The sequence below is a fragment of the Hyaena hyaena genome, unplaced genomic scaffold (assembly GCF_003009895.1).
Source record: "Hyaena hyaena isolate Hyena2069 unplaced genomic scaffold, ASM300989v1 scaffold_355, whole genome shotgun sequence".
NCBI lineage: Eukaryota > Metazoa > Chordata > Mammalia > Carnivora > Hyaenidae > Hyaena > Hyaena hyaena.
In genome coordinates this window covers 886,437-1,115,533 of record NW_024080986.1, presented here as the reverse complement: position 1 = coordinate 1,115,533, position 229,097 = coordinate 886,437, and the positions used below count along the sequence as shown (strand labels likewise).

General features: G+C 38.8%; 1 protein-coding gene across 2 annotated transcripts; it reads right to left on the bottom strand.

Annotated features, from left to right (window-relative positions):
- Window positions 1-2,157: 2,157 nt before the first annotated feature.
- Window positions 2,158-152,421, bottom strand: HS3ST5 (heparan sulfate-glucosamine 3-sulfotransferase 5). 2 transcript variants are annotated; one of them, XM_039249962.1, is made up of 4 exons: window positions 152,331-152,421; window positions 101,067-101,179; window positions 8,756-8,894; window positions 2,158-4,990 (listed from the first exon to the last, which is right to left on the bottom strand). In XM_039249962.1, the coding sequence occupies exons 3-4, from the start codon at window positions 8,860-8,862 to the stop codon at window positions 4,060-4,062; spliced, it is 1,038 nt and encodes a 345-aa protein (XP_039105893.1). In that variant the 5' UTR covers window positions 8,863-8,894; window positions 101,067-101,179; window positions 152,331-152,421; the 3' UTR covers window positions 2,158-4,059. The 2 variants fall into 2 exon arrangements, with proteins under 2 accessions (XP_039105893.1, XP_039105894.1); XM_039249963.1 differs by having other exon boundaries at window positions 101,071-101,179.
- Window positions 152,422-229,097: the final 76,676 nt, after the last annotated feature.

Below are 229,097 nucleotides of genomic sequence, written 5' to 3'. Positions count from 1 at the left end.
AAAACGCCAATTAAGAGGCTTTTATTTAGTAAAGCAGATGCAATTAGATATTTTTCACTATGTTAGTATAGTTTTGCACCTTATCCATTTGGGAATCATTGCAATGCATTTGCTTGAAAATATTGTATACTTTCACCCTGTTAGCCCGAATTGCTAAGCTTTTGCTATATTTAGTCATTTTTAGGGGAAATGTTTTTGGTGAACTTTTCTTGTTTGCTTATACTGTAGACTATTCTCCTGAGTAGAAAATGGCTGCTGAATGTGCCAAAAATACAAAAGTCTTCAGCAGGAAGACACTATTTACGATCATTTGAAATCCTCCATCCCTGGAAATTTCTCAAATTAGCCTCATGAAGGCAATCCAACCTAGCTCACTGCTAATTGGAGAAAGCACAAGCTTATTGGCAGGGCTGGAATTTGGATTTCCCTAATCCTTGGTTCCCACCTTTGCTTCGCAGCAACATGCCTCCAGGGTCCCAGGTAATGCTCCTCAAAGGGCCTTGGGGCCCAGTAGGGCCCTTGTACCAGGTATGGCACCACGAACTGTGCTCTCTCGAGGCCCTGTTGGCCTTGGTGGCAATTAGCGACTGTTCTTGCTGGTCCTTCAACATAAAAGGTGCCAGGTCTCAGATCAGATGTGATTATGCTGGTTTACAAGCCTTTGCTTTATCTTCCACGAGTCCGGGCCCTCATGTCCCAGAGGTTTCCTACACGACAGTGCCATTGGTAGGAAAAGTGCTGCTGTGAGGTGACTTCAGGTGAGGAGGTGGTGGGCTTGAACCGAAAAAGAGTGTCTAGCGGGTGGTAGTTCTCTTTTTCTCTCTGCTCGCTCAGGACTCTAGTTCCTGTTCGTATAATCGTAATTGGAATTCCTTAGCTTCCAAAGCGGTGTTATTTCACCTTTGGGTCCAGCACAAACTTCACCATTGCTTAAGGTTTTTTTTGTTTCTCTTTGCAGCTAGAGCTGTTTCACAAAGCTGTGTGGTGCCGCCAGCCTCCGGGAGGAATGCAAAGATTTCGTGGTGTAAAAGGAGCAACTTATTAAAGAGAACCCTGGTGGAGCTAACATAATGAGCTGCGGATTTCTCTAGAGGTTTGCTGCCTGTTTGATGACAACAGGAAACACTTTTTAAACAAGAAGGTTAAAAACCTCCAGTGGAAGGATGCTGTGAAGTTATGGGAGTTTTACTTCTCTCTACGGTGCTCGGTCAGCAGTGGCTGTGGCTGGTTTTTCTTTTCAGGGAAATGAAACCTACCTCCAAAACATCTTCCCAGGCCAGGCCTTCTGCTTTAGGTCTCTGTGGGGAGAGGCTCCAAGGTCTAAAACAATTCTCAAAGTTACTTAGAAGCAGAACAATTGGAAATCACAGAGCTTTTTTCTTTTTTTTTTGTGCTGAGCATGATGAAGAAATACTGGCTTATGGAGCCAAAAATAACAAATTAGAAAAGTCAGTATAAGTCAAAGAGAATCTTAGGATAAACTCTGATGTATCATATTGGTAGCATTAGCAAAAATGAAGAAAAACTTGGGAAACTCCTGGGTGGCTCAGTTAAGCGGCCGACTTCAGCTCAGGTCATGATCTCACTGCTCTGGAGTTCGAGCCCCCCATCGGGTTCTGTGCTGACAGCTCAGAGCCTGGAGCCTGCTTCAGATTCTATGGCTCCCTCTCTCTCTGACCCTACCTGCTCGCACACTGTCTTTCTCTCCCTCACAAATAAATACACATTAAAAAAATTTTAATAAAAAAAAATTTATCACTGATACATTTCTCTTCATTATTTTAAAAAATGTCCTCTGTTTAGGAAAAAAAATCAGTTTGTCTCTTAACTTTTTTTTTAAGTTTATTTATTTATGCTCAAATCCACAAACTGTGAAATCGTGACCTGAGCCAAAACCAAGAGTCAGATGCTTAACCAACCGAGCCACTCAGGTACCCCAAGATTGCCATTTTTCAATTTTATTGGTGGAATTACCTAAGCTAAGATTTTGAAACATCACCGTTCCAATGGGGTATAATTTGATGGTTACTGGTATATTATGGTATTAGCTGCACAGTATTCTAGGAAGAGTTACAATAGAATTAATGATAATGTGATTATGACCTTGAAGGTAGCATTCGCAGTTTACTCTGATGGCCAGTTGAGAGCTGAGGCACAAGGAATCTAATTGATTTCATTCATGGCTTAAGGGAGAAGAGATTGGCACTGAGACCCAGACAGTCTCCAGAGTCGCTGCACAGTGAGTGAGAAGCCGGCCTGTCAGCGTGTGCTGGTGGCATGCTGTTCCACGCTGAGAGACCAGCATCATTGCTAATTGAAACAGGAGAGATGATTACTAAAGCTGTAGCTTGAGAAGCAATATATACCAACACCAAAGGGGAAAGGGCTATTTATTTAGGAAAGTTCACCATCAAATCACTGGACAGAGTAAACAACTCATGGAGAAAATCAACACATTACAATCAAAAAGGAACCCACGGTAATTTGCTGATTTCTCTAGCACTCTCAATATGATGTCGAGTAAAACGCCCCTAAACATTTTCTACTGGATAAGCAGCTCTGATTATGAAAAATCCCTCTTTTTGTTCTTGTGGTTGATACCTCTTCCCACTGTTTTCTGCATTGTATTTAAACAGGGTATCTGATGTTAGCAAGCACCCAATTTAGCATTAATTTCTCTGGCTGGAGATACGAGCCATATGTTTATGTTAGTAAGAGCAACACGATGCATTTGATCATTTCTGAGCAGACTGATACATTTTCATCTCAAAGAGGGAGTTCTGAGAGTTTTTATTTTACTTATTTATTTTTTTGGGAGTTTATTCATTTTTGAAGCATCAGCAGCTTTCAGTACAGAGGCCACACATGTTTTCTGATCTTATTTTATTTAATTTCTCTACTGGTCTGACTCTGATTAGAAGTTCAAATAAAACTGTGATTCTTCTAGGCCTTGATTCTGTTAAAGTATTTCCTGTCTCTCTCCCGGCACAGCAGTAAAATTGCAGGTAGATTAATTGTTACAAAGTTGCAGTGGGAGTAGCAGCTAGTATTCTTTGAGGTGGCTGTATTACTAGATTTCCAGATGGTTGAGTTGTTTAATATACTCAACCTCACTCCATAAAAACATTTTCACAAGGGTGCAGAAATGTAACGGAGAAGCGCATCTTTCCAAGCGCTCTCACATACACACAAACATCTTCGATTCGGGAAGCCAGCAGGGGGCATGTAAAACAAAATGAGGGGGGGAATAAAGGTTGCACATAGAGCAATTTTAATCCATTCCATTTTTAAATACCACAATAAATTTAATTTCCACAATAAATTAAATAGCCATATTCAGTTTACAAAATAGAATTACTTAGTGTGAAACCAGTATTTACAACAATATACATTATGTACATGACATTTCTCTTTGTTGATGTGGGACACAGAAGTAAAAGGACTTAACTTTCCAATGGCTGATTGACATGCTACATGTGACACCATGGTCTCTGTGAGAAAACAATAGTGCAAAATCACCACAGGAACTTTGGAAAGGTGTCAATTTTATGAGATAAGACATTCTTTCAAATAATAAGAAAATAGTATTTTCTGTTTTCGTGGCACCAATTCAGTATCTGAATTAAAGAGCCAGCTTTCCCTTAGAGAAGAATGCATAACTGAATCCTCTACTTCCTGAAGCTTCACGGCCATTGGTACATTTTCACACATAATCTTTTGGCTTAAATCTATGAAAATGGCGGGCAACAAATTCTGACTCAAAGGAAGACTAACTCTTTGAGAACAGCTGAAGTCACTTTCCCCCAGTACCACCACCGTTTCTTATCGCAGATAGCTTAAAAGATGCAACTACTCAGACAGCAAACTGGTTTTTTTTTTTTTTGTAAATTTTCAATAGAAAAAGAACTGATCTTATATTTGGTCACACACTGTGTTATATACAAGTATACATGGAAAAACGACTTGGATAGTTGTGTCTAAGAAAAGTGCATATTTTTAATCTAGGGGAGACATTGTGAGTCTCCAGCCACAACACATAGTGTTATATGACTTATTATTTTAGGGCCAGTTCAATGTCCTCCCAGTGATCTGGTAAAACTTTTGATTGAAAGGGTGAAAAAATTTGCGCAATTTGGTAATGACAGAGGGGTCCACCTCTGGATGAATGCGTCCCTTGCTGCCCGCCAGGCACTTATTAAAGATAATGTTAAATCGCAAGCAGTAAAACCCTCTGGTAGCATTGAAATATAAATTGTATTGACTTATCCTCGGGGGAAGATTTAGGAACTTCTCCACAAGCTGAAGTTCCGGCAGAGGCTCTGTGATGAGGCGATCTCCATCGACAATGTGAAATTGCTCAATTGGAAAGTATTTCAACCACCTTTCCAGATGTTTGGTGTAGATGCTGGTTCTTACCGCCTTGTATTTGGTGTTCACCTCGCAGGTATTCGGGTCTATTGCCAGCTTCTCAAACTTGTAGTATGTTTTGTTCTTCCTCTCCTTCCCCTCTAGCACCTGAGTGTAATCAGAAATAGCTCTTGTGGTTGGCTCCCTGACAATGATCAACAACTTGATGGATGAGTTCATTTTGTAAATCCTTTCCGGAACCTCCTCCGTGATAAAATATGCTGGGCTCTTTTCAATTGTGATTTGCTGCGGGTAGGAAAAAGGCATCTTTTTCCTATACCACTCAATTCCCTTGGCATAATTCTCATCATTGTCAAAGAAGTGGATTTCTTGAGAGGCCTTGACCACTGCTGGATGGAGGTTCAGCATCTCAAGCAGGGCCCTGGTACCTCCTTTCCTCACCCCAATGATAATGGCCTTGGGGAGCTGCTGGACCAGGTCATGAAGGCGAACCTGCTCCTTGGAAGTATTGCCCTTCCGGAACTCGTGCAGCAGGCCCCGCTTAAACTGCAGGGCGCGGAGAGGGAATTCGGCCTGGCTGCGTGCTCCGAATCGTCCTTCGATGGGGCAAATGGGTTGTAGTCTGAAAGCAACAGAAAGAGGCTCTTAGAAGTTCATTGCAACTGACTTGTCCTTTTTCTGCTTTCCTAGTCAGAGGAAGACTTTAAACGCATAAATAAAACTACTGGTTCCCAGCCCGCTGCAATCCATAATGAACATATGTTTGGAAAATTTTATTTTAAGCAACCCTGTATTAAATGGAGCACACATAATTGATGGGATTATTTTTATTAGTGCTCCTTAAAATTTTTATTCACCAAGCACTTAATTGACTAAAGCATGTACTTATGTTCACAGTACAGGACAGACAAGCCACACTGGCCATACTAATAGCCTTTTAACAGCCCACCAGTTAGCGTCGTTTAGAAAACATGAGAGGCAGAAGATTATAACCTTCAGCTGGGAGGCTGAAGGGTGGCTAGGAGGCCATGTCTTTTGGGTTTCATGTGGTAGTATTTTCTGGCAGCTCTCAGCAAAAGTCATGTGGCTCTTAAAAATCCCTGAGATAGAATCTGAATAGAGGTCCCAGGCTCTGCCCGTGGCTATTGGTATCATCAACCTGCAAAAATCCAATCTTGGCACTTGCTGAGCTTTTCATTCTAGGAGAATTTTTGCCCTTGGCCTTAGGGACAGTTAGATAAGCACTCTATTTCTTCTGCTTCTCTTTGTCTTTCTATCTAAAGGGGTCAAGATTCTGTTTCTCCTTTGCTGAATGTAGAAACATGCCATCAGCAAGTACTGTCTGTCACCTACCACCCCTGGGACCAGAAATCAACAAGCCTTTGGCAGGGCCAGAAGCCTCAAGTCCTTGCTGCCAAGCCCATGTAAATTAGGCACTCAGGCTCATGAAGGAAGGAATGCAATGGATGGAGGCAGAAAGGAGGGTGTCCACTTTACCATTGCCCTAAATCATGAACAACCACCTAAATCATGAACAACCCTAAAGGCTCTTTTCAGAGAGAAAGCTGTGGTAACAATCATAATGGTATTAGACTAGGCTCACTGCTTGATTTGGCATGGCCAATAAATATGAATGGCAAGCTGAGCTTGCTTTTCGGTAACAGTCTGGAATCTAGCTGAAACTCATTATAACATCTCTAAGTTTATCTGAGAAGGCATTTTAGCCCTAAAGGGTGTAGAATTAGTCAAAACAGCTGTTAAACCAATCCTCTAACTGAAGCTTCTAGTTACCCTAATTATTTGGAGTCTATGTTCCCCTCTCTGTGGCAATGAGGCTGTCTCTTGCTTTTCCCAATGTACCCTATTATACCATTCTTAGCTCCTGTGATGTTTATAATTAAAGGGAAAAGAGAAAAACTTTGCTAAGGCATTCTGGAGAACTGAGGGGAAGGACTTGTTTAAACATCTATCTGTCATAATGTGTATGGAAAATCGCATTCATATATTATTTGTGATGTTTGTTTTTTTATGATTTTAGAAACAACTCATACTCATTGTGGAAAACATGAAAATATGGAATACTTTAAAAAAATGGGGCTTACTATGTTTAATATTTTAGAGAAACATGAATTTTGTTTTTATAAATTTGTTAACAGGATTAATATGCTAGAGTTCTAAATGGAAGATATAAAAGTAGCAATACATATGTAGTCAAAGATATTTTTAATTGTCACATTGATTGGGATATCACAAATTCATCTTTTAGCTCTTCTTGGGTTCTGATTCAAATTTAAGCCCTAATTCCCTAAGGCAGCCATCAAATGTAAAGGATGGACTTCTCTGTGCGTCCAGAATGAGGCTAGTGCCATCCTTGGGAGAACTGAAGAAGTAGTCAATCAAATCCTTTTTTGTAAAGACTTAATTCTCATGCAGAACTCTGACTGAGAGGCTGAAATGGGCTCTGGCCTGTTAGAACTGGAAAAGAATTCCCCCACCTCTAGAAAGGGCCATTTTCCTTCTTTTCCTTCCTCTTTCTACCTTCTACCTTGGGAGCTCATAGCCTGCAGAACAGTTGCTTTTTTGACTTCCTGATTCACAATAGGAGAAAATATATTATTTCCATTTTCTGAAGAGTAGATTCTCTGCCTGGGCCTCAGACATGGGAAAAACCTGGAATCTTGGGCCCAGGAAGAGCCGGAGAACTAACGGAGCTCAGCCTCCTCCCAAAGAGCAGGGTCTTCTGTTACTGAAGAATAGGCTAAGTCAGTGTGTGCCAATTTTAGACATGATCTGTTCCAACTCTCGAATGAGAGGTTTTGGGAAAGCCTACCAAGCAATTCAATTCCTTATAAAAGCTACCCCAGGGGCGCCTGGGTGGCTCACTCAGTCGGTTAAATGTCTGACTTTGGCTCAGGTCATGATCTCGCAGTTCATGGGTTCGAGCCCCGTGTCGGGCTCTGTGCTGGCAGCTCAGAGCCTGGAGCCTGCTTTGGATTCTGTGTCTCCCTCTCTCTCTGACCCTCCGTTGCTCATGCTCGCTCTCTCTCAGAAATAAATAAAACATTAAAAAAAAAGCTACCCCATTAGAGACTGGAGGCCAAGTTAAAAATGAATAGAATCATCAACTAAATGACTAATATGTTAATGATCATTGGATCAATTACTCAATAAAAAGAAAATGATCGGAAGCTAACTAAGGGTATTGGGAAGACCTTGATGTGAAAATTCCATTAGGGACATAGGACAGTGGTGCCCACCTCAAAACTTTTCACTAATAACTAAGTACTACTTTAGAAAACTACTTGAAGTCAGTAATAGGCCTGGTAATACTATTTCCTATAGTTAGCAAATCAGTGAGTGGGAAGTTTACTTAGGAATTTTGAATTGAAAAGCAAATGAGGGGCTCACATTATCAAAATTGACACTGGCTGAAGGAAAGTAAAACCACTGCAATATTATTTGGTAAATAGCTAATTGATAAGACTTAGAGATTAGAAAAGGATAACTATAAGGAAGATAGTTTAAAGTATGGCCGCATTTTCATGGAAAATGGGAACTGAATTTATAGACAACGTGCCTCAGTCTTTCCAGTGCAAGAATTAATTTTAAAGGGCAAAGAAGGAAGCTTTGCATTTCAGAAATTAATGTCTCTGTCCTTTCCAATCATACCAAATGTGGGACAGTCCAGAGGTACTCAATGTGAAGCCAGCTGATATTGCTGGGACTTCTGTAAGTCAGTATCGTCTCTCAACTGTGTGCTTATTTAGAGCCAAATGCTAGCTCTGTAAATTTCCTTTCCATGGATTTTCCATTGTGTTCTGGGCAATTACTTTGAGCAGCAGCCTCCTCATCGGATAGTTTCAGCTCCTGGAAACCAGACCTAATTAACATGGTTAAAACTCCCAAAGCCTGCAGCCATCTTTTCAAGGCAATGGCTTCCAAACTTGATGAGCTACTTTACAGGCTCATATAAAATCTTAGCTCTTGTAGTAGCACATTAATTGTTCACTCATAAATTTCAAAATGAAGATAAATAAATATAACGTCACCATTTTGCTATGGCTAGAGGTCAGCAACCAGATGAACACACACGGCACTGAGCTCTCGTAAATGACATTTTTGCTGCTTTATCCCTTCTCTGAAAACAAATGTCAACGCATACAGAATACAAATGGATCTTAACGAACACCTTGGTTTGAGCAACTTTGATCTATCTCTCTCTTTTTTTAAGGCTTAATAAATCAAAATCAATACTGCAGAAAAGCATGTTTCTTGGGAATTTTGAGAGAGGAAAACAAATGGATGGGTTTAAGATTATGTCTTAGGGAAGTTTAAATCAAGAGACACTTGAAGTCACATGGGCATAAGTATGTGTTCAATTACCTACCTATCCAAGCTCCCAACTCTGGCGACTAGATACAGGAGACTCCCAACGGCAAGACTTCCCAGCACCAGGAGCTTCTGTCTCAGCCACGCCTGCTGTTTGAATAGCATGGCCCTCCATCAACCTTCAGGACTTCTGCAGCCTGAGAGACAAGGGATAGAAGGGCACTCATCAACGGTCATCTCTAATAGGCTCTGTGCATTGTCACAGAGCCTCGGGAGGGTGGGAGTACAGGCTGTACAGGAAGTGATGCTTCATGAAGAAAAGATCCCATACCAACCTTGAATATGTTCATGATATAACAGGTATTTACCAAAACGTGTCTTCCTTTTCATGGCCCATGTTATAAGAGCAAATACTAAACTACTGGGAAGAGGGGCGCCTGGGTGGCTCCATCAGTTAAGCATCCGATTTAGGCTCAGGTCATGATCTCATGGTTTGTGCGTTCAACCCCCACATCAGGCTCTGTGCTGACAGGGCAGAGCTGGAGGCTGCTTCAGATTCTGTGTCTCCCTCACTTTACCCCTCCCTTACTCATGCTCTGTCTCTCTCTGTCTCTCCCTCTCTCCAAAGTGAATAAACAATAAAAAAAGTTTTTTTTTAAACAAGGGGGAAGACTAACTAGACAGAACCTGTTAGGCAACTGTCAACGTAAATTAAAATGCATATATTATAACATATGCTTTGTTTTTGTTTTCACAGTGGAGTGAGTGACACACAAAACTGAGTCATTTTTTTACTTTTTTTCTCTTCAGCTACCAAGTTTCATAAACTTTTCCCCTAATTTCTTTTTGCTTTGCCTTTTGAGGCACATGATGCCTCCCTTATTTCTTAACATTAGGCGATCTTCTCCTTGTGCATTTCCTATGGCCCGTATAGTTTGATGATTCTTCCACACCCAAGTTCTTCTGTCCCTCACCTGTTTTTGGTTATTCGCCTATCAAGTCCAACCTCTTCTTGAAAGCGTGGGCCCTTCCTTCGGAGGTCCCAGGTTGGAGAGTCAGCTCCTGTCCTTATTATTACTCCCCAGCACCAGCCAATGTGCCCCTCAGGCCAGCCTCTTTACTGCCTCTCACACCTCTTCGCTCTCATCTATGTGCTTTTGTCAGCTTCTTCACTGGCTTTCTGGCATTTCCTCCATGACTCTCAGATCCCGTGAATGCCTTCCTGGGGAGGGTGATCCTGGTGGATGTGGATTTTGGGGGGGCGGGGAATCCCAATACCTTGCCCATTGGTGAGTAGGAGTGGGTCAGGTCCATCGTGTAGACAATTACAGGAACAGAGGGTAAGCACTGGCCTTAGGGCTAATACTGGAGAGACGCTTGCATGGGGGGGGGAGGTGAGGCTGTAAAGCTACCTCATGGCCGCACTCTGCTCATGGTTGGCAGGCAGGAAAGAAAAGGACTGAGGATACGAAGGCTGCAGTGGAATTAGCCCAAGATTTAGGAGAATGTCACAAGGAAACTCTCGAGCCCTCTACTGCAGTGCACGTGTCATCTGGTAAATGGTAGGTTATAAATCCTGACTGAATAGGAGGCTACTATTTTTTCTACCGCCACTGAGGATCTTTCATTCTCAAAGGCTCCAATACTCCACCTATAGACCGTCCCTTTATGAGAACTCCAGGTGTTACTATGGAGGTTTTGCTCTGTGGGATAAGCTGCTCCTGCCGGTCCAGCTTATGTCTGAGATGCCTTAACTATACCCCCTGGGGGCTTCTTTCTTTGGGAAACCTCATTCTTCAAACATTTGTTTACACTGCCTCCTCAGCCCATTACACAGCTTACTAAGGTGCTGAGGAGAACTACAATTTTTATTCGAGAGCTCAGCTAACTTGAATGAGTCGTCCATGATGGAGTGCAAAGACCACTGGATTAGGAGCCAAAGACGTTGAGTAACATGTTGGCTTAGTTTTATGACTGAAACTCTGAATTTTGGTATCCTCATCTGTACAATGAAGATAATGATGTCTGTCTCACAGGGTTGTTATGACAAGAGCCTTCAGTAAGATAATGTGGGATAGAACTTCATGAATATCTGGGCACTTTACAAAAATGAAGCATAACAAATATCCTCAGGAAATTGATGTATTTGTTCTTACAATGCTTTTTAAAGAGGAAGAGAATATAATAAATGTAGTTTTCATTAATAGTATAATTGGATTGTGGAAAATGTAAGCCTATTTTGAAGATAAATAACTTTTAATGGAAATTACTGTGAAATAGGAGTATGGTAACACTATATTCTCTCCTCAAAGCAAGATGGCAAAATAGAGAATTGCCAAAAAGAGGGACAAAAAAATTAACACTTATTGTGTTCAGTTGAAATCTCTTGGAATTTTTGAGAAATGCGGAAGCCAAATTAGTAGTTTCTAAAGTCTCCAGGACACAGGAAGTGAAATCTCGTTTTGTTCTGTAATCAGTCTCAGACTGTATACTAGGAGACAGTACCCTCACAGCCCCTGAGTCAATCCTGCTCAGGGAGCCAAAGGTATTTGGTGAATTTAACATTCAAGGTGTCTCTTTGGTTTCCCATACTATCATGAAGTGCTTGAGGGCCTGCTGGGGTGGGGTCTTAAAAGCTGGGAGTTGTTGCTCTTGGGCCTGAAGATACAAGCCAAAGAGAAGCCACACCATCTGATTTTTACCAAAAACAGCATTAAACTGGGGAGAAGGTTAAATGCTCCAAAGTTCCTTCCTTTTGGCTATGCCAATTTTAATGAATATTTTATTTTATTGTTATTCTTTTAATGTTTATTTACTTTTGAGAGGGAGAGACAGAGAGCTTGAGCAGGGGAGGGACAGAGAAAGAGGGAGACACAGAATCCGAAGCAGGCTCCAGGCTCTGAGCTGTCAGCACAGAGCCTGACACAGGGCTCGAACTCATGAACCATGAGATCGTGGCCTGAGTTGAAGTCAGCTGCTTAACCGACTGAGCCACCCAGGCACCCCTTAATGGATATTTTAATAATCTCATATCACGGCAGTCATACTGGTAATAGACAATGTATATAAAATTTTTAAAGATTTCAAAAATTTATTATTTCTTTTTATGTACAGAGAAAGGTTAAAGACCTACAGTGACATTTAAGGCCCCCTTCATCTCCAGTTTTTAATCTCTCAGTGTTTCTCATTTGGTGTGCCAAGAATAGCACAATTAGAGTTTCTCCAGACTACTAAAGCTTTAATAGACATGGTATCTTAGCTGAACAAAGCATAGTATCTAAATAACAGAGTACGTGTCCAGAAACGACAAATTGTATAGACATCTGGCTGTTTCTTCAAAGCAGCACTAAGCAAAGAAATGATTCCCAGGCTGAAACAAAGAAATAAGGGAACTCAGAAATAATAATAATAAAGATATGTTCAAGTGCTGCTCAAAAGCTTGTAGACATGGCTCCCATAAGCCCCTTGGAGCAGTAAAAGCAATAAGAGAAACAATAGCAGCCAAGTTCATTAAAAACAACCAAACTCGCATAGCAGAATTATTCCAAGGAATCACAACTGTCTTTTGAGTATTAGCTCATTTAGTAGTAGCAGCCTTATGAAGTGGATAGGAACTACGTGTATCGAGCATACTCTCTCTGTTACTTTCTTACACATTTATCATCTCATGTTATACACTGGAACTGTGAAGTATTATCTATTTTATTTTTTCTGATGGAGGCCGAAGAGCAGAGAGATGAGCAGATTATTTACTCAAGGGCACGTGGCTGGTAAATGCAGAAGGAGAATTTAAATTCAGAATTATCTGACCCCAAAGAATGTGGCCCCTTGATTGCCATGCCACTCACAGAACTCTGGACGCTTATCCGGGAGACTCTTAATAAACACTTGCTCATTGACTGATGAGAGCAGACAAAACCACTTAACTCTACCCAAATTACCTGCCATTGAACCTTGAAGTGGAAGATGGGGAGGTGAAAAAAGTAAAAAAGAAAAAGAGTTTCCTTGCAGGGGCAGGCAACAGGGGCATTTGGGATGGTTTGGACCTGATACAACAAAGGAAAAGTATTAGTAAGCGATGATAACGATGTTGAAAAATGAAAGGTGCTGTTCTTCCAGAAAAGTAATGTTTTTAATACTTTACAAAGTGGTTCTCATATTCATCATATCATTTCTTTTCTTTTCTTTCTATTTTTTTTTTTTTTTGGTTGCTATGTTACCTACAACTTTTTATTATTCTCTTATAGTCCTTTTAGGTTTTTATCTTGCAGAGATGGAGAAGTGAGGTCACTTCTAGCATATAATGTCATTCACTGATTATTTATTTTAAAATATGTATGTATGTATGCATTCCCAGTATAATTAACATACGGTGTTATATTAGTTACAGGTGTACAATATAAGTGATGCAACGATTCCATACATTTCTCAATGCTCATCCCGATAAGTGTACTCTTAATCCCCATTACCTATTTCATCCACTTCCCCTAGCCTACCTCTCCTCTGGTAACCATCAGTTTGTTCTCTATATTTAAGAATCTGTTTTTTTTGTTTGACTCTTTGTTTCTTTGTTTTGTTTCTTAAATCCCTCATATGAGTGAACTCATATGGTATTTATCTTTCTCTGATTGATTTAGCATTTTACTCTCTAGACCCATCCATGTTGCACATGGTAAGATTTCATTCTTTTTTTTTAATGGATAATATTCCATTGCATATCTATACCACATCTTTTTAAAATGTTTTTTAAATTTATTTTTGAGACAAGTTGGAAACCAACTTGACAATAAACTATTAAAAAATAAATGTATTTTTGAGAGAGAGAGAGAGACAGACAGACAGAACATGGGTGGAGGAGGGGCAGAGAGAGAGGAGACACAGAATCTGAAATCTGAAGCTGGGTCCAGGCTCTGAGCTGTCAGCACAGAGCCCAATGTGGGGCTTGAACTCTGGAACCACGAGATCATGACCTGATCTGAAGTTGGATGCTTAACCAACTGAGCCACCCAGGCATCCCTATACCATTTCTTCTTCTTCTTTGTAAATATTTATTTATATTGAGAGAGAGAGAGAGAGAGAGAGAGCATGTACACAAGCAGGGGAGGGGCAAAAAGAGAGGAAGAGAGAGAAAACCCATGCAAGCTGCATGCACAGTGCGGAGCCCAAATTGGGGCGTGATCTCACAACTGTGAGATCATGACCTGAGCCAAAACCAAGAGTTGGAGGCTTAACCAGCTGAGCCACCCAGGTCCCCCCAAACCCAGGAAGTAGAAACTAACCTGCTATGCACCTGCTTTGTGGTCATGGGTAAATCATTTAACCTCCCAGATCTTTTTTTTCCCCCACCCAGGAAACAAAGGGCTTTCAAAGGATGAGTTCAGCAATCCCTTCTGGGCCTAAAGTTCTCTCATTCTAAGGGATTCTACCAGCAGAGCATAAAATGCATGTTCTTATGATGACAGATTAATGTATAAGGAAGTAAAGACAATTGCAGTGTGGGGAAGTTAATGCCTGAAGTAAATCTCAATTTTTCTTATTATCCCCCAGTTTTAAACAGTTGGACCCCTTTCAAGATGGCTATGCCATATTACATTGCCGATCACCATGAAAACAGTCCTCTCATTCTAAGACATGAAATTTCTTTGAAAAGGTACCGACACTATAAAAGATCCTACTGATTAGCTTTCAATTTTCCCAGCTGTCAGAAAACCCATAGGAATCACATTTTGAAAAAATTAACCAAGGGCAGCTGAGGAAGATTGTCATAAAGAATTCGCTTTTCTCCTATTATAATGATCACATAAGAGAGCTGTAATGAGAAAGAAACAAATGAAGAGGGGCACAAGAACAAGGGCATGGAAAGCAGTGTTCTGCATGTGTCAAGTCCAATGTGGAGATAGGGTGTAGATTAAGAGGAAAATGGACACCATTTGTTAGTAGATTAGGCAGAAAATATATCAGTCAGGATGCTCATAATTGCTCTATCAAATGGCTGAGGAAGCTATTTAGCTCTTTGTTTCTTCAGCTAACCATGAAGGGTCAATGTTAGAAATGAAAAGGAAAAAAGTTGATAAATGATACCGAACTGTAGAGTTTATTACTGCACTGTGCTCAGTGCTTATGCTCCTGGGAAATACTGCAGGAGCAGCTTTGAGCAAATTCCAAATTTTCAAATGGGTTCTCCATTTCTTCCCTCCACTCAGCTTTTGATATCATGCATACATAATTTATCACACACAGCTACCATTATTGTGTTAGCTTGAGTAGTCCTCTGGCTCTCTGTCTGCAGGAAGATACTCATTTTGCATTTGTAATTATCGAACTTAAATGGAACCAGTTAATTCTGCTTCTGTTCAGGGGTCTCATTTAGTAGAATGATATCATAAGGAAGGAGATGGGAACTGACTTTTATTTTGGCATAGAATTCCAATTACTCTTATTTTCAGTATCTCCTTGCTGTATGTAACTAATGTTTATAGAAGAAGGGTGTCTTCCCCCTAAAGTTTTTTTTTTTTTTTGATTCATTAAATAGTTGTTGGGAGTTTAGTAAACTGTCCTGTTGGTGAGTTTAGAAGTAGAATCTTTCCTTCTCTAATCTTCTATTTATATAGAAAAGTGTGAGTTGGAGAGGCGACAAGTATACTGGTATTTGAGTTAGTATACATTGTCCAGGCAGGTCATTCCAGCACTTTGGGCTCATGCTGTTAAAAAGGTCAAGTTAAGTGGATAAGCCCTGCCTTGTATAGTGAGAGTCAATTTTATAGTAATATTAGTTCTACTTGTCACACCCAGTAAAATCAAGTGTAATATTCAGTACCTGACACAAAGTCAATTTCTAAATCTTACTTCCTTTCTCACAAATGTTTTGTTTTTGGTGAGGATCAAAGAAATAATGTATATAAAATGTCCTTTAGTGCCATAACTAAATTAAAAATATGGTGGGATTTTTTTCATTAATTTTTATTTGACTGGAATGCTGATTATCTTTTCTCTGCAGTAACTTTTCCTCTCTTTTAATCTCCATAATACTAAGCTATATATTTCTTTTATAATGACTGAAAATGATGCCAATTTAACATTAAACATTTTAAGTGAAGAATTAAACCATTAGTAGACTGATTACACATAAATATGAATGTACATGTTTAAGTAATGAAGTTAGACCCAGAAAATTCAACATGTTCATTTAAATTTAAGGAAATTTGAATGGGCACAACCTCCTTAAACCTTTACAGAAAGATTTTCTATTCTCCACTTAAACATCATAAAAGCACAATTCGTAACACTACTATCCATTTGTGTGGCATTTTATAGTTTTTAAAGTTCAAGCTTAAACATTATTTTACTGGATTTTCACAAGAAAGACATGAAGGACACAATGCCTGCTTTATTCTCCATTCTATAGATGAGAAAGCCAATGTCTGGCTCAGGTGGTGCCCAGGTCCACGTAGCTAATGAATGGCAGAATTCAAAATAAAATATAGCTGTCTCAAACCTCAGTACTTGTGCTAGAAAAATTCATCCTCTTCCTGTGAAGATCTGGCATTAATTTTATTAGCAGGAATAGATGCTCACTCATTAGTGCAAATCTAATCCTGGATGCCACAAGTTTTGAAAGAGTGCTAAAGTAATTTTTGTTAAAGTATACGACTTGGAAAAAAGGAAAGAGCTATAAAGTAATTTGGAATGAACAAGCGTTTATATTCTTTCTGTGTCTCTCTGATTGGATCATCAGCAGTGCCTGTCAGAAAAATATCCTGGTAAGATAAGGGTTATGATAGATTCATCAAGAATAGAAAAAAGGGAAATAAATCAGTTAACCGAATAATTCCTTAGCATAACAATCATCATGTCACTTGCGAATTTAGAATATTAACTCCAATCACCTTCTCCCAACCCACAGGTATTATTTTTGGTCAGGATTTTCATTCTAGCCTGATTCCCCAACACCTTTTAGAGCACACAATATTTTTATTATTACTCTTTGGCACAGTTATTGTTGGTTTAGGTTTATCTACATTCATTAATATCATCAGACACTAATCTTTTTTATTGGTGCCCGTTTTATTGAAACGTAATTCACATACCATGCAATCCACCCATTTAAAAGTATAAATCCAATGGATTTTGGTATACTCTGAGTTGTACAACCACCACTACTACCAAATGAAGAACATGTCTCCCACCCTGGAAAGAAACACAACTGTGGAGCGCCCCCCACCACCTCTGTATCCCCATCTCCCCTGCAGTCCTAGTCTACCACTGATCCACTTTTTGCCTCACTCTGCCTTCTTGCATCTCATTTTCCTTTTGCCAGAAGTACACTTTCCTCCAATTCAGAAAACACAAGTTGTGACATTTTGTATCAAAGGCAGAAATAGTTCCCTCAATTTTTTTCTTCCCAAAGGGAAAAACAGGTCCTACTTCTTTCTTTCTTTTAGCAGTTTTGTCCATTAGGATGATCTAATTTCTGAAGCATTCGTTAGCTGTTGAGACTAGTAGTGAGTTGAAACTCACTTTAAAATAAATAATTACTGAAATGTTCTCTTCCAAATTTAGTTTTTTTAAAAAACATGTTTTAAGATGTTTAGTGTTCAGTAAAGAGCTCTTGGGCTAGTAATCACCTCCAGAACATAAAGGAAATAGGAAGCGGTAAAGCAGTCAGCACCGGGATGCACGAGGGCCATGTGCTGAGATGTCATAATAAAGCTCTTGTCTACAGAGTGGTGTTAAAGAACAACCGACACTAGCTAATGGTGGTAAAGACAGATTTTATTCGATACTATTATTGCAGCCACGGGAGAGACCTCAGTATAGAACTGAGCTCAATTCTGATTAGTGGAGGTGACTGGGAGTTTTAAAGGGAGGATGAGAGTGGGGATGGAAGAGAGAGGGGGCTCTAGCAGAGAGAGGAAAGTGAAAAATTACAGAGCAGGAAGCGGTTGCTTACTGTGATTAAGCCATCTGGGCTTGTTAATTGGTGTTTATTGGGAGGAGAAACAAGCTTCTTATATCTTCAGGACAGGAGATAGTTTTTGCAAATTGGAACAAGGCACCCAACTTCCTCTACCCAGAGACTGGGAAACACAAGAGTGAGAGCTACCTCCCTGGAGGTTTGCATTTCTGGGTCCTTAAGGAGACAGTTCTGGGTGGTAGATTTATACCTCAAAGGGTGAAGAGAAAGGCTTTATAAGTTCTCTAAAGTAACTGCTTTAAGAGGGAATTCATGGGCATATGGCAGGTTTGGGCTGGAATAAACAGTAAATTCTATTGACAGCCCTGGGCTGTTGCAGGCAGGCAATTTAAGGAGGGCACCTTAGGCACATGGCCTTAGGCTTTCAGAAGCTGTGCTAGAGTTCGTGCAAGTCTTTTAGTGTGTGTATGTGTGTGTGTGTGGTGGAGGGGATGGGAAGGGAGGGTGGACCAAGTCACTAGGGCTGTGTGTCTGCAATTCTTAGAGACTATGGTTGAGGCTTTAGTGACACGAGGGGTCCGAGGAAGCTGACTGGAGTTTAGTCAAGGAGAGAGCGTTCGCCAGTGACTTCCATGTGATAGGTAATGAATGGGTCATGCACTGAGCACTTGTATGAATCCTACGGATGTTTTGACTTTTGGAATCCAAAGTTCCAAAATTTTCTCGGATAATCATTAAGAGTAATAGTGGTGGATCTTACTTACTGGGCACTTAGTATAGCCAGTTGCACTAAGTTAATATTTGAGGATTAAGTACTCAACATCCATGATCCCTTTTAATGGCTCTGCGAAGTTGGTTATTGTCATACTCATTTGTCATACTCATTTGCCATTTAAAAAAACTTGCCCAAGTGGCAAAGAATCAAGTGGCAAAGAGTCAAGAATCTTATTAATTCTAAGCCTGGGCTCAAAAAAATATTGTTTTAGTTTTAGTCTGGTTATCATCATAGCATGCATCTTCCCCTTACTAATTAGAGACACTTTTACTATTGTTATTGTTTATACAATAAACATTTGGATTATTACCTTTCATTTGAAATAGAACTGCCTTTAGGAAAAGTCTTTAGGTGAAAATGAACTGGCTTTGTGTTTAAATATGAACATCTATTTTCACGCTTATTTTTACAAGGAAGTCTGGGTATAGAATTCAAGGGAAGTGGTTATTCTCTTGAAGCACATTCTATTAAATATATTATACCGCTGTCTTCAGTTTCCATTGGTGCTGATTTAAATTGACAATCAAGCTGTTGGTTCTTTTTGTTTAAATTTTTAAAAAATGTTTTTATTTATTTTTTAGAGAGAGAGAGAAAGAGAGACAGCATCAGCAGGGGAAGGGGCAGGTAGAGAGAGGGAGACACAGAATCTGAAGCAGGCTTCAGGCTCTGAGCTGTCAGCACAGAGCCCGACATGGGGCTCGAACTCATGACTGTGGGATCATGACCTAAGCTAAAGTCAGACAATTAACAAACTGAGCCACCCAGGTGGCTTTTAAGATCTTCTCTTTCACTTTGGTGATCTGTAGCTTTACTATAGGTCTTGCTGTAGAAGAAACCTTTTTATTTATCCTAATTGGAATTTACTAGGTTCCCTGGTTCTCAGAATTCATATATATGATTTCAATAACTTTGGGAAAATATAGGAATAATTATCACACTGAGTACTCCTCTTTTATGTTATTTCTACTACGTTCTGAAACTCTGATGAGATTTATGTTAAACCTTCTCATTCTAGTCTCTAAAACTCTTAACTTACGTTTTATATTTTCTGTTCTGCTTGAACAGAATTCTAGTTCATTTCTTTTTCTTTTTTCTTTTTTTTTTCTAGTTCATTTCTTAAGATTTATCTTCTAGTTCACTATCTTCACTGTATCTAATCTTTTGGATAGTATATTCATTGCACTTTACATCTCAATGATTGTATATTACTTTCTAGAATCTAATATTGTTCAAATAGGGTTGGTTATTTTTTATGGTCTCATGTTCCCTGCTTGCATTTCCAAGCTTTTGGTAGATTTCATTAACCATAGCTATGTTATAGTCTGTGTCAAAAATCTCATTATCTGAGACCTTTGGGTTTGCTGTTTTACTCATAATGTCTTATTTCCTTGTTTGTTCTGTGATTCTCATTCTGGGCTGTTCATTTTCCCAGGAATTTTATTTTTGGGTATTCTTTGAAGCCTGGTTTGAGGTTGAGTTTTCCAAAGGAGTTACAAATTTGTTTCTGCAGTTGCCTGAGTCCTCCGGGACCATGCTTGGGGTTTTTTGGACAACACAGGTAGGATGAATTAGAACCCCATGCTCAAGAGAGGACCAGTTTGTGATTATCAATCTTCAGGGGGTTTTGTCCTTTTACACTGTGCCAAAATTGATTTCTTTGTGGAATATTAGGGTTTACTTCTAATTCATTCTTACAACGGCAGTACAATCCTCTAGAATACTATTTTTATGAGTGTCTCAGTTTAGATTCCTTGCACTGATCAGGTCCTATGCTTTTTCTCGCAGTGGAGCCTGAAAAACCATCAAAGTGGAAGGAAAAGGATTCTAGAGTTTGGCAGAAATTCTCAGAATAATCCTCACTTTGGAACTCACTTGCCAATCATGTTTCCCGATTTTATTTCATTCTGAGGCTCTGTTCCTTCCTTCCTTTCAAGTAGCCGCATAGATATAATTAGATACTTACAGGGTAGACATACTGTGTAGCTATTTCACCACACATTTTAGTTATTTCAGTAGCAAGGGTGACACAGAATATCTGACCATCCTGTCAGAAATGAAAGTGTTTTTTATTTCATTTCTTTCCCCTTAAACTCACATAAATTTCTAGCCCACCTACTTGAATCACTCAGCCTGTCCCACCATAGGCATTCAAAGAATAATTCTGTTTGTTTCATCATGTAAAGTGGTTCAAACAGCTTTGGATTTACAAAGAGAAGTAAATGGATCCATCTGAAATGTACTCTGATGGTAAAGGGCGCTGTAGGCAGAAAGTGACCTTTTGCCCCGATGTTATTCCTGCAACTATGTTTTGCAGACTGCAATTTAGGTTGCTAATCAGTTGACCATAGGATAAGGAAATCATTTAGGTGGGGCTAATTCAATTAGATGAGTTCTTGAAAAGCGGAAGGCTCTTTTCAGCTAGTAGTGTAGAGTCCCAGCAAGCCGAGGATTCAACATGCTGCTGCAGGCTGGGAGGTGCAAGGGCTCTGAGAGCAGCCTCGAGGAACTGAGGGTGACTTCTGGCCGCAGCCAGGAAGAACAGGTGACCTCATTCCTACGACTACAAGGAATTACATTCTGCCTACCCCAACAATGAACTTGGAAGCAGAGTCCTCCCCACAGTCTCCAGATAAGAGCCCAGTCAGGCTGACAGCTCGATTTCAGCCCTGTGAGAGGCTCCACAGACCATCCAGCTGAACCACCTGGACTTCTGACCTACAGAACTGTGAGCTAATAAATCGGTGTTGTTTTATGTTACCATGTTTGTGGTGATTTGTTACGAGGCATTAGAAAACTAAGGCAGGCATAGTTCTCCGTCATCAGTAGCTTTAAGAAAAAAAAAAAAGGAATGGTGATTTTCCCCCGCCCTGAAACTTCCTTCTCACCAAGCACTGGGTGCCAAACAGCAAAAGCTCACCTTCAAGAGCTATATTGTACCCCTAACAATGCTGGCTCGGATGCTCAAACTTTCAACGGGGACGATAATGCAATTGTGTTTGCTATTGGCGAGAAAAGGCCAATTTAGTAAAATGTCGAATACTTTTCGGTGAAAAGGCAGATCATTACATCTGACACCAAGTCAGTACTCTGAGTTATAATGTGCAAGCTGCTGTCTCCATATCACTCTCTTAGAAGCTGACCCCTTTGCATCTTTTTCTCAAGCTAAAGCCATGTTCCCTGACATACCTGTGGGCTCTGGAAGTGACTTCTCTCCCTGAAGATGCTCCGTCTCTGCAGCACAGTGAACACTTTAGCTAGAGGTTGGCCTTTTCCTACCCCCAATTTCTCTTTCACCTTTCCAGCTTCATTCCTTCTTTTTTAAATTTATTTATTTATTTAAGTATTTACTTATTTTGAAAGAGAGAGAGAGGGAGCATGCATGTGCATACCAGCAAGGAAGGGACCAGGAGACAGGGAGAGAAAATCCCAAGTAAGCTCCATGCTCAGTGCAGAGCCTGATGCAGGGGTTGATCCCATTAACCATGAGATCATGACCTGAGCTGAAATCAAGAGTTCATTGCTCAACCGACTAAGCCACCGAGAAGCCCTTCCAGGTTCATTTCCTGTGATATGCCCACACAGACCCTAACTTTGGCAGATACTTTACTAATTTTCCTTATGTTCTTCCTTTCACTCTTCTATTTCTACTTGCAGACACTGTACTTCTCTTCCAATATTCAACTCAGGTGTCACTTCCCCCAAGAATCTTTTCCGAGATTCTTCCAGACAGAATTGTGTATTCCCTCATTTGGGAATGTTCCCAGAGCATTCAAAAACAGTTTTTGTGCTATGCTGTGTACATGTCCACTCTTCCCATATTATGGTCTTACAACTGTCCATATAACTATAAAACCCCAGAGCTGGCACAGTTCATTATTAGATGTTTGATCCACATCTATAAAATTAAGGATCGAGTCTAATGACAGAAGCAAGATAATTGGGAATATTTCTGCTTTTCCCTTAAATGTGTGAATTGGCCTGTTGCTCGTTACTTTCTGCTTCCATTGGACTGTGTGGACTTGCTGTTGCTCTCAAACTTGTGTCATCTGTGAGTTGACCACCACAATCACTTCAGACCCAGGTAATTTCAATAAGATCAATCTCTCTGTCTTCTATACACATGCATACATACTCCCTCCATTCCTACATACTAAAACTTTATTCAGCTGCCAAAAAAAATTTGGGGCACCTGGGTGGCTCAGTCAATTAAGCGTCCAACTTTGGCTCAGGTCGTGATCTCACGGTTCGTGGGTTCGGGCCCCACATCGGGCTCTCTGCTGACAGCTCAGAGCCTGGAGCCTGCTTCTAATTCTGTGTCTCCCTCTCTCTCTGACCCTCCCTTGCTTGCGCTGTCTCTCTCTTTCTCAGGAATAAAAACATAAAAAAATTTAAAAAAAAATTTGCCTTAATGGAGCCAGTCTCCATCTCAAATCCCAGAGGTAACTCTCTATAGACTGGAGCTGTGCTGCACAGTATGACAGTCACTAGTCAGCGGCCATAAACACAACTTGAGATGTGATGAAAGGGTTAAATATCAATAGGTTTCAAAGGCATAGTAGAAGAAGAATACAAAATATCTCAATATAAACATTTTATTTTGTGTATCTGTTAAGAAGATATTTTGCTTGTACTGGGTGAAAGGAAATGTGTCACTAAAATTAATTTTACCTGTTTTTTTAAAACCTTTTTTAATGAGGCCACTAAAGTTTTAAAATTATACATATGGCTTGCATTATACTCTTTTAGGCAGTACTAGCATAATGCTCTAGCACCTGAACTTGGCACTGTGATTCACATATGGCCTCAATATCCCCTAAGGACTTCATCTCTCTTGTCTCACTCATGAAAAGTCCATCATAGCTAGTATTTTGTTAGAAACCCTACCCTTATTCTTTTTCTATGCCCATACCTTTCTTATTTTCTTTCATTTTGCTTATCAAAATCCTATTCCTTCTTCCAGGTTCCTATTAGCTCCACTGTCTATAAGAAACATTGTCTGGTCCTATTAAAATAAAGATTTTTTTTTCCATCTAAAGGTAGGATTCTGGTATGTTATAATTTGTGAATATATTTTGTCTCTTCTTTACATTGTAAGTATTTAGAGGACAGGGGCTGTTTAACATGCCTATCTGTGTATATATGTCCACAAATAGCATGATGTCTTTCCTCAATGACTCTCAAAAAATGTGTGGTTGGGGTGCCTGGGTGGCTTACTCGGTTAAGCGTCTGGCTTTCGCTTAGGTCATGATCTCGCTGTTCGTGGGTTCTAGCCCCGCTTNTTGGCTCTGTGCTGACTGCCTGCTCAGAGCCTGGAGCCTGTTTCAGTCTGTGACTCTCTCTCTCTCTGACCCTCCCCTGCTCACACTGTCTCTCTCTCTCTCCTAGAAATAAATAAAAACATTTAAAAAAAATGTGTGGTGCATACATTGAATGGAGGAAATTTGTTTAGGAAATAGATTATAGTCTATATACATATATATGTGTATATATGTATTGACATGTCTGTGTGTGGCTGTGTATGTACTGACATGTTTATGTGTATCTGTGTGTGTGTGTGTGTGTGTGTGTATGTATACTCACAAATATTTCATAATTTAATGAAGAGGGAAAGATCACCATGAAGACTCTGAGTCTTTGGAGAAGAATAAAGAATGAAAATCCACAGAGAGAAAAAACACTCAGAACATGAGAGCTGGAAGAGACTGTAGAGAGCAAGTTGCCCATTTTCTCGTGTCACAGGTGACAGAGTTCCAGTTGGAGAAGTTGAGAAACCTTGTTAGATATAAGCCATGTGCAAGGTAGACTGTTATGTCTCCATGCTCAGTGCAGGCTCTGACACTTAGGAGTCAATAAACAATGGTCCAACGAATGAATGAATGAACAACACAAGGTAAGTGCGCCTAGTGAACTGAAACTAGACTATACATCCGATTCAGAGTAGTGAGACTTCCACTCTACCACACAGTGAGAGGAAGGCAAGTTGGGAAGCAATAGGGAGACTGCTGAAAACATTTTTCGTAGCCAACCATTAAATTAGACACTTAACAGGTTTTCTGACCATAGCATCTAGGCATATGCAGATTTACAAGAGTAAATGATATCTTTCCTTCCTGTTCAGATGACCCTTCCAAGTTGGTGGTGTTCATCTTGCTGCTTGTCATCTGGGCAGCAGAGAGTGTGTGCTTTCAGCGATTTTCAAAATAACAGTGGTGGATTTTCAGTGATTTCCCTCATTCTTTCTTGTCCTGTTCCCTTTTGTGCATTTGTTGCTTGGTATTTTACAGAGCACTCCTCTCACATAGATCATATCCTAAAATTCTCAAAGCAACTTACCAGGTGCCATTAGCACCCACACTTTGAAATGTGGAACTCAGAGAAGTCAATTGAACCTGATCAAACATCACACAGCTGCGATGTGATGGAGCGGTATGTGTCTTCTATATTGTTTCCAAATATTCTGATTGCTTCTCCTATTATTTTTCATTATTACTTATGAATAAGAACAACTGTCCATTATAGCCAGGGCAAGAGGTAGTATTTGAGGCGTGAACAGAAAGAAGCAAGTAGTTAACATCATGACCTTAGCTTTACCAGTTAATTTCTTATTCTTCAGAATATTCTCTTTAAAGCACATTTGGGATTTAAAATGAATGGAGAGAAAATAACCTTTCTCTTAGTCATTTTATCTAACATAACAACCAGAACAACCGCCAAATTCACTCCCCGAACTTTCTACTGGGGGGTCCTCCTGCTAGATTTCTGAAACTCCAGTGATGGGGAGATAGTTATTGACATTTTTTGGGAACCCTGTACTTGTAGAATTTCCCTTCTGCTAAAGATTAGGAGACTTGTGAGCGCTTGAAGCTTTTGAAATGTGAGGCTTAGGTTTTAATGATTTTTCTTTTTCAAAAAAGAAGGTGAAAAGAATGTGGGCTCTGATTTCAAACAGAATAGATAAGTAGGACAAAATTAATCAATAGATCTTAGTTGAGGTTGTTTACACAGGAGATCTGTGCATCTTGCACATTTTCCATCTGTGTACAGTAATTTGCTTGTTGTTTAGATGTGATTGACACAATCTGACAATCTGGCTTATTAGCCTATTTTGTAAGTAATTATATGTAAAACAGCAACAACATTTTCCCCACCTAGATCATAGCAAGGGGACTTATTCTAAAGCTATAAATGAATGGCCCTAAGTTCCTCCTCCTCTCTGCTCTCCATCTCTCCTCTTTTTTCTTCCTTTTCTATTCTTACCTTGAACCTACTCATGAACACAAAATTTAGAATATCATACATTATGGGAAACTTGTACTCCTGCATATTCCCATAGGTAGGCTGTGTTCTACCATTTTGTTTGGGAAACTGGAGTAAATGTCAACTGTCCCCTTATGGTGCAGCCCTGCTCTTCTCATCCCCCCACTTCCCTTTTGGGGATGATAGAAAGATGAAAATAAGTGCCAACGAAGTAAAATAAAGCAGTTCCAAAATACGAGGACTTACACTACAAAAGCCTTAGTGTCTTGTAATAGGACGATGCTACTAAATGAACAAGAAGTAAATAATGAGTCATCTGGACATGACGAATATTGCTGTACCTGAGACTCTGCTTCTCTGTGGAGTTCTGTTGAATCATAATCTGCTATTTCCCTGGTGTCCACATGTCTTGCTGTTTCAAGAATGTTTGTGTCAAATTTTTGTTACAACTGCTAACACTGAGTTATTTGGGGGACACAAGTCACAAATACTTTCCATGTGGGAGAAAGTAAGTATTGCTTTCATTTCTGAGGGCCTAATTATAGCACCACTTTCTATTTTAGTCCTTATTTATTTTCCAATTCTTCAGGGATTGGGTAGTATTTAAGAATGAAATAAGCAGAGCTCCAATGTCTAATTAAGATTTTCTTGTAGGATTAATAAGTCATGTCTCATTAGCTCCACTGCACGCAAGGTGTTAGTCTTCACCTTGGCATTCTAATCTTGAAATAAGTTTGTGGATCAAGTATTGAAGTATTGAAAGGAGTTGAACAAACAGTTTGATTAAGGCCACCAAACCTTCTGATGCTAGTCCCATATTATTGATTCAAGTGCATCTCTCTACATAAATGCTTAATGTCTTTTCAAATGTAAAAGCAATGGTCTAGATTGGCCATTGGAGGAAGCCACCATCTTGGCCTTCCCCACCAAAGAATGTAGTAAATATCTTTGCATGTTTCCGGAATCGTCTCTGTTTCTATGATGGATTTTTTTTTTCTGCACATGGGACCAAAGGCAAAGAAGCCAGAGCACAGCTGCTCTAAAGAGCTTTTGTTGGTTTTCTGGTAGAGCTTGTGCAAGCTATGCTGCCGATGATACCATGCACAGTTGCTGGCCATGTTCTGAGAGGAATGGGCTCACTGACACAGAGACATGTTAGACATGAGCCCAGTGACATGGCAGACAGCAAGACAATTTACCCACAAACTCTAAGTCTCTTAAAAACATCCTCGAGTTTTCTCTTTATTTTTCAAAACTGCAATGATTTAATAGGCGAAGAAGTGGTTAATGGAGAAGAAATTAAAAGCCAGGTGTACTCTCTTGATCCTCAAGTGTACCTTTGTAAAATCAGAGAGTTGGGCTAGACCATCTTGTAGGTCCTTCCATGTTTAAGATTTATGGTTCTCTTACTTCGGTGATGTAATCCATGCCTCACCCCAGGAAGCCAAGCCTTTATTCTTAGTAGTGAATAACACACAGTGCATCACGCATAGTGGGTGCTCAATAAATAGTTACTGAATTAATGAATAAATGAAGTAGGGCCTTGAGATGCATTGTAAAAGCAACTGCTGTCTGAGTCTTTATAATGAGCTTAGCAGTGGGAAGCTTCTCCTCAAGGAATTCATAATATCATTGGGGAAATTAGCTTAAATAATTGAAACTTAGCAAACCCACAGAGCATTCTGTGACAAATGGCACAATGTGCGGAGCTGACTGAAAGGACTGCAAGAGCTTAGAGAAGGTCCTGCAGATCTCTGATACAACTTAGTACCCATTTTGGTTTTGGCAGAGGGCAAATAAAAATAAACGATAAAAATGAATCAGTCTACACTTGCTAGGTGTCAGGTTATTTCATATATATGTATATTTCATTTATATATTTAATCCTTATAACACCATAAGATTGGTATGACCATCTACATTTTGCAGTTAAGTGAACTAAGGCCGGAGGAAGCTGCATAACTAGTCCAAAGTCACACAGTAACAAATGATGGAAGAGGAATTTGAATCCAGGACTGACTGGCTTTAATGACCATGGTCCTCCACATGCATCTAGTGGTCTGGATCGGAAGTCCACTGGGCCATGGGAGAACCTGGATCTTATGTAGGATCCTGCATCTTGTATCAAGCTATTGTCTTATCAAGTAGGTGACTATGCATCTGGCTACCCTCTTTGCTTACCCTATCCCTACAGAGCCCAAGAAAATCCTTACATGTGAGCTGTTGACCTCTGGGATTTTGTTTTCTTGGATACTTTTTGTCTGCCTCTTTCTACTTGTCTTGACTCTTGATATTTATATTTGTCCAGGCTAATCAACCTGGTTTTGTTTTGGGGATTGGTTTTGACTCCTTGGAAGTGATAATATCATTGCTCATTATACCTAGCTTTTTCTAACCTTCTGGCTCTGCCTTGTCCACTACCTTTTGAGTTATGTGATACATTTATTTTGTCTTTCTTTTTCTATCATATACATCTGGTTTTTCCCTCATTCTTTACCTGGGCTCCCCATCGTTCAATGTCTACTCATTGTCCTTAGGGCATGCATGGTGACAGGGTTTGAACAATCCAAGCTGGGGGTATAATAAAAGCAGTGATAAGGAAATAGGAACAAGTGTGCCTTGTGTAGTGAGCAGGAGGGCATTATTTGGAGGGGTAAAGATGGTCTGTACTGAAGAGTGGAAGTAAGATTGAATGGAAGGTATACTAGATGACAGATCTTTTAAAAGCCAGATATGAGTGTATATAGGTGGTAGTGTAGGAAACAGAGCAGTGGCACAGATGATTGAAAAAAAGCTTCTTGTTACAAGTTGTTTATACAGAAGACAAATCCAGTCTGGAAAGTACTGTTTGAGAGGGGAAGAAATATTTGATTAAGGACACCAGAAAGGAGGCTGATGCTGATTTATCCAGATATGATGCAGTAATAGCTCCCCCCAGGTAGAGGTGTGAATGAAGAAAAAGGGGTGAGTAGAGCAGGTACTTTGAAGAAAAGGTAATTAGAAGCTGGAAGAAGACTGGATATAATATAAGGCATTTAGGATTGTCTCATTTTCAAAATATTTTGGTTTTTTGAGAAGTTTAAGAAGTGCCCCTCAAAACGATTTAGAGTCATTTCTAATGCTTCCCTAAATTTTCATGTCAATCAAACTTCAGCGTGGACAGGAAGCAACTAGCAACAACCCTATTAAATGTCATTCAGTAGGAAGTGTTCTTGGATTTTGCTCGTTTATAGTTTCCAAACCATGAACTGAGGTTTCTCAGAGGCATATGAAGACCAAGTTTTTATTAGATGTACAATATAGCACCTTCTGAATGGATGCTGAGGATCAGAAAGAATAGAGTTATACATCCCTCCCTTTCTATTGCACGTACATTCAGGACTTATATTCTTATTCTCATAATCCTAAACCATTGTAATAATGGCCAAAGTTATCATATAATGGACTTTCCTTGAATTGACAGTTGAAAGTAAAAGACACCCAGAAGTTTCCCTTTCTTAAACTTTATAAAAGGCTCATGTGATGGACTTACTGGGGTGAGTCCCAAGGTCCCTGGTGCCTGATATTCATGCCATTGTATAATCCCTTCCCCTTGAGTATGGGTGGGACCTAGAACTTGCTTCTAATCACAAGAGTACAGGAAGAAGATGATGGGATATCATTCCTGTGATTTGTTACATTAATAAGTAAGACTCTGTCTTGCTATCAGGCTTGCTCTAAGTGTCTGTTTCTGGCTTTGAAGGAAGAAGTTTCCACAAACCATTAGTAACAAGAAACTGAATCCTGGCCACAGCCACACTGGCAAGGAAGCAAACACTTTCTTACATGAGTCTACAGAAGAGAGGCAAGTCTTGCTGGCACCTTGATTGCAGCCTTGTGAGACCTGGAAACAGAGAGCCCACCCAAGCTGTGCTCAGGCTCCTGCCCCAAAGGAATGATGAGATAATATATATGTGTTGTTTTGAGCTGCTAAATTTGTGGCAATTGGTTACACAGCCTAGAAGACTGATAGAGTTCACTTTTGCTCTTTTTCTCTTCCTGGCTCTACAAACCAGTGAGTAGAGTTTCCATCTTGCCAGTCACCCCACCGGAGGCCAAAGAGTCATTCTGGGCTTCTTTTCATCTTGTATGCCCAACATGTAACATCTAACCATTAGGCACAATCTATGATCCTATCTCTTCCTTAGTTCTTTTCCATGCCTCGCACTCTCCAAAGTTGTACCATATCAGCTATACAACCCATGTCTATTTTAGGGCTGAAGGCAATGAGATGCTCACTTGAGCTCATTCTCAGATAACAGGATGCAGTTATTGCCAAGGGCAAGGGGTGAATAACCAAAGACAAAACTGATGGGGTGCCGAGCTGAGGCAGGGAGGTGCCAGGGCCTTAGCTCAGATCCCAGTTAATTCCACTGTTGCCGGGGGGCATCAGTGGCCCAGAAAATGACTTCACGTTATTGCAGAAGCACTTTTACAACTTATAGTACCAGCTCTCATCATTTCCTGCCTGGACCAAATATTCACTCTGACTTAGATCTTATTCCTTCTCAAGTTTATCCTCTGCTCTCTTCCTAGACTCCTTTCCTAAAACAAATCTGACAGTCTCACAACATTTTCCACTGTGTTCAGGATAAATTCCAACTTTTCAGTGTAGCCCCCAAACCTTTTCATAATCTGGCTGGCCCTGCTCCATCTCTGGATATGTCCCCTATGATCCCACCTCTCACTCTGTGTTTCAATGATCTTGATCGTTTATATACAGTTTCCAGGGCAAATGCATGCTATTTTCTTCTCTATATTCCTGCTGAAGTTGTCCTCACTGTGAGGAATGCTCTCTATAATTCTGAGGGTAATTTCACCTTATCCTTTAAGATTCTGTGGAAATATAACCCCCAAGAAGCCTTCACTTGCCTATCAAGAAGGATCAGGCTAGGCTAGGCTAGAGGCTTTGTGGAGATGTAGTTGGAAAGGTATCAGAACCATTGTAAATTACTCTTTTGATCCAAGAGGACGTCACTCTTCAGCCCATCACCAAGTGTTTACCATAATTAATAGTAATATCAGAAAGCTCTAAATATGTTATATGGCTGCCCCAGTGATAATTCAATCTAGGTATCATTTTGTATACCTTTTTCTTTGGCTAGATGAAAGTATTATGAAGATATACCTCTGTACTACCATAATATTAAAACACACATCTATTTGGGGGTATGTGTGTGTTTTTGTCATTTAGTATAGGAATTTTATTCCTATATGAAAATGTTTTTCATCTTGAATCTCTAAATGGCTTCTGAGATGACTGGAAAGGTTACAAGATGAGAAAAAATGAGAAAAGATTTTAGCAGTTGCGCATTTGAATAACTGGAGATGAGAATTATTATGATTACATTTTTGATGCCAGAAATGTACACAACATATGTAGGACATAAAAAGTAATCCACTTGGGTTTAAAAGCTGGGGAAAAAAAGTCAGCAAAATATGTGTAGCTACCAGAACTGGTCCAAGTAGTTAGTAAAGCAAAGAACTAACTTTTTTTATGCTTTAGTTTTAGAAATTTACTGGGAATACAGGTACCACTAGGGGGCCCCCTAATATTCCAAACTGTTGGGAGATCTGCCTATCCCAGCAGGGGCAAGAGAATAATGAATAAAAATGCTCTGTAATTTAAAGTATATTCCTTAGTAACATTAACATTTGCATGTTTGTATAAGGCCTGAAAATGGAACTTTATGACTTCGAGGTTTGCTAGAGTTAAAAATGTATTTATGGTAAATAATTTAGCAATACAAATATAAATATGCACCTGATAGAGAAAGGCGTAATGTGCTTCACTGAACTCAATTTCTTTGGTGTAATAAAAGGGGGGCAAAAGAACTTCATCTAGCTTCCTGATTACTTTTCTGAGTAATACAGAATAAAAAGATTAAAATTTTTATCACCTGAATTAGTCTACCATATTAATAGATCACTATTCACTGATATGAAATAAATATCTGTCTGTAGATATAAATATATAAGTAACTGGGTATTAGATTGTTGAACTCTATTTAACAGAATATGCAGAATAAAAATGTTAAATTATGTATGCTGCTATATTACCAGTTAAATGAATCTAGGAAAGGCTTGATCCTATCTATGCAGATGTACTTAAGAGAATTATTAGGATATACTTGATTTACTGTTCTAAGGCATGTAAAATGCAAAACTCATGTAAAACTTTTTCCCAGTAATATTAAATCATATATATGACACAGAGCATTACTACTAGGAAAGGAAATATTGGATAGTTAGCATCCCTTATATATTGTGATTCATGTTTGTTTCCACAGACTTTCAGATGTGTTCCGATTACGAATACTGCATTACATATTGTTTGTTTCGATTGTCAAATGGTATGGCATGAATATCTGAAAATTCCAAATAGAATTCTATTTGGAGTGTATTTTGTGTTTTGGCAAATATGTACCCTTTGAATTGAAGTTATCAGAAATACTTTGGGGGAGGTAGATGCGGGGAATGAGACCGAGGAAGCAAACGTCCCTAGCTTTCTTCCCTTGTTTTCTTTTTATCAGAATACAGTATACAGTCTCATTCTCTTCTGTTTGTTGTCTCAGACTATTTAGTTCCCCACCAAAAATTTAAATTCAGATTTGTAAGCTAACTCTATCCCCATGGCCAAAAAAAGACCAAAGACAAAATTCTGTGGGCTGACAGATAAGTCATTATTAGTTTTAGGTTTATGTATGTGGACTTTTTGCTATTTATTTTCTACAAACAAAAAACAAATGCATGACATCTGTGTAGAATTTACTTGTCTGCCTCCTTCACTAGGACTTGAAAAATCAAAGACAGTCTCTGAAAGGAAAGCATAGAAATTAGATATTAACATATGCTTTCCAACTCTGATTTTTTTTTTTTTGAAATGAAGAACATTCAAGGTAGTAAAGTTATGATATTCGTTTAACCTGGAAGTTTTTGGCTGTGGCAATCTTTTGTTAAATTTTTTTCATAAAATTTAAAAATCAACCAAACAAAACCCTTCAATTTAGTAACTGAGGTCAAAATCAGAAGATCAATTAGTTTGTTAAATGCACACTTTTAGACAACATATTTGAAAATATTGGGTGGCCAGCATTTTCTGGAAGCAGGCAAACATATAATAAATGATTTATTGATATTATATCACATATAGATAATAAATATTATCTGTTTCCAGACTTTATAGCCATTCTCAAATCATTTTACCTCTTTGTCTCAAGTATATATATTTGAAAATGATACTTATATGCCTGAGCATGAGAGAAAGGCAACTAGGAATTACTTGGTGAAAGTGTATATTAAGCAGCTGTATAAACCTCAAGAAAGGAAACCCATTTTTAATTCTGAATAACATTTTCTGAGTTGATGTGAGCTCATCCTAGAATGAATAACTGTGTAAAGCCATTGGTATGTATATAGCTTTTTTATTTCCACGTAACTATTGGCTAGGTAATTTAACTCATAGGGATGGCTAGCTCATCTTGCAATTAAATATATACATTTTTAAATAAATGTATGCATAGATATGCACATGTGTCTGTATATGTACGCATGTGTGCATATTTGTAGATTTTTGCCTTGAGAAGTTATGAAGTTATGCACTGCTGGTAATACAATGAACTATAATGCATGATCTCTGTCTTTTTTGAGCTAGTACTATGCTGTCAGAGATTCTTAGTAAACACATACCCAAAGTTATGCCGAGGAATGGCAGGGGCCAGAACAGTCAAGAGCTGGTCCAGAACCATCACAGGCAAAGGTCTCTGGGTCTGCACTGCTTTTCCTAGCTGCAGGAAGGACTGATCTTTTAGCCTCTTTGGGGAACACTCTGGAGGATCAACTTGAAGCCTCAGTTTGTTAATCAAACTCTAGGTGTAGCAAGCCACACTTGTTTTAAGAGCTGTAGATTAATGTTACCTGTTTTAAGACAGTGGTCCTAAATAGAAAAGTTCTATCTACTTTGATCATTTCTTATGAGCAAAGTAACTGTCTTCTGAAAATTTCTGCTACACATTCCTAAGTTTTAATGCAGGACATTCAGTACAGAATGATCTCATTCTAATAATTTCCATTTTCTTAAGGTCTATTTCAGATTATTGTTTTTCCCTTATTCTCAAAGGCAAGGTATATAGATCACAAAATCTGGAATATTTCAAAGGTCACTGAGTAATCAACAAAAGTTAAGCAATTTGCAATGTGGAGTTTTTATCACATATCTGTGCCTAAGGCCAATGAATCAGACTAAGTGGATTTAGCTCTTTAAGCTACCGTGGAGGGAATGGCCTTTCCCTTATCAGTTTATTAGGGTTTTCTCTAATCCCAATAGTGGATTCCAAATAATCCACATATATTGGCAGATGATGACCTCTCTCCTCTTCTGTACTAATTTTCCATTTTAATTGCCCAATATTAGAGTCTATGCCTTACCCCAGCTGAATCAGGAAGTGCAGCCTTAGCTAGGCAGCTGAAACCCCCACAGATCTGACCCAAAGCTGCAGGATTATTATGACTCTTGGCCTTTTCTTATATTGTTCATCAATATTTACAAGCACCGTGGTCTATGAATAAAGCACAGCTCAGGAAGTTATTCCTACACGGGGGAAATGTGGCTGGTTTTCCTATACGCTGGAGGAGAAGAAAACCTGAACTTCGTGTTCCCATATCCCAGTAGATTTCAGTTCCTACCCTGTATTATGGTTATCTTTGAATACAATTTTCTAAAAAAATAAACATATCTTTTGAAATGATTTCTTTTGGGACACACGGGGTGAAAATTCCTAGCTTAAGCATATCTGTGTGTTATGAGCCATATACAAACAGGCCAGTTGGTAGGCAGATGTGCATGGATCCCCAATTTTGCCACAAACACATACCTCTTTAACTTTATATTCTCTTTCTTATTTTATTTCTAAATATAGGGACTCTGGGCCATTTTTTTCCAAGCAGAGACTGCGGATGGTAGACTAGCATCCTACCCTACCTCAGTTAAAGAGGAAAATTTGATGTCTGGACATGTGTAGTCTTGTGGAAAGGAACCTTATTTCACTCATAGACAAGAGCAGTAGTATGGCTAGCAGTATTTCCCCAGAGATGGTCTGATTTAAAAAAGAAATCGATATCAACTCTTGACACATTTTCATTTACATCAGCGCATGGCTTTCAGTCGGGGCACAAATCAATAGGCAGCTTTTAACACTGCCCAACTATTTCTTCCTATTGGGCTTCAGGCAGGCCATTTGCTGTTAACATACCATGTTTCTTGGGGAGGAAGTTTAACTGTTTTTCCTGTGACTAATCACAACAGCCTAAACTGTAGCATTAATCACACGACATTTTCTTCATCACCACTTACAGCCAATTGACTTTTTACTTAGTGAAAGTGTTTGAAGGAGGCGACAGTTGTTCCAAGGGGGTCAAGAGTCAATTGGAAGAAGAAATATTTAGTTCCAAAACATATATAGTATATGGCAGCTAAAGTTGACACCATGCCAGACACTCATTACGGGCCTTATCAGTTGGTAGGTAGGGTCTTGTAGACAGGACGGAGAATAAGATTTGTTTAAAATTAAAGTGCTAGCTAAGAGTCTTAGCATTGGGATTGAAAACAATTAATCTGTGCCTTTCCATAAACTAAAAGTCACATCCAGGGTCACTTGCAATTGGCAAAGTGTTTTCTCTAACTTTTGAGTGTGAATCCTCTTTCTTTTGTTAAGCCAGCATGAAAATTCAGCTAGGTTTGATGCCACGGGAGATTGGCAGTCTCTGCAGTTTGGCAGACTCGATTAAATGTAATATCTACTTCATTACTGCAGCTACTCAGATTTCTAAATAATGAATCAAATTCTTACATTATTCAGAAGCCACAAAGAAAGAGGTTATTAAGCTGAATAAGCAGAGGCTCACAAAGGTTTACGATATATTTATCTAGCTCAGTTCCAAGGCACAAACGTAACAGGTTTTAAGAAGATATGGAAAGGTAACCTCCAATATTACATTGCGTTATTTTTATATTATCCCCAAATAGCAGTGATATCTTTTTAGAGCAGTGCTCTCTTGGGACGTTAGTCTCCTCAGATACTCCCTAAAAAAGAACCGTGTGGTGAAATCAGTTTGCGGAACGATGCATATGGAGTCCCCATCTTGGTGATTTATAGTGACTAATGGTAGATCTCAGGCTTCAAAAATACCTTCAGTAGAAAAGATGGTGTATTTATGGTAGCATTTCGTCCGTTGCCGAACCATCCCGGTATCTATTATTGAACTCCCAGCGTAGGAATGGTGGCACATAACCCATTCTATCTCAGGACATCAGGGATTCTTGGCACATACGCTGGTTCTGGAACCTCTACATTTGGTGCTGAAATGGGAGCAGATCTGGAGATCTGGAGGCCCTGCTGCTATTTCTCCCTGCCCCGCCCCCACAGAGCATGACGACTGGTGTTCCAGACATTTTGGACATGGTGGGGGTGGGCCCCATAGGCCTTAAGTACCTAGCTAGGAAGAGCTTGTAGTGATGAAGGAGGGTGCAGACCTGGGTAACCTGAAAGGTGGTAACAAACCTTGATGGCAATAATTGTATTTTAGGAAGTAAGAGGAGTTAGACACTCTGGCCTGAATGGATTTACAAGGTCTTTGTTTCCCCTTTCATTTTATTTGATTGAAGGCTTGTGCCAAACAGTCACATAGTATAGCCCTATTTCAAATTCTGTCTCTAAAATTACATCACGATGCCAGTGTGTTGAACTACAGCTAGGGCTTTGTGAAGAAGTTTAAAATCTGGCTTCGTAAGCATGCATTTTAGAGAAGCCCACCCTTCCGAAAGGTGGAATGTGACAGTGCGCCCTTCTGGTGAACAGAAGTTGCTGGACCAAGACAGAATTTTAAAACCCCAAATAAAAGTTTTTCTTGGAAGTCTACATTTCCAGATGACTTAGTGATTGTAAAGACATTTCAAAATAAAATTCCAACTCACGGCAAGTTAAAAATCAATACTGCACTTTTTAGGAGGAGAGTGATTGTATTCGAAAAAGGATCAAATAACAATCGCCAAAACCTTTGATAGCTTCCATTTTTTTACTTTGTACAGTCTCAACCTCTGGCCGGAATTGTAAGGCCTTTTTCTCTAGCAATGTTTATTAAAGCATGATATAGAGAACTTAACTTTTTTTTTTTTTTAGTGAGTATGCATTCATTTTATTTTTTTTTAATATTTTTATTTATTTCTAGGAGAGAGAGAGACAGCGTGAGCAGGGGAGGGTCAGAAAGAGAGGGAGACACAGACTCTGAAACAGGCTCCAGGCTCTGAGCTGGCAGTCAGCACAGAGCCCGACGCGGGGCTCGAACCCACAAACCGCGAGATCATGACCTAAGCGAAAGTCGGACGCTTAACCGACTAAGCCAGCCAGGTGCCCCGTATGCATTCATTTTAATATGTATTGCAATTATATAAGAAGCACACCAATCTCTGACTTTATGAATATTACTTTTAGGGTGAGACTTAAGTAAGCACCAAAGAAACAGAAAAGTTATTTGATTTACGGGAATCCTATCAAGTAGATAATAGGATAGGTGGTTGAAGGATATAAAACAGCTCATGGAAACAGACTGCAAATGGCATCTGTCCGTGTTCAAGAACAGTAATTCCGCATTCAGCAGTACCGAGCTGGCTTCAGGAAACAGTCAGCAGCTCACTACTGGTTGGTTGACTATGTTCTTAGCATCTTACCTAGTGCTCTAATTTCCCAAGCACTCCTACATATTATATCCTTTTCGATATTTAAAATAATCCTGAGATCCACAGGAGAGAAGCATTTGACTTGCATTTTATAAACGCTTAAAACCACAGAGATTTTTAGAAGTTCTAAAAATCCTATGACAAGCAAGGGACAAAGCCTGAAACTGCGCTCAGTTCTTCTGATACCCAGTCTGTGTGGTATATTTGGAGAACATACTAGTAGCTATAAAACTATGTGCATTCAGGTTTCCAGACAAAAAGACTTGGCTTTTACCTCTGTTGACTAATTATAGGTTGAAGTTATGTCTTGCAAGCTGCAAGTTCACGCTCATCGTCTCCTTTTCTGAGCATCAGATAAGTGTTTAAATCTGTGGTGCTGGGTCTGTCCAAGTTCTCTGTCGCCATTTTCTTTGCATTTTCTCTAATTTATTCAGTTTGGGGTTTTCCAGCATTGGTCCAAGTTTCCTAGTCTCCCTTGGACCCTGTAGAATTCTACACTTCACTTCCTCTCAAAAGTCACTCTTGGCACCACTTAGAGGTGATTTTATCCCAATGCTTTGCTTGATTTTGTTCAGCTCTCTGTTAGGTATGAATTATGCAGGTGATGGTCTTGAAAAGTTAATAGAGCTCTCCCAAAGGCTGACCCAACTAATTTACCCTTCCTTAGAAAGTTCTGAAGAACTAGGATGTGGGACCAATGTAAGGAAGAAGCAGAATAACTTTGGTCCAGATTACCCAAGGAATAAGGGTACATCACAAGTCATTTTTGCAGCTTTGAATATCCTCCTTCATTCAGACCTAATTAAAACCTCAGCTTTTGGCACTCTTTATCCATTCACTTAAAACTCTGACAGATTTTGGAGCCAGTACTTATGCCCTGGGATACTTCTCACCTTCTCAGTTCCTAAGAGAACTTTCAAAGCTCCAAAAACCTCCATAGGAAAAGCATAAAAAGTTTGTGCTTCAGACCTGGTGAATTTTTTTATGGCCTTCCAGAGAAGTGGGAACCACCCTTCTGGTTGTCAACAGGAGCTACATTATATTGAGGTGATTTTATGTCAATAAAATAATTGTGAATGAAAAATTTTACTTATGGAGGGAAAAATATGTTAGGGAAAAGAAGGCAGCCACTCAAATGTCTATGGATAGCTTTAGGAGAGTTGAAAAACCACACAATGCCTCAAAGTCTTCCTGGGGGACCTGGGTGGCTCAGTTGGTTAAGCATCTGACTTCAGCTCAGGTCCTGATCTCATAGCTTGTGGGTTCGAGCCCCACATCAGTCTCTGTGCTGACAGCTCAGAGGCTGGAGCCTGTTTCGGATTCTGTGTCTCCCTCTCTCTGCTCCTCCTCCATTCATGCTCTGTCTCTGTATCTCAAAAATAAATTTAAAAAAAAAAGTTAAAAAAATTAAAGAGAAAAAGTTCCTCCTAAATTCTAAGTCAAAGAAGTTTTAGTAAGATTTTAACTAAAGTATTGTATTAGCTGGCATGCTACATTAATGGACCACATAGTAGAGTGGTTTTGTTTGGTACTGTGAGGTCTGACTGTCATCATCCATGAGGAATTGTAAGGAGTACGTCTGTTTCATCTAATCCAAAGGGAAGCAGATTTTACTATTTTACCTGATCAAAGTTTCTATTTGTTGTGTCTTTGCTATTGTGATACAATATTGATTATATTTTTTATTTGCATTCATTTGATCAGGAAATGTAACCAGAATAACATTTTCCCCTTGAAGAACTATTATTGTCAGCTTAGAAATAATTTTCAAGAATTAAATTGGATGAAAAGTGTGCACTCTGTCCTGATCACTGTCACCCTATTTTCCTTACGATGAACATATAAATCTGCTGTTTTAACTAGCTGATAGAGTTTTATATTCATAAATAGCTCAGGCAGTTTTCCATGTAACAGATATTTCTACACAGTCCTGTACACATCTGCTTCCTTATCTGGACAAATTTCATGTTATACAACTAGAATATTTTGAGAAAATATGCCTATTTGTCTTACCAAACTACCTGAGTGAGATCAAATTAACACTGCATAGATGACACAGATTCATGAAACAGGTTACACACGTATTCATTTATAAATGGACTTGACGCCTTATGGTATTAGCAACATTTACCTTGACTAACCAGTAAGCTGTAATGTTTTTGATCTGAAGAAATCAGTTTTACTTAACACTCTTAAGTTTTCTTGATTTTGGGGTATTTAGGGTAACTAGATATTATATTGCCTGTGGGAAAACACTACACTTGTAATTAAGCTAAGGAGGTAATTTCATGAAAAGAAGAAGAAGAAAATAGGGCAAAGTTTTAAGGATAATGGGATTTCCAGAAAGGCAAGAACTGTCCCTACTGGAATGAAATAAATTACATTATCATCCATCATATGACTAATCTAAGAGTAGCCATCTCACTGTTAAAATAGGCCTATTGAATGAAATGATAAAATACCATCATTTAGGAGAAGGATAACAAATTAAGAAATACTATTAACAAAAGAACCCTGTGTGGAGTTGGCATTCCCTAAATGTTTCTTGAATTGAATAAACAAAAAAGACTTGCATAAAAGACACTCATCCTTCTCCATCTGTAATATGTTCTGTCTGTATTTCTCCATTAATAAAAGCACAGAGTCAAAACTACATATAATGGCCATATATCTGCATTTTATAAATGTTTATTTTTGAGAGAGAGTAAGAGAGAGAGAGAGAGAGAGAAGGACAGAGAGAGGGAGACAGAGGATCCAAAGCAGGCTCCACACTGACAGCAAAGAGCTGGAAGTGGGGCTTGAACTCATGAACTGTGAGATCATGACCTGAGCCAAAGTCAGATGCTTAAGTGACTGAGCCACCCAAGCCACCCAACCCACCCAAATCCTGACATATGTCTGCATTTTAAACATTATCTATAACTACCTCTTTTATTCAATGCAAAAAATGTCCTGATACTATATGACAACTATAGGTCAAATGAGTGCCCAGAAGTGGTGCCCAAATAGTATGGGAGAATATTTAGAATGAAACTGAAACTTTTTACAAAAATTCTTTGCTACTTTAGAGCCGAAGTGTATACCTGAATATAGCTGAAGCTTATACAAGAATTCACTTGTTCATGATAATTATGAAATGTCACATACATTGTAAAAGTTGAAAATGAAGATGAGGTTTGGAGAAAGTATACAATCATCTATTCTTAGAAAATAACATAGGAAAATGACTTAAAACATTATTTCTGTTGTAGAGAAGTTACAAGCAAGATACAAATCCTATAAGGTTGTTACATATTTTACCAAATCTTTCTTTCTGTTACTGGTGCTAAAATTAGAAGACAAGCAGATGGCGTATTAAAAATAATTCCATTAACCACATCTCAGATTTGCACAAAAAGACTTGTGTTTGAAATCATATTGAGAAGTAATTGGCAGCAAACATAAATTACAGTCTTCCCCAATTCCCAAATTACTGACTAAAATTGAGTAAGGAATTAAAAAGAAAACATCATATTTTCCTGGCTCTTTTTGTTTTTCTTCTCATGAGTTTCAATTCCTGTCTTTTTGAGAAGAAAAACAGCAAAATATTAAAAAAATACATTTTGACCAAGTGGGGTTTATCCTAAGAATGAAAAACTTTGAACGTCTGAAAATCAAATCATATAACTCCTCATGGTATTAGATTAAAAAAGAAAAAACTGTATGTTTGCCTCCATATGTACTATAAAAGCATTTGACAAAATCCAACATCCATTCCCGATGAAAACTCTCAGTAAATGAGGAATTTCAGGGGTTCTTCCCAACCAGATAAAGCTCACCTATGAAAACCCCACAGCTAACATTGTACTTAATGATGAAAGATTTAATGCTTTCCCCCTAAAATCAAGAACAAGGCAAGGATGTTGGGTTTCACCCTTCCTGTTCATTACTGTTTTGAAAGTTTTAGTCAGGAAAATAGAGGAAGAAAAAGAAAAGGTAAAAGTGTCTGTATTCGCAGACATGATTATGGACACTTATGGAATCTATAAAACTGCTACTAGATAAGTGAATTTGCTAAGGTTGCAGAATATAAGTTTCATATATAAAAATCCATTATACTTCTATATATTAGCAATGATCAATGTGAAATGAGATGTCATTATAATAGCATACAAATATGGATTATTTAGTAAGTAAATGTGATAAAATATATGCAACCCTGTAAATCAAAAATTATAAAACATTGCTGAGAGAATTTAAAGAAGACCCAATAATATATGGAGATATATACCTCGTTCATGGGTTGGAAAACCCAATATTGTCAAGCTGCCAACTCTCCTTAAATTGATTTATAAATTCAACATAATCCTAATCAAAATTTCAGTTTTTTTTTTTTTTTTTGCCAAGAAGATTCTACAGTTCATATGGAAACCCATTGGCTTAAAATAACCAAAGCACATTTAAAAAGTAAGAATGGAGTTGGAGGGCTAATACTACCTGATTTCAAGACTTACTATAAGAGTATATTAACTAATACAGTGTGGCATTGGTATAAGGATGGGCATATAGATCAATGGAACAGAGAGAGTCCAGAAATAAACCCACACGGATATGGATCGCTACTTTTTGACAAAGATACAAAGGTGATCTAGTGGAGAAATGATCATCTTTTTAGTAAGTGGTGCTGGAACAGCTGGACGTCAATATACAAAAAAAACCCTTGGACCATCTCTTGCACCATCCATAGACTTAATAAATGACCTAAAATTATAAACCTTAGAAGCAAAAACATAGAAAATTTTGGGGTTCCATTTATACAAAACTCTAGAAAATGAACTGTGATCTATAGCATCAGTGTTTGCTTGAAGAAGAGCAGCAGAAATGGACGGTTAGGAGATTATATAGATACATAGATGCATAGTAGGGTAAATAGATAATAGATAGACAGTCAGTTAGTCCAGTTCCGGTCAGGAGAGGGATATGACACAGTAGGTCAAACAGAGAAAGTTTAATACACTGCATTATTAAGTACACCAGGAGCCTGGAGTGACCAGAGATGGCTAGTAAGAGGTAAAGAGAACTCTCTAGGAACAGCAGATATAAGGAGCAATTATCACCCTGTATGGCTAAGATGGAGTATCTGGGGAAAACCCCAGCCACCTCCCATCCGCCCAAAGCTGAGATCTATTTGGCTCACTGGATAACAACGAAAGCGGCTGGGGTGTAGCACTGATGCAACTTGACTACGATCTATCTTCTGGGGTGCCTGGGGAGCTGTTCATGGGAAGTGCCTTACTGGAGGCACTCAACTAAGAACATACCCAAGGGAGTGCGGGGGTCGGGGCGGGGGGAGCTTCTGGTGCCGCAGGCACTGCAGGAGCCTGGCTTGATGCGCAGAACAGAATCCAGAAGCAAACCCCTTTCCTCCTGTGATAGCTCTCCTGCGCCCTCTACTGACAAAGCTAAACATGGTGCCGGCTGCAAAAAAATGGCCCAGGTTCATTTTCATGGAGCAGGCAAAAAAGATGCATTTGGAGCTGAGAGTTAAATCAATAATGGCCAAAGGGATTGCAAAGAAGCATGAGGAAATTTTTCTTGGGGGGGGAGGTGATAGGTATGTTCATTATCTTGATTGCAGTGATGGTTTCACAGGTACAAACATGTGTAATCAAATTGTACATGACACTATGTGCAGTTCGTTGTGTGTCGATTATACATCAATAAAGCTATTACAAAAATGTATACAGCATTTCTCTACTTCTCTCCCAATAGAACATTTGCATCTATCAGAAGTTTAAGTGGAAGGTGTTTGTATGTATGTATGTATGTATTTTTTTTCATACCAAAAGACAGAATTGCTGACTATTAAGGGCTCCTTGCTTCACTCAGAGTGAAATTCTCTAGAGTCTTTACCTGTGGGTCCACTCTGACTTGAGTTCAGGAGCCAATTTTGACAGAAAACTCACCTCCACTTGCCTATCCTGCGGGGCCAGGGATTTAATAATCTCCTTTGCCAAAATTCAGGGCCAGCCTGATTTGGTTCTCAGGAGCACCTAGTGTCTGGCTATAGCACAGCCTCTGTCCCCAATCCCTCCTCAGCCAGGTCTCACTTCCTGGTTTGAATGGATGTCCTTGGACCCATGGAGTCCCCCCTCTCTTGGAGGATGGTGTCCATGGCTGTTGCTTATTCAAAGATTTAGACAGCAGACTGAGTTACATACAATCTTAGAAAGTATTGATGCCCTTCCCCTCACTCTCTATTTCCTGTATGTTAAAAGGCAATTTTGCATTGATTTAGTTTTATTTAGTGACTACTATATGCGGGTATTGTGTTTGTTATTAAGGCTAAAACAATGAACAATACAGACATAGTCTTCGGCGTGATGGACCTTATATATTAGTAGCAACTGTAGAAAGCATTAGCAGAAATCGCTCTCTCGACTTGCTGTGCCATTCCTCAAACTGGGGATTATTGTAAGCTTCTTAAAGGCAGAGACTCAGAAATGATGAGTGATGACATTTACATATATACCACCCACATACAGAATATTCAACTTTTTGGATGGCCACTTGCTAGATGACTGCTTACTGGGGAGGCGGGTTGTTTTCTCCTTAGTCTCTACCTTAGATTAACCTGTCTAAAAGTAATTAAAATTGTCTGAAATAGACAACTGTGGCCTAGGGTCTATACACTGTTTTATTTCCCATATACCATGGCCATCATTAAACGAATCTCAAGTTAGTGGCTGGGGTAGGCTAAGGTGCAGAGGGGAGTTGAGTTAGGCACTGAATCAAAAAATAAAACATGCTTTTGAGCATGACACTGTGCCCGGGGCTGGGATGGTCTGATTTGCCCTTATAGACATTACATTGTTAAATGTTAGAGCTCGTCAACAGAGACTGGAGAACAGGGGTACCAACCCCAGCCCCAAAGCAAGTCTGGGAGGAGCGGTGTGTGGGTCTTACAGTCAAAGAAGTCTCGCTGGAAAAGCTGGGCTCTGCAAGATGTTCAGAAAATTAAAAATTTGAAGAAGGTAGGATGGATATGAGAGTGTGGACAAATGTGTGATGTGGGATGAGACATGTGAGTCTATTAGAAGTGTCATGGAAATAATCAGATGAATTTTTTAACACTGCAAGCTCTATTTGCATATTCCATAATGTAGTGGCATTTATTATTTTAGTAACATAGTTAAAAGATGTAGTTTCTAGTGAAAGCAGCCATTTGTTTCTAAACCCTCTTCAAAAGGCATAAGGCAAATCCTTATTTTGCAGTAATATTGTTTTAATCATTATATTTAATAAGTATTGACCTTGGAACACATTGTTTGCCATTCCATTTATTCTCTAATTTTATTCAGTAGCTTTTCCACCCAACTCATATTCGCCTCCAAATTACAGAAAACATACAGATCTGGCCTCTTGTATTCAGCAAGCTGTCATTCTGTACTGCCTTGGGAAAAAATAAAAAAAGGTATATGCACAGACCTGGAAGAAATTAATGGTATTTTAATAATGTGACATGGAAACCATGCACTCCACAGACAATTTCATACTGGTTTCAATAGAGCAGAACTAATTCAGTGCTTTCCGGGCATAGGATACGAGAGAGAAATCTTTCAATCAAGACTGCAACGAGATGACCCATATTTGTATTGCAAAATAAAGCATGAAATAGTTTTAAGTTCAAAATAGAAACATCCTTAGCAATTGAGATACAAAATGTTCCCTAGGTACCACCGAAGGCATCCTGAATAACTCTGCCACACTTTAGCAGAAGCAGTTACACATAATTTTCTAAGCCATTTACTAGTCCCTGAGTAGAATGGGTAGCCTCCTCACACAGAGCATCAGCCTTCTACATAGCCGTTCTGGTCTCTGCTTCCCTGGGTGACAAATCCCCCTCTGTAGGCATGGCTTGCCCTGCCCCCTCCCCGCTGAGCGTGGAAGAGGGGCTTTCTCCTAACAGGTCCTGGGGCCAGGGACAGAGTGTGAAACAGGGTTTATTTTTCAAAATAGATAAATGGCAATTATTCTTAAAAAAAAAAAAAAAAAATAAGCACCCTGGAACCATGCTGTCTCCCTGGGTCAGTATTAGGAACTTGACGTACTTAGAGGAAAATGACTCGTGATTAGTTTGTTTGGGGCCTTCAGCTTCAAAACTCATAAACTTTGCCATTTCCAATAACATGAAGTCTCTGAAACCCCATTTTTAAATCTGCTGCCCTCCGACCATCACTTCCTGTTCTTCCACCTTACTGATTTTAGTACTCTTCTCCAGAAAGTTCCTGATCTCACTGAGATCCATCATTTCTGGATATTAACAGTTTGTCCCCTTCTAATTAAAGTTTTAAATATTTATTTATTTTTGGGAAAGAGAGAGAGAGAGAGAGTGAGAGAGAGAAAGAGAGTGACTGAGCATGAGCAGGGGAGGGGCAGAGAGAGAGGGAGACACAGAATCCAAAGCAGGCTCCAGGCTCTGAGCTGTCAGGACAGAGCCTGATGTGAGGCTGAAACTCACAAGCTGTGAGATCATGACCTGAGCCTTTTGAATGCCCCACTACTCTCCACTTATGGCTTGGGTTTGATGGTTCAGCTCTATAACCACTCCTTGAAAACACTCTTGAGTTTCTCACTCTCTTTCCTTCTCTTTGTCATACATCACCTGGTAAAACTCCAACCAATGTGTATGCTATGGACTGAATTGTGTCCCCTTCAAAATTTGTTGAAATCTTAACCTCCAAGGCAACTGTATTTGGAGACGGAGCCTATAAGGAGGCAACTAAGGTTAAATGAGGGCACAAAGGTGGGGCCCTGATCCCATACAGTTAGTGTCATTCTAAGAACAGACACAGAGATCACTACCCCCAATCCCCACCATATTAGGACATTGCAAGAAGACAGCTGTCTAGAAAGAGACAAGAGAGAGAAGTCAGAAAGAGAGTTCTCACGAGAAACTGTCCATGCTGGCACCCTGATCTCAGACTTCCAGCTTCCAGAACTATAAGAAAATAAACTGCTGTTGTTTAAGACACCTAGTTTATGGTACTTTGCAGTCAGAGCAGACAGATACAGTGTTAGGCAGAATCATGGTTCCAAAAAAACATCTACAGTCTAATCCCTAAAAGCGTGAAGATGCTAGGTCATAGGGCAAAGGGGAACTAAAGTTGCAGACATAATTAATGTTGCTAATTCTTGAGCCTTGAGATGGAAGGATTAACTTGCATTATCCGGGTGGGCCCCAGGTAATCGTGCTGAAGGCAGAAGAAGGAGAAGTAGGGGGCTGGGAGCATGAGAAGGACTCAGCCACCTCTCACTGGCTCCGAAGACTGAAGGGAGCCATAGGACCCGAAATGTGCATGGGAAGCTAGAAAAGGCAAAGAGGTGGAATTTTCCCTAGGATCTCCAGACGAAATGTAGCCCTACTGACAGTTTGAATTCAGCCAGTGAGACTCACTTTCAAATTCTGACCTCTGGCAACTTTGTGTTGTTTAAAGCTGCTAAGTCTGTGGTATGTTTTAGCAGCAATAGCAAACCAATACTCATGGTTAAGTCCAACTATCTACTTACTCTCTGCTGGCACCCACAGAGCTGATCGTTGGAAAGATTACAGAACCATGCTAACTGGTCTCACTTCAAGTATGACTACATATCAAAAGTGACCTCTTGACATTTCCAGACAATCTGATCACACTTTTCTATAAATTCACTTTCTCTCCAATATGGTTATTTCACACACCCTTTCTTTCCTCGCATCTCCAACACTGTCTTTCCTCAACTTACTACTCTCTGTTTGTGCTTTTTCTTCATAGAAAAAATAATTATAAATAGTTGAGAAATAGAGCATCTTCCCACCATCTCCTTAATCTGCTTCCATTGCTACGTATATGCTCTGTCTTCCACATGTTGTGGTGGATGAAATGGATTGTCCAGGAGCCGATCGAAAGCCAGTCTCTTCCACTGAGTCCTGAATTCCAACCCTCTTAACTTCTCAGGGGGCTCTCTACTGGCAGTTAACACTCAACAGCTCAGGCCAAACTTGTAGAAGTCTTAATTCTACTTTCCCCCTCACAGACCACATCCAGATGTATAAGTAATTTCTGTATGCCCTGAGCCCCGTGACTTCTCACATCCCTACTGTGGGGGCCTAGTCTAGATCCCCTCCCCCTCTCACCTGGACAGATGCAATAACCTCCCTGTCTTTCCTTTCCACGGCTCTACAGACATAGCAATTCTTTTAAAGACTAAATTGAACTTTTCCCCTCTTTGTAATCCTCAAAAGTCTCTCCACTGCACCCAATAAAAAAATCCAGACTCTCCCTTGGGCTACAAAAATCGACATCGTCAGATACCGGTTGACTTTCCCACCTCATCTTTTACAACTCTTCTCTTCACTTACTCCAGTCATGCAGACATTCTTTCTTCCTTCTTCTGTCCCTCAATGAAAACAAGCTTATTCTCACCTCAAGACTCTTGCATTTGCTGTTTCTTCCGGTAGGAATAATCCTCCAGTTCAATGGAGGCCACCTTCTCTTCACTGATGTCTCAATTCAAAGGTCACCCTGTTCAGGAAGGTTTCATTGGCCCTATCCAAACAAACCTGACATCGTTCTGCTAAATGATACATAAGAAAACTTCTGCATAGCATCTATTAGTACCCAAACTCCCATTCGTTTATTCATTCTTTTATTCATTTATTGTTTGTGTGCTCGCATCAGAATGCATGCATGGCATATATTCTTTCAGTGAATGTTTGTGACTCTGATGTACTAAATTCTACTCCAGAGTTAACTTGGTTGAAGCAAAATTTGGGCAGGTCAATGTGTTTGTCATGTGATCATTTTCTTGTCCTTAGAAATAGTATGAACATAGTTTTCCTGTAACTCCCTCCAGTTTTGGCCAAAGTTGGCATCACTAGCCATCAGGCTGGCAGCTGCAGCACTCATTGTCGTCTTGTTTCTCTGCTGATTCTGTGACAGGATTATTGTCAAGTATTTCAAATGAAAGTTTATACCTAACTAACAGCATCTGCATTTTAATTTTTGTTCTGCCATTGCAGTGATTAAGTACTGGGCTGTCTCTGCTTTTGTTGCTTGTGCATTGATTTGGCTTCTCAGATTACAATAGAATAATCTTGAGGGTAGAATCAATTTATGGTTCCTTAAATCACTACAGAACCAAGTAGGGACCAGGTTCTTTATCAATAGTTTGATTCATTGGTGGGTTTTCAATGGAGTCGGGAATACTGCTTGCCTTCCTGGGGCTTTTGTGTCTTCCACACCTAACAACAAATCCATATTTCATTTCATTCATCATACTCCTATTCTTTTTTTTTATTTTTTTAATGTTTTATTTATTTCTAGGAGAGAGAGAGAGAGAGAGAGACAGCGTGAGCAGGGGAGGGTCAGAGAGAGAGGAAGTCAAAGACTCTGAAACAGCCTCCAGGCTCTGAGCTGGCAGTCAGCACAGAGCCTGACGCGGGGCTCGAACCCACAAACCGCAAGATCATGACCTAAGCAAAAGTCGGATGCTTAACCGACTAAGCCACCCAGGTGCCCCTTCATCATACTCCTATTCTTAAGTATTAGTCATGAGCCTGGGAATAATCATGCCCATTTGTGATTTATGGAAAAGAATGTTACTGACATTTATTTGATGGTAATGACATAAACTCTTAACAGCCTTTCAACAAAGGCTTAGCTATTGAAAATCGAATGAGACCATGTGAAGGCTTAGCTCTTGAAGACCCAATGGGCCTCCATAAGAAGGTGACATGCCACAGAATGGGACATAAAAGCAGGAATGCTGTGTGGAATGTCATTGTGTCTTTGGCATTATATAAAGTCACATATTTTCACACTTAGAAAACTTTAAATCCTTTGAAATCTGACTATGTCCAGGTAGTAAGATCATTTTGTCATTATACATGAGTTTTTCTGATTGGTACAACGTTCATGCTTTGATTTTTGTTTTTCTTGGCTAAATTAATCATATATAAAGAATATAAAAGAATGATAAATATTATTAAGTAGATGACAAAAAGCTTTAAAGGAAAAGTGGAAGTTAAAAGTAGAAGAGACAGTTTTTTTTTTTTAAATCTATTGACTAGTTGTTTTGTTGTAACTTAGACTCAGCTGTAGGAAAAAATAGCCTTTTTGTGTTAAAATGAACACACATACAACAAAAAGAAAAAAAATAGAAATGGACTCAAAGAAGACAAACTAGTGGTTGCCAGTTGGAGGAGGGGTATCGATGGAGGGGAGAGGAAAAAATAGGTGAAGGGGATTAGGAGGTACAAACTTCGAGTTATAAAGCAAATAAGGGATGTGATGAAAAGTATGGCATAGGGAATATAGTCACTAATATTATAATAACATTGTATGGTGATAGATGGTAACTAGACTTACCGTAGTCAGCATTTCATGATGTATAAAATTGTTGAATCACTATATACAATATTGTATACCAAAAAGTAAATATTATGTGTCACCCATACTTCAGTTAAAAAGAACAGGTTATGTGAAGGCAAAGGCCATTTATTCATTCAGCAAATCATCTTTGCTATTATCCTTGTAAGCTTTATAAATGCAAGGACATTGTCTATCTGGTTCAGTATTGTTTCTCTAGTTAGCCACAGTGCCTGTCCCAAATTCAAATGCATAAATGCTAGATATAATATGAAATCTCACTCATTACCCATTGACAAACTATGAAGTTCAACCATCTATATGAGGATACACTTCAATTTTATGTTTTCCCAAATATTTCTCTGTCACATGAAAAATATATGAAAATAACACATGAATACTAGAGTGGTTCAAGAGTGTATTTATTTCCCTGCAGATAATTTGAATAATAATTTTATTTGAAATCCTGATTTTCCAAACAGAATGGAAAAGTCCTTTATCGACACATTCAGAACAAGGAACAATGACATTTGTTTGAAGATGGGGATGAAGTGTGTGCAGCAAGTATGTGTAACGTGAACCTGGCAATCTTAGAACTGCTTGGCTGAATCACACTATTCTCTTAAAAAGCTTAACGAAGCCTTAATAGCTGGGTCTAGTTCTGCTGTTAAGAAAAGAGTAATGTCATATATCCGTTCTATCATTAGAGCAATGATATGGCATTAACCTCTTATGGAAGACGTAATCTGCCGACTCTAAAACCCTATTCTTTCCCTTATACCACAATCCCTCTACAAATGCAAAAAGCATTGTGTAACTAGCTGTGATCTTTCCCCACATTATTTCCAAGTTCCAAGAGATGCTAAATAAAATCAGAAGTTGAGCTATTTGAAGGAAGTTGTCTCTCCTTTTGTTTTGTGTTGGAAATTTTGTTCAGCATTGAAGCAGGCTTCTGTGATTGAAGGTAGTAAATGATAGATAGGGTTCAACAGAGCTCTGTGGTGAAGGGTAAGTATTATAGTGTGCCCATGACCTGATCCAAAGGCTATTTCTAGCAGTTTGTCATCTAGTACAGAGAAGGTTAGTGAGGTCACGTTGACATATGATCTTTTATGTTCTGAACTTATCACTGCAGTTGAGCTGGTCCTATAATTCTCCCTAACATTGAGCAGTTATCTTTTGATACTAAAGAATAAAATAAAACAATTGCTTTGCTTTGTCCTCAAACTGTAATGTAAAGAAAAGTCAAAGCTTAAAGTTTAAATTATTTAATTACAAAAATTTAGAGAACCTTTATTTTTACTCATAGAAGTAAATATAGCTTTGGCATTCTCAGAAGAAAACCAAAGATCACATGGATGGGTTTGCTGGTGTGAAGTGTCTGAATGTTATCATAACCATGATAAATATTTAGTTCTAGCAGAGCATGGGATTACCTTAAAAATGTTCTAGCATCTTTATACACATTCCAAAAGGGAAAGAGTTCTCTAAAGACAGAAAATGCCCAAGAGATGGGAAGGCACTGTGGGATGAGAGAAAAACTGCCAGCCGAGGAATTAGAAAAGTTGAGTTCTAGGTTCTGATTTTCCCAGGTATGAGGTAGATGGCATGCAGTAAAGACCATAACCTCTTTTCACCTGGTCATTTCTTGCTTGAATTTCATGAATCGCCTCCTTGAATGTTTCTGAGTCAGCCGACAGACATACTACCAGGTCCCCAAATCCATCTGCCTCACAGATCTAATTTGGTTAGATTCATCAGTGGCTGCAACAGCATTAAGAATAAAGTTAAAAAAAATCTTAGCAGGCTATACCAGGTCTTTTAAGGTCCAACCTTTGCTTACCTCTTTAGCCCACCTCCCTCCACTTCCCAACTCCTTCCTGTCCTCTCACAATGCAGAGCCATTTGAGTTTCTGCTCTTATAGCTAGAGCTCCATTTCCCCTACCCAGTAACTTGTACTTCAAGAGATTAAGTAATGGCTTAATTCACCTTAATGGCTTGCATTTCTAAGAAGTTTTCTTGACCTTTCCTTCTGGGTTTGTTGCCATCCTTTGTTATATTATAGCACTTACTGTATTATAAGCATCCATTTACTTATCTGTTCTCCCCCTCCCTTCTCCCGTTAGACTAAAACTTCTTGGCAAATGGTAGTAAATAAATGCATAATGAATGAATAAAAATCAACTCTCCTTATTGCTATTATTTTTGGAGGGGGGAACTGGGGAATGGAGTTGAGTCATTGGCTGATGCTATCATTAAGAAATCAAGTCATCATTCTTACTGGGGATTAAAAATGTCTCTCCCTCCCTATTCTGGCTGAATGATCTGGTAAAGAAAAATTTATTAGTTAACTAAATTAATTTGATCTCATTAGAATACTAACTTTAGTCTTGAAGAAATGCTTAGTTCCTTTCACTTCCTAAGCAAAAGGATGCTAAATTTGGATACAAATGCTTAGGTCCTTTCTATTTGTTTCTTTATTCCATTCCCTCCTTGCCTAACATTGGTTCCAGCTGATCATGGTTTAGCTGGATTATCACCTGTCTCTGCCAGAAAACACAGAGGCAGCCGAGAACAATTGAACAAAAAATCAGACCCAGAATCACGAAATCTAATACTGAATTTGTCATTTCTTAGCGTGCAAGCTTTGGCAACACACTGAATCCTTTACACCCCTCTCTCCTCTCTGTAAATGAGGATGATACCCACCTTACAGAGTAACTAACACTTAATTCTCCAATAAGATTATATCTGCTGTGAATGCACTTTGCAAACACTTAAAAACAAATATATCATTACTCTCACCCAAAGCATCAGTATTATTTATAACCAGCTTTCCAATCCAGCTCTTTCCTAGAGTTACTATACCAGGCCAAAAAAAAAAAAAAAAAAAAAATGGTGGGGGCATTTGAACTTTATCTCTTCTGCCAAGCGGTTAGGATAGAAACCAGAAAAATGCCTCAAGAAAGGAGAAAGATCAGTATATCAAACAGCCCTGATATAATCCACAACACAGATAAATGACTCTGCCTAACTGGGAATTCAGAACAGACATCTCTGCCCTATAGAAATACCCGTTGCTTCAGATGTTTCTCTCTCTCTGGCCAGACATTCTGCTCGAGGAGGGGCACTGTAGAGAATCCAGAGTGCATCACATGTCTACGGTGTCTCATATTCTGAAAATGCCTTTGCTATCAATTCTATGTATGATGCCTCAGAAGGACCTAGAGAAGTATGTTAATATTATCCTTGGACCAGAAAAGGTAGACAGCTAGCAACTAAGTGATTTGCCTCAGGTTACAGAGGGAATGGAAGCTGATATATCAACATTCACAGGGCCTTCTCTCTGTGGCAAGGGGGATTCCTTTATTCTTGTAGTTGTGGGTTTTTGGTACTATGATCAGATTTACCAGTCTTTAAGTGTGTAATTTTGAGGTACCAGTATGGGTTTGATGGAGAAAGTATGCAATTCGTATTGGCTTAGCCATTCCCACATGTAGGAGGCAGGCACAATTTTCAGTGGAAAAATGATGTACAGAAAGAAGTTGATCTACAGTTAGGCAGGAAATACAAGGAAGAAAAGGACAACAACTCTGTTTTGTCTTAAGTGTTTGATGTTCTCTTAGAGATTCGTGATTCTCAAACTTGATTCTTAAGGAGGAGAATTAATTATATTAAAAACAATCTGTATATAATAAAACAATTACATGGGGGCTATTACCATTATTTACCATTGTCTTGACTACTGGTTTCCATTTTTTCTATCCAAAGAAAAATTTCTATTCTGATGAATAAACTAAGTGAACTTGAGATTTTAAAATGTGGAAGTAAATGTGAGCTCCCCTGGGTGGAACAGGACTCAGAATCAGAATGAATTGATAGAAAGTTGTATGTCTCAGGCATTAATCTCTTCACCAGTCATTTCTGGTTTTTCTTTTAGACAGGTAGTAGGAGGGGACTGCCCCATCTGATTTTAAGACAGGCATGGTGAAGGGCTCGCTCAGGCTATTGAAATATGACCATAAATGACACATGAAAGTTTAAGGGCTTGTTTGATATACGCCATAGGTCTTTTCCCTTCTGCCATAGTGTGTAGTGTCTGACTATGTTCCAGATAACAGCTGGTCTGTTTGCCTGTTACTGAACTGAGGCCAAATGGAACAGAAGAACACCCAACCCAGGTTTCTGGGTCATTTGTAATCAAAGGATAATATGTACTGTCATAACTGATACAATTCACCTTATTCAAAAGGAGTGGACATCCTAAAGGGAATAAGAGGTTAGCAAAGCATATGAAAAGGTATACCACGGATGGATACTTGCAAATCTAAGGGGAAAGGGAGAATGCAAAGTCTCTGAGGGAAGATAAATGGCGAAGCAGAGAAGTGACTGCATAGGGATGGTATCAGCCAAATGCCTTCCTAACCCAGACAGTGAAACTGGGATGGTGGTCAGACCACCACTGTGAGACTTTACCCACTTGATCTATGTCAGAGCCGTTGGTCTGATAAAAAGGCAGAATCTGATAGATTCTTGACTTATGCAGAAAATAAAGTGGTCGTTCAAAAGCACCATGGTGGGATTTTCAAAAGCTGAGGAGGCAGTCAGGGGAATTGCAAATTGGAATTAAATTGGCTCAGTAAGGAGCTGCTTAATGTTAAGGAAGTAATGAAAACCATGAGAAATTCAATAGCAACCCAAATACATTGGACATAAAAATGAACTCCAGCTTACAGAGAAGTAAGTCCAAAAGATTTAGAAAAAAGACATTTATGATACTAAAATCATAACATTGAAAAGGGGTTGGATATCTCACAAGATCTAGTAGATTATATTATGATAAGGTCACAAATAATCCTACTGAGGATTCCTCAGTCCTTGAAGGATACTGTATTGCTCCATTAACTTAGTCAACAACACTTATTGAGCAATTACTAGGAGTTAGAAATTGTGCTAAAATGTTGTGGGTCCAAAGAGGATATAGTCCCTGCCCTCAAGAAGCTTACAGTAGAGTCAGATAAGCAGAAAGTAAACCAACAAGCCCTCAGCTAGTATTGATTAAATACCTAGTATCTGTTAGTGAGCATGGCATGGCTTTTACATAACTTTCCCCCCTAAGTTCTACAGGCTTTCTGGATAGGGGAAGCTCTCGTTGAAGCTCAGAGAGATGAAGTAATTGAACCTTATTATTCATACAAAAATAGGCTAAACTGGGACTTGAAATCAATTCTCTGCGATTTCAATATCTGTATTCTTTCAAACATACTCTGATGCCTTCCATATCTAACTTTAAGATTTTGTGATTGGGGGGGGGGGGGCATGTGGGTGGCACAGTCAGTTAAGCATCTGACTTTGCTCAGGTCACGATCTCACTGCTTGTGAGTTCAAGCCCCGTGTCAGGCTCTGTGCTGAGAGCTCAAAGCCTGGAGCCTGCTTTGGATTCTGTGTCTTCCTCTCTCTCTGCCCCTCCTTTGCTTGTGCTCTCTCTCTCAAAAATAAATAAACATTTAAAAACTTTTTTTTTTAAATGTTTTTTATTTATTTCTAGGAGAGAGAGAGAGAGACAGTGTGAGCAGGGGAGGGTCAGAGAGAGAGGGAGTCACAGACTGAAACAGGCTCCAGGCTCCGAGCTGGCAGTCAGCACAGAGCCCGACGCGGGGCCCGAACCCACGAACTGCGAGATCATGACCTAAGCAAAAGTCGGACGCTTAACCGACTAAGCCACCCAGGTGCCCCTAAAAACATTTTTTAAAGATTACGTGATTTTTTAAAATATTTTTTGAAACATTGGTGTACCTGTGTGCAGATGCATGCTTTAAACAGACAATGAGTTTATCAAAAAGAAAAAAGACAAACAAACAATTATATTTTTATGTAATTACATTTTGGTCATTTGTTTATTTATTTTTTTCAGTTCAACTGGAAGATTGTTTTAGAAACTCCAGGGACAGAGGTGCCTGGGTGGCTTAGTCGGTTAGGCATCTGGCTCTTGATTTTGGCTCAGGTTGTGATCTCATAGTTCATGAGTTTGAGACCCACATGGGCTCTGTGTTGACAGCCTGCTTGAGATCATCTCCCTTCTCTCTTTCTCTGCCCCTATCCTGCTTGCTCTCTCTCTCTCCCCCCCCTCTCAAAATAAATGAATGCAAAAAACAAAAACAAAAACAACTTAAAAAAAAGTCCAGAGACATTATTGATTTATAAGCTATATTTTGAGAATCTTTCTAGTCAGTCACATGCAAAATGCTAAGTTGTTTTTCAGCAAAGAGTCTAGAAATCATATTTAATACAGAAAAAAAGGATAGTCTTAGGTAAACTAATAAAATCTTCCCTAAAAAGATAAGTAGTGATTAAACTGTTTTTACAAATTTATACCAGGTGGTCGTAATTTTCCTCTATGAGCAATTAGTTCTTTTTCTTTGGGAGTGAATCCTAAGAATTAAAAAGGGTGGCCTTAAGATATTTTTTTTTTTTTCAGAAGTCCCAGTAATGTACACCTATCATTGGAGGAAAATTTGGCATCAGAGACTACTCACCGTTTAGTACAAGCCAAACAGGTAAATTGATTTTAGCATTCTGGAAGAAAAATTGCACCTTTGGTGCTGAATTGCTTCCCTATGAGTGTTGAGCCAAATATTAATGTATATTTGAAAGGAAACAAAAAGCGTTCAAACTCTAATGTACCTCAGGCTTATAAATTGGAATTCAGTCACTTTAAATTAAGTTGGATTTCTTGAAGCAAAACTACTCTTATTATTTTTGTATTACCGCTCTGACCAACAGTTTATATAGCACATAACAATGTTCTATGTTCTTCAGATATAATGGAAATGGAAACATTTATGCTGGAGGCTTCTGTGGTAACACTCACTCCAGAGAACACAGACACGCACACTAGAGTGTGAGCCCATTTCTGAGGACTTGTAAAGACATATGACATTCTACTCAGATGCCTTTCTGTAATCAAGGACAAATTTACTGCTTGTTAAGTCTTTTTGTTTTTAATTTTGTTGCTCTTTAAAAAAATTTTAAGTAACATATGTTCATTGTATAAAAATTAAGAACTACGGATAAACAAATAAATGTAATACAGTTACTGAACAAACACCACTAGAAATACTTTGCCTTATGTTTTTCTAAACTCTTTGCTTTGTAAATGAATATTTTTAATAAAAAATATAATACTAGTTATTTACTACCTTATTTTTTCATTTAAATGTTTACTTATTTATTTTTGAGAGAGAGAGAGCACATAAGCAGGGAGAGGCAAAGAGCGCGAGAGAGCACCAGCGTGCATGAGCATGAGAGGGGGTGGGGGCGAACAGAGAATTCTAAGCTGACTCTGCTGTCAGTAGAAAGCCTGACAAAAGGTTCAAACTCACAAACTGTAAGATCATGATGTGAGCTGAAATCGAGAGTTAGACACTTAATCGACTGAGCCACCCAGGTGCCCCACCTCATTTTTTCATTTAATAACATGATAAAATAATCCATAAATCATTTTAAATAGTTTCATAGTATTAGTGAATGATTATCCATTGTTTTCTTGAACCCACCCCTGTATCTGAATACTGAACTTGTCTCTGGTACCGAGTTACCTTTTTTTTTTTTTCGGTATTGAGTTATTATACTATCATTCCTTAAAGATGCTTGTCACAGTCTTTGGAAACAAATTGAATATTTATTTTTTTAAGTTGTTATTATTTATGAATCTGTACATTTGCTTATGTTTAGCATATGTTAAAAACAACACTTTAGAGTTGGGAATAAGGTTATGGGTGATGACCTATGGGTGATAAGTTAGTGTCAGACCTTAGCTCCAACAATTTCTTCTAACTTCTTCCTACTGGAAGCCCTGTCCCAGGCCCAGCCTGGGAGCTAGATGCCAGGGCTTGCTTCCTTTTCTGACCTTGCTTCCCCCTCTTAATGAGACTGGCATCTTCCCTGGCCCGGCCCAGAAACCAACCCCTGTCTCTGGGGATAAACATGGTTTGAGTAATGTTTGAAAAGTCCAGCTGGGATCCTCTGCTTAGCCAGCCTTGCTACCAACCATTCCGGAATATCTGACGAGCTTGTAGAGTCGTGCCTTGATGGCCTGGGTACCTCAGGAGTGACCTTGGCAGGATGCAAGACATCCATTGAGGCTGTGCTTAAACATTTCACCATTTCACATTAACGTTCTTTCTTTCATCCATCACACAATTTAGTGAGTCCCTACTTTTTGGAAGATTGCTAGGCCTGGGAATAGTCTTCACGGAGTGGGTCTGTGTTTCAAAAGTTCTGGGGAATTATGAGAAGAGAGGGAGACAGACGGAGAGACAGAGAGATAGACAGAGAGCAAGCATGTTAACTGCACCCAGTTGGAAAATCTCTGTAGTGTGGTGGATTATGTTTAGTTTGGAACAATTGTGACATCAGATATTTCTAGTATCTTTAGCCCTATTTGCTTTATTTCTATGGTTTTCCCTTTTAAACTCATGACAATCCTTGTCAACATAAGCTTGGGAGAAAATAAATCATGGAGGATACTTAAACCACACATCTGTTAACATATGTTACAAATATATTACCCTCACATACAGCCAACTGGGCCTCCACCACCTTCATACCCCCCACCTTTGGAGGAGTGTGTGGCGAACAGTAAAGTGTGGGGCACAGAAGCAGAGAAACAGGGATGACTCATGGGTCATATTATCATCATTTACATGAGATTATAACATTTGGTCCATCCAACTCCCAATCTACAGATATTTATTTTTAGAAATTAAATCATTAAGTAGGCGAAAACAACTTTTTCCTGTTTCAGCATCAAGTGTATGCAGCATTTTAAAAAACACTGTCTAGACTCACAACTGTGAATCGAAAGAGATTCAGAAATATATTAGCCCAAGGCAGTCATCGTGGAAATGAGGAAACTCAGCCAAGGTTAAATGCTTGAGCTTTCCTCATTTCAGAGTTTGAATATCCAACAGCAATTAAAAGTTTGTCTTTAAAAAGTGAAGAGAGCAAGATCTATACCCAAGAGAAAAACTCTTCAAAAAGTGTCAAGGAAATGAAAATAAAGATTAATTAATAGTTGTCCAATTAAATTAAATCCAAATTCCTTAGCTTGACAGTCAAGGTCCATTTCCTGTTTCTAACTAACACGGGTTCTTCTCTCCAGCCAAATCAATTTTTTTTAACACAATTAACATTTTACCACAAGTACGTACAATACATTATGGCATTCAGTGTGCTAATTCATGACCTTGACCTTCTTCACACCTAGCTTAGAAATCCAGCCCTCATTTTCTCTAGACAAATGGGTCTTTCTTTGGCTGTGGATTCTTGCCTCACACGTACTCTGTAAGGGACACATTTACTTGCAAGCACAGAATGTTACTTAAGAAATGTAATAGCTCTTTGCATATGTTGACATTTGATTTCTCTAAATGCTTGGTCCCTCCCCCCCCAAATTTTTTTACAACTTGCTAGAAAGCACCAGGGAGAATGTGTTGCCGTGCTCTTGATTTCTTTTTCAGGAATTACACAAGGATACCAGCTGCCTCCCTTCTTCTCCTTACAAGGTCACCATCACATCCACTCTTTAAGGTAAAGGTCAAAGCTGGCCTTAAGAGCTCCCTCCCACCAAGAGGAGGCTTGCCACATATAGCTTCCTCCCCTGGCTTCAAGTCACCTCCGGAAGGCTTTCTGAAGTCCCTAGCTTTGATTTTCAATTGCTGTCCCTGCTTTTTTGGCCAGTAATCCCTTTCGCTGAAATGGACCTAGTACTTCAGACTCTTGTTCTTGTTGGTGTTGCACAGTGGTTTTAGGGCTACCATCCCTTTTTGAATTGATCAGAACAGGACAGGACCACCTCCAGCCCGGAGGAACAAGGAACCCGGGAATGCAGTAACTCCAAAAATGCATGTTGGGCCAGGCTGTCAGCCCTGGGGTTGAGTCAACAATTTCTTACTGTGCTTTTTCTATAAGTGTTTCAACTAACCTTACCCACTTCCTGTGCCCACACATGAGGCTAAAAAATGAGTTAGTTGTTTTTTTTTTATCCGATATGAGACTGATATTTTCATTAAAAAAGTTTTGAAAATGTTTTGGTTCATACTTTTCCACTCCTAGGGCTCAGTTGTTGGGTAAGCAAATCTGCCCAGGATTGGACTTTTTAAAGAAAATCTAATGGTACTGGCTGATGAAAAATAAACCCTGATAATGGCAAAAAAAAAAAACCCAACAACAACAACAACAAACCCCACAACAACAACACAAAGAATTTAACTTTATCATCCTTTCTTGGTACATTTCAAACAGTGTAATTGAAATGCCTCTCTTTCAGAAAACAAAGGAACCATATTATTAACAATCAACTATCGATTTTCAGATTTACATTGTTTTGGGTCATTCAGTATATTTCTCTCCAGAAACTTGCTCGATGGTGGTAAGGAAAACGTTCTATAAAACAAGCAAGTAAGATGCAATATTTCAAAGCCTGGTCCATGGAGTGATTCCAGCTGTGAGGTGTAAGCAATTTGTTGGGGTGGCTGCTTTTGCTAGAAATTCCTTAAGAGAGGCAGCCAAGATACAGGTTTATTTATCTCAGATTGGCATTAAAGTCAGTCTGGGGAAAGTAAATAAAAGGTAATTGATTTTTCTCTGGAAGATACGATATTCTACTGAAATATGTAAAGTGGAATATGGCCAATAAATTAAATGATTTTATTTTTCTCTTTTAAAAGCAAAACCCTCCTGAAGTTGAAATATCTTTAGAGAGAATTAGTATTTTAGCTTTTCCAGGATCATATATCAAGAGCAATCTAACATGTCCCTTTCAACTAAGAATAATACATACCCTTTGGAAACTCACATTTTTCAGTAGAAATTCCTTTACCAATGCCTACAATTTTAAAGGTGCATTCTAAAGGTCATTTAAAAATTTTGAGTATTCTGAGAAAACTAGCTCTAAGATTCAGGGCAATCTTATAAAAAACAGTTTTAAATATGTAAAACTTGATTTTACTTCAGCAAAAAAGAGTCATTAGATTCTAGAAAGCCAGTTTTCTATCATTTCATGAAAGTGGTTCAATATTGAGCAAGAGCAGAATACACTCTATTTCTGGCATCATCTATATCGGAGATGATTCTCAAGAAATCGGTAAATTAGGTAGAATTTTATTTCAATAATGGAGCCTCATATCACATATTCCTGTTAGAGGGACTAGTGCAATACACGGCATACGTGGGACGTAAAGAGAACTCCTCCCTATTAATCGATTCCCACGGTACACAGAGAGTAGTTAGTGGAAGCCAAGCCGGAATGACTTCACAGCATCTCAAATACATCAACTTGATGATTAGCTGACTTGCCTTTCCTGCTGACTTCTTGTCAACACATGATAGCCTAGTTGGTATTGTTTGACTGGCTCTAAAATGCAGAAATAGGCAAATTACCCAGGCTCTCCTTTGAAGTAAAACACATGCGGTATGGAAACTGACAGGCGCTGCCAGGAGGAACCAGGAAACAAAGTCCTCAGAGACCTCTCAGAAAAATACCTATAGGAGGCCATTAAAACAACACAACTCTAAGGTACAATTCTATCTAAGAAGCTTTAATCAAAGAGCAGCATGAATCTTATATTCTTGTTCTTTCTTCATCACGATTAATATCATCGGTTCCTTAGGGCACTCAGTAAGAAAGAACATTTCAAAAACACTCCCTGGATACATCAAGAAAAAAGTGTCAAAAACACATTCTGCACAAGCAAAGAATTTAGTGTGTAGGGAGATGTTAAAAAAAGAGCAACAAGAAAAGAAAACAAAGGGGCCTTTATAAGTTTTTCATAGCAAAGCATTCATAAGTAGTAATTCAAGCCAGCCCTAGACAAACTTAGGCAAGACGTTCATCTCGACTCCTTTTTTCAGCCCCTTGACTCCAGGACTCCTGTGTTGCATCCCAGCTGGTTTGGGCCTCTTTAGATGAGGGGCTTGGAAGAGGCAGTGAACTCTAATGATTAAAAGCACTATCTACATAGCCATGCAGTCTTGGGATTAAAAGGTTCTTCTAGTTACCTGCTGTGTAACAGTTTGTTCATCTGTAATATGGGGGTAAGACTATCTATCAACCTCCCCGAGTTATTCTGAGAATGAAGTGAGGTGTCCGGTGAACACAGGATCCTAGCACAGAGCCAGGGAGGTGGTCCAGGTTCAATCAATGGCAGCTACTTTTATTATTGTGAACTGATTCTTACTGGGTGAACGTGATGTAAATGTAGCTCATCCCAGGGCAATCCACTTGCAAAGGCATTTCTAGAGGATTGCAGAACTCTCGGGACTCAAAGATGCCATTTATTTGAGGAACTTCTGGCACCCTGACAGGCTGATGGCTGACATCATTTTTGTCATGGAGCCTGCCTTGTGCCCCTCAACTAAATGCTCAGGCAGCTGTGAACACTGAACTTAGATGGGAAGAATTAGGTTCGGATGATATTCTGCCGCTTGCCAGTTGTGTGACCTTGGACACGTCGTTACCTTATCTTTCATGGCATTGGCTTTCTCTTTGCTAAGGTGGGGATCATGATACATCACAGGATTATTAAGAGGATTTCATGACACAAGTCATGAAAATAAATGCTGTCAATGGTCAGTGCTAAATAACTGTAAATTCTACCCAGTCCGGTCCATGCCTTTGCCCTGGGACATGCCCTGGGAGTGATAGAAGTTTCCTACTGTTGAGACATGTAATAATCTGACTGGCTAAAGAAAAAAGAAATCGACATGTTCTAGCATTCATTTGATTAGCAGAATTTGAGAACTATCAAAATTACCTGGGGAAACAACTACAGATAGAAGCAAATGCAAATGCATGAATCTCAAAGCATTATGGTAAACGAAAGAGCCAGGCACACAAGAGTACCTCAGTGGAATAGCAAACTGTGATTTATACATGCAGTGGAATGTCATTTGCCTTACAAAGAAGGAAACTGACACAGGCTGCAACATGGATGAAACTTGAAGACATGGTAGGTGAGATAAGCCAGCCACAAAAGGACAAATATCATAGAAATCCATTTATATGAAGTACCTAGGGTAGTCAAATTCATAGAGACAGAAGGAAAATGGTGGTTGCCAGGGACTAGAGAGAGGGGAAAATGGGGAGTTAGTGTTTAATGGGTACAGAGTTTCAGCTGGGGAAGAGGAAGACGTTCTGGAGGTGACAGCAGTGTCAATGTACTTCATGCTACAAACTGTACACTCATCAGCAGTGAACATGGCAAATTTCTGTTACATGTATTTTACAACAACAAAAATAGCAAAGCCAGGCACAAACAGTACATACTACAGGGCTCAATTTATGGAAAATTCTAGAACAGACCAACTTAACCCATCATGATAGAAATCAGATGGTTGAAGAGGGCCAAGAGAGAACTTCCTAGAGTGAAGGAAATGTCCTATATCTTCATTCCGGTGGCGGATATAGGGAATATACACATTTTCAAAACTCACCTAACTGTATACTTAACATGGATGCCTTTTATTATATGCAAGTTTTACTTCATTGTGATGGCTAATCTTATGTACGATGTTGACTGGGCTACAGTTCCCAGCTGTTTGCTCAATGTTAACAAATGTTAAGATGTTGCTGTGAAGGTATTTTATAGACGTGATTAACATTTAAGTCAGTAGACTCTGAGTAAAGCAGATTACCCAATACTATGGGTGGGCCTCATGCAATCAGTTGAAGGCCTTGAGAGAAAAGACTGAGGCCCTCAGGAGAGGAATTCTGCCTCCAGACCTAACTTCTGCCTGGAGACAGCAACGGTAACTCTTGCTGGAATTTCCAGCCTGCAGGCCACTATTGCAGGTTTGGACATGCCAGCCCCCATGGTTAGGTGAGCCAATTCCTTAACATATATCTTTCTCTGTATACCTCTCAGTGGTTCTGTTTCTCTGGAGAAACCTCCCTGATGCACTCATAAAGATATTCTTAAAAGAAAAAAAAAAAACAATTACCTAGGATTATCTATAAAGATAAAAATTCTCAAATTCCACCCTGGATTTACTGAATCAGAATCTCTATGGGTAAGACCTTTGCCTGTGTATGGAGTTTTTACAAGCTCTTCCAGGTAATTCTGATACACACCTCTGGTTAGGTGTTGGAGATGTTCTGTAATTGCATCTTAATCTAGCTTAATAATTAACATTTTAAGAATTTTTAAACCCACCAAATGTTATGTGCATGTCTTTTTATTACGTTTCTGAGAATTTTATATAAATAATAAAACATTTTTTAAAGGAGGCAAAAATTGCCACCCTTCCCCCACCCCCACCTCAAATTGGGTAGAGGAACATTGCACAGATAGATGAATACTTTGAACGTTGGGCATCATTTATCTCACAGATAGGGGTCGAGGACCTGTTGTACATCAGGCACTATTGTAGGGACTGCAGATCTATGCAGAGATGGAAGAGCCAGACCAAATCCCTGCCCTCCTGGAACTTAAACTACAGCAGGGGGAGCCTTGGGGAGAAGTCAATTACACCCTGCATACAGGTCTTCGTTAAAAAAAAATAAAAGCTTCTCTGGGGCGCCCAGGTGGCTCAGTCGGTTAAGTGTCTGACTTCTGCTCCAGTCATGATCTCACAGTTCGTGGGTTGGAGCCCTATGTTGGGCTCTGTGCTGACAGCTCAGAGCCTGTAGCCTGCTTCAGATTCTGTGTTTCTCTCTCTCCCTGCTTCTCTCCCACTCATGCTCTGTCTCTCTCTCTCAAAAATAAATAAACATTAAAAAAATTAGAAAAAAGTTAAAAATAAAAACTTCAATAGGCAACACATTGGGCTGACAGTAGAGTAAAAAATAAGAAAAAGAAAAGAAACCTGTCGATCTTACAACTTGCATTGTCATCATTTAGTTAAGAGTGCTGAACCAAGATTAGCAGTGCCCTGGAGTCATGAGGATAACTTTCTAAGAGTAAGAAGTACTAGAAAATAGAGTCAGCAATTAGCTCCCATGCAGTGTGAATGCCAACGAGTGAATCGGGCTCTTTACAGCTCGCCAGCATTGCTCTTTCAACTCTTAGCTGCTACATATGTTAGGTAGTCACATATGCTTTGCAGTGAAAAAAAATTGCTGCTAAAGCCTTGTCACTGCAGAAAAGGCTGCTGACAAATTCTTTTTTTCTTTTTTTTTCTGTAATGGGCAGGGGCAAACTTCAGGAAAAGGAGAAGCCAAGTTTCTGGCTTGTTTCTATGTCCGTTCATCACACATTGATTCAAGAGAGAGGGTAGGAGTATGTCCCTCATAGATTTTGTGAGGGCAAATGAGAATATAAATCCTGTAGCATGATGTCTGGTCATAGCAAGGTCTCAGTAAATGTTAACTATCATCACTGGTATATTGCTCTTATTATTGGCCAGGCACCCCTCCAGGAGCTGGCGATGCAAGACAATTGAGACACGCCCCTACAACAAAAACCTTACATCTATCAGAGGGAGGGATGCCAAACAAATGTAGCGTTCCAATTGCTATCCTAGGGTTCAGTGGTGTCGCTGAAAAGCAGTTCTCTGCAGGGGAGGGAAGGGAGGAGGGAGAATCAGGTGAGTCTTGCTGGAAGAGGTCCGGCCAGTGCTGGCTTTGGATATAACAGGCCATTGTTCCAAGGCTGTTTCCAGAAAAATAAATAAATAAATAAATAACTTTATGCCATTTGTGTGAAAAGTGGTGATAACATTGATCATCAAAGTTTTGTATGAAAGTCGTGTGTAAGGTCGTCCTCATCGATGCTGCTAAAGGCTCTTAATATTATGTTTGATGTTAAGGCTGTGATAAAATTAAAGCCGGGTGTAAAGGGGCTTTATAGATAGGAGAGTCAGACAAGTTTGAACCGCAGAGGACATGAGCAATCACGGAGTCTATGCTCTCACTATACTAAAGAGAAAATCGAGGTGCACACAGGCTAAAATGAAAACACAGACACAGGTTTGGTCTCAGTGGAACAAGGTATATATATAGCAACAATCCATACCTGTTTGTTCCGGGCTGCGCAAGGTACTGTGCCACCAGCCACGTGTGGCTCCTTAAATTTAAAATAGTGACAACCAAATAAAATTAAACATTCAGTCCCTCTGTTGAACTAAGGACATTTCAAGTGTCCGATGTGACGAGTCAGCTCTCATATCAAACAACATATATAAAGAATATTTTCATCATCCTAAAACATTCTGTTAGACATCACTGTGGTAGTTTCTGGCAGTGAGAGAGAAAAGCAACTTTTTAGTCACTATTAAAAGCATTCCATGACGGATAAAGAGTTTAACATCACGACCAAATTTTCCAAATGCATTTCTAAAATCACTGATGTAATTGCTAGCCTATAGACAAACCTACCCCGGCACACAGATATTTCACAGGAAAAAACTGGGCGGGCACCGTCACAGAATGCACTGCCTTTCAGATGCGTCAAAGTTGCACACGCAATTTTGGAAATGGGGTGGAAACCGCTTTAATGTTCCAATTGTCATCCATTTCAGGAGCAATCTAATGCAAATATCTACTGCATAAATGATCAAAAGGAAGAGAAGGAGGAGGTAAATGAAACTTAAGTAGACCGTATTTGAAGAGATGATTTCTTAAATAGGAAACAAAGTGGCAAATATTCCTTTTGTTCTTAAAATGTTGCAAAAGTAAACACTGAAAAGGTTAGTGACTTTTCCTATGCATTTGGAAGTAAAAAAAAAAAGGGAAAGCATTTTTTGTCTTTTGGCAATAATTTTCCAAGTATAAAAATACATACGATATTAACTCTTAAGAGACGTGGTTTATAAGAGTATGTTGAATGGGGAGAAAACGTCCTTAGAGTTCTTAGAGAACATAATTTTTATATGATGATTGGAAATAGGGGGGGATAATTTGAGATTAAAAGTGACTGGTGTGGCTTCCATTTGGAAATTTCTCTCATTACCATTACTCCCATTACTGAGTGTGTTTTTCTGTTCAGCTTCATTTTTCTTTTGTATCTTATAAATATTTTGGGTCTTTCTCTTATTTGTGCACTATCTTTTGAATTTCCTGACGCACACTCATGAGTCACTTCTTTTCAATATTCTCCCATAGCTTACGTCCCAATGGGAAGGTTCTCAGATGCCAGTCCCCTAACTGATGCCAAAAGGAAATGAGAAAAATAAAGACTGTGCAATGACCATATATGCATATGGGATGGTATAGACACTTGACCTGTAACCAGCAGACTTGCGTGAACCTTATGAATTCCTCTCAAAACTTTGCAAAAATGTCCTTCGTTTTATTGCTTCCTCCTACATTGGATTAAAATGTATTGGTGAATGTGATTTTGTTTTCAGACACTCAACCCATCAATTTTTGATGCAGATTCATACATAGTGTTTGCTGTTAAGTTTGCTCTTTTATTGTGGCATATAAATGCTGGAAATGAATAAAGATCACGCTCTTGTTCTCATAGGAGCAGGCCAGCCAAGGTAGTTAGAGAGCGAGCGATTCAAAATTCAGCCAAATACCAGGCATTTTCAAAGAATGTGCTGGTGGTCACAGACAGCATTTTCCAAGCTTACCACCTATAATATAAGAGCCACAGGAAACAGAGCAGTGTTATGGCCTGAAGCAATGAAGACAGCCTGGCCCAATTTAAAAAAGAGTTTTGGCCAGGTCCAAGGACGAAAGGCGGATTTGTAAATGGTTACAGGCTCTGTAAATATTAAATAAGGTCTGCACCAAAGTATACCTGTGTGCCTAGTGTGAACCAAGGCTAGCTTTGGTAGTTCTGAAAGACAGGCTGAATGTTGGACTTTTGGGCCCCTGCCCCATCCAGGGCTCAGGCTGAAGGCCAGGCTCCCTTTCAGGCCAGCCAGCTTTCAGAGGACTTGAGTTTTGACTTTGTTCTTAGAGATTTTCAAAGCTAAGAAGACTGTGCCTCAAATGGTGTCTTCTCTGTTCTGTCCTCCTCGTTTTTGCTTTCGTCACCTTAACCTCCTGCCTGTCCTCCGGTCCTGTCTCTCCCCCCCAAGCCCTTTCATTGTGTTTGCTCCTGACAGTCTCCTCCTCCTACTCACCTCTATTTTTTACCCTCCCTCCCCCCATTTCTCACCCTCTTCTCCAATTTCTTCTAGAGCCTGCATCCAGACCTACCCTTCCTGGATTATTCTTCCCACATAGATTCCATCATTTCCTGTCCTGTCTTCCGCCCACCAGGGCATGACAATGGGGTGGCTTCCCACTGGCCCGTCCATTTCTCCAACTCCCTCAGGGTCGGCTCCTCTGAGCTGCCCCAAGATCTAAGCCTAGACTCTCGGGGTTCTAAGTACGGAGGGAACCTGAGAGCTTCTCCAGCCCGTGAGCCTTTTGTTCATCTGAGGACACTGAGGCACAGGGACGGCACGAGGCTGCCTGCAGAGGCTAGTCCTTGCTCCTCTGTGGCATTGCGTGCATGTGTGTGCACATGAAGGTGTAAGCACCAGGTGCATTTTAACAGATTTCTATTCATGTAGTTGGTGGTTGCTGTTGTTGTTGTTGTTGAACCCAATACATGATTCCAATGGTAGAGATTTCAGGCTGGAAAGAGGTGACTAGGTATCTTAATAAGGCCGTTGGAAAACATATTTTAGAGTACTCATGCAGGCAATGCTTACGGAGTACTCGTATACTGGCCACTGTTTTAAGCACCAAAAAGACGAGGTAAATAAAATACTTTGAAGAGCTCAGTTCTAGTGGGGGCAGGAAATACGTACGTAATTACAATGCACTTCGGTAAATGCAGAGTTGGAGACATGTAGGGACGTTTCAGTAGCACAGAGGAGAGGACTCCGTTTATGCTGGAAGAACAGGGAGAGAGGCCAGGCCAGGCGGAGGCAATAGACTGGGATGTGTATGTTGGAATGCGTGTGTAAATGCCCGTGCACGTGTGTGCGTGGGCGGGAGGGAAGGCGAGAGAAAGAGAGAAGAAAAGAGAGAAATGTAAAAATTCAAGTTCGAAGATGCAACGAGTCACGAAGCTGGAGGGCTGGCTAGAGACTTGCATGGGCCAGGTCAAGACATGCAAGGAAGACAGCAAATAGTGGCCAGCTGCCGTGTGCCAGGGGCTGTGTGAGGAGCTTTACTGACATCTACGAAAACATGGAAGCATCCCAACCTCCTAAGGTGGGTATTATTATCATCATGTATTTATTTATTTATTTATTTATTTTTTTAAATTTTTTTTTAATGTTTTATTTATTTCTGAGAAAGAGACAGGCAGCGTGAGCAGGGGAGGGTCAGAGAGAGAGGGAGACACAGAATCGGAAGCAGGCTCCAGGCTCTGAGCTGTCTGTCCGGAGCCCGATGCGGGGCTTGAACCCACAAACCGTGAGATCATGACCTGAGCCGAAGTCGGACGCTTAACCGACTGAGCCACCCAGGCGCCCTTATCATCATGTATTTATAAGCAAAGGAACCAAGACGAGGGATGTTCAGTAACTTGCCCAAGGGAGGGCACGCTGCTGGTCTGGATGCAAGTTCTGCCCCAAGGGTCTTACACAAACACTCTATCACTTAGCCATCTGTTTACCTCCCTAGTGTTGTCTGGGTGGAGCCCAGTTTGGGAGGCTCATGCACCAAAGGGAGGCCCAAGAGGAAGTCTTTCCCAGGCAGTTTCTTTGCACACAGCTGCCTGGAAGGCTAGATCTGCAGTGCAAAGAAGGTCTTTGCTGCAGCTCCGATTCTAGCTCAGTGGTCCTCAGCCCCAGTTGCACAGGGGAATCGTCAAGGAAATAGCTGCCTGGGCCTCACCCCAGGGATTCTCATTTAATGGGAACTCAGTATCCGTTTCTGAAAGGTCCTCACGTGATTCTAATGTGCAGCCAGGGTTGCTGAAAACCACAGCTTGGATGCAGGCTCTGTCAGGGCTCAGGGTTGGTCTCCTTACATAAGCCCTATACGCATTCCTCTGTCCACCCGGCCTCTGCCAATCTCTTTTTTTTCCTCTGGCATCCTGAATTTCCATGTACATTCAGGTCCCCTTCAAGATGATTTGAAGTCCACACCACTCCAACATGTGTGGTTACTTTCATCCAGGTGAACCACCTGGCTGTTAACAGCACAAGAGCTGTACCAGAGGAGAAAGCTCAGAGACCCCAGGTGGCGGGGGTCACATCCACGTCTGAACTCAGTGACATACTAGTTTTCTGTTTAAGTGACTGCTAGATTGGGGTTGGGGGGCAGGCTGGGTGGGGCGTGAGAGATCAGAGCTCAAGGCGAGAGAACACCATGAGCTCTTGCTCCAGAGCCACCGCAGAAACCTGGGAGCTGTGGTGGCCCTGCTCTTCCCAGATGCTCTTCCTACAGAGTGGCTGCAAATGTCCCCTGTCCCCTCCTATTCCTTCTCTCATTCACAGCTCTACAGATTCTAGATTAGACCACAACACAGATGCTAATCTGAGAGGAAACTTATTTCATTTGATTTTTTTCTTTAGATGTCAGAAAAGTCAAGTCAGGTGAGAAAACAGATGGATGATCTGGAGGGAGACATGTGCCCCAGAGTCAGGGGAAGCATGACCACAGCACTCCCCAAGCAGGGAAAAACCAAGAAATGGATAGGATGCCAAGGGTGATGAGAAGCAGCAGGGCGCTGTTTATGAGGTAATGAACACCAGTAATCCATGGACCCCGAGCTGGGACAGACGGGTCAGATACCAGAAAACATGACCTGCTTACACATTCAACCACTACGCCTTGATCATGCTGAGCCCTCTGCGTGTCCACCTTCCTCCCATACCCTTTACTTTGCCCTTGTTCTCCTCTGCCTGGAATGATCTTCCCCAGATATCTTGGAGGTTCACTCTACCTCCTCCATGTCTTCAAATGCCATCTTCTTATTTATCACTGAAACCAACATTATATCCCTTCTCTACTTTCTTTTTCTCCACATCAGTCATGATTATTCCAACAATATGATAGGGTAAAATCTCGTATCATGTGGGCAGAGACATGTGTCTTTGCTTTATCTACAGCATCTACAATAGAGACTGACATGTAGTACATGTCTAATGACCACTGGTTGAATGAATGATTGAATCCTGCCTTGCACTATGATTGCAGGAGTAGCCGTCTGTCTATAAATCTCTAAGAGGAGAACTTCTCGGTATGCCCCTCATACCTCTCACAATACCTCACACACAAAAGTTCACCTGATCTGTTGTGCTGAATTGAAATGACCATTATCCTTCAGCTCCTCCTTAAGGGGCCAGTTTGTTTTGTTGTTGGCTACTATGATGCGCGGTCCTTATTATACAGTTTTGGCACCGACTCACTCACTCACTTGAAAATACAATCGAAGGAATTTATGGCAATTTAAAAGCTTCCTTTAGTTCAAGAGGAGGTCACTGTAGAAAATTCATTTCATTTGCATAATCCAAGTACTTAGAATCACTCTGGACATTTTCATGGAGTAACACATGGGGGCAATTTTTATATTGAGCTCCACTTGTTTCTGGCCTCATTTTGGTGCTTTTCATGATAGCAGTCACAAAATTGGTATTTATGGAGTGCCCAAAGTCCTGGTCTTTTTATGAAGAATTACTTTTGGAGAGAATATCATTCTTTAATATTCTGCCTTCTCAAACTTATTATTCAGAAGACATAGTAGATTCTGCTGCAGATTGTTACCCAAGTATTTTCCCTCCTAACTGGATATGTGGATACGACAATACAATGCATCATAGTGATCTGATTTCAGGAACTTTCTGGATAATGGCTATATCCAAAGTAGAAACTGGAGAATGATCTTTTCTTCATAGGCTATCCAGAAAAGATATTTTCTCCCTTACTGAAAATCATTCCCATTTTTTCCTTTCTTCTCACGTATCCCATTTATAATTTCAAAGTACCAAAGTACCAGCATGCTGGCTTTAACTCTGGGAGATGAGAAAATTATCACTGCATATGAGAAAGCCACTTATTATAGTGATAAGAGAAATACACACCTATGGATGTCTCAGAGATAAGACTGTCTGTAGGCCTAGATTAAAAATCTTGAGTATCTCATTGCTGGAGTGCCATCCACTGGGTTTTGCACTCTGTAGTGCTCCATAAATATCTGCTACATTGATGTGCCAAACAAATATTAAGTTGGTCATACCAAAGAGGGAAACACAAAAGGGTGGCAAGAAATAAGACCTTTTCCAGCAGACCATTCAAAATAAAATCCCCAAGTTCTGAGTCTCCCATAGTCTGAGCGGATGTTCTAAGGAAAGGAGAAGTGAGGGAGGTAAGTCCCTCTGTCCCAAGTGCTAATGAGGCAAACACCGTTGGCTGGTCACTCTGTTCCTCCTCTTGACTTCCTTTCCTTGTTAGCCTTTTATATTCGATGCTTCTATTCCTGTGGCACCTCTCCTACTTTTCTCACTTCCTGCTGCTTATGATGCCTTTGACATCCAACACTGGGTCCCATTGGTGGCACTGACTAAAAAGATAGTTGAATCTTTGAGGGGAAAAGGCATTTTTAGACTTTCTTAAAGTTCCCAAATAATAAACACACAGCACAGATGCACTTAGCTGCCATTTATTATGTTCTTCTGGACCAGGTATTGTCATAGACGCTCTATGCACTTTATACCTAATCTTCAAAGTACCACAGATAGTTTATAGATGAGAGAATAGAGGCTCAGGGAGGTGGGTATCTTGCCTAAAGTCACACCAGTAGTAAATGGCAGTAAAAGAAAGGCAAACATCCACTTTTGATTCCTAAGCTCATTATATGTCTAAATGTACATTCTTTCATTTGACAAGTACCTATCGAGCACCTATTATAATCCAGAGCAGATTCTATGTATTGGGGACAGGACAGTCATTGACTTCATAAAATGAAGGGCATATACCCTTCAGCTATTGAATTGAACTTAAAAAATTATTCTCCTCACAAATTCACTTTTTAGGTTTCCTTTGTTCTCCAAAAAGGGGACTTATACAGTAGCAGCAGTTAGAAGCAGAAGGTATTTATTTGGGTTAGTTGGATCTTGTCTGTAATTGCTGTTAGAGTAATTGCTGCTTAAAATGATGGAATGTTAGAGAGGGCCAAATGTCTTGACATTGGGAGAGGTCAGATGAACTTAAAAACAGAAGGGAGGGTTAGGAGATACTGGGTTGATGCCGGTCAGAGTGGCTAAAATGAACAAATCAGGAGATTCTAGATGCTGGTGAGGATGTGGAGAAACGGGCACCCTCCTACACTGTTGGTGGGAATGTAAACCGGTGCAGCTCCTCTGGAAAACAGTGTGGAGGTTCCTCAAAAAGTTAACAATAGAACTCCCCTATGACCCAGCAGTAGCACTGCTAGGAATTTACCCAAGGGATACAGGAGTGCTGATGCATAGGGCACATGGACCCCAATTTTCATAGCAGCACTCTCAACAATAGCCAAAACATGGAAAGAGCCTAAGTGTCCATCAACTGATGAATGGATCAAGAAGATGTGGTTTATCTATACGATGGAATACTACATGGCAATGAGAAAGAATGAAATCTGGCCATGTGTAGCAACATGGATGGACCTTAAGGGTGTTATGCTGAGTGAAAGAAGTCAGGCAGAAAAAGACAGATACCATATGTTTTCACTTATAAGTGGAACAAGAGAAACTTAACAGAGGACCATGTGGCAGAAGAGGAGACAATAGTTGGGGAGAGGGAAGGAGGCAAACCATGAGAGACTCTTGAATACTGAGAACAAACTGAAAGCTAATGGGGGTGGGGGAGAGGGGAAGAGGGTTGATGGGCATGGAGGAGGGCACTTGTTGGGATGAGCATTGGGTGTTATATGGAAACCAACTTGACAATAAACTATAAAACATAAAAAAAATTGAAAGGAAAATGTATATGGAAGGGAAAAACAAGGAGATACTGGATTGGAATAAGCAAGTGACCATTTAGGGACATCTTGTACACACTCAAACTTCTTTCCTAGCATTACCCCTCCACCCCTCCACCTGCCCCATGCATACGAGGTCGAATGGCTGAAAATAATACAATTCACAGTCCCTCCATGATCCATCTATGTGGCTCTTCTGGTAAACATTCAGAGTAGAAATTTAAAGGAAACCTTCCTGCAGGCTCCACACTTGGAATGTAGAGCCAGGCTGTGCAGGCCACCAAAGATGGCGGTGGGAAGAAGATTCTCCCAGGAGCAATTCCAGCCATCCCAACAGAAACATTTTTGCTCCACTGCCTGTATCTTCTCCCACTCTTCTCTCAAAAGCCCACCTTTTGTCTTTTCTGCAGTGACTGAAACTTTTAGTTTCCAATTACCTCTGAGCTTTAGTGCTGAACAACGAGGCCATCTTGAATTAATTAACATAACAGCTTATGGTGACCACTCTTGGGCAAATGTGGGTCAGGAGGCTGAAGAATGTAGGAAAAGCATTTAGAAAAGTGGGTGAAGAGCTTAGGATTTAAAACTCTTCCCAATGGCATGGGGCACAGAGGGGGAAAAAAAGGGCGAGGAAGGCAGAGTAGGCTTCTGTAGGCCATTTCATTATTTTGGGTAGCTCAGCACGAGTAATCCCATTCATGTTTAATTCCGATCTATATGTGTAAATATAGAAGATTCCCAATAAATTGAAGTTGAATTTGATTGTTGAATTCAGAATGAAGGATACAAGATTCCTATCCACGTAAAGATTCAAATACTATTGCTTATTTAATATACCTTAGATTCTCAACGCCATGCTAGGTTTTCCTTTGCAGAACTTGGATCTGTTGCAGAGTCTACATCCAGCTCCATTAGCTTTATGTGTCTTTATAACTTTTTAGAACTTTATTTATATGTCATCTTCAACCTGTGAGGCAGCATGTAGCTTTAACAAGAACACTGCCGGGAGTCAAGAGACCAACTAGGTTTTTGATCATACTGGTAATAAGTGACAGGATTAGAATCCACATTTGATTATGAGGTCCAAATGTGTCCAAATAGCTCATCCATTGTTCACTGACATCGACTAATGCCAGGTACCAGATATGTGAGCATGGAAAATCATTTCCACTCTCTGTATCTTAGTTTCTTTTTTGGTAAAATGTGAGGAATAGACAAGACCAGAGTTTTCCAAGTGGTGAATACAAGCTACTGGTTATGCTAGAGATGACTGTAAGTAATGCACAGACAGAGCCTTAAGTAACACCGAACTACCTGAAGAAAGAGTTGTTTCCTTCTAAATCCTTTTCTTTCATTCTCCTATGTATTCAAAGAGAGGAGTCTCAGCATGATGCTACACTGTCTTTAGTATCTCTCAACCTGGTTCTAATACATACCAGAAGAAAGACCTGGCTATTAATTTCAGACTTTGGGCAACACGAGGCTGGAATTTAATGACGTTACTTTGTTTTGTCTGTATATTTATGATTAACTTTAATTTGTGGAAAGTGATACTGGTTTTCCATTTATAATAGTGATGTAAAAATTCTTTTACAGAAAATACATTTAAGGTAAAAAAAAAAGTTTATTTAAATGGTGTGTTATGAAAGTGGTGGGCCAGTCTGGCTGGTCATGAAGGTAGTATATGACTAGCTGACATCTGAGCTACATTAGACATTTGAGTAGAATTAGAAAGGCTCTAAGGTCTGCCTACTCTTGCCTGTTATAATGGTCTAAAATTCCTGTGGAAAACAAATGCAGATTTAGAAAGCACTGGACATTGCTGATTCGATTGCATTCTCACCTTGACTATGGACCTAACGTAGGGCACAGCGAACACATTCACATCTGCTCCGAGGACATATGGAAGAGCACCGTGGGCAGGGGAGAACAACAAGGAGCACTGAAAGGGGTGCTCTGGGGTTGAGCCACCAGAGTGAAGTTCGACTCTTCTGTGAAAAATGGCGAGCTTGCTATTTCCCAAACGGGAAGCTGTACAGGGCAGGGGTGAAGGCACTGGGTGGAGAGCCTGGTAGCTCTTTTTTTTTTTTTTTTTAAATGAGAGAGACAGCATGAGCAGGGGAGGGTCAGAGAGAGAGAGAGGGAGGCATAGAGTTTGAAACAGGCTCCAGGCTTTGAGCTAGCTGTCAGCACAGAGCCTGACAAGGGGTTTGAACCCACAAACCGTGAGATCATGACCTGAGCCGAAGTCGGATGCTTAACCGACTGAGCCACCCAGGCGCCCCTGGCCTGGTAGCTTTTTGCCTTTATGAACTGTAGGAATTTTAGCAAGTTACTTAGTGTCTCTAATTTTCTCATCTGTAAAATGGAAAAAAATGCCCACAAGGTGGGTATAAGGATTAAGTAAGACAGAGTGAGCAACAAGGCCTGAAATGGATCAAATAAAAAATGGCAGCTATTTTTATTCATATGCGAACCAAAATGGGATTCTGAAAATACATGATGTACATGATTCTAACATCAGAAGGACAGGGAATTGGGCATCAGGCTTTACTACTTCATTACGATGTACTCACCTACTTCACCACTGGAAGCCTGTGTCTCTTCCTGCCTCCTCAAACTCTGAGAATTTTCATTTACCCGCGAACCAAGGACAGAAACCTGGGATCATTCCCAACGGATTCTTTTTTCTCCCTTTTCACTCAAGGATTGAAATGTAATCATAGTACTGCCATGGATGGCTAAAAACAGCCCGTGTATTAACTGGAAATTTTTATCATGTAAATATAGATACTAAACTTGTTCTGCAGCATATCAGTAAATCAGCGATGGAGAAGTTATTTTTCAGATCTCAAAATTCCATGTAATATTTATAGCCTCTGAATATATTTAAAGCTAAGCATACCCGGGATAAGAAGAAGTTCCATAAGGGGAGAAATAAATATGCTAAATGTGTGCAGTATATCTGTCCTACGAGGCCCGAGCGTGCTTTATGCAGTGCTGAGAGTTTGTGAGTGAGGGCTAAGCCACATCTCGCTGGTTGTCCTTTTTAACTATAAAGGAAGGTGATAAATTATAAATGTGCACCAGCCACCCAAGGATGACAGTTTTAATTTTCATTTTAACAATATGTACAATACCAGATGCATGAAACTCAGTTGGAATGTACCAAGGAAGCAGAGGATAGTGGGAAGGAGAAGCTGAGAAGGTGAGCTTGACCTTCCTGTCCATTATTAGCTCCTGTCCCGTAGCCACTGGTTAGAGGCTGCGGGGGCCCCTAGAGCCGGGCCACGCCCCTTTGCCACCTCTGTGTTCTCCCAGAGATGAGCCTTCATGTGTCACTGTGTACGCAGGCTTGTCATGCTAATGACTGCCAGAGTATTCTGTTGGCTCTCAGGTCCTTACATTATCTGAATAAAACGAATACATGCCTGCTTCATTTTTTATTCCACATTTTTAATCTTCATTATCTACAGCCAGTTGTCTGAAATGTTCATGACATTTCTGGGTTTCCATGTTGTCTCCCCTTTCCCTCTCACAATGTAATGCCCTCTCCTTTCACGTTTCAAGCCCTGCACTGCCTTCCTTCAACACCCTGATTTCTTAAGCTTTCCTACTTGAGCACCACTGCCTGGTTATTTCAAGGGTGACAAACCTCCCACCCCTACAGGATCCTCAAAGAGGATGTGAGGAACATGCCACTTACAGACACTGTGCAGTTGCAACTAGGAATTAAAAACCCAAAGAAGTCTTAGTCAGATAAGGTCTAAAGTTTGGGACTGGCAAGCCCATGAAAGGAATTGGTCAACTGGAATAACACCAGAAAGAAATGTCATTGACCTTTCTCTAGAGCCTGTGCCATGTGGAAACGCGGGATGTGGGTGATCGTGTGGGAGCACACGTGTCATGGGAGATAGAGAAGCTGGCAGTGGGGGGTTGAGGGGGGCGGTAACTGCCAGGGGGTGAGGATAATGCAAACCTTGGGAGGCAAACAGAATTGCAATGTGGCCATTTCTGAAAAACATTTGTCAGGATGAATAATTATATCGCCGAGAATTCTGATCCATTTTTTTTTTGCCCTCACAGGTGAAACCGCATCATAGTAAATGCCATTACAGAGAAGTCTTCTGTATAATAAAATTATTTCAGAGTTTCATATGAGGGGCTAACATAACAGCACTAAGTGATCTAGTCTTATGAACTAGAATCATCCCAAGTCAAGTCTTTCCTAGATGTCTATCCATTTATAGGAGACTAGGAAGGGGGAGGGAAGAGGGCTGCACAGAACGGTATCACTTCCTCTGGATTGTTTTTAGATAAAAGTTATTCTCTCACCTCACTGATCATTTCCTGCCTCATTATCACAGATTCCTCCCCTAAATATATTCTCAGAGAAGACCTCTTGGCCTTTTGGAATCAGAAGGGAAGGAGGAGGTGGACGGTGGCCCTTGGGAGCCATGCAGGGACTTAAACAGTGCAGGCTACAGGTATGAGTTTACCGAGATCGCTCTTCTCCCTGTATTAATTCTTTTTTAAAATATTTTTTCATGTTTGTTTAACTGATAGAGAGAGAGAAAGGCAGGCGAGTGGTAGAGAGAGAGTCCCAAGCAGGCTCCGCACTGTCAGCGCAGAGTCTGATGTCGGGCTCAGTCTCACAAATCGTGAGATCACGACCTGAGCCGGGGTCAAGAGTCAGGTGCTCAACTGATGGAGCCACCCAGGCGCCCCCTCCCTGTACTAATTCTAGAGTAGCTGTCAGTCAGTACACCCTTCTCATCATTGGTTCTTTTATAAAAGGGGCATCAGTTTAGTAGCTGCTGAAAAGTGGCTAAAAAGTCAAAGCGAGGTTATGTGGTCTCAGGCAAGTTGCTTAGCAGCTCTATGCCTTAGTTTCCTCTTCCTTAACGGTGGATTAATAACAGGACCTACTTCATAAGCCTGTTGTAACCACTAAAGGAGTTAATATCCATAAAGTGCACAGAACTATACCCGGCAGGTAATAATCCATACATAAATGTCTGATGGAATAATCATGATTATCATTGTTACAGCACATACGTTGTTTTCAGTGGGAGGTCACTGTGGATAGTCATTGCCTCGTTCCTCTTCTAGATTTGTGTTTCTCTTAGGAACTGTTTCCATGTTCAAGGCAGAAATAGGAGGAGATTCGGTATATAGTGTCATTGCCGTTCCAATGTTTGGCAGGCGATGCGAATGCACTCGAGGTGTTCCCGGGGCAGTGTGTTCACTACCCTCCGCTCCGTAGTCTGAGCTGACTTGCACGGAACTGCCCCTGACAAATTGGATGATTCGAATGTCAGGAAAACTGCTGTCCTATATTTTGGGGCTGCAAGACATTCATTCTGTTCTGGCCTATAGAAAGACGCTGGCAGGGTACAAGTGCGGACCTCTCGCCACTTTTGGATGACCTAAGCCCAGTACATTTAATGGAGTGACTCCATTATTAACGTGATTCCCCACCACTCACTGATCAAAGACTGAAAATGCACAAACAAAATTAGAGCCCGACAAAGGCCTTCTTTCTTACATCACAAAGAAAGAAATCTGTTTCAGCTTTGGGACTATCTTTGATAAAATCAGAATGGCACAAGCACTGAATGTTGAACTCTCTGAAAAGTTCCTACGGTCTGACCAAACATGACCATTTAATGAAAAGAAAAATCCCTGAGCAGAAGATAGCCCTTGCTTCAGTGCACCTACATACATAAGTGGAGAAATGGAAACTGAATGTGGCAGGCCCAGAATGTCTACGGAACACTTTAAACATGTTCTAATCTCTGCTAGAGGGAAAACGTAAAGCCTTTGGCATCAGGTAGATTTGGGTACTAATCTCAGCTTGGGCTTTTACCAGCTGGGTGATCCGACCCACGTTTCAGTGTGGTGTCAAAAGAATCAAAAGAATTCAAAAGAATCAAATGAGCAACCTTTGCGTATCTTCTATGACAGTGCCTGACACACAACAGCTGTCCAGTAAATATGAGTCTCCCTGGCTCATCGCCCCGTTGTTAGTCAAGACCTCTAGCAGGTAAAACCTCACTTGGGCTCATATAGTCTGTCCCTTCAAACGTGCTCAACCAATGCTCATGGACATTACTCTCCATGCTCACCTCTTCCCCACCCCAGCTCCTCTACTCTCTAGTAGTTTTTGTCGCCAACTCACCCTTCACTTTTTGGCATCCCTCATTTTTTACCCTGAAAATCTTGGCTTTGAAACTGGTCTCATACCTTTCATACAAACTATATTCTAGTTCTGATATTCTATCCATGTTCCTTCAAGTTCTAGACCCAGAGTTTGGCTTTGTACTTCTAGGGTGTTCCTGATAGCACATTCCAGTCCTGGTTCCCACACGGCCTAAAGACTGCCTCACTCAAACAAAACAAAACAATATAAAACAAAACACTTCATATGGATGGAACTTTTACCATCTTTTCAGGAATAGAGTTTGTTGATAATGGAAGATTCTTTCTCAAAATGGCTGAGTGTGCTTCTGGCTTCATCTCCAGTATTATTTATGGTGGTCCCAGCAGTAGGCCTGGGCTACGTGGACCCTGGCTGAAAGCAAGGCTGAGATGAAATGACAATATTAGGTGTGGAAGGGCATGTTCCCAAATCAGAGAATAGGAAAGATGGTAATGCTCACTTGGAGATCCAGAGCCTGCTTGATTAGAGGAGGGAAACTGGAGAGAGTGGCCAGGGTGGTTTATACAAATAGGAAACCACCACTGCCCAAACAGCAGAAGGTGAATTGGCGGGGCCAAGTATATGTAGCCAGCAGGGTCAAGGACACCAGAGCAAACAATGACAGCAGATGCAGAAGTGAGAGATCAGTTTCGTGCTGCCTTGGAAATTGCCTCTACGAGGGAGTGCTCATCTGGGGTACCATGGGAGGGCCCTGGTCTTCTGCAGTGGGAACAGGGTTTTTGCCTCCAAGTCACAGCCCTCTGCTCTGGGCTGACCATTTCTGACAATAGTGTCGTACTTACCGTAGCTGAATTTAAAGAGCTTGTAGAAAGTGACCTTAATTGAGTTGGGACCATTATGCCTCATCACCTTTAAACCAGTTGGCAGTTGAAAAGTGGGCACATCTTCCTAAGGTTGTACTGAAGTAAATTGTTGTTAGAGACTGGCTAACAAAATGGGTCTAAAGTTTTGTTTTCAGATTGCCTACAGAAATTTCATTAGAAGTAACAAAATAACAAATAACAAAAATAGCCTAATCCAGTTGCTTCTGCATAGAACTCTTCTTTTAAAACCATAGTTCTACAAAAAGCATTCTTTGATAGTAGAGCCTTATCCTCATGACCAACTACACAGACAGCTAAGTAGAATATCTGAGATAGCAAATTGTGAGCACTGTGAAAGCGTAACTGCTCCCGCTTTTTTATTAAAATTTTTTTAAATGTTTACTTATTTTTGAGAGAGAGAGAGAGAGAAAGAGAAAGAGAGAGAGCCCAGAGTGTGAGCGGGGGAAAGGCAAAGAGAGAGGGAGACACAAGATCTGAAATAGGCTCCAGACTCTGAGCTGTCAGTACACGGCCCAATATAGGGCTCAAACCCACAAGCTGTGAAGTCATGACCTGAGCTGAAGTCAGACACTTAACCAACTGAGCCACCCAGGTGACCCAAGTAACTGCTCTTTAAAACAAAACAAAACAAAACAAAACAAAACAAAACAAAACAAAAAACAAAAGCAAAGCAAAACAGTAACCAACTTTGTCCCTCTCTTATGTCAGAGACTGGCCTGACTTGACTACATTTTGAGAGAATCTTATAAAACACTGGGGTCATTTGATCCCTAAACTAGATCTCAAAGAAGGTATACTATTTCAGCTCAGAGGTGGCTGAGGAGAATAATGGACAAGGAAGGACCTCCTAGAGGGAAACGCCAGAGGCCACGGAGGTTGATGATCAAGTGGGCCCTCCAGGGTCTACCCAAAGGGACAAAGTCTAGTAGGGAGTCTCTGGAGTTTCTGCCTCGGCTGTGCAGCCCTAGTGTGGACCAGGGATGGCTTATTTCTTTTCTGAGTGGGAGATTTCACTCCCATTCCTACATCAACATTATACACAGAGGGTCTGTGAATAGAGCTAGGTAAGTTGACGGTGTATAGGTCACCAGAAAATGGGAGATATCTGTGGTCTTAATGGAAGAAGTCATGCATAACTTTGCTGGATGCAAAGACTGGGTGAGACTTTGAAAACACAAGGAGATTTGGCAACCTGGGGCATAAACTTGGGTGGGGACTCATGGTCTATATTTTCCAGCCTTCCTTGCCAGGAAACATGGCCATATGACTGATACTCCGACAGACTGTGAGTGGAAGCGATAGGTGCCACTTCCAAATCGTGTGCCTAAAAGAAAGTTGCTTACCCTTCATTTCTACTCCTCCACGGGCGGGAGCACTAGTATCTTCAGTCATGAAGATGAAGATGGTCGAAAACAACATGGAAGGAGCCTGGGTGCTGGGATAATGTACTGGAGCAGAGTCACCCTACCAATCTGGACTGCTCACTCCAAATTGTTAGGATGGTGAGAAATAAACCTCTTAGTATGTCTAAGCTTCTGTTGCTTGGGGTCTCTTTGTCATAGCAAAGATATGCTCCTTTGTCCCAGTGTAGGACGTCATAATTTCAGAAATGTTTGAGGTAAGAGCAAATATAAGCATCGCCCCTAGAGTAATTTGAATTTTTGGTTCTAGATACCATGTAGCCATTTTTCTAGACGTCATAAATTCTCAAGTAGGCAGGAGTTTAGTATCTGGGGTCTATCACCACCCTGAAATTACATGTAAAAAAGTACAATACACACAAAAAAAGTTCAGATTTTTTTTTTTTTTATCAACTACTCAAAGGTAGTCCCAAGTGAGTTAAAGCATTCTTCAAAATCCTGGTTCTTTGACACTCTCCAGTATCAAACAGAGACAGGCTTAAAATATAGTTCCCCTTTGCTGGTTAGAGGGACAGGTTGGCTAAAACTGGAGACTTCTCAGGCCAGGAGAATGTTTTAGCCCTGCTGGGTCTCACTGAATTTGGAATAATCTGGTACTGTCTAGGTTACTTTTGGAGACTAACTAGAATTTATATTCTATGGGGAGTAGGCAATGGCTAATTACGGATTTTTTGTTTTGTTTTGTTTTGTTTTGGGGGTTTTTTTTTTTTTTTTTGGCTGCCATCAAGCACTCTTGTTGAAAACCAGCTTTTTGCTCATTATTGTTAGCTAAATAGAATTAATTTAACAATAATCCCAATACAATGAGCTGCTATGCATGTCCACACACACCACACCACAGGGTTCTCACAGATCTAGATGTCACAGAGCCGATGTCCACACAGTTAACATAAAAACACCATTCAGCTTCATTAGGCTCCAGGTGCCCAATGTACAGTATGGCTATCGTTCCCTGTTTACCTTCTAAAAGTTTTCTAAGATAGGCAATCTCATAAGCAAACGTACAGAGACCTAGGTGCCTTTTGATGACTGAATACATCAAAATAAGTATTTACATCTTATATAAGAAATTGTACAGGGGCCTTTACAGAGTAGAGAACCTGGGCTGTGGCCTGTATGGAAGGCTGGAGCAGAAAGTCCACTTCATATTGACTCAGGAAGGGTTTTATAAAGAAGATGGGGGTTTACGACCATGGGGGTTTGGCAGGAGAAGGTAAGAGGGCTTGCATTCTACAGTGTACGGTGCACTCCAAAAAAAAAAAAACAAAAAACCCACAGGAGGAGGTAATACCTGAGTATAGATGTATTCAGTAATTACATTAAAACTCTGGAAGAAAACACTGTCATTTGTGGTTGTATTTATTTATTCATTATATGCATAAAGAAAAAAAAACAAAAAAACCCAGGGGCACCTGGGTGGCTCAGTCGGTTAAGTGGCCGACTTCAGCTCAGGTCATGATCTCACGGTTTGTGAGTTCCAGCCCCGCATCAGGCTCTGTGCTGATGGCTCAGAGCCTGGAGCCTGCTTCAGATTCTGTGTCTCTCCTCTCTCTGCTCCTCCCATGCTCATGCTATGTCTCTCAATAATAAATAAAAATGTTAAAACAATTAAAAAAACAAAAACAAACAAAAAAAAAAAAACCAAAAGAAAGAAAAAACCCCAGAAGGGACAATCAAGGTGTCTTCTGTGAATGACACTGGAAAACTTGTGTTTGGGATATTTTCAAACCTCCAAGTATTTTCCTTGGTGTTGAAAGTGGAGATTCTAGTGCAACTGGGAAGCTAAGCATCCTTAATAGGCTTTCATCTTGCATTTTTTACTGCTTTTTTTTTAAACAGAAAACACATATTCACTTGCCCCTGTCAATTTTAAATGACCATTTTCCAAGTCATTTAAATGAAGGCTGAGGCAGATAGCTAGGAGCTACTAAAAATCTTGATGATGAGGTATAGCCCTTACAAATTAACCATGTCAGTCTACGGCCATACCACCCTGAACGCGCCCGATCTCGTCTGATCTCGGAAGCTAAGCAGGGTCAGGCCTGGTTAGTACTTGGATGGGAGACAAATTAACCATGTCAAAGCAGGATTTTTTGGTATTGTTTATTTTGGGGACTATAATGTGACCCCCCGAATAGCTATCTGAAACTGTGTAATCAAAACCCTTTCCAAAATGGGGTTCCACTGTATTGGTTTTAAGATCAGATGTCAGTGTTCTTTGATCTTCGTTGCTCAGATGTTCTCATTACATGGAGTAGAATTCAGCAGGTGTTTGGTTGTTTATCCAGGAAAAGGGAAGGTGAGCTGGGATTAAATTGTTATGACATAGCTTTGTTTTAGCCCTGCTGAGTCTCAGTGAATTTGGAATAATCGTGTTGCTGCAATAGCAATTCCGCTAAGTACAACAGGACACGGCAAAGCTTGGCTCACAAACTAATGGACTGCAGCTACCATCTGTGGGATTGAAACGAAATGACTCTAAAAGAAATACTCATGAATGTAACTGGCCATCTTGTTGATTAGCTTTCTGGTGGACAGGATTCCAGTCGCCTAAATGAACCAGCACAAGCTTTCTCTGGAAGCCACTAAGTAGATGAATACCCATTCGCTCCTGAATATGCATTTGCCCAATAAATCCCAATATACTCAAAGCCCCTTTAAAAGAAGACTCTTATAATCAAATTATGTAAAATGTAGAAAATTATACCAACACTTCGCAAACTGTAAATTAAAACAGAAAAACATAAGTTCTCGTGCCAGTGTTTATAAGGTCATTCGTTTCCAATTCGACACATTCCTCTCTACTTTTATAGCCTACTGTCTGTGGCTGGGTTAAATGTAAGCTGACAAGTTCAGATTTATGTTCCTTAATTTATTCAGAAGAAAACTTCGGTCTCACTGTCAATATTAGCACACAAGTTTCCATTTTTAAAGAAAAAGAATCAGTGTCTGCAAGGGCCCCATTGTGTTTCTCTCAGTGTACGTATCTGCGTGGCACATATTACTCTTAAGACTTCATGAACTCTTAACAGCACACCTAATGTCTTTATTTTTTTACTTGGAAGTCCAGAATTTTAAGTTGTTTGAAAATTTTTTAAAATTTATAGTTTTTTTTTTTTTTTGAGGGAGAGAGAGCAAGAAAGCGGGGGTGGGTGGGAAGAGAGAGGGGGACAGAGGATCCAAAGCAGGGTCCACACTGGCAGCAGTGAGCCTGACATGGGGCGTGAACTTACAAAACGTGAGATCATGACCTGAGCTGAAGTCAGATGCTTAACCAACTGAGTCACCCAGGCGCCCCCAGAATTTTAAGATTTAAAGGACATCATTCTTCACTGAGGTTCAGTTAAGGTCGAAACTTTAGATACTGAAAAATAATTCTGTAACTACATGAGCTAAGGAAAAACTGATTTTTAAAAAGAAGGTAGCACTTGGAACTCCCAAACAACTTACAGATTTACTTTCCTCAACTTTCTTCTCAGAATTTCCTTCTTGCAGCCCAAGGAAATCCAGAGGCTAAAATGGATTTTTCTGAGACTTGGTTGGGTGAGAAGGGTTAACACTAGCTCACTTCTCCACCTCTATACACTTTCTTCCTGTGGATCACCTCCCAAATGCAGGTGCTATCCCCAGTGGCTTGCCCCTTGGTCACTGAGTCTTCATCTCAGCCAGGAGGGATGTAGGAGCTCAGAATCATTTGCCCTTTGCTGATAAATGCTTTGGCCTGTGTTTTGGATTGTGATTTCAAAGCTTCTGCTTTGTTTAGATGTATTGGATCTCAGTGTCATTACCCAAATCTACAGGGGAAACTGCCTAAAATGTCCATGCTCTTTAGTTTGCCCTATGTTAGTTCAGAGGCTCCCCTATCCCCTCCTGTTCCATTTTACAAAGAGTAGAAGCCTTGCCTTTGACCCCCAGCCAATGGTTGAGGTACTATGCATTTGCTTGAATTATTTCCAGTTGCTCTATTTAACTTATCCATCAAAACATATCTTATTGCCCAGTGTCTATGGTAGGAGTAACATGGTGACAGCTATCATTTAAAAACTGTGTTTGGGGGGCGCCTGGGTGGCTCAGTTGGTTAAGCGTCCGACTTCGGCTCAGGTCATGATCTCACAGTTCGTGGGTTCAAGCCCCGCGTCAGGCTCTGTGCTGACAGCTCAGAGCCTGGAGCCTGCTTCAGATTCCGTGTCTCCCTCTCTCTCTGACTCTTCCCGGCTCACGCTGTTCCTCTCTCTCTCTCTCTTAGAAATAAATAAAACATCAAAAAAAAAAAAAACTGTGCTTGGGCTCCTAGTCTAGACTTCCTCGGGGCGCCTGGGTGGCTCAGTTGGTTAAGCGTCCGACTTCGGCTCAGGTCATGATCTCACAGTTCGTGGGTTCAAGCCCCGCGTCGGGCTCTGTGCTGACAGCCAGCTCAGAGCCTGGAGCCTGTTTCAGATTCTGTGTCTCCCTCTCTCTCTGCCCCTCCCCTGCTCACGCTCTGTCTCTCTCTGTCTCTCAATAATAAATAAATGTTGAAAAATTTTTAGACTTCCTAAGAGTACTTACAGCTGATATGTACCCTCTTGTATGTTCCCTGGTGATGGTGGAGTGCCAGGCCCTGGCCCCCAAGTCTGCCCTGCTTCCTGTAGCTAACTGAATAATGTTCAATAACCTCCCATTAAGTGACGATAGATTGGAATACCTATGTATTCTATTGGAATTCTGCTGCACTTCCTAATTTTCTAAATGTTGCCTATCTCTATATTTTCATTGATATACTCATCCTTCCCACCCACCAGATGAAAACTCTGCCCTCTCTTGATGGCAGGAATTATCTGATGTTCATCTTCACATTCATGTTCTTAACTGGGCCGACTCCCATGACATATTGATGGAGACCTCAAGCTTTTGTCCTGGATGATATATTCTGTCTTATTTCATTCTAGGTAATTCTTCTGTGCTCAGCCAAATTTGATAGAAATGGCAGTATGGTAAAACCACAAGGCCAGTACAAAATGTACGTCATTTTTACCTCTGTTCCTTCTTCTCCCTCTCCCTTTTCTCCTCCTCTTTCTTTTTTTTAAAGTTTATTTATTTTGAAAGAGAGAAGAGTGAGAGTAGGAGTGGGGCACAGAGAGGAGAGAGAGAGAATCCCAGGCAGTCTCCATTGTCAGTGCAGAGCCTGATTTGGGGCTTAAACTCAGCAACTGTGAGATCATGACCCGAGGAAAATTATAAGAGTCGGACACTTAACTGATTGAGCCACTCAGGCGTTCCTCACCTGTTTCTTCTATTTCAGGTTTCCCTTTTTCTTCTATCAGATCAAGGACTCAACTAGAATCAGCCATGATCACTTTATTAAGAGCTGCTACTTCATACAACAATTCTGCAGCCTGGGCAAGATGAGACATTTTGCAAGTGAAGAAGCTAAGACCTAGAAAGGCCAAGATTATTTTGCCTTCAGCTCTCTGCTGTTCCGTTACCAAGTGAGCAACAGTGAGCAGTGAGGAACTACCTAGGGGACCGAAGGGGACTGAGTGCACAAAGGGTCCAGGGATGTTCAGTGTGCAGTAGAGAAGATCACAGGGCATTTTAGTCTCTGGGTCAGGCAACAGGACTGAAGCAAAGGCAAGTCAGCTGCTGGAGGCCTGGATCTTGGACCTTAATCTATTAAGGAAGCAGGGTGAGGCGAAGGGCAGGGATGGAGACATATGCATATTAAAGGCTATATCTGGAATGGCTCAGCTCTTGGCTGACTCTGACCTTTTGCAGAGGACTAGAGAACTCTATGATCAGTTATTGCTTCCTGCCCTGAGGGAGGAAAAGGGAGTGGCAGTCTGCTTATTTTCTGATCTGCTCTTTTTGGATTCAGGACAAATCATCCAATTGGAACTACTTATAACTAAAAAGAAAAAACAAAAGAAGAACAAACTGGTAAAATCTGGATCAGGTGTATTACAGCAATATGACTTGTAAATGTGACTTGCTTACTACATTTGACTGAAGTGGCTTACAGGGCTCCAGAAAATAGACCACTCTGCTCTATTACTTGGCCCATGTGATTTAGTAGCTTGCCATGCTCACTCCCTGTGGCCTACTCTATTCCAAGCTATGCTGGTCTCCTTGCTGGGGGAAGCCAGGGGTAAGGACATACAAGCACTTATTTAAGAGAGTTCTTGTCTCAGGTATTTACTAGTCAGATTTTCCTCTCCATAAGATGACCTTCATCCATCTGTGGGCAGGGTTTGCTCCCTGTGGCCTCTGTCAAGCATCATCTCACGTGAAAAGTCTCCCCTAACTGTGTGCCTAAGAACACACCCTCTTCCTCCCATCCCCTCGGCACCCCTACCCACTGAAATTTGCTTTCTCTCACCGAAGTCAAACACATATGCCCTTGTTACGTATGTATTTACTGCCCGCCTCCGTCACCCCTCACCCCCACCTGGAATGACAGCTTCAGGAGGGCAGGCCATCTGTTTTGTCCACTGCTGTTGACCCAGCACAGAGGAGAGCCTCTAGTGAGTAGTAGGTGCTTAAGAAGTATTTGTTGAATGAATTTATGCTAATTATTTCATGGAATAACATCTCTCCTGCTTAACACTAATAGATTTGACTTGATTTATTGTGCTTTATTTTATTATGATACTAAATTTTAATAATGCTTCATCTTGTGACTTAATAAAGTATCTCCTTCATCATCCTCTTTTCAATTTTAAGTGGCCCACTGAGATATAAATAGGATATAAATATAAATAAGGGATAAAGAAAAAAGAAGAATAGGATTGTGAAGTGAAATTTGTGGTAGCATTAGAAGACAAAATAATTAGTCTTCTGTTAATCAAGCCAGTGTACTCTCTTCAGCAATTTGAAAAAAAATACAAAAAGCAAAATACCTATCTATATCTATATCTACATATACCTATACCTATATCTATATCCAAATCTAAATAAACATACTATTCTTGTGTTCCATTAGGTCACTGTGATAAAGTCTGTGTTTGAATCCAGCTCTTATTACTTGGTGGTCGTGTACTGAGGCAGATTACATAATTTCTCGGGTTCTGACTTTCCTCTCTGTAAGATGGACACCATTCTAGTGTTACCTCACCGTGTTGGCTCTGCAGGCAAATACGCGGGAACAGAGTGTACTGAGGTTTCAGTCTAGTCCCAGCTCCACGTGCTCAGTCCTGAGAGGGGTCATTCACCTGGGATGAGGGACACAGGGTGAGGGGTGCCCTTCACTGCCTGGCCACTCACCAGGCCAATGGCTCCACATGGCAGTCGGCTCCTCAGCTCTACCCTCGAAGCGATAGAGCCACTGTGAGAAGACTTCGTGTCCATGAAAGTGGCCATCATATCACACACCTAAGTGACCTTCTGTGTTTTCGAAAGGAAAATTCCCCAAACATTATCCTTTCCAAAGCTCTTTTCAACATGAATCTCAAGCACTAAACTGGGCTGGGGCTTGGTGCGAAATGTGAGGATGAACACACCCTACATGTATAAGATTGAATTGGAAATGGTGCTTCCACATAGAGGTCCTACAGTCCCCTAAACTAATTTGCTGTGCTTTACCCCGGTGCACCAATGGGAAGTGCCTGTGTAAATGAATGAGAGGGGCTGGGTGGACACTACTGTAAATAACAGCCATCCGGGAAAAGAAATCCTGGGGAAAATTAATTTTCAACAGTGGAACAGAGCAGGGAGAACAGAACTGTGCTTTTCCTGCTTGTGATTTATAGCAGGTCCCCTTTTAACTCACAATAATGAATCACTGGCTTTTTCCTCTAGGAGTTTATCCTCTCTCCGAGTTTGACTCTACATATATGCACATGCAAGGGCAGGAACTGTTTTTCCATATGGAATTCCTCTATGGTATGCTTTCATTTCCTATTCTTCCAACATTAACAAAAAGCGTTCAAAAGGAGCTTAACCAAAGAGAATTTCCTCCTTTCTCCATTCATTCCTGGTTCTTCAGAATTCACAGCTGAGTTTCATTATGAGGCAAATTTCTAACAATTCAATTAGGGCATAAAATTCATATTCTTTTACAGAACATTTCTATAATTCAAAAGTAAATGTTAAACCAGTGATGCAACCCATTAAGAAAAAAGAAAAACATGATCAAAAGTGGTATATATTTTGTAGTCCTGGTATTTAAGTTTTAAAATCTGTATTTACCAGGTCTTGGTGCAACCGTCTTACTAATATAGTCATGTAACGTCCTATTTAGGAATATGCTCATCTGGAATGCCATCACCTCTTAGTTATGTTTCCATTTATTATTTGCACCCTAACTTGCTCAAAGCCAACCTCTTCTCAGCAAAGTTTCCACAGCTCTTGTTGCTAAATCTGGTGGTTATATTCCTCAATACCCTGCTTATTTCACACTTCTGCAGCATCTGACACAATTGCCCATTCATTCCCTTCTCCTAGAAACATTTTGGTCATCATGATACCCACACTTTTCACGTTTTCCTACCACCTCTGTGGCTGTTCTTTCTCAGTGTCCCTTGAGGTTCTTCTTCTCCCATCTGCATTTTATACATGGCTTTTTCTCAGGTCTCTGGGCTAGGCCACTCTCTTCTCTTTACAAACTTTTGCTTCAGCCACCTACCCTATGTCCATGGCTGCTGCAATTACCATGTTAGTTATATCTTCATTTAAGATTTCTCTCCTGAACTCAAAGCTCTTTATTCAACACTTACTGGCCTTCGGTATTTAGACAACATAGGGACATTCATCTTAACGTGCCCCATTGGAACGCACCTGTCTTCCATCTCCACCTTCTCCATTGTTTCTTTTGCTCACTACCATGACTATCCATCTTGCTGTCCAAGCGAGGATTATGGGTACCATTCTACATTTCCACGTGTGATACTATGTATCCATCCTCTTCTCCCTCTTCCCACTGCGGATACCTGCAGAGCATCGTTAACCTCTACCTTGTTCACTGTCTTAACCTCCTAACTGGTCTTCCTGCCCCTTGTCCTGTGCCCATCCACTCCATTCTTCACCGTGCACCAACAATGGTCTTTCCTATATACAAATCTGATCTTGATACTCAAATTGAAAATCTGATCTGACATTCAAAACCTCAACAGCTTCTCATTACCTTCAGGCTAATCTCCAAAGTCCAAAGACCAGTTCATATGGCCTTAATGGACTGGTCCCTCTTGCCTTTTTAGCCTTACCTCTTTCTTGCTGACACTTTTCCTTTCTTTTTCCCCATACTTAGTCTTCAATCTTTCTGAAAGTCTTTCAGTCCTCTGCCTGGTATGCTCTTGTCCCCATATGTTTATTACTCCTCCCTCACCTGGTCAGCTCCTGTGCATCTGTCAGCTGTCAGTGCAGTGTCACTTCCTCCAGGACACCTTCATGGATCGAAGTGTCCTGCTGTCTAATCTGTACTGTGTGAACCTCCTCTTTATGCCACATCCTACTGCCCTTTAACTGCCTGAGGACTTGCAAGCCATGTCAGCTTTGTGCGCCCAGGGGCGGTGTCTGAACTGCATGTGTGTACAACGCCTGTGTTCATAGTAGGTTCTCAAAAACATTTGTGGAAACATTAATAAATGAGGGAATAAAATCCAGTTGTCAAGTTCTAATAGATTTTATAGCATGTCTGCCTACCAGAAAGTATGAACAACAGAATCTTTAGTATCTTTAGACAGAAGTTGGAAGAATACCCACTTTATAATTAAAACAACAATACCCAATAGTTCCAGGATTATCTATTATGCACAGTACTGTGAAAAGTGCTTCACATGTGTAGTCTTTTCATTCTCACAGTGACCTGTGAGGTAGGAACTATTATCTTCTCCACATTAGAGATGAAGAAAATAAGTTGAAGAGAGAGAAACCATTTGGCCAAAGTCAGTTGGCAGAGTCAAGATTATATGAAACCCCCAAGGCCATCCCCCCACCAAAAAAAAACTCACCCTACAAAACAGACAAATGTGTTCATAAAAATGTACTGAATACCTGTTTTGTGTAAAATACCACAAGGGATGTATCCACACTACCCCTGCACCTCTTACTCCAGTGAAAATAACCAGGAACATTGAAGAGAGGTACTGTTTTGCATTTGGTTAGCTATTACCATCAGCCTGGCAAGAAATATTCTATATTACATGAAAGAATATGACTGGGTACACCAGAAAACTTTCCAGCTCTTCTGTACCAGATACAGTAATTTCATTATTTAGCATAAAATGTGAATGCTTAGCTTCATTAACAGTCAAATCCAGATGCAAATGCAAATCAAGAAATATAATGGAAAACCAAATAGCAGATTCTCATTATCTGTCTTTTGTTAAAATCAATGCCAAAGCTCTCCTCTGTAAACAAGTACTGAATTACCGTATCTTAGGCCTGACAGAAACCTAGACATTATTTACTCCAATTCTCTACAATTATTTTTAAGTTTAAGGTATAAAGGAAAAGAACTAGTGAGCATAAGAGAGTACCAGGACTCAAGAAAACTGGTCGGCAGTATCTACAAAAGCTGAACCTATACCTGTCCTGAGACCCAGCTCCTCTACCCCGAGAAATATACCCAACAGAAGTGCTTTTATTTGTCACCAAATGATACATATGATAATGTTAACAAAAGCAGTTGTTTGTTTGTTTGTTTGTTTGCAAGAGGCCCAACTGGAATCCATCCAGTGGTCATCAGAGACTGGGCAATTAAATCTGGTATATTTAAGCAGTGGAATATATCCCGTGGCAGTGAAACAAACCAAAGTACCACTATATACCACCATGCAGATGGATCACAAAAATATGATGAGGAAAAGAAGTCATCATTTTATCATGATTTTATTTACACAAATTTCAAAAAGCAGTCTAACCTAATCAGAAGTAAGAAGAATGGTTACTTAGAGGACACAGGGGTGTTTGTTGATTTCTGTTTCTCGTGTTGAATGCTGATTACACAGGTATGCTCACTCTGGGACAATCCACTGAGCTGTTTATTTATGTGCCTCCTTTTCTGTATATATGTTATATACTTCAATAAAAATCACACAGCATTACCCCCCAAAGAAGAAACTTTGGCACTCTCTGTTATCCATCTCCTCCATTAGGAAGAAATTCTCAGGCACAGTGGAAAGAGCTCACGAATGTTGTGAATCTTAATTCTGCTAAAACTAACATTTGCTTCAGTCATGTCAACAACAATAAATACTTCAATATTGAAAACGTTTGCTACAGAAACAAATGTGTTTGATGAGAAAACAAAAAACAGTATTTCCTTTGGTAAACATTTGTTGGATTGGAGGTAGTAAATGTAAAACTTCCGAGTTGTTACGGAATTTGCTTAGATGCTCAGTGTACTCAAGATTCAGAATTTTCATGGAGTTGTATTTTTTAAAAACCTTAGGGATAAGAATAATTGTAGCAGAAATAAAAAAGGCTGAATTTCTAAAATCTTGCTCTGGCTTTGTCCCAACTATACGCAGTTGTGTAATGCCTGGCAAATAATAAGCATTTGAAAAATATTTGCTGTAAGAATAAAAATATAGTACAACGGGCACTCTTTAGATACTTCTCCTCAATATTTGTCACATAGAGATACGATGGGTATTTTTTAAAAATATCTGGTAAAAAGGAAATGACCTATACTTCTTTACTATTTCAGCAAGCAGAGGGGCGCCTGGGTGGCTCAGTCGGTTAAGTGTCTGACTTCGGCTCAGGTCATGATCTCATGGTTTGCGGGTTCGAGCCCCGTGATGGGCTCTGTGCTGACAGCCAGCTCAGAGCCTGGAGCCTGTTTCAGATTCTGTATCTCCCTCTCTCCCTGACCCTCCCCTGCTCACGCTGTCTCTCTCTCTCTCTCTCTCAGAAATAAATAAAACATTAAAAAAAAAAGTATTTTAGCAAGCATATAATAGAGAATAATGGCTGAAAAAATAAATATCATAGTGCTAATTATAATATCATAGTACTATTTTAATGTTATTTATAAAACACCCGTAAATGATAAACATCATTAAATGATTCATAGTTTCATAAATCATTTTTCTTAAATGATTTCTTACATAAAGATGCTTTATTAAAGAAAAACTTGAAAGTCATGAAAACCTTAGAAAAATGAACAAAAAAGCAAAATGTCTCCTCCCACTAACTGCATTTTAGAGAAAAAAGTGGAGTAGTATCACTCCCCCTGGAAGTAATCATATATTAAATTAGTGTCAAAAAAAACCTTAGAAAATATTAGCTTTCAGGAAAAAACACTTACAATTTATATTTTCTACTTTTAAGTAATATATTCTTACTATGACTCTAAAATCTGTCCAAACCCCCATTAACATTTTAAAAGAAAGTTCTCCAGTTCTTACCAAACAGAAATAAATAACACCTGACAACAGCATTAGGGAGCATAAACATAAAATTACCTGTTATTAAAAACCGAGCACATTTTTTTCTCAAAGAAATATATTACTCAGCTGTAAAATAGTATGTTTGCCATTCACACTAATGTTTCAACATTACGCTTCAATCTTCTAAAAAGCTGACACGGAAAATAATGGTGTAATAAACCAATTCATCATAATGTGCAAAAGAAACCACTGGAATAAATTGTAATAACCTTTCAAAAACTAGCAGCTTTTAAAAGTATTAATTTCTACTCCAGATAATTGGAAAGGACACCTGGGCGGGTAGGCAATATTTTTTATGGGATTGCTCTGTCAGGAGCTCAGATTGTCTCTGGACTCAGCAATGATCATTTAGAACTAAATGACAGTGAATCTTGCAAATAGGTCTTCCTAGACGGTGTTTGCCATAAATTACCAAACTCAACTCCCCTCAAGGTCAGCCATATGAGAGGGCAGGTATCAAACGGCCTTCGTGGAGACCCAGAGTGGTCCTCGGGTTTCTCATAAATGGACAATAGTTGTGTTGGCTGCCATAAAATCAACTTAATGGACTGACAACATAAATTACCATCAAACTCTGACGACATTTGTCCCTAGAAGACAGCTGAAGAATGCTTTTATATCAAAGCTGAAGAAAATGGATAACAATATGCTTTGCTCTATACAAGATCATAAATATTTTTAACAATTCTAAGTAGGGAATGAATTAATATTAGAAGCAACGATATGCTTTACTTGAGGCATTAAAAACAGCATCTAAGTTTAATATTAAAATGACACTTGCTTTTTGAAGTAACTAATATATGTTACCGTAACGCAAAAGAGAGAGAGAGAGAGTGTGTGTGTGTGTGTGTGTGTGTGTGTGTGTGTGTGTGTATGTGTTCTAGGTAAGAAGGTTACATTTGCCTGGCACTGGGTATTTCCTTAAATCTAATAACTACAAAGAGTATTGATGGCTTTCTAGTTTTATTTTATCTCTGTAGCCCACTAGACCCACAGAAAGATAGATTCTTCAGTTCTCATGCTATCTTGGATAAATCATTAATTCACTTTCTGTATGGCTCAGTTTTCCCATTTGTAAAGTAAAACCATTATTATACAAGGACATTTTGAAGACAATGGAATTAATCCTGGCAGGAAGGCACTCCAAACTCCTAGAGAATCATATCAATATATTTGTGAAAATAATGCACTTTAGACAATCAATTAACAGCTTTTAAAAGTCAACTTGGTAAAAAAAAAAAATGTAAATACAGCTGAACAAAGAAATTGAAATTTTGGGGGTACATTAAACATCACTGGCTGAATTTTCATTACTCATCTAATTATGCTTTCATCTTATAACTGAGGTTATTATTGTTAATAGTAGTAGTAGTAGTAGTAGTAGTTAGAAGTAGGAGTAGTATAATATAAAGCTACAATTATTCCCCCAGGCATTTTTATAATAGCATTTATTTTCTCTTGGAAATCAGGACTTCAATGTAGGTTTGCTGAAAGAAATGCTACAGTAAATAAAAACAAGATGTTCCTGAACCCAATGGCTCCATGAATATTATGTATAATGTCAAGGAGCTCTATATACTTTGTAAACTATAAAAGTTCCCAAATAGAATGTGGAGTTAGTAGATTTTGTGTCTTTGTCTCCCACATCTGGTCATCACCTCTCCCATGCCTTTCTTTGCACTATCTCTTGCATTATTCTTCCTTCTAGCCCACCGTCACTTGTGTCTAGAACCTCATCACCTTAGAACTGAATTATTGCAGTAGTTTCTCTGCTTCTGTTCTCTTTCCACCAATCCATCCTGCCTACTCCTGACAAATTAATCTTTTTTAAAGCACTATTTTAATTATGTCATTCCTCTGCTCAAAACCATCAAGGAGTCCCCCATCCCCTAGGGGCCAAAGGCCAGTCTTCAGCTAGAATCAAAGCTTTTGGCTCTCTGGCCTCACCTGCTTTTCTAATCTTGTCTTTTCCAGTCCTCCTGCACAAGCCTTCAGGATAATAAATGTGTCTGCTGCTTGGTTACTTCCACCATAGGGCCTGCCTGGTGGATACCATCCATCGTCTCTGCCTAGCCCGTTGCCTTCCATCTGTGAGGCCTTTTTCACTACTTCAACCCGTAGTCAGCACCTCTAGCCAGGAAACTGGAGCACTCTCTCTCTCTCTCTTTTTGTATTAAAATGATTTATTTCACTGTTGCAATATGGCTTAACTTCAGTTTTCATTGCTTAACGGTTTCCATGTCTTTTCTCCCTAATTAATTTGTAAAGCTCTTTAAGGGTAGGGATGCTTGGGTTCTTATTATCCGCCAATCTCCCTACCACGAAGTTTATGAAAATAGTTAGCAATCAGTAGACGCTTGTTTAATGAATGAACACAAAATGCTGCTCTAGGCTTCTTGCAAGATTAGGATGAAAGCTATTCAGTTGTGTTTGTAACTTGTGCCATTCCACAGCAGTACTTTATGCATGCGAGGCAGTTTTTCTGAACCTAATAAATCTGTTTTAATTTTTAGGTTCTTAGTGAAATTCTGGATTATGAAATATAAGCAGAGCACATGAGATTTATAATGTTAAAATCTGACTTTAATGTAAACTTGGGCACCATTAGGATAAACACAAAGTAGTGTATATTCACTGAATTAATAATAATTTTCTGAAAGCTCCTTACAAACAGAAAGCTCAATAATTTCTAAACAAAACTAAAATCATCCTAAGAATAAACTTAGAGGAAAGAAAAGATAAATATGCAGCAGTCCACAGTCTTTACGAATCAGAAATATACTTTAGCTTATATATTCTGCAGAAAGAATAAGGATTTTGGAAATCATCAGGATGGTTCTGCCGTTAACAGGGTGTGCCATCTTGGGTCAGTAACTCAATGCCTTTGAACTTTAAAGTTCTCATAAGGTAAGTGAAAATATTAATATCCAATTTACTTGAAAAACCTGAGATGAATGAACCCCTTTGGAGCTGTTAGTTAGGTTAATGAATTAAAGGGCACCCTGCAGCACCTACCTCAGTACCTGGCACATTAATAAATGGTAGCTACTATTAATGTTTTTGTTTTGAGAGTTTTTCTTTTTTACATCTTCCTTCCTATCGTTTATGGAGAAAATGGGTTCCCTAATAGTTAAGAAGCATGAGTATAGGAGTCTAAAACATCTGGGTTTAAATTGTGTACCACCATTGACTAATTTACCAGTCTGTTTATTAATGGATCTGAGCCCAAACTGTGTAAGAGGATCTATGAAGAAAACAAAATCTTGCAGGGACATTCTGAAGACTAAAAAATGATCTATTTTAACATGTCTAGCTTAAAACAGTCCCTCTATAACAGTAGGCATTGTAATTTTTATGAATCTTCTCTCGGGTACTATCCCATTCTGTATTAAAGAACCCATGTTCGGGGCACCTGGGTGGCTCAGTTGGTTAAGTGTCCAACTTCAGCACAGGTCATGATCTCACAGTTTGTGGGTTTGAGCCCTGTTTCGGGCTCTGTGCTGACAGCTAGCTCAGAGCCTGAAGCCTATTTCAGATTCTGTGTCTCCCTCTCTCTCTGACCCTCCCCTGCTCATGTTGTCTCTCTCTCAGAAATAAATAAAACATTAAAAAAATAAAAAAAAAAGAACCTATGTTCAAGAATATTTTTTAAGTAAAGGTAGTAGGAAAATTTCCCTCTATTATATTTCACTGCTTTGCAGAAAAACATAATTAGGTATTATAAAAATTATTCTTATAAATAATATTTGTGTAGTGACTTATAGTTTACAAAATAACTTTATAACTTAGGACTATGTTCCAAAAATATTCCCCAATTTAGCCACTCACTGCTGTATTACTCCAATCGTTATTCCGGCAATCCATTCTAACATCAAGATGTTTAATAATGAACAATAATGATATACTTCAAATATTAAGAAAGCTACTTAAAAAGTAAGTTAAATGTGTTATTGACATAGGTTTATATCTTTAGAAATAGTTGACGGTTGAAACTGGTCAGATGAAATTGGGCAACTGATCACAGATTCTCCATCTCAGCAGTAGAGATGTCCTCTCGGTAAGTTTTAACAAAAGACACTTACAGAAGTAGTTGCAGGCTCTGTGCTATCAGTGCAGAGGCCGACGTGGGGCTCAAACCCACAAACTGAGATCGTGACCTCAGCCAAGATCAAGAGTCGGACACTTAATGGACTGAGCCACTCAGGAGCCCCTGTGTGGTTTTTAAATATATTGGTTAAACCCTGAAGTTTAGCTTCCTTGTTGATAAGTGGGGGGACAATAAGACCTATTTCACAGGGTTATTTTGATGATGAAATGAGATGGTTTATGTAAAAAGTAAAAAACTTAGAATAAGGGAAGTGTGTTCAAAAAAGTTAGTACTTCCAATTCCATCTCTTGGGGAGTCTTCACCTAAAGGTAGTTCCTTCAGGTCTGCAGAGGACCTCTGAAGTTATTCTGTAATTCAGTGGTGGGCCAGGAGAGCAGATTATATTTAATGTATCAGTAAGGGGACAGCATTGCATTGAACCAAGGATTTATCCATCATCTACTATATCCCAGCACTAAGTGCTACAGATGCACAAATGGAGTAGCAGCAGCCAAGGAATTCTGGCAGCAACAAGAACCAGACTTCATTTCCTAGAAAATAAAGATATTCTAAGAGGGGGTGGTCTGCCAAATTTAACAGGGCTTTTTGAAAATTCTCCCGAATAATTTCAAATAGAATACAATGATTTATAAACTTCTATATATATATTTTTTTTACTTTACTTTTGAATGGCAACATTCAGCCAAACCCCAACATATTATTTTTGTAGAGAGTGGTACTGTGTCCAAATCATATTATGACATGGGGTGAGGAAGGGAGTGTGGAAGAGCCGATCTCAAGGGGACCTAGGAATGTAAGTTTTAAAACTGTGTGAGGTGTTTCCACTTTGTTTCCATTACTCGAATCACATAGGTTAAATATCCTATGGCAAAACTACCCATTTGGTATTTTCTCTATCCTTCTGCAGTGCCTGGGAACAGAAATACTTGTTGAGCTGAATTTTAGCCTCTAAGTCAAACCAGACAAATGAACAACAAAAAAAAAGGCAATTACGATCCCACCGCATTTGGATTAGCCCATATGAAAAGTATTTACAGTCAACTGAAACATTTCACATTGAGACGATTTTTCAAGGTCACATCTAGTGAAATCACAGCATAATTTGGTTTAAACTATACGTTTCATTGTTAGCAACAGTAACTAGGGTGTGAGGCAACATGCAGTGTGTGAGACAACATGAAGAGTGAAATAGTCCAGGATTTAAGGTCATACATGTTGGTTCTCATTCTGCCTCTTGTGATTTTAGGAAATGACTTGACCTCTCAGGGCCACAGACTTCCTCTTTTTAGAATCAGAATGATGCGTTCTATCTTATAGCATTGTTGACAAAATTCACTGAGATGTACTATTCCATGTATATACAGTAATACCCAGGTTAACAATTTTTGAGTGTTAAATATGGATTGAACATCATCAAATACTATTCTAAGTACATTTATTTAACTGATTTCAACTTTACCATAACTCAAGGGCATGGATGCATTATTATTCCCATTTTACAGATAAGGACATTAAGGCACAGAAATCTTGCCATGATTGGGGTGCCTGATGGCTCAGTCATGATAAGTTCAGCTCAGGATCCCATGGTGTGTGAGTTTAAGCCCCACATCGGGCTCGCTGCTGTCAGCATGGAGCTTGCTTCGAATCCTCTCTCTCTCTGCCTCTCCCCCACTCGCTCACTCTCTCTTTCTCTGTCAAAAATAAACATTAAAAACACAGAACCCTTCCCATGGTCAGTTATGAGCTGGCGGAGCAGAAACTCAAATTCAGACTCTGGCAGTCAAACTCCAGAGTCTGTTCTTAACCATCTCGCTTTGTGGCCTTACTTGTCATGGCAGCTCATGACATGCCCACTTCTCACCCCAGGTTCTGGTAGAAAAAATACAACAGATCCCACCTGTCCAGAAATAAGTAGTCACACTGAGGACACAGGGCACGTGCATCAGGAGAGACAAAGTAATACACAGTACAAGCCGTCAAGTGTCAGAGAAGGGGGGCTAACCACAGGTTCTAGGGCAGTTTGGAAGGAAGGACATAATTGGGATGGGAAATGAGCATAATTTCTTAATGTAGGTGAAGGCTGACTTAGGTCTTGAAGGAAAATCAGAACTAAAGCCAGCAAGGGGGATTTGGGAAAGGTGTTTCAGATAGGAAGGAAGGACAAAGGCTTTCTGTGTTTGGGAAATGAGGCTCGGTGTTAGTGAGGAAGGCTTCTCTGTGGGAATTCTGAGACTGGGGAACAGTATAAAGTTATTTTGTGGAGTGTTTGAAAAGCCGGGAGAGGAGGGAGGATCTCCTGTGGGAGAGCCACCAAGGGTTTCTAAGAGGCAGTGTGTCTGTGTGCACTTGCACCGTGTCATTGCAAGTAGTGCTTTCAAAAGGCTGATGAGACGGTAGATGTAGAACACGTGGGGTGGGGTACGGGGCATTCGGTAAGGGATAGCAAGGAAGTCTTTGGTACACATACCTACATTCAGACACTTCTCGATGATCCAGCGATGATTATCTGGTTGGTGGACATTCCATGGCCTCTTCTCACCTACTGCCTGTCCTTTTGGCTTGTTCCCTGCTTGTTAGCACCTGGGGGTGGGGACAGAGACAAGCGATATTTCCCAGTCAGTCTTTTATCTTGTTTTAATTGTCGTCGTCGTCGTCGTCGTCATCATCAGCATCATCATCATTATTTATTTATTTATTTATTTTGCTGCTTCTTAGTGGCTGTGGTTAAAACTCTGTTATGGTAAGAAGAAGAGGTATATCTTGGATGATCAGAACATTTCTTTCTTTCTTTTTTAAAAAATGATACTTTTAGTTCCTTTATTAAACAATTTGCTGACGAATAGCAGCAGAGCTCATATTTCAGCTGAACCCTGGAAGACGTAATTGCTAATTCCCTTTGATTAGAGATGGTCTTATAAATTGGGGGCTACCCACATGCATTTTCAGGTAATGTTCTTGCAGCAGAACGTTGCTTCTGATCCGGCTGCAGAACTTTTTAGGTGAGAGGTGAAGTGTACTCTCCTGAAAACTGCTACACATTGTGTATCTTCAGACTGCCTTTTATAGCCAATATGATGATCCATATCAATCACTTTTACCTGTGCAACTACTTGAATACATTAAGCAATTGCTGCTTCTTACTAAGTTGAATAGAGAATACAAGGAGACGTGAGTAATTCTCTAGCTGCAGAGTACACGTTTGGCTCTAAAACCAAAGTGCTGTATTGGAGAGATTTAAAAAAAAAATAAAGAAAGAGATGAGAAAATGAAATTTGCAATGAAACAGGTTTGCAGTGTCAAACTCTTTTTTTTTTCAAAGTAATATTTCATTGTTTTCTCAGGCTATTATAAGAGTGTATATGAATCTAAATAGATTGTAGGAGCCCAGTCCCAATATGTCATTATAACTAATACAAATTTGCAAATAGTAGACATGAAGATTATTCTTACCCAAAATGGCTAGAATATTCGTCTTTACCTGGGTCCCTTGTATGCAAATGTATTTAGGGTGCAACACACACACACACACACACACACACACACACATACACACACACATTTTCCAAGGAAAAGAAAAGACCTTAAAATTGTATACACTTGGCTAATAGGCAGCTACTGAATCTCTTGTGTTTTCTTCTCTGATTAACCCACTTTCAGATATTTTTTTCTAGCTCTTCTGCTTGAATCCTTGTCCACTCTTCACCTCACCATCCCATTATTGCCCAAACAGTCCTAGAGAAACCAGAGAGTTGTTAGAAAAAGGTACATTCAGTTATTTCAGGACATGGCACGCATCAAGCGTCCACTTAAAGCCAGACAACTGGATTCCATTGCTTTTGAGAAATTCTCACATGCCCCTAGGCCTGCTGACCTCGACATAAGACCAAGCACAACCAAGCCTCAACCACTCTGCTTCTCAATCTGTTTGAGAAAATGGAATTATTTCCAAAGTTCGCAAATAAACAGAAATCACTATAATTATGAATAATTAAAATGCTAAACTCAAGAGGGCACTCAACATTCGTTACACTGCAGAACTCATCCCCTAAGGGTGGTGCCTTCATTGAGCTCAGTTTCTGCAACAGAAGAAAAATGTGACAATCAGTAATCGCAGGTATTTAGCACAAGGAACAAAACAAGCTAATTCGCCTTTAAATCAGTCTTTCTCAGACAGCAGAGGCACTGCTCTCTTTTGGATTCTTCATGTCTATACTAATTCCAGAATACAGAAAGCAATAGATCGCAGGCTACCAGAAAAGCATCCCACTCTCAGAGGGCTAAACGGATGCACTTCAACTTTATTTGCTATTTGGAGCATGTAGAAGGTACGACATAACAATAAATAGCTTTTAATTTTTTTAATGTTTATTTTTGAGAGAGAGAGAGAGAGAGAGGCAGAGTGCGAGTTGAGGAGGGGCAGAGAGAGAGGGAGACAGAATCCAAAGCAGGCTTTAGTCTCTGAGCTGTCAGCACAGAGCCCGATGTGGGGCTCGAACTCACTAGTGTGAGATCATGACCTGAGCTGAATTTGGACACTCAACTGACTGAGCCACCCAGGCGCCCTAGTCAATAGTTTTTAAAAGAGAACCTTTTAAAAGATATTTTATAAAATGTATCGATATATTTACACAATCTAAAAATGTTTATTAAGATCTACCAGGTGTCAGGGTTTATGCTAAGTGATAATGACATTGCACTATAAAAACTAGCCATTGTTTTTTTTAAACATATGCAAATTACCATAGACAAATTTGAACATAGCAAGATATTTTTATATTCTTACAAATATAAAGTTTGAAGGATATAGCTACTATATATAAAATGGAACTATTCAAAGCACTATTCTTCATTATTCTTGAAGTTGTAATAACTATTATTTTCATTAAAAATTAAATCACAAATTATTCAGATTATTCTTCCTCTATTAAAACTATAGTTTTTTTTCTGGGGTGCCTGGGTGGCTCAGTTGGTTAAGCGTCCGACTTCGGCTCAGGTCATGATCTCACAGTTTGTGGGTTTGGGCCCGCATCAGGCTCTGTGCTGACAGCTAGCTCAGAGCCTGGAGCCTGTTTCAGATTTTGTGTCTCCCTCTCTCTGCTCCCTCTCCCCCCTCCTGCTAATGCTCTGTCTCTCAAAAATTAATAATAAATGTTAAAAAAATTTTTAAGTACAATTTTTTTCTTATAAAATATATCTTTTTTTTTTGTAGTAACAAATCCTGTTACAAAGGTTATGGCTTTTCTTATATGTTTATAGAACTAGAATATAAGTCAAGTTGAAAATGGTTTAGCAAATAGTAACTACAGTTTTGGATCTAAGAGACTGTAGCAAAGTAATTTTGTTGTTGTTGTTGTTCGGATTCCATTTCAACTTGACAATGACTCAAGAAAGGGTTAACTTTCACTAGCTGCCACTTTGGGGAGATGTATTTTGTCTTTCATTTAAGTAGAGGAAAGAATTCACTAGAAAAGTGGTGCAAGTAGTTTCAGAATGATAAATCTCAAGCTGCCAATTCCACTTTTAATGATTAGTTGACTGAGTCTTGTATTTAATTAAAATGGTTATTTTAAATGCTTATATTTAATTTACACATAATTAGCTAAACCTCAGTGTTACTGCTTTACCTATTTTGAAATTAATTTATAAAATAGCTCAAAAAGTACTGTAAAAATTTAATATTAAGATAAATCAGGATTCGTTTGCATCTTTTGTTGGTTTTGGTTATAACTTCCAGTGAGCCATTTATATTAGGGTGTAGAGGATGGCTACTATGTAGAAGAATCCACTATTGATAAATCACTGGCGTTACCTTTGTACATATGATATATACTTTAACCTCTTAGATAATAATAGCCTATAGTCAAGGATGTGAGTGTCTTAACTTTAAAGGGATCTAAATTTTATAAATTAATTTGGCTTTAATACATTTAGGAGAAACCACTGTTTTTAGCAAATGATTCATAAGTGTGTAATGATCTGTGTAAAAAAACAAACCCAAAACCTTCTTTGAGTCAGTATGATATTGTAACCAGAAAGTGTTTTCAAGGAAATGTTCTGATTTTAACTTCTGTTTAAACACACAACATGATTTATATACCTAGGAACCAAGAGAGAGCAGGTGGTAACGTAGAACAGTTTTTCCTGGCTTACAGAATATGAGGGAATTTTAACCACTCACAGTAACCATCGAGATGGGTTTCCTGGTGCAGTGAAAAACTACATCCATGAATATCCTCCTCAGGGTGTGCTTGGTGGAAAAACTGCTAAGCTGTGCAAACCTATTAATGATACTGCTACTGTTTATCAGTAACTAAACATGTGTGGGCACTGGCTTAGCTCAAATGCCTCATGAGGTAGTATCATCATGGCCATTTTACAGGTGAACAAAGTGAGGCTTGGGGAGTCTAAGGCACTGCCAAGGGCAATGTGGTCAGCAGTGATGGAGGCAGAATGCAAAACTTCACTCTATAGCTCTGCCCCTCACTGTCCCGCCTTTCCTTGCCCTCTCAGAGCTCTAAGGAAGGCATTTTCAGCTGTGAGATGCTTACAACCACCACCACGACTACATCAAAACACCTCTCCCTTGCTATAATAGTGTGACTTAATGAAAAGATGAAGGCAACACATTTGGCTCGATCTATTGATCCCAATATTAGTATTCTCTCCTAACAGCATACACTGGATTTTCTAGTATTTTATTAAAGCCTGGGCCTCCTTCTCTCCAGTGAACCCTTGTAGTGGGGGAATCTGTTCCTACCATTCTCTGATACTAGCTCAAATCTTTTGCATCCCCTCTCACCCTTGAGGAATTGTCATTCTGAGCAGGCTCAGCTTACACGTGAAATGAAGTTGCGCAGAATACGTCTCTTCTCTTCACGCTAGTACTATTATGTGGCATTCCAGGATGCCTTTAAGCTATACCGTATCTCAATTACCTCAACTGCCATCTGTTTCTATTTCTTTCAGCCCTTCTCCCCTTCTCCTTGGTACCCTAAACAATGAACGATATTCCCACTCAAGAGCTAGACTTAGTGTATTCTCTGCCAATGACTTGCATAACCTATATAGCTAACCCTCCTGTTTAGATAAGACGATATGAGGTTGTGATCAAAGCCAATTATCTATTGATTTTCAGTTTAACATTCTAACTATCAACGATTATCTTAATTGTGGCAATCCTCAGGAGATCCAAAGCATTGGATCCATCACCAATTAATCATAACAGGAAAGAACTCTTTGAGAAATGAGTAAGGGGTAAACGTACAGCAGCATCTGCTCGGTTAATCTTGCTAAGGCCTTTAAATACCATCTGTTTTCCATTCTTTGCTGGCTACCATCTTTCCCTAGGTTAAAAGATTTTAAAATGACTGCGGAAAAAAAACCTTGAAAAGTAGTGTGAGATTTTAATTCTGTATTTCATCTGCCAAACAGTGAACTACAGTTAGCCTCAGCAAGTGTTCCTAATAGATAAGGGAATTGTTGCTTCACATATAATTACATTGAGTCTAACGGTAGACATAGCCAACCATAACATCTTCATACCACTAGAAGTGCTAGGAAGTCTGAAAAGAATCCATTTTGAGGAGGGTCTAAGCTACTTTTATTTTACTTCAAACCAGGGTTATCGTGGAATAGAACTGATAATTCTTTGGAGGAACAATTTTTGGAATATAAAAAAAAAGTATGAAAGGGTAAATGAAACTGACGGCTGTGACTGGCAGTAGGTTCAGGCATTTTGTGTTCTTTTGTGTTTGCTTTGGAATGTTAAACAGGTCGGGTTCTTTTCAAAAGAAAACATTTTATTCAGAACATTCTCCCATGAAAGCCCTCTTTGACAAAGTGTCATTTTTTGATATATTAGTACATGTCTCCCCACATTTTATATTCAAAAAAGGCAAGTAATGTTTTAACAACTTTTGACAAGCGCAGGGAATTAAGCTTGCACAGAACTGACTCTCGGTGTAATATTGTAGCCTTTATATTTTCGATTTTCTACTTCTTCATGTCAGACCACAACATTTTTAAACATATCAATTTCTGGTTGAAAAAAATGTGGAGAAATTAAAGATGTGTAATTAGAACAGGAAACATTTAATTCATCAATAAAATGTTTTAAGCACGGAACTCTAAAATGTGCTGAGGAAAAGAGCTACAGAAACAGTATTCGGTGAATAATAAATATGTAACAGGAACTAACTCAAAGAATTTTCTAGAAAACTAGCCAAGGAATCCCAAGAAATTTAGCTACCTCTTAATTGTACTTATAAGTTCCCTACTAAGTCATAAATTTCAAAATCAACCATCCTTCAGTTTTTGGCAACGCAGACTCTGCCTACTGAAAACCTCACTTGGACACCCAAGGGTACCTTGAGGCAATAAATTGCCCTTCATCCGGTATCCCTCTGACAGTGACCCTGCACGACTGCTCTCTAGCTCTCCTGTCTCTACTCTGCCCTGCCCTTGCTTCTTCATTCGTCTAAAGCTTCTTCCAATTCCCTGAACAGGTCAGATTCTTGCTCTTCTGCCTAGATCACTATCCCAGTCAGCTCAGCTCATTTCTCTTCTTTTAAGTCTCAGCTGAGATATCACCTGCCTCCAGATTTCTCTGACAGTTTGCTCTCTAGGCATCCTTTCTCTAGATCCTATAGAACCTTGTTCTCTCCAGTCTAAGTCCCTGTGCTACAAGCGGTGTCACTGCCTCCTTTCTTGCTGGTATCGTCAACAGACTGTACGTTCCATGAAGGCTAATAAGACCATGTCGGTCTTGTTTACTGTTAAATCTCTACTGCGTAGACACGTGCTTGGAATATTCTAGATGCTCTCAAACCCTCTGTTAAACAGATTAATGATTTGAGTGAAAATTTCCCGTTACCAATACATTTTTTTCCTTTTGGTGATAACACACAGGGTTAAATATAATTGCTTTAAAACATACTGGGGCGCCTGGGCGGCTCAGTCGGCAAAGCGGCCAACTGGATCAGGTCATGATCTCACAGTTCGTGAGTTCAAGCCCCGCGCCAGGATCTGTTGGCGCCTGCTTCAGATTCTGTGTCTCCTTCTCTCTCTGCCCTTCTTCTGCCCACGCTCTGTCTCTCAAAAATAAATAAACGTTAAAAAACTTTAAGAAAATATTGTTATTTGAGTTGGTATGTGTTACCACTAATGTTCCCGTTTTATTATTTCATCTAGCTGGAACAACAAGTTTCACGTTTTGGTTCAAGGGCTTTCTCATACCATTTCTCTCTACACAGAAAGTCCAAGGTGGGTCATAGGAGCCATTGAAGAATGGTAAGCTGTGGAATGCCATGCTTGGATTTGAGTTTAAGATACAGAATTCTAATGGCAACCATAAGGGTAGATTGAAAGGGGAGAGAAGGGATTTATGGAGAATAATGTACAACCTTTGAAAGAACTGAAGGTCTCGCTTTATATCGCTGTGTCATTACGATCTGGTACCTTCTCGGGGGATGCTGTGACTGGAAAAGGAGAATGGTTGAAGCCAGTACCTACTAGTGAGTCAGGGGAATGGAGCTGGAGAAGAGGGCATCTTATGAATACTGTTATTAGATAATCGAGAGCTGTAATAATCAATATTCTCTTGAAAGGACCTTAAATCTAATGAAGCAGCTGTGGATAACTAAATTATGATTATGACAAATTCAGGGAATTGGTTCAGGGTTCTTTGCATCCAAAATTCAAATAAGTAATCAAAGTGAAATTGCATTAGCTGACCTCCTCAAACCACCTCTGAAATACAGGAGGCATTTATTAAGAATTCCCCAACCAAATAACAGCACGACGTATTGCCTCCATATTTCACAAATGCCTTTGGCTCTGGGGGAGGGTGGATGGAGTTGGCGGTGGGAGGGCGGGTATGAGGGGAAGGACACAGAAGGAAGAGAAGGAGTTCTTGTAAAGAGATAAGGGAACTCTTATCTTTAAAACGGCCATAGCAATACTTTTCTTAAGTCAAGATTAAAAACAGGATGAACTTATGGAATGTTACCTTCCATAGCACAAGTTACATAACACAATTTTTATTCCCACGTAAACTGCTTAACACAGGTGCCGCTGTTTCACAGATGAACGTTGGCACCTATGGGCCATCATATATAAAAGAGATTTTTTTCTCTGTACTTTTTAGCATTCAGTTTTCAGTATTTGTCTCTTTAGTAAATTCTTATTTCTTATTTTGAAACATATTGAGATAGTTCACCAGGAGCACACGTGGAATTGTTTCCCCTGGCTCTCTGCTGGGCTTCCTGGGGCCATCATGTGGACGGTAGCAGAAAACAATTTCAAGGACAATAGCAGTGATGAATAAGTTAAAGTACAGTGTACATAGTCCCTATCAAAGAAATAAATTTGTTTTACTGAATTGGCATTTTCATCTCAAGGACTGTTCCCCCCACCTTCACCTCTTTCCAAAATGCTTCTTTACAGCAATTCTCATTTCAAAAGGGTGCTTCAAATTGATTCTGAGGAATTTAAGTTCTCCACACTCTTTTCCGGCAGTATGCTTTTTATCCTATCAGCAAAAACAATGCGAAAACACCTGTCACAGTAATTTCAAATGTCTATCATCTACCAAATTATCCATAAATGATCTATGTTTGCAATGTGGTCCTTGAATGAAGGACTTTTTCCAGAAAGACAGACCAACGCTGTTGAAAATATAAATGGGTACATTGCAAGAAATAAACACTTGTAGCATTTGTGGAAACTTACAGCTTTTATTTTTATCTTTAATCAGAAGCAAGAGAACATTTCTGAAAGGACTAATGTTGCTTCTCCTTCACACAGAGCATTATACACATGCACACCAATCCCAGGTATAGGCATCATTCAGCTAAACTCCATAGGGCTGTGGCTGGAAATGGAGTCAGACTGGCAACAAAACATTTTCTGAGTGCCTACCTGGGGTAAATGATAAAAAATCTACACTCCCCCCCCCCCCCCCCCAGGAAAGCAAAGAAAGGTATAATTGTTGAATATGTACAGGCTTTTAAAAAAGCACAGAGAAAGGCTCTGGGTTATAAATCTATATTTACTTCTACATACCCATTCTTTACCGACATGCTATCCCCTCTCAAGAACTGGTGTGCTTCAAGATGATTCTACTGTGCAGCCTAGAGGTGAGGATCCTGCTTGCATGCCCTCTGCTCGACAATTTGGTGACAAGCCCCCTTCCCATTTTTCATTCCAGTCATCCGTGCACATCGGCATTTCCCTCACAACCAAGGAGGCCCTACACCAGGGCCTGAAGCTTCTATCTTCCTTTCCCATCCTGCCTTCTGTGCTCAGAACCATAATGCAAACCACACTAGTTTAAATGTGAAGTATTCCACATTTTAACATCCAGACTTAAAGAAACAAGTATGGATCAAAAGGGTGTTTACATTTATTATGTAAAAAAAAAGAGAAGCACTTGAAATAGCTGAGTCTATTGAAATGGGGTTGCCATTTTATGGGAAATAATATGGTATGAAAGGCAATGGAAAAACATATCCTTTTAGATTTTTAGATTCAGTATGTTTCAGACTTAAGCCAATGGGAACATAATGACGGTGTATTATAATCACCCCAATATTCCTGAAGGCCTGAAATTTTTCAGGTGGGGCTCAAATGAATGTAACCATTCCATTGCTGTTTTCTAAAGTGGTAGCATGGCTAAGTGCAGCAGTAAAGAACACTCTTAAATGTGCCTTATTTCTAACTAAGGTGACACATTATAGTACTCTTTGTCAGTACTTTATTGCTTTCACAAGAATAAAAACAAATACTGAGGTCTTTACTCTGATATCCACTTCTAGAATGTATCTTACTAACAAAGGACATAGTCCTGTGAAAGGTGTTCTAGTTGTAAAATAATTTCTCTTTGTGAGAGTTTATTTGCTATTTGAAAGACTATCTTTATCTGGCATAATTGATTTGTAACTTAAAAGCAACAGACTCTAAAATCATGGTCTATGGGATAAACCAGAAGAAGGAGACTTACTGAAATAGCAATACTTTTCTACAGTGGGCATAACTGTACCTGTATGTTTTTACACAGGAAGAAAATATATCCCAAACTTTGTTTAAACATGAAAAGAATCTTGGACCAAGTCCAATTATTTTCAGCAATGTTTCTGGTGGTTATTTATTTACTACAATTGTGTATTCATTGAAGTTTTGCAAAAACACTTGTACTTTTCCCTTTCTTTTATTTAGGCAGAAGATGATAAGCAGCTGATCCCAGTACTTCCCTAAGCTGTTTTGATTTTGGCTTGTATATACTTGAACTTGGGTTGCTGCAAAATAATAAAGGAGAATAAGGCACATTTCCAAAGCAACAAAAGAACAATTTGTTTTCCTACACTGTTACTGCAGAGAAGTGTCTTGGCGAATGGGTTTTTATTTATTTACTTACTTTTTATTTATTCATTTTGAAAGAGAAAGAGAGAGAGAGAGAGAGAGAGAGAGAGATGGAAAATCCCAAACAGGCTCTGGGCTGTCAGTATGGAATCCAACTCAGGGCCTGAACTTATGAACTGGGAGATCGTGACTTGAGCGAAAATCAAGAATCAGATGCTTAACCAATGGAGGCACCTAGGCACCCTGAGAATGAGTCTTTAGATGTGAAAAATGGTAACCAAATCCATTTTCTGATTAGCTCTGCATATGGATGACAAAAGAGTGAAAAACCCACAAATAAATGGTAAATACCAAATAAAACAAAATCTACTCTGCAAGTATTTATGCAGCAAAGTCTACACGTTTTAAGTTGCCTTCCGAATTAAGAGGGAAAGATGAATGGAAAAGGTAGATCACATATATACCCCAACACTAGGAGGTCCCCCATACTGTCTTATACAGACTTCCACGAACATCAGGAAAGAGAGCTGTTAGCATGAAGGGGCCCCTTTCAGAAGGTATCACTGTGAAGCTTTAATTTCCCAAATTGTTTTAAAATCCGTTTTCCTTTTGCCAAGCTAAAATTTTTTCAGAAACGAGATTCAGGAAAGCAAATAAAACATTATGGGACAATGGATAGATCCAAGGGTACTTCTTTCTGGTACAAGAACACTCTCTTTATATAAGCCTGTCTTTCTCGAGGGAAGAGAAGGAGAAGAAAAGCTTTTAGAGAATGAGGGTGATGATAGCTCTTTACAAGATGCCATGTCAAACAAGAGTCCTTCATGCATTTTTGACAAAGAAAGGAGCAATATTTATCACACATGTGACAAGCTATTTGGCAGCAGACATTTTCTTTGTCTCTTTTTACATATATCAAGTCATTCCCAGGTGTGAGTTGCCCAGAATCAGACCTTTTGTCCGTGGGACATGGCTGGGGACTCAGGAGCCTGTCAACTTCAGGTTCTTGCCATTAGACTCATTAACTCTCTAGAATGTAAGCTCCATGAAAGTAGATTTTTTTCCCTCATGGCTCTATCTCTGGCTCCTATGATCTTGCCTGGAAGAGTATATGTATGTAGTAAATATCTGGAATATGAACAAATAAATACAGACCAGTTTCAACCCCCAAATTCTCAGACTTTGGCTACTATATGTGGTTACCAATTCACAGAGATGTTAGCCTGTGCCAGACACTGTGTAAATGCTAACCATCTAATTCTCACAATGGCTATGTGATAAAGGCATTATTATCCCTGCTGTAGGATTAGCAATGAAGTCCCAGAATGAGAATGAGGTAGTTACATAACTTACTTAAAGTCTTGCAACTTGTGGATAGGAGAGGAAAAAAGGTTAGCCTAGTTAAGTTCAAATCCCAAGCTTTGAGCCCAAAGTTCAAGCTCTTATTTACTATGCCCAATCCTGGTTCGGTGCTTCTTAGTCGAAGACTCTGCCCCAAGCACAGTCTCCGGCTTCTCTTTATTCTGATCCCTGGTCTTCTCTAAACTCTGCTCTGATTCTGGTCTTGGGATCCTGTACTGCACTTGAGGCAGGCTTTGCTTCAACATTCCAATCTCCCTGGTACACTTCTGTGGTGTTGTGTTAGTCAGCTCAGGCTGCCACAACACGGTCTCATCGACTGAGTGGCTTAACAAGTTGTCTCCCAGTTCTAGATGCTGCAAGTCTGAGGTCATAGTGTCGGCCCAGCCAGGTTCTGGGGAGACGCCTCTTCCTGGCTTCCAGATGGCTGCCTTCTTATTGGGTACTTGCCTGGTTTCCGGGGTGTGTGCATGTGGAGAGAGAGATCTTTCTTTCTCTTCTTGTAAGGCTACCAATTCTATTGGATTAGGACCCTAATCCTTATGACCTCATTGAACTTACCTCCTGAAAGTTCTCTCTGCAGATAGGATCACACTGGGGGTAAATTATGAATTTGTAGGGGATACAATCCAGTCCCTAGCGAGTGCCCTGAGCTAAACTGTCTGGGACGGTGACAAACCGATACATTCCATTTCCTTATTTGTAATCACAGGATTCATTCTTCCACTTACAGAAATAACTTTTCTGTCACCTTTTCTGTTCTTGCTATGTTTGCCTCAGTAATCTAGAGATTAAGTATGCATATCTCAGTCAAATATGTATTGGATTTGAAGAACTGTTGAAATTCAAGTTATTCTGCTGATGCATTCTTCCAACAATAATCCTTCGGGGGATCCTTGAACTTTCCAGAGCCTTGTAGAGCATTACAAAGGAAAACAGAGATGAGGGATCATACACCTGAGTGCTAACCATCCTTCTAGATAACTGATAGAGAGAATATGGTAAAATTCTCAAAAAAAAAAAATATATATATATATTTTAAAATTATTGGCTAAGTCTACCCAATCATAAATACTTCCTGATTCCCAAAGGGAAATTTCATAGATATCATGTGGCCTCATTCCTAATGGTCATCACATTGATGTGCTATTTCCCTACATATCCCTGAGAATCTTTGTTCTGAGTGGACAGTGATCACAGGGTCAATACAACCCTAAATTATTCTTGGAATATCCAGAGTATTTCTTGGAATTTTCCAATCAGATCTTAGAATCAGAAATCATATCCTGACCTAATTATTACAAAGCTTCCTTATTACAGGAAAGAAATAAATGAAGCCTACAACAGTCTATGGTAACAGCAGTGTTGTTCTCTGAACTGGTAGGAACTCCTGGGGGGAGGGGACAGTGAATCCTGTATGAGGACAAGTACGTGACATCATGACCCCACCAAGATTTCAAAATGCTGTTGTAGATTTGACTAGTGTGGACATGGCTAAAATGTCAGAGTTCTGGTGCAGCCATGTGAACATTTTAAAAAAGAGCTTTCTTCTTTTGGTGAAAATGGATCTCCTGACTCTGATCCTTCTTTTTTCATAACTCAGGGGTCTGACTTTGTGTGTGTGTGTGTGTGTGTGTGTGTGTGTGATGTGTACACGCGGTCTTGAATTATAAGTTTCGTCTGGAGGGAAGATAATTCTTTATGTATGTCATTAGCATAATTACAATTTAAGATACAACAGTATGTTTTCTACATATGATTAGCCACAGTAAATGCAAAGCCATTATTTAAAACCGAATGAGAATGTGTGCAAGTCTTATATATTGCAGTTTTTATACGCATTTCTTGGAAATATTGTAACAAGTTATTGCCATTAGATTTTCACCTCATTACTGATGAATATAAAGTTTGAATTTTGTATTTTCTAAGGAAGAGATTGATCATCCCTATAAGGCTATCAGGTACTAAATTTAGACAATAATGCAAAATTCAAAGAGAAAAAGTAATTATTTTTTGTAATGTTTTCTTTCATTACTGAACAAAGAAAATGAAGTTTTCTGTTATTGGGCAACACTATGATAATTAGTTTAATTAGTTTAATCTAATTCCAGCTTCAGGTGAAGCTATATATTTTTCTATAATTGGAGAGAAGGGTTCTAGATAAGGTACTTGGAGATCTGAATTCTTGCTTTGGCTCTGTCATTAAGTGGTTTTGAGACCTGGGGCAGACTACTAAACCTTTTGGGCCCGAGTTTTCCCGGCTGCAAAAGGAGAGGATAAGGTGGGAAGAAATGAGCTCTGAGGCCCTAACAGGTCCCCAGATTGGTGACTCCAGGTGATTATTCCTGTTACTAGGGCCCTAAAGTTAACCTCCATGGACAGAGAAAATAGGGAAGGTTATTCTGGGAGAACATGATCCTTCACATGGTCACAGTGGCTAACCTCGCCATTATTAAATAGAACACTCCAGGCAGCACCTCCCAGTTAGTTACCCCAGCCCAACAGATGCCACATTTGGTAGTTCCTTACTCTTCTTTGAAGTTTATTACTCATAATGATCTTTCACCAACTACTGAGGTTGGCACATACCTCATTAAGAATGGTCACCTTCTCATTCTTTTAAGGTTCATACAAGATTAAACAAGACATTTCAGTCATAGCATTTAGCACAATTGGGAGTTAGCGTTACATACCTATGTAATTGTATCACATCCCTCTTTAGGGTGTAAACTCCAAGAAAACGAGATGGCTGTTTTTTTTGTTTTTTTTTCTTTTTAATTTGCTCTTTATTTTTTCAGGGTAACAATGAATGTATCTTAAAGAGGCCACTTTATGGGGCTTGTTAGGGAAAACAGCTGCTCCTTGCCCACTCCAATGCCATTTTCATCTCCTCTGGAACAACTACTTTCAATTCTTCCAGCTGAATATTTTGGCATTTTTGGACTATTTTTGTAAATATCATGCTCATATTACTTTTACTTGAACTTTTAGTTTTAGACATTGAATACTGAGTTCTCTCTTGGAAGAAAAGCTCCCCTGATAGCTACACTTACTACACAGACTCTTAACACACAAAGTCTGTCGGTGAGCCCATTCTCCCAACACAGGTCAACAGTGATTGTTATGAGCATTATCAATGAATCATTATTATGTATTATTAGATATTCTCAGCTGAGTCATGGAGTATCTAATTTTTGTGCCCCTCCCCCCATTTGCACAAATCCTCACTCCGTCTGAGTTAATAATTATTTTGTGACATATGTTATCCTGGGATTTCAAAAGCTCTCTTTTGGATTACAGCTTACATTTTCTGATTCTCTAAATCTTTTGTATCTTACTTTCTTTGTTTCTCTCTTTTTTTGTGAAGTACATTCTCCACAGGTTTATTGTGAAAGGGTATGTATAAGCCAGAGTTTTCTGAATCTTGTGTATTTAAAAAGTATGATACTATGAGGTATCTATAGGCTAGGTAATATAGGCTGTCTCTATTAACAAATAATCAATAGGGCCACTTGGTATAGATTCTAGATTAGAAATGATTGTCCTTCTCATTTTTGAAGGCACTTACTCCCTTCTAACTATCCAGTATTGTGTTGAGAGAGGTCTGATACTATTCGGGTTCATTATCCAATCTACAAAATTTGTATTTTTGCTACAGAATTTCTTAGGATTTTTCTTTGTCTCCAGTGTTGTAAATGTCCCAATGAGTATGGTTTATTTTTATTCACCGTGCTGGGCATTCCATGACCCTCTCAGTGGGGAAACTCATGTTAATTCTGAGAATATTCTTTTGATGATTTTTCTCCCTTCATTTAATTTTTTTTCTCATACTGAGGAATTCTTGTTATTCAAAAGTATAATCCTTAGACTATTTTTTAAAAGTCTTCTCTTCAATTATCCATCTCTAATCTTTTCGCTGTATTTGCTAGGAAAATGCCTAATGTTATCTTCCAATCTTTTATTTTAGTTTATCATGTCTGCTATTATAATTTTAACTTCCAGGCATACTTTTTGTTGTTCTCTGAATGTGCCTGTTTTATAAGCACATTCTCTTCAATACAATGAAACAAAATCTTGTCTTTCTCTTAGTCTCTGCTTCCTGCCAGGTATTACCATCTGGTTTTGGTCTGTATGTTAAAGCAGAAACCTTCCATAAAACATGCATTGATCCACTTTGTCTGCTCACAGGTATGAGTAAAGAGCTTGTGAGCATACAGAAATTGGTCAAATATGCTCATTATTCTAGAGTGACCCAGCTAGGCGGTTCCCTTAAGGAATCCCTGATCCTTAATCTTTTTATCCTCTGGTTTTTCATTTCTGGACAGACCAAATTCCCCAAATACTCTTCAAATATGTTTCCTGGAGAAATCTCATTGCCAGGATTCTCTTAGTCCAGTGAGGAAGAAGGCTGTGGATCTCAGCATTCCATATGTGAACTCTCACTTAAATTTATTATTTTTAGTGTGGTACCACTGTTCTCTCTTCCCCCTGATGGTCCCAAGTCCACTGACTTTCTGTTTTGCCCTAATCATGGAATAAAACTTCAGGGTTGCAAATGTATGGAGAAATGAGGGAATCCTGACAGTGTCCAGGGTTACTCTTTAATCAATCTCCCTATGGTTATGCTCATGTTCGCTTCCCAGTTCCAGAGAGAGATACACACAGAAGCCATTTCCTGAGCCTTTTGGGAGTGCCGTGGTGGCAACTGCATTGCTTCTGGACTTTGCCCACTGCTGGTTTTAGAATCCAGCAATTTTGGGGCTTGCTTAATCAATGTCTACATCTACATCCCCTTTCCAGCTTAATCATTTGTTGCTATTGTCCAATATCCCATGCTTTTGTCCCTATACATGTGTGCCTTTAAGAGAATTCTTTTCCAGTTGTTTCATTAGGGTTTGGAAGGTAGTTAATACACTTTAACTACTTTGGTCACCATGGCCTCCTCATCAGAGAGTACAGTGCTTGGCGCTTAGAAAGTCCTTTATAAATATCATCACCAGGTATAATTGTGAAAGAATCATCACCAGGTATAATTCTTTTCATCCTCCTCATATAAATAAGGCTCTACCAATCAATCCAATTTTCTATATTTGTCCTCTGCAGATGTCTCCAACTATTGTGAGATATTAAATATTCTTTGCTATTCTAATGGAAAACCATGCATGGAGCTCTTTGGTCTCCTAGAACATTGATTGTTATGGTGAAGAGATCTGTTTTGGACCTAATGCACCATCTAGACTAGAGCTGAATACCAGTCTCCAAAAATGACAAAGAATTCTGGGGCTGATATTACCATCTGTCCTGGTTTCCACTTAACATGTATATTAGTTGTTTGAATAGATTCTTGGATGGTGAAGGTCACTTTATTGCTGCCCTTTGAGTATGGGGTCATCATGAATGACTTCAAACTGCAGCTGTGGCCAAAGAGAAAATGACTTCAACTGTTGACAAATGCTCTTGGTCCAGACTTAATGGTGGCCTAATAACATTAAATATAGAAAATATGAGACAAAGGAAAACATGGACTTAACAAAAGGATCCCACTGCATACATCCTGATATGTTTTTACCCCCTGAAAAGAACTTCTTCAAAATGTATATTCATGTATTTGGGTGTTCTTTTTTAGCCCCCCTCCCTGTGTTATTTTCGGTTACAAAGTCACCATTATTATAAAATGAAAATATACTTACAATGGATCATTATTGTCATTCAATCCTGCCTTATTGTTTGTTAACATACATACTATACATATGAAAGTGAGTTCTTTGTTTTTGTTAGAGTGGTGCTTAAACAGGCAGCCTCAAGCTGCATTTATTTATGCTGAAATAAATGTCAGATGAAGGGCAGAGAAAGAGATGAGAATCAAGTTCTGTGAGGATCAGTTCTGAGGCTGGTAGCTGCCTCGCTGTGAAAAGAAAACAATAGATGTTGGTTAATAGCAGAGGCTTTATTGCCATTTTCACGCCAGCACCAGGTTGTGTGTGGAGAAGCCTCAGGATACAGCCCTGCACCATCAAACACCCACTTGCTCAGTGCCTTGCCACGTCAATGGCGGGGGCTTCACAGTTACTCTGGGATGTGTGTGGAAGGGACTATTTTTCTGAGGAAAAGCTCGGCCCCGTCTTCTGTGGTCCCCTGGCCCACCTCCACTCTCGGCTCCAGCGGCCATCTTTGAGGCATGCTTTCTGAATAGACTCCTTAATTTCTGTAGGCAAAATGTCCCTCCATCTTCACTGGGTTATCATAAGAGCAAATGTACCTTGGCAACACAGGCACTTACATTTAAACCTTGGATTCTGTTGGCGAATTTTTCGCCACATCAAAGGGGGGCATATAATTGCAACATTGTAGACAAACAGTTGCCTGTTCCTCAAGAGGAAAAAATATTTGTCTGGTACTAAATTCAAAACTGTAGTTTGTCATGTAGTCCTTATATTAGAAATGACATAATGAATATTAAATAACATCATGGACATTATTTTGGACAAGGAGTTTCAAACTTAGAGAAATGTTTTTCACGGGTATTTTGTTATCACCATCAGTAAGTGTGGGGCACAGTATTGTAGCATATTGTGAAGGAATTTTTGTTGAGATCTAATGTATATACATAGATTTCTCAATGGCTCAATGATGACCACAAATATTTCCAAGGTATGTACCACGTGCGGGACACTGTTCTAAGGACTTTACATACACGGACTCGTTAATTCTCTGAATAAGCTTAAGAGATATGTACCTATTATGACCCATCCCACACATGAAGGAACCATCTCACAGAGAGGTGAACGTCTTGCTCAATATCACACTGTTCAGTGGCAAGAACACAGGCTAAAACCTGTCTAACACAAATTCCACTTCTTTTGGCCCACACTTTAAAAATATAGATATCACTTCTTTCAGCTAGGATTTTTTTTTGGAAGAAGTTGAATAGTGAAAATTTCAAAATTACACTCCGAGGCCAGAGCCTACTGTCCTGTAATTCGAAAGTGTCAATTAAAAGCACAATATCCAGGAGCAAGTGTGACATTCTATTTCTGAAAATTTAGGAGACAGCCTGTGGTCTCAGGGGGAAGGCCACAGGCTATTTGGCTAGAAACTTCAGAGTTATATAATTTGGGTGAAATTGGGCATAGGGGTGTAGCTTTTACCCTAGGGTTATAAGGAGAAATAAATCACTATGATGTCAATAAAATATATAAGCTACCACAGTTTCTCATTAAAAAGTTGTATCATGAGGGGCATCAGGGTGGCTCAGTTGGTTAAGTGTCTGACTTTGGCTCAAGTCATGATATCACAGTTCATGAGTTTGAGTCCCGCGTCGGGCTCTGTGCTGACAGCTCAGAGCCTGGAGCCTGCTTCAGATTCTGTGTCTCCCTCTCTCTCTCTGCCCCTCCCCAGCTCATGCTCTGTCTTTCTCTCTCAAAAATAAACATTAAGAAAAATAAAAAGTCATGTCATGAGCTTCTATGTCACAGAATATGATTTGATTATTTTTTATTCAATGGCTAAATCCATAGTTTCCACAGAAGATTATTATACTCAAAATTGTTGTTTCTTCCTTTTTTAAAAAATTTAACCTGATAGAATGGATGTCTGTTTTTTTCTTTTCTTTTCTTCTTTTCAGACTCTATTTGCTAGTTGCACAGCAGTATTAATGGAACCTGGACTAAGTGGCTAATGCGCTGTTTGCCCATTCATGAAATGCATTAAATCAGCAAGCTCCTATTAATCACTAATGTGTGGGACAGTGGAGATCAAAGCTACTCGCTTCCTGATTTAATCAGCTGTGTTGGAAGAGCAGACATGTAAACAAATGATGCTTGTTTAATATGGCACAGGCTAAAAGAGAAATATACATATCTGGGGTGGGGGGAGGGAGAGTACATGTGTGTGTGCATGTGTGTCATAGAAGCTCAGATAAGGAAGGAAAACTACTCTCCTTGGAAAAGTCAGGGAAGCTCTCATAGATGGGGTGATATCCAAATCATATTTTAAGGAATAAATAGTAAGTCACAATGGGGTGCCTGGGTGGCTCAGTTAGTTAATTGTCAACTTCAGCTCAGGTCATGATCTCATGGTTCCTGGGTTAGAGCCCCTCATCGGGCTCCTTTGCTGACAGCTGGGAGCCTGGAGCCTGCTTCAGATTCTGTGTCTCCCTCTCTCTCTCTCCTCCTTCTCCTCTACTCGTGCTCTGTCTCTCTGTGTCTCTCAAAAATAAATAAAAATAAATTTTTTAAAAAATGTAAATAGTAAGTCACAAGATGGACATGGTGAGCAAAGGTATTATCGACAAAGGGAAAACCTCAATGAAGCCAAGAGCTCGGTGTTTGGGGGAACTGTCATGGCTGGGGAATAAGCATGTATGTGAGGTCATGTTGCATGGAGGTAAGAAGGCAGACTCTGGCATCATTCTACTGCATGTGAACCCCGGTGCTGACCTTGGGCAAGTTCCTTATTAACTTCTCTATGCCATAATTTCCTTATCTAGATAATAGGAAAAATAACAATAACTAAACAATAGAGTTTGGGGGGGGTGGGAGGGTTAAATGGAGTATTGTTAACCCCTTAGTATGTGCCTGACATATAATAAGCACTCATTAAATGTTAATTATTATTATTACCACCCCAAAGAACAACTAATTCTTAAGCAATGAATATCACTGTTAAGGGTAAAATTTCCTCCATATGTGTGTGCACACAAACAATAAGCAGTATTAGATTATGCTTATAGATTCCTCTCTTCTATAAATTAGAAGGCTATTCCTGGAAGGCAGCTTCCCACCTCAGGAATTCTGAGTGGGAATTAATAGCTATGTCATAGCTCACCTAGGCATTCTGATCTCCTTAATTATGACGTCACATGACAAATGAGCACAAAAAAATAAGTGCAAGAAACTCAAACTGTCCCTAAATACCTCATGTATATACTTTAGAAAGAGAAACGTGTTGTTGAGAAATAGAAGGTTTACTTTTGGGGGGAGATAAATCATACTGAGAAGAACAAGTTCTCATTAGAGCCAGATAACTCAGAAATCCATTCTCTGATTTTCATTGAATTAGATTTAGACATCTTACCCTCACATTGACTAAATCTGGGCATTTGAATGGAAGAAAGACTTGACCAAATTTATTATCTAAAAGTTGGCTCCTTCTATCCAAATAATATTAAATGATTATGATCACTTCAATAGACACCATTGAGAGACACAAGAAAAGTTAGCGGGACACATAACATTTACATTTAGATTTATATCTCATTGCTTTACATGTGAGAGTTTTAAGTCATTATGAGTCTCGAAAGCCACTAGGGAATGGCTGTTTGGATGACCTCAACATGTTTAAACAGACCTATTCCTCCAGGGCCCAAATTGAGCAGAACAAAGTTCCAAAGTTAGGAGATTGTTTTCTAGTTTCCTAGATCAGGCCAGTGTTTTGTTAGGATCTCCTATGGTTAGCCTGTGAGGTGGGGTTAAGGTGGGGTGAACAAAGAAATAGAAGTATCTTTCCCCCATCTGTCCTTCCACTGAATGGGGCTTTTGTGACAGAATAAGACTTTACATCCTTTAAGTAACTTTTTCTTTAGTGTGTTCTTTCTTTGTATTTACTTTTTACTCTAAAATGGCAAATAGAAAAATGTTCTGCCCAAATTCCAGTGACAAAGCCAAAGAATTAGGGGGTGGTCCTTTTGAAAAACTCACTTCCTGGCCTACAACCAAAATACCAGCATCTTTCCTGGTACCTTTTAGCCAGGCTGAGGCACCACAAAAAAAATCCCAAATTCCATGGAACTGAGTAACAGTTTATTAAGTGGCAGTCACTAAATATGGATTTTAGTACATGTGATGATAATACACTACTATGTATTTTTTGAAGTTGCTTGTTTGTTTAATGGTGGTTTGAAAGATATATCTTTCAATGGGGGTTTGTTATTATTAGAAAGGAGAGAGTAATGTCCTGGCAACTTTGTAAATGAAAAGGAGCATTTAACAAGAGGTAAGAGAGGACTAACTGAGGAAGGGCAATTAGAATTAGTTTTCTTGAAGGGCAAAGAAGTGAAGAAGGTAAAGTTTTTCTTTCTTTCTTTCTTTCTTTTTTCTTTTTTTTTTTTTTTTGGTGGCTGTTGCCTTGAAAAGACAAGATAATTTTAGCTGCAGGAGACAGAAGGGAAGCCCCAGGGCTCCAACCAGCTGGCCAAGAACCAGCCATTTGTGGATGAAATGAGTCAGGACTTCTCTATTCTATGGAACAATCAGAGTTAATGGAGAAAGGTAGGAGGTCAGTTTAAGGGGCAATTAGCACCTTCTTTCCCACACACCAGCAGGGCTAATATAGCCCGTGATTGGTCAGGTTGTAAGAAGAAATCTGGGGATAGCCCTGAAAGCGCACAAAATTCAATGCACAATTAAGTAAATTAAAGAAACGCCTGAGTTTACTTGGAAGCACTCTATATTTATTGTGGACTTTGCTTTGCAAATCATATGGATTTAGAAGGAAGTTTAGTAGAAATTAGAAATTAATGAAAATAGCTGCTAATTAGTACAAGTTCATGCTTTAAAAAATAAATGCATACATGAGATAATTATGGGTTGTATGGCTAACTCTCAGGGTGGCCTGTGCCTGAAGACACCCTAACACCTGTCTATCCACACCTGTGTCTCCATTCTCCAGAAGCAGTCAGTCCTCTAGTGTTCTCAAGCTGTAAACTGGCCTTTAAAGGGTTGTGTTCAGAATAACAAATATTTTATGGACTTAGAACATCACAAGTGATTTTAAATAGATATTTAGGTGCTTCCAAGATAAAAGCCATTTCCCAGAACTAGATTTGAGGAAGTAATGCTAGGGTAAAAAAAAACATTAAAATAATAAAATATTAATGCCATTATCACCAGAGTGATAAAATGGGAATATTGAATGTCCATATTTTAGCCAAACGCATAAATAGGGACATAAAAATAGCGTAGCATGCACCGAAATAAGGGAAAAGAGTAACATACTACGGACCAAAATAAGGAGTGGGAAAAAGCAACACATTAAAAAACTCAAGTGCAAAACGACTTAAGTTTGGCAACTATGGCCATGAAGGATGCAGGCATGGGACAAGATATTAGAACAAAATAAATGCACCCACTCTTTAGGGAATTGGTCACATTATATTAGGTCAGCATGGCATTTTCTAGTGTGTTAATTTGAGGAATATTGATTCTATGAGATTGGAGATAGGACCGCCATTAAAAAAAAAAAAAAAAAAGAAGTTCTGGGGCACCTGGGTAGCTCAGTTGGTTAAACGTTCAACATCGGCTCAGGTCATAATCTCATGGGTTGTAAGTTCGAGTCCCGCATTGGGATTCCTGCTGTCAGTGTGGAGCCCACTTCGGATCCTCTGTCTCCACCATCCCCTCTCAAAAGTAAATAATCAATTTAAAACATTTGACCATTTCTACGGTCAAATATATTTGAAAAATAATGCAAAACGTATTTCTTCCTTGGAATTTTATAATGCATACAAGCAAATTAAAAGCACTGTGAAGTCCTATAGTAAAGAAATGTTTATCTTCATTTTACACCTAGAGCTTACCATTATAAGGACAAATAAAAATTAAAAATGAGAGGTTTAATTCTCTCTGATGAAAATTAGCAAAGAGACTCTCTCCCATTCTTCTTCTTCTTCTTCTTCTTCTTCTTCTTCTTCTTCTTCTTCTTTAAGAATATTTACTTTAGAAGAGAAACTTAACAGAAGTCCATGGGGGAAGGGAAGGGGAAAAATAGTTTCAAACGGAGAGGAGGTAAACCATAAGAGACTCTTAAATACAGAGAACAAACTAAGGGTTGATGGGTGGGGGCAGGGGAGATGGTAAAATGGGTGATGGGCATTGAGGAGGGCACTTGCTGGGATGAGCACAGGGTGTTGTATGGAAGCAATGAATCATGGGAATCTACCCCAAAACCAAGAGCACACTGTATACATTGTATGTTAGCCAGCTTGACAATAAATTATATTTTTAAAAAAAGAAAATCTGTAATTATAAGCACTTTCTTTTCTCTTTAAACTGTATATATGTCCTCTTGAAAACTAGATGGGCCTTTTATCAGCATTATGACCCAGGAAGCTGGCAGTCATCTTTTTGAAAAGTAAAGTTGAAAAATAAAAAAGCACCCTTATCTCCCAGTTTTTGTGGGAGGGCGGAACATAACTTCAGTGAGCGACTTGCTCCAACTTTGTAAATTTGCCCAGCTACCTTCTGTCGTAAGAGCCAAGGTATGTTTTTCCCAAGGATAAAGTCAATAAACTACCTCAGATGGTCACTCCCAATTGCTAACGTTAAGATAAACTACGTGTGAAAAATGGAGCTGTCAGGTCCTCTGATTTGAGGACCACTTATCATTTATCTTGAAAACATGAATGTAAGAGGTTGCATCTGCCTGTCTACATAAGGGGTATGATTCCTCTCTGTCTTCGCAATCTCTCAATGGATTACCCATGATGCACGTCAGTTTGGTTTAAGGTTTACTCAGTAAGGAACTCGTTTTCTTCTTCCACTCCCCTTGGGGAGAGGATTTCTGGGTTGAAAGAAGATCTTGTTTTAATTAATTTTCTTCAATACCATATATATCTGGATTATCACTCCCCTCACACACTTTTTTATGAACACCAGTTAAAACTGGACATTTTTAGAAACTTTGGTTGATAATATTACATTTAAGTTTTTATAAAATGACTCGAAATATCTCAAGATCCCAATCACTTTAAGAATGAGAATTAAGATAGGGTGCCTGGGTGGCTCAATTGGTTAAACATCTGACTTTGGCTCAAGTCATGATCTCATGGCACATGAGTTCGCATCTCATGTCGGGCTCTGTACTGACAGCCTGGAGCCTGCTTCCGATTCTGTCTACATCTCTCTCTGCCCATACCCGGCTCACACTCTATCTCTGTCTCTTTCTCATATATAAATAAACATTTTCAAAAAAGAATGAGAATTAAGAAAATTTTCTGAAAAAGAAACAAAGAACTTAAGTTTCTTCAGGTACCCCAAGCAGCCTTTCTCAACTGGGCTTTCTCATCTGAGCCACAGAAACGCAAATGATTTCTCAATTCTTTCAAGGATGCTACTTAGCCAGTACCATTCTAGATATGCAGGAGAGAATTTATTTACATACAAGGGAACTTTGATGCATGAAGGCTTACTTCTCTTGTGAAACTCTAGTTGAGAAAGACTGGCTCCTCTTCACCTTCTCTAAAAGCAGAGCAATTTATATGCTGATGACTCTTCTTCCAAGCTTTATATCCATAAAGGCAATTCCGGACTAGACGTTTCTACCTAGAGTCTAATAAACATCTCAACTCAGTATGTCCAGTACTAAATTGTATCTTTTTTTTTTTTTTTAAAGTTTACTTATTTATTTTGGGGGGAGGGAAGAGAGAGAAAGAGCGAGCAGGGGAAGGGCACAGAGTTGGACACAGGGCTCAAACCTACAAACGGTGAGATCATGACCTGAGCCGAAAACAAGAGTTGGACACTTAACTGACTGAGCCACCCAAGTGCCCCCTAAATTGTATCTTTCATCCTAACCCTGCTCCTCAAAAATAGCTCCTCTGTCTCAGTTGATGGCAACTTCATTCTTCCTGTTGTCAGGTCGAAAAAACCATGGAGTCTCCTTGAGCCCTCTCTTCCGCTTATGCTAAGGGAATCCTGTTGGTTTTACCTTCTAAATATGTCCAGAACTGGACACTCCTCACTGTCTCCACTGCATCACTTAGGAGTGAGAAACCATCATCTGCTTCCTGGTTATTCTAATAGCCTTTACTAGTCTCTCTGTTTTGACCACTGGCATCTTCGCTGTCCAGTTATTTACAGCATGGCAGACGGACTTATCTTTTTAACAGTTCTCTCTCTGAACTCCCCCAGGCACCTTCTTCCTTACTATTCAAACATGCTGAGTACCTCCCACCTGAAAGTCTCTGCAATGACTGTTCCCTTTCCCAGCAAGGTCACATCCCTCACGTTCTTCAAGTCATTATTCAATGAATCTACCTTGACCACCCCAATCCATTCCCCAATTTGTGGTGCTCCTGATTCCCCATATCCTGCTGTTTCTCAGCCCATCCCCGGACCCATAGTACTTATTTTCTTTTAATATACTAGGTAATTTCCTTCTCCTTTATGACTATTGATATTTTCTGACTCTCCTCTCCCAGCTCTCATATAGAAGAAGTACCACAAGGTAGGGGTCTCTGTATCCCAAGTACCTACAAAATTCCTGGCACATTGGAGGCAGTCAGTGAGTATTTGAACAAATTAAAAAAAAATAGAGTCTGAAGCCAGCAGTAGGTGAGATTAAGACTGGATGCACAGAATAAAAGAAATCTCAATAGGCTGGTTGTCAGGTTCATTTATAGGTTAATGAACAAAATCACAAAATCATCTCCTAGGAAATCATATGTCTAGAGTACATTTCTAAACAGTCTAGCATGATGATGGGAAGCTGGCCTGGAGGCAGGGTAATGAGGCTTACTTTGGTGGATTCAGACAGCTCTCCTATTTTATAAATTATTTTAGGGAGGGGAAGGGAAGGAAAAAACTTGAGGGCGATGCTTTTCTTTCAAAGTCAATCTGAGAGTAATCTACTGACTAGGAGGTTATTAACTCTCCCTAAATGAAAACCAGGGTCATAAATCCCTACTGAGAAAGTGATGTTGCATATAATTTAAATTTTGACATTGCCGTCTAGGTTCACAGGTGGTAACTTCAATTTCTTAACCAAAAACAGGAAGGAAGAGTGGACTTAAGAAGGTGAGGTATGCTCAATTCCCTCATTTTAGAATCAAAACCAATGGTTGGTAGATTAATTGGAATAAATGGCTAAGGTGGGAATTTGACGATTAATACACGCATTATACATTTCATTTTAACTTACAACACATAAATCATCTTTTGAAGGAGAATAAAAGCCTTTTGAATGTGGATCTGATGATAAGTGTTCTTTATTTTCTTCCTTGCTAGTCACAACCCAGATTCTGTCTACAAATTCATTTCATTTCTTTAGAGTCAAAGGGTAAAGACATTTGTGAGGAATTTTGAGGGGAGACTTTTAATTTTTTCAATTTAGTTTTTATATTACAATTTGTATTTACACAATTAGTATTTAAAAAGTGATTCTATAAGTATATTCTGAAGTGATTTCTTGGGTAATTTTATACTCTAGGAATGGATACATTTTATTTTTAATCTTTTTAGAATTTAATTTTTTCATCAGTATTTTGGGGTTGTCTTGTCCATGCCCACTTTGATAGAATTTTCTGCAGCTTATCTTTATTGAATCTTTCCAAAGAGGTGAACTAAGTTTTCACAGAAGTTCCTTTGAATTTCACATCTGTATTTCTAAGATTACTAAATACTCAAAGTACATATCTACACGGAATACTATTAGCACAAACAGTTTGGGGGCAAACAATACCAGTTAATGATAAGTACACAGCACAAAAGGTGGAAACAAAAATGCCAAGGGATCCTGAGTGTACCACACTGGCCACAGATACTCTGCATGCCTGAGGCACACTGGCATTTTGTACAGGCCGTGGTGAGCAGTGGTGTTTGCTTTTTGCAGACAATAATCAATTCTCTAATTCTCTGACACCAAGTAGGTTTCCTACAATTCAATTCAATTTTGACATTAACTACCCAGAATTTGCACAGACTCCTCCTGTTTCCCCCTTCACCCCCACCCCTCCCTAGCCACAAGTTAAGGGTTCAGTGCCACAAGACTACTTTTACTTCAGATGCTAGTCTTGAGTCCTAGGTCCCCAGGCTGCTCACATTTCTATCTGACTCGGTTACAAATTCAAGAGTTCCCCCCATCTCAGGTTCAACATTCACTACAATGACTCATAGAACTCACAAAGACTTATGATTTCTGGTTTATTATAAAAAGGAAAGTTAGGAACAACCAAATGGAAGAGATGAATAAGGCAAGGTATGGGAGAGCGGGTGGTGAGAGGGTGCAGAGGCCCCATGCCCTCTCTAGTTGTGCTACCGTCTCAGTACATCATGGTATTCACCAACCCAGAAGCTCTCTTAGCTTCATTGTTTCAGAGTTTTTAATTGAAATTTCATACAAAGGCATAATTAATAAAATCACTGGTAGTGGTAACTGAACTCAGTCTCCAGTCCCTCTTCCTTCCCTGGACATTGGGTGGTGGGGCTGAAAGTTCTAACCATCAAATCACATGGTTGGTTTTTCTAGGCCCCTGTTCCTCTGCAAGTCACTAGCAGACAATGAGACATTCCTATCACTTCAGAAAATTCCAACAAGAATGGCGGGGGGTGGGGTGGGGGGACAAAAGACTAAATATACTTTTTATTGTATTGCACACATGATTTTGGTATTTTGGTGAGCATATGTGGTGAGCTTTCCCTTTGGACTGCATACTCTTTGATGGCAATGTCTTATGTCTGTTTTTCTTTTCTCCCCCCCAATACACAAAGCAGATACTCCAAAATATTTTAATAAAGGAGCAACTGCTTGAATAGAGCAAGCAAACTGCACTTTAGTAGTCCACAATATTGCTTAGTAATAAAAATATGAGAGAACTAGGCATTTCACAAGAAATGAAACTATCACATAAATTGTAATAACTCAAATGATAAAATTCTTATTAGCCAAATATTGGGATGCAGAAACCCTGATATGGAGCCCCAGATTGGCCACCTACTCACCGTATGTGACTGGACAAGTCACATAACCACTCTATGTCTGAATGTTTTCAATTATAACACACCAGAAAAACAATACCCTCTCTAAACACACAGCAATATTGTGAGGGTTAAATAAGCTTATGTTCAAAAGTGCTTATAGCTTTATTTTATTTTTTTAAATTTTTATTTATTTTTGAGAGAGAGGCAGAGAGAGAGAGAGAGATGGAGCAGGGGAGGAACAGAGAGAGACGGAATCACAGAATCCCAACCAGGCTCCAGGCTCTGAGTTGTCAGCACAGAGCCCAATGCGGAACTCAAACTCATGAACCGTGAGATCGTGACCTGAGCAAAGTAGAAGGCTTACCTGACAGAGCCACCCAGGTGCCCCAAAAGTGCTTGTAACTTTAAAGCATTAGTCAAATAAAAGAAATTAAAATGTTACTAAACGTACAACATTAATACATATAGAAGACTGACTTTGAATAGCACAAGAATATTAATGAAAAGACAGAAAAAACATTGGTTATGAAATTTACTTAATCCTGAAAGAGGCTGAGAATTCTGGAGTTGCACACAGAGTTCAACTAACCTCCCGATTCACAAAGTTTGAGGAGGCTGTGGCATAGGAGCAGAAAGGACATTGTGAAGTATATTAAAAATTATCTCATCTTCAATGCACTTTGGGTCTGAGCTCTAATCAATGGGAGATTTTCCTGCATAAAGGCTGGAGGATACAGTATATCACATTCAACTCTTTCCAATGAGGTTATTTATTGCTATTCAATTCACATTTCCCTCAGGTTTTGGCAAGATTATAGAATTTATTCTCCTACATGGTAGCCAGCCAAGTAAATCACATTGCGTACTTCCATTGTCACACATTTTTCTTACCCAGCACTGGTGGCTTGTATATTTTTCTTTTCTTTTCTTTCTTTTTTTTTTTTTTTGGTCCTCAGAGTATCTTAAAATTTAGCCATACAAGCTTCCCTTTTATAATTCTGCAATTTAGTCTTATTTCTTCCTTCCTAATATTTTCTTAATAAAAAGTTTTTTTCTTAAAAAAAAAAAACTACTCAGGTAGTTTCCAACAACAAAACCAGAGACAAGGTGATAAATACTACAGATGAAACGTTTTCCCTTGTAGACAAAAGGTACCAGCTGATATTAAAACAAAAATCCTATTATCTCTGCTACAGGGCCTCAGAACACTTCATTAGAAACACCCGAGCACAAAGAGCTACATTAGAGCAGCCTGGCGAGCTCCCTTAAGAATAGTAATAGTGAAGATAACTCACAGCACCTGCTTGATGCCAACCACTCAGAGTAAGAAGTCCAAGCTCCTGAGATCTACGCAGCTTATGCTGCACCATGACTTAGGGACTCCCAATTTTTTTTTTAAACAACTTTGATAGGCAGCCTTTTTGGTAGGAAAAAAGACCCTATCACTCATTTAGGTCACCTGTTTCCACTTTACAATGGAAAAGACACTCTTGGTGATAGCAATACTATACCATACCATATTATATGGTACTATTCTACTATACTGTACTATTCTACATTGGTATAATTATACTATATAGTAAATTATATTATCAGTATAGTATACAGTTTACCATTCTATACTCTCTATGCTCTGCTGTACTATACCACACTATGTAACTTCTGAAGAGGAGTTTGTCCAAATATCTACTTTGGCAATAGGTTTCAGGAATAACCCATCTTTGAACTGCAGCATATAGCATGTCCTAAAGTATAGTTACTGTAAATAGTAGGCCCAAAATACTATTCATAAAAGTAGGGCTTATCAAATGCTCCAGAGTTAACTAAGTAGCTCATAATGGACAAAAGAGATAACGATGACTTGAAGCGACCAGGAGCACTTAATAAGGAAGAGCCACAATTGAAAACCTGACCAACTCTAACCTACATTGTCGAGGCACTGTAAACATAACATGTTCTTTCTGAAAAGTGAGGAAACTCCAACGTTGTATATGCATTTGCAGGAAGTTCTGAGTGTGATCAGATTCTTGGTCAATCGATAAATTCTGATAATCATCAAAGTCAGGTTAGGAGGGACAAGTTTAAAACAAATATTAATAACTCAATATTGGTAACTAACTCCCAAGATGCTTTTCAGCAGGGGCATGCCCTGTTTAGGGTTGAAGATCTTCTCATTGTGGGTGTTGGTTTCTTTCCTAGACAATTATTATCCCTTGCTCCTCAAGACTGAATGCCAATGGCATCATTCGATCTTTGTGATTATCAAAAAGACCAAGGCCAGATGGTTCTCAGTGGAGGGAGGATGGCGCTGAGAATCATACTGCTTATAAGAACTTAAGAAAGTTATCAGTGCAAGGGCCCAGCCTGTGTCCCACTAAGAGAATCCATCTACTCATTGCCTAGGTGACTACAAATCTGACCAGTCCACATTCTTTCATGTTTGTTTATTTGAGAGAGAGAGGGCATGAGCAAGGGAGGGGCAGAGAGAGAGGGAGAGAGAGAGAATCCCCAGCAGGCCCTGCACTGTCAGAGTAGAACCTGACGCTGGATTTGAACTCACAAACTATGAGATCATGACCTGAGCTAAGATCAAGAGTTGGATGCTCAGCCAACTGAGCCAGCCAGGTGCCCCTTACCAGTCCACACTCTAAGACAATATATAGTTGTATTTCTTTTTGTTTAATGTTTTTAAATGTTTATTTTTAAATGCTTATTTATCTATTTTGAGATGGGGGTGGGGAGAGGGGCAGAGAGAAAGAGAAGGAGAGTGAGAGTCCCAAGCAGGCTCCAATCTCAGCGTGGAGCTCAAACACAAGGCTCAATTTCATGAACCATGAGATAATGACCTGAGCTGAAATCAAGAGTCTGACGTGAAACCAACTGAGCTATCCAGGCGCCCCACTATAGATATGTTTCCTAGGTTTGCATCATAGGAAATAAACAGTGTGGCCCCCTTTACTTAATCAGTGACCCCAGGTAAGTTTTTTTTGAGCTTCTCTGAGATTTAGCCCTTTCAATTTTGAGAAGAGGATAATAATGCTTGTTTCAGCTACTTTGTAAGATTTTATTCAAAGTGCTCTGTAAATTGTAAATCATGATGCAAAAAGATATCATTAATTTTATCAGTTTGTCTTGGATTATGATACATTCAGTTCTCATATATGGTGGTTACAGAACTACACTAAGCTCGATAAATATTCCTGAGCAATGAATACATTAGATTTAGCTAAAGGAAAACAGGGACAATAGGGTTAAAACCCACAAAAGAGCACAGCAATTAGCCCAGTTTCGGTAAATTGGAATTGTAGGTGGAGGATCAGCCGGCTGTACAGATTTTCAGGAGTACTTCATTATTGCCAAATTGAAATGTGCATAATGCTCTTTCTTCCATTCTGTATTTTCGGTGAAACATACAGTCTCTGCAATTGGTTCAATTTAGTTAAGCAGCATTTTATTAAACATATGCTAAATTTGGGCACTGTTTTGCTTTGAGAATTGTTAATTATATACTTTAAATCTTTAAAAAGATATTCATTCCTCGTTCCCTTTTTTATTATGGAAGGGAAAAAACCCTCATCTCACTTCTCTTTCATAACTTTCTTTTATAAACATGTTCCCTGTGTATAATTCTCAAGCGTTTAATTCCTCTGACCCAATTTTCTCCTTTTTTATGTTTCCTCTTCCTGCAATTTTTCTTCCTGTATATGATCAGTTTTTCTACTGAGCATTGTCTTTCTTTTTACCAACTCTCTAAATGGTCCCAGAATAAACAATTTGGTATTCAAATTCTGGGTACTCATTGTAATAAAAAGCTGCTTAAGCAGAAGATGAAAAGTACTTGTTCCAGTTTTTATTTTGAAATCCTTTATGCTGGGAATTGGTGTGCAAGTTTAAATTTAAGTTGGTTAGAACTATCATGTGAAGGATATAACTTCAAATACTGATTGATTGAGCATTAGGAGGGAAAAAGTAAAAGAAAGGGAAGAAGTGGGAGAAAGAAGGGATGAAGAGAGAATAGGAACAAAGATGAATGTGTGTTTTGGCAAGTAGTGGCATAAAGTTCAAGGTTTTTCCTCCTTTCAAGGTAATTCTCAAGTAATAGCATAAAGAGTATTTTCAACTTATCTTTAAAATCCATGGAACCTATCATTCGAAGAGAATTTTGACATCGTGCCCAGGTTGTTCATGGTCTCTGATTTTTCTGTCAAAGACCAAGGTGGCAAAATTGACACATTATCCACGGCAAAAATGTCAAGATGGTATACTGTGAGGAGACCAGATGGAATAAAATGGAAAGGTTGCTTAAGCGCTTAGACAAAATACTCATTACTAGTAGTAATTACAAACTGGAATTAGAAAATAAAAGTTCCATGTGAACAGAAGTGATTTTGTAGCCCCATTCATCTGTGTGTCCCTCTAGGTATATTTCACATTTTCATTGCATAATTTGAAAGCAAAAGCCTATTGTAGTCTTGGACCTTCAATTAAATGAACAACAACAACAAAATGCATTAAAAAAAAATCTGTGATCACAATTCATGTCATAAGGGATTTTAGCTTATTTTAGCCCCTTGGCAGCTGCTCTTACTACTGAGAAAATGATGGACGAGAAAACTATTAGCACTTCTCCAGCTTAAGCAATAGCAATATGAGACCAACTACGACGACTAGAAGTGACTTAGGGGCTGTGTTCAACTGCTTATTGTAGAAAAACTGATGTTTCATTACATTTCCAGAAGGCCAATGGACCCTCCAGTATAGTCCTAAGAAGATGAACCATGCTCCGTTATGGCTTGGGCCACTTCTCAGATCTAGGTGGAAAAGGTACAAAAAACTGTGGCCCCTCAGAGAGACCAGGAGCCAAGATCACACAGGCCAAGTACATTTAGGTAGAGCTCCCTTAGCACTGGTTGTGAGTCAACGGGCTCTTGCCAGATCAGGGACAACTTATTGCCTGTGGGCACCTCAGCCGTAATTACTATAAAATTTTTGCCCATAAATTGAGCCACGATTTACATACTCATGTGATCTACTCTTTTCCCCTTGTTCTGTCATGGGCTTCTCCTCTGTGTTCCCCATGGCAACCTGCCAATATTGAAGATGGTTTTCAGTCCTCTACTATATCTCACCATATCTTATTTCCTCCCAGCTAAACATTGTCATCTCTTCAGGGTCCTCCTTATTGGTCTTTTACAGTCATAGATGCCCTACTCTGAACACATGTTGTCTCTGGTCCGGTTAGACTACACCGGTCAAAGCATCATGCGATCTTCCAGCGTGGCTGTGGGTATGCTCAACTTAGAGTAGGAGAAACCATCATCCTCTCTGCTCTGGAAATGTTCTTACTACAAATCGAATCTAAGGTCCTATGAGATCCTTGGGGCAGTGACATCATCTCACTAACTCATACTGTTAATAATAAAATGAATGCTAGAATCTTTCATGTGTATTTCTTTCAGGTTTTTCCCAATGCACTTTTTTTTTCTTTTGACTGAAGGATGGAACTTTTCACTTATTCTCATTTCATTTTATTTCCCCAGATTTGGCTTAGTGTTGTAACCAACGCTGATCTGAGTGTTGATGCTAGCTTCCATTCTATGTGGTGTTCCTCAGATTTTCATACCATCTGCAGATTTGATTTCCAGGATGCCTCTGGTTTCTAAGACCTATTCTAGAAGCAACTTTCACTATAATAAAATTAAAGATAACATTCTATAAACATTTTATATGATGCCCATGTAAGTAGCTTCTTTCTATTAACTTCAGGAATTTTTTTATGAGTCCATAAAAATTAATATTAATATTATGCCACATTCCATGAAAATAAAAACTTCATTTTCCAAGACAAGCATTTAACTTTATATATGTCAGGAGGAAATGCGTTGAAAACTAGCTTCACTTCTAGATTACCCAGAAGGACCAAAAAATGATTTCCTTTATGGCACTGTAGAGACACAGAAAATACTTGGCATAAGAGACTAAGGTAGAAGAATCCAATAGAATCCGAAATTGACTTGGAGTCCTCAGAGGCTTTGGGATTGTTGAAAGATCATGTAAGGGGATTGCTGATGTCTAAAACATAATGAATGAACAGGCTACATTCCCTCCGTCACTGTTTTGCAACCTTAAGGGAAATACATTAGAAAGACATACTGCCACCCTCAGGAATGATTCGATGTGAGAACAGGCCACAGGAATTCGGTATTTCAGGCATGGCTGAAATACAGACCATACAGGTATGGTCTGTAACTACCTCTCACTGTGCCCAGATCACACAGGTTTGCAGAGATGGAGGTTCTGCTTGCTAACAGGTAAGCCGTTTGCTTACGTGGGACTTCGTAGGTGCTAGACAGAGAGTTAGTAGGACTCTTCCCTCCAGGAACCAGAGAGCTGCTTCCAGTGAGAGCAGGCCTGGCCTTCTGCAAAGTTGTAGTCACGGTCAGGGTGGATATGCCAAACTCCTGCTGGGTCTTCCCTGTGGGGAGCTCCTGGCATTGGGTTAGTATATGTGGGTGTACATGGTGATGTTGATGGTTTAGTGCTCTTTTCCCATTTATTGTACTGGAGCAATGAGCACGTCTCTAATCTACCACTCCTCCTCTTGAACCCTAACGTCACAACACCAATATGTAAATGTTGTAAGTCCTGGTGGGAGAAACAAAAGTTGTGGTGGCACTTTGGGGTTTCCTATTAACAAGTACATTAACTGGATCTAAAATGCTTCTACATATAGTTTCCAATATTATTCAACATTTCAGTAGACTTCTAATTAACTTAGACATGTTTACTTTTGCAAGTCCATCAAAGAACTCTCACTTGATTTTATCCCTATCCAAGAATTTAAGCAACAGTTGTTAACTCTAAGTATATGGCCTTGTGTTTTTAACTCCCTTCAGTTGCCCACCGCAGTGGGTCATCCAGCCTTGACGTTAGTTGTTATGCCCTTTTAGCTCTTCTCTCAGGTGTTTGGCCTCTGGCCTGTAGGTTCAAGTTCTCATGGCAGCTTCCTCCCTTTCCTTTGCAAAATTCCAACCTAAAATATTTCCTCTATGCACTTGTCCTCAGATATCTCAATATAAGACATGGTTCCACTCATAAAGTACTTACAGTCTCCTGGGTCACAAGCTAACACAAGCTAACACATGCCCAGGGCTACCTTGTGGCATAGGAGAGGCAGGTCAATGCCAAAATCTTTCCCAATTTTGCCTTGATGACCTCCCAATCCATCTCTGTCCCCCACTCAAAGCCTCAGTTCACATGTGGTGAACTCAAGCAAGTCAAGGTGCTTGCTAATCTTCTTCCATGTTCCAGGTACCTTCTTGCCTCTCTCTTTGCCTCTATGTCCCAACCTTCCTTGTGGGTTATAATGCTCTTCATTTTACTTATATTGTTTTTTTTTCCCCCAGAAGAGCCCTCTCTTTTCCTGTTTTCATGCCTTGACCCACCCTGTTTTCTCTCCCTAGAAATGTCCTTATCCTATCCTTGGATGCCCAGGTGCCCCTTCATGAACTTTTATCTTATGTATTCACTTGCACCTTTCCTATAGAATGTATCAATTTTTCAACTTTTAATTTGAAATGAATCTAAGCTTAGAGAAAAGTTGCATCGAGTTCCCATTATATCCTTTCATCAGATTGCCCTAACGTTAACATCTCATGTAACCATATTGGCAAAATGAAGGAATTAACTTGGCTACGATACTTAAACTCTAGAGTTTATTTAGATGTCACCAGTTTTTCCAGTAGTGTCCTTTTTTCTAGTCCAGAATCCAATTTGGGATCCCACACTGCATTGAGGTGTCATACGTCCTTAGCTTCTTCCAAACTGTGACTGTTGCTCAGCTTGTCTTTATCCTTCATAACCTTGACAGCTTTTTACCATATAATATCATTACACTTGTACACGGGCATTTCCTCACTCTCACATTAGTTCTGTCAGTGGAACATGTTTTTATTCCCAGTAGCACATGATAAGAACTCAATAATTACTACTTAACTGTATGTCAGAAACAATTAGAAAGAATAGTAACAATGTCTACATAACTAAATAGTGAACCGGGTGCTATGACAACTTTAAGTTATTACAAAAGGCAGAGGGCAAGACTGCAAAATTAGAAGAAGATACACACTGTATCTGAGCCCATTTTCTCCACCGCCCAAAGAGCAGAAATCATTGGTGCTAATCATGGGACATTGATACTTGGTGGCCGGCAGGACGGGCAGACACAGCCTCAGTCTCAGCATCCAGCATGACTGTTGTTGGATCTCACTAAAAATAGACTTCATCTGTTCTACGCCGTGTGCACAGATCACTGAGCTAAAGTAATTACTCCATACCTCTCTTAACACCGGGGTTTCTGTCCCGTAGCTTTCTGTTAAGAAACTCAGGACACAGAAATCCAATCTTCTTGCCTGGAACCCTGAATCCCAGCTGGTGCCTTTTCTGGTTCTCCCTACAAGTGACTGATGGTATGTATGCCCTGATGCCTCATAGCATGATACCAGAACTCACCTGCTCTTTGGTATCTCCAGTTGCCTGGATTTCCCCCATGCTATACCCTGTCTGGCTCCATTGAAACCACTTCTCCATGAAACCAAGATAATGCTCAGCTGATAGACCCATATCTTTTTTTTTTTTTTTTTTTTTGCTGTCATACCATACTCTGACAACCATACTCTGGTTGTCCTCCTTGGACCTAACAGTAGGAGCTTCTTCTCTTTCCCACCAGCTCCTACTGCAAAAATCCTAGCATATTTTAGAGTTGTGTCCATTTCCCTTATGACTCAGATGTGCTTCATTATTTCACTTTGTTACTAATCTCAAATAATCATGGTATCTGCCTAAATCTGTAATTTCTCATTACTATTGTAGAGACGGAATCTGTACTTCCCCCTCCTGCTGAACTTGTTAGCTTTGGCCTGCTAAAGAGTCCGCTCATTTCCTGGGGCCACAGAAGCTTTGCTTTGACTTGAAGGGACTCTAATGACTGGCATCTCAGATAGGACATTCTTTAATTTCAGTTCTACCCTGCATTAGCTTCAGATCTTTCCCAAAGATTCAGAAATAGCATCTGACAGGTTCAAGAGAAATTGTACTGATAGCTGTTGGGTTTTAACTGGAGCACTGCTGCATAATTTTTCATTTTCTTTGGAAGGTCTTTTCCACAAAGGGAAAACATGCCTGGTAGGGTCCCACAGAGGTGTTTTGACATTAGACTTAATAAAGCATGAAGAACTCATTAATAAATAATGTTCTGCTAGGTTAACAAATAGAGCTGAATGCATTGGCTGGACCCTGGAGTAAATGAAATCATGCATGCAGCCATGCAAGCGACTTGTTAACTTACAGTGGTCTCTTCACCACGTCTGGCAAAGCCCGATGCAGTGATGCACAAATAAAACCAGCATATTATAAACGCGTGCCCTTTCAGTTAGGATGCAGACTGTCAATTTTGTTTCACACTCTGTGGGTCCAAGATAGTAAACAAATCTTCGATGATGCAGATTGGGAGACATTCCACGGATACATTTAATCTTTGCTAAAAGGGAGATTCCCACATCAGCGTGTCTACACAACACTAGACACAGGTATATCCCATCATCTCATATCCTGTGTCTCATTATCTACAAATAGATAGGGAACTAGAGAGCTAGCTAATGTGTGCGGGCAAGCCAGTCTGTTCAGCCACAATGGTTATTGATGAACATTTAGTCTGACCCAGAAAATCTTCAGGAATGCCCAGACACAGAAAAGAATCATTCTCCCTTTAAAAAAAGAAAGAGAAAGTGCAGTGCCCCTAAAGAACTCTTTCCTGGATTCAGAGAAGATCATGTTTCTAGCTGAGAGAGATTCCAAAGTCACTGGAAGGTCTGGGAGCGGGTGTGAGGGAAGCTTTGCTACTTCAGGCAGTTGCACTTTCTCTTTGGGTTCTCTGGTGCTGAAGGCAGCTGCTGCGTCTCGAAGCTTTCCTCGTGATTAAAAGCTGATGGACAGCTGTCAAATGTCAGTTAAGCATGACTCCCTCCAGCTGCTCCCCAATCTGGAGGGACAGAGTGTCCTGCCCTACTTCTCTTCTGACTTCTGACCCACACTCTCCATTCACTGACGGGTTTAGCTGGAAAGCCAACCACCACGCCACAAAATGCTGACATTTCCAGGCCCTGTTTTGATGAAACAACTTGTTGGGTGGGTTCGATTTCAACTCAGAGGGCTTGCCAACCATGCCCATATGCACAGATTTACACATCTTGCCAGACCTTTTATGTGGTTATGATGACAAAGCCATTAAAGTGCCATTTAAATTCTGTTCCAATAGCTGCAGATTTAAAGCAACCACTAGCCTGAGAACAACTATATTCTATTACACAATCTTACTTGAATCTTTTCACAAATCCTCTATGGTTATATATCTATCTATCTACGTAATATATATACAGTTGTATAATTTCATAAAGTTATATATTTACAGTTTCTTCATTTCCAAGTTAATGGAAACAATGGAAGTGAAAGAATAGTCAGGGTTCAAAGCGTTACATGACAAGACTTCATTTTTGAGAAGACGAGAGAAGCCGTGAGGAATAGTAGAAATGTGAGTGGTTTCTATCTATTGAGCCCACAAAGTACTTGACATGACTCATCTCCTTTAATCTCAAGAGTCCTCTGATGTTGGCAATATTACCATCTGCATTTTACGTATGAGGAAATTGAGACTTAGCAAGTTGAAGGTGTCCAAGGTCACCTAGATAGTAAGTAGCAGAACTGGGGATTTGAATTTAGGCAATCTGATTCCAGAGGTCACATTCTTAATTGCTGTTTTCCAACACCTTGTAGAGTATCAGGAAATCGATTCATGGATGGCTCTACCACTAACCAGGACAAAATGCGACTCCCCCCCACACTTCCCATTAAAATGAGATGGTTTTCTATGCCAAGGCTAAACAAAATAAAAAAGCATATTTTCATTTTGTTACCTGAATAACTAAATAGTTCTAGTTTCAGTGACACATTTCCTTGATATTTACTCAACTATATATTGGTTTCAATAATTTTCTTTAGAAAATAAATAATACTCAAAACCTCAGTGTTGAAAATTTTGATTCTGTTGGAAAGGAGGAAAACTCGGTTTTAAGATATGGAGCCTTTCAGTAGGTATGAAGTTTTGAAAGAATAATGCCATTTCCTGATGAGCTGGGAGTGAGTTGGAATTCACACAGACCATGCTGAAGAAACAGGAAATGGGACGCCTTCATCAGGCCTAGCGTGAGATGGTATTATTTGATTCCTGTTAAGAATCAACTACCGAACTTTCTTTAAAAAGTTTTTTTTTAATGTTTATTTTTGAGAGAGAGAGAGAGAGCGTGAATGGGGAGGGGCAGAGAGAGAGACACACACACAGAATCTGAAGCAGGCTCCAGGCTCTGGGCTGTCTGTACAGAGCCCGACGCAGGGCTCAAATCCACAAGCCGTGAGATCATGATCTGAGCTGAAGCTGGATGCCTAACCAACTGGGCCACCCAGGCGCCCCATGACTTTCTTATGTTGAGTCCAAATTACTAGGAAATGCACATGAATACCACTTTTGGATTAAGCTTTTCTATGTATTCACTTTATTTACATATAAAATACAGAAAGAGAATTTATAATGGCCATGTCAATCCATATAGAATTCCTAATTGTTATTAACTCTGTGTAACCTGACTTCCTTCTTGTGCCTCTGTGCTTTACTTCCCCAAATAGATTGAAAGCGCTTTGCGAGAAGAAACGGGATTTGGTATTTCTTTGTTACCCTTTTGAAAACAATTCTACTTTCTACAGTAAGTAATTTATTATGCAAGTCTGAGCTCTAGACAAAAATGTGTAAATGCAAATGCTCATTCACAATAAATGTGGTGCCTCAAGGCACTATTTCCAGCTTATAAGTATTTGGATATTATATTACATGATATTGTCTGTCAAACCATACTTTCAATCACATTACTTTATTCTTACCAATTTACATAATGTGTGAAAAGACAATTAAAGGCAAAGGTATATTCAATTTTATTCAGCTCAAGTGGCAAACTAAGACTCTGATCACCTAGGTTTACATAAAAGGAAGTCTGCCCCACTACTTCCCTTGGTTATCAGAGAGCAATTCACCTATGAAGTGATTAAAAATGGGGAAAAAATGTCCCTTTGGGAAAAGAATATGCAAAAAATGTGGTGCCTTCTAAATCACATAAATATTCATGGAAGGGGGGAGAGGATAAAAGGGATAGAAATTTCGAAGGACACCACTAAGGGCTTCAGACAAAATGAATTCAGTCAATCAAACATAAGCATAAATCAGTTATTTTCAGTTTTCCTCCTCATTGGTAATCTGAAATATATCAGCCTTGTATTTTCTTAAACATCTTTTTTGTTATTGTTGAAAATAATAAACAATGAGCCTGAAATGCCTAATGTTAGAATGCTAATAATTAACCGTCACATTAATAAGAACCAGATGTAGTTTTAAATTATAATTTTCAATCAACTTTACTTATTACAGAAGACTTTAATTGAACTGTGTTTTGAATACTGGAACAGACAGAAGGTCCAGCTTTTAGTTCCTTACTCTTCTAGGATTTACAGGTGCACAATAACAAGTAAAAATTGGGCAGACCGTACAGTGAACCTCACTATCAGACAAGACCATCAAAACCTTGGTAAGTTCACAAGTACTCATTAAGTCGACTGGACCCCAGGTATTTACAGCTGTTTTCCATAATCGTCATCATCAATCATTTAAAGCTACGTACCTAATGTTACACATACTTTTTTTTTAACTCACTTAAGATTTAAATTATATTGGCTTAATAAATAATATAATAATATGTTTGGAAATACATAAGAAAATTCTATTCTGTTCAAGGAGAAGGCCCAATTTTGTTATCATAAAGCCATAGCTATATTTTTCTTTGCAAGCAAATTTAGAATCCATTTATAAGAACTGAATGTACAACATTTTAAGATGTATTGTAATGCTGAAACTAGAAGCTGTCTTAGAAAATTAATTGATACTGCTTTAATTATTTAATTTTTTTTTTTTGCATATAAAACTCTCTGGGCTTAGCAGTTTTTTACACTTTTCTTTCCGTCTTTTGAATATACTGCTTCTCTGCTCTATTAAATCTACTAAAATTATTTTCCAATGAGTTACATAATTTTCCCTTCTGAGGATTCAGAGAGCTCTCATAGGAGTCTGTATCATTTCCTAAGGACGCCGAGGGACCCAGGGCCCAGATGTTACTTAAGCTGCTTTCTAAACTCAGCATTTTACTATTTATAACATTCTCCTTCCACAATTCCTTGAAAAATAATACAGTTGTATTTCCTCTGCACTCTATATATTGATTAACAGGTAAGTAATTTCATAAATAATCTCGTTTATTTTTCAAAGAAAGATCTCAAAAGATCATTCTAATTTTTTTTTTAAAGGTACTGCTGGTAGTGCTGAAGAGGTTATCTAATAAGCTAGGCCATTCTGGAAGCTCAGACACACTATTAGGGTTACTTTGTGGAATTTAAAAGTATCATCAAAATTCCTATTTTAAAAGAAACATTATTTTAATAGAAAGCAGTGGAAAGTCTCAGAGTGATATACTTGGAAACATAGTCCACCGGGATTTTAAAGAATGCATTCCTGTCCCAGTTTTACCACTAACTGGCCTCCTAGAACTGCACGTACCGTCTAACCTGCACAAATTAAGTACCCTCTTTGGGACTCAGTTTTCACACCTGCAAAATAAAAGCAGTTGGAATCCAATTTCTGGGATCACTTCCAGCTCCAACAGGCTGTGGTGCTAGAGCTTTGGTGGTACGTAATGATCAACATGAAAATAATTCTTCTTTATTAATGCTTATTTATTTTTGAGAGAGAGAAAGACAGAGTGCCAGTTGGGGAGGGGCAGAGAGAGAGGGAGACACAGAATTTGAAGCAGATACCAGACTCTGAGCGGTCAGCACAGAGCCTGACACGGGGCTCAAATCCACGGACCATGAGATCATGAACTGAGCCTAAGTCGGACACTTAACTGACTGAGCCACCCAGGTGCCCTGTGAAAATAATTCTTTAAGTGGCATCACTTAAGATGAATAAATTAAAAATGACTATAGGTTATTTTTTTAATGCGTACTCAAATGTAGAGTTCAGTCCTCATTTTTCTGATAATCAAGTTAAGAATCTTATCTCAAGGGTCCTAACTAGATACTTTCAAATTCCAGATTAATTCCAAAAGTTAATATATTCTTATGGGATGCTTAGACCTTTTGGAACTAATTTGGCACTGCTTAACATCACTGACAAGGATTATGGTTATAGTCATACCATAATTTAAAAGGACTCCATAAATTATAAAGTCTCAGGACAAAAGAAAAAATTTGAATTTAAGATCATTTTTATTCTTCACTGTTTGACTCCTGTGGAAATTCCACAGCATTACTTGGAGACCACGTGTTAATTAGATCACCTATAATAAAACCAAGCAAAGAACTCTAAAGCTAAAACTTAGAAAACACATGAGGTTGATTGCTTTAATTTGGGTAAACTCTAAGGTAATTATCTCAAGCATGAATATCAATGTATGGGAGCTTGTCATTAAAATAAGAACATTTGGAAAAGTCATGTAATAATGATTCCACGCTCCAAGTCCAATCCACATATTCTGATTTTAAGACAGCCAGACTGCACCTGGGTGGCTTAGTGGGTTAAGCATCTGACTTTGGCTCAGGTCATGATCTCAACGTTTGTGAGTTCAAGCCTGGCATGGGGTGAGCTCAAGCCCTGCTTTGGTAGAATGTGAGCCCCACTTGGGGTAAGCCCTGCTTCTCTCTCCTTCTCTTCCTCTCTACTCCTCACTCACTTGTGCCCCCTCCCCCCATCTCAAAATAAAAAACAAGACAGCCAGACTGAACAGAGAAAAACATCTGGCGGAGGAGCGGGTCCTGGTACAACAGTATCCTATCTGCTCCCAGTGCCCTGCATACTGTCATATCATTCCCTCCCTGCCTGTCTTAATTTGTCTTCTTTCTTTCATGCCTTCTTGTTGTCTATAGTATTACATAATTCATTTACTTGGTATGATTAATTTTTATTGCCTGGCATGTCCCCCTAAAATGGCCATGTTTTGTTCACGGAGATACCTCAAGGCCTAGAACAGTCTGGCACGTAGTAGCTATTACCCATTTACTTGTTGAATGAATGAAGAAATGAAGTTTGCTTTGGGTTATCACGTACCCAGGTATAGGTCTTGATCCTCAGCTGGAAATACAGTACTATGCATAAAAACCAAATACATTTCAAGCCAGTATAGTTTATAACTTTCATATTGGGCTCGGATGGACATTTACTTCCCTTGTTATACAAATCGATCCTTAAATCTGGCAGTGTTGACCAAGCATAACGAAAATGTAGCTGTCATGGCCAGGAATATATACCTTACTCATGAAAGAAAAGCAATGAATGGAAGAGAAAATGGAATTACCTGAGCATGCACAGGAAGATAGAGCAATTGGAAAATTTTGGCTCAGACAGCCATCTCACCTACTTTATTTTACCTGACTTGTTGAAACTGCCATCTAGAATCCTCTTATTCAAAGGATAATACCAAAATCTTAGTAACCTATGGTAATGTGTGGTTTCTGTAGTCTACCTTGCATTTATTACAGACTTGGTTAGTCTACTATCAGCGGACCAAAGATGAGATTTGAACCATCTTTAACTTCCTGAAACAAAAGTAAGGAAATTCTGGCCCATGTGGTTGAGGCCTAGCAGGAGGGAAAGAAAGTAATCTGGAGGAAATTTATGTAAATTAGAAAAACTGTGCTATCTAGGAATAAAATGCTCTTCTGAAATATAATAGCTTCACTTAAATTTTTTTTGCTGAAGTAATATATCATAAAGGCCAATGTATTAAATTTTTATTTCTGAATATTTTTCTCTTTTTATTTTAATAGGAGTGTCACCCACTAGCATACATGACATTTCTCCACAATGTTAGGTCAGAAAAAAATAAGCTTTTTTCCCTCATAATTTTTCACGCTCTACAAAGTTTGCCATCATAAACCACTTTGCATTTATTATAAATAGGCATTGCATTAGAAAAGCAATTCAACTGTATTCCATTTCACTTGTGAGGCTAAGCGGCTTTGCATGATAACTAAGTTGAGTTGACGTGACTATGCTGGAAGGGTGTGTTAACCTGGAACTCAGGTTACCTAGTTGTTCCTTACTGAACATAGGAGTCTGCAAAATGAGAGCAGGAGCCTGGGGCACAGAGGCTGGGGAACCTAGTACAATCTATATTCCTAAACTGAATGATGATTTTTGCTCAGCAGAAACCTCTTGACTGCAAAACTCTGAAATTATATCCTGCTGCTAAGAATACCTGTTGGGGTGGGGGGGCACCTGAGTGACTCAAGTCAGTTAAGCGTCCAACTTCAGTTCTGGTCATGAACTCAGGGTTCGTGGTGAGTTCAAGCCCTGCATTGGGTTCTGCGCTGACAGTTTGGAGCCTGGAGTCTGCTTGGGATTCTGTGTCTCCTTCTGTCTCTGCCCTTTCCCCACTTTCTCTGTCCCTCTCTCAAAAATAAACGTAAATATATAAAAAGAGGGGCGCCTGGTGGCTCAGCAAGTTAAGCATCCAATTCTTGACTTTGGCTCAGGTCATGATCTCACGGTTTGTGAGCTTGAGCCCCGCATCAGGCTTGGCACTGACAGTGTGGAACCTGCTTAGGATTCTCTTCTCTCTCTCTCTCTCTCTCTCTCTCTGCTCTTGCACTTCTCCTGCTCTCTCTTTCTCTCTCTCTCCCCCCTTCCCCGCTGACACTGTCTCTCTCTCAAAATAAAAATAAATACACTTAATAGATAAATAAATAAATAAACTTCAAAAAAAAAAAGAATACCTGTCGAGGTGGGAGGGATCTGAACGATCCATTTTCCTTCAAACCAGATATGTTTAATGTATACATTTAGTGGAATCTACGCTTTGTGTTTTCTTCCTATGAGAAGCAACTAGTAACTCTTTTTTGCTGATAATGAAAAAACTTGTCCTTAGTCAAGTACTTAATTTTTGGTTAATAGGCAGTTGTGTTTTCATACAGAAATATTTTCTCTTGAAAATAAATGTCAATATAAGGGTTTTGCTTTATCACAGAGAATATTACTTTTTGGACTAAAAGACAGACTATTGCTATTTCTTGGGATGTTTTTAGAAGTTAGGTTTATTTGCTAAACTCCTATGGTAGCCCTTAAAGCTATTATTTATTTATGATTGTATACCTTCATTATATGAGCATTCATTCACTATAAAGTCCTTCTTTTGTCTTAATGCTTTTGGCCCTAAATTTCACCTTTAAAAAAAATTTTTTTTTTAAGATTTTTAAGGAATTTCTACACCCAACATGGGGCTCAAACCCACAACCCTGAGATCAAGAGCTGCATGCTCCACCGACTGAGCTAGCCAGGTGCCCCTAAATTTTACCTTTTCTGATATTAAAATTCTAACTCCTAAAATATTTGGGCTGCATTTGCCTACCCTTTCATTTTTAAATTTTTGAATCATGTTGTTTTGGTCCCATCCTTGTATACAAGCTTATAATTTGATTCTGCACTGTGATCTAATTGAAAGGAATTACTTTCGGGGTGCCTGGCTGGCTCAGCTGGTTGAGCGTCTGACATTGGTTCAGGTCATGATCTCACACTTTGCGAGCTCAAGCCCCGCACAGGGCTCTCTGCTGTTCGCACGGAGCCTACTTTGGATCTTCTGTTCCCCTCTCTCTCTGTCCCTCCCCAGCTCCCATTCATGCTCTCTCTCTCTCTCAAAAATAAATAAAACATTTAAAAATGTTTCAAAAGGATTTTTCAACAAATAAGTCCATTTCTTTATATTTATTAATATGAAAGATCTGACAGAGATATTTTTCCATAATATGTTGTTTTTTGTTAGAGGTTTTGAAAATCTGTCATTATATGGTGTTTGCCTTCTTTAATATTTATACATAGCTTCTTAAGCCTATTTAATAGGGTGCACAGATTCTTCTAATTTATGACTTTGTAAGTTCATACATGTATATGTGAAGTCTGTAACTTCATATAATAACTTTGATCTTCTATATCTTTAGACTATTGACCATTTCCCTATTGTGAGTACATAAAAAGCATGTTCCCCCTCTTTCTTCCCCCATTCTTTGTGACCTAATGTTGAACAACAGCATGACTTTCTTAGTGTCTTTTTCCTCCTACTCTTTAATACTTCTACAACTTGATTTGTCAGGTATAAATGATATCCACCAATCCCTAGATATTAAGAATAAAGCAATCGGCCAATGCACCAACTTACTCCTGTCATGTCCTCCTAATCCTTGTTGGTGGCTTTAGTTCTACAGGGTGTTACATTGGTAGGATCTGTCTGTCGCCCTCATCTACATCCATATTTCAGATTTAGTTTTAGGGTTAAACAGGTCAATGCTCACAATTGGTTCTTTTGCAGTTGTTGCCATGGTCACTTCTAGGTTTGATGGAGTTTGTCCTCCAACAGTGGCCTCCAGGAGGGCTCACTGATAACAGCATTTCCTGAGTTCCTCCATGCTCACAATATTTGCTTTTAGCTCTTACACCATGAAAGGCAGTTGGCTGGTCATTTAACCTTTGGGACCCACTTTGTTTCCTATGATGACAGGGAATTCGTGATCTCCCAAGGCATCTCATCCCATTGTTAGATGTCTCAACTGTTACTAGATGAGTTTTATTTCCTCTTTTAACTTTTGCCAAAATTGGTCTCCTTGAATACTTCCAACGGAGCAGCCTATAGTCTCTTCCACATAACCCCCTAGTATAGGCTAAAGGTTCCAAGTCATTCACTGAAGGTGAATTCTTAAGGCCAAAATGTCTCCGAAGTACCTTTTAGTAGACTTAATGATTTGTTATTCAGTTGGCTCAACTCATTGCGTATTCCTTGCTCTCCTGTGCCTTCCCCATAGTGCTTTTTTCTTAAAGCAAGTTAGAGTTATCATTTCAGAGCTGGAAGGGACTACAGGATCATCAACTATAAAGGTTTTATTTTAGGATGAAGAAGCTGAAGCCCAAGGAGAGGTAATGAGAGTTCTCTAAGGTCATGCCACTATCAGGAAGCTGAGTCCGATCTTGAACCCCAAAGATCCCCAGGCAAAGGTTCTTTTCATTTCACTGAGTCCTTCAAAAACACACTGATCATTTTTTTGTGTGTGGTGAGAACACTTAAGGTCTGCTCTCTTAATTACGTGAGCTGATGGACATATAAACTAATCTTATTGTGGTAATAATCATTTTGCAAAATATGTGTATCAAATCATCATACTGTACACCTTAAATTTATATAATGTTATATGTCAATTATATCTCAATAAAGCTGAAAGAAATACAATGATCAAAAGCATTTCATTGCACTTAAAGGACTCAACATGTGCCCCATGACAGAAGTGAATCTACCTAATGTCTGCCTGAAAATTATCATTTCATTTCTTATTCCAACTATGTACAGACGATTCATGGAGGATAGCTGTATTAGAGAATTTTCAGTGAGTTTGTTGTTCATTTACATAAATTGTCACTTTCACTTTCTGTTTCTTGAAACTGAGAAACTTCAGATAAATGTAGATTTCGTTTTCCTACCCGAAACTCTCTAAAGCATCATTTTGAAATCAAATTACACAGCTTATGCTTAAAACATAAGGGCCAGATTCTATCTTCAAATATACCACCCACTCTCTAACAGCAGAATTTGGCCCTAAAAACCCATTAACAAATATTGTCATTAAACTAAAGAGCTAATTACTTTGGATTCAGACAGAATGAACAAAAATCATAGGCCAGCCGCAGCTGGTAGTAATAATGGTGAGACTAACCGTATGTTACGCTGGAGATTTAAAGAACAAAGACATATTAACACTAATGTAACCAAACATATAAAATTATCCTCCAAATGGAGCAAACTATCATAGTTAGAAAATTCTTGAAAGCACATTGGAATTCTCTGATACCGAAATAAAGGATATTTCTAAGGAATTAACAGTCATAATCTGAAGTTATTAGTGTTTAATGAAGAGGGAACCTTGAAAATTTTAGTCTATTGCAATATCCACAAACAGTTATATCTAAAAATCATTTTGCTCTAATTGGAAGTAATATTGTCATATTTAAATCAGTTTAATACCAGAAGATTGAGAACCTTGCTTTAAGACTATTTTAAACAAATGTTATCAGGACTACCTTACAGATCTATAAAAGTAATTTTCACAGCCCTTGAAAAATATTTTTAAATTACATTAATAACCCATACTTAGAAAAGTTTTACATACCCTGAGAATCAATAAAAATCAACCATAATTTATTAGCTGAGCAAAAACCATTAATAATATTTTGATATATATCATTTCAATTTTCTTCCTATGCATCTGTTCTTGTTTTTTTCTTTTTTTGTAAAAATGGAAACACATCATAATGTGGTTTGTAACTTGTTCTTTTCATTTAGAGTACATTATGAGCATTTAGCCCACATCAATAATTATACTGTTAATACATAAATTTTAATGACTTTCCAACTTCTTAAATTCAGAATAATAAATACATTTTAATCTTTTTGGATATCTCACAAATATCATTATTATACTATCTCATACTAACACTAACATTCTCCAGAGATTCTTACATAGCTAAATCTCCTTTCTCTATACTGAGTGGTCCCAGATGGCTCTACTATTCTAAGTTGTATCTTACTTTGAGCTCTTTTTCTCCTTTAATATCAGATTTCCACATAAGGCTGACCAAACCCAAGGTAGACCTAAATTGGCTGTTTTCATTTTTAGATGAATGACACGAAAAATTATCTATGGACAACTAAAAGAATTAATGATTTTAAGTTCAATGACATAATATCACTTCTTCAACCTTCATCTTGGATGAAAATTTCCTTCTACCCTTCCTTACCCCAGAAATCATTATTGAAAAACACTTGCTTAGTTCGTATTAACCTTCTATACAGCAAGTTTGGAATTCCGAGAAAAAATGCTATTATATGAGGGGACCAGACCAGAAGATCTTAATGGTCTATTTATGCTCTAAAACTTTACGTTTGTATGCTTTAATAAAGTTTCTATAATTTATTCTTTTGTTGTATATTTTACTTCCCGAGTATGGAAGGCTGTCCCACTCAGGTTCCCTGAAACTACACTGTAAGTTTTCTTTAGGGAGCCGCAACTTAAGACAGATATGCCAATGATAATGAATGTGACTCACTCGAGGACACAATTTCATTCTCTCTCCACCTGCTCCTCTGAGAAGGAAAAAAGAAAAACAAAACAAAACAAAAAGAGCAGAATAGTAGTTTCTATGTTTCTCTGAAATAAAAATATTACAGAAGATTGGCACTAAAAGCTTTATTAAATCTTAGTTGAGAACTTCATTGAACTTGTGTAGTACATATTTGAGGATTTCACAATTTGGGTACTATAAATTTTAGGATTTTATCATCAGAGATGGCAATGGGAGCATTGCTTATTGAGAATAGTATTGACAAAAAAAGCATGTAAAAATTCATGATTACAGTTATCTAATTTCTGTTGATAAAAGTGCTACCTTGTTTAATCATGTCTAGATTCATTTTCTTTGTGTAATACTAATAGCTAATATGTGTAGCTAATTGCCAATACAGGGATATACTTTTTTTGAATTAAGGGTTTATTTTTGCCACTTAATATTTTATTGACAAGAAAGTCTACACAAAATGAACATGTGCACACAAAGACTGATGGAATGAAAAAAAGTGTCTATAAACCTAAAATTCAATCAAAGTATCTTAATTAAAAACTTCACTCTTCACTGTGAAAATAATATCATGTTGTACCTCTAAGGAATCATCACCTTTTCTGTTCTGAATAAGTCTCTACTAATCACTTTTATCTCCGAAGTAAGAAAAGCAAACTTTTCATAAACTTAAAATTGCGCACAGTAGAGATAAAGTTGCTAAATGAGATCAAGAAATATAATAAAGTGATATTCAATAAATGTGCATATAACCTGTTATAAAGGTATCACATGACTTAGAAGGTTTTATCTGCAAAGGAAAATGAGAAGTTAATGATGTGTTAAGCAAATCTGTTCTTTTGAAAAATCTAAGGCTGAGTTTCCCAAATTAAGAGGAAAAGAAAATAACCTTCAAAAATAAAGAAATGCTTAGCCAATTCTGGTAATAACTCATTATTCCTATCTTCTTGGATGGTTCTTAGAACTGATCGTCTAAGCATAAACGTGAATAAACTAAAATATTATAGAGAAGAAAGAACCAGTTAAAGACAGCAATGACAGCACACTTACTCTGAAAGTGAGATAGAGAGCCCTGGGACCTAGCCCATTATGCTGAACTTGAAAAAGGAGTATTAAAAGAGAACTAACAATTTAATTGGGGGGGAGGAGGCAAAAAAGGAACACTAATTTAGCACCTCTGTGCTAAATATGCCTTCCTTATTTATTCTTGTAGCCGAAGGAAACATAAAACCCCATTTAATATAAAGTTGGAAAATTAGAAGGATATTGGGTTTTTTTTAATGTTCATTTTTGAGAGACAGAGCACGAGTGGAGGAGGAGCAGAGAGACAGAGAGACAGAGAGACAGAGAGACAGAGACAGAGAGAGACAGAGACAGAGACAGAGAACGGGAAGCAGGTTCCAGGCTCTGAGCTGTCAGCACAGAGCCTGATGCGAGGCTCAAACCCGCAGATTGTGAGAACATGACCTGAACCGAAGCTGGATGCTTAATGGGCTGAGCCACCCAGGTGCCCCAGAAGAATATTGTTTTGAATGCCAACTTCAGCATTTCACAAAGGCCTGAGACCCACATTCATCAGGATCATTTTGGGGGTAAGTAAAAATTCAGATTGCTGGGTCACATCTGAGACCCAGTGAATCTCTCTGTGAAATATACTCAGGAATCAAAATTTTACAGACCCTCTCCCCACTCCAAGTGACTCTCAAGCACATTACAATTTGAGAACCACTGTGGTTATCATGATGTTTTTGTGTGAAACTGATTATCAGTTGTCAAGATTACCACTGCACTTTGCTTGTATTTACAGTTACATGACATAGAACAGTTTTTAAACTTTGAATCTGATTTTCCTTTTTTGCTGTGGAGTTGCACATAGATGGCCTCTTCCCTCATATTCAATAACTGCTTTTACTTTTAGATATTTTGTTAAATATGTTAAAATTTCATTTTGCTGTAATTAAGCATTACACAACAATGTGAATGACTTCCAAAATTCACTTACCTTCAAATCCTTCTGCTTCTTCAGAAAATTCTGAGCACGTACAGTGAAATTTTTAAGAATATATGCAGTAGACTCTAATTTCCAAGTGTTTCAAGGCTGGCCAGGGAGACTCCGGAAGTGGACACCAGAAACGCCATTGAGAAGAGAAGACACCAACGCTGGAGCCTCTGAGTCCTTGATTATCTCTGAACAGAAGAGAAGAACAAGTAGTCGGTCACCTGAAATTTATAGAGAATCTGCTATGGAGAAGGCTATTTGCAGTAAACTGGCAGTGTTACTAAATTTAAACTTGGCCTGGGTTTGCGGCTCCCTGATTTAGCACAGTTGTCATTTAAAATTTCATGTCATTGTGAAGTCAGGGTTGCATGATGCTGCTGCCTGCGGAGGATTCGGTGGCATTCATACTGCTTTCATTGACTGCTTCTTCTCAACATTGCATCAAGTGGGATTACTAATTTTATCTTTGATATGCAGATGCTAGATTTTCATGCTGGATTTCTTTCTACGTTGAGGTTGATGAGTTCTGTTGGAAATGTATCCTTACATGAGACTCTATCACACCCCATAAAAGATAAAATTTGATACTTTTACAAAATCCCAATGGAATCATCTGGTCCTTCTGCTATATTTTCTTTCACGTGGGTAACGCTTGCCAGGATAACTAGACATAAACAAAAATAACATCCTTTCTAGTCAATCTGTGTTGCCTACTCAGGGAAACCAAAATCCTAGTATCTTTGCTGAGTATGTTAAGCAGACAATGGTAGTGGCTAATGGAAAAAGAGAATAAAACATCTATTCTTAAAACTGGTAATAGATCATGAAAATACTGCCCTCAAGGGTAGAGAAAGCAAGTCAAATACAAAGTCAAATACAAAATGACAAGAGTGTAATACACATGTAAGCACAGAGTATACTGTAAAACAACCGTTTTTCATGGAAGATTCTAATACTTGGCCATCCAAAAACTATGCCCAACTTTCTTCTTCCTTTCTATGTCTCATACATAGAGAACAGAAAATCAAATGTTCACTTTCCCAGTCTCCCTACTGCTAAGAATGGTCATGTGATTCCATTCTGGCCCATTAGCTACAAGAAGTATGCTGGGCAGGAAATGCAGGCAAATTTTTGCTTTTTTGATGAATAGAAAGATTCCTGTCCTCTTCTCTACTCCACACAACTGCCTGCCTTGAATGAGGATATGCTACTTGGAGGTAAAGCAGTCATCTTGTCACCATGATGTAAAAGAATGAAAATGTAGAAAAACACAAAGATATAGGTCCTGCTATTGACGAGCAGCTGAACCAACACTACCAACTGCTTCCTCTGGAATTCTACTCGTTTAACTCATTGGGTTTTCTGGAGCTTGCTAACAGAATCACTGCAGGTTGACAAAGTGTTCAAAAAACATTTGTTCAAAACTAAATGCCACTGCTGTAATTGTAATGATAGATCTTTTTACATTATAATCTGCAAGTTCTTGTTCTGTGTTGTCAAAGACAGTCCTCATTCTGACGGACAGTAGAACTTGTCTTCTTTTTCACTTCTAGAAAAGCTGTGCATGTGGGGAATGATGGGTCACAGGATGATGGTAACTAATTAAAACAAAATGAAATGGAAAGCCTATTTTAGAGCTGGGTTTAGAAGAAGAGGGTGCAGTATCATGGCTAAAAAAAGGATCTCATCTTTACCACAAGCCAAAGCTATCACATTAGTTAAAGTCTTGGTGGAAGAGTTTGAAATTCCATAGCAAAATTCATTCTTATTATCTTGTGAACTGCGGATTCTTTGAAATATTGTTCCATCTATCATTTCATTACTGTCTTCTTTATCAACATTTCTCTTTTATAAATGTTTATCTATTTTTGAGAGTGAGTGAGAGAAAGAGAGAGAGAGAGAAATTGGAGAGCACATACCTGCCAGGAGGGGTAGAGAAAAAGAGAGAGAGAGAGAGAGAGAGAGAAGGATAGAAGATCTGAAGCATGCTCTGTGCTAACAAGCAAAGAGTCTTATGTGGGGCTCAAACTCACCAACTGTGAGATCATGACTGGAGCTGAAGTTGGATGCTTAACCGTCTGAGCCACCCAGGTGCCCTTTTACCAACATTTCTTACTCAATCACATTCTGGGCTCTCACAATCTCTTTTCTAGACTATTACTGTAGACTCTAACAGATTCTTGTTTTCTTTTTTTCTTAAACTTTTCAGTATGCCCTATAGTTGCTTTAAGACCTAACTTCTTCAAACATTTTATTAGATCCCTCTTTTGTTTAGAATATAAGAGCTCCCTTTTGTCTACTGGATTAAGTCCAAGGTTCTTAACTTGGCATTTCAATCTCCCTATATACATTCTTCTAGCCTATCATCTTTCCCTAATACTCTACATGGTTTGGTGGGAGGGTTTGTCTCCACTCCACAGGTGCACCTTAAGTAACTTAAGATAATCTATGTATCTCAATCTTTGCCTACACTATTAGAGATAAGCACATGCCCCTATGAGGTTAACCATCACCATTCTGGGGTTTTCCTTGACCTATTATGTGAAAGAACAACTTGTTTTTCTTGCTAGGATGAGCATGTGAACAAGTAACATTTGGAACTACTGGAAACCATGCTGAGATCATGAGAGAACTTGCCAGAGCTTAAGTCAACACCAAGGAAATAGCTGAGAAATAGAAAAAAAAGAGCTGGGTCCTGAACATGCTATTTCACCCCTATACAGAGTTTTGCTGGTAGGTGGAATACTCTGGACTTTGCAGTTATGTGTGAATTTACAGACCTTCTTTTTCTTAAATTAAGTCAGTCTGGGTGGTATCCTCTGTTATCTGCAACCAAAATGGACTTTGCAATTTATTTATGTTTTTGTGTGTTTGCCATTTCATTCATTTCTACTTCTCTCCTCTTACTTATAGTCTTTTTTTCAAAGAAATTTTTTAATATTTATCCTTGAGGACAGAGCATGAGCTAGGGAGGAACAGAGAGAGGAGACACACCATCTGAAGCAGGCTCCAGGCTCTGAGCTGTTAGCACAGAGCCCGATGTGGGGCTCAAACCCACAAACCATGAGACCATGGCCTGAGCTGAAGTCAGACACTTAGCCCCTGTACTCTTTTCTTTTTTTTTTTAAAGATCAAGTCCCCTTCCCCCATGATACATTTTCAGACTCTTCTAACTTATAGTGAAAGAACCTTAATTTAAACACTTTCTTTTTCATTGTACATACTAATAAAAGAGCTCACCAAGGTATATCATGCTATCATTTCATTATGACTCTCAAATCTTTAGTTTAACATTTTCTTCTCTCCAGACATTCATTTCTAACTGAATCATTGGTATCTCAACTTGGATGTCTTGAAGGCTCTGCAACCTGAGTTTGTTCATAACCAAACTCATAAAGACCTTCCTCCCAAACACAGCTTTCCTCTAATGTTCCTGATTTTTTTTTTTTTAAAAACAGCACCATCAATATCAGTTGGAGAAGCCAGAAACAAAGATTCTCAACATTTTTAAAAGGAATCAGAGTAGATTTGATCCTTCTTTTCTCCTTCAGCTCCAGTATCTAATCATCAAATTGTTTAGATTTTATTTCTAAATAATTTTCAAATCTATCTGCTTTGTCCATTTTCTCTCCATATTCTCCTTTTCCTTCTGCTCCACTGCCCTCACTGCCACCACTAAGACCTTGTCTGTTACTTGGCATGCTGCTTACATTTTTTTCTGTCTCCCATTTCACATTTTATTTCCCTCCAATATGTTCCTCATGGCATTTAAAATGATCTTTTAAAAATACACAATGGATCATGTCAATCTCTTGTTTAAAAACCTTCAATGCCTTCCCACTGTCCTAAGGGTAAAGAACAAGGCCTCACCCCACCCAATCCCTGCCTAACTCTCCAGCCTCATCTCTCTGGAGGACAAAGATCATTTCTGTTCTTAAATACACTCATGTTTTAAAAACTCAGCATGCAGAAGAGTGCTTAGCACATAGTAGGCACTCAATAAATATCTGCTGAATTAATAATTGCCTTGCAATAACTCTTGAACCATGAGGCACACTGCGTTATTATTTTTTTGTATATTTTATTTTCTGAGTTACTTATAAGTACACTGAAGATAAAGAAATGTCATATTTCTCAGTAACCTATAGCAGAATGCTATGTGAGTAGGAGGGGTTCAGAAGGTATTCATTTATATTACTATTGATATTTCTACTCTGATCTCTTTTTAAAAGGTTGAAGTTCATTCTCTCTCTACAGTGGATAGTTATCACTTGTCTAAAGGTTAAAATGAATAAAGGGAAATTTATTATGTGAAAATAATGGAAGTAAAAAAAATGAAAATTTGTTTCTGATCACAATTCTAGGGAATTTGCAGGTTAATTATACAGGAGCTGTTCATCTGCATGACATGGACAAACTTCAGATAAGCCCTGAATTATGTGGACAAACATGGAAACATCATGTTGGTAATTTTCACTGTCATTTTTGTCAAACATATTAAAGTTTTCTTTAGAAATCTTTACCTTCGAAACATATAAGTAAGAATTTGATGCTTTAAATAATTAACAGCTACAGTCTTTTTGAGTAGAGACTGATTATTTTGGAAAATAGTTACCCCATGTACGAATTAACTCTTAGTTGTTGGATATTCACCTGAAAAGCGTAAAAAGAATTTCCGATATTCCAAGGTAGGTATGAGATTTTAGCCTATGCTATAAACTGATATCACCCAAAATGAGAGAAGTATTTCTTTTTTTTTATGTTTTATTTATTTCTGAGAGAGAGAGAGAGAGAGAGAGAGAGACAGCACGAGCAGGGGAGGGTCAGAGAAAGAGACACACACAGAATCTGAAACAGGCTCCAGGCTCTGAGCTAGCTGTCAGCACAGAGCCCGACGTGGGGCTCGAACCCATGAACCGTGAGATCATGACCTGAGTCGAAGCCGGATGCTTAACCAACTGAGCCACCCAAGTGCCCCAAAAGAAATATTTCTTAGGGTAGCCTAAAATGAGAACACACATGAGCAGCCCAAAAGCAATGAAACAGTGGGGCTAGGGGCATATTCTCTAAACAAGAGGACAAAGGAAGCATGCTTCTCAAGGGCTTCTGACTGTTAGCTGTGGCCAGGTAATGTTTTCCAAGTCAGGGAATGGGAAACAAAATTAGGACTGAGGGAATCTAGAAGGAGGAGAGGCCAAGAAATACAAGAGTAGACAATGCAAATTTTCTGCCTGAACAAAATTCTTGAGCAGGCTTAACCTTCTGTTTCTTATATATTAGCTGAAGTTTGCCTAAGGGATATTTATACAAGAGATAATTGCCTTTGGGTTTCTATAGGCCTGTTGTTCAGTTATAAATATCTTCTATTTTTTTCAGGGTATTGGATCTATTAGGGAGTTTGTAAAAAATTAACAAAGAGGAAAGAAATAAAAAGAAAGAAACCTTTCTTCATGAAATGCATTCTGAGAATCACTACAAATAGTTGTCCTAAAAATCAGAGAGCAGGCTATTTTACAATTTTCTCCCAGGGTATTAAAAGATATTTTAGGAAACCAATGATTCATGATTTAATATTCAACTGCTTTTCAAGCAAAATAAGAAATTCTACCAGGGTATAGTCATGATTTCCTTTTTTTCCTTTAACTTCAATTCCATGGGGTAGGCTGAAGTGGCCTTGTTTATTTTGCTCCTCTTTATATAAATAAAAGATGAGCTTAACTACATGAAGGAAGGACAGATTCTTATGTTCCTCCTCTTTACATATGCTTCTTTCCTGTTTGAGGGAAAAGTACTTCTGCCTTATTTGTTAATTGCTTGATCTATTGATAAGATTCAGTTTGTCCTTTTGCATGAATATTCAATTCATACATGTTTTATAATTATAGGACAACCTTTTTGTATTTCTTTAAAAATTGATTCTTTTGTTAAGAGTATGAGGTTGCCAATGGATGTCATTGCCATTCTATAATGCTGTAGTACAGTTTTTTTAAACCGTGTGGAATAAAGATGTTTACAAGAGTGCTTAAAAAAAAGGAAATTGCCTGTTTATGTATGCCTTATGTAGATTTTCCTCTCAATCATGCATAAAAATGCAAAAGGTTTTATATACCTAGATCTAGCTCAAAGATTAGAACACCCTATAACAGCAGTGAAAATTAAACAAGTAAAAGCCAACTCGCATAACAAATGTAGGAGTATCCCAAGATGATCAACCTTCTGCGATGTTCTCAATAAAAGAATGTCTGAAGAGTTTGGGAACTCCCAATTCTCCATTAAGGAGATCTGGAAATAATGGCATTACTAAGACACAGGACTGGAATGTGATTAGGGGAGCTAAAACTGTATTATAATCTGGAGGGGATGGCGAGATGACAGCAGTGGTTACAATGTTGTTTTCTTTTTGAGAAGATCCATCTCCCAAAAGACAATTTTATAAAGCTCCCTAAAGTTCTGTGGGGTTTAGGCACCTCTAGCTTTGAGAGTGAAGGACAGAAAATTCAGGAATCAGAAGTTGCCAGTGTTGATCAAGATCTCACCTCCTGATCTCCTTGTAACTGTAGAAGTTGATTTAGAAGACTCTTCAGACTTCCCTTTGGTCTGGATTGCACATCCCTCATGCCACCCATGCTTAGTGGTCAGCATCCCCAGTGACTGCCAGGTCAGAAAGAGGCACTCTAGGTGAAGATCACAAAGGACACTGATGCTTTGGACACAGTGGTGGAGTGGTCCTCATTCATTGACCACCTAATTCAGGTAGTTCAGTCCTTTCTAAGTCTGATCAGAATGATGTCATCTCCTTGAGTCTAACTCTCAGGCTGATAATGCAGAAATTCACATTCTCAGTAGTAGTCAATTCCACCAGTGCCTTATGGGGCTCATGACAGGCTGCCTTCTATCCTGTTCCTTCCAACGCACTTATCTTCTCTACTAGATGGTTCTGCCATGGGCAGTTTCTCAGGTCTTTTTAAAAAGTGGTCATTAAAATACCTGCTATTCATGAATTCCTCTACTCTTTGCACTACAGTGATAATTAGTACAAATCATACACAATTCAGATAAGACACTTACAGACATAAATGTTCAGTCCAACAATCTAGTTAGGTAAATACTGGACACTTATAATAGGTTGAAAATTGTGTGAATATACAGAGCTCTACTCATAATTCATAGGATATCTTTGTAGTTATAGGTTTTTTTCTTAGTTAAATGTTTATTCTTTACTTCTTCCCACTTTGAAGTATATTTGTTTATTTATTTGCTTTTGATTAATAAGAGTCGAGGGTACAGACTATGCCATCAACATTCCTCTGCCCATATAGTAGACTGTCTTGCTTACAGCAGATTCTTAATGCCTGATGATGATCACTGCACACAAGATTTTTCATGAGTGGAAAGGAGAAAAATGTTTTTAGCCTTTATCTACTATCATTTTCATTTATTTCTGAAACTGGCAAGACAGAAGATTTGCATTACTTTGGAGCACAGGCATGATGTGTTTTGATATGCTTTTCCATCTCTCCACGAGATAAAATATATGCTCTATAACAATTGGTACTGCATTTTTATGCTGAATTGAAATATTTTAGACTTTGATGGGCTCAACAGATATATACATACAGAAAGACAGATGTCAAAGAACAGGAAAATGTTTAACTCTCTCTATCTTCACACCGCTAACTATGAGCCAGGTTATCAGTGCTGTTTTCTTAGAATGTTTCTTAGGAAGTGAGTTACACATACTTCATACGATAAATTGAAAAATGGGTCTACCTATGCTAAAATGATTTGAGATATCTTCTGGACTTGTACAAAATGAAGGTTATAAATGTGTTTCAAAACTCTTCACAATAATCAAAGACTAACTTCTTTTTGAAAAAAAAAATGTTTTCAATATTTATTCAGTTTTGACAGAGTGAGACAGAGTGTGAGTGGGGGAGGGGCAGAGAGAGAGGAAGACACAGGATCCGAAATAGGCTCCAGGCTCTGAGCTGTCAGCACAGGGCCCGATGCGAGGCTCGAACCCATAAACCGCAAGACCATGACCTGAGCCAAAGTCAAGCGCTTAACCAACTGAGCCACCCAGGCACCCCAAAACTAATTTATTTTTGGTGGAAGTCAAGGTCAACGACACTGAGAAATGTAGGAAACTCTTGTGTTAATTTATACTATTGCACAGCACGGTGGGCTTTTGTCTCCAGTCGATTTGACCAAAAAAAAAAAAAAAATTAAGAACTTGATTCCTTTTGTAAATGTTCTCAAGGGAAAGTTCAAACAAGTCCAAACTAACAAAAGATATTAGTGCTGGATTGTTACAGAAATTACTCTAAAACTCAGCTAGGGAATGTGGCTTCTAATTCAGACTCCAATGGCCTGAGATACATAGTTCCCATGTTTTTATTTTGTCTACCCATATGAAATGAGATCTGCCCAAACCAGAAATGTTTAAACACTGGATGCATAGTAGAATAGACATGGATTAAAAAAAATACTCCTGTCCAGGCCCCATCCTTAAAGATGCTGGTTCAATTGGTCTAAAGTGGGAAAACGGAATCTTGTGAGTTCCCCAGGTGACTGTAATATCCAACCTGAGTTGAGAATCACTGAATATATGTTTTCTAAGCATTTCCAGTGCCCCAAAGTCTATCATTCTGGAATTTCTGGAAAAGTCGTTTTTATATACACACAGGCATACACACACACTTGGAAATTTGTTCATTAATCTGGACTCCCATTTGTAGTCTGATGGTAGTTTTATATCAGTAAGTTCCAGATTTTCAACTAACACCCTGCATCCAAATCAGATCAAGTATTAATTAACAGGGAGGGTAGTTAGAGGAAAGAGAAACAGAAAAACAAAATATAAGTGCTGTCAGGATACAAATGTTCTAAAATTGTACCTGCTTATCATAGAATAAATATGCATATAGAATTACATATAGACTTTTAGAATTCTAAGCATTTTTCAATTCTTCTACATTCAATATATCTTAGCAACTACAAAAAGATAATTCTGATAGAGGAAACAAAGTTCACTACTACAGATACATTGAGGAGTGGTTTGATTACAAAAGACAAATCTATTTTAAGGAAGAGATGTTTGATGACTGTCTACTGAATGAGTAAAACTCTCCTGGTCCTAAATGTAGTCCTTATATTTATCCAATGATTGGAAAAGATCTTTCCTTGGAAAATGTTAATGCTTTGCTAAAGGAAGATCCAGAATGTCTCTGAAACTAATCTTAAAACTGGCATGGAGTTTTCTTAGGGAGGGAGAGAGATATAGTATAATTAATAAGGATAGCTGGATTAGACCTCCATTTCCTCTCTTTTGTACTTCTCTGTTTGGGCCACAGTTAAGAAGCTGGAGTTATGGTTTGAAACCAAACGAGAACCGTGGTCCTATTTTGTCACCTACATTTAGCTCTGGCCTCTATTTCTGCATTTGATGAGACTCCTTCTGCTCTTTGAGAAATGGCACCAGGGACAGGGTACTAATGGTTGTATCTGAAAGACCGCCCAGTTCTTAGATACTCCTCTCTGTGCATAGGGGCTCAATATCTAGAAAAAAGTAAAACCATAGTCAATAAAATTTATGTAAGTAGGTAACATTCATTCATTTGTTCATGCAATAAATAGTTATAGTGTGACTTCTTTGTTTTAAGCCATGGGGATATAAAGATTCTTAGATAATTTGCAAGCATACAACTTATTAATTGACTTTATTAAACCATTTCAAGTTAATTCTGAAGCTTTTATATTCACATGCACACACACACACACACACACACACACACACACACACCCCTCCCTTGCTCCCCATTCCACCAGAAACTCTTTTCATTCTTTACTATAGTGATTTTAGGAGCTGGTGAGGAAAACCTTTTCCATTCTCTGTGACTGAATTAATGATAATGTCTCTGATGCCAACCTTCCTAATCTTTCACTCTAATACAAACTCCTGTATGCTTCCTGACCCTAGGAGGAGAGGCTTTCCACCTCATGATGTCCTTCCTATTGCAGCTGACTTTTTTATTCATTCATAAACCACCAATTCATAAATCACTAATTTGCCATCAAAGTTTACTAAGATTGACTCTTTTCAATTTATTTTAAGTTCCCATCTGAAAATATCTCAATGAAAGGAAATGACTCAAAAGATTTCAATGTTAAAAGCAAGAATGTCAGATGTGGGTTGGGGGGTGGGTGGAGGGAGAGGTTATATATGGTGGACATTCATTGGTGGTAAAAAATGTTTCTTTGAATTTTTGAGATGATCCTTTGTCACTTTAACATAAGACAATGTTGTTCTAAATTAAATGCTTCATGAAAAACTGGAGTATATGCACAAATATGTTTTTGTAACTTAAAGCAGAAAAAAAGCCCACCATGTAATCTGGACTGCTTTTTCTATGTAGTTATCATCATTTTCTAAAGTGTCCAGTATGAAAACACAGACCATACTGTACTTTTCAGTACTATCTTGTGAGCTTAAAATCCAGTGTGCTGTTCTCTCCACTGCATCATCTCAAACTACCGAAGATGTTTGCTGTTTAGATGCAGTAAGTGATGAAAGTCAAAAGTGCCCTGAGTTCCTCAACGGGGTTATTCCAAGTACCATCACTAGGACCTGCCATGTTGCTAGAGGAACAAAGGAGCACGAGGGCATTTGCCCAAAGTGGTTTCGCTATCAGTGGGTTACACAATCAAGGCAATGAATCACCACTTCGAAGAGATGCAATACGCAGAACTGGATTAAAAAAGAGAATAGAAACCTGAGGTGATTAGTAGCATTTAAAAGAGACCTCTTTCAGCTCTTTAAGCTATGCCTAAATATTTAAAGAAACATCAGAGTTTTTTTAGACTACAAAGAAAATAGCTTATTTCCCTATTCTTGCCAGACCTTTTATCTGTAACTTCGAAAGACAATAATTGCTTTCTTAAAATTACCTTTTTTGATAAACCTTGCTTGGGCAGTTTAGTGTGGAAAAGTCAAAATGTTCTTATAGGCATTTATAAGCTTAATCAGGTCAAGAACAGATAAACATTGTCAATATTTCCTCTTTTTTTCTTCCCATTTTCTCCATTCTTTGTCTCTTATGTCTTGTACTGCTTCTGAAGCAATATTTTCCTTTTGAATCTACTTTTATTCTACATACTCTCTACAACCACCCAGTTATTTTATTAATTTTTTTAAGAGCAGATAGCCACTGAGAAAGATAACTTTTCCATTCAACTTTTCTAACATGAAGGATTCTCTGCTCTTATCAGGGCAAGTCATAATGTGGAAATTTATCCACCCAGTAATAAGATCTCAGGTAATATCCCTTTACTATATTGATTTTGCAAAAAGCCATATCTTATTTTGTGCCAGACTTTGAAGCACAGTGAGAGCTCTCCGTAAGAGATTTTGAAAAGGCATGTTGACACGTCTCCAACTAACGTAGGCTAGGGAGATTGTACAGGGATGAGGAGTAGAGAACTATTAGAATAGGGAAAGAACTGCCACACAGTGGCATGGGATCTCAGGGGAATAAATATAGTAATTTTCCCCAAAAAGTCAAACATGAACTCCTCAGAAAGATATAAAGTGACCAGATCATTTAAATTAATTCTTTCTAGATTGTAAGATCCATGGGGCAGGTGTCTTGTAGTTTCAGCACCAAGTTGAATACTCTGTAACTTTACTAGTCACGTGTGGCTTTGTAGCACTTGAAATGTGACTAGTCCAAACTGAGCTGTGCCATAAGGGAAAAATACACACTGGATTTTGACTTAGTGCAAAAAGAAAAGAATATAAAATATCTTAATAACTTCAATATTGATTACACATCAGAATATTCTTTTAGATATATTTGATTAAAATATATTATTAAAAATAATTTTGCCTGTTTATTCTTAACTCCTTTTAAAAATTTTTTTAAATGTTTATTTATTTTTGAGAGAGAGAGAGAGAAAGAGAGAGACAGAATGCGAGCAGGGGAGGATCAGAGACAGAGGGACACAGAATCTGAAGCAGGTTCCAGGCTCTGAGCTGTAAACACAGAGCTCGACATGGGGCTCAAACACATGAACCGTGAAATCATGACCTGAGCCGAAGTCAGCCGCTTAACTGACTGAGCCACCCAGGTACCCCTATTCTTACCTTCTTTAAATGTGGCTACTAGAAAATTGACTTGCAATACATTTCTATTAAATAGCACTTGTCTAAAGAACTCAATATTGTGTGTTAAATGAACGATGAGTGAATGCAGACATGAGTGAATGAAAGATAGCTTCATCTGGTGCTAATGCTACCGGAATGAACAATATCTAACTGTTGATAGGAGGATATAACTGTAGGTAGACCTCAACAATGTCACCAATTCTTTACTTCTTCCAGCATCCACGGCCATTGCTACGTGTCTCTGTAATCTCTCCTGATAAGGAAGTAGGGTGTCGTTCCCTACCCTTTTTCTTTGGGTTTGGTCATGTGACTTGTTTCGGTCAATGAAACATTAGAGAGCATGATGTGACCTAAGGCTTGAACAATGCTTGCACTACTGAGTTTGCACCCTAGTGCTTCTGATATTGTTGCAAAAACTTGCCCAGGCAGGAAGAGGATGGGAGACACACAGAACAGAAATCACCTGCCCAACAGAGCTCAGGCTAACCCCCAGATGATTCCCAGCCACCGGAGCAAACAGCTGAGATCATCACAGCTACCCAGCCCAGCCAACTCCAAGGGACACAGAGACCCATGAGCTAGGTACATGCTTAATTCTGTACACTGCCAAGATTTTCTGGCTATTACCCAGCCTCTTCTGAAATACCTAACTGATACAGAAGTATAATTTTCACAACTGAGTTTCCATTTTTTAATGTGACAATTCACACTGGAAACCTTAAGGTCGTACTTTAAAATCTCGCTCTCCCTAACCTCTCAGATAAAATACTCGGGGCCATGATGACAAATATGAAGACTCTAGAAGATATTTTTAGCAGAAGCCAGACAAATTCATCCCAGAGGTATAACTTATTGGTTATCATGGAGGGTTTTAAGGCAAGCATCAGCAATAATGCTAAAACTTTAATGGAATGGAATAAGTAGCACAATATCATTCTTATTTTTCCAAGCAAGTGGTGGACTATTAAAAAGCTCCTTTCTATGATTGTTCTTAACTTCGTTTGTTGTTGGAGAAAAGCTGTTAATATGAGTACTTCTAGGGTGCCTGAGTGGCTCAATGGGTTGTGTACCTGACTCCTGATTTGGGCTCTGGTCATGATCCTATGGAGCCTGCTTAAGAGTCTCCCTTCTCCCTCTCCCTCTCTGCCCTTCTCCCCTGCTCGTACATACACTCTCTCTCTAAAATTAAAACAAATAATAATAAAATATGAGTACTCCCAGCTTTGTTTTATCTCACTGCTTGCTGAAGTCACTCCATACTCTCCCCTCAACATGCTCCTGGGAAGGTCCTACTAGTGCCTATAGGTTCTTTGGGCTTCTGTGATGCTCAATAAGAATGTTGAGAATGAGACAGAACTGGAATTACGGGCAGAAAAGTAGAAGGGTAAGATGAGGAGAATAATGTCTTTTTTTTTCTAAAGACAAAAAGCTATAGAAGATCAGAGAGCAGAGAGTTTTGTGAAGAAGTTTTAAGTGAGAGGACTCAGAGCAAGTGAGGCTGTAGGGGACCACGGTTACAAAAAGAAAGGAGGTTTTAACAAATGTTCCTACAGGTGTTGTTGCTTAAATTCTCTTTACATGATTTGAAAATATAGGAAGAAAACTTGAGTTGCTTAATTAATTAATTAATTACTTTTTAACAATAATACCGCTTCTCTGAGACTGGCTTCTGAGGATCACAGCTTCTGCCAGTGATGATCTCGTACAAAAAGTTTAACATGGAATGGAGTAATGATATGGGGAGGGGAGAGCAGAAGATCACATAAGACCTATAGCAGTATTCACTTCCAATATCACTTACTAGCTGTCTAACTGGATCGGCACTAAGCCATTCCAAAACTCATTTATTTGATTCATACCATAGAGAAAATAATATATTCCAAAGGTTGCCTTCAAGATTAAAGAAGACAGTGAATATTAAAATGTCTATCATGTTGCTTAGACATAAATGTTAGCTGAAATGTTGGAGCACAGTATTTTCTTTGTGAAAATTCCAAGTTTGGCCTGTAGGCACTGTAAAAGTTGACCTGTGTCTCCAAGCTTTGCTTCTAAGTCAGTAGCAACAGCTGACACCTTAACAGTTGCTAACTGACAAAGACACCTCTGTTTTCTTTACAGGTATTTTTATGGAAGGTCAAAGACACTATGCTTCTTACCCACCATAACTGATGAGGGTGAGGGGCTTCCCAAAGTAGAGCAGACTCAAATGCTAGGAAGCTCAACAAATAATGTGAGCACTCATGGGGAGGTTTTAAATTAAATTTTTAAAGATCACCTGGAATGCTATGCCATGACTACCCTAAGTAACTTTGTGGAGAAGACAACAGAGGCGTGCTCTGTTTTCAGTGGTGAAATGTGAAAACCCTGGTGTTACCGAATGGCCACCGACTCTGGGTTGACAGAATTCTACTTGTCGTTAGCAATACAACTGGGGAATGACCAGGTGGCATCTAGGTTTTAGATACTGTTCAGCGTGGAGCTCCATAGGGCTGTATAGAAAAAGCACTGGCAATCTGTGGTTTCAAGTTATGATACAAAATTGATAGCTGATGCTGGGTAGGCAGGCGTCTTGCCTAAGGTTGCAAGGAATAAATATAAGAATACAATTAGATTAAGAAGATAAATATGCTTTTCCGGAATTGGAAAACACTAAGCATCATGCTTCTGAGTTTACAAAATGAGGGTTTGGAGAGAACAGAAGTAACAGAAGTAGCTGAACCCACAGCTGTGAGACAGGGATGGATTACAAAACTCCACCTGGTTCTTCTCACAGACTTGTGAATAATGCTGAACAGTCAACGGCAAATCGGGATCATCATCAACAATAATGTGTTGGTATGCGGCCAGCCTCCTAGCATAGACTGCCATGCCAGAGCCCCGCAGGTGAGAAGGACAGATGACAACAGGATTACTGAGCAGATGTGGTTTGGCGAGCTGCTGTGGGGACAGCCACAAGCTGTGAGGACAGATACAGTCTTGCAAGGACACTGAAGCACAATTTCAAGGTACACAGTGGAGAGCAGTGGACTGCTGGGAAGCAAGAGTGCCTGTTAGATGACTCTGGCACATAGCAATGAGGGCGAGTGGCCCCGTTTCCATGGCAAAATACCAAGCCAACCTGGAATGGAGGAAGACTCTTGGAACCCTAGGCTCTGCTCATGCCAGCAGAAGCCACAAACAAGAAATTGTTCACACATACTGTTGGAAAAGGAAAGCTGCATACATGTGATGTCCAAAGCTGGCTAGTTATGCTAGAGCTAAGACTCCTGGAACGTACTCTGTGCTTTGTAGTGATACAAAGGTCAAAGCTTTGGGGAAAGGGCCCAGGAAAGATATATCCGGCACCCCCCCCCCCCCCCCCCCCCCCCCCCCCGAAGCTGTGGCTTGAATGACAGAACCTGCAGGCTTTTTATGCAGGCAAACAGAATAAGGATTTTTCCAAACTGGCCTAGTCTGGGAATTCTCAGGTGCCATAACCAGCATGCAGCGGGCTACATGCATCACGCTCGATATAGGTGCTGTATTATTTTCTCTGTTAATACAATGTCTTAATATAAATTTGTAGGAATAGAATTTGTTCAGCATTCAATTACTTCCATGATTACTGGCAAAGGGAAACACGTCACACAGCAATATTCCATGAACTAAATTACCAGGGGGAGTGGATTACTAAAACCCGGCGGGCACGGCCGAGCCATGTGAATTTTGTAATTTGTCCGATACCATCTCTGCTCAGATCACGGTGTTTTCTGTGTGTGGATCGAAAGTGGTAATAGATACAGACATGATGTGTAATCCATCGAGCACTATACACACATATTGCAGGACTTAAAGTGTAATCAAGAGGGCTTCAAAAACAGTGTTCAAAGCAGACCTACTATAATTTGCTCTTCTACTCATTTCAGGATTAACAGACAATAATATAGTTTGTCTGCCAGTCACTTCAGCTAAGAATAACATGTGGCTTTAATGATAGCTGTAGCAGCATTTACACATCACGGCTCCTATTAAGACAGAAAACAAACAAACTCTCCTCCTTGTGTTGCCTTAATAATTCTAGGAAAGCCATCTTCCCACTCAAAATCAAGTTTGCTTTTTAAAATTTGTTTTAATGTTTATTTATTTTTGAGAGAGAGACAGCGTGCAACTGGGGGAGGGGCAGAGAGAGAGGGAGACACAGAATCTGAAGCAGGCTCCAGGCTCCGAACTGTCAACACAGAGCCCGATGCGGGGTTTGAACTCTCAAATCGTGAGATCATGACCTGAGCTGAGGTCAGACGCTTAACCGACTTACTCACCCAGGTGTCCCTCAAAATCAAATTTTATATTGGGGTGTTTTTTTAGACTTTACACACACACTGAATGTAAGGCTCATGTTGTTGACCAATTTGTGGTCACTGAAAAGCACATAGGTTTTTAATTTTTTTGTATCCTTTGATTAATTCTTAGTAGTGCAATTGCTGGGGTGTAGGGTAGTTGTATTTTTAATTTTTTTTTAATGTTTTTATTTATTTCTAGGAGAGAGAGTGAGAGATAGCGTGAGCAGGGGAGGGTCAGAGAGAGAGGGAGTCACAGACTCTGAAACAGGCTCCAGGCTCTGAGCTGGCAGTCAGCATAGAGCCCGACGCGGGGCTCGAACCCACGAACTGCGAGATCATGACCCAAGCGAAAGTCGGACGCTTAACCAAGCCACCCAGGCACCCCACTATTTTTAATTTTTTGAGGAACCTCCATACTATTTTACAGAGTGGCTGTACCAGTTTGCCTGATTCGAAGGGGCACATGCACCCCAATATTTATAGCAGTGCTATCAACAATAGCCAAACTATGGAAAGAGCCCAAATGTCCATCGACTAATGAATGGATAAAGACGATGTGGTATATATAGACAATGGAATATTACTTTGGGATCAAAATGAATGAAATCTTGCCATTTACAACAACGTGGTTGAAACTAGAGGGGACTATGCAAAGCGAAATAAGTCAGTCAGAGAAAGACAGGTACCATATGATGTGACTCATATGTGGAATTTGAGAAACTCAACAGATGAACAAAGGGGAAGAGAAGCAAAAATAAGCTAAAAACAGAGAGGGAGGCAAACTATTAGAGACTCTTAAATACAGAGAACAAACTGAGGGTTGCTAGAGGTGAGGTCAGTGGGCAGATGGGTTAAATGGGTGATTGGCACTTTTTTGGGGGGGATGAGCACTGGGTGTTTGTAAGAGATGAATCACTGGGTTCTACTCCTGAAGCCAAGATTACACTGTATGTTAATTAACTTGAATTTGAATTTTTAAAAAACCACATTAGGCTAAATGAAAAAAGCCAGTCATAAAAGGCCATGGTTTTATTTTTATGGAATGTGTAGACTAGGAAAATCTATAGAGAATAAAAGTGGATTCGTGGAGGAAAACAAAATGAGTGCTAAAGGGTTCAGAGTTTCTTTTGAAACTCTGAAAATACTGTTAAATTGATTACAGTGATAGCACAACTCTGTTGATATACTAAAAACTATTTGTGCTCTTCACTTTAAATAAATGGCTTAGTTACATGGTAAAAAAAAAAAAAAAGAAAGAAAGAAAAGCACATAGGTTGTATTCTGTTCTAGTCATGGAACAGGAGCACTGTCAAGAGAAAAGATTTCCTTTTTAGCCTGACTCTTTATTCACATAGACAAAAAACCCCAAAGAAAACAAAACCAAAACATCACCACCAATACTGCATTAAAAAATAAACTCTAATCTTCTACTACAACTTGCTTTCATTTATTGTGGTAATGGGAATACGAATATTTTAGGACAGATTCAACAACAATCTCTTTTCTAATTTTCTTTTTAACCAGAGTCCTTAACTAAAATCAAGTCATTTTCATATGTGTTCTTTTGTTTTGCTTCTTTTCCCTCCATTGTAGAAGTGATAATTCACAAAAACAAACAAAAAAAAAGAATTGATAATTCACGTGACTGTGGATTGCTGCTCCTCATCTTTCCAAATGCCATCCTCTGGTTAACCCTCTACTATTGCCAGTCTTGTTGCTGACACAGTAGCTCCTCAGCGTTCATGGACTTAACACATGGGACCGTGAGGAGAGTGCTCTGTCATTTTATAATGGTGTCAATTTGAATTGAGAGTACCAGCCCCTCTGCCAGTGAGAGTTACCTCAGTGGACACAAACAGATGAGGCTGTTTCCTAGTTGTCCCCTAGTGACTAAAACAAGAAAACTGAGTATCTTCATGAGTAAAGAGAGATAAACCAAGAATGAGGGATAAATTTAAGAAAAGTAGAAAATGAACTTGAGGGCTGTTTGAGAAACAGCGGTGACTGACAGAAGTACAGTTTTGAAGAAAGTACTAAAGCTTCTACCATTTATAATACACAAATTTGGTGATTCCAAAATATCAGAACATATTTTGTAAAGAAATCACTGTCCCAGGTTTAAAGGTTTGATAGTTAGGGGAGTCTGGGTGGCTCATCTGGTGAAGCATTTGACTTTTGGTTTTGGCTCAGGTCATGATCTCATAGTTTGTGAGTCTGAGCTCCATTTTGGGTGTAGAGTTTACTTAGCAAAACTCAAAACAACCAGAAACAAAACTAAAAGCCTAAACTTGTTTCATTAAGAAGAAATAATATATGAAATAGTCATTATGGCTTTCACCAATTATATATTTATATAGATGGTGATCTTTTTTGGGGGAACCAGATCTATGGTGAATAGTTGAAAATGAAAGAGCAACTAATCTTTGATTAGAATACAACAGTATGAAAGATTGTTATAAAAACTCCATCTCTAAATAAGAAAGCAAGCACTAACAGTTTACTATAGAAAGTTCTGTTAGTTTTTCAAGATTCACCCAACAAATAATTCAGATATTTACCAGACAGTTTGAGAAAAGACTGTATGGTCTCTAGATTGCTAAGCACCAATTCCTTTGTTTGATGGTTTATGCATTCATTAAATAATTATTGAATGCCTGCTATGGGGCCAGAAACTGTGTTAGGTTGTAGGGATAAAATATTAAGGAAAACTAGACAGTCTCTTCTTTCATGAAGCTAACGTCTAAAGATTCAGACAATTCAAAATATTTTGGGGCACCTGGCTGGCTTAGTCGGAAGAGAATGCAACTCTTGATCTTAGGGTTGTGGGTTCAAACCCCACATTGGATGTAGAGATGACTTAACTAAATACATAAACTTAAAAAAAGTTTTAAAAAGAGGCGTATCTGCAGGATAATTGTAATAATTGAAGTGAAAGTAATGACAGTCCTCATTTTCCATGATCCCAGTAGGCACAAATATCAGTGAATATGGACTGTGCAAAGCAAAGATTGCCTGTAGCATATTATCAGCTGTTCAGTCCAAAAGCAAAATTTTTAAGCTGAAGATATTGTTTATTCAATCTTCTATCTACTCTGATTAGTTTTTTGTTTTTTGTGTATATGCTATGTGAGCACATCTGTGATACTTTTGGTGGTCTCTGCTGATATGAAGAGTGTTGCCCCGCTTGGCATCTGGTCAAGACTAAAAGCCTAAACTTGTTTCATTAACAAGCAATAACGTATGAAATATCATTATGGGTTTCACCAATTATATAGATGGTGATCTTTTTTGGAGTGTCTGGTCAAGACTAACCCATTTAATCAGTGAAATGCATGATATATTTTCCTTGTGATTTACTCTTTCTTCCTGCTTAAGAAATACCCAAAATGTCAGCTTCTAGAAATTCACTGCCTTGTATCTATGCTTTTTTGTTAATATTCTTTTAGCCCATACATGCTAATCAATAATTAACCTTTTAGACCCAAGCGAACCTCCCACAAGTTTTTCTATCTACCGTCTATTACTTACAATTTCATTGTATCAACAAATGTCTTTTACTTTATCCAACCAGGTATTCAAAGTCACAATTTGAGTGGCAAATGAGGTATAAAACAGAAACAGAAGTCCTCCTTAAATACATTCTTATCGTTCTCTCCCTTAAACCTCCTTTCTGGTGGTGAGAGTGGGGGCACTGTAAAGTAAGTGAATGCCCCCTTCAGAACAAAGGTATCCATTCCCCCAACTTCTAAGAGTGTTGACTGCAGGCAGCTCACAGCTGCAACTCCTCTCCTGGCTTTGCCCTTGGCTGAAGATGCAAATACCCTACCCAAGGTGGGCCTCCTCCCAGGGAGTTAGTGTATATCCAGTGCCTGGTCAACATGGGATGCCAGGATCCTTGCCTCAATTTAGGGCAATCTGAAATCGGGACCCATCTAGCTTAAGAGCTCTCATGATAACCTGGGTTCTGTGTTGTAACCTTCTGTCTAATCCTGCTTCCCTCAATTCCATGTTGCTGTTGTTTCCTTACACTTCCCCAAACTCCATGTATACAAACTGCCTATGGAGTGTGTTTCCAGGAAATTCGAAGGAGGATATTGCACCGCATTAAAAACAAAGATAACTCATATAAAAACATATTGATATGAATCTGAAATATTTGTATATCCTTACCTATTTTCATGACTCATTCCATTTCTATGGGAGGAAATAATATTTATATAAAAGCACCTTCCACAAACACTTATGATATGAATATTGCTCATTGTGTAAGACCAAAATCTAGGAAATATTTTGAATTCCCTAAATGCTCCTCAGAAAATATATTTTAGGAATAATTTTTTTTATAATTCAAATACATCATTATGATGAAACGGGATGAAGTAAAGTGAATACAAATAAGTACAATGTTAAGATGTGAAGCCTTTTTTTAAATCTTTTTTTTTAATGTTTATTTTTGAGAGAGAGAGACAGAGTGTGAGTGGGGGAGGGGCAGAGAGAGAGGGAGACAGAATCTGAAGCAGGCTCCAGGCTCTGGGCTCTCAGCACAGAGCCCGACACTGGGCTCGAACCCACAAACCATGAAATCATGACCTGAGCCGAAGTCGGATGCTTAACCGACTGAGCCACCCAGGCACTACGATTTGAAGCCTTTCAAAGCTAATGATGAATGTGATATATTTTCAAATTTTACATTTCACAGACTAGACTATGAAGGAGATAGCGATTTAGCAGAGAAAGGGAAGAATTTGCCAAGTACATGACCATAATAAATTTATTGTCAACTTTGGCATGAAGTTAAGGAGCATCAGTTTTCTCGTGGTTTAGTTTGGCTTGTTACTTTAAGTGTTAATTTTCAAACTATAAGGTATAATAACTTCAATCTATGTAAAGAAGTGGATTATTGGAAGGACAGCCATATGATACATGCTTTAGTGTCTACATTAGTGGAACTCATTGGCAGGTTCTCTCATCTGTTAAGAATTTCACTTGCTTACTCATGACCTTAGAGTTGAGTGTTTAGAAGTGTTAGAGAGGTAGAAATCTTTCTCAAGTGTTTTGAGTGAGTAAATGGAACAGGGAATGGAAAGAATGTCTATGAAATGACTACTATCAGCAAAAATCAGAAGCATGAGATGAGAGGTTGTGAAATGGAATTTTCAGCATTAAGACCTAAGTTCCAAGAAATGCATTCATGACATTCTGATTCCATTCCATTAGCATTGGAAAAGGAATATGGCATAGGGCTAGGTTCTTGGATCAGAAAATGTAATGTAGAAAAAGTATAAAACGTAGATAACTTTGTCACTGCTGTAGTACTGATGTGGGAGAGTGGTTTTAAAACTGCATTTCATTGGGGCACCTGAGTGACTCAGTTGAGTGTCTGACTTCAGCTTGGGTCATGATCTCAACAGTTCGTGGGTTCAACGGCTGCACGGGGCTCTGTACTGACAGCTCAGAGCCTGAAGCCTGCTTCAGATTCTGTGTGTGTGTCTCTCTCTCTCTGTCCCTCCCCTGCTCGTGCTCTGTCTCTTGAAAATAAATAATAGTTTAAAAAAATTAAAACTGCATTTCATAAGTAAAGCACTTTCTTCAAATCAAATCTTCTGTGTGAGCCCAATATATATAACAAGCAACAAGAGGACTGTAGCTCTGACTGAAGTCAGAGGGAAGGGGCTGGGGATGAGAGAGGGAAGGGGCTGGGATAACAGTCAGAGGGAAGGGGCTGGGGATGATAGTCAGAGGGAAGGCACTAGGGATGATTGTAATGCAGACTGCTTCACACCCTGAGATCCAACTAAAGAACTCCTAGGACTCCAGCAAGCAGAGTATACAAACCAACTGGGGTACTGGAAAACTCTCAACTGTGAGCCCTTGAGGGAACAGATTATTTAAATTTTTTGTTGCTTCCCTGCATCATTTTCCCATCTCCCCTTCCTAATAGTACCTCGAAATTCTCAGCATGTATTTTGGATGGATTTGACTCCGCTCTTGATTCCCGAGGTGGCTCCTATTTGGCCTAAGTCAGGTAGCATGTCCCATCTCCAGGTCACACTAATTGGTTCAGGGTTGAGTACACGGTCCAACTTGGGTGATCAGGGATGTGAGAATCAATTCCAAGTGGCTGGTCTTTAATTTTTGGTTGTTTTGTTTGTTAATCCTAAAAGCAAAGTGGACACATATCATATGTTTGCACGTATAGGAGGATTAGGAGGAACTTAACTGAGGAACAAGGGGGAGGTGGAGGGGGGAAATGGTGGGGGAAAGGGAGAGAGGCAAACCATGAGAGACTCTTGAATGCTGACAAAAACTGAGGACTGATGGATGTGGGGGGGAGGGGGGATGGGCATGGAGGAGGGCACTTGTGGGGAGGAGCACTGGGTGTTATGTGGAAACCAATTTGACAATAAACTACTTGTAAAAAAAATAAAATAAAAAAAATAAAAGCAAAGTGGACTCTCTTTTGTGCTAGATTTGTATCTGAAAGCACCAATCCCAGAAAGTGCCAAATTATTATATTGTGACAATAATGGAAAAGACGCCCCAAATGGAGCAAACAATGAAGTGGCACTAAGAACTAGAGACAGTCATCCTAGTGCATTCATCTGAGCTACTGGTCAAGAGCCTGACTTCTCAATTACAGGACAATAAACTTCCTTTATTCTTTTTTTTTTTTTTTTAAGATTTTACTTTTAAGTAATCCCTATACCCAATGCGGGGCTTGAACCAACAATCCCGAGATCAAGAGTCGCACGCTCTACTGACTGAGGCAGTGGGTGCCTTTCCATTATTCTTTAAACCAACTTTTGACTGAGTTTTCTGTTATAATAGGAAAATGCTGTAACCGATCTCTGTTGTATCCCAGCACCTACAGGAGTACCTAGCAAGTAGTGAGCAGCTTGGCAAATATTTGTTGATTGAATGAGTTACGAGCCATGGGTTCTAATTCCAGTTTTGCCCCTAACTTATAATTCATTTGACTCCTCTGGATCTTACATCCTTTATTTGTAAAACAAAAGGGTTGCTCAGATAGTTCTTGAAAATCCATTCTTTCTCCAACACTATGAACCTCTCTGTGCCTTTATGCAGATTATTTCTTATAGGTTTGCTTCTCCACCAACTTGCAGAGTTTTGAGAGTTAATGCATTGATTCAATTTTGTGCAAGTTTAGCCCTGAGGATTTTTCATTAGCTGTGGGTTAGGGTGGCCCTGTTCCTCCCTCAGCTGACCGCCTGAGTGTGAAATTATGGTGACCCACAGAAGGGAAGCTGTACATCTGAGACCAGGAATGTAGAATTCAAGGGAGTCAAAGCTGGGTTATTACTATTTGCTTCAGAGTTTTTTGAACATCTGTGGAAGGGGGTGAGTATACATTCTAGATTATTGTAAGAGAAAACTGTATTATTTGAGGATAATTGCAGGGATAAGTAGAATCCTTGATCAAAATTTTAGAATGCTGTAAGTCTGTGAGTAGAATGTATTTAGAAATGGAAAGGGTGTTTCCTTTTAGAAAAAAAAGTAATACACCTATAAAGTCATTCCGACTTAAGGCTGACCCTGTCTGAAGCTATGTCTAAAAACACCATCACCTTTGGATTTTCAGTGGGTAAGACGGGAGGAGAATCTCTATCTTTTCTTTATATGCTTCCATATTTTAAGTTGTTCTCCAAAATGTCACAAACTAGAGCAATTCAATAGAAATATAATGCAAATGAGCCACATATGCAAATTTAAATTTTCCAATAGCCACATTAAAAACAAGTAAAAAGATGGGACACCTGGGTGGCCCCATCAGCTGAGCATCTGACTCTTGGCTCATATTTTGTATTTTTTGGTATTATATCTTGAGTATGAAATTAGACTACATTTGAACTCACACTACAGCATATTTCAAGTGCTTAATAGCCACATATGGTTGTATCAGTCAACAAAGATCTAGAGAATAGTTGCTTCTTCCTGAGTTTTGTTTGGGGTGGTGGACTTTTTAAGTATTAACACAAACACTGTAGTTTAAACCTATGGTGCCCACATATCTCTTGTCACAAGCAATAGAAGTTTAATATGGGCTGATGGTGAAGAGGGAGGGAGTGATGGGAAATGAAAGTGGAGAAGGCAGTGGGCTTGTGCTAACGTGTCCAAACTGGAAAGCCAGGTCTGTAAGTTGAGACAAAACACTCCACACAATTAGAACCGGACATGTTCACACAGGGTAATGGCATGATTGAATTGGTGTGTTAGGTTTTGCAGCCAGTGCACTTGGCTTCTGTATATTCAGTGTGTGGGGAGAGAATATTTCAGATCTTCATCCATTTTCTCTCCCTGTAGTTCTTTTCCCCTGTCTCCATTTAGGCAGACAGCAGACCTTCTGGTCATTGGCTCAAGGAAGGAATATGCAAGGTGAAAAATAGAAATGTTCTCTTTGTCTTTTCTGACCAAAAATTCCCTTGGGGTAATTAAGAGAGTGTGTCATGGGGGCACCTGGGTGGCTCACTTGGTTAAGCATCCGACCTTGGCTCAGGTCGTGAACTCACGGTTTGTGAGTTTGAACCCCGCCTTGGGCTCTATGCTGATAGCTCAGAGCCTGGAGCCTCCTTTGGATGCTCTGTCTCCCTCTCTCTGTTCCTCCCCTGCTCTCTCTCTCTCTCTCTCTCTCTCACTCTCTCTCGCTGTCTCTCAAAAATAAATAAAGATTAAAAAGTTTAAAAAAAAAGGGTGTATGATATAGGTCACAGGAAGAGAATGCAGAGGCACAGGGAAAATGTTTTGGATAAAAATGTGAGGAAGGGCCATCCTGTGGGCAAGAAAGAGAGAAGCAAGAGAGAAGAAGGTCAACAGAAGACTGGCTTTGAGCTCCGCTTCATGGAAAACAGGTCCTCTTCACAAGGCTACCTAGGGAAGGGGCAGCAGCCCAGGAAGAGAATGTCTGCTTCAAGGAGGTGGATGGGCAAGACAAGCAGTCTGGTAAAGATCTCTGCTCAGGTGGGGCAAGGATGAAGCAGAGCCTACTGGACAATGTGCGCCACCGTGGTGGATGCCTCATAGATGCCAGGATGGACCAAGGACACAATCCCTATTTGTCCCTGCCCCGCCAGATGGTATGACACTGTGCAAGGCTCTGAGCCTCCCAAATGAGTGTTTCTATTTCTTACCACCCTGGCAGGTTCAATATGGCTTCAGAATAGTAATTAGATTAGGGTGGAAGATTGTGTAATCGTTACTGCACGCCTGAGTTTGTGGCTGAGGGAATAGAGCCCAGTGAGAAAGCCACTGCAAGACAAGAGATGTTGAATGGGGAAGTGGCTCTTCCAGAAAGAGAAGTAGACAGTGTCAGGTTCTGCTGAGGAGGTAATTGGCAGCGTTTGTTGAACAAAGGCAGTGGGCTGTGGAAAGACAGGAGTCAGGGCATATAACAGGTTTTTGACCCAGGAAAAGAGAGAAGTTTTGGGGGGAAACACTTTCACCAAATGCTAGGTACTTTTCTAAGCTCTTGGCAAATAACTCATTTACTCAATATAATATCCCTATAACATAGGTAGTATTAATGTTGTCTCTAGTTACATATGATGACCCAGAGTCTTAAAGAGGTTAAGTAACATACTCAGAATCATAACTTGTAAAGGGCAGAGGCAGGATCTGAACTCAGGCAGGCTGGGTTTATAGTCTGGCTCATACACCTCTTCTGTCAGGTAACAGGCTACACAAAACTCAGGAATTGATTAAAACTAACAGGAAATTTATAGGAATACCCTGGTTGAGGCAACCTAAGTCCTGGATATTAAGTAACTTGTGTCCACACTCTGGGCTGGTCTTTAATCCCTTTATTTGTACATGTCTTATATATGAATCTCTTTCTAATTAGTTTATTAAGGACTTCAAATCCAAATACAACGTTCTTGGGTCTGTCTCCCAATAAATTTAACAAATGAGCCATTAAGTGCAGAGGCTCTCAACTGCCTTTCCTTAGTTGCACATAAAAGATGGTGTACCCTTCCCTTTAGAGAGTTGACTTGACCCTAGGGGGGAGTACATGAAGATTCCTCTCCTGATTCAGATCTTGAAGACTCAAGATTCCCTGGTGAAATCCTGGGTCCCAACCAGTTCTCACAAAAATTTGATTGTAGATTAAAAAAAAAAAGGTACTATTTAAAGTACCAATCCCCACTATCATTAGCAGCATGGGACAAATACTAGCAGGGCAGCCCAGTGCTATACAAAGATTTGGAGGGGTGGCGGAGGTCAAAGGCAAGAAAGGAAAATGAGCAAGGTCCTGGAGCTGTGGCCATGGACATGGGAGTGAGCTACAGTGTTTTGTCCTCAAGCTTTGGCATCTTGGAGACATCTGGGGACAGGGAACCCTTTGGCGGGGTCCCCATGACTATAATTGAAGCCCCTTTAGCCCAGTCTCCTTGCCCTGGCTCCCAATCCTTGCTGGCAGGCAATTTCCCCCAATTTGAAAACTGCTGGCTGTCCTGACCTTTTCCTATAGTCCTCTAACTGCCTGGAGTCCCCAGTTTTGATCTTCCTAGCTCTGATCTATTCTATCCATGTTGATTTCTATTCGATAAGGCTCCAACTGAACTGCCAGGTTCTTATTATTTGAAATCATAGTGACAATAAAACTAATAAAGACTTAAGGTCTGGGGGCACCTGGGTGGCTCAGTCAGTTAAATGTCCTACTTCAGCTCAGGTCATAATCTCACAGTTCATGGGCTCAAGGCCTGTGTTGGACTCTGTGCTGACAGCTCAGAGCCTAGAGCCTGCTTCAGATTCTATGTCTCCTTCTCTCTCTCCCCTTCCCTTGTTTGTGCTCTGTCTCTCAAAAATAAATAAATGTTAAAAAGTTAAAAGAAAAATAAAGACATAAGGTTTGAAGGAGAGATGATATGGGAAACAAATATTTATAGTGAGGCTTTGGGCAAGAAACTTTATTATTTAATGGGTTAGATTCTCATCTGGAGATAATAAAAGTATGTTCTCTTTGTATAATCCATGCATGGGCCACACCACAGTGTCTGGCCAGTAGTTAGGTTAATGTTAACTATTCATATTATTGTTGCTATTGTTATTATTGCTTTGAACCTTCAAATTAGCCTCTGTATTCCCAGATTCTCCTCCATATTCTTCACAAATTAGCCACTACATGCTACTGACCAATTAGCAATCAGTTGTAGGTAACATGGGAACCATTTCCTACAGCCAGGAGAAACATGTACAGTTAATCATTTCATGTAGCATTTTTGGGAAGATCTTTTTGTATCTGTAATTGACAACACGGTTGCTTTCCCATCAATCTCTACTTCTATACAGTAAATTTAATAACTGTGTATGTAATTTTTTTTAATACTCAACGTGGCATCACTGTGATGCTGACTTTTTATGAATATGCATGTCTACCCGCACAGGCTGTAACTACATGAGGCAGAAGTGTATACCTTGGTGTTTTGTGCCCCTACAGATCATCCTGTTTTGCACATGGTAGGAATTCAATTAAAATCTGTTGACTGACTGGTCCTTTCAAATGAGGGAGAAGACAAAGCTTCTCTCTCGCCTTCCCAGTGTCCTTAACCTTGTCCAAACCCTTCAAGAAAGTGTTTCTACCTCTGCATGTATTCATTGGACCTGTAGCTAGAGAGAACCTCAATGTTGGCAGGATGTTAAAATGAGAAGACACTTTCTGTCCTCATAGAGCTCAGTATTACTGTATATTCTCTCCTCAGTAGTGCCTCTCCGCATACAATTTCTCTACTATAAATTTCTCTCTCTAGATAATGAATATTGCATTCAGTAATATTCCATTAAGTGAATATCATGCATTACTGATTCCTGTAAGAAAACAAAGCCTTAAAAATCACTGTTTGCACCACTGTATTTTGCATATTATTTCTAAGAATATTAGGCCACTGATCACCTACATAATCTTTCCATGAGATGTAAACTATCAATCAAACTACAGAACTCTTCTCTAAGACTCAATAACTCTGTCTCTTGTGTTTGGAGTAGTTTACTATTATGTCCTCTAAAAATATTTCATAACACATACTTTTTAAAAAAAATTTATATCTTGAGAGGGGGGTGGAGGGGCAGAGGGAGATGGGGGGAGAGAATCCCAAGCAGTCTCTGCGCTGACAGTGTAGATCATGTCAGTGAGATCATGGGGCCTGAGCCTAAGTGAAAAATCAGACCTTTAACCTACTGAGTCGCCCAGGCGCCCCCCATAAAACATACTTTTGATTAAGTTGTACCAACATATTTCCTCTGACTTTTAAAATGAAATGGGATGGTATTTTAGTGTTGCAAATATGTTTAATCTTTTCATAACTTTACAGATATATTCATCTTAAGAATGACTGAAATAGAAAAATAGCAGTTAACAATGAAGAAGAAAGGAATTCATGAAGATGAAAGGAATATAAAAACTCCATTACTTGGAATGCATAGGAGTCTGTGAAGTATTACATCTTCAGGTTTATTAATAGTGATTTAGGAATCTCCTTTTGTTGAATAAGTTTTCATTGGAGAAATGCTATCAAAAATACCTTTCTGCCTTGGAGATATACTAAATATAAATGAATCTTTCTTTGATAATTACAGATTTAGCTATGCTTATGAATATAGCCAGAATATTTTTTAGTAGCATGCTTGAAAATGTAGACAGTGTAGGAGATCAAATAAACATATACTGGTATCAGGTTATTGTTTTTTCCAGTAAATGCCTTATGTAAGTTTTCTTTCTTTTAATTATCACCATTGGAGGTCTGGAAATAATGGGTGAAAGAATGGATATCTTTGTTGGGTTCTAGGTGACTGAGGTTTTAAAAAAATATTCAAACATTTTTTTTTCCTAGTAGATAAGCATTTAGCAATTATCTAATTTAGAATCCCTTTTTCACGGCTCTGGGCCTATTAGACATACTTTTTAGTAAAATACTTCAAGATCTTTATTAACCACTTTAATTCATACAATTACAATCTCCATCTTAATATTCCAAAACAGATAAAAAGACACAGAAGGAAAAAGATTTTTAGTTTGCTTTGAACTGTTATATACTCTCTTTTGTCATTAAATCTAGTTTCAAAAAAAACTCTTAGCTAGTTAACCAGTGAATTATCCAATTCTCCAGATAAGAAAAAAGCTACTTGAACTTCTAACATATCTCCTAATCTTCAATGCTTTGGATTTTGTTATTTTCAGGTAGCTTTCTGCCAACCTTGTTTCAGATGAAATCTCATTTCTTTTAAAGTTCTATCTACCACTGATTTCTAACAGAAAAAGAAAAGCTAAAACAACTTGCTGATAACCAAAGCCTCAGAATGAAGTCATGTGTAATAGTGTTTTGTTTTGTTGTGTTTTTTCCCTAAAGTGTTTATGGGCCACAAGACTGATAGCAGCGTGGCCATGTCAGGGAAGGACTAACGGAGTGTGGGGCACAGCGACACGAGTCTTGTGAAGCTGGTCATTGGAGAACATGCATAACGAAGACATATTCTCCCCTCCCACCCCAGAGTCAACAGTAATTAACTAAATGAAATAAGCCAGATGAGAAAGACAAAGACTTCACAGTGACACTTACATTTGGAATCTAAAAAATTAAAAAAAAAAAAATCAAACCCATAGAGACAGAGAGAAGAAACATGGTTGCCAGGGTCTGCAGGGTGGAGAAAATATGGAGAGGCTGGTAGAAGGGTGCAAACTTTCCTCAATAAGATAAATAGGGCCTGGGGATCTAATATAAAATGTGGCAACTACAGCTAATAACACTGTATTGCATAATTGAAATTTGCTAAGAGAGTAGAATTAAATGTCCCCACCTGTATATATATGTAGTGATGGATGCATTAATTAAATAGATGGGGGAATTCTTTCATAATATATACACACAACAAATCACAATGATATACATTTTAAATATCTTATAATTTTGTATGTTAGTGATATCTCAATAAGGCTGAAATTTAAAAAACCAGTAATTAAGAACTGAAGGAAAACACCCATATTAATTTGCAGGAGACAGACTTTTATAATTAAGGAGGTAAAAGCTAATAACATGGTTATAGTTAGTAATTTCTAGAGGATAGAAAAAAATCTGAAATACATAAAGAAGAATACAGAGAGTTCTCTTAATAACACAACACAAATAGACTGTCAACCTTTGTTGGGCCTCTTTCCAGACTCTTCTAGGAATGTCTAAACAAATACTTTCTTTCAAAGAATCATCATATGAATATTATTTTGAAAACTGCTTTTTTACTTAATATAGTATTGCTCTTGTTCTAAAAATAAAAATAGACCCACATTATTATATGCATGATAACCTCATATATAGATAATACATAATTTATTTAACTCATTCTTTATTGATTGGCATTTAGATTGCTTCCAGACCTCTTGCTCTTATAAACTCTATGATGAAGAACACAGTCTCTATGAAGAACATCATGCATTTGTGGAATTATTTCAGGATGCATTTCTGGAAGTGGTTACATATTAAAAAACATGTATAATCTGCATTTGGATACATATTTATAAACTGTACTTCTAAATGTACCATATTATTCCCCACCAATCACATAAGAAAATGTCCATTTCATCAACATAACTTATTATAATAACTATTCTAACTCACTCTCATTTGCCCAATGAAGATTAGGGTGTTTTTTTTTTTTAATGTTTATTTATTTATTTATTTTTTTTTTTGAGTATTTAAATTACATTTTATTTTTATTTTTTTTTTTTTTACAAATAGTTTATTGTCAAATTAGTTTCTACATAACACTCAGTGCTCATCCCCAAAGTGCCCTCCTTCATGCCCATTCCCCCCTCCCCCCCACATCCATCAGTCCTCAGTTTTCGTCAGCATTCAAGAGTCTCTCATGGTTTGCCTCTCTCCCTTTCCCCACCATTTCCGCCCTTCTTCTCCCCCTTGGTCCTCCGTCAAGTTCCTCCTAATCCTCCTATACGTACAAACATATGTACAGCCCCTCTGGAAAACAGTGTGGAGCTTCCTCAGGAAACTAACAATAGAACTCCCTTATGACCCAGCAATAGCACTGCTAGGAATTTACCCAAGGGATACAGAAATGCTGAGGCATAGGAGCACATGTACCCCAATGTTCATAGCAGCACTCTCCACAATAGCTAAAACATGGAAAGAGCCTAAGTGTCCATCAACAGATGAATGGATCAAGAAGATGTGGTTTATCTATATCATGGAATACTACATGGCAATGAGAAACAATGAAATCTGGCCATGTGTAGCAACATGGATGGACCTTGAGGGTGTTATGCTGAGCGAAATAAGTCAGGCAGAGAAGGACAAATACCATATATTTATTTATTTTTGAGACAGAGACAGAGCATGAGTGGGAAAAGGGCAGAGAGAGACACACACACAGAACTGGAAGCAGGCTCCAGGCTCTGAGCTGTCAGCACAGAGCCCGACACGGGGCTCGAACCCATGAACCGTGAGATCATGACCTGAGTTGAAGTCACCCAGGCACCCCGAAGAGTAGTTTTAACTTGATTTTTATTACTTGAGAAGTTGATGAACATGTTTTCATGCGTTTCTTGGACATTTTAACTTTTTTTTCTGTCTCTCAATTTCCTAATGTGGTAATTCTTTTTCTTCCTTCTTTTTACTATAGATCTGTAAGAGTTTTTCATTCCATTGAGTAGGTGTGTGTGTGTTATCAGATGTTTAGTGACAAGAATGGGCTGGTGATGTAAATCTGAGAGTTGCAGCCTATGGGAGGCATTTAAAGTTCAGTAGCAAATGTGAGCTAATACGGTAGAAAGAATGTCAAAAGAATGTGTTGTCACAGTAAGAGAAGATAATGTATCAAAATGGAGAAAATGGTTGATGATGTATAATTCTGTTGAGAGACCAAAAAAAGTGTCTGTAGGGTCTGGCTTTCTGAAGGTCACTGGTGACCTCAATTGAAGTAGTTCTTTCTAATGGAAAGTTCTTTCTAATGAGTGAACTGGATTCCAAACGGCAGATGTAGCACCTATGAATATATTTTTCAGGTAAGACTGTGGGAGTGGAACAGGGGAACTGGGCAGTTGATGGAGGGAGAGTCTGGGTCAAGTTTGGAGACATCACCTCACTTTAATGGAGACGATCCAGTAAAGGAGAAGCTGAATTGCAGGAGGATAATGAGAGAGCCTAAGGAGGTAATTTTAAGCAAAAGGATTGATTCTTCTGAATATCACTGTTCAAGGTTCTCCAATGCCCTTCAGACCAAGTCTCATCGTACTGGACACAGTTAACACACTTGACCATTTATTCTCTCTGCTCCTCAACTTTCATGACACCTGTTTCTCCTGGTTCTTATCTATCCATTCTGAGTGTATCTTCTAACTTCTTCCCTGCCACCTGTTTTTTGTGCATTTTAGGATTATACCTCTGGTTCACATTTCTCCTAATTTTACATGCTCTCGCTAGGTGATCTCTTTTATTCTCATGGGCAAACTATTATTTACAACTCAGTGGCACCTGCATTGCAGCCTAATTCTAAGCTTGGCAAAGAGATTTTATATCCAGTCACTTGATGGATACCTTCACCTACATATCCCATGGGTACTTAAGATTCAAGGATCCCAATCTGAACTCAATCTACTTTACTTTAAGATTTGCTTTCTATCTTCTGTTCTTTCAGTTAATGACATTGTCAACTGCCAGCTGCCATATCCACATATCTTTGTCATACCCACTCTTTCCTCTCCCTCCCTACTCACATATAAGGCTTAACCATATTTAATTGTTGATTTGAAGGAATTATTACTGAGGAAAGAGTTGAAGATACTTTCTTTTTGAAGGGAGAAGGAAGGTTGTCTACATAGATAGTGATGAAAAACACGTTTGGGATGTGATGGCTAGAGGTAAGTCAAGGAGACTGAAAAGAGCTGTGTAGGAAAATATAACAGAACTGACAATGTTGATATCATCTTGGGACAAATGAGTAAAGAGACTACTTATTGATATTATTGTGATATTAGTAACAAAATAAAAAAATGAATATTCTCATCTTGTAGTTTTGAAGTTCATTGGAAACTTTCTGAGGATGGATTACAGATGAAACCAATTATAGTTTTTGGACCCTGCTTTATTGTGTAGGTTGTCAATCTCAAACGCAGAAGGCGAGCTCAGAGGTAGCATCAGTGCTTTCTACTGGAATGGCAAGTAGTTTAATTTCTCAGGTATCAGTGAGTTTACCTGCCTGAAATATCTCTTCTCTCATGTTTGTCGATGCCCTAAATTTGCTGGAAAGGAAAAATGTCTGAATTCAGAGATAAGGTTTACAAATTAGAAAGCATTAGCAAGAATTTGAACTTACAAAAGTGTAAAGGTTGATTTTTGAAAATAAATTGAGTCAAATGTTTCCTAACTTTTAACTTGTTAAGCTAAATGGAGAAGCACTAGCAGAATGTATAAACATCAAGTCTGTTCATGAGGGAAGCAGGAAAAATGATTACTGATTGTCATTTTCACTTTATAAAGCAATGTGTGGGTTTCCTTTCCCAAAATTCTCAGAAGTGCATCAAGTTATGAGGAATAGAAAACAACATTAATACTTACCCTGAAGGTTTGAGAACAATAAAGAATACTGGGAACAATAAAGAATGTTGAGAACAATACTCATGTCAGTACTTTCTGTATCCCAGACATCATGTCACCAAGAACCTTTTGATAGATGACAAGTACCAGCTTTTTTTCAAAGAAAATGTTTGCTCCAATCTTTTTGATCAAAAGGTATCAGAAGAATATACAAAGCATCTATATTTGAAATTATTAAAGTATTTGGTCAAGCTAAGTCTTTTGTCCGTACTCAGTACTCAAATATTAGTTAAAAGTTCAAATATAACGGAGAAGATTTAGTTTCAATTGCAAAAAATCATGTCTGTTGCCTACTAGCTGTCCTTTTTGCTACCTGTTGTTCTCATGCCTATAGAAAATAGTGCTTCCCATATTTTATTGCATCTTCATTGTCTTGCCTCTACATAAAAATGCCAGCCTGGGTCCAAAGCATAATCAGGTGTATCTTGACACAAAATCTCAAAACTGGCAAATGTGATGCAGGATGAAAAAAATTAAGTGACTGAAGATTTTTTTGGTGGATAATTTAATAATTTTAAGAATGGAAGTAATAAAAATGAATCGGTATGATGAAGTTATTCTTGCAATAATGATCCAGCCATCTACCTCAGTAAGAAAGGTATTGGCACTAACATTTATTTATTTATTTATTTATTTATTTATTTATATTTATTGTGCTATTTTTAGAGGGAACAACTTTGCACTTAAGCTGGAAGCTTTGTTAGGAAGTTTAAAAACTTCAGACGGGGTTGTCTGTACTTTTCCATGACAATAAGCACCAAAGAACAAGGGCTGATGTAGAAATAAGATGTATTTACCACCCACACTTTCCCACCGTTATGCAGCATATTGAGAATAGAGTGTCTGGAGTACAATGGGTTCAGGGAGGAGCTCTAGGCCTTGAGGTGAGGGAGGGTGAAGCAGATACCAGATCTCAAAGGACAGAGAGAGATTCAGCTCTACAGAAGACAAGGGACAGGCCTTCTTCCTCGAAACAGGGCAGTGGATGTAATTCTAGCTTCTGGAGCTGGGGTATTTACTGATTTATTTATTTTTTATAAGGCAGGCATTTGACCAAAGCAACAAATGGCTGAATTCAGGGGACAAACGGGACCAACCAAACATCCAGTTAAGCTGAGCCACCATTAGACCCAAGAATTCCCAAGGACCTGGGAGACAGGGCGGTCAGAAACAGAAACAGGTAAAACAAGCAATTTCTTTTCTGGTCAGTGTCCATGCCACTGTATTCCTTCATGAGTTCCAGGTCACTAGTTTCAGAAAATGTGGTTTCTTAAACATCTTTCCTGAAAATATGTGTATTCCCACCCTCCCCTTCTCTAACTTTCATGATCCAAGTCTCTACCAACACATTTATTTAATGAACAGGGACAAAAATATATATTACTAAAAACTTCACGATCTCTCCTGTGTAGAGCATTGAGTTTGTATACCACATGTGGGTCCTGAGCTTCCTACCAGACAACCAGTCATGAATGTCCACTTTCCTCAATCACAGTCACTGTTTTTGGAGCAGCAAACTCCCCTCTTCTGGTTCTTTGACCTTGTGTGCTGTCTGTGGCGCAGATACTCATCCTACCTCTAAGTTCTCAGGTAGCCTTGTGTTACTGTGCACAGCTTTCCACTCCTTCACAATCCAGATGTGTGGGCTCACTCAACTCTCTAGGCAAGTTTGACATAGAATGTATTCTTATTCTTGGAATGAGACATCCTCATAGAGAAAAAGATAAGAGGGAAGCCTACTCAGATCTGCTCAGATCTGCCCCAGCTTCTTTCTGCCCTTGCTGCTCTTCCTCAATGCTCAGGAGAATAGGAAATAAACAGGAAAGATGGAAGTAGTATACATTCCCTAACATTTTTTAAAAACATTAAAAAAATTTTTTCATTCTAACCCAACAACAAGAAGAAATAGGTCTGAAACAAAATGAACTTTGCTCTGACCAATTATTTTCTTTTTCACAAAGTATAAACTAAGAGATGCCCACAGGTAGTTGTTTGTCAAGTGACAATTCAGAAACGAGGGATTGGGTCATTTCATGCAATTATGGTTTACCCTTGAACAATATGGATTTCAACTGCACAGATCTATTTACATGTGACTTTTTCAATGCAGTACAGTACTGTAAATGTATTTCTCTTCCTTCTAATTTTCTCGATATTTTCTTTTCTCTAGCTTCCTTTATTGTAAGAGCACAGTATATAATACATATAATATACAGAATATACAGTGAATCAACTGTAAAGGTTTTAGGTAAGGCTTCTGGTCATCAGCAGGCTACTAGTAGTTACATGTCTAGAAAGTTAAGAGTTATGAGTGGATTTTTGACTGCACAGGAGTGAAAGCCCTAAACCCCTGCTTTGTTCAATGGTCAACTGTAGTCATTTCTTTGGGTAACAAATACTGAAGGTAGTGGTTAAAAAGTTATTAGTGTGGTAAGGATTGTTTTATTCTCCACTATTAACACTTTAGCTGATATAAGTTAAGGAGGGAGTAAGACATTGAGGGTGGAAACACAGGCCAATTGGGTTTTGATGAGTAAGAGTGATGAGGTTGGTGCTCAAGGCAGTTCTTGGTCTGGATGAAGCCTACACTGGACAAGAACTGACCACAGGAGGTCACTGAATATGTCAAAGAGGAGGTGTAGGGCTCTGAAGATGCCCCCACCCCCAGGCCTCATTCTAGTTCACCAGTATCTTGAGTTGCAGAATTTATGGTCTAAGTGTTAAGAATTTTATGGGTTATTAGATTGGTACCTTCCAACACTTAACATTATATGATTCTAGAACTTCACTAGGTGCCTTCTAAAACTTTTACTTAAATTATATAAACTATATATAGATATAATATATATTATATAAAACTATATATTTCAGAAAGGAAACAGGAGGGGCGCCTGTGTGGCTAAGTCGGTTGAGCACCCAACTTCGGCTCAGGTCATGATCTTACAGTTCGTGGGTCTGAGCCCCACTTCGGGCTCTGTGCTGACAGCTCAGTGCCTGGAGCCTGTCTTTGGATTCTGTGTCTCCCTCTTTCTCTGACCCTCCCCTGCTCACGCTGTCTTTCTCTCTCTCTCAAAAATAAATAAAACATTTAAAATTTTTTTAAAAAAAGAGAAAGGAAATAGGAAATAGGTTTGTTGAATGCTTATGTATCAAGCATGGTGTTTGGCAATGTTATTACTATCTTATATAACTCAAATCCTGTAAAGGAATTATCTTCCTATTTTATAGGTGAAATAGACTCACTGTAATTAACCATCCTACCTAAGATCTCACAGCTCTATATAACAAAGCATGGAGGTCTAATTCCCAAGCTCATGCTCTTCCTATCACATCATGATACTGCTCTAAAAAGCCCATTATTTATATATTACCCACCAAAACAGGGACATATCAAAGGAAACAGAGATGGCTCTAGAGAGGTCCATGAGCTCTCTACGATTAGAGCAAAAGCTGAATGGTTATATGATTTCTTGGAATGGACAGTTTAGAATTTTCAGCAAATTCCCAAAGGTTAAGCCATAAAATCAGAAAAACCATTGCACTCCATGTATTGAGAAAGTAACAGCCATATTCCCCTTCAGTCTTACCATATGGCATCCTGAGCTTATTCCCAACATACTCAATTTTCTCCAGTGATTGGAGCAAGGCTGGAAACCTTAGAAAGAAGAAGATTAAATAATAATGGAATACATGAGAATCCATTTAGCTATGTGTGCTGTTTGGCGGCTCTCCATATAATTTCTGGTTATCAGTACACCCTGGGGGCTACTGTAGGTTCATTAATATAATTTGAGACTTGGAGATCCTTGGAGATCATAGAGTCCGAGTCCCGCAGTTTACAGATGACAAAACCAACACCCAGAGGGCTAGAGTGACTCATACATTGTCACATAACCTTTCATTGGCTTGATAATGAACTTAATATTTATTTACCTGGCCATCAGTCACTTTGGACCATCATCTGTACCTCCATGGTCAGTCAAGGGAAGGAGAAAACGTTGGACTCATGCTCAAATTGCCCCTTACAGTTCTAATATTTATCTAGCATAACCAAATACTATTTAGTTTTTTAGTTCTAATCAGATTTGCTGTGGTGGCACCACAGCTGTCTGGCACCAGTGTGGTCTGCAAACGATGTCAGGAAAAAGTTGACGGGAGGCTGAAGATTCTTGTATTCTGAATTAGTAAACAAAAAAAAAAAAAAAGAAAAAGAAGAAGAAGATGCACTTTTCAGATGCAACTTAATGAGGCAGACTGTGCCAATTTTGCTAATATAAGCCAAGTTGTAATGATAAAAATCAGTAATTTAATTAGTCTGTTGCAAATGAAAACATTTTATCTATACCATTATTTGAAAGCATTATGATTCTATTGATTACTTTCTCAGGAATGTAAGAAGAAACTTTTTTTAAGTCTATGTAAAAATCTTTAGACTTTGTGTTAAGAAGAAACTGCTGAAATAAATTGTATTTCTAGACTGCATTACACAATTTCATTGTGGTTCAACTTGATGCATGTTCTTGGTCATTTAACATGATACATTACTGAAATAAATCAGATATTTGAAATAAACACATGCAGAAAATTCACTTACGTTTAAAAAAAATTAGGCAAGAGACCACATGTACATCAGACATAGGGTCCAAGAAAGTTCTACACAATATGAGCTTGGGCAAATCACTTAGCTTCCCTGTGTCTTAGTTTTTCTTCCTGCAAAATACTGAGGTCTGTGTGATTTTTAAGGCTAGTCCTTGCTCTCAGATTTTGTCTCTGATTCTGTCATAACATTTTTACCCTTAAATATTAAGTTAAGGAGCTTATGCTCATTATAGGGGAGAAAAAAAGAGTTAATCATGTAAATGACTTTTAAACTAGATAAACAGGAATGAGTTGTTAAGAATTAACAATGATCACAAAGAAAGTGAAGATTAGAAAAGTTAAATATATTTTAGTTGAGATCTTGCATCAAAGCACTCACGGTGCCTGAGTGGCTCAGTAGGTTAAGCGTCCAACTCTTGATTTAGGCTCAGGTCATGATCTCATGGTTGCATGAGTTCAAGCCCCACACTGGGCTCTGCACGGACTTGTGGAGCCTGCTTGGGATTCTCTCTCTCCCTCTCTCTCTGCCCTTCCCCCACTCACTCTCTCTTTCTATCTCAAAATAAATAAATAAACATTGAACAATTTTTTTAAAAAATAAAGAAAAAAGTTCCAGGTAGCCTTCTTAAAACATTTTATCACAGAATCTTAGAGTCAGAAGGGAATATCAAAGGTTATCACAATTCACAGTGGAAATTTCCTCTGTGCCTGTCATTTCCTAGTCCCCCTCTCCTATGATTTTTGGAGCTCTTGAAACAAAACAGGTGAGATGTATATAAAGAATAAATCAGTAGTTAAATTAGTAAAGAGCTCTAGAGTAGAAGCCAAACAGCTCGTAATATAATTTACATGGATGAACAGATAATCTATATTATAAATATAACTAATTGAGGTCTTGGGGAGGCTTAACTTTAACATGCATCTAAAAAACCAATTATAACTTCAAATTAAAGCAAAACTCTAATTAACATATTGCTGATTCATTATCTCTTTTCCTACAGTTGTCTTTTAATTTTCTTTTCCAGTTTCACTAAATTTTGAACCCTCAGTGTCTGCAAATAATATGGTCCCCTATAAAAGGAGGCAATGTACACATTCAATACAAGGTCTCTATTAGTCTTCTTTCTGCCTTAAACTGAACACTTAACTTAAGATAAATCTTTCTTCATTTTTCTCCTTTTCTCCTACTTCAGAGGAAGAATTCTCTCCTCAGCCTTCCAAAGCGAATCTTACACTTTCCACTCACCATCTGATTCCCACCTGCCCACAGGAACTTAACCTTGCTCTGTGAAGTCCTCTCTTTTCAAATCTCCCACCTTTCCTCACAGACTGCAAATGTGCCCTCAACCTGTTAAGCAGGAAAATGTCAGTGTGTTAGAAAGATCATGGATGATACTGGTGAGCCATTGAACTAATTATATTTGAAATGAATACTAATGCTACATTTCTCTGAATATATTTTTAATTTTTTTGAACATATTTATTATAGTTTCTTTACAGTCTTTGTTCACTACAGTCTACATCTAGGTCACCTAGGAGTTAGTTTCTATTGGCTCTCTTTTTCTCTGCCACAGGCCACATTTTCCTGTTTCTTTACACACGTAATAATTTTGGTTGAATACTAAATGTGGTATGTGATATGTGACAGAGGTTCTGAAGTCTGTTTTCTCCCTCCGAGGAGTGTTGATCTTGTTCTAGCAGGCAGTTCAGTTACTGGCTGGTCGCCTTGACAATGTGTGGTCTTGGTTTATGCTTTTAGAGCAGTGTAGAACGCTCAAGGTATTTCTCTATGTCCTCCAACCAGGCAAGACTTAACTCTGAAGTATCTTCCTTTTGAATCTCATCACATCTGCTTTTAAGCTTTGAAGAACAGGGTATGATCTTAACTCCAAAGGCATGGCCTTTCTAGTCTTGCTTCAGAAGTTGAAGATGATAACAGGATTTGATGAAGGTGTTAACATGGCTAGAATGGAAAATCAAAGTCTCCACACTGCTGTCACGGTCTCAACCCCACAGTGGTCACTCACGGCTAAGCCTCAAGGGGGTCTCACCCTGAGCCCAGCTCTCAGTCAAGGATCCATGTTGGACTTTCATAGGGACCTCTGGGACTCCTTCTGGGAGCATGCATAGGGTAGTGTAATTACTGAAATGACATCTGATCAATGAGATGAAAAAAGTGAAGGAGCAAGCCATGTAGATATCTATGGGAAGAACATTCTAGGTACAGGAAACAGGAAGTGCAAAAGCCTTAAAGTGTGAATTTTAGGACTCGTGATGTGATATGTACCAAGAGTTGGAGAAGATACAGAGACTTACCACGAGTTGGGGAGGGGTGAGAGCGGCCTTGCAGGGCTCAGCAAGGATGTGATGTTTACTCTGAGCAAAATGGCCAGCTACTGGAGGATTTCGAGTGGAGGAGTGACATGGCCAAACGTAAGTTTTAAAGGGCTGCTGTACTGAGATTAACTATAGTGAAATAAGGGCAAAGGAACGGAAACAGTAGGAAAGATATCTAAATAGTGTAGGTGAGAGAATATTGTGGCAAGTAAAAGGGTAATAATGGCAGAGAAGGTGGGAAGTAGTTAAATGTACCTTGAAGATGGAGTCAACAGGTAATCCTGATGGATTACGTGTTGAATGTGAGAGAAGGAAACTTCTGTCCAGAGTAGTTGGAAGGATGATAACAACCGTCTACTAAAAAGGAAAAAATGCTGAACGAGAATTAAAAAGAAAATCAGGATTGGTTTTGGATCTTTAAATTTGGAATGCTTATTCAAGTCATTAGAGTCTAAGTGATATAATCTTTTTATTTGTGACCCTAGCTCCAGGGCTGGGTCCGGGTGGGAATTACCTGCCTACTGATGGTATATAAAGCCGTAAGACTGCAATAAATCAACAAGGAAGTGAGTAAAGACTCGAAGTCTGATGTCTAAGCACTTCAAATGAAGTGGCTGAAGACACAAAGGGGAATAAGCAAGAGTGAGAAAGAGTGGAAACCCAGGAAGGTATGGTCTCCAGAAAGTCAAGCACAAACAAAAAGTGTTTCAGAGAAAAATGGAATTATTAACTGTGTCAAATGCCAAAAGGTCAAATTGGATGAAGAATGAAAATTGTCCCTGCACGTGCAACATGGAGTTACTGGCGACCCTGAAAGAGCAGTTTTAGGGGAGCGATGGGGCAAAGGCTTGATTGGAGGGGGTCCAAAATAGGAAAGAAGAGCTGGAGATAGAGTTCTGACAACTGTTTAGGGAAGTTTTGCTCTAAAGAGGAACAGAAAAACTAGACTGTAGCCGGACGGGAAAGTAGGGCAAAGAAAAAATGAACTAAATATGGGAGAAATAAGATGTTTACATGCTTTGGGAATGATCTAGTAGAGGACATTCTGATGGTGGTAGATAAGAAGGGGAGAAGTGGTAAAGCAGTGACCACGAGGAAGTACAAGGGAATGGGATCTAGCGACCAAAAAGTGGCCTCAGATAGGATCACTATCTGAGGGGTTCATCCAGAGTAATGGGGGAGACGGAGAAATGTGGGCAACAAGGCTGAGGCCAGATGGTTGTGTTGGTGGACTCTTTGCAAATCCTCTTCTGATTGCTACTATTTTTAATGAAATAGGAAGCAAGGAGAGCAGCTGAGAGACAATGTAGAGGAGATGTGGAGGTTTCAGAAGAGAAGGTGATGGATGGATAGAAAAATAAGACACAGCTGCTGGGCAGCACTAATGACCCCTTGAGGTTAATGATCATGCATTAAAAGTGAGACCCGTCAGCGTGGCTGTATGTTTGTTTCTAGAAATACTGGGCTGCAAGGGGGCAGTCCCTACAAAGATGGAGAACTGGATTTAGTTACTGATGGAATTGAGGGTATAAGCAAGGGAATTATTTTAATGAAGGACTACATAATTAAGCTTCTGGGAGGGAAGTAAGCTGTGATAAGGGCGAGGTGTGGTGAGAAAGTAGTGGGATCAGTGGATTGTAGGTCCCTGTGAATTGTTGGAAATGGAGTAATGAAGGAAGCAAGATGGAAAGACAAGTCATAAGTGAAAATGCAATACTTGAAAATAGGATTATGAAGGAGGTACAGCAATTGGCAATGAGAAGGTTTAAACAATGGCCTCAGGTGTGGTTGTGGCGAGGCAAAGGACAAGGTCAGCTCAAATAGTTCCTTAAACGGATACCTTCCCTGACGTCACTTTTCCTCTCTTCTTGTCTTCTAAGTCTCTGAATTCTTTATCGGTAATCCTTTATGACTCTCTTCTATTTTCCATCTATTGTTACTTGATAGCCATGTTTTAGAGTGTAAGTTCCTGGAAAGTGTCGCATCTAGTGGTCCCCTGCCTACAGAACTACACATCATATATATACATACAATCTACATATCAATAATTATAGAAATAAATCAGAATAACAACAGTCGCAGCCTAAGCTGTCTCTTTGTGCGTAGGGTTCTCACAAATGCTTTATATAATGTTGCTAAACTTTACATTAACACTCTCTTGCAGATACTTGATCCTTATAATAACAGGAACAGAAACTGTGATGAGAGAATGATTTCACCGACTCACATGGAGGATAAGGCTTTAGTCAGTAGATGTGCAGGGGGAGCACGTGACAACCAGGTAGGTCCCAATGGAAGCAGGGCCAGGGTTTTTACAAAGTAGGGTAGGTGTCAGCAAACTTTTCTGTAAAAGGCCAGATGGTAAACATTATACGTTTCTGTAGCCCTAGGGTCTCTGTAGCAACTAGTCACGTCTGCCATAGCGTACCATGAAAGTAGCCACAGCCGCTACAGCAACAAACAAGTATGGCCATGTTCCAATAAAACTTTACTTACGGACACTAGAATTTGAATTTCATAGAGTTTTCACATGTTATATTCTTTTTCTTTTGATTTTTTTTTCTCAACCATTTAAAAGTGTAAATGGCCCCAGGTTATACAAAATCTGGTGCCAGGTCTTTGACCCAAAGGCTATAGTTTGCAGACTTGTGGGATAGAGGAGTCCTTGTGGTTTTGGGTTAGACCTCAGTTTTTTACTTTAGTGGAAGCTCAGGTTGGGCATCTTTCTTGTTTTTATGGCCCTTGCTTTGGGGTCCATGTTATAATCCCAAAACCATCTGAAAAATATTTTCTGAGAACTATTTACTGACCAGTCAGAAACTCACAGGGTTAGGAAGGTAGATCACTGAAGAGAAACAAAACATAGCAAACAGAGAAGGCAACTTTGGCGGAAGATGGAGACCCTCTATTACGGTTACTTTAGTACTTTTACAAAAGCTGTAAAAGCAAAAATTAGAGAAATTAAGTGATTTTCCAAAGACTACACATCTCAAAAGTGACAGAGTTGGGATTAGAACTGTAGACCTATTGCGTCTTCATTTCCTTGCCAATCCTATGTGACACAAGTCATGATAAAAGTTAATGCTTTGCACACAGAGTGTTCTGTGTGTATTTATTAGCTGAATAAATTGGCTAATATTTAAATATTGGCATGGTGACAAAGTAAGTATTCAGTACCATCTTAACCAATGGGTTTTAACACATGCTTTTTAGACAAGACAAGAGTACTTTTCTGACCAGGCTACTAAAGAGCAAAAAGCACTCTTTCTGTACTAGTACAAAAAAAACTCCATTTGGGTAAATGAGCTCATGATCTGCCACAGCTAAATCTCCAAAAGCTATGTGAGTAGAGAGGGGGGAAAAATCTCTCAGAGTGGTGAAAGTTTCTAGGTGAAATACATCAAATGACCTCAGCACTGCTTTTTTCAAGTTTCTTCTGTATAGCCCAAATTTCATAAAATATAGGGCAATTTCTACAGCTAAGATTGAGGTCTAATGGGCAAAAAAACACCTATTTTCTAAGCACATGCATTTGTTTCCTCCTTCTGACTTGATCCACTTAGTTCACTTTTGAGGAAGCACTTGCTCTTTCTGTATTCCTCTATGTAAGGATGCAATGAAATAAATTGATGTCCAGTATGGGATTAGTGTAGATACTGCTGGAAGACATTATGAGCCTTTGACTACATTAGGACAAATCTCAGTTAAAGGAGCTACCCTATAAAAGGAAGTGTCCATTTGGCAAAGAATGAACATCACTGAGACCTATTTTAGCTTTACCTTTTCCCCAGTTTGATTTTCCTTTACATCAGGGGAAAGTATATAGTCAGAATGTTTTTGGTATTTTGCTTGTTTGAAGAGCAAGTGGAAAGATGTAAAGAAATCCACAAGATTCACAGTTTTTCAATTAGAAGTTGCAAATACTCACAGAATCCCTCCCACCTCTAATAAGTATGATACCTTACTTACTGTTAATTCTTGATTTAAATCTTTTTAAAATTCTGTGACCAAGTAGCTTTCCGGTTAAAGCCAGCTGTTGGCTCAGTTGCTTAAGCATTCGACTCCTGATTTTGGCTCAGGTCATGATCTCACGGTTGTCAGACTGAGATGGAGCCTGGCGTTGAGCTCCATGCTCAGCATCAAGCCTGCTTGCGATTCTCTCCCCTTCCTCTTCCTGCCCCTCCCCTGCTTGCATACATGCACATGCTCTCTATCAAAAAAAATATTTAAAAAAAAATATATAAAAAAATAAAATTCTGCAACACGGGGTGACTCTCCTCATTTACAGTACCAATAGCCTATTGACCGATAAGTAATAAGCAGGACCAAGAAAAAGGGGAAATGAATCACATTTCTTTTGCTTCTTTCCAATAGGAAATACCCAGCTGCTTACACCAGCAGTTACACAAACGGTAACAGTAATTATAACAATAAAACCCAATTTGTATAAATGCAAATCTTAGGGTTTTTTTTTTAAATCCCCATTTCCTTTTCGGTGTTGTAATTTTATAATTTCTATCTGCCGAATAAACGGATACATTCCTGGGTTATGATGTTTGCTGCACAAGATGTTTCAGAGGCAGGGAAAAGGGAACAATTCTTGATAAGCAAATTCATTCTAGACTGCTCCATGCTTGAGTCCATAGGTGGAAATCTTACTGACTTTAGGAAAAGCCATAGGCAGTTATTACTCAAGGATGTTTTGTTTTTTTTTTTAAATAATATATTTTCTATTTTTTTAGTGTTTTTTTTTTTAAATTTCTGAGAGAGAGAGAGACAGCGTGAGCAGGGGAGAGACAGAGAGAGAGGGAGACAGAATTCGAAACAGCCTCCAGGCTCCGAGCTAGCTGTCAGCACAGAGCCCGATGCGGGGCTCGAACCCACGAACCGTGAGATCATGACCTGAGCCGAAACCGGACGCTTAACCGACTGAGCCACCCAAGTGCCCCATCAAGGATATTTTAAAGGGGTTAGTGCCAGAAGTTTATTTTTATATCGTTCTTTGAGCAAAGATACTCTCGTTAAAGGCTGTCTTGTCCAGGTAGCAGTTTTAATTACAAAGGAACAAAAGGATGACTTCTTTTTTAATTCTCCTGTTTGAAAATATATTTTTGAGTCCCCCAAACATAAAAAGGTCACCCTAATTATCAGTGATGAGAAAGCATCGTAGCTCTCATTTCTTACTTTTGGTGAAGGCCACCTGGGATGCGCTTCCAGGCAGGCAGGTTAGGAGGAGAAACAAAAGATGATCAAACACAGTCCCCTATGACTGACAGCTACTTCCCGATACTGGGGTTAAGTCATGAGGGAGAAGACCCAGAGGGGCAAAGGGGCAGGTCTACCCGTGCTCGTCACTTATTCTTAGGAGATTTATATAGCTCCATAAATGCACACCATGCTGTAATAAAAAAATACATCAAAATCAATAGCAATCCTTGCTGTTCAGTTCTACTTCTTTAATTTGAATGTAGGCGGTTTACAGCATTATTCTTTTTCTTGTCATTATTACTAATTTCTCTGCCTAAGGGTTGTATTTCTTTTATCATTTTGCTTACAAATTCAACAGCCTTACCAAGTTTAAGCCACAATGAAGAGAAACATCTCTCCCCAATAGACAGTAAAATAAAGCAAACTAAAATGAAAATTGAGGCAAACTTAGGAATTTGGAAGGAATGTGAGGCCTTTTTATATTCATTTTTAAAATAGTGATATTTCAGTCTTCTTCAAAAATCCCCCAGTGTGAGACCATAAACTCTTAAAACAAATGGCCAACGTTTTAAGTGTTCATCAGCTGTATTCAGATTCCTGAATACCAGTTTCCACTAGAAGGCTAAAGTCTGTTGGCAGTGAGGGCAGAAAAAACACACAGATGAGGTGGAGATGAAATGAACAGGGAGTGATAAGAACCTCTGAGCGAATCTACATTTTAAAGGATGAAGGCTAGAAAAACATACTTTTTCTCTTTGCATAAAATTTCATGCACACATGCAGATCTCAAAGGATTCCCTTTGAAAACCAGATGGAAATGAGTTCTCCACATCAAATGACAGAATGCAGCTAACAAGATCAGTGTATCAGTAATTCACCAGGAAAACCTCCAAAGCTTAATAAAGACTCGAGCCCCACGACAGGAATAGCCTCTTTTTATTGCTTCTACTTTACCACATCAATTCCATTTAGAGAACTAGACAGCGCATCTTAGGACTGCTAATCAATACTAGACAAATTCTAATGACAAGGAATCATCTATTTCTTTAGTTGCATAATTAGACAAAAAAATCTGGAGCTACGTAAGTACGTTAAAACTTCAGGATTATTCCAAGTCCATATTTCTTTACAGGAAAAATCAGCACCTATGTCAATATTTAGAAGTGTGTGCTGCGTTTATCAGCGTTGAATTGGAAGTGGGAATACGTACGCAATGATACTGAAATGTGCAAGTACTGCTTCCAGAAAAGCCTCGTAAGTCGTGCTTGTTCTTAACACGGAACACGAAGAATAAGCAGTGGCAAATTGAGCAATGAGGTTCTGCAACGGAAGCATAATTTCATCCGTAACTGTAACCTGTCCTTTCTATTTAAGGAAAAATAGGTGGCATCTGTGGTTGTGTGTTACACAAGTTTCTAAATGTAGACTGTGCGGTGATGGGAGTATAACAAAGCTGTCCCAGATTTTTGTTGCAATTGCAGTGAGATTTAAATGATAGAAACATCAAAAAGGGATGAGCTCCATTCTGGGAGACTTCCACGTTTCTATTAGCTCCTGAAGACTGTCCTCATCCATTGCTTTCTGAGAACCTCATTATGATCAAGACATGGCCTTGTGTGGCAGAATTTACCTTGAGGGGATGGAATTTACCTTGAGAGTAGGACTCAGAAATGGGTAATATCTCCTGCGGTGGGGCAGTGGTCTGGTGGGAGGGGAGGGCCACCTTTCAGAAGTTGGGAGAGGGTTTGAACAAGCTGGCTACAAGCAGCTTGCTCAATTATTCACCAAATATTTACTGAGACGTTACTATGTGCCAGACCCTGGGGTAGGAACAGTGAATAAGCCTGGTCCTTAGCCTCTGTTAGCTTCGGGAGTAGCTAGGGAAAAGTTCCCACACAGTACAAGAAAGGGCAGGAAACTATCATTCAGAATGATACATGGGACCAAAGCAGAAGTACATGGCCCTGAAACTAGAATAGGATATAGAAGGGCAACCAAACTGGTCTAGGAATGCTTGTCAGAGAAATGATAACTACATGAGCCCTGAGGACAGTGGGAAATTTCTAGGGGAAAAAGTGTGTGTGTGTGTGTGTGTGTGTGTGTGTGTGTGTGTGTGTGTGAGAGAGAGAGAGAGAGAGAGAGAGGCAGACACAGACACAGAGGTAGAGAGAACCAGAATGAGTTGTATAGTTGATTGTCATGGACTGTTTTGAATGTTAAATTAAGTTATTTCTGACTACCTTTTCGGTCTTCCACATAGTAAGTGGCGTATTTAATGTTTATTTCATTACAATTATTTTCAGAAGGTTCCGAAGTACGGTATTTTTGAAGTAAATATTACAATCCATCTCTTGCCTTTTGGATGAGCCTTCAGACCTCTGATTTCAACTTGCAGGTCTTTGAAGACAATCTGACCTGTTTACTCACAATTCAGCATCAAAACCAAAGTAAGGCACCTTCATCTGTAAAGAGAGTCTTTAGGAATTATAAAAACTGGTAAGTAATAATATCAGAAAACCTCTAATCATCATGGGACTAACAATGCAATCTGTAAATGTGAGAGTTTCAGGTCAATGGGTTTGTGGTCACACAAGTTGCCATTTCTGTTTCCTAAAGTAAGGCGGTAGCCTTACAAGGTTAGCAAAGTTCTTATTGGGAACCGACTTTCAGTATGAAACTGAGAGTTCAGATATCATTTAATTTGGAAATTCAGAATAAGGTATGTATTCTAAGATAAGACAGACCATTTTGCAAGTAACAAATCACATCTCTGTCTCAGTGGTTCCTTCCAATGCAACTCAGTGTTTCACTTACTTTTATCTTAACTCATCTTCAGTCAGTAGTAAAACCTATACTAATTGAGGGTAACATGGTCCCTTAATTAAAACATGAGTTATGCTTTACAAAGCATGCCAAAACAGCCCTACAGGGTTGGACCCAATTCTTGGAATGACAGTCCTGTCTAATGGAGTTTTATCGTGAAAGTTTTCAAAGTTGTCCTGAAAGTAATGAAGAGTTTCTTTGAAAGGCCACAGAAGCTTTCTGGCCAGCTTTTAAATTGCTTGATATAAATAAACTTCTTTTCTCCCTGGAGCAGTGGACTTCAGATTCCTTGCTTTTCATTTCTATTTTCCAATCCCCTGGGGCCACCTGGAAAACGGCTCACTGTTGTACTGACGTTCGGGATAGTGGGGGAGTGGGAAATCAAATGTGAAGAAAGAGGTAAGCGTTTAACTCTGCTGTCAGCAAAGGAAAGAGGAAACAGAAGATGTTGCTAGTCCCCTCTTTTTTTCCACCTTCTTTAGCAGAGATACGGTGTGAAGTCCCCAAGGGAATGCCACAATATGTTAGCTTTTCACAGTCTGGCAAGGCTTCCAGGAATACACTGAATTGTTTATTTCAGATAGGTCTTTTGCTGCATTCAACCCCCAGAAAACAAGCATGACAATTGGCCTCCTTTGCTGAAGACACTGGGAGATGACAGGAAATTACAAGTAGGAAGTGCACTAGAGGGGAAAAATAACCACCTTCAAAAAAAAAAAAAAACACAAAACACAAACAAACAAAAAACCCCTAAGGTGCTGATGAAGCATCTTGGCATTTGAATAAATTAAAACCAAGTGATGCTTTTGAAAGCTTTAAATGAGTAAGCTGAGGTGGAGGTTTAGATTTGTTCTGGAAAGGAATGCATATAATAGAAATAATCTTTATTTTTAAAACAATGTATTCAGAAACTGTAGGAGTGTGTGTGTGTATGTGTGTGTGTACAAAATACTTTGAAACCCTTAAGTACCTTATGTGAAGACATTACGTGGGGAAATACTCTTTCTAAAATGAATTGCATATTGATGTAAAAAGAAAATCCCATCTTCTTGTTTATTTTGAAAGCTAGCTTTCAAAAATGTAATATGCAGCCACTGGCATCTCTGAACTCACTATTCCTTTTCTCAAGGTCTCAAGAGTTGAATCCTGCATTCTTGCCATATGCCAAGGGTTAGGCCATTAATATGTAAAAGAAGCTGGTATCCAGAGAATTGACTTTATAATTGGAGAACACCAAAATAAACCTAACACTTCTCAAACAATGCCTGCACCACAGCAGCCCTCTTCTCTTAGGCTATTAGGCCATGTCCAATTTTCTCAGTCTGTCGGAAGATACAGCTGCCTCCATGTGCCGGGGCAGCTTTAATTATGGTGACTTTTCCTCCCACTGGAAAGCCTCTTCCTGTGGTTTGAAAGTTTGAATTATTCAAGCCCATGTTAATATACTGCGCTGAATGCTCCGTTTGGCCTGTTGAGGCGCACCTGGAACTCTTCTCTTTTTTTTTCAGATTTGCTTTTTCTTTCCCTCTCTCTCCTCTCCTCCCACCTTTTCCTATCCTTTCTCATTCTTGTTGCTCCCACTGTTAAAGGCAAGAACCAGGGAGCGCTTAGCACTGAAAAACTCAGGGAATTTGGTACGACTAATCTCTTAACAGCCTACTCATGTGAAGTTGCAAGAAAAGTAACTAAAAGATTCACAAGTATGAAGCTCCATTCTTTAACCTTTTTTTTAAGAAAAAAAGTAATATAATTTATATAATTTGATAACCAGAATTCCAGAACCTTTTGATATATGTCTCCTCAATTTAAACTGTTAATTTGGGTTTACTCCTAACATAGAATCAGTGGGAAAATTCTTTTTTTTTTAATTTTTAAAAAATGTCTTTATTTATTTTTGAGAGACAGAGAGAGACAGTGTGAGCAGGGGAGGGTCAGAGAGAGAGGGAGACACAGAATCCGAAGCAGGCTCCAGGCTTCAAGCTGACAGCACAGAGCCCAACGCTGGGCTTGAACCCTCGAGCTGTGAGATCATGACCTGAGCCTAAGTCGGAGGCTCAACCGACTGAGCCACCTAGCGCCCCATTGTGGGAAAATTCTTGATCTTTCCCTTTGAAGCTACAAAGAGTTAATATACATGAGTGCTGGTTAGATACCAAATTCTAGATTTCAGTCTTCGATTACTTTTTAGGCTTTGCTTAAAATACCAACCCTACTTTTCCTCCATTTAAGGTTTTAGTCCAGTTTTGAGTGGTCACTGTGACTTCAGTGACTCTACAGCCAGAGTCAGCATCAAGATTATACATGGTATCCTTGGGTTAAGGGTTGCCATGATTTCCAGACTTGGTTCATCATTCACCATCTGCAAGGTCTCTTGGAGGCTTAACTTTCTCATCTGTGAAATAGGGGTAGCAATATCAACACTACTGAGAGCTGCAAAAATCAAATAGGATTATATGCAGGAAAGTTTTTCCAAAACTATAAACTGATATAGAAATTCTTTGCTTTTATTCTTCCATGTCATAAAAGAAATACCATCTTTGGTTTATACTCCAATTCATTCAGTTAAATAAACATGTTCTAAAAGCCTTTCTCCTGGGTCTGTTTGCTCACAAAAAGAAGTTACGGGGTTTACGATGCAGGCAGTGAGATTCTTTTCCTTTCCCACACATTGAATCTGTTGTTTTAGGGAAGAAGAAAAAAAATGGTATGAAAAAAATATATATTCCCTGAAAATTTCTAAAGAGGCTACACAAGTCTGCTAGTTAATGAGCCAGAGAATTTGTGAAAGTTCTTGCCTATACCAGGAAACACTTTCAAACACTGTTTTGGGATATCAAAAAAAATGATATCTCTTCACAAAGAACCCCCAGTTGTTTTTCAGCAGCAGGTGGAATATTTGGGCAGGAAATACAGACAGAAAGAACCTACTCAAAATAATACTGCATGTGTTTCTGGGATTGGAAAAGCTGATGAAGGACTCAACCAATCCTGCCACTTGGGGATGATCTCTATCTCTCGGCACGTCTAATCCCTGGATGTTAATTATGTCTGTCCTGTTACTGACTAGGAATCAGGTCTTAAAACACGCAATAGCTAGAAACACAAAACAAAAACTCCTAACTCTCCTTTAAAGGCAATAACAAAATGATTCTGTGCTCATACAACATTATTTAGAAAATGCTAGGTCCATCTAAAAAGACATTAAAACTCATTAAAGAATTTTAAAGTTTAACACCAAATCTATATTGGCTCCATTTTTCACATTAACAATGAATTCTTCATTGATAAATCCATTCACGATGTACACTCCTGGAGGCTTTATACAATGTTGAGCTATTACTTTATAAAGGAAGTCAGTATTTTCAGTCTTAATTGCAAAGTTGTTGCAAGTCATATATTTTTAATCTTTTTTTTTTCCTATAAGTGTGTCTTTTTTTTTTATGGTGAGAAATTAGTTGTGAAATCATTCATCATCAAAGCATTGTGCTAAGAGTTGAGAAGCTAGTCTGAGCCAAGAGATCTCGTCTTGGTGACAACTTAGCACCAGAAAATTCTGTGATCACTTTCTGTGAATCTCCTCGACAACCCAAGGGGCATTGAATATTCCAGTTCCTAAAAGCCTGGGCCTATGACTACCAGAGCAAGAGAAAAGAAGATTTCAGCTTCCTTAATAGCAGTGTTGCAAAATTTCATAACATTTCCGTAAGTGGTAGAAAGCAAAATTACATATTAAGAGTGTACAGCCAGAATAAACTTATCATGTAAAAGTAAAAAAAAAACTAAATCTTCAACGTGTTTTTTTGATACACACATACTGACACACACATATGAACAGAAGAATGGGAGGAAAAAACTACTAAATTTTATAAAATTAAACTTGGGGTAAGAGAGAGAAAATATCCATAAGACTAAAATTCAATTGGTCTGCAGCTCAAGTTAATCTACGTATGCTATCATAGGACTCACTCTCTTATGTGCTAGAATATTCTATTTGCACACCACATTCATACATTTGCCAGTTTAACAAAGTAAGAGATTGGCTAGTAAATCCCTAAAAGGCTATTAGCCAAGTATATTATACTGTATTGGGTAATTTATATAATAAAATGAGAAGAAAATAGGCATGTTAAATTCTACTGGGAAGAAGTTTGCTTCTCTTCCCAACTAAATGTCTAAGCTAAGTTGTTCATTTTCATCCTTCCCTTTTAGAAACGAACCTTGAATTTCAAACAGTGACTTACTAAACCTTTCTTTCCCTCAAGCATACATTTGGCTTTTCACATTTTCTTGTGATTCACTTTCAATTAGAAAAAATAAATAACTTTAGAAAGAAACTTCAAAAGTTATAACAAATGACAAAAAGTCTGTCTTAATATTTATTACTATAAATGACATATTGAGAAGAAAAACTACTTACATTTTTGTCTGCTACCCTTATTTCTGCGGAGCTGTTAAGTTCTTAGTAACTTAGTAACATCCCAATTTTGATGCATTAAGAAGATAAAAATGAAATAACAACTAGACTGAAGCAGTAGGTTCTGTTTAGAAGGTGTTGAAGATGCCTGGAGTCACGCTTACAGATTTCTAGTATAAATTACAGTATTAGCCTTGTTTATTCTCTTTTAAATAACATATTTAACATTTATTCATGTACATTTTAGAAAATTTAGAGAATACAATTAAAATGAAGAAGCCAAAATTACTTTTCAGGGGTGCCTGGGTGGCTTAGTCAGTTGTGTATCTATCTGGCTAGCTCAGGTCGTGATTTCATGGCTCCTGAATTTGAGCCCCATGTGGGGTTCTGTGCTGACAGCTGAGAGCCTAGAGCCTGCTTCTGGTTCTGTGTTTCCCTCTCTCTCTGCACCTCTCCCCTTGTGCTCTGTCTCTCTTTCTCTCAAAAGTAAATAAACATTAAAAATTTAAAAAAATTACTTTTCAGCCCAATTATCTAGAGATGAGCACTATTAATACTATGCATTAATAATAATATAATTTTAATAATATTAAGCACTTACTCTGTATCAGTCTCATACATGTATCATGTGTTTTAAATAAAATACATAATTTAGAACAGATTATATATATAAAATCATATATACAGACACTCATTATCTCCGTTCTGCAAGTGCAGAAATTAAGGCACAGAGATGTTTAATAACTTGCTCAGGGTCAAAGGTCACATATTTAAAAAGTGGAGAAGCTGGGATTTGAAATTGGGTTCTTCTTCTGAACTATGCCAAAGACTGATCATAGCCATGTGTCTGGAACACCGGGCTTTTTTCTGTGTGTATGAAGAAGGACTGTTAATTTATATATACTGTTTTATCTGGTTTTTGTCCATGTAACATTGTATGAACCTCTTCTCACATCATTATGTAATCACTTACCATGATTGAAAAAGAAACACACTGACAAGTAAGAAATCTTGTAGTATAGCTGTTTCTAGCATGATATGATTCAAGAAGGCTGAACGGAGAATGTTCTCTGTTTTCTGACATGTATTCAAATCAAGCACACATCATCCTCCTTAGGCAAACAGAAATTACCATAGCAAAACTGACCAATGATCTGATCAGTCCAATATCCCATTTCTGAAAATGTCCAATGTTGGCTATTTTAGTAGGAGACATAAAATCCCCCATAAAGTACCTAATTGCGTGATACATGGCAGTAAGATGAAAATTTCCCCTTCTCCTAATTTCTCATCTTCTCCCACCTAAAAGCCTTAGAGGGAATAGTCCTTGAAATTTTATCCCACTGAAGCTAGTCACGTGTGAAGATGTTATTTTAACACACACATAGAAGCTCACATATGCACTATAAATATGGAGAAAGGAGTTATTTCTGGGTAGCTTAAAAAATTCAGAAATTATTGTACCTATTTCTATAAATACATAATACACCAAGTGTACATACATAATTAACCCATTATAATTATGAGAAAATGTCTGCCAGGTAATGTACAACACTAGTGAGAACACATGTAAGCAACATTCAACAAAATAATCCTTTGCTCCCTTAATGTATTGTGAAAATATTTCTTTATGGGAGGTAACCAGAAGGCAATTATTGAGTGGCAAAATTCACTGGGTGTGTTTCTCCACAGTGCAAATCAGAAAATCAATGCAACCCAACATTTTATTTTGTTTTATATATACTGAAAGTCCCATTGACCACTGATAGATACTATATTATATTTGGAATTTAATGTAGTTCTAAAAATATCACCAAGTATATTGGCATGGTAGCGGGGCAGACAGTGACATTAAAGGGCTTGAGAAAAAAAGTCTTCTTTGAAATCTTGTCTTTCTCTAACGAAAAAGGACTTAAGAGACAAGTATCATCCATTCCCTGTCTTTTGAAACACTTGCTCTTTGAGCCTTGAGCTACCATGGAGAGATAGGCTGACAGACAGACAGATATAAGGACATACAGACACAGATACAAAGACATATGACACAAGACTCAAGAGTTTTGTGAGTTCAAGGGAATAATTACCTTTGGCTGGACAGATGTCCATAAAGGTTTCATGGAGATGGTGTTTACATTATTTCTATTCCTGCGTCTCTTCAGAATCTTTCACTTGTCTCTTGTTACCATCCCCCCAAACAACCAAGATACTAGATGTAGTCTGTGCCCAAGGACTTGAATAAAAGAATTTTGTCCAATAGTGATGGGGACCATTGCCCCATAACCTTGGGGCTTTTCCTTGACCTAGTCAGCTACTAACTAATCATCCCTACTTCTCATAAGTGTACAGATCCTTAGTTCCCTAAGAACACAGACAGTACTGTATGAACTTTATATTCCAGGTGTCTGGCATGGTTCCTCAGACAGAGAAGATGTGCAATACATCTTTACTGGAATAGTGCCTGACACACAGTAGGCCCTTGGTAAATGCTGGCTGGTGGAGCATTTGAATGGAGGGATGAATATGTTTAATCATTGATTGAATCTCTCCATTTAATGTTATCTTATATGTTTCGGTCTAGAATATACACATTTTAAAATCTATTTCATGGGAGGTATCATAATACAACATTGTAGTTTTTACATTAAAAATATACTCTCTGTATAAAGACAATTCAGTCAGCATTTCATGAAACAGCACACATTGAATACCCATCAGTGCTATTTATAAATTCTTCCTTGACTAGGAAAACAACACTGCAACTGCTTCCAAATCAGCACAGTATACAGCCAGCAAGTCCAAGAAGTATGAACATATTATATGCCTACAAGAACAACTGACGCTGGGTATTTATTTTAAAAACTGAAGACATAAAATTGAAAGACATCCAATCAATTATCTTCCTCTTACTATTTTTTTGAACTGTTATTTCTTTTTTAAGATTTTATATTTTAAGTACACTCAACATGGTGCTTGAACTTACAACCCTGAGATCAAGAACCACATGCTCTACCGACAGTCCTCCAGGCACCACTTCCCCTTACTATTTTTAGGTGGCCCACTTAAGTACGCACCGATGGACTTAATTCACCAAAATTCTCCCCTGCTTGTGGCATCTTGTTCCCCCTTAGGTAAGTGGAAGAGAAACCCCTCCATGAGGTTAGTATCCTTATAGATCTGCAAATGATGAAAACTTGAGTCAATCATAACCTTGTTTCAGTTTGTTGGCTGAGGACATTGATATTTGTCTCGTATCTCATGCTCAGAAGATCCTGGAGAGCAATCCTTTCTAGCACTTGCCCTGTTAAACTCCTTATACAAACATGTTCTACAAGTACACATTTTATACTTTGTATCATTACCTAAGTGATGTACAGAATTGAAATCAGAAAGAATAAACAATATCTACTTCTAATTTTCCAAACTTGCTTTTTCTATGAACTTGGAAATCAAAGTTAAACATCTTACATTCAAGTAACTCTTTTGACCACATTGTTAATTAAGCACAAAATGTCTAATGGGTAATAGGGTAGGGAGTACTGTATGTCAAATGAAAAACAAAAATGAAAGATTTCCTTTATAATAATGATATATAAGCTCTGGAGAGCCAAAAAGACTACATTAACTTATTCTATAAGAATTCTCTGTTTTCAGGAGTCACTGAAATGCAGCAGAATTACAGATGGCATTTTTCTGTAAGTTTCATACTTGTGTACTATTTGAAAATGATCAAATAAATATAGAGAATTTAAATTACATACAAGGTTGTTTTTTTAAAATTTCATCTGTAATTACAGTCTTAGAATCTAACTAACGTGTCAATGCAATCTTTTGAAAGACACAAAAAACACCATGTGAGTGGCTTCTATAAGGGTGCCCTGTACCGAAGGAAATAACAATTGCTCTCAGTAACACAGGCTGAAGAAGTCAAATGGTTCAATCCATTGTTCTTTTTTGGCATTTCAGAATAACTGGTAGTCTATTAGATTTAAAGGGAGAATTCAAAGCGCTTTAAAGAGAGCATGGCAAAAAATAAAATAAAATAACTAGAAGAAGCCTCATTCTGAAATTTTTCCTATAAATTATGCCCTTCTGATCAAGATCAGACTAAAATTGGACTCCTGACAGAGGAGATCACATAGAGAGAGGTAATGCCAAAAGGGATTTTGTTTTCTTCAAGGTTGTTCAATTCCACAGTCTCCCCTTCCTCAGCAGCCTTGTCCTCGGAGAATTCACACTACTATGAATAATTTTTTTCAAAGTGATTTGAATACCAGATGGTATATCAAACTCGATGCTAAATTTTTCTTTTGAAACACAGGCTCATCGGGAATGTGTTTTTTATTTCTAAAGTTACAACTACACAATTACTAGGTGCCATTTGTATTGGTACTGTCACATCTGCCTAAGAAAGTTAAAAAAAAGTAGTATTTTTTATAAGAGTTATGTGACTCATTTTTTTTTTTTTAAGAGAAGCCACTAACCTCTATGGGGGAAACTGTCAAGAATATGTTGTAAATAATCTATTATTTAAAAAATTCTTCCCACTGTTCCTCCTGACGGCACTATCAAGTGGCAAGTGGAAAACCAAACCAGTGACCTGGTGTTGTTTGGGAACCTAACAGTGCCCAGTTCTGGGAGCTGGCCCTATGCAGCTTCTTTCTACTTGCAATTCTTTCTGTCCTGTCAAACGGGCTCCCCTCAGACCTCTGTACAAGGCAAGGCTGACTGACACCCTTTTTCTCTGGAAATGAAAGAAGTCTCAGTAGAGCTGGGTTCAGCCCCACCGGCCCTGCCTCTAAGCACTTCATTGTAACTACTGGTCAGGAATGCATGCTTTTAGAGATCTCTTCTTCGGAGCAGGCAGCACGCTGATTAAAACAGGTACGCAACTATGTACATTTCATGGGAGGGAGCCGTCCAATCTCTTAAGAAAGCTTTTGTTTCGTATTTATACTGCCAGTGAGGTAGCACATCTAAGGACTTAAAAGGTAATTGCAGTAAGCATTTATGTAGCTGTTAAGTCATTAGTGGATGTAATGAAAAGAACAGAAAGAAAGTCAAGTCAATCATTCATCTGACAGGTATTTATGAGCCCTGGTGTTAGGCCCATTTCCCCATTTGATGAAGGCACTGGATTTATAGATAAAGGCAGTGCCATGAGTAAGGTGGATGCTGACTTCTGCAAGGCATTTAGTGAGCCCTTTGTAATGTCCTTGTGGACAGAATGAAGAAAGGTGGGCTGCCTAATAGGGAGATTGATAGGAATGTCTGATAAATGTATGGTATCACCAGGAAGGAGATCTGTATTGTCAGCCTCGAGGCCTCAAAGTTCAGGTCTTTCTTACTCACCATTCGTTATCAGTGCTTTCAATGAAGACACGAAGAGCCTCTTGATCAGCTTAGTGTACAGTTCTTGGGCTCTAGGTTTGAAACTCTACTTTGACACAAGTCCAGGATTTAAATTCTACAAGCTTTTGTTTTCTTACATGGGAAAAGAGTAACAGTACTGACAGTATGTCTCAGAATTACTTTGAGAATAAAAGTAGATTCATGTTAGCACTAAGTACGTGCCTAATATTCCAAGATGTATTCTAAAGAACAAATCTGCACAGGTCATAGAAAGAATAGCTAATGTGGTTTATAGAAAGATCAAGACTTAAAATGATCATGACATGGGAAAGGATGAATAAACAACCTGTAAAAGGAATAAAGAGGTTGTTTAGTAGTTTGTAAGTTTCACAAGGGCCTGTCCATTATTATCTTGCTTATCAGTATATTCCAAGTGCCTATTAAAGAGTTTGGTAGATTCAAAAAAATGGTCACCGAGTGACCTAATGAATAAGGCCCAAAAGTCATTTTATGAAATGTTGGGAGTTACATATATAAGAAGACATACTACTCTCTCAAGTCATTCATGCTTTGGTGGGGAGAGAGACAAGTACAAAAACAATCTAGGAGTGATAAATGCTAAGTATTTCGGGACTCCAAGAGCACATCAAAGAGGCACTTAACTGAGTTCTGGGAAGAATAAGCCATGGGGCAGGTGGACTGGGATCTCTGAACTGCTCAAGAGGTAGCTGAATGAAAAGCAAGCAGAGAGGGAAGGGAAGTGGTTTCAGGCAGAAGTTGCATAGGTTCAGAGGTGAGAAAAAGCTCAAGCGTTTAGGAAACAGAAGTGAATTCTGTAGGACCATAGCTGAGTGTTTCAGATGGAAAGTGGTTAGGTTACACCGGAGAAGTAACAAGTCATGAAGAGCCTCAGACACTAAACTAAGGGGTTTGAAAAGTACTCACGAGACAAAGAGTCCTTGAAGTCTTTTGCTCGGGATAATGATTGATTTTTGTTTCTGAAAGCTCCCTCTTGCCACAGTGAAGACATTCATTGGACACAAAGACCAATCAGGAGACTGACATGGTCAAACAAGCGGTAAATGAGGAGTTCCAAAGTGAAAGTAGTTCATAGGGCAACTGAATTGTAAAAGTTAGACTCAAGATCCAAATTGGTGACTATACTTCCGTGAGCCTTCAAAATATGGACTATGACACCTAACAGCACACAGAACTGCTCGGTGAGCATGTGTACCACGTGAAGAGATGATGGATGCTACCTTGGAAAACAACTCCAACCTTTAAAAGGTGAACTCATGAAGGAGCTGAGGTGAAGCAGTCAGAACCAGGCAGAAATGGAGGAGGAAGTTTTAGGATGTCAAAAGGGGAAAGAGCCTCAAGGAATCAACAGGGCTAGACATTACAGAGAGGCTAACGTATTCAGGATTTGGTGCCCAGGAAGTCCTCAATAACCCCATGGAGGCACATTTCTGTAGAATTTAGGCCAAAGGAGAAACCAGGCTGTGGTGCTTTCTTGAGTGAATTAAAAGTGAGGAAGCAAGAACAAAGAGGGTAAATATCTCTTCTATGAGCTTGCCACAAAATCAATGGAGATGGAGAAATTTTTACTATGGAAAGAGTTGGATGGGAGGGAATCTTCATCCAGGAAGGGGACCAGGCTGTCATTGTATCTCAATCATATGTCATAAAGAAACCACTGGAGAGGTAGCCGCAGGAAATTTGGAATTTGGAAGTGTGACAAATTTTGCCTGTGTCCAGGAGATAGCATTAGAAGAAAGAGAGCGGATACATAGAAGTGAAACTTTAGCTCCAAACAGAAAAATACCGCAGAATTAGAATTAGCCAACAATGCAATGCTTTTGCTTGTCTTTCAAGATTTGAAGCACAGCCTCGCTACGTTTGACCAGGACGTATAGAAACCATTCTACCTGTTGATAAAAAGTCAGACTGGACTGTTTTAGATATGTCTGTTTGAACTCCTAAAATTCATCTTGCTAAGTGGAAGTTATAAAACTTTTCTACCACATCTAATCTATTTAAAGAGCTACATTTCTGATATCAAAAGAACTTTCTTCAGGACTCTGAAATAGTTTTAAGATTATGCAGTATTAAGTCACTGATTATGTTCCAATAATACTGGCTGAAATATGTGCAAAAACCATTTGGAAACTCTTGGAAAGATCAAATGTCTAATTCTTCTATTTATCTTTTTCTTTTTTTTTTCTTAATTTTGAACTAATACCTGAAGGTGGGCATGTTTGTGTATTCAAGTATTACAGTTCTCTTATTGGATGGAGAAGCTTAATCTCACAGATAATTATTTACATAGCCACGGTGGACATAGATAACTATCTCACAAATAATCATTTACATACTAATTAATAAGGCACTAGAAACTCTTTCTAAACCTAAGTGCCTGGAAACAGAACTAAATTACACTAAAACACAAGATTTTATTCTGAAAGATTATGTACTCACACTTCATCTCTCATTTCTTTTTTCTTGTTTTCACACACACATGTGCACACATACTTTAGAAAATAAGGAAATAAGGTAAAATGTATTAATAGAAGATAAATGGAAAATGGACATGAATCATAACTACCTTTTCTAATGCCCCTTAATCAAATATGATGTTTTTATTAATAAAAAATTTTATCCATAAGGTATTAATAAATAAGTTCCTAAGTGAGTAGCCATCTATCATAAACACAGTGGCAGGCACAGAATAAATCCTCAAAAACTTAACTTCCCTTTTCCAATAAGAGATTAAGTGCTTGACTGAGCACAAGGGGAATTTGGCCAAATGTGGAGAAAAACTGTATTGACTATTATAGTAGTTAACTTTGCTACAATTGTTGACATATTAGGTAAGTAAAACTTCTCCCAAAGTAGAAACATTTTTAAAAGATTAATGTTTTTATTTATATTGAGAGAGAGAGCAGAGGAGGGGAAGAGAGAGAGAGAGAATCCCAAGCATGCTTCATGTGTCAGGGCAGAGCCCGACACAGGACTCAAACTCACAAACTGAGATCATGAACTCAGCCAAAATCAAGACACTTAATCGGTTAAGCTACCCAGGCGCCTCCCTGGAAGTAGAATCACTTGATTTACGCCTGTATATAGAAAACTGGCATGTCTAGCTACTGCTGCTTCAAACATCAAATTGTTATAGAATAAGGCCATTTTTGGCCAATGACCATAAATATACTAACACCTGAGATAACTAAGAGCATGAAATATATACAGAAGGGAAGGAACTACTCAGAACTCATGTATGAGCAATTATTTCCTTACTATTCTTAAGCACAGTGCTCCTTGATGTTCTATAAACTAGGTCTACTGTGACAGATGCTAAAATGATTGCTTGGGGACTGCCAGACCATATCCAAGTGGCTCCTTCACAGCTTGTACAATCTTCAGGCCTGCACCAAGTGGCAAATAAGATAGTCATAAGCAAAAGGGAGTTCAATTATTTGAACAGTCCCATGTGTATGTCCCACGGGTTTCTATTAGATTTGAAAGTTGCTTCTATTGTGAATCTATGCTCCAAGTAGCCAACCATGCAGAATGTTCTGAAATAGGCAGTAATAGTAGGCCAAACAGTCACATGTTTCTCCACATAATGTCTGCTGCTCTGCTCAGTATGGAAAAGAATACTCACAAAATTTAGATTTCTTGTATATTTTTTTAGAGCAAAACAAAAAGTAGTTCATCTCACCATTTATAAACTTCTCTGCTACATTAATGTTTTAACTCAGCAGAAGCCTGCTATGTTCCACTCAACAGTTAGGAACTATGGGTACATATCAAATATACATCATTCTACTAAGCAGAGACATTTATAGAGTGTTACTTCTGCTAATCAGACATCCTGCAACAGATTCACTGACGACTGTGCAAAGTTTTTATATTTCCTTTTGCCCTGCTGAAAAAAATAACCTTAGGGGATAACTAATTACATGAAATCATTATTAAAATTATTTTTAAAATAAAATTACTAATATTTCCACATGTTCTTATGTACATACATTTGTACATAATACTGTTAAGGATCAAAATGTGTTTATACATCTCCGTAACCAGCACAGAAATAGTAGTATAATCCATGGGAAAAATATGTAACTAAATGCATGTCAAGTGAAGAACAGGGGACTTCTAAAATTTGTATTATCTATTCCTAAAGGTTATTGTTTTCACAGTAACATTATCATCACAGTGAGAATCCCCTTACATGGTGCTGTAAAAATATCCAGAGAGAAGACACAAATACATATTATCACTTCTGTTGAAGAACATGGCAGAGTGAATGGCAAGGATTTGTAAGATTTGGAATCCATAAACGTTACCAGGTGGAAAAGAGCCAAAATGAAAGATACTCCAGAAAACAAACCAATATAAGTAAAAACTCCTTGTTACAAGTAAATGCAGGCTGAAGCGTGAGATTGTATATTTCTCTTGAACATCATGGAATCAACATTTTAGAACTGAAAGTGATCATACAGACCCCTTAGATCAGGGGTGGCAACTTCAAAATACCTCAGGGGCTAGTCAGATAGCATGAGCATGAGGGTGAAAGCTGAAATGCAATGGAGTTGTGGCCAAATAAGAGTGCATGCTTCTCTGGAACAAACGAACAAGAAGAGAAACAAAAATAAAAAACTATTCTGGGTCATAATTAGCAAGGAGATCACCTGATTTCAAACTCTGATCAAGTCCAACTACATCATTTTACAGGTGGATGCACTGAGACCTGGAGAGGCTACTGACTTTTCCAAGCCCACACCAGTTTGTGGCAGAGCCAGACACTGACATAATGCCTCCAATCATTTGGCAAGTACCCGAGGAATTCTTCCGTACCAGGCACCACGGCATGCTGGATATGCATGAGGAATACAACGATCAGTGTAGGACAAAAATGGCTTCCATCCTTCTGGGTGCTAGCTTGAAGGGGGAAACAGGCAATTAAACAAAACTGAGAATCCGTGCTACAATGAGGAAGTTCAAGGTCCTGTGGTGACATGTTGGAGGAGCACTCAACCCAAGTGTGTCCTCAGGCATCTGTGTGTGAGCAACACGAGCGAGAGGAGAAGGAACCAAACAAAATCTGAAGAGGAAGGAATGGAAGGAGGGCTCATGGTGAAAAGTGTCTTCTAAGACTTTCATTGTTCCTTTCAGGTCAGAGTTAGCATATCTTTTTCAGACATTATAGTAATAACCTATACATTTATCCATTTAAAAATTTTTTAATAATTATTTTTGAAAGAGAGAGAGACAGAGCATGAGTGGGGCAGAGGAAGAGAGAGAGAGGGAGACAGAATCTGAAGCAGGCTCCAGGCCCCAAGCTGGCAGCACAGAGCCCGATGTGGGGCTAAAACTCAGGAGCTGTGAGATCATGACCTGAGCCAAAGTCAGATGCTCAGCTGACTGAGCCACCCAGGCATCCCTAAATTTATCCATTTTTAATAAAGGCCTTTATTTTGTAGTTTTAAAATTGTATGGTTCTATAGGAATCTACAAAATACTTCTATAAACAAAGCACCATGTTAGATACTAGGACTATGGAAGTCTGGCTACTGCCTTCCTTCAAGGAATAGGAGACAAGGCATCTACCCCAGTATTTATATTAGAAGATAGTATGTTAATCTCATGTAATAGTGACAGTGTAATTGAAACTGCCAGAATGAGTAATAAAGATAATGAATACAAAAGGATCTGACACATTATTTTGGGAACAGCAACTGGAATGTGCTTTTATGAACCTTGACATTAATTTTTCTGTGAATTATCTTTCCTACAAAAGGAGTTAATACAATTGTTTTGAAAGGCTTTCCTCATATGTGACAGTGGTATCCCCCAGCCTCCTCCCACAGCTGTGATTGCCATATATAAAGTATTAGTATATTTGCAACTGAAAGTAGTGGAGAAATCTTTGATTGCCATATATAAAATATTAGTGTATTTTCAGCATTTGAAAGTAATTGAGAAATCTGATTAATTAATGAGCTATTTTAATGCTCAGAATTCAAACAAATTAAACAACAAAGATTGATGGAGTCAATTTCCTTACTATTAGAAGATATAATTTATTCTTGTAAGACAAAAAAACTCTTAAAAAAACAGAAAACATATGAATGATCATCAGGCTTTCTGTTTCAGATATGCATATCTAGTGCTGTTCATATTTTTGGGTTATATTTCATTTTGTCTGACATATTTCCACAGCAATACAGAAGATTCATCAGAATTCGTTTTGGTCCATTTTTCACAGATACACCAATTCTATAACATCATCACTGCCACTTAACACTAATAGGCACGGATTATGTGTCAGACACTGTTCTAATTGGTTTCTCTATATCTCATTTAGCCCTTACAACCCTACAAGGTAGATTCTATTGTCACTACCACTTTATGGATGGAATTCAAACACCAAGCTTTAACTTGCCTGAACTCACATGGCTAATGAGTAAGAGTCAGTCTTCACCCTAGAAGGGTGACCTCAGAGTACACAGTCTTGTCCTCTACAAGATAACAGTATCCAGCAATCTGATGTGGGAGATAAGGCTGAATTTTCTGGTACAGTGTCTGCAGAGGGCACCTGCATGGTTCAGTTGGTTAAGTGTCTGAGTCTTGATCTATGCTCAGGTCTCGATCTCATGGTTGTGAGTTAGAGCCTTGCATTGGGCTCTGTACTGGATGTGACGCCTACTTAAAAAAAATAAATCTATCAACAATAAGGGGGAACATATTCTACCTATTGAAATTTCTAAATTTCCTTTACAGATGGAAATACATGTTTTGTGCTTTTACCTGCTCTTTTGCAAGTTCAGTGCTAGTGACCACCAGGAAGTGACTGATCACTAAAAGATGCACTTCTTGAATACTGTTCCCTCTCTCCCAGAAAAATAATCCTTACCTGCTGGTAAAGATGGCCCAACCATGCAGCAAAACATAAAATAGTGCAAAGCTAAAAAACTAAGGACTAAAATGTACAATGACTTAATATCTAAAAGCAACCAGTAACTTTAGGCCAAAGTTTCTGATTAATGACAGACACCAAAAGCACAAGTGACAAAAGAAAAAAATACATAAGTTGGACTTAATCAAAACTAAAAACTACCGTGGTTCAAAGAACATCATCAAGAAAGTAAAAAGATAATTCACAGAAGAAAAGTATTTGCAAACTATACCTCTGAAAAGGAACTTGTATCAAGAATATTTGAAGAACATTTTCAAGTACAATAAAAGTACACAATACAGTACAATAAAAAATAACCCAATTTAAAAATGGTCTAAGGATTTGAATAGACATTTCTCCCAGAAGACATGTAAGTGACAAATGTGAAAAGATGTCCAGTATCAATAGTAATTAAAGAAATGCAACTCAAAACCATGGCATATTACTTTATCACCAGTAGGATGGCTAAAGCCAAAAAGGCAGATGAAAACAAGTGTTTTCAAGGATGTGTAGAAAATAGTACCCTCATACCTTGCTGGTGGATTATAAAACGGTACAGCTCCTTTGGAAAACAATTTAGAAATTCCCCAGTATAAAAGAAAAATAAGAAATTCTCCAGTATATTATACAGAGTTATTCTGTGACCTAACAATTCCATTCCCAGATATATACCCAAGAGAATTAAAAACATATGACAATGCACAAACCTGTTCATGAATATTCATAGAAGCATTATTCATGGTAGCCAGAAAGTGGTACCCTAATACCAATAAATTGATGAATGGATAAATAAAATGGTATATTTATACAATGGAATATTATTCAGCAATAAACACGAGTGAAATGCTGATGCGTCCTGCAACATCAATGAACTTTTTTTTTCACATTTTCATTCATTTTTGAGAGAAAGAGAGAGACACCGCATGAGCAGGGAAAGGGCAGAGAGAGAGGGAGACACAGGGTCTGAAGCAGACTCCAGGTTCCGAGCTGTCAGCACAGAGCCCAGTGTAGGGCTCAAACCCATGAACCCTGAGATCATGACCCGAGCCAAAGTTAGATGCTTAACTGACTAAGCCACCCAGGCACCCCTACAACATGGATGAACTTTGAAGCATTTCACTGAGCAAAAGAAGCTAGTCACAAAAGACCACATATTACACATTTCCATTTGTATGAAATGTCTAGGAATAGACAAATATATAGACAGAAAATAGATTAGTAGTTGCTTAGGCCTGATGGGTTAGGGAGAGAGGATGGGGATTGACTTTAACTGGCACAGCGCTCTGTGAATATACTAAAAATCACTTAACTATACATTTTACATGGATGGATTTTATGACAGAAGAATTATAGAGAACCCAGTAAAGCTGTTTTTAAAAAAATAATAAACAGGTTTCTTCAAAAGTTGATTCTGCAAAAAACAATGTATCTCTGTGTTAGTAAATACATTTTAGCACGATATATTTAAGTATAAAGCATCCTGATAGCTTTGCTGTTTTTCCATGAAAAGTTGACGGATTTCTAAAGGTCATGCACAGCACATGCTAGCATCCCCTGGGAAGTTAAAGTTTTGTCCTGCATGAAAGATGTCCTTGTTTTCTCGGTCACGGAACTACTGTCAAAAACTTGTAGCCCTAGCTCACCTGAGTCAATGCTGAACAAGGCATATATAATTTGAGACACTCCATTACCAGCAGTAAGGTCTAGATTCAGCCTTGGCATCCCAAATACAAGAGAACATTTCAGGGATCTATATCCAAATAAGCCATAATCTTCTCCATGTTCTTTCAGCACCATGGCTCTGCACCCTACACACTTTCTTAAATATGGTAAATCTTTGGTTTCCTAAGAAACCTTTACCTTAACCTTTACTAAAATGTACATCAAGAAACCTGAAGGTATTTCTTTCCCTGTGACTGGATGCTTGACCTTAACTCTATTTCAGGGACACTGATCATCTCCTTAGCTCTTATCATCCTTCCCCTGAACCTGGACATGTGGCTCAGCTTTTAGCCACTTCACAAGATTCTCTTCAGAAAAGGACTGGTCTCCCAGGACCATGACACAGCCCTGCTATGCGCCACTATCTGTTTATCATCACCACTTAAATATACCTGCCAAGCTTAGAAGGATGGAAGGGCAACCAATGGCTTAAAAGGGCTTTTTAAGGAAAAAATAACCTTTTGGATAATTGACCGTTGATTTCCAATGTTAAAACTGCAGCATGTATTCATTAGATCTTTGTTGGCTTTGAACATCATTGATGACTCACTACATTTGCTCTCCAAGCTGCAAATCATACTGTCTGCTGCTCTCCTCTCCAAGATTTGCAAATATTTCAAATTACTCAGAAAGATGTTGAGTTATTCTTGCCAAGGTGGCAGCCTCCAAATTGTAGGTGTGAAGGAGGGATGCATTAATTTTATGTGTGATGACCCTGGATACCCCTACATATATATGTTAGGATCCACCAGCCATGGCAAAGACAGAAAAATCACTTATTTCACTCAATATAACTTTCAAAAAGTGGAATCAAGGTAACAATAATCTAGACTTGCTGAAAGTCACAGAGAATTATTTCATGATTGCTGGCACATAGCAGCATATGTGAATACTAAGGGGAGATCATGTTTAAGCTTATTAATGATAGAATTTACCTAGTTTTATTTCCTTACCATAGCTATATCCAAGCATACAAACAAAATTAAACTATCAATCATCTGCTACTTAATAAAACCAATGGCAATAATTTAGATATATAGATATGAAGTTCAAAGAAGTTAAGGCATCTGGAAAGTTATGTACAACAATGAAAATTCCTTATAAAAATTTTAGGGAGCAGAGATTTAGGGTATATTTATCTTGAAAGAAAAAAAAAGTATTTCATTTTCTGGGTAAGGTTCAACTATCAACACCTGCCCAGAATTACTGAACAAAAGTAATTTTCTACTCCTCTCTCATCTTTTTCATTCTCATGGAATCCTTTGGGGGCATCTTTGATCCTACAATCCTTTATCTCCTAGTGTTATCATTTATGTCTTCATTATTCACAGTTTAAATATATTATGCCGATTCCTTCTCAACAAAGAGTGAAAATGTTGCGGAGAGAATACGGATTAACAACTTTAATGTTACTATTTAGGTTTGCCTATATTTAAAATGCTCTTATCTTACTTTATATAACTTAAACTTGTATAGTTTATTCTTGATTAATTCTTGAGACCAATTTAGTTCCTGGGAACAGTGTGCTCTAAATAACTCAAAAAAAGTTTAATTTGTTAAAACCAAGATTTACTGGGTCGCCTGGGTGGCTCAGTCGGTTGGGCGTCCAACCTCAGGTTGGGTCATGATCTCATGGTTCGTGGGCTTGAGCCCCGCATCGGGCTCTGTGCTGACAGCTCAGAGCCTGGAGCCTGTTTCAGATTCTGTATCTCCCTCTCTCTCTGACCCTCCCCTGCTCGCTCGCGCTCTCTCTCTCTCTCTCAGAAATAAATAAAACATTAAAAAAATAAAAAAAATAAAATAGAACTAAGATTTACTTAGAATGGCTTTTCTAAAGACGTCACTTTCTTAAACCTGTGAAAAAATCTCATGAGTGGACCTTCTGCACTGGGCAGTTACCAGGTGTCACTGCTTCTGTCCTCGATTCTACCAAAACTTTCAGCTCTAGCTTTTATAACATTTTTAATGGAAATGAATTACGAAGACTTTACTATAACTATTTCAGGATACCTAAAGATATTTTTAGTGATTCTAAGATAAATAAAATAATTAATATGTATTAGTCTCAGATATTTTTCCTCTCCCTCATCCCCAAGAAAACAAAACCTATCACATTGTATCTTCACTGATTTTCTATTGATTTAAACAAGGATTTTTAACCTGGGTTTCTTGTGAACTTCAGGAGATCTAAAAACCTTCAACATTATGTGCAAAGATTAGCATATTGTGATCACATATTTTTCTGGGCAGAGGGATCATAGCTTTAACCTGATTTTAAAGTTTTTTCTTTCTTTTTTTTTTAAATTTCAATATATTAAGAACCACTGGTTAGAAGGAACACAAGATGTTCTGTAGGGAGAAAAAAGTACTCGATAAAAATAAGTTTCCAAAAAATAAATAAATAAAATAAGTTTCCTCACCTTTGTCCTTGTCAGGGTACATTATATCTTATCTGAAAAACAGAATCCTAAGTAATTTGAACAGCATAGCTGCTGCAAATGTGGATGTACTTAACTTCGTTTTACTGTACCATTGACTGCTGAAGACTGTCCATGAAATACAAGTAATAGTGTATGCAATTATTTCTAAAATACCTACAAAAGTAATCTAGCAGCTTTTTTTTTCACTGCATCTGTACCCATCTCTTAAGAATTAGGATATGGTTCTCCGTATCGAGGCTTAAGGAAGACAATGAAAAATAATAAATATTGTTATAAAAATAGATGTTGCTGAGGGAGAGTTCAAAACATCACAGGAATGACTGCTGTGATTCTCCGTGAACCCCAGAGAAGAAATAAGTCGAAATAACTAAGAAATTAGTCATCACTTCCATATGCACAGTCATTTCCCTGATACACAGTCATTTGTAGCTGATACAAATGTCTCTGGGAGAAATGCAATGTCAGAAGTACTTCTGACTGACCTATACCCAGCTGGCAAATACTCAAAGGTCAATGAGAAGAAAGAACCATAGCAACTCTTGCTATTTATAAGGAATTAGTTAGAAAGAGGGGTAAAAAATTAATGACTTCTAACCACATGGCATCATATACTAAGACTTCATGATGTTTTCTTAAATGTCTACTTGAACGTAAACATAATTTTCTTATGCATATCAGGTGTAGATAAACTTATGGCTATAGAAAAAATATCCTTCCATTTTTGTTTAAGGGCTATTGTAGAAATAAATCACAGATACTGGGGGGTTCTCAAAAAGCTCTGTGTTGTATATATTAAGTGCTGCAATTCTAGAATCTTTGCATCTATTTTTCATGTACATTCTTAATGCCTACACACTATACATTTCTATAAAATAAAAGCTCCCTCTAGTGGCTAAAGTGACTACTTTAGTTCTCTTTTAGATTTGAATAGCTACCCCCAAACCAGCCTTCTGCTTTATATTAACAATTCCCAAACTTTGTGGTCTCTGAAACTCTTGTTTATGTATACTCTATCTATCAGTATTTACTATATTAGGAATCAAAACTGAGATTTAAGAAAATATTAGTTCATTTAAAAATAACAATAAACCCATTACATGTTAACATAAACAACATTTATATTGAAAAAAACTATACATTCAAAGAAACTATAAGAAGAGATATACCGTTTTATATTTTTACAACTCTCATTAATGTCTGGCATCACACAGCTGGATTTCCATAAATGCCTCTGCATTAAATCTGCTGTAGTATGTCATTTTGGTTAAGATATATGTATAATTAAATTACCCTCTCCTTTTCCAACTACATTATCTGTAAGGTTCCACATAGATATATTGTTGGAATAAGAAGGAGTAACTTCATAGCCTTTTCAGGCTATTGTGGGTATTTTTAATACTACACCAAAACTTGACAAGTAATAGTTTCTTAAAGGTAATCGCACCATGGAATCTGAAATCATATCAATGAACTTTTGTACTCTACTACAAAAAATAGGTCTATATTTCACTTTGAATTTTCTGGGCCTTTTTGCCAAGCATAAATTTCTTATATCACACACTGGTCTTTGGGAAAATATTGCCCTGAATTCTGTCTATCTTCCAAATGTTGACAGACCTCATTGTCAAAAAATCACCACCCATTTCTTCAGAAACATCTTTATCAACTGGGAAGCTGTCACACTAATAGCATACACAAGCTTTCCAGTACTTTCATTTGAAAGCTTGAATTTTATCATTGGCAATAAGTATTATTAACTATTTTCCTTGAAGTGGCAGACTAATCTGATCTTGTTAGTTTTTGATAAAATACCCAGATAGGAATAACTGTAGTTTGTCTGCCAAAGGTAAACTTGGCGTTCCATGAAAAGGGTGGCTAGTTAGTGGACCAAACAATCCACCTGAGGTTTTCCTCAAGACAACCTTTGTACTTTGATGTGCAGCAGAGTGCTTTATGCATCCTTCCCACTTCGTCATGCAATCTATTAAAAAGACCATACTCAAGGCCTGATATTTAGTACAATTAATAATTTTTACTGCTTCAAAGTCATTCTTTTTTTTTTTTTTTGACAGAGACAGAGGGTGCAAGAGAGCAAGGGGCAGAGACAGAGAGAGAAAAAGAGAGAGAGAGAGAAGCGGGGTCACCCAAAGCAGAGCTCCTGTATACTCATGTGGGGCTTAAGCTCACCCTGATTTGTGCCTCACGAACCGTGATATCATGAGCTGAGCTGAAGTCAGATGCTTAATGACTTAGCCACCCAGGTCCCTTCCAAGGGCTTTTTTTTTTTTTTTTTTTTTTTTAAATACAAACCACAGGAGACTCTTAATGATAAGAGAACAAACTGCAGGCAGATGGAGGGACGTGGGTGGGAGATGGGCTAGATGGGTGGTGGGTACTAAGGAGGGTACTTGTGATGAGCACTGGGTGATGTATATAAGTGATAAATCACTGAATTCTAATCCTGAAACCAATATTGCACTGTATGTTAACTAAAATTTAAATAATTATACACACACACACACACATATATACACATACATACATATACATATATATGAAAAGGACATTCTTAAGTAAAGCTGCTTCCCCCTCCTCCTCTTCCCTCTTCTGCTCTCAGTGTACGTGTATGGCAGTGAAGAATACAGTCAGTGCATGGTACTGCCTTGATGCGTGCTAAAGCTTCAGCAGTTGTACTCACCACTCATCAATACATATGTCAACCTGGGGAAAAGGACAAGGAAAGAGCACCAATATTATTACAGAAAGTTTTGGCCTCACAGACTCCCTGATAGTGACTCAAGGATCCCAAGTGTCCACCGATCACAGCTTGAGAACCAAGGTTTCTGTGCTACATTGAACTATAATGCTGGATGGAGAGACCGGCTGGCTGGCTTGTTGAATTAACAGAAATAAACACTTAAGCTTAGGAAGTCAGTGACTCGAGGCTACACAGTTCCTATGCAATTCCCACTATACTTTGTCTCTAAGAAAGTACTTTAAATTCTGAGATTCTTAGTCTAAATACATTTCCTAAACAATTATGACTATTAAAAAAATATTCAACACACCCCTCCATTTTCCTTAAGAATCAAAATTTTACTTTAGCAATTTTTTTGCTTTTGGTTCATTCGGGGACTATTTAAGGCAAAACTTCTGTCTAGAGTAATATATGGATTTTACAGAAGCAAAGACTTTTATCATGAGATTACAAATAATGAATAGTTTTGACCTAGGATAAATCTCAGGGCCAAGTTTGTATGACATTATGGAAATATATTGGTGTTTTAGTGCCTGACATGATGTTTATAATAATTTTTCAACAGACTGTTCTGTTTCTATATTTTAGCTGTGAGTTGTTATCTATCAGTATGATTACAGACTAAAAACATTCAACATTTCACAGCGTAGGGGAAAAAAAAGGAGACACATAGAGAGTGCGCCATTAGACACAGATGTAGTTGCTATAAAAACAGCTGTATTTGACAAATGTAACTTGAGTACCCACGTTAAACTAGTGGAAGAGCATTAAGTGCTTTATAATCCAGGAATCGAATGAGTTTAATAAACTGAAATGAGAAATGTAGGAAATCCTACCTATTCCTGATTTAGCTAAGACTCCCAATCACCAAGAGAAACTCCAAATGCTAAATACCCTATTTAAGGTACATTCATTAGAACATGTGATTGCTTCTTTGGGTCTATTTCCATCTCAGTGTGTCTTTTATTCCCCTTGAAAGTCCACTGTGACCATCCCACTAATGGTGGTAGCAGCAACTGGTGGAGGCTCACGGGGAAATTCGTAGAACTGCATTAACAAGAGGGGCATGGGCAACTCATTATATTCGTCAAGCAGGAACTCCCACATCATTAATAGGAAATGTGTGGATTGGACTTCCTTTATGGTTGATACAGAAAGTCCATAGGCTTTTGTTGTCAAACTGCAGTTTCCAGACTTTGTGAGCATGGAGAGGAAATTGCAGATTTTAATTCCTCAACTCTATTATACTACGGTCCATGAGATTGCCCAGGGTAGGTGTGCTAGAACATCCTCTGGGTCATTACTCATTAAACCAGTGCCAGTGGAATAATATAAAAAACATTTCATTTTTCCTTGTGAAAACAACACAGAGTGCCACATTTGAACTATGTCTATCGCAAGTACCCTCATGTTTCTTGCACACAGTAAACTATTGAAAATTACATAGGCATTTCTAAGAACTATCATAAAACTTCTTATAAATGTCTAAGAATTCTACTGTATTAAAATGTTATATAGAAACTAAGATAAAAATTGGATTCATTGATGTTGGTCTAAAATAAGTTTTTGGAGAATAGTGATAAAAATCATTTTGATAGTGGAGTCTGGGTAAGTAATGCATAACATGCAATTTCTACTTTGACTTATCTCAATGTAGTGGTAAGAGGTGGAAATAATTTGCATTTAAATTTAAAAAACAGATGAATTGGCATTTACTAGTGAGATGTGATTTGCTTTCCTTTAATAGGTAATAAAATATTGATAGCAACTTAGCCAAGAAAATTTGAAATACTACTATTTTAATTAATACCAATGTGAATTCAAATTTATTTTCAAAGATATTCTTATTTACCAATTTCATATTTGTTTTGATTGAAATGGTTTGAGAGTTCTAGGTCAGTACATATCATATTACTCTAATTTATAAGACAGTTCTTACTCAATGTGTAACATTAAAACTGATGTCAAAAATTCAGTGAGTTGAGTCATATAATGAACTTAGAAATGGTTGCTTTAGAAAGCAGGTACATTAATTTGGAAAGAAAATTTTTATACACTGACATTGTTCACAAGGAGGAAATAATTGGCAAAATATTCTATATTCCAAGAATAATGGAGAAAAAATGATCATAGTAGATGCCTACTACAAATTTTAAGTTGAAATTTTATATACTAATGAACATTGGTATTTATGAGTATACTGAATTTTTAAAAATTTTCTTTAAAGCATGAGTCTCTTCGTATTCTCATCCTTGTTTGACCTACTTGCATAGCAGGAAATAATCTAGTTTAACACTTACTGAACATTTAAGTACAAGTACAGGAGATTATAGCTCTTTGACTAGAGCTATAGCTTTGTGAAATGCCTCAGAGTCTCCAAACTGCCCCAGAACACGGTCCCTGGCAGGCAAGACCCAGTAAGGAGACGTGAGTGAACAAAACGGTTGGTGAGGTGATTCTCTGACAGCTCCCCACATACAACATAACCCTGAACTGTACAGACATATCCCTGTTCCCCAATAGCTGAGACACACCTGCCTGCCCTTGATAACCAGGTGTTCTCAGAGCCAGGCAGGTATGAAGCCAGATTCCTCCAGACTCAGAATCAGGTTAACAGACCCCCAGGAGGCAGGAGTGAGAACAAAGCATTGTTCTTTAAAGTGCGGTTGATGTCACACTCACCTGGGATGTGGCTAACATTACAGAAGTCAGAGTCCCACACCCAGAGATTCAGATTTAGGAAAGGCAAAAACCAAGGAAGCTGGTCTTTTATAAGAAACCTAGGGGATGCTGTTGAAGATGGTTTCTTTGACCGCACTAAAGAAATCCTTTCACAGAGTATACACAAGACCAGGGGCCATGAAATCCCTAGAAGCGTGGTATGCTAAAAATAACTGAAACTTGTAATAAAGTACAAACAGTTATCCAAGACCTAGATTTAAGCAGTAATGGGGGAAACCTCGTACTATTTGGGTGACTTGCCAATAAAACACATTGGTATACTTTTCCTAATATACCACCCAATGCAATGAATTAAATAGTAACCTCAGGTTAAAAACATTGAAAGAGCCTTTTTGCATTAAACATTGTCATTTTTTATATGAGGACTAAAACACTGAAAAATAAAGTCCTACATCTGTCTTTGAGTCAAGATTGTTTTACATTATGAGCAGAGAATTATGTTTGCACTAAACATTGCCTGCCAGGGTTTTTTTTTTTTTCCAATTTCTATTTCATAAACTTAAAGCATATCTAAAGAAAAAGATCTTCTCTATACTTATTTATACTTTTGAACACGCCTTTCATCAAGGTCTTAACGGTAATGTGCAGAGAACAAGACCTATGAGTCCGTGGAAGACTGCAGTGAACTTGCTTCCTCTCACATACCACAGCAGACAAGAAAACAGCAAACCCATAATGGAGTGGCAGGGGAAAATATTAAAGTCATAGTCTCTACAGAAGACTTAGATTTAAATCCAAGCTAACATTCTTATATCTAAAATACCTTTCAAGTTTTAAATTCCCAGGCAGGTGTCAAAGCTCCTCAGTACAACATCTATTATATAATAACTACTCAATAAATGAATGAAATATCTGCCTTCACTATGTACTAATGCTCAGTGAGAGGTAGTTGTAGAATAAAAATCATGAAGAAAAAGTGTGGGACTCTACATTTTTTTTCCCAGGGAGCTAAGAAATCAAATAATTAAGCTTCAAGTTACTTAAGGACCCTAGAGTAAGGAACTCTTCCAAATATGTTATTTTAAACTGTCAAATTCAGTTATAAGAGACAGAAACTTTAAAAATGTCTTTATGGAAAAGACCATTTTATTTACTCACTAAAGTATTTTTCTCCCCTTAGGGGCCCAGGAAATCTTTTTTCCCCCTTTTTTTAGCTCACTTCCACCTAAACAAGGTCTTGTATACAATAAATAGTTGCTACATATATATTTGTTTAATATTATATTCCTACAATTTTCATTGACAAGAATGCTTGATGAATTTTTCATGTGAGGCCTCAAAATCCCCATGAAAAAATAAATACAGTTTGGCAACTTTCTGGT

What these genes read in the sequence shown, in the direction of transcription:
- HS3ST5 (XM_039249962.1), bottom strand. Translation starts at nt 8,862, where the DNA reads ATGCTATTCAAACAGCAGGCGTGGCTGAGACAGAAGCTCCTGGTGCTG. An exon ending in AGAGTTGGGAGCTTGGATAG is followed by an intron (nt 4,991 to 8,755) that starts GTAGGTAATTGA and finishes TGTTGCTTTCAG; the next exon opens with ACTACAACCCATTTGCCCCA.